The 288,358-nt window shown below is 41.1% G+C and overlaps 3 protein-coding genes, 1 non-coding gene and 1 pseudogene across 6 annotated transcripts; 2 read left to right on the top strand and 3 right to left on the bottom strand.

The window, feature by feature from the left end:
* Nucleotides 1-13,353: 13,353 nt before the first annotated feature.
* On the bottom strand, nt 13,354-44,734 carry TRIM36 (tripartite motif containing 36). 2 transcript variants are annotated; one of them, XM_043920776.1, is made up of 12 exons: nt 44,235-44,734; nt 41,971-42,205; nt 38,627-38,656; nt 35,185-35,205; nt 34,054-34,379; nt 31,512-31,658; nt 27,303-27,398; nt 23,889-24,142; nt 23,536-23,660; nt 19,798-20,088; nt 16,357-16,654; nt 13,354-14,501 (listed from the first exon to the last, which is right to left on the bottom strand). In XM_043920776.1, the coding sequence occupies exons 1-12, from the start codon at nt 44,259-44,261 to the stop codon at nt 14,147-14,149; spliced, it is 2,205 nt and encodes a 734-aa protein (XP_043776711.1). In that variant the 5' UTR covers nt 44,262-44,734; the 3' UTR covers nt 13,354-14,146. The 2 variants fall into 2 exon arrangements, with proteins under 2 accessions (XP_043776711.1, XP_043776713.1); XM_043920778.1 differs by lacking the exons at nt 35,185-35,205; nt 38,627-38,656 and having other exon boundaries at nt 44,235-44,732.
* A 43,770-nt stretch (nt 44,735-88,504) lies between these two features.
* On the bottom strand, nt 88,505-140,739 carry PGGT1B (protein geranylgeranyltransferase type I subunit beta). Its single transcript, XM_043920120.1, has 9 exons — nt 140,580-140,739; nt 130,182-130,300; nt 115,737-115,804; nt 111,646-111,797; nt 110,155-110,287; nt 102,730-102,775; nt 97,643-97,827; nt 92,956-93,064; nt 88,505-89,905 (listed from the first exon to the last, which is right to left on the bottom strand). The coding sequence occupies exons 1-9, from the start codon at nt 140,717-140,719 to the stop codon at nt 89,724-89,726; spliced, it is 1,134 nt and encodes a 377-aa protein (XP_043776055.1). The 5' UTR covers nt 140,720-140,739; the 3' UTR covers nt 88,505-89,723.
* A 4,374-nt stretch (nt 140,740-145,113) lies between these two features.
* Nucleotides 145,114-270,784, bottom strand: CCDC112 (coiled-coil domain containing 112). Of its 2 annotated transcripts, XM_043920799.1 has the most exons (12): nt 270,681-270,784; nt 246,327-246,468; nt 187,753-187,813; nt 164,325-164,446; nt 159,547-159,668; nt 155,485-155,574; nt 153,186-153,261; nt 152,400-152,790; nt 148,570-148,980; nt 147,089-147,184; nt 146,070-146,188; nt 145,114-145,829 (listed from the first exon to the last, which is right to left on the bottom strand). In XM_043920799.1, exons 2-12 carry the CDS (start codon nt 246,380-246,382, stop codon nt 145,799-145,801), a joined length of 1,575 nt encoding a protein of 524 aa, XP_043776734.1. In that variant the 5' UTR covers nt 246,383-246,468; nt 270,681-270,784; the 3' UTR covers nt 145,114-145,798. The 2 variants fall into 2 exon arrangements, with proteins under 2 accessions (XP_043776734.1, XP_043776735.1); XM_043920800.1 differs by lacking the exons at nt 187,753-187,813; nt 246,327-246,468; nt 270,681-270,784 and adding an exon at nt 173,693-173,968.
* Nucleotides 265,540-265,611, top strand: TRNAS-GGA. Its single transcript has one exon. It is a non-coding gene; the product is annotated as a tRNA-Ser (tRNA).
* Nucleotides 270,785-270,912: 128 nt separating the features above from the next.
* LOC122705872 lies at nt 270,913-271,622 on the top strand (annotated as a pseudogene).
* The last annotated feature ends 16,736 nt before the right edge of the window (nt 271,623-288,358 follow it).

The following is a 288,358-nucleotide window of genomic DNA, read 5'->3' as shown; positions in this document are numbered from 1 at the left end:
AGCATCCACCCCTGAATGGAGACGGAAGCCGGAACGGAGCATGTTCAGGAAACGGCGGGAACAGAAACGCACAAACAGCACGCCAGCTCTTCAGTGATGTATTGGAGGAGCGTGGCAGGTGGCAGCGAGGCGGGAGGAGAGTGGAGGAGGGGGAATACAGAAGAAAAGATAAACCGCGGGAGGCGTGCCTGGAAAACGATAGGGATGTCTCACCTCGGTTATCAGGAGAGCCTTGGTTATCGCATCTTCTGAGTTTTCAGGATGGATAACAAGGTCGCACAAGCGTCACAGAAGTGCCTGTGCCCCCAGAGTCTCTCCCGCTACCAGCCTTACACTCGCTGCGTGGGCACCAGAGAGAAAGGGAGGTTTGGCGAGAGTTGTATTTCAAATGACCTGAGGCACACAGCTTCACTGGCCTTTTAGCCACGGTAAAAGGGAATTTGTTTTTTAAGTAAAAGAGCCTCTGTGATCACCATCTCATAGGCAGACCCGATATATATCAGAAATTAAAACACAGAGGCCCAGGAGCTGCCAGTCTTCGCGTCTGATGAGGGTCCACTTCCTGGTTCATAACAGCGTCCTCTTGCTGGTGGAAACAGGAGAGTGTGCTCAGGGGCCTCTTTGGTGAGGGTATTACTCTCATTCATGAAGGTTTTGTCCTCCATACTAGCCAATTCCCTGTTACTCCAACCCCCAGTAATAGTTAATATTTACACTTTAACTTTTCCTTTTCAAATTACCATGTGGTCTTTGTCTCCTGGTTGGACCCTGACCGACACAGGTGCTCAGAGGGAGGAGCCGTTCTCACACACTTGCTCTACCTGGTAACAAAACCCAGATAAGACTTTGGCCCGGCCAGTTTTCCAAATTAAAAAACTGAATCCAATATCCTGATATTGTTCACAGAATCTGACACCAGTGATATCTAACACAAGGTATATAAAAGGCACATGAAGATTTTCTTTCATGAAGGACAGTAAGTTCCATATCCTAGTGGCCAGATTCATGCCCCAAAGCACCCAGACACTTACCACATATATGGAAGAAGACCTCATGAGCTGAAATTCATTCCTGAAATGAGCTGCTTACTTGCATAGCTCCCGCCACCTCTCATACACGAGATCCCTGTCCCTGAAAATGGCTGTGCTTGTGTTCCAACCAGCACCCAAAGGGGCAATAGTAACTGTTAGTTACACATTTCTCTTACACTGTGTGATTACCATTAGTTCTTTTGAGCACCCACAATCAAATCAAAATCAGGGTGATAGGGTCTTTGGGGCAAACATGAAAAGCTCAAAAGTATGCAGCTGTGATTTGGGGAAGGGGGTGCTCTTTTTTGGGCTATCTTTCAGCACTAGGGGGCACTAGCCTCATTCAGAATCTGATCCACACTTGCACACACCTAGCACATCTTTGTTGTAGCTTTATTCCTCCATATTAGGGCATCTGTCCAATTAAAGGTAAGAATCCAAAGAGTAAAATAAAATAAAATGCCATTCAGAGTTCACTTAGCAACTTTGAAAGACTTGCTCCCCATGTGAAAACTCCCAAGAGTGGCCCCTGAATTCTGATTTTCACTTGGGCAGTTAGAACTTGTGATTTCCAGTGTGAATGACTTCTGTTCTTATGCGCCAAGAGTAGGACCCCACCTCATCACATCTGGTCCCGCTGACCTCAAAGCACCTATCTTTCACCCAGCAGGTACATGGACCACAGTTTTCAATGCAACTCCCATTGTGAAAGGAGGAAACAGAAACTTAGTTCCTATTCATAGCTTCCAGATTCAGCTCTGAGACCAGAGCTTGGGGAACCCCAAAACATTGCTCTTTTCAGTGAAGCTGTATTTACAAACATCCTAATAGAATTGACAGAAAACGATTCCTCCAGGGGGTGTAAAATGAAAAAAAAAAAAAAACTTCTCCAACAGGAAGAACTGAGACTCCATTTCCACCACAGTAATTCAGCTGATTCCTTGGACAAGCTCATGTTTGGAGTGGATAGCAATTTGCATCTGTATCACGACGGGTACATGAAACATTTACTCTAAGCCAAATGCCAAGGCGGCTGCAGAGAGTTCTGCAGTCTACTTACTGCACGGCAGGACTGGCTCAGGGGCCCAAACTCAGCACTGCCTCTTCCTCTCACTGACACAAGGGTGTCATCTGCTCACCAAGCTGTGTACCCCCAAGGCAGTGTCTGTGAGGAGGAGGGTGCTCTTCTAATTCACACAGAGCACCCCGTGGACCAGCAGAGACCCTGCGAGTGAAGATGCCTTCCATGGTTTATCCTGTTTAATCCTCATTTAATGACTACACCCCTATGAGGTGGTTCCTATCATGCCCACCTCACAGCTGAGGAGCCTGCCTCATTTCCCCGTGACGCAGCCAGTAGGTGGTAAAGCTGGAATTGAACCCAAGTCCCCGGTGTCTAAGCATCTCCTAAGGTGTCCTGGTGCAGACAGAAAAGCTGTGTGGTCGCCATTGTCAATCTGACCCCCAATGTGCACGTGCCTCCCAGGGAGAAGAGCTGCCACATGATGGTCCCCACCCTCCTTCACCTGTGCTCCAAAGCAAGCATGTGAAAATGAAACCAGATAAACTGCAAGGCTGCTGCATTAGCTATTTCACTGTGAAACACCACATATAAGAAAGTATATAAAACAAACACTCCCATAATCACAAAAGTCAAGAAATTACCAGCACTTGAGAAGATACCTTTCCATTAGTCCCTTCCTAGTCATAACTGCTGCCCTCATCCCTAGAGGTAACCTAATCCTGACTTTAATGTTAAAGGTTTATATTTTAATATCCACATACAAATCCCTAAACAATATGGCTAAATTCATTCAATATTCATTGAGCATCTGTCTAATGTGGGCTAGGGTCTCTATTTGAGGCATGTGAAATAGTAAGATCCTTCCCCTCACTGAGCTTACGTTCTAGCAAATTTGTGAATTTGATTTAAGTATCATGTAGACATATAGCACCATATTTCCTCTGTACAATATTATGATATTAACTTCATTATGTGTTAGCTATAGATAACTTTCACTGTGCTACACAGTATCCCACATACAAATATTTCATATTTCTTCATTCCATTATGGATGGACATCTGGTTTGCATCCACTTTGAGACTCTGGGTTTTCTCCTGTATGTATCCAGATGGACAAGAGAATGAAATCTCTAGGACATATATCTATGAGTAGAGAGTAGACTTGCTAGGCTGTTAAGATATGCAAACCCTCAAATTTACTAGAAAATAAAACGACTATCCAAAAAGGGTTCCACCTATCTACCATCTCACCAGCCATGTCTGAGTTCCTGTAAAATCCACAATTTTACAAGTACTTGTTAGACAACCAGAGGTGTTAGTGATGTCTCAATGTCGTCTTGTTTTGCATCTCTAAACATGCATTGGTCTTTTGGATTTCCTCCTTTCTGAAGTATCTAGTCTTTTGCTCACTGACAGTGAAATACACGAGCAAACCTGATCTTGAGTATATGTCTGATGCTGCAAGTCTACAGGCTGTCATCATAATTTAGATGTTATTGGTCTTTTTTTAACTGTTTATTTTTTTGTCATGTCACAAGACATACATAATCTTAGTTCCCCAATTAGGGATTGAACCCTCACCCCATGCAGTGGAAGTGTAGGGGCTTGACCACTGGACCGCCAGGGAAATCCCTAGGTGTTATTGTTGAGACAATGACAGTTGTACCACTAGCTCATCAGGTCTAGAATTTGTTTAGCACCTACTATAGGCCAGATACTATGTCAAGAAAGCTACTGCAGGAAGTCACATCAAAAGATAATTTCAAGGTAATTGTTAATAGAAGTAAAACAATCTAAAAACAAGTCTTTATCATCTGATTCAAGAGATTGGTTTAGCTTAAAAAATAAAATTGTTAAATTACCAGGAAAAAAAAAAAAACTGTTTTTCTTTGGACATACTCTATTAATAGGACACTTTACAGGAGAACAAAAACATAGAAAACAGAAGAAAGAATTTTACTTCCTCAATCTACCAAGATCAAGAGAGATGCTCATGTTATTGAAGGAAGCCAACAAGTATATTTTACTGTGTGGGAGAATTAGAGAGAAACGGGGACCTTGTGACGTTTGCTCCCAGTTTGTGAAAGCAGGAGGGAGTTCATATTCATTGAGTGTTTCTACACCAGGCATACTTACTTCATTTAATACTCAACAAACTCTATAATGTGGGTGTTTTTCATTTTATAACTACTGTTATAATAGTTTTGAGAGGTTGTGAAACTGTGCAAAGGCTATTCCATAAAAAATAGTGGACCTAAGATTTGAACTTGTCTACCTTGCTCCAACAGCTTCCCTCGTAGCTCAGTGGTAAAGAATCCGCCTGCCAGTGCAGGAGACCTGGGTTCAATCCCTGGGTTGGGATGATCCCCTAGAGAAGGAAATGGCAACCCACTCCAGTATTCTTGCCTGGAGAATCAATGGACAGAGGAGCCTGGCAGGCTACAGTCCATGGGGTCGCAGAGAGTCAGACATGACTGAGCTATTAAACAACAAACAACCTCACTCTGAAATTCTTTACATGGCGCCACAATCCCGAGGCAGTGGATCCAGTAAGCATGCCAAATGAGGACACTGTTGCTAAAGACCAGGAAAGCAATTGAGCCAGACAGGAGTTGGGGTGGTGAGAATTTACCACCGAAGCCATTATTCTTCACCATCTATTAGGCTTTCAGAGGAGGGACCGTGAACTGCTGACATGATTTTCTGGTGCAGCTTGTGAGCAGTTGAAGATCCCCAAAGAACTTTCTATCTAAATTATCTCTCTGACTCACAATTCTATCTTTAAAAAAAAAAAAAAAAAAAAAAACTTAGTAGCTCTCCTTTTTAAATGAATTGCCTGGTTGGGGTCAAGAGACCTGCAGCTTAGTTCTGAGGGAGCTTGTCCATGGCAAGTAGGCGGTTATATAAATGGGTCTGGGAAATAGAGGAGAGATATAGGCTGGAGGTAATAAACTATGGAACCATGAAACATGAATAAACTAGGTGCAAAGATGAGAGCACCTAAGGGAATAAGACAATGTGTGAGTCAGGGCCCCACTCTGCTCCCAGGCAAGAGTACTGGAGTGGGGTGCCATTGCCTTCTCCACACTCTGCTCCCAGTGCTAATCAATTGAAAGATTGGAATGACAAAGTCCTAAACACCCAGAGCAAACACAGATGGTCCAAAATGACTCAAGATTCTCTCCTAGAATGTCAGCAGCAGAAAAACGCAATGATCCAGATTCTCTGTTTTTCCTCCAAAGACTTAATTATTTATAAGAGATCTAATCTCTTCAAAGTAACTCATTTGCAATCCAGTCTTTTAGGACAGGAGACCAGGAGAGGAAGCCTAACTTCAGTTACCTTTTCACAGTGCCTGTAGGAACCTACCCTCCAGTCTGCGTTTCTGTGGCATGCCTCTGTCTTCTATTAACACAAGGACAGATTTCTCAGATGTCTAGATTCCCAGCAAAAGTCACCCAACTGCAAAGGCTGGCTCATGTCCCGATTCACAGGGAGTCTGGATGGGAAAGACTTGGAAACATCCTCAGGAAATTGATGAGTTGGGGGAAAAAAGTCAAACTCATGGGTCAACATAACCCAAGAATATTAAAAGCCATAAATTAAGTCCAGGTGAGTCAATTACATTACGAGATTGGGAACCAACACAACTGATTCAAATAATTCTAACATTTATCTCCATCATCAAAATATTTTTGACTATCTTCAATGTGATTTTTTTGTTTTAATCAATGCTTTTTTCATTTCAGTTGTCCATAAATTAAACTGTACCTCAGTGGAATGCTAACATATAGATCTCCTAAAGGAGATCAGTCCTGGGTGTTCATTGGAAGGACTGATGCTGAAGCTGAAACTCCAATACTTTGGCCACCTCATGTGAAGAGTTGACTCGTTGGAAAAGACCCTGATGCTGGGAAGGATTGGGGGCAAGAGGAGAAGGGGATGACAGAGGATGAGATGGCTAGATGGCATCACCGACTCGATGGACATGAGTTTGAGTAAACTCCGGGAGTTGGTGATGGACAGGCAGGCCTGGGGTGCTGTGATCCATGGGGTCACAGAGTCGGACACGACTGAGTGACTGAACTGTACTGAACTGGACATATTTTGCAGTTACCTCACTGTAGTATTACCAAGGACCAAAAGTTAGGATCAAGCAGTTTTACACAAGGCACATTCTGGAAGACACGTGTTGAGTTCAGCTGGTTTGTTTTAAATGGATGGGTTCTATAACCCATGGACTTAATCTGGGAAGCCCAAACTCAGTCTTAATACTGTAAAACTCAGTAGCTTGGAAATTTCAATTGAATATTTGCTCAAGTGTGGAGTCAATTCAAAGCTTAACACATAAAGAAGATTTACCTGTAAATCTCATGAAGCCGAACTCAGATGATAATTCCCAGTCCAGCTGCACTGAGACTGCTAAATTTTCACTGCAAACTGCCGTATGTTTTTATAGTTTCTCCTACCCCGGGGCTCCCCAGCCATACTCACAGAGAGGAGCCATTCTGCTGCTGGACTGGGCTGGGCTCTGCTTAGTCACTCAGTCAAGTCCTGCTCCCAACATCTGGCTATTCACACTGCGGTCTGTCAAAGAGCTCCACTGGCTTCACCTGGAGCTAGCTAGCAATGCAGACTCTTAAGCTCCCTCTCAGCCTTCCCAAATCAAAATCTGCATCTTACTGAGACCCCCAGGGGACCCACAGGCACGTTAACACTGGAGAAGCACTGCCCCGCAGTACATGTGTGCTGTACTGTGCTAAGTCGTTTCAGCCATGTCCGACCCTTTGTGACCCCATGGACTGCAGCCCACCAGGCTCCTCTCTCCACGGGATTCTCCAGGCAAGAGTGCTGGAGCAGGTTGCCGTGCCCTCCTCCAGGGGATCTTCCCCCCCAGTTCTTACATCAGCAGATGAGTTCTTTACCACTAGCGCCACCTGGGAAGCCCTGGTGCATGCTGCATTTTATAGCATGATCCTCACAAGGTTCCAGGGGCCACTGAACGATGTAGGGTGAACTGAGTTATCTGAGACCCTGTAGAGCCGACACAGGCTACAAGTCCTTTTCCTTTGTGTTTTATGTTCTCTCGCTCGTTAGGTAACTTTGGCAAAGAAACACATGGACCTTATTATCTTGATCTCACAGAAAACTGAATTATCTTACTGGCTAAATTATTCCTCAAGTTGATTATTTATATACAATAATCCCCCCCTGCCCAGCCACAGTTTTGCTGTTTCAGTTACCCACAGCTAACCAGAGTTCGAAAATATTAAATGGAAAACTCCAGAGAGAAACAATTCCTGAGTTTTAAATTATGTGCTGCTTTGCTTAACAGTGATGTAACTCACGCTGTCTGGCCGCACCCTGCCCAGGACCCTCAACCATCAACACGGTCCACACCAGACATCCAGAATCAGATCAACAGCAGCCTATATATTCACAATGCCTCCATCACCCACTTGCTTCATCTCATCATGTAGGCATTTTAACATCTCACAAGGATGAGTACAGGAAAATAGGATACTGTGAGAGACCACATTCAGGTAACTTTTATTGTAGGACAGTGTTACAAAGGGGCTTCCCTGGTGGCTTAGACGGTGAAGAATCCACCTGCAATTCAGGAGACCTGGGTTCAGTCCCTGGGTTGGGAAGATCCCCTGGAGAAGGGAGTGGCTACCCACTCCAGCATTCTTTGCCTGGAGATTCCCAAGGAGCCTGGCAGGACTCGGTCCAGGGTGGGTCACAGTTTGGCCACAACTGAGCGACTAAGTACACACAGTGTTGCAAATGTTGTATTTTATCGTTGTTTGTTGTCATTCTCTGTGACTAATTTACAAATTAAACTTTACAGTAGGTATGTATGTACAGGAAAAAAAAAAATATATATATATATAGGGTTCAACACTATCTATAGCAGCTTTAGCATCCAGAGGGGCCTGGAACACATTCCATGTGGATGGGGGGCGGGGGGGGGAACCACTGTACCTCTCCAGTTTGGTTTTGAACTTTATAAGCAAGTAACAGCAGCTGAAAACTCTAAGACTTCCCTAGTACAATTTTGTATTTGAGTATATTTCCATCATTTGTAAAAGATATCTTATAAAGTTAAATACTATTTTCAGAAGTGCTATTTAAAAGCAGAGTGTGTATGTGAAGCCACCATATATAAGTACTTCCTCTATACAAGACACGGTGTTAAGTACTTTGTGCACATTATCGAGCCTCAGTACGCGGCACTAGAACTATCTTACAGAGAAGACAAAGCTTACAGGTTATGAACTTGTCTAAGATCATACAGTTATTAAATGACAAATCTCAGATATAAGTCCAAGCCAAATATTCACAATAACCACAGCAACTATGTCCATGTGGTCCACAGAACTCTGAGACTGAGCCAAATCAACAGGCAGTAAATGCTGTGAAAATTCCTGCAGTTAAAAATATATCAAATATCTAATTTAAATTTATGGAGTATCAGCCAAACTTATTTGCTCATGGAGTCCTCCCCTTTCCTCCATACCTGTAAACTGCTTTTAGATGTATCACCCTTTAGATACCACGATGTCCTAGCCTTTACAACACTTTTAAATGTTCTGTCACTCAACAGTTTTAAGGTGTATTAAGTGAAAATGAAAGTTGCTCAGTATTAGGGACTCTCCAAGAGGGAATTCAAATGCTTACATGTCAAAGTTATGGGCAGAACTGGCAACCCAAGAAATTTTACCAGCAAAATAACTTCTGGAATACAAATATTTCCACTTAAGTCAGATGTGCTTAAAAATGGACGGAGTATCTAGGGTACGAAGATTTCAAATGGGTAAAACAAATTAAGGTGTCATACAGAATCTTAAAATGCCCCAATTTTATCAAATACTGAATCTACTCACCAGATACAAGTTCCTTGAAAAACAGGAAAATTACTTCAAATGGTTAAGTGGGAGGTTAGAACAAAGAAATTTTAGAATGCAAGATTTCCAAAACTTCTACCTTCTCTGAACCATCTCTCAAGATACTTACTCATAAAACGAGGGCATAAATCAATTACAAGAAAAACATGGGATCCAGGAAATGGGCTTCAGCTTAGAAGGATGGGTTATTCCTCGCGTAAGGGCAAAGGGAAGCCCCAAGAGATTAGCAGGCCCAGGAAGAAGCAGTCCACACTGGAGTAGGCGGGCAGAGCTCTAGCAGATTCCCCAGGAAGAACAACAACATAGAAACATGTCTGACCTCTGGAATTGCCACATTAGAGGCATTTTACAGACCTCTCAAAGAGGTAGGACAATTTAGCTAGACAGACAGCAAAAGAAAAGTAACTCAACAAAATAGGCAATTAATTCCAAGAGAAAAACAAAAGTTGTACAAGAAAGGCAGACATAACAGACCTACTTAGCTGAATATGGAACAATGTTTACTTAGAGAGTTAAAACCTTCATTTAATATTACAGGATGTTGGTAAGCAATGTCTTATATTAGGAGAAAATGAACATTACTATAAATACACAAGAAACAAGTAAGAGTTAATGTCACTGACTCTAGGGAGCTAGAAGGGGTACAGGTGGGGGTTTGGGAGGTCTCTGGGTTTTGTTATGATTTTTTACTATTATTTAACTTAATAAACCCTGCACTTATTATTTTGGAGATATACAGATATTACTTAAGAGAGAAAACACTTCTACAGCAGCTGAGAGTACTCACCACTCTACCCAGCAAAGAAAATCAGTATTGCTCCAACAGTTTTAATATCACATGACAGGTACACTATTCCAAAGGACATTAGCTCTACACTTAAAAGATTTATGGTCTTTTAATGAGACCAAGACTTGGAAGAAAAGCAAGCAGATCTTCAGAAGCAGTCATATAATCTGGCCAGTGAGCACAGATTCAAACTCAACTGAACCACATCCCAACATAAACAAAGTCAAGGAACTTTTTTAGGTCTTCTAAAAATATGCAAGATGGCATTTGAAAAACTAATAAACCATTGTGTTCAGATAAGATAAATAAACACACCTTTAAAAATAGGGAAATAATTTTATTAAAAATATTTTTAGTATCCATGGGCAGGTTATAGTCTAAAATTCACTTATGGTACATTTCAATTTTATTTTGACAGTATATTACCAACTTACTTCTATATGCAGGCGTCAGTCTAGCCCAGAACTTCAAGGAAACTTTTTTTCTTAACCATCACACTTAATTATTCTTCCCTATTCAAAGGTATTTCAGACAAGAGACAGCAAACTCGAGGGAAAAAAAGCATCATTGGACTCAGATCTCAGTAAAGAACAGCCAACGAAGAAGAGAAGTACCAGGAGGCTGAAAGGGGAAAGTGCATTAGCTGTCTAAGTCTTTAGGAATCAAAACGCCTCCCTTCGTTTACATTTCAGATAAGTGACCTCACTTAAGCAGCCAGCACACTGGTCTATAGCCTCCCCTCTTCTCCCTCAAATACAACAAACTCCTTCCCGCTCTGCCGTTGCTCTCCCCTTACACTACCCCCCACCACAACCATCACCCCACCTCTGCCCCCCAAGAAGACCCCCGCGGTGAGCCTCTCCAGAGGGCCGGCTGGCGGCCAGGCGGTCTGGTCGGTAGGCAGCCCCAGCAGATCCGGAGGATGCTATGTCTTCCTCCCTCCCCGCCTGGCACCCACCTGTGGCGACAGCTGCCTCCACGGCAACCCTCCCTTCCCGTTCTCCCTCTCCCTGGGATCTAGTAACACTATTTCCCCTTGTCCTCCCTGCTCTAGATGCGGTAATGGCTTTAAGCTGTGTCTAGCTCGTTCCGGCCATCTTACGACTTTAAGGCTGCCCGTATCTCTAAGCAACTCTTCCATTAACTTCTTTTCAATTGAACCAGCTAGGGCAATTCTATTACCAGCCAGAACTCTATTATCTCAAAGCCTTTTTGCACTTCATGTTCACTATACCTAACATGCTCAGCACTCGGCCCTTCGTACACCGACCAGCTCCTGGAGATCAAGTGTCAGACTCCTATCACCCTCCTCAGAGGGGCTTCCCGGACCACAAATCAAGTACTAGCTCCCACCTCCAGCACCCCCTTAGGCCCTTTCATTGTTACCATCTCTCCTTCCTAGAAAGTGAGCTCCTAAAGGCAGGAACCTAACCACGCTGTCTTGTTCAGTTTTTACCCATTACACAGCAGAGTCTAATAAGGGCAGGAGTCCAAGACTTCTGTGAAATGGCATAGTTCCAAGTCAAACCTGGGGAAAAAAGTTCTTCAAGTTTAACTCAAGTCCCAAGACACTCTCCAATTCTTATGCAGTGTTATTCCCACAAGCAGGTAAAACTCATTTAAAATGAATGCAAATCTGTCTGGTGGAACATCATTTCTTAAGAGTATTCCTACCCACAACACTAGTTCACAGCTGCTTCCTGTAGCAATCCAATGACTGATCATACTCCCACACAGTGTACATTCTCAGGGGCTATCAGATGATGGGGGCTATTAGAAGAATAACAGGTTCAGATGGTGTTCAATCCCCCAGAAGTAGTCTGATTTCTACTACTTTCAAGAAAGCAGTTGTGAATATGAGAATGAAGTTATTACACACTATCAGGGATATTTGTGAATATACTCTTATTTACTTTAAAATTAAGACCCATCAACCACGAGTAACAATTCCCTGCAACTCAGACTTAACTACCAGAGCCTCATAACCCAAGAGTATAAATGTGGATGGAGGGGCTGCTCATCTGGAAAACATCTGACCTACTGTAGATCAAAGAAGAAAGATGATGGGATTTCTCCAGTGGTTCAGTGGTTAAGAACGTGCCTTCCAATGCAGGGGACTTGGGCTTGCTTCCTGGTCGGGGAATGAGACCCCACACGCCGGGGGCTACTAAGCCTGTGTGCTGCACGGCCCGTGAGCCTCATCAGGAGAAGCCCCATATGCCACACTGAAGAACCAGCGCAGTCACAAACAATAAATGATTTAAAAAAAGAAATATTAGACAAACTGACCAGTTTAGACCATTGATCCTTCAACAAAACAGGTTTAAACTGCATGGGTCTGCTTATACATGGATTTTTTTTTCCAGTAAACACATTCTATGGTATTATACAATCCCTGGTTGGTTGGTTCCTTAGATGTAGAACCGAGGATGCAAAAGGCCAATCATAAAGTTATACTGGGATTTTCAACTGCATACAGAGTGGACTCCCCCTAACTCTGCATTATTCAAGAGTTCCTGTTGATGTTAAGCTTCTCTAATGATCACTTCCACAAGAATTAAAGCTAGCAAATGCCCCAAATAATTTTAAATAGAACTTTACCTCTAGGTTAATATATTCAGTCAAACATCTTTTCATACACAGCTTCTATTTTCCATATAAACATACTGAGAACTCCTGGATTGCAAACTTCAATAATGACATTTGACTTACTTTTAATTTTTATTAAAAATGAACAAGTTCAAGAGAACAATTTATATGCAACTGTACAATGTTTTAAGCGGATTTCCTATCCCTATTAAAGCTTTATATTTAAAATGTCTACATGGTATGAGCTTCACAGGCTTGAGACTATCAGACTTTACCATTTTTGTGACGTTAGCAGCTTTATTGCACAACGATCCACATAACACCGCATATTTGTTTAGTTCAGCCTATGTCATAAAGTGCTATTCATAGGTGGGAAAGGAACAAAGCTTACTAAACACTGAAACTCTCCATGATATTTCCTTCTTGGATCGGGGGGAAAAGGTACTTATTTAGTGCTACCAACCTGAATAACAGATTTCCATTAATATATGTATATAACAACAACAACAAAGCCAGAGCTAAGAGTTTTGCTTAGTCAATTAAAACGTGTCAAAAGAATTCCGAAATGATTGACGCTAAATATACTTAAGAGCCTAGTTTCTGAATACTCTAACTTTAAAAAAACTAACCAGTTTAAATAAAACCACCCAAGAAAGAGTATCTTTCAAAAATGAGGATAAAATTTAGATAAACTGTAATTCTTCAAAGAACTTTCAGCTTTTAAGAAGGGTATACACAATCATTATGATTTCAGTTATTATTTCTAAACAAATCTATCCTTTTATTTCCTTATATAATAAATGCTTATTACCAATGAGCCACAGAAAATGCCATACAACTGACCAGATAGTTATTTCACATTTTATAATATATTTAATGACACTGAAAATATATTGTGAACTTTTCAAACATGTAAACATAAACCAGGACAATCTGATATGTAATATTTGTGTCCCTAAATGAAAATTACAAAACACAAAAAGCAAAAGAATGACATCATTATTGTCACTAGTATTTATGAAAAATAAATATTTTATATAAGCTCAAATATGCTCACAGAGTAAAAAGAAAAAAAATTGAAGAAAAAAATTTCCCAGAAAGTCATATGAAGTGAAAAGCTTCATGTGTTAGCCAAGAATCCTGTGTTTCCCGCAAGAAACCATGTTTCTTACACATGCAAGTATGGGCATTACTAGCCAAGAAAACTCTTTAAAATGTCCTTACAGTCAGTGGTCTCAGAAAAAAACAAACAGTAGTATTCATTTTCTAGGCAATATATTCTTAAATACATAATTTTCCATTTAAATATACTACTATTTCTATGGCCGTTTTTGTTTTATCTATCTATACCTTTGTTTTCCTATTAAAAACAAATGCACAACACCATGCTTAGTACTACTTTCTATCCATAAGGCATTTAAAAAATATCTTCTCTGAGGACATAAACATGATACAAAAATGAAAAACCAAACACAAAGCAAGAGTAATAAATACTTTTGTATCCCTTCCCCCCACCCCAAAACAAGGAATGTCTTAAGTGTCAGCAACACAAGCTGATACACATAAATTAGATTTCCTGCGCATAAAAAAGAGCCCAGTCACCCATCTCAGTGTGAACTGGGAAAGCACGTCTTCCCGGCATTTGTGAAAGGCAGAAAGGCTGCTTAGGTTTTCTGTGTTTGAAGAAGAAACACACAAAAATAAGTGTGGTGACACAACACTTAGATGATATGTATTAGTTACAGAGGTTAACACCAAGGCATCACTCTGCTCCCATTTTCACCCTAGACCACACCAGATGGGCAGACTACATGCTCTCCTGGTAGCCGAGGTACTTGGCTGTGATGGACTCTTCGAGCTGGACCCCCCCGCTGCCCATCAGGGCAAAGGCCGGGTACATGGCATGCGAGCAGTCCACCTGTCGCTCATACAGGCATTTCATGTGGTCCACGTCGTAGAAGGCCACTCTGCCCTTATCACAGTCCAGGAGGACTCCTATACTTGTTGGCATGGGAAGGACTCTGTTTTCAGGTTCATTAGAAGAAGTCGGTGACTTGGGAATGAAAAATTTCTTCATACCTATAGTGACTAACGTAAAGGGTTGTGAAGAATCAAAACAGGTGTCCTCACTTCCGCTGTCGTGCCCACTGTCCTGCTCGTATCTGAAACACAACAGAGACAGACAAAGCAGTCTTATCTGTATCATCACCCCGAGGCCTTCATTTTCACCAGATAATATACACTGAGTTAAATTAAAATCAATTGTAACTGCTTTTACATCAAAACCTTTCTGTTAAACCATAATCAATTAGAAACTAAGGACTACACAATGTCACTTAGAATTACACCAAGACTCAGACCCAAATTCTGTCATAAAGTATCATCCATTTTTACCTATATATATAAATAGATGAGAAGTTATAAATAATTAGTAATTTTGGCCTATCAAAAATAAAGCAGGGGGGAATGAAATGGAAGGGACTTGACAAATATTGAATATTTATAGCATAAAATCATATATAAGAAAACAGAAACCAACACAGATCCCCTAATCCAAAGAATTTATCAGACTAAGTAAAATAAATGGGCACTACAAAATAAAGCAGGAGAAAAAAGCATGTTTCATTCTCCCGCTAAGAACTGTTACTTCCTGGTTGGGATTTTCTACATGGTTCTATGATGCAAGCAAGTATCATGAAGAGTTTTATTCTCCTCTGATTATAAAACAGTAACACCTTAAAGAAAATTTTGATACAAAGTTCCTTCCATTTTTTCCCTATGCAGTGTGCTTCTTATATTAGTACATTTGTGAACATACTACATCAACCATTTTAATCAGGTCTTTTCACTTCTAGTATTTCCCATGTTATAAACTTTTTTTAACATTTGTTAATAATTTACCAAGTAGACATGTCACTATGTTTAATTAACTATTTCCGTATTTCAATTTTCACTATTATTTCAATTTCTCATCTTAGGGCAACAAGTTTTTCCTATCACTCAGATTGTTACTCTGGCATTTCTGGAGACATAAGTGATCAAAATGATCTGTCTGGACTAGCTCACACTACATCGTGTAACAAAACTAAACTGTACAGAACATTAAATAGTCACTCTCAAGAAACTGAAATTTGCCATGGGAACATGTTTACCGTGATCAAATTTTTAACATACTTATTGGACGGTTTAAAGAAATTGTATCCATTTAGCACCAATTGTGGCAGAAGGCAATGGCACCGCATTCCAGTACTCTTGCCTGGAAAACCCCACGGACGGAGGAGCCTGGTAGGCTGCAGTCTATGGGGTCGCTAAGAGTCAGACACGACTGAGCAACTTCACTTTCACTTTTCACTTTCATGCATTGGAGAAGGAAATGGCAACCCACTCCAGTGTTCTTGCCTGGAGAATCCCAGGGACAGGGGAGCCTGGTGGGCTGCCGTCTACGGAGTCGCACAGAGTCAGACACAACTGAAGCGACTTAGCAGCAGCAGCACCAATTGTGAAATATGGCATTTAGAGGCAAAGGGAATGGCAACCCACTCCGGTACTCTTGCCTGGTGAATCCCATGGAACAAGGAGTCTGGAGGGCTACAGTCCATGGGGTCGCAAAGAGTCGGACACGACTGAGTGACTAAAATAAATAGAAAACATTATTTATGCAATTTTATTTATAATTAAGACAACTGATATGAAAGCCTTTGAATATTCTAAATTGCGAAGCTATACCATAATCAAGAGGTGTACCCAAAAAAGACTTGTTTCCTCACAGCATTAGAATTTAACTGCTAAAGCTCATTAGTCACTGTGTGAATACAAGACGACGTGACATCTTTTCTTAGCCAGCTACATAAGCACAGCCAAAACATCTGAATCTAAGAAAGGCATACTCTATAAATACTAAATACTCTAAATGCAGTCAGTAAATCCAAGTCCACTTTCAGGCTTGCCTTGCTAAACGAGGTTTACATTTTACAGAATTAAAGAATTATCAAGATCTAGACCAATAAAAGAATCTACCTTGGACTAACTGCGTCCCGGGGAGACCGGAGCCATTCTTGCAGTTTGTCACTGGAAGCGACACCTGCTTTCACCAGGTACGAATACGGCTCCACACGGAAGGCCCAGAAGTGCTTCCCTTTAGTAATCCCAACATCTCCAATGATGTAGTCTAAGCTGGTGTAATAACCCACTTGGATCCGCTCCGCAGCAAGCAGGAGGTTAAATCCAGCTCTGCTTTCCACACGGTCTCTCTTCAAGTTCAGCAGGAGGTGTTCATTATTGTAGCCACACTTTTCATCAAACAGGAAGCTGAAAACTGCAAACAGAGCTTAAAATTAGCCTGCAAATTATTTATTAGCATTTCTACACTCTATGGCTAAATTTAACAGGTTTTCAAGTAGAAATTACTAAAAAGAGATAGGAGGAAGGATGTTATTATACCCTACTCACAAACCAAAACCCCAACTTAGAAATGATTTCCAGCAAATTCTCTATACCTGAAAATTTTCAGAAATTTCAAAGTGGAAGAAACATTTTCAGTGTAGGAGAAATTTATGAATGTAGCTCCTTGGAATAGATACAGCAAACCTAAACACCTAAACACCTTATACTATTGAATCTCTTCTTTTTTATCCCTAAAATAAGGGGCTGTATATTTTCAAAAACATCCGCATGTTTTCTTAAAATTTATTCCAAATTTTATCTTTAAGTTAGTCACAGTCGTGTCCGACTCTTTGCAATTCCATGGACTGCGGCCTGTCCCACTCCTCTGTCCATGGAATTCTCCAGGCAAGAATGCTGGAGAGGGTTGCCATTTCCTTCTTCAGGGGCTATTCCTGACCCGGGGATCAAACCCAGGTCTCCTGCATTGCAGCCAGATTCTTTCCCAACCAAGCCACTAGGGAAGCCCAAATTTTATAAATACGGAAAATATTAGCAATTTTAATAAGGTCTTCTCCTTACCAGTCAAGATGGCAGGCACAAGAAACTGTTTTGCTTTAAAAAAAAAAAAAAAAAAGCACAGGCTTTGGGTTCAGAGACACCTGGGTTTGAATTCCTGGCTCAAACATTTAACTGGAGCTTAACCTAAACTTTAATTTCTTCAACTGCAGAATGGAGACAACACTACTCTCGTAAGCCTATCAACTTAAACCCATTAAGCCTAACATTCGTTGGCGGCTAGCCCAGAAAGTGGAAACATCCCAAATGCCCGTCAACAGATGAATGCACAAAGAAAATGCGGTGTCAACTTCAAACTGGCACTTGCCACTGGCACTTGCCATCTATCCCTGCGAGGATTAAAGCACGTGCTGCTGCAGCTGCTGGTTTTCAACACCCGAGAGGAGTTCAGGGCGGAGGGCAGAAACGAGGCCCTCTGTGCAGGGGGCGGGCGGGGCGGGCGGACTGGTAGGACTGCTCTATTTTCAGGAGCCTAGTTTATAAGCCCAGTTCTTGTTATCGCCTCCTATCTAAAAAAGCACTAAAATCCTTCACGGTGACGACTGCTCTTTGTGACTAGCAGAAACTTTCTGAAAAAAAAAAAAAAAGTGCTTGATTGCACGGACTCTCCCTTCACCAAAATCACACATATACTGACCTTCCCCTCTGCCTCTTTGGAGCAGTTTCTCAGAGCTATCTGAGCGGCTGCTTTCCCAGACTGCAGTCCTCATTTTGCCCCCAATAACACGCTCACATTAGGCTTTTTTTTTTTCAACTTGACAGTGGGATATACATACAATGGCATATACCATTCAGCCTAAAAAAGTTAGGAAATTCTGATACGTGCCACAACATGGAAGAACCTTGAAAATAAGCCAGTCACAAAAGGATTATGCAAATCCATTCACACAAGAGGTACTCAGAATAGGCAGATTCATAGAGGCAGAGGCAGAGTAGAGGTTGCCAGACTCTGGAGGAAGGGTGAGTGGGGGCGTTACTGTGTAATGGATGCAGTATTGATTTGGAAAAATGAAAAAGTTCCAGAGACTATAATGATGGGTGCACAGAATGTACTTAATGCCATTGATGCATCCAGTTAAAAATAGCTAAAATGGGAAATTTTAACACTCAGTCATATCTGACTCTTTGCGACCCCATTGCCTGTAGCCCGCCAGGCTCCTCTGTCCACGGGGATTCTCCAGGCAAGAATACTGGAGTGGGTTGCCATGTTGCTAACAAGCTAAAACCATTTTCCATGAGTGAGATCTGACCAGTCTTCCCGGTAATGCCTATTGTCCTGGCGTGACAATTCACGCTTGCTTTCAATCTCAAATGTCTCCCAGTTTGCAAAATAAATTTAGAAGGTCACTCTATTCATATGGCTTCTCCCAGAGAAACAGAAGACAGCTTTTAATGTTCCCCCTCCTCCACCCCCTCCACTTTGTCCCTAAAACAGCAGCTACTTTCAGGTTTCCTTTTTCTTCCGCTTTCAGTCAGACTAGAAAATAAAGCGGAAACTGCATAAACCATAAAATATTTACTTAATACCTGTAAATGCACCCTAAAACTCTCTTTTGGATATTATTAAAATTCAAGAAAAATAATTTAAGCCTACCTTATGCATTTGGTTGTTGTTGTTGTTTTCTCTTAATTAGCTACAATATACATGAAAAACAGAGGGAACAGCACACCCTGGACAACACGGCAAGGAAGGGCAGAGTGCACAAAATACGGGTACATAAGCCACGAAAGATGGACAGGAGTGACGGGGTCTAAAAGCCAAGTGAAGGACCGCCTAAGGCAAGGACCAACGGGGCAAAGTGATTCCTGGTCACCAGGATGAGCACAACTTTGCTGCTATACGTCCCTTATCCATGGAAACACTGTAGTGAACACCAAGTAACCTGTACGTCGTTCTCATTCTATAAAAATGTACAGGCCGGGTTTAAGTAGTATCAGTGGTTACCAAGTTGGACAGGAGAGGCAGTGCTGGGTAGAAGGAGCTTTTAGTATGGAGGGAAGGGGAAGGAGGACTATCCATGTGGCTTTAATATGTGCCTTCCATCCCCATGGGCTGGTAATCACTGGGTTAGAAAAGCCAGATAAGTCAGAATTAGGTTAAATAAAATTATACTTCATGTTATTATACCAATAAATGTCTGAAATATCTACCCAGATCCTATGCTAACTGATCAAAAAGATAGAATTATACTATTTAAAACTTGTAAGGTAGCATTTACACTATTTTAATTCCAAATTAATTACCCTACACATTCAAATGTCATGTTATTCTGTATCTGTTATCAGTTAGAAGTCTAATCCTATTCTCAGCCTGCATGGTGAAATTCAAGTAGTCATTCTATTTCTAAATCCTAGCAGGATATAGAATCTACTTTTATAGAATCTTTTACAAATGAAAGGTGGCTTTAATGTAGGTCTGCACAGACACATCAGCAGGTTTATTTTTTATCATGGTCTCTTCCAACTGTATGCTTTTCTTATTCCCAGTATTCACACTACCTGGAGCTGGAGGAGTATGAAGAATCAGTTCTCTGCTGCAAGGACTACAGATGGAACCCTTGTAGGCTCTTACTCTGAAAGCATAGTTACAATTACTCTCAAGATCGGAAATAACTTTACTTGTGCCACACACTTCTATCTCATTCCAAGACAACATTTCTTCATCTCGATTAATCTTGCGATATTCAAGGACATAGCTATCAGCTTTATCCTTTTCTGGATGGTACCAGCTTATCAAAGCATTGTTATAAACTTTGCTCTGTTCCTCATTGATCTCTGGCACATCTACACCTGAAAAAAATTATAAAACAGAAAACAACATTAAACTATTATTTCAGAACCTTTATTTTTTCCTCAGTAAATATAATTCATTGACAGAAACTAAAGGATTTCTCTGTTGTCCAAGAACTTTCTATATTTATAATAAGGTGTATAAGCAAAAGAATAATTCCTGCAAATACAACAACATGGATTGACTCTGAGGACAGGCTCAATGAAGCAAAGAGGACACAGAAAGACCAATACTGATGTCATGATTCCACTTATGTGAGGTGTCTACAACAGCCAAATTCATGACCTCAAAGACTGGAATGGTGGTTACCAGGGGCTGAGGGGCAGGGAGAAATGTGTACTTATTAATAGACAGGCATAAAGTTTCAGTTAAGCAAGATGAATAAGCTCTAGAGATCTGCTGTACACCCTGTGACTATAGACAACAAAACCACATTCTATACCAAAGATTTTTAAGAGGGTGGATCTCAGGACAGGTTTTATCACAGTAAAATTTTAAAAGAAAAGTAATAAAAAAAAAATAGAGATTTTTAAAGTGTATATTTATGTTTAAAACTGAAAGGGGAAAGAAGAATGAAAAATAAGACAAAATTAGTAAAACCATTTTAGCTTTCCATATTAATTCTAAAATGTCATAAAACAAAATTTTTGACCATATACCCTTCAATGCCCATCTACTGAAATAACCCTGGACGTGAAATTTCTAACTTCTGTCCTCTTTTAAGTTATTTTAGTAAGTGTTTTAAAATATAAGTTTGGTTAGTATAATAATAAATGTCAAAATACTATATAATTTCCTTTCATATTATCTTTCTCAGAATTGCAAAGCAATTTAAAATGACTTTTTCTTGGCATTAACAAGCTACATATTTTTGTAAGAAAATCAGAAACTACATAAAACACACACACACACAAATTAAGTAACTCAAAGATTATCACTACAATAATTTTGTATAGCTCCTGCCAATATTTTTCTCCCAGTGGCATTCCACTATAGCAACACTTAACTGTTTTCAGAAACATGTTTCTAATTTTTCACTAAAAATACAATGATTAAAATTTCACAGCTAAATATTTGTGTGTATTCATAATCTTTTCCATAGAAAAAATTCCAAACAGCTTAACTGCTTTGGTCATATGGTAAAAATAAGCTGTAATGGTTATACATGCACATGCACACATAAACAAACACACATTTATATCAAATCACAGAGAAACACATGAAATGAAAAGCAGAAGTCTCCCTTATCCTCCAGCTGTGTACGAGCAATGGACAGCGTAAGTTTGTCTGTGTGTGTCTTTATGCAGCCAAGGGATCTAAAAAGTCATCCAAACTACATTCTAAAGTTAAAAAAAAAAAACTATCATGACTGGTATGCCTCACCCTACACCTCTTCCTTTTCTTTTTTTAAAACCACAGCTTACTAAAAAAATGTTCATGCAGGAAACAGTGAGGAGAGCACGCCGCGGGCGGAAGCTGGGTGACCACCGCACATCCTGGGCCACGGGTTTCCCTGGTTCTTCGTTATGCACTGGCAGAGCCTGAGATTACCCAACCTCAATCTCCTCTTTCCAAAGACAGTTTTGGGACCCCCCTCCCACGGCCCCGTCAGAGGAGGAAGGACCTTGTACTCCTAAGTAAACAAACAATAACATATATATAAAAAACAATTCAAGTATACATTTTGGAAAAAGAGAATAGATGAGAAAGGTATATAGCCAATAGGAGATTCAGGCACTGATTGGAAGAGAAAGATGGTCACGGTAACAATCCTTCAGTGTTTAACTTTTTAACAAGACATATTTCCTTTGACTAAATACAGATCTACACATCTGTATCTACACAATAACTAAGCTTATACTTTTCCAAGGGCTTCCCTTGTGGCTCAGCTGGTAAAGGATCCGCCTGCAATGCAGGAGACCCCGGTTCGATTCCTGGGTCAGGAAGGTCCCCTGGAGAAGCGACAGGCTACCCACTCCATATTCTTGGGCTTCCCTGGTGGCTCAGATGGTAAAGAATCTGCCTGCAATGCGGGAGACCTGGGTTGGGAAGATCCCCTGGAGGAGGGCATGGCAACCCACTCCTGTATTCTTGCCTGGAGAATCCCATGGACAGAGGAGCCTGGCGGGCTGCAGACCGTGGGGTTGCAAAGAGTCAAACACGGCTGAGCAACTAAGGACACACACACAGATACTTTCCCAAAGACTGTAACTGTTCACCACGACTAGAAGAGAAATCTGAAGGAGATGAACAAGGTGAGGAGAAAAAAGGAACGGACTGCCTCCCTACTGGTGAGCAGAACACAACACAAGCAGCCACTAGGGACTGAAGCATGTGCCCTAAAATGCACATGCCCAGGTTCTAGCCCCTAGTATTGACACCTCAGAATGTGCCTTGATTTGGAGAGAGGGCTTTTAAAGAAGTACCACAGTTAAAATCAGGTCACTAAGGTGGACCTAGTCCAATACGACTGATATGACTGGAATCCTTATAAGATGAAATCTGGATGCAGATACGTATAGAGGGCAGACCGTGTGAGAATAAGAAGATGCCATCTGCACTTGAAGGAGAGAGGCGTCAGAAGAAACCAGCCCTGCCCCACAGCTTCATCTCAGCCTTCTAGGCTCCAGAATCTAAGAAAACAAATTTCTGGGTTTAAATCACCCAATCAGTGGTGTTTCGTTTCAGCAGCTCTAGCAACTCATATAGCTCGTAAACACTTAAACATCTTAGAGTCACCTTTAACCTGGAGATACCATTTCCAGGCTCCTGCCCTAGGGAAACTCGTACACAGGCACAGAGAAACACTGACAAAGATGTTTGATAGAGTTGTTTACAATAGATAAAAAATAGGAACAGACTGTCACTCAGTAGGAAAGTTATTTATATAATGGAGTATTAAAGCTAAAATACAGTTGTAAACCAGAACTTCATATATTAACAAATATTAATCCTAAACTTAATTTCTCAAAAAAGCAATTTACCAAAAAAGACATATACAGTGTGATGCCATTCACACAATGTTTAAAAACATACAAACCAATAGAACCTAGCTTTGGGGCATAAAAACATGGTTATAAAAAAATAAATGGCATACGATTTTAGGATAGGGAGGTCTGGGCAACTGAGTTGCTGCTTTATAATGTCAAGCTGAAGAGAATTTGTGTATATTCTGTTGTTGTTTAGTCGCTAAGTCGAGTCCAACTAGTTGCAACCCCCATAACTGTAGCTCGCCAGTCTCCTCTGTCCATGGGATTTCCCAGGCAAGAATACTGGAGTAGGCTGCCATTTCCTTCTCCAGGGTATCTTCCCAACCCAGGGATCAAATCTGCATCTCCTATACTGGCTGGCGGATTCTTTAGCACTGAACCAGGAAAGCCCATGTATCGTCTACACAGTGTGAATTCCAACCAAAAAAGCAAAGGTATGCTGATATTAAAACTTACCACTTGAGAAAAAAGATAATTCTCCAAGAAGTTCTGTTTGTTTAGATGTGTTAACAACATAGTCTTCAAAAGAAGTTTGAGCCGCAGGTCTAAAGCTCTTCAAAGATTCTGTAGCTTTCTGTATTCTAGAGACAGATATAAAATGTTTTATATAAAAATGATTCTTTAAAAAGGCAATCAAGACTAAATATCTGCAATGAGATTAACAAAAGAGAGCTTGACTCAACATTTGCTAAAGAGTGAAGCAAGAAGTACTGCACATAACAGCATTCCGAAGCCATCAGAGCTACAGCTGAAACTCTGAGCAGTGTTTAATGACGCTGCTAGAGAGACTGTCAGTTCAAAGCAAATACCTGACGTGGAGCTGCTTTGCCGTCTGGACAAAGCAAGACTGGTCCGTCTCCTTCAGCACTTCCTGAGCGTACCCCACGAGCCCATTGTTCTCCAGCAGCCCCTGGTACTCTTCCATTTGAGTCTGAAATTTGTCTAATCTTAGTTTCTTAGAAGCATCAATTGCCTTCAAAACAGATGATTTCCTCTCTTCTAGGATTTCAAAGAGCTTTTCAAAATGTGTAATTGCATCTTCTTTAGCCCGCTCTCCATTACACTATTGTAAAACAAGCAAAGCATTAGCTCATCTGCTAAATCCAAATGTCTTTTCATGAAGGAGTCAAAATTCAGTGCAACAAACCCAAAGCCTGGAAGGAAGATTTCGTCTGATGCCTTGAAGCTGTCAGAACAATAGCCTGACACCAAATACACTTAGTGAGGGGTGATCAGCAACTTTCAGACATGGTTTGTAATTTTATAATAACTGTATTTCCTTAAGCTTTCAGTCTCTAAAGTCCAGCAATAAACAATGTATTCAATGAAATAAAAAGCAATGTTCAATTTGTATATGAAGGAACTTAGGCAGAAATTATCTGATTTAACACAGGAAAAAAAAATTCTGCAGTTATCTATTCATTTCTAATTCAAGAAATTTAATTCTTTCTACCATATTCCAATTTTTAAAAAAGGTAAACCACAGATATAAAACCGAAAAAAATTACATTACTAAAATATAAAATTGTAACTTTTCTCTTCAAATTAGTATTAGTGATATATTGGGTTGTCCAACAAGTTCATTTGGGTTTTTCTGTAATATCTTATGCAAAAATCCAAACGAACTTTTCAGACAACCCAGTAACTATAAATAAATTGTAATTTAATTAATACTGATTTAATTACATGTTATGCAAATTAACTTCTTTATTCTTGTTTTTCTGTTCTGAAAACTAGGGATAAGAGAGACCATGTAGGCTTTTCTGAAGATTGAGAAAGATTACTTATTAATACATAAATGCATACCTCAAGGTCTCATATTTTCACTATATACACAGCTGTTCCACTACTTTGGCATAAAATGATCCTCTCTAGAGTGCTTATGGAACATTTTGGATGTCCAGAAAATCAGAGACTGACTTGACTTTGGAGATAAGACTAGCAAAGCACTTACAAGCACTTAAACACTCATAGCAGCAGCCAACAGTAGAGTCTTCGAGAAAACTCTTAAAAGCTGACAATATATGGCACAAGGGCCCTGCACATTTTCCAGTGGCTTCTGGCCAACATTTATAATGAAAGGAAATTTTTTCCAGATTTCCTTCTCTTGTTGTCTAATGCCAACAGCCAAGTTTTTAAAGGGGGGGATGGGAGGAGAGAAAGAAGGTGATGACATTCTGGTAGTTTTTCAGGGACATATCACATTAAATTCAGAAATATCATTATACATAGGTAAAGAGAAGACTGTTTCCAGCAAAGTATAATTATAGATAAAAAGACAGTGTCACAATCTTCACTGAGAATGGAGATAAATTTTCTAGTACAGAAGACTCTTACTGATAACCCTACAAATACAACTTAGGTCAAAGGTACAAGAAACATTAAATAATTTCTCCAGGATCTCAAGGAGTCAGTGCCTACATGAATGCTTAATGCCTGAATTCCTCAGTTTTCAAGCTACTGGATGACAAACTCAAAAATAAGCACTGGATTTCCTTATCTCAGCAGTGAAGGCAGGACTTCCCTGGTGGTACAGTAGATAAGAATCCGCCTGGCAGTGCAGGGGACGCGGGTTCGATCCCTGGTCTAGGAAGAATCCATATGCCGTGGGGGGACTGAGCTCATGCGCCACAACTACTGAAGCCCGCACGCCCTAGAGCCTGCGCTCCGCAACAAGAGGAGTCACTGCGATGGGAAGCCCCTGCCCTGCACCCAAGAGGAGCCCGGCCCGCCGCAGCTCGAGACAGTCTGCACAGCGATGAAGAACCAGCACAGCCAAAACATACGGTTTAAAAAATAAAGGCGAATGACTGAGAAAACTGTGAAAGACAAACCTAAAATGACGACAGATACAATCTCTGAAGACCTACTGTCTAGGTGATAATGTGCTATGTGTTCGGGGATTACAGTAAACTGTGAAGAGTTTGTCAGTCAGACACAAATATGAAAAACAAAACCCTACCTTTTAAATTACACATAAAACCAACTTACTTAGGATGGCGAAAGCAATCAGTGAACATGAGAAAATATTAAAAACTAAAGCAATACTGGTAATGTGCTATTCACCTAATTTTTCAATAATTTAACCCACTTTTAGAAAGTATTCGTTTTAATACATAAGTCTCATGCTACTCAGAATATTCTTATATTTAATTTAAACTTTTCAAGGGATCAAGAGTAAACGACCTTCAATTTATTTCAAATAAAGAAAAGAAACAGGGATCAAAGTCAGTGAAGAATATTTAGAATTTTAAAATAACCTAATTCTATCCTCTTTTGCTATATTTTTAAAATGCTATCAATTTTTCCAATTTTTTACTGAAATATAATATGCAAAGAGAAAAATGTACACATAAGTGTAAGGATCACAGAGTCTTTGTGAACACACCCATGTGACTAGCATTCAGATTAAGTAATACCGCCAGCATCCCAGAAGTTACCCCATATACTCCTTCCAGGCGCTGACCCTCCGCCTCTTCAACAACTCCTACCCTGAACAACACAGCCTAGTTCCGCCTTTCTTAGCCTCACACAGCAGGTACTCCTTGTGTCTGGCATCTTCCTTTCATTGTTAGTGCAGGATTTATCTACATTATTGCCCGCAGTTGTAGATAATTCATTCATCATTGCTATTTATATTCCACTGTTGATGGGCTTTTGAGCGCTTTCCATTTTGTGGCTATTACAAATAATACAGCTACAAGCATCCTTTTCATATTTTTTTTTGCAGCTATGAACATTCTAATACATATCTTTTGGGGAACATATGACAGGTATGTATTTAAGAATATTTGGGAAATTTAAATAAACCTAGTCCTATTAACATACAATACATTTTTCAAATGCAATTTGTTAGTTTTGTAAAAAAAAAAAAAAACAATAGATAATTGTGAAAGCCATTATTTCCCTCATGTTGCCACTTCCGAGACACATCTCAAAAAAAAAAAAAAGATAGGTCTCAAAAGCAGCAACGTACGGAAAATGTTTTCATGTGTGTTTCAGTATCATCTAATCACTACCTCTCTCAGCACTGGTCACACAGCTTACATTTGCTTTCCTAGTGCCAGAAAAGCAGGGGTGAAAATCTGACACAACTCTGTACTCCCAGCTCATAAAATACCCTTAGGATTTTATGAAGGAATAAACGAACATCTAGATGAATAAAGGAAAAATATGCAAACCTCTCCTCTGAAATATAAAAAAAAAAGAAAAATATCACTTACCTCTGTTTCTTTCATCAACAAGTTTAGCTCAGAAATTTGACTCTTCACCTGGCTCTCCTTGCCAATAAGGTAATCAATATCCTTTGAAAGCTTCTCCTGTTAGAACATATTAGAAACACAAATAAGTAGAAAGAGAAGTGTAACAGAGGGCTTGCAGAATTTTTCTTAACACAGCATCTTCCTCTCTCAACTACAGTGACTACTGTCATTAACCCAGGGTAAACAGTCGCTGGCTTTAAGCACACAGGCCCAAAGATACAAGAGCAATTAGAAGCAGGTCACCTAAAAACAAACAAAAAGAACAAGGTAGTGATGCTAAGATCCATCAAAAGTTCCGAATCTACACACTACATTTTGGCTGGCTCATCATTACTCCCAGAATGATTCCTCACGAAGCTTCAAAGCAAACAGAAGAGTGGCAATCCAAAGAGTTTTTCTTCCATCAGATTTTACAACACACTCACAAACACTCACACACCCCACACACAACAGGAAAAACAACAAAGAACCTTTCAAAATAATCTTCATGGTCCGTCCCAGCCTAGGTATTCATCAAACAGTCACAGATACACAATAAGGAAAATGCAGATGTATACACTATAGGTGACCTTCACAGCTTACTGGACAACTTGTTTATAAAGCAGCCATTTGGGCACTGGTATAGTTTACCATGGAGACGGTCACAGGTTTTGCTGAGATCACTAGCACAGCCCACAGAACACAGTACGCCTAAAATGTATTTTTAAACAAACAATAATACCCTGAAGCGCCATGGGCTAAAAAATTGTGACAGACAACGTATTCTGAGTCTGAGCAAGACTAAGAAAAGTCTGGAAACACCTCGCAAGCTGTAGTCCTGACACAAGATCTGGGCATTCCTGGTCATAACTGGGGACCAAGGGTTGAAAAGGGTTATTAAGGAGCAGGGCAGAGAATTAAAGCTTTAGGAATTAAAGAAGTGAATCTCCTTCCTATATCATCATCTTTTTTTTTCACTTATACCATGTTACAGGGTAAGAGAAAGTGTATAGAAATCAAAGTAACAGGTCTCTCTGGCAGGACCCACCTTTACAACTCTCTGGGACACCCAGGATCAGACCCAGTGAGTTTCCCTCATGGCTCGCTAGTGGGACAGAGGAAAGGCCTGTTAGGTGGGGGAACAAGATTTCTGAGGAATCAAGGCAGGATGGGACCAAGAAGGAAACTGCAGGATGTTAAGGATCAGAAGAGACATTAAAATCTTGTATCTTAATACAGCATTTTACAGATGAGGAAACCAAAGCTGAACACAAACATCACGCATAAGAAGCTGAGCTAGAAACTTGGTCATGCACACTAACCACGCTGCCACCTGCAGAGAGGCGCTGCCTCCGCACCAAGCTGCGAGGAGGACGACAGCTTCTCCAGGACCCCACCCCTGCCTGGCCCATGTTAGGACCAAACCCACCGGGCGTGAGTGCTGGCACTCTTTTCAGCAAAGCAACAAAGAAAGGAATTTGGACAATTAAACTGAATTGGACTTAGCTCCGAAACAGATGATGTTAGCAGGGCTAAACAGGCTAGAGGGGGAGAGAGGACAGAATTCAGAAACACAGTCCGAGGTCTGAGGGGTTCCAGTGAGCTGTGATGCTGAGAGCAAGTCTGCAGCCCACAGCAGCCTTTACCCGAGACGGCTCCAGTCTTCTGAGTCCCCTTAAACCTGGGCAGTCTGTGTTAAGACTAGATCTGTTTTAACCAAGAATCAGGGGTGCATTTATTCATAAGCCTCCAAAAAGTACATGCACCAGACACTGATCCTAGACACTCTACCCAGGAAGCTCATCTCATCTGGGGAGCAGGTTGAAATCCCTTAGTTCTACTAAGACCCCAGCTCTCCAGGAACTGATGAGAGGCTAAATTCTCGAGGACCCCACAGTTGCTCAAACCTAGCTTCGTTCTTAAATGCTGGTGAGTACCAATCTCCTGAGAGTCCATGAGGACACAGACGCCCAAGCTCCTTGAAGGAGGTCAAGACTGGCCTCTGTAACTTTACCAAGTGTCCCAGGAGACTCTCAGGCCCACCAGTGTGAGTAATCTCCCCCTGCAACACTCCAGCGAGCAAAACTGAGATGATGTCATAAACCTGTCACCTAGATCATGAAGCCCTCTGAAGTAAAACCTAAAACCAAGTAAGAAGGACGATCTTAGGAGATCTTCTTGCTATTTTTAGCCAACCTAAATCATTTTATCCTTACTAAAAAGTGAATAAACTGAAAACTCCATAGGGAGTCTATTTTTTCTAAAGTCTGAAACATAAATGAGAGAATTAACAACAGAATGCAAAGGCTAACTTAGGTGTATATTATTGCCAAAGACTAATTCCAGGTAACAGAAAAAAAATTTTTTTGGACAACTTGTGTAATATTCATCCAGTAAGAAACAAACAAACAAGAAGCCAAAGGTAAAATTAGCAAACAGAGGTATTGCCACTGTGAGGCACAAGAGAGAAACAAAGACAGGATTTACTCCCTCACTTGAAACAACTAACAGAACAAATGGAACAGATCTCAAGACGCTGGACATCAAGAAACAAAAAGCAGTGACCTTGAGGGATGCGAAACAAGATGAGCCTATGGTGAAAGTGTTAGTCGCTCAGTCGTGTCCGAGACTTTGCAACCCTATGGACTATAGCCCACCAGGCTCCTCTGTCCATAGGATTCTCCAGGCAAGAAAACTGGAGCGGGTTGCCATTTCCTTCTCCAGGGGATCTTCCTGACCCAGGGATGGAACCTGGGTCTCCTGCATTGCAAGAGGATTCTTTACCATCTGAGCCACAAGGGAATATGGTGACCCCAGCTTATTGTCTGGAGAACTTTCCAGACCTGATGCAGAGAGTTCAATCTAGGCTCAGGATCTCCTGTGAGAAGGGGAGATAGAGCTGAGAGTCTAGCAAAGCCAGAGGTTATAGACTGTAACACCTAAGAGCAGATGGCCACAAAAAAAAAGAACTCCAGAGATTTACCAAGGGCCTCTCTTCTTTATTCACAAGAGCTTTGATCAATTCGTGTGTGTGACACAGGCTGGGGAAAATATCACCCAGAAGAATTGAAAGGAATAATTTCAGAGCTCACACAAGTTGAGAACAGTGCCTATTCCCCACCAGTCAGACTAAAAAAAAAACATCAAAACCCTCGAAATTCATAGGGCCTTGGGAAGAGTAAACAAACAGCCTAACTTTAATAGTCAGATAAAATTAGCCCTAGACCAAAATGCTGTTCTGTCCTGTCTAACAAAGCTTAACACTAAGACCCAAAAGGAACAAACTGTTCCCAAGTAAATTAATCATACACCAGAAGAAAACTCTCAAAGAACTATAGGAATACAAAAACATCCAGTGCTCAACAAGGTAAGCTTTGCAATACCCGGCAGCCAATCAAAAGTTGCCAGGCTTGCAAGGCAGGAGGGGAATCCAACTCAAAATGATGAGAAAAATCAGTTGAAATTGATCTACAAATGACACAGGTTAACAGAATTAGGTAAACAAAGGTGGACAATAAACAAAACCTGTAACCCACATGTTCAAGAGGTCAGGCTGAGCATGACAGATCCATAAAACACAAAACATGAAACTGTAGGTAGATATGCAAACTAGATACAGGGCAAAAAACACATAATGTATTGTTAAAGGAGACAATAATGTAAATGGGTGGTAGATTTATAAATGAATGAATTCCTTTTTTAAAAGGAAAAAAGAATGAAACAAAAAAACCCAAATTTAAAAGTATTAAGAGGGCCATGTACAATGTTAATAGACAGCAAGTAACTCAGGTTTAGCCAGAATCCACAGAACAGACAAAAAAGTTTATACCTATTCTACTGGCAAGCAGCAAGAATCAAGCGTCTTAAAAAAGCTAGTACCCTTCAAAGCGCTGTCACACCTGTAACCACACTCAAGGTCATGGCGCTGGGCTCACACCGTGATGGACCATAATGAAGCGTCCTCTGTCCCTCTCAGCACTCAGGCTTTAGAACGGGCACATTACAAGGATGGAGAACTGCCTGGTCACATATACTAACCACCCAACATTAGCAGATCATTAAGGAATGCTTCAGACTGCTAACTCATTTCAGTAAAACAGATCACACAGTCTGCCATGATTTCATACAGACAAAAAAGTTAAAGGTCTAAAGTTACAAAGAGTCAAAATTTAGCTCTAAAATCAGCTCTACCTTTAAGGTTTTGTAGGCACTGCTCATGGTGGTTACGCGGTGATTGGAATGGTTACCGCCCAACTTGCAGAGGTGACAGACTGGCCTCCTGCATAATTCACAGTACATGTTTATCCTCTCCGTTTCATGCTCTGGGCACATCAAAATCTACAGAATGAAGGATAAAAGTGGGATTAAGGGTCCTCACAGCTTATGTGGCACTCAAAAGGTGTCAGGTGATTGGATAAAGTACCAAAACACAAGGATTTGCATTATAAAATCACTAACAAGCCATGTAAAGTAATAAAAACGTGAAAAGAAATAAAAGCATTTGGTCCATTGTATGAAAATTCTCTACATTAGAACTGTTGTTCAATTTAAGGGTTCAAATGGCCAACTATGTAAATGTTATTTCCCCTAAACTTAGTGCTAAGAAGTTGAAAATTCCTTTCCTATCAGATTTAAGCAAAATGCTTAAACAAGCTAGAAAGGTCCTCTGACCACAATGACTAGGCAATTATTCATGATTATGATAAATGTTTATAAAGTATTAAAACAAACAACTATGAGAACCTATAGCTTCATTATCCTCACAAGAAATCTGTTACTAAGGAACTTGGAACACTTCATAAGGTTCCAACTGTTTGCTTTTAAATATTGGTTACCCACATACTGAACAAATTTAGAACTGTGCTTTCCTGATTTTAGCTTCTATCTTTTTATTTATTCCATAAACTATCATCATAGTTAAACGGAATTTTATATAATACAGCTGTTTTCATTTGGAAGAAAAGGATTGTTTTAATCAAAAAGCTGTTAATTATTCCAAAAGATAATATTTTAAGCAGCTACAACTGGTCTGATAGCTTAGAAATATTTTTTTAATTCTAATACAAAAAGTCCTAATATGTAGCTCCAGGAAAAAAAATGGAAAAGATTTCAAATTTTTAAGCATATCCAGGTTCCTACATTCTCAAAGCCATTACAATTAGAATATAAAGCTTGGCTTCCTGCAAGGAATGCAAGAACTCAAAATTACAAGTAAATTACAAGTAAATATTCTATAGGATAAGAGACATCTTTTTAGAATTTTACTATAGTGAATAACACTTGGAGGGAAAAAACATTTCTCCTCAGTATAACTTATTCATATTTCTCTTATCAATCTCACATTTGTAAATACAACAAGACTGTAATTTATACTAAAAAATGGTCAATTTTCTGAAATTAACTCCTAAAAACTAAAGCCCAACATACTTAATAATTATAGGTTCCTTCATGATAGAATAGTAGTAATCAATTTAATTAATATTTTAAAAGACACATCAAACACTAGGTTGAAGTCATAAATTTTTAAAAATCTATGACCTTGAGCATTTAAGAGGAGCTAAGGAATATAACAGCGAATTTTAAAGTATTTAATAAATCTATTGCCACACTGGCATACTTTGAGACAGAAGTCATTTTAAAAAGCATAAGCACAGACTGTTCTTGTTTTAATCCACCAGTCAGTCCCACAGCATTTAATATGAAATGAGAAATATTCAGCTCAGTTTCAAGATAACTCTGAAGATTGTCTTTTTTTTTTCCATTTTTCTATGGAAATGTCTTATGCTCAGTGTCTTATGTTTAAGAACATAAATAGAATTCATACTCACACAAGTTACTAGGTTTAGGGGAATGAGAACATCAATCAAAAGAATCAATTACATGTTTTAAATCTATATAAATCAGAAAGCAGTATTAAGTGAAGATATCAAAAACACATCCTGCTTTTGAATCACATAGTAGGGTAAATTGCAATACATAGAATCCTTTTTTTAAAAAAAGAGTAATATTTATTTATTTACATGGAAGAATAATAAAATAAATCACAATGTATCCTTTATCTAGCTTCAACAATTACCAATTTAGAGACAACTTTGTTTCATCTAAAACTTCATTCATGAAGTTCCTTTGTTCATTATTACAGAAACTACCTGAATATTTAAGAAATGCAAATCCCACTTCAGATACTATATAACCATTAAGTCATAAGCTTCAAACTATTAGGCTGTAATTACTCTTATTTATTCGTGGTACAATTTAGGTAACTAAAAATGTCAGAATGTTGCCCAACCACTCCTTTTAGACAATGACAGGCTTGTCATATTAAAGGACAAAAGCTTCTTAACTTTAACCATCTCAGTCTTAAGACTATAGAGAGTATATGTGACATAACCTTTCCTCTATTTCTCAGTTATCATTACAAATATTCATGTGTTGTACATCATGGTGTTTTAACAGAGTGAACCATACTACTGCCTTCTAAGCTCTGGGGATGTTTAGCAACACACTAAATAACTCCAACTATAAGGCCTTCATTTCTCCTCTCAGCTTTTAAAATTGTTTTCCTTCTGTCAGGTTCTAGACTTGGTATAACTTATCTCATCACATTGTTTACTACACCGCTGCTGCTGCTAAGTCGTTTCAGCCGTGTCCGACTCTGTGCAACCCCACAGACGGCAGCCCACCAGGCTCCCCCGTCCCTGGGATCCGCTAACTTCACAGAAACCTCACTTACCTTGGGTCTAAAGTTCGTAGTTGGGCCCACATACTCATGCTGCGCTTTTACGGTACCCCAAGGATGATAAATTTTGAAGCATTCATTGCAGTAGCTTGCACTGCAGTCCATGCAACTTTTTGTGGATTCCTGAGGCGGTGGCTTACAAAGGTCACACATAATGGCTGTGGCTGCCCTGGCTGCCTGCCGATATCTTTCAACAATAGTTTCCAAAGTGAAATTTCGAAACAGACCATTGATTCCCCGCTCTCCAAGATCCACATCATGCTCACAGCCAGGGCAAGGAAAAGTGGTTGTCCTAGGGGTCAGTGAATTGCGCTTCCAGCCTGTGTAATTAATAAGTTCTTGTTCAGTTACATAGGTAGGAAAATGAATAGAATTTAAAAAAGAGAGTCATGTTTTGCAAAGATATGTATCTATATATATATTCCAAAAGTGGTACATATAAATCAGTTCATGTACTGGAAATTCTTTTTTTTTAATGGTTTTATATATAAAAGATAAGCCCAAGCTACTAAGTTATCAAATCAAAGATGAAAGAAATTATTCTATAGTAAATCCCATATAAATGCCATATTAAATCAGATATGTGGACAAAGCATACAATACTACACAGGATCAAGATCTTTTGAAAGTATACAATTATATAAAAATGGTTATTTTCATACATCATACCCAAAGGAATGTGGCTTGCATTTAAATGAAAATATCCTTGGCTGATTGATAGGAACTGAGTTTATACAAAAAAGGGCAGGAGCCCTTAACCCAGGCAGGGTCCATGGATTGACTCCAGGAAGATTCAAATAGTTTGGTAAACTATTTGAAATTGCATGCAAAATTTTGCATCTATGTATCCATACATACTTTCTGGTTAAATAATCCATAGCACAAAAAAATAATTAAAAGAAATTTAGAAATTTAAAAAAACAATCAAATCCATAGCTCCGATTCTCAGAAGAATACGTGACAACAAAATTGTTAAGAAGCACCACAATAGAGGGTATCCCACTGTAGTATTGTTTTATCTAGAAAATTCAGTAGGCAAAATCATTAGTTAATTCAGTGCAATCTATAAAAGAGTGAAAAGCTTATTCATAGACCTAGAATCTACTGACTTTAAGAGGAACCAACCATTTAATATCTTCTTATGACCTGAAAAAAAGAATCATTAAGATTGTTTAATTCAGTAAGCCAAAAGATACACCAAAAATACAAGTAACTTTACAACACACTGAATGACCTTCCCTCAGTGGTATCCTGATTTTAACAAATCAAGAAGCCAAGGCATGACAGTCCTCACCCACAGGCTCACAGGAATCTGGGGTGGTTAGTTTAACACAGGTGCATGCCTATCCTGTTTCCACCTCTCCTGTATAAATCTAGTCCAAGCAGGTAGTCTTGGTTGCCCACAAAATAACTCCCTAAGTATAAACACAAACTGTTTTGGCTATAGCCTTCTTTCATACTACTATCCAATCCCAAAAGTGAAAATCACATTTAGAAAAGGTCTTTAAACAGCTGTATTAATATTGCCTAGGCAACATATACTATCAATGTCTGACATATCACTACATAAATCACTACAGGTTAACATTTAGTGATCAGTCCACGGTATGAGACATTTGAAATGACTTCACAACATGCAAAACAGCATTAGGCCCCCAAAGCCACTTACGCAACAAGCATGCAGCTTCATTATTTTAAATTTTAAATATCTTCAAAAAAATTTAAAGACATTTTTAAACTTTACATTTAAAAATATACCCAAGAAAGCAGTCACATAAAAATGTGAAAATCCTATGTAAAATATATTCTTGTAATAATTCTAAAAACATGCAATATAGTATGAGATATTTCACACCACAGCAGGCACATAATAAAATAAGCAGCAGAACTATTTTTAAAACACATGCCAATGAAAATTTCATTTAGTGAAAAAACAAGCCAAATAATTCTGGAAGTGATACAGTGCAGTGGTCAAGTTTAAACAAATGGAAATTCATATTTAATTACATGCTTCCACACATGAACTAGGTGATAAAAATTAAAATGGTAACTAATCTTAACAGTCAATGTTTTTAAAAAATGAATTATTGGTTTTGTGAATTGAAAGTTGTGCTCAATTAAGTAATGGGGAAAAAACAAAAGTAAATTATGCCAATAAAATCATGCTTTAACATGTACACTGGTGACACCCAGATTTTGACCCTCAAGTTCAGAAATTTCAAAAACAAGTTTTATCCCTTTTCTGTAAACCTCTTTTGTTTTTATAATAAAAGACAAGGTGTAAGGCATCACACTGAACTTCTTAAACCAGACAAACTATTAAATCAATATATCTTGGCTATTTTTCTAAACATCTTAAAAGCTCTCAAAATTTTTTTATGAATACTAAAGAACTTTTATTTTGTCTCTTATCTTCTACCATCATTTTCATAAAAATAAACAATAAAATATACTTCAGGGCAATAAAGAAAACAAGATAAATCTAACGATATTCTGAGAAGTAAGCCAGATGGGAAAAAAAATCAAGTCAGTAGAACCAAGAATAAAACCTAACAGAATCAATATTTCTCTATAACTCTGCTAATATACTAACTATTAGCCAAGTGCAGCTATTTAAATTTACTTAAAATTTAATATTACCTCCAACTAATAAAAATAAATGGGAAAAAAAATTAATATAAAACTCAATTCCTTAGTAGTAGTACCCATATTTTAAATTGTCAAAAGACATTTTTGGTTACCATCTTGTATGGCACAGAGTCAAACATTTCTATGATTATACAAAGGTCTATGGACAGTACTACTCAAAAGCATGGTATAATGGGGGGGAGTAATGACATCTTAGAAAGGTAAAGAAGCAAAATAGGCCAAGCGATACAATTTTCCAAGTCAAACTCCATTCATGGGGTCAATGATATCTGCTAATTATCTGAACTGTCATTTCACAGAATCAACACTTTCCCCCTATACCTTTAACTTCAAAGACAGATTAAACCAGTTAAGCATAAACCATGACACAGTCGTAAAAATGAAGAATCCAAAATTATTTCAAACTGGTTTATAGCAAATCCTCCCCCAAAAGTCATCTTTCCGTCACATGTTTTCCCTTTTAAATGATAAAAAATAGTAATAAAGCATTTCAAAATAGAGTATTTCAAAACAAAAATTCATCACAAATTCCCAACCTATTCCAACTGCGTATCTTCTGCCATATTCTGGCTGCAAACAACTTCCACACTGCTACTACCTGGCCACGTGGCAGACTGCATCTCCTCACGTTGACATCACGCTGCTTCCTGGAGCCGCAGAGCGGCTGCCACCTCATACACCACCTTAACGCAGCCACATCCTGACCATCGATGCCTATGAGTTACATTATCCCTCTGAGTACTGGATTTTCAAACTGCAAAACCTTTTTCTCGACTACCCTCCGAATCAAAAGTGGGTAATGAGAAATTATTTTTTTAAGCAAACTGTTCCTACCTTTCCTCCTAATTATTAAATTTCAACACTTCAAGTTCTCAGGGACTCACTAAAGCCTATAAGAGAATGGATTATGTGTGGCTTCTAGAAGTGGCTTAAGATTTTAAAACTGAGGCATGTAGAAGAAGGTGAGGAAAACAGAAAAGGGTAACATTTCAGGTGTTTATTTTCTCCACCAAAATTTAAGGTATCACCAGCATTTTCCCTCAAAAAAAGTAGCCAATTTTACTTTAAAGGTCAACTGGAATAAAAAAAGAAACTATTTTAATACGATGAGTTGGCCCACCTTTCACACAAAAGCAATGTACATTATTTATTCATGAATGAGAAAGACCCAAATGTTAAAACTCAAGATTCCAAATACTTTAAAATATTAACAAAAAATACACCATATGCATAAACAAGCTAAGATTTATGGTATTAACTACCAAATTATAAAGTGAAAGAAAGTGAAGTCACTCAGTCATGTCCAACCCTGTGACCCCATGAACTGTATGTAGCCTACTAGGCTCCTCTGTCCATGGGATTTTCCAGGCAAGAGTACCAGAGTGGGTTGCCATGTCCTTCTCCAGGGGATCTTCCCGACCCAGGGATTGAACCCAGGTCTCCCACATTGTAGGCGGATGCCTTACCATCTGAGCCACCAGGGGAAGTTATCAATACCTTTAAGCAAATTAAGGTGCTGGCTTGTTTAACCTTCCCATGGTAGCAATATGGCTGTTAATTTAAGCTTTGCTCCAGTAAGTAAATGTAAAGCATTTTTAAGGGAACATTAAAAAAAACAGTAACAAGGGGATGCTTTTTCTTTAAAAATATCCCATCATGGATACACATACGTGTGTGTGCATATACAACAAAATGCAAGCACTAATGATCAGAACTTCCTTTAAAAACATCAGAACTTGCTTGAAAATTTAGTCCTGTTGACCTTTAAGTCATGTCAGCCCAATTTGTTCACTTTCTACATGATTTTGAAGACTTGACCACTGATGATGATTTTTTTAAATTTATCTCTATAAAGTTATTTAATTTAAATCCAACACTATACTGCCTGCGGCCACACAAGCAATAAAGCATTTTCTACCTCTCCACCCCAAAGATCTCCGTTGTGATGCTGTGAACAATGAACAGAAAGCTGGATTTAGAATTTAATTTCAAAGAGAAGAGTCACAACATGTTAACAAAAGATAAAGCAGTAACTGTGTCCTACACATAACACAATTATTGAATTGACAGTAAAAAATGTGTTCCTCCTGGTACACGTGGTATTTATACAAAGCCACCAATGTAAAGCATTCATCGAAATTATTTTACCACAGTTCAGAATTAAACACTGTTCGTGCAGTAATTAAGAGCCTATACTTTATCCTGTAGATCTGTGTTTTTAAACAATCGCACATTTGTGTTTTTAAACAGTTACTTATGGTTACTGTTGAAAATACAAAGTCAAAATAAAGTATCTTTGCTTGTTTTAAGTGACCGAAATCAGCACAGTAAATAAATATTGCTAACACTGATTGTATCTTAATGACAACAGACAAATGGGACATGACAATAAAATGGGAGAAAAATCTTGTGTGTACATATATATGTATATATGACCAAAAACGAACAGTTATACAGCTCTTTTAGATTTTACAACTTGACATGCTAAGTTATATACACAAGCCTTGCTCTCCTTTCAAGGCATCCTTTTATTTTAAAATCTGTCAAATGAACGATGCAATGCAATTTGAAAGAAATACATGTGAAAGTGTAAGGCAGATGTCATTTTACATTTTCCAATGTGTGTGCACTCAGTCGTGTCCGACTCTCTGCAACCCCATGGACTGTAACCCGCCAAGCTCCTCTGTCCATGGGATTTTCCAGGCAAGGATAGTGGAGTGGGTTGCCATTTCCTCCTCCATTTGCCAATAGCCACATTAGAAAGTAAAAATAAACAAGTGAAGCTAATTTTAGAAATACATATTTAGTAATACAATATATTCAAAAATTATCATTTCAAAATGTAGTCAATATAAAATTATTAGAGATATTTATGTTCATTTTTTCCTTCTAAGAGTTTCAAGTGTATCCCTCCATTCAGACTAATGTGTTTCACGTGCTCAGCAGCCATATGTGGCTAGTACACTGGATAGATCTGGAACGTCTGCTGCGAAGATGCCCAGAGCACCACTACTTTTTCATGAGACAGCCCTCATATTCTGCAGTCACACCCTTCTCCCAGCTAAACATTATTTCCTTTAATCAGTCTCCAGAAAGCAGCTTTCTAACTTGCCCCCTGTCAGGACACAGTTCGGCTTAAAAGGGTTCTTCCTAAAGAAGAGGGAAGAACATATCTAGTAAATCTATTTCTGATCTCTTGTCCTGGAAAAAAATACCATTATCAATGAAGATAAGCCATTATGGCATGATCTGTACAAATCTCATAGCAGATGTTTGCCAGTCAACATCCACGCAACAAATATTTATTGAATGGCTACCAGCTGCTGGAAACAGTTAACTACTTTTCATTCATATTTTATACTGATCCCATAAAAACTAACCAAGTCTTAAGATTAAAAGCCTAAACGTAATAAAGAATTTCATGAAATACACATGTGAGCTCAATCTAAAGATCAGTAAAAATACTAGTATTTAACTAGAATCTCATTTAATGGACTGTGCTGAACATTAATATACAAAAAGTGAATCTTGTTCGTCCATCAAGCCAGGGTCCCTAATTTTTCTCTAAGAATCTACTAACAGAAGATGAACTTTTATCTGGTAGAGCGGTTTCAAGCTATCACCGTCTTTCCTAGCCTCCCCAGTACACCAGCCTCCTCTCAGGAGGAAAACATGAAAGTGATGACATCACAAAGTGCAAAACCCTGCCCACCCTCATGCACCCTGCACCTCCCCGTTACCTAAAGCTCCCTTTTATGTGTATACACACCACTTTGATGTGCATAAAGTGTCCTCCAAGCAACTGGTGATTACCACTTAAAGAAAAATTCATGGATTTAAAATACCATAGTACCACTCTTAGAACTGATCTCCTCTTATCCACTCTCTAATGGAACACACAGACACAAATACTGCCCAAGGAGATCCATATCATAGCACAACCAAAAATGACGACTTTCTCTAAAACACAAATGAGGAGGAAAAGATCCTTTTCTGATTTAAAAAAAGTGTTTTGTTTTCGGGGGTTTTTTTTTTTTACAATATTAAAAAGTTACTCCTAAACGAAAGAGAGAGAAATAGAGTGGACAAAGGATGAAACTGGAAACTTCAAAGCCCAAATTGGACAGAGCTGAAGCCTTGAGATCTGGTGCTCATGACCACTAAAGTACTCTCCTCAACAGGAAGGAAGTGCTGAGCATAAGGCTGTGACATTTCTATCCAATCCTTTGCCTCCCCTTGACTCTCACTGCTCATTTTGGCCCTTAATTTTCCAATGGCCTTGTTCCCAGTGATTTCAAATCAATTTTGGTCTACATTAACCCTGCAATAGATGTTCAGAAGAAAAAAATACCATCCCAATAGTGTTGGAGAAGACTTGAGAGTCCCGTGGACTGCAAGGAGATCAAACCAGTCCATCCTAAAGAAAATCAGTCCTGAATATTCACTGGAAGGACTGATGCTGAAGCTGAAGCTCCAATATTTCAGCCACCTTATGTGAAGAACTGACCCCTTGGAAAAGACCCTGATGCTGGGAAAGACTGAAGGTGGAAGGAGAAGGGGACAACAGAGGATGAGATGGTTGGATGGCATCACCGACTCGATGGACATGAGTTTGAGTAAGCTCCCAGAGTTGGTGATGGACAGGAAGGCCTGGCATGCTGCGGTTCATGGGGTCGCAAAGAGTTGGAAACTGAGCAACTGAACTGAACTGAGATCCACTTTTTTAACTACTACAGAATTCCACTACTGTTTAGCTGATGTTCAAAATAGTTATTTTAAAATCTGGATCAAAAAAATGGCTGAAGAATAAAATGAAGAATAAATGACACCAAATAACATTCCTCTAAAAGGCTTCTGGGACTAGGCATTATGTGGTCTCATCCTTTAAGTTTGCATATTTATTTACCTATTACCAAACATACAAGAGTCCCTAGTAAGTACTTCAGTAGTCCATTATTTCAACCCTCCTGTAAAGGACATCACAGGCTTAGAACATGCCCTAAAATACAGACACAGTTAACAATGGGTTTAACACAAAGCTGGTGTTCAACATCCAATATCCACTTTAAATGAATATCAAAACACAATTAAAAGTTCATTCTGATATTTTAAAAGTTCATTTTAAGAGAGACAGAGATTCTTTTATAAGTACAGTTTTAATTTATTCACCTGGAAAGATTAACCCCCAAAATGACGAAATTTCCCTTCTACAATTATCTCTGAACATATAAACAAGCTCCATCACCTGGTTCTACCACATACCTGGTCTGCTAATTCTGTCAATTTTATCCATGCTAGGGGAGGGAAGCCGAAGTCGAGGACTGCTCTGATTGGAGTTGTCAGACCCCACATCATTGAATGAATCATCAAGCATCAGTAAGAGCTCCTTCACGCATTTATGACAGATGCTATGCTGACAAGGGAGAATCAACGGGTGGGTGAACAGCTCCTTGCATGCCGGGCAAATGAGCTCTCTTTCGATATTCTTAATGGTAACCTTAATGAGAAGCAGAAATCAGAATAAAAGGCTTTTAGTGTGTAAATACATTAACTTGCTTATACCCCATGTATAAATACATATATAAATACTACCGAAAAGAATTAAAGATTTCTTAAAATCTGAAGTTTCTTTTTGGCTAGGGAAGTCTACACCATTATTTATCCACCCCCTCATCATCACATGGCCTAGAAGTGAACGGACATGAGATGGTAAAAATATATATATATATTTGAAATATGAGAAAAATCAACATAAAATATTTGCCAACCATAATACTTCACCTTTAGTGAAATTCTGAAAGCAGATTACTTTAATAAAAATTAAGAATACAGCACCAAAAAAAAAAAAGGATACAGCACTAAGAACAGGATTATTCCTATTTAGCACATAAGCTCTGTAACTGACAAATAACAGGAGCTGTTAAAAACTGGGCTAGCCATTATGTTCCTGGACCCTATTTGAAATCTACTTACAAGCTGAATTATCAGCAATTTTCTACATTAAACGTGACCATTTTCCACATGCTGCAACTGTAATGTATGTAAAATACTTGAGGTTCTCAGGCTGCATACCAAAGCAGTTATCTTGAAAGCACTTTATGAATACTAAAAGGGTAGCAAGGATTACAAAGAACCACTGTAAGTGCTCTCAATGGTACAAGCTTACAATATTTTCAATGAGAAACACTTAGACTCATCACAACTATAAAGGTCTAATAACCTCATACCAGCTTTCCCATCCTTTGCCTGTGCAGTTTTCCCTCCATGGATCCCAAGCTTCAGGTGCTATGAATCTATATTTAGCATCCTTGCAACTGTAAGGATGGTACAATGCTAGTCAACCATTTCAACTACTGGAAACACACAGAAAATTAAAACTGAATTAATTCACTTCTTTTAGTTAAATAAAAATGTTTGTGAGTCTATTCCCCTTAAAATGATACCCAGTGAGTTAATAAACCCTGACGACAGCACTTCAGCCAACGGGCTTTATCACTGTCAGTGAGTCGTGCAATGCAGCGGTTCTTGCTGCATCACTCAATAAATTATTTAGTAAAAGCCCGCATCACGTCACAGTTTTAGAAAATCAGGAAGATATCCACACTTCACAATTCACATCAAAGAATACAGAATATTCACATCCTATCTCGTTTCATAAAGAACTTGACATCTAATTCAAAGGGAAATATTGTCTTCAAAGTCCAAAACAGATTCTCACGCCCCACTTTATGGGAGGTTTACCTCTCACTGGAAGATCTGAAATCATTTCCACTTTTCTTGTACACAGAGCAGTGTACAAACTTTCTAATCACGATTGATATAAAGCAATTCTTACGCAAAAGAAAAACGAGTGTTCATTTTACATGCATTGAAGGGAAGCAATCTGATTACGAGAAATGTGGTGTGGTGGCTCCCCCAATTAAGCCATTTCAAAATAAATGAGGTTCGACGGAAAACCAACAAGTTGAGAACTGCACTGCACTCCCTGAAACAAAAGCACTCGAACCCCGACAGCTGCCGGAGCAAGCCCGCCCCGCGCGGGCAGGCAAAGCCGGGGAGGAGCCTGCGCTCGCGGCGACCGCGGGCCGGGCTTGCGGGGGTCCGAGGAGGACTCGAGCACCGGCCCCGCTACGTTCCGGGAAAAAGGGCGGCGGTGCGGGCGCCCGGGGCCGCGGCTGGCCCCCGAGTCCTTAAGGCGAATTCGGCAGTCTGAAAGGCCACCGGAGAGCCCCGCCCCAACTCCCCGAGGCTCTCAGGTGGGCCATCGCCGCGCCCGAGGGGCGCCCCCTTCCGGGCCTGGGTGACCCCGACTCTGACCCTCCCCTCCCAGGGGCAGGCAGGGGGCGCCCGGGGTTGCGGAACCGGCCCAGGACGCGGAAGGCGAAGAGGAAGCGGGGCCACCGCACGCCCGCCCCCGCTCCTCGGGAGGAGCGGCTAGCTCCCGGCTCAGGGCAGCAGGGACCGAGCGCGCGGAGCCCCGGCGCGCCGCCCTCCGGGCTGAGGCAGCCGCCCTCGCCCCTACCCACCAGCGAGTCTGAGCCGTCCCCCTCCATGGCAGCCTCCCGCCAGGTGTCATCAACGGCAGGGACCCCAGCAGGCAGACGCGCGGCCCCGGGGAGGCTCTGGCGAGCGGGTCCCTGCGGCGGCCGCCGAGCCTCGGTTCGGAGCCGGAGGGCGAGCTGGTCAGCCGGCCCCGGCCAGCGGACCGACGCGGGCAGGAGGCGGCCAGGGCGGACGACAGCACAGGCGCGGAGAGCCGAGCTCTGCTCCTGCGACGGCCCCGGGAATCGCGGGCCGCGGCCGGCTGCGGCGGCAGCTACTGCGGACTGCGGCGGGGCGGGCGGCCGCGCGGAGACCCGGGCGGGCGCCGCGGAGGGCGGGGCGGGGCGGGGCGGCGGCGTCGCCCGGGCGACAGCGCCCACCGCACAAAGCGGGCGAGAGGCCCGCGGCCGCGCGGCGGGCGGGGTGTGGCCCGCGCCGGAATCCCCGCGCTTCCCCTCCACCCCGCGCGCCAGCCCGAGTCGCGGCCCCGGCCCGCTTCCCCGCCGCCCCTCGCGCCTGCCCGAGCCGCGGCCGAAGCCCCCTGACGGGTTAGGGAGCCTCGGAGGGGCGGAAGCGAAGGCGGGGAAGGGGCGGCGGAGGGCGGGGCCGGGGTGGAGCGGCCTGGCGGCGCCGCAGCCGCCTGCATCCTGGGCCGCTTCTCCGCGCCAACCCTCGGCTCTGCCTTCGGACGTCCGCGCCTTCGCTACAGCGCGCCTCGAACATCACAGACAAGCACCACTTCCTGACTCTAGACGGGGCGGCGGGGCGAGGCCGAGCCCAGGCCTCCTTCCCCGTGTGGTCGCACCGGAGCCGCGCGCCGCGGGGAGGCGACCAGGGAAGGAGCCGGCTCACACCGCCCCTCCCCGGGCCGGGGGTTTCCCCGAGTGGGCCCCTGTCCCCGCCCCGCACCCCTCCTCTTCGGCCGGCTGCGCAGGGCGAGCTGTACGTTCCCTGGCTGCTCACCAGCCACTCACGCTCAGCTTCTGCTTTTACACACCAGGGCGCGGCGCCGTCACGCACGGCACGTTCCTGCCAAGTGGCGCTTAGACGGGCCGCAGGGTAAGGGTCCCTCTCCCTGCGTACTGGCCAGGAATTAGAGGCGGCAGCCTCCCTACGCGGCCTAGGGTGTGCGTCCCGTCCACGCCGCCGCCGCTCTGCGGGTCCCTGCCAGCCAGCCCCGGCACGGAGGATGCGGGGATAGGGGGCCAGGTGGTCCTGAACTGCTCCCGCACCCACGCACCCAGCCTGTGGTCAGGCCCCGCTTCTCCAGCTCGGAGACTAGCTGCGCAAAATTCACCTGCTGAAGTCCAAGCGCGTTTCCCCCAGTTTTCAAGACAAATCGAAAACAAATGAACCTGGGGTGGTTGAAAGCCGTCTTGTTAGATCACGCCCCTGCCCTTCCAGCGGGCTAAATAATTCCATTCTCTTATGTATAGACTGAGAAAACGCGCTCTAGACAAACAGCTGGGCGAGGGAACCGCAGAGCTGTAGCGCGGAATCCCGATTGGGTTTTGACACGCTTCCCACTTTTATTTCCTATTTGGGACAAGTCTTTCGCTGTGACCAGTTCCGCCGTCTTCCCACAGCACTGTCAGCAGAGGTAGCCTCCTCTCCAGCCGGCGATTAAATGACGGTGTTGCAGGGTACAACCGAGAACAGCAAAGGACCATAGCGATGGTCTGTAATGGAATGCCCTCAGTTTACAGATAAGGTCCAGAGAGGATGAACACCTCACCAAGTAATGCCTGGACTATTCCGATCCCGGTTGATGCCTGGTTGCGTGGCTTTCCAGGCTGAAGTTGAGGCTGCTTGCTCCCCACGGGGTCTGAAGCGCCCTAATCCGGGGGAACTGAGGAAAATAGCAAATGCCTGCATAATTTAGTAACCTGTATGATGTCCAACACCATGTTCTCATATAGATTTTAAAAGGCTCAACCATTAATAAGCATTATAAATCCGTTTCTGTTTTTAATTATGGTCTTTGGGTTCAATAATTCCCCTGTCGCTCTAATCTTACACCACCCCACTTCAATAGTGCGTTAGTCCAAAACTAATCAGTTTTAGTACAGACTAAAAGAGATTAGAAGGTTTCGTTAACATGAACTAAAGAAAAAAACTGTATAGACAACATTTGGCTGAAAATAAACTTGAAAGTCCTTCCGTTATGCAAATCAAATGCCAATGAGTTGCCATTTTCCATCTTATTCTCAAAGTTCAAAAGTTACCTCAATACACTTGGTTGAGAATGGGGGAAACAGGCACCTTCAAACTTTTTTTCTAACAGTGCAGGTTGGTTTGGCTTATTTGAAGGGAAATTTTGCAAATCCTATCAAAAAATTTCAGTGCTTCTACTTTTAAGCAATTCCTCTTCTAATAATTTTCCCACTGAAAGACTTGTATGTGTGCACAAAAACGTGTATAAAGATCTCTGAGGGACTTTATTTGTAGAAATTAAATATCTACCATTCATAAAGTACATTCACACCATGGAATACTATTTAGCAGTTAAAATGAGTGCACTGATGAGAAAGGATTTCTAAAATAGTGTAAAAACAAAAACCATATGGATTCTGTATGTTGCCACTTTGGCAAAAATAAAAAGATGAGACAAGCAGGTATAGTTTATGTACACAAATAAGCAAATAAAAATGTCTGCAATAGAGCAGAAGATAATGCTAATAGTGTTGTGAAGAAGGGGATGAAGCAGGTGTGGAAGACACTTTCTGTCCACATTGTATTGTTTGCACTTTATCATACGTACCTGTTTTAGTTCTAGAAATTTTCAATGTTATTTAACCCATCACTGTTTTTAAACTTACGTAAACTCATCCATATACTTTTAAAAGCAAAACAGGGGAGGGTGAATATTGGTAAGAACATGGCAAATTTGAAAACCGCCAGTCTAACCTACCACTCTCCCATCTACCTAGTCATTTCTTCTCCCACGCTGCCATGCTTGGGGTCATCTTTTCACTTTCTCCCAATATCCATCCATCTCAGCCTCCCAGTTATCAAAGATAGCCAAGATCGTTCTCAGTTGCTCAACTGAAAATCCTATGGTTTGGGGATTTTTAAAAATCCTTCTCTCTCCTTTCCCCATACCTCTCTCTGACAGCCTTCAAATCCTCTTGCAGTAACACAAGAGTCCAGTATTGTATGGAGGGCCTAGAACTACCATGCTTCTTCTTAGTAGGTACTGGGAAGCTTTTGAAGATGTTTAAATAGGAATGACACAAAAGATGTGTTTTGTTTTGTCTTATAAATCATTATTCTCCCAATTTGTCCTGCATATACTATCCCTTGGTGCCTCCTCCCCCTCAGTTTGGAGTATCCTAGCACCTTCTTTTCCAAGTTTCTTTTAAAACATGGGTCAAAATTCAACACAAGGAAGCCTATTCCACACCTGTCACCCACTCAGTTCCTTGACCTTCATACTCTTGCCTACATTATGATATCTTATGCTTGTTGGCATTGTGTAATTGCTCTTCTATCACTGGGGCGTAAGCTGTTTTGAATCTGTTTCCTGAAGTCCAAAAGGACAATTTCTCCTCCTTCACTTGCTAACAACCACCACGCCCAAAACACACACAGACACACACACACACACACACACACACACACACATATTATTCAGGTCTGGTAAAATAGAGGCCCAAAAAATGTTCATGAGCTCACACTTAAAATATAAACCTGATACCCTTTAGGCTATACACTCTTCATTAAATTAACCAGCTCTCTTTCCACACCGATTCCTAATACCCAACAAGAGATTGAATTCCAGGCTGAGTCAGGTCCTAACGGCCATGGTGCGTATCTCAGCAGTGCCATGAGGCCCCACTGGCTCGTCATCTGTTCAGTCTGAGGTCAAACAAGCAGAGTACCATTCTGTGAGTATATCCTGACCAAGAATGAGCAACCAGCTGACATGGCCAGCATACTCCTAAACCTTGCCCCCTGTTTGGAAACAATCTGGGTTTTCGATTAGGAGAGCCCTGGACTTAAGTGGTGAGGAAGGGGGCAATGACGTCAACCACAGGGTACCCCGGTGGACTGGCACATGCCCTGTCTGTGCTGCTGGGTTCCAGGAAGTTAGAGGGAAAGGGACAGGAAATGAATTTACCAGTTATTGACCTAAGTCTCTGACAGCCCAAGCTTACCTGTCATAAAGAGTTTCTATGGGAACAACCTCAGAGGAGAGGAATCCAGCCAGCCAGGAAGTTCAGGTTTCCCTCGATGGGCCAACTCCTGCTCCCCTTTCAGGCTGCAGATCTAGTCTCCATCCTCATGAGTCTGGTGCTCTGAGCTGCTGGAGCCCTCCCCTTACTGCTCAGTTTAACGCGATTACATGCTCTTATTCCATACACTCACGTTTGATGTTTTATAAACTGCATCTCCCCATCCATTTCGAGCTTTTGTTTGTTTAAAAGAAAATCCTGGAGGCATTCATCGGCTAACTGATAGCACCAGACCAACAATTTCAGAGTTGACAGGAGGTACACAGTGCTGCCCTGGCAGACATTTTCCCATTAATGACAGGAGTGTATTGGCTGCATAACTGGTAGACAGTGGGGTCCTTTAGCCAACTTAGGGTGAACATTGATAATACTTAGAGGCTGTAAGCAGGTCCCTTTAACTGCGTCTCACTATTCCTATACTTAGGGTTTCCAGTTTTAGCAAACAAAAACACAGGACACCCTGATAAATCTGAATTTCACATACATAATGAACTTTTTTTAGTATCCATATATCTCAAATATTGAATGGGATATACTTAGACTAAAAAATTGCTTGTGTACCTGAAAGTCAAATTTAACTCTACATCCTGTATTTTATCTGGCACCTCTACCTTCCCATTGTTAATGATCATAATTTGCATATAAGGTTTCTCAAGACCAAAACCTGTGGTCAAAGTAAGTAGATGTAATAGCTTTACTTACTGAAGGACTTCAGTTCAGTTCAGTCGCTCAGTCGTGTCCGACTCTTTGTGACCCCATGAACCACAGCATGCCAGGCCTCCCTGTCCATCACCAACTCCCAGAGTCCACCCAAACCCATGTCCATCAAGTCGGTGATGCCATCCAACCATCTCATCCTCTATTGTCCCCTTCTCCTCCTGCCCTCAATCTTTCCCAGCATCAGGGTATTTTCCAATGAGTCAGCTGTTCACAGCAGGTGGCCAAAGTATTGGAGTTTCAGCTTCAACATCAGTCCTTCCAATGAACACTCAGGACTGATCTCCGCTAGGATGGACTGGTTGGATCTCCTTGCTGTCCAAGGGACTCTCAAGAGTCTTCTTCAACACCACAGTTCAAAAGCATCAACTCTTCTGCGCTCAGCTTTCTTTAGAGTCCAACTCTCACATCCATACATGAATACTGGAAAAACCATAGCCTTGACTAGATGGACCTTTGTTGACAAAGTAATGTCTCTGCTTTTTACTGTGCTGTCTAGGTTGGTCATAACTTTCCTTCCAAGGAGTAAGCGTCTTTTAATTTCATGGCTGCAGTCACCATCTGCAGTGATTTTGGAGTCCAGAAAAAGTCAGCCACTGTTTCCACTGTTTCCCCATCTATTTTCCATGAAGTGATGGGGCCAGATGCCATGATCTTAATTTTCTGAATGTTGAGCTTTAAGCCAACTTTTTCACTCTCCTCTTTCAGTTTCATCAAGAGGCTCTTTAGTTCTTCTTCACTTTCTGCCATAAGGGTGGTGTCATCTGCATATCTGCAGTTATTGATCTTTCTCCCGGCAATCTTAATTCCAGCTTATGCTTCCTCCAGCCCAGCGTTTCTCATGATGCATATAAGTTAAATAAGCAGGGTGACAATATACAGCCTTGACGCACTCCCTTTCCTATTTGGAACCAGTCTGTTGTTCCATGTCCAGTTCTAACTGTTGCTTCCTGACCTGCATACAGATTTCTCAAGAGGCAGGTCAGATGGTCTGGTATTCCCATCTCTTTCACAATTTTCAACAGTTTATTGTGATCCACACAGTGAAAGGCTTTCACATAGTCAATAAAGCAGAAATGGATGTTTTTCTGGAACTCTCTTGCTTTTTTGATGATCTGGCGGATGTTGGCAATTGAAGGCCTACTGGGTGCTAATAACAGCATTAGGAACTTTGCACAAAATATTCATTTAATCCTTGCAATAACCCTGTGAAATAGGTATACTTCCCATCAGAGAGACATGTAACAATGCCAACTTCTCTCCAGCTTTATCCAGAGATTTAGTAATACTGTCAAGGTCACATGCCTACATACCAAGAGCTAAGATTCAAACTTGAGACTCACTCTAGCTTCCGTACTTTATCACTCCCCACAGGCAAGCTTCTAACACGTAATTTACAATTTCATAGAAAATGTGATTAAACATTCTTTGACAAAGTCATTTCACAGAGTTTTTCCCTCCCAAATTATCTTTGAGCAATATAATAAAAAACATCAGAGAAAAATTCTGATATATACAAAATTAGCTGTTTTCAAGTGATATTGCTAACACCTAAATCTTCTCTTTGCGTTCTCTACTCCCCACAACACACACACTTTACCCAACCCCAAGATATAAAAAAATATTTTAAAGAACACTTTGCAGTGGATACAGCCTTACTATTATCACCCAGTTTAGATTCAGTTGTGTGAGCAACTATCTATTGAGTCTTCAGAAACAGATCATTTGGTGGTATTTTTGTTTTGGTCACAGGAGATGTTTAAGACTTCACATTAGTCTAGATTTGAGGATTTTCTAAACGTACTTCTTTCAGTGTATAAGCATCTTCTTGTTTGAAAGCAAATTTTGTGTTTTTAAAAGTTCTTCAATTCTTTGTGCAACAAAGATATTCAAAGTTAAAAGTAATAATTCACCAAGTAATAGAATCATCACTGTTTCTCTATTAAAATTAAATGTAAGCTTTCCAAAGCCTCTTTATTTTGCTCAAACTATCATACTCTTTAGGAAATGGCAACCCACTCTGGTATTCTTGCCTGGAAAATCCCATGGACAGAGGATCCTGGCAGGCTACAGTCCATGGGGTCACAAAGAGTCGGACACGACTGAGTGACTTCACTTCATCACACTCTTTGGATGTGCCCTAACAGTAACTATTGAACTGTAGGAAATAAGTGCTTTCTGGCTGTGAATACATATAAATATGTTTAAACTCTAAATAAGAAATACATAAATAAATAAACTGTAAATAAGGATGTCTACTAAATATAAATTCTTCTAGGTTTCCTGTCATCAAGTTTTCATTATATGATTCTAGAAAAGTATGCAATGGTGTGGAAAAAACAAATGTGTGATGATGATAACAAATTAATAAGGTACATCTTTCTAGAGACCAACACAGTCTGAAAACACTGCATTGTGTAATGCTAGATTTTGATCACAGATTTGGAAAGCTCTCTTTCAGTCCAAAGAGATGAGTTACAGAAGAAAAACAAAACAAAACCACAGATTGGGAGAAAATATTTGCAAATGATCTGGCCAACAAGGTCTCCAAAATTTACAAATAGCTCATGACACTCAACAGCGTCAAAACAAACAACCCAGTCGACAAACGGGCAGAAGACCAGACAGACATTTCTCCAGAGAAGACATGCACGTGGCCAAGACACACATGGAAAGGTGTTCAACACTGCTAATTATTAGAGAAATGCAAATCAAAACTACAGTGAGATATCACTTCATACCAGCCAGAATGGTTATTACCAAAACATCCGCAAACAATAGGGTTGGAGAGGGTGTGGAGAGAAGGGAACTCATTTACACTGTTGGTGGGAATGTAAATTGGTACAGCCACAAGGGAAAACAGTATGGAGGGTCCTTAAAAAACTAAAAATAGACCTAGCATATGACCCACTCCTGGGCATATATCCAGAGAAAAACATGATCTGAAAGGATACATGCACCCCCAATGTTCATTGCAGCACTGTTTACAATAGCCAGGACATGGAAGCAACCTGAATGTTCACAGGTTGACAGAGGAATGGATAAGAAAGATGTGGTACATGTATCAATGGAATATTACCCGGTCATTAAAAAGAATAAAATAATGTCATTTGCAGCAACATGAATGGAATGGACCTAGAGACTGCCATACTGAGTGAAGTAAGTCAGACAGAGAAGGAGAAATATTGTATGACATCCCTTATTTGTGGAATCTAAAAATAAATGATACAAGTGAACTTACAAAACAGAAAGAGACTCACAGACTCAGAGAAGGAACTTGTGGTTTCTGGGTGAGGCAGGCCAGCGGGCTGTACAGGGGAAGGATGGGGGGAAGGTACAGTTATGGAGTTTGGGATGGACATCTACACACGGCTATATTTAAAATGGATAACCAACAAAGTCCTACTGTACAGCACATGGAACTCTGCTCAACTCAGCCTGGAAGGGAAGGGAGTTTGGGGGAGAAGAGATACACGTGTATGTATGACTGGGTCCCTGTGCAGTCCACCTACAACTGTCACGACACTGTTAATCGGCTATGCCCCAAGACAAGATATGATGTTTATTTGAAAAAGAAAAAAAAAAAAAAAACCAGCAAACTTCAGAAAGCGGCTTCCAGAAAAGGTACAAATTTCTGTGACAGTGAAATATAAGGAGCCCATTTACATTGATTTTTAAACCTCTTGAGAATTATCATAGGTATTACCCATACTCATAGGGTTGGATGAACAGAAAGACCACAGTGGTAGAGATCACTGTGTACTTTAAATATTAAAGTAATCGTCACAGGAAAGTCAATACGCTGATCGAGCTCATCATGTGGGTTTTATGTTACCCTGAGATGAAAGACTCACCTCCCACATTCAGAGAACACACAGCAGGCTAATTTAATCTGAGGTAGGCATCAAGGAAACTGCTGCCACCGGGAAATGCAGTGGGTTGGAGGTGGGAGCGAAGTTCCACCCTGACTGTAAAGTTTTCAGTAAAGTTTGAACATTTTGCAGTGATCATACATTAAATGCTTTAAAACTTTAAAGCCATCAGAGAAAAGTGAAAGAAATGATGATGATGGTCAACACCCCGGTCCCAACTCTGAAGGAAGGGGAGGGAAGGGGAGGGGGCAGGAAGACAAGAGCCTCAACTCTTTCGTTTTAAACTTCACAAACCTGGTGTAATTAGACCCATTTCATATTGTTCTTTACATTACCAACTTGAGCTACAAGGTGGAACCTAACTTCTCAGTGGAAAAGAAAGCAAGTCAAACCTCAAAGGTCTGTTAGTCCATGGCTAATGCTCAGTGAGGTATTCAGTGTTCAAATCCTGTACAAATCACACATATGAGGAGGGTTTAAGCAGAACTGGGAGGAGCAGAGTTGTGAGGAAAGACGGCAGAGAAGAAGCTTGAGTTGTAATGGTTAAGAGGCTACGCCTGACCCCTCACTCCCCCAAATGAAAGGCAGAGACCCTACTGCGGGAACCCACTTTCCCACCCCAGAGATTTCACAGGCACACCTGCCCCTCTGACTCTGGAAGTCAGCTGAGCTCACGCCTCTGCCTCACCTGCAGGCCCACTACTGAAGGCCAGGGAAGAGGGTCCGCCTAGTGAAGAGTGAGGCAGAGAAATTCTGTGGATAAAGCCAGAAGGCTTTGAGTTGCGTTTTTTCACTACAGTGAGCGTACTCTGAAACACAATGCTAATTGCAGACGTTCATTTTCTTCACCTGACTTTATTATAAGGCGTTTTAAGGGCTCATGAATGATTGTGCCCTCCTTGCCCATTTAGTGTTTATAAGAAGTTCACCTGCCTGCTTTGTAATCACCTGGGGTGTCAACTTGCAGATCCCTGGATCCTGTCTCAAAACTATTCTCTCCTAATATCAAGTGTTGCCTGCTTACTGAAGTATTAGCCAACGAATACAAATCCGGCTAACTCTGAAGAATATCTGAGCACCAGGGGCCTAAACTGACCTCTCAGTCATTCTACTCCTGATCCCATCAAGGGTGGTCCATTTACTTTGTAACCTACAAAAGGCATAGTCCTTCCCCCGTCTGGTTCCTGGGCAACCAGGGTCCTGCTGTGTGCTTTAGACAGGCCAGGTTCTCGCCCCCTGGAAGTCAGCCTCCTCACTCAGCACTTCTTTCTGAACTTCTGTCCCCAGGGTCGATCTTCCAGAGGGTGGAGAGGGTTGTGGTAGCCCTCCAGACCGGGGGTCGGGGAAGGCGGTGCTCGTGGCCAAGGGGAAGCTGTTTGGGGTGACGAAGAGCTTGGAGATGCTGGCCAGCATGTCCCTACGCGTGTGCTGGAGGCCCCTCGAAGTGTATGATGGAGCCTCGGGACACGAAAGAAAGTCGAACCGGTGTCCTCCGTTTGTACTTCTGGTCAGGGGTGTAAATGGCAGGGATGGCCTGAAACACTGACTCTACTAATGAAAAGGGAATAAGCATTCTGTTTTGAGTGAGTATATTCCGTGTTTGCACAACAAGAGAGAGAATTCAGGAGGCCCACAGTTAGCCCAGGACCCTTTGGTCGGGGAGGACGTTAACCTGCTCCCCAGCCGTGGGACTGTCTGGCCTGAAGCATCCACTTTGCTGGGGTTGGTGAGATATGAGACTCTTGTTCCAGGGGCTCACAGCAGAGCTGCAGATCATCCTTCTTTTTATGATGACCTTGCGCAGGGCATCCTTCTCTCGTCTGTGCCATAACCTTTTCTCGAAACTCCAACTGCAGAGGACAAATGCAGACGCCGTTTCTCGCTTTCTAGGCACAGGCGAATCCCGGCGGACCGCGCAGCGCGCCACCTTCGCATTTCCCAGTTCTTCCCGCCTGTAAACCACATAGGAGCCTCTCCAGGCACCTTCTCAGATGCAGCTCGGAGGGTAGACTCCGCTTTCCGCTTCAGCGAGGCGCCACTCCGCCCGGCCGAGGGCGTGGTCAGTAGGCGCCACTCTGGGTTTCCAAAGGACTCCGAAACAGGTGCCTGGCTGAAATCTGGCGCCTTGGCATCTCCCGCTCCCCTCCAAAGGAAGGATGCCTGAAATGTTGCGGGCCTGGGACAACGGCCAAGGACCTGAAAACACCAGGGCTGGGCGAACTAGGGTTTTGCCCCTTCTTATCTGCCGTAAGGTCGGACTGCGTGAACCCGATCCCACCCTCATAGCCTATCCACCGTCTGGTCCAGCCTTCCCTCCGCGCCCTGCGCCTGGACAGACCAGGTCAACCACACGTTGTCAACCACGCTTTGGAGCCCTGGGCGCGCCGAGGAGCGCCCCCTGGCCAACGCCCGGCCCTCCTCCCGATCTTCGCAGGCTGAGCCCTTGCCCCTCTCGGTCCCCAGAGTCCCCACCGTCACCCAGCTGGCCAAGTCCTTTTTGGCTCATTGCAGAGGTGCCGCGCTATTAATGGGGGTGGAGAGGGTGGGAGGTCAGACGTCTGCCTTGCTTTCAGCAGCGACTGGGGCGTCCTGGCTGAGAACACGGACCTGGGACTCCAGTCCCGCCCTCCCCGGGGGCTGCCAGGGCCCGGGACACCTACAGCCACAGGCCAAATATTGCCCGGAGCGGGGACGGGGGGCGGAACCCAGGCCGCAGCTCCGCGCGCCCCGGCACTTACCTTGCCTCTGGCTAACAATTCCATGATGTAGCCAAATTCACTAATCTCCCCCGACTCAGACATGGTTAAGATCCTTCGCAAACTCTGGAGGAACGAGGCAGGTGCACCGAATGTGTCCTTTTTCTCTCTTTTCTCTGATTTTAGCCTGAGTTTTGCCAAGCGCCCCGCCAGGATGCTGTTATCGAGGAAAAACGAGAAAGCAAGGGGGAAAAGCAAAACGCGGAGTGGGGTGGGAGGAAGGCCATGGAGGGCTCCTGGGCAGCCACGTCTGGCGTTCTCAGCTCTGGACAGGGCGGTGTAACGGAACAACGAGGGCGGCGGCGGCGGCCGTGAATCCGCACCAGGCGGAGCCCGGCTCGGAGGCCCCGCCTCCTCGGGGGTCGCGGCCCGCGCCTCCCGCCCGGGGGTCGGAAGGCCGCCGAGACAAACACCCACACAAAAGCGTGTCTGCTCCCGGCGTGGCGCCGAGCCGGCCCCGACACCCGCTGGCCGGTTAAAGCTGTCCTTTATCCGATGCCTGAGACGGTGGCCGTCCGGAGCTCTTCCTGCAAGGCCCGGGAAAAATCCCCATCCCACTGTCTGGAGGTGTGAGGGCAGAGAGAGTGAATGCAGAGCAGGCACAACAAAGGATCTGGCTGACAGCGCCGGAAAAAAATAAGTGAGGGCCCAGGAAATGGCAACGCCGCATCTCAAGTCAGCCTTCCTGACATCCGATAGGTAACAAAGACCAAGCCAGCGCTCCTGTGATGAGAACAAACACCAGGATTGTATTTTAAACACACAAAGTGTGTAAGGTCGATTATATCTCTATATCCTCTTGATACTCAACTTTCCTTTAATTAAAAAAAAAAAAAAAAAGACGATTCTGGCCATCAAGGTGTGCTTCCTGGCTAAACATTCTCACCCTTTAGTTACTACTAACTCGCTTTCCAAATATTTTCTTTTTTCTTTTTTTTTTTTCATTTCATGGAGTTAAACATTAAGTGCCGTGTTTCTCACATTTTACACTTCTTTTTTAAAATAGCAGCTCCCCTAGCAGGCTGCAGCTGAAACTGGCCTCTTAGGCTTCTTTCTGCTTCATTCAAACCTGACAATCTTTGCTTCTCTTGAGAAGAAAACTTGGCTGAACAAAGTGAGGTCTACTGTATTCCTCCACTATAGGCAGTCTCTTATCTTTCTTGAAAAGGAGAAAAGTGATAAGGGCATGAACTTTTCTCTAAAAAAAAAAAAAAAAAAAGCCCTTTCTTCTCTGGCCCAGAAATCCAAAAGTACATAATGATTTCTTTTTTCCCTACATGCATCTCCATGAAGCTCTAAGAACGTTGCCCCTTTGCTCCTTCTTCAGGGAGTTACTTCCCTCCCACCTTCTTGGTGGTAGTGGTACTGTCCTCTGAGCTGGCGCTGATCCCCTGTTCACGCAGCAGAAGCTAATGTGCTAGGGGTTCACAGTGAGGGGTCAGCAGAAACTGAGAAACACGCATGTGTCTTGCTGAGAAGCTTCTTGTCCTTCTCAGGCTCTGTAGAACCTTGGTATGTCCTTTGCTTCCATAAGAAAAGCTAGATACAGAATTCAAGTAAGATCTGCAGCATTCATGAATGGATTCCTCCAATATGTGACGCTAAGTCACTTCAGTCGTGTTGGACTCTTTGCGACCCTATGGACGGTAGCCTGCCGGGCTCCTCTGTCCATGGGATTTTCCAAACAAGAATACTGGAGTGGGTTGCCATTTCCTTCTCCACCAATATTTGATAGATTGCCAGAAAGAGGTATTGTTTAAAAAAGAAAGTTTTTTCACACCCAGAAATAATAAAAATCACGTTAGAACCAAACAACTAGTCTTGTGTCTGCGTGACACATAGTAAGGAGGAAGGAAGAGACAAAAAGAAGTCTAACGTCTCCCTTTAGAAAGCTTTCTCCAAAACCCCATCCAACGACCTCCGCTTACATCTCCCTTGTGAGTACTGGGACATACGTCTTTATCTCTAGCTACAAGGAAGGCTGAGAAGGTGATTCTTTTACTCTGGGAACATTGCCACTCTATAAAGAAAATCCAGGATTCATTAGTGAGGAAGAAGAAACAGATACTGAGTGGGAAACTGTCAGTTTCAGCTACCCCTGGGGTAAATCCACTCAGTTTCCCGAGTTTCAATTTTCTCTTTTGTAAAATGACTGACTAAACTGTCTCTAACCTCTTCATGGTCTTAGTGCTAATATCTCCCATTTAAGGATCCCTTTGCCACATGGTAGCACTAGCGGCTCTTCCCCCTCTCCCCCCCAAAAAAACCCCTGCTATTATAAAAGATCTGTCCACTCAATTACTTGCTACTAGGAAATACTTCAGGCACAATATGCTTAACAGTTGCCTGAATTCCCCCCCTAAGACCAAGATGGGGCTGGGGGCAAGGGTCTTAGAATCAGCTGCTGTAGAGGCAGGGAGTGAACCCTGCCCATGAGAGTCTAGGTATGTGTCCACAAGTTAAACACGGAGCATCTATTTATTCAGGTGCCTGGCGGTATTTACTGCTCTTTATTTAGTCAGTGTGTGATCAGCACTATGGAGCATTAAGAACCTTTCCAAGATGCACTTCTGTCATTAGTCGCTCAGTCGTGTCCGACTCTTTTTGACCCCGTGGACTGTAACCCACCAGACTCCTCTGTCCACGGCATTCTCCAGGCAAGAATACTGGAGTGGGTTGTCCTGCCCTCCTCCAGGGGATCTTCCCAACCCAGGAATTGAACCCAGGTCACCTGCATTGCAGGCGGATTTGTTACCATCTGAGCCACCAGGGAAGCCCCTTCAAAGAAGAAAACAGCATTAACACTTCCCCTGACGTTCTCTGTATGGACTTCTTAGACACAGGGTCAGGCACCCAACAAAACTTGCTTTATTATTTCTCTTACTTCTAAGACAGTAAGATTAGTATACAAATTAATATCTAACTTCATTCCCCAGAGAAACTAAAATTAAGAAATAAGTGAATTCACATTTCTCGAAAATAATAAAAGTAACAAGGCAGGTGCTGCTTCATAGGGAACTTACCCACCTAAAAGGAAGATACTTAATAGAGGGATTACATGATGTGTGAATTTTTCACATGGAGAAGTCTAGCAATATTGAAGAGTCCCTCGCTGTGGGAAATCTAATTGCTAGTTTCCATCTAATGGAAAACTTTTCACTGTAACGGCTTGACTGCCATGTGGATTACTGAAATAATTGTAACGTGTAGAGAGCCATGGGCTTCCCAAGTGGCACTAGTGGTAAAGAACCTACCTGCCAACGCAGGAGACGTAAGAGACGCGGGTTTGGTCCTTGGGTCAGAAGCAACTTAGCATGCGTAGAGAGCCACAACTTTTAGCTTCATTTTCACCCAAGACACCCTATTTTCTCTTCCTTGTAGTAAACAACATAGTACAATAGTTTTAACAAATAACACAAAAAATACACATTCCAATTTTCTTATAGCTGTGGACACAAATAAATAATTGTACAAGTTTAGAAATTGAAATCTATGATGATGAATGTTTAGCAGTTTAAGGCTTAGAGACTGGAATTAGGAATATAAAAATATCTTGGTTTTAATAAACTTGCATATTTACTTCGGCAGTCTTTGAGTGCAAACATATTAATAAAATATAGCTTTCTGACACAAATGCACCCTAGCACCTATACCCAGAAAGGTCATTTAAAAAACAATTTTTAACAGCTTTATTGAGGTATGATTTACATACCATAAAACCCACCAATTATAAGGGTATATAGTTTAGTAATTTTTATTAAATTATGGAGTTATGCAGGTATCTCATAATCCATTTCTAAAACATTGGAATATCTCTCCATTTATTGATAGGCAGGGATACTTACCACTATACTAACGAGGATGGTGGCCTCTCTCCATTTATTGAGATTTTCTCTAATTTCTCTAGTTGTGCTCTATAGCTTTTATTGTTCAGATATATTGCACTGCTTTTGTTAAATGCATTGCAAAGTATCTTATTATTGTGAAAGAAACTGATTTCTTAATTTCATTTTGGGTTGTTTATTGTTTGTATATAGAAATGCAACAAATAATTGCATGGTAGACTGTATTTTGCAATGTTGTAAAATTTATTAATTCATAATTAGAGAAAGTTTTACTTTTTCCTTTCCAGTCTTTATACCTTGATTTTTCTTGCCTTATCACTCTAGTTAGAACCTCTGTTATAATACTGAATAAAAGTGGCAAGAGTTGACATCCCTGCCTATTCCTAATAGTAGAGGAGAAGCACTCCATCTTAACTGTAAATATTGGTTTAGCTACATTCCATACATTTTGATACACTGTGGGTTTGTTTTATTCATTCAGAAACAATCTTGGATTTCCCTGGTGGCCAGTGGTTAAGAATTCGCTTGCCAAGGCAGGGTCTGGAAGATCCCACATGCCGTGGGGCACTAAGCCCCTGTGCCCACCGCCGAGAGCCCGTGCTCCCCAAGAATAGAGAGCACCCCAGGGAGCACCCGGGCAGCACAGCAAAGGGTAGCCCGTCCCCAAGACCAGAGAGAGCCTGTGTGCAGCAACGAAATCCCAGCACAGGCAAAAGTAAAAATGCACACATTTTTTAAAGAAATGTTTTTTAATTTCCCCCTTTCACAGGCTATTTAGAAATATATTGCTTATTTCCAAATTATTCCAAATTTCTAAATAATTTAGATTTCCTATATTTCTTCCTGTTGATTTCTCATCTAATTTGAACAAAATCCATTTTAAAAAATGATTTCAGTGTTTTTTAAATACATTAAGGCTGTGGAGAAACTGGAAGTCTAGTACATAGCTGGCGGTAGTAGAAAATGATGCAGTGAGAAACAGTTCAGTGGTCCCTCGAAAAGTTAAACATAAAATTACCAGCAATCCCACCTCTCAGAAGAGCTGAAAGCAGGACCCAGAGAATACTTGCTTGCATACAAGTGTTCACGGCTGCATTTTTCACCGTAACCAAGTGATATAAACAGCCCAGCTGTTAATCATCATATGACTGGATAAACAAAGTGTAGTATACTAGATACATATAATGGAATATTATTTGTCTGTAATATGAAAGGAACTTCTGATATATGCTTACCATATGGACAGACCTTAAAGACATTAGGCTGAGTGAAGTAAGCTCAACACAGAAGGACAAATACTGTGTAATTTCAATTACATAAAATGTCTACAATAAATAAATTCATAGGAATAGAAAATAGATTACATGGGCTGGAGGGCACGGGGAATGGAGAATTTTACCACTTAATGGGTCCAGAGACTATGCTGTGGATGATGAAAATTTGGGGTATAGATAATGGTGATGGCTGTACAACATTATGAATGCAAATAATGCCAATGAATTACACACTTAAAATAGTTTTGAAAAATTAGGTGCCTGGCGCTTGGGTTGTAGTTTACTGTTCCCTAAAATATTATGTTTTGGGTGATATTCCATGTATGCTTGAAAGGCATGTGCATTCTGCTGTTGGGTGGAAAAGCCCATGTGTCAGATCTTTGTTCTTCCTCTGTGTTCTTTTGTGTTTAATATTTTTTTAATGAACCTATTTCATTCTTCTGTTGATTTTTAACAAAATTCCTATTTTTTAATAGTTACTTTAAGAGTTACGATACAAATATTACCTGTCACAATCTACTTTAGGTTAATGCTGACTTAATACCAGTAAAACATAGCAGCTTAAGAAGGTAGTTCCAATTCTGCCCCCTCAATTGCCATATGTATTATGTATGTATAACACTTATGTATGTTATAAACCCAAGAATAATTCTTATAATTAGTGCTTTACACAGTTTAACATTGCAGTCTAAGATTGCAAAAGAAATTGAGTTTAGAAACATGTGTACACAATGTATTTGCTCATGATTTATCATTTCTGGTACTCATCACTCTCTGCTATCTGCAGTCATTTCCTTTCATTCCGAAAACTTCCTTTAGTATATTTGCAAGACAGTGTGATAGCAACAAATTCCTTCAATCTTTTAATTGGTCTGTAAATCCAAAATAATCACAATAAAAGTACTCTCAGGATTTTCCAGGAATTTGCCAAGTTAATTATAAAATTAATTCAAAAGAGAAATACACAAGATTTTAGTCAAGACAATTTATAAAAGAACAATGCTCTAGCAAATACAAAAATGAAGCATAATAATTAGAACAATTGGTGTAAGAGTAGATAAGTAGATCAATAAGACAGAATAGAAAATCTAGATTAAAACTTGTGATTAGATTTTACATGATTTATATTTATTTTCTAAGTAATAAAGGTGATACTTCAAATCAGTGATGAAAGGGTGGAGAGCAAGGTGATGGAAGAGGAGGATGCAGAACTCACCTGTCCCTGTGGGCACATCAAAAATACAATCACTTGTGGAAGAATTCACACTGTAACTGGGGACGCAATACGGTACGAAAGGTGCATGCAGCAGAATCAGGTGGGAAGGGAAAGGAAAGTCAGGTTGGGACCTGCGGTCCTGGGAGAGTGTCAGAGGTAAACAGGGATTACATGGGTGGAGATTCGCCCGGGGAGTGAGTCATTCAAGGCACAAGCCGGCCCCCTAGCCCTGGGGTCCACCCCAGGGAGGACAGGCCCCGTGGCCGGCAGGAGGGCTGGTGGGACCAACAGGAGGCCTGCGGAAAGCCGGGACACCACTCGTGAGGAGGGCATGGCCACCAGCCTGCTCCCGAAGCACGGCAGAGACGGTGGACTGAGACGGCACACCGCGGCCCCCGAGCCTGCCCCAGCCCGAGACAGGTGGGCGCTTCAGCGGCTGGCATCACCACACAGCTCTGCACTGGGCCCGGGGCTGCCGGGGCCCAGGGAGAGGGCTCAGCAGAGAGACCACATGTGACTCGGGCCTGATGCGACCTCCGAGCCGGGCAGGGGCAGCCGTCACGGCTTCTTCCACGGGCGGCACGTTGGAAGCAGCCTGGGCCTCTGACCCAGCCAGACTGATACAGGCCACCCCCAACTCATGCCAGGGGCCCACACCAGCCCTGCTTCTCCAGCACTGCCTCCCCACAGGGTGAGGGGACTGGTGCCGGGATGGGCGGGAAAACCCGCTAACAGGGGATGGAACCAGCTCAGACCCAATCCTCAAGCCTTCTGCTCCCGTAACCTGGGACCCAAGCCGGCCCCAGATGGTCATGGAAAGACAGGAAGACCCAGCTCACACCTGGCTCCAGCCCGAGCCCCTCCAACTCAAGCGCACCTCCTACCAAGCTGATAGCTGCCAGCACGCCCTGGGGGAGATGTGACTCAGGACCACAGCAGATTCAGCTCTCTTGCCAAAGCCACTGGGCACTCACCGAATGAGGATGTTCCCACACAAGGACACTCCTTCAAGACCACAAAGGGTAACTGTCTCACATAAGTTCAGAGAGACAAAGTCAAACGAACAAGAAGACAGAGGAATCTGTCCCAATTGAAAGAGAAAAAGAAAACCCCTTGGGAAAAAAATAAACAATTTACTAGGCAAAGAATTCAAAGAATTAGTAATATCAATGTTAACTGAGGTACATTTTTCGTGAAAGAAAAATATCTCTTTCATAGAAGCCACTAGTCTCATTCTAGAGGGCTCCATTCTCATGACCTAGTCACCTCCCAAGGAGATCAGTCCTGGGTGCTCACTGGAGGGACCGATGCTGAAGCTGAAACTCCAATACTCTGGCCACCTCATGCGAAGAGCTGACTCACTGGAAAAGACCCTGATGCTGGGAGGGATTGGGAGCAGGAGGAGAAGGGGACGACAGAGGATGAGATGGCTGGATGGCATCACCAATTTGATGGACATGGGTTTGAGTAAACTCTGGGAGTTGGTGATGGACAGGGAGGCCTGGCGTGCTGCAATTCATGGGGTCGCAAAGAGTCGGACACAACTGAGCGACTGAACTGAATTGAATCACCTCCCAAAGATCCTACCTTCTAATACCATCACAATAGGGGGTTGGGATTTCAACACAAGCCTTTTGGAGGGAACACATGCATTTGGTCTAAGGCTGAAGGCTGTCTGTTTATCTTGTTTCTGGTCACACTGTTGAGCTCTGTTATTATTTCTAATAGTTTGCTAGTTGAGTCTCCTGGAATAAAAAAAAAAAACACATTATATTATCTGAATACACATAGCTCACTTTTCCTATTCTTTGCCAATATTTAGAGAATTTTTTACCCATTTTGTTATACCTTTCATTATAATGTTGGCTAGCAGAAATGATAAGTCATTCTGGACTTATTTCTGATTTTAATGGAAACCTTCCAAATAGTTCATCTTTGTAGTTGAGGATGTGGGGGTTAAGGATTTTGGGTTAATAATATCCTTTATTGGGGTAAGAAAGTTTCTTCTATTCTTACTATGCTAAAAAGAATTTTTTATCAGATATACATGTTGAAATTAATTGAATTCTTTCATGAGGCACCTGTTTACATGACTGTAGGATTTCCATTTTTAATCTAGTAATAGAGTGAATTATGTTAATTTCTTTCCAGTGTTGACTCTCTTCTGGGATAAGTCCTGCTTGGTTATGATATATAAATCTATTAATACATTACTGAATCTGATGTACCAACATGTTCTTCAGCATTTTTGCTTCAATCCCATATTTGTCTCATTTGATCAGTTTCTGGGGGCCTAGGATTCTTCCTGTTCCCTGTATGTGCCCTCAGTCAGTAGCACATTTGAAGTCATTTCCATTTTTAGCTGAGTAGCTTTTCTCTGTTAACATTATTCCATCTGCTTTGCATGTATTTCAGTATTCCTTATAATAATTTCTGGCCCGCCTAGTATATCAATTCCTGTTTCCTAGTACTGCTATGAATTTTTTTAAAAAGCAAAAAGATCTGTCGTTTCCGGGAACCTGAAATGGAAGGAACAGAGGCCTTTGCATGGCTCTATTTTCCATCTTCTTCAAAATCCAAGGTTGATGCCATTTTAGACTCTTGCTAGAACCTGATAATTTCTAGTATTCTCTGATCAGTTTAACTATCACCAGAAGCTAAACACATTTTCTTCTCTTTCTAATGTGGTTTTTGGTTAAATTCCATAAAATGTTAGCTGTTAGGAATAAGGGTAGTAATACATTAGCCAAAGTTGTCTGTTACAGAGATAAGTCATAATTTGCCTTCCCTAGATGACTTTTCAACACTCAGTTGGGACAAATTCTTAGACTTTCTTAGCATGAACCAGCTTGATCAGCTACCAATCTTTTTTTCCCCTCTGCATCAGAATAAGGATTTTTTTTTTTTCCAAATGAAATGTTAGTTACCTGAGCAACATTAAGAAGAGCTTTCCTTTTAAGTCCCCTTTCCCTTGAGGTGAAAAGGATATTGTATTTTCTACCAGTTTCTTTTCTTCAGAAGTTTATCACAGACAATCTTTGGCCCAAAGAGGCAAACTGCTTTAGGGTGGTTTGTTGAAGGACAGAGGATCAATTCTTGTCTCAGAGTTTCCCAAACTGCAAAGTTGGAACTGTGTGCACATAGCCTAAATTCATCCTCAGTCTCGGAGGACACTGTTGTTTCTCAAGCAAGTAAGTGGGCCCAGAAGGAAGCCTGGAATGGCCAGTTCCAGCTATCTTAGGAGCCTGCGGTCCCATCAGCCAAGCTGCTGAGCATAGAGACTTGAATGTCTGCATTCCATGTCCATTCACTGAGTCCCGATAAGTATACCAACAACATTCATTCATTCATCAAACATGACTGACCATCTACTGTGTGCCCAGCAGTGTTCTGGCAGTGCAGATTCAGCAGTGAACAAGATAAGCAAGACTCTTAAAATATAAATGCCCTTTCAATACCATGCTGTACTTTAAAAACTTCAATTTCTTATTAGACTTTTTGATGCTGAAGGTAATATGATCTTGCCAGGGAGGGCAGAACTTTTTTTTCCTGCAAGGTACACTGTGAAATGATACACCATTTCTTTCCTAGGAAATGAGATATGCAAAGAGATCACTGGTTTGTTTGTCATTAGATATGGTAGAGCTATATTAGATTACCAGGCTTCTCGTAACTAAGGTCCTGAAAACTAACCCCACACCCTGTCCCCAACCTGTTCACATTGGGGCATAATTCTTTGGGGGATGGATGACACGTCCTTCTATAAGTATGGGGAAGGTAGGGGTTAAGAGAGAAAACTGCCTCTGATCAATACAGCTGCGGCATCATCATAAATAATTTAACCACATACTCTGTTTTTAGTTTCTTTGATCTGCTTCTCTCATCACACCTGCTTGTGTTACTGCCACATAAGTTTGCTCTTTGCAAGGCTGAAGAATCTTCCCGCAGGACCTCAGTCATTCTCTGGGGGCAAAGGTCCGCTTTGTATTATTTCTTCTGCCTCACAGGTTAGCATCAGTTTTTTAACCATCCTGAAGAATCTTGAGTCCACTGCTGCTTTGAGATGTTACAAGTCAGGGATAAAGGAAGCTACTTGGTGCTGTAGTACATGGGCTGGCTCTAACGGCCGTTCTCCTCTCATTCCTGGTTTATTGTAGAGGGTTGTCTGTTTTGTGAGAATTGTGGTGGGGAAGACACGGGAGGAAGGAGAAGGGGTCATTTTCAGGATTCAGATCTGGCATCGGTTTTGGCGGCAGTGAGTGAGGAAGATGGGGTTGTAGTCAAAGGAAGAAATTACTGTAAGATTATCACATAGCAGAATTCATTGGTTTTGGCAAAAGTGATAACGTGTGTCTATTGTTGTCTTTTACGACAAAACACATTTTAAAAATCTCCTTCTTGTGCCGCTGTTCCTCAACAAAGAACACAGCTCATATCTCCATTAATTGGAAATTTAAAGGTCCACTTTGAAGTTAAAAGGTCCAAGCTGCTCAGCAGCTTGGCTGATGGGACCGCAGGCTCCTAAGATAGCTGGAACTGGCCATTCCAGGCTTCCTCTGGGCCCACTTACTTGCTTGAGAAACAACAGTGTCATCGGAGACTGAGGATGAATGTCGGCCACCAATTTACTGGTTAATCTAAGTACTGACATTTGATAGGGCTTCAAGTTCTGCTGTTCTATTATAGAGGGCAGAAATATCTGGGGAGAAATTTACAGAGTAGAAAAAATGCTAAAAAAGAGACTCTAAACATCATACTATAAAAACAACATTGACTTTGAGCAGTAGGAAGGACAAGCTTTTGGTCAAGAAGCAGGCACATTTTCACTTACAATTAGCCAGCCAAGGCAGAGGTGAGCTATGGAGTATGTTCAAAAATTTAAAAATAATTTTTTTATTTGTCTGAATAAGATTAAGGGCACACGGGAAAACGCATGAAACTTCTGTGTATTAACCTACTTGTGGCTCTTGGGGAACTCCCGCATTCTCTCCCTTCTCTCGGAACGCTCTCCTTCCGAGTGTGGCCATCCGTTCCGCCCCACCTCTCCCCACTGACTCTACTTCATCTGCTTCTCATTTGAGTCCAGACTTGACATGGAGGAACCTGTGCCTTTTGTGAGGTGAAATAGACACGCTCTTTGTTAAGGACTCAAACGACTTCTGCGGCCCCTCTCCTGACCTCGCAGGTCGCCAGGCTCCCAGGAGCGCCAGGTTCCTGCCCGGCCGCTGCCGCCCCAGGCGCTCCGGCAGAAGAGAGCGAGCAGGTCCAGAGTCCGGCTGGTGTGGCCAGGGTCAGAAGGCGATTACAACTGGTAACAGACAGTGAACCACGGTCCCCCAACCTCAGGCTCTGACTCTGAACTCTCTTCATCTACCCAGACGTGCAGTTTTGAGTTCTATCAGGGGAAACATTATTATGACATTTCCCATTACAGAGGATTCTACTATGATTTTCTTTCTCACATATTTCTGGAACACAGTGACACCGTAAGTATTTCCTTAGAGATGCAGCAATATAGCTACATTAATATAAATTTTTTAAAAATGTGCTGCATCTATTTTAGAGTTCCCCCAGCTTACTAGGGGTAAGTGTTGTATTTCACAAAGCCATTTCATATTATATTGTTTACTCTTAAATAGGAAAATTGTTAATATTTATCTTCTAGTATCCTTATATGTAATGATTCACAATGCATGTTTTGCTATGTGTAATGTGTACCTAGTTGATATATTTGCATCTCATGATTCCAGAAGGAGTTTTAAGTTTGTTTTTTCAATATATCAAATTTGGTTTACTTCTATGAAAAGAAATTTAACTGTAAAAATACTGATTGAGTAACAAACTCCATAATTTTTTGTTAACACTGAGACAAAAATGACTATCATACATAAAGTATCCAACACCTAATAAGCCCACAAGTATATATTCAATGAATGAATAACTATATCTACTTTATTTTTTGTCAAAGATATATTTATTTTTTCCATTTATTTTTATTAGTTGGAGGCTAATTACTTTACAATATTTTAGTGGTTTTTGCCATACATTGACATGAATCAGCCATGGATTTACATGTGTTCCCCATCCTGATCCCCTCTCCCGCCTCCCTCCCCATCCCATCCCTCTGGGTCTTCCCAGTGCACCAGCCCTGAGCACTTGTCTCATGCATCCAACCTGGGCTGGTGATCTGTTTCACCCTTGATAATATAGAAGTTTCAATGCTGTTCTCTCTGAACATCCCACCCTCGCTTTCTCCCACAGAGTAGAAGTCTGTTTTGTACATCTGTGTCTCTTTTTCTGTTTTGCATATAGGGTTATCATTACCATCTTTTTAAATTCTATATATATGCGTTAGTATACTGTATTGGTCTTTATCTTTCTGGCTTACTTCACTCTGTATAATGGGCTCCAGTTTCATCCATCTCATTAAAACTGATTCAAATGAATTCTTTTTAATGGCTGAGTAATATTGCATGGTGTATATGTACCACAGCTTCCTTATCCATTCGTCTGCTGATGGGCATCTAGGTTGCTTCCATGTCCTGGCTATTATAAACAGTGCTGCGATGAACATTGGGGTGCACGTGTCTCTTTCAGATCTGGTTTCCTCAGTGTGTATGCCCAGAAGTGGGATTGCTGGGTCATATGGCAGTTCTATTTCCAGTTTTTTAAGGAATCTCCACACTCTTCTCCATAGCGGCTGTACTAGTTTGCATTCCCACCAACAGTGTAAGAGGGTTCCCTTTTCTCCACACCCTCTCCAGCATTTATTGCTTGTAGACTTTTGGATAGCAGCCATCCTGACTGGCGTGTAATGGTACCTCATTGAGGTTTTGATTTGCATTTCTCTGATAATGAGTGATGTTGAGCATCTTTTCATGTGTTTGTTAGCCATCTGTATGTCTTCTTTGGAGAAATGTCTGTTTAGATCTTTGGCCCATTTTTTGATTTGGTCATTTATTTTTCCGGAATTGAGCTGCAGGAGTTGTTTGTATATTTTTGAGATTAATCCTTTGTCTGTTTCTTCATTTGCTATTATTTTCTCCCATTCTGAAGGCTGTCTTTTCACCTTGCTTATAGATTCCTTTGTTGTGCAAAAGCTACTATATCTACTTTATAACTGGAGAAACTGAGGTCAAAAGAAAGGTTCTTAGCTATAATTATGTATAACTCAGGAAATTCTCTGAAAATATGATTCAAATATTCTTTTCCTATATTTCCTTAAAAGATAAAGAAAGTTCTAAAAATGGACATTTCCTCTTTGAAAGGGAAACCTGGGAGTAATGTTTTGCAGATAAAAAGCCTCAGATTAAAATTTCAGAGTAAAAATAAAGAAAATTATTTGATCTAAAATACCACATCTGTGTTTCTTTTACTCTTAATTGTAACAGTCTGAAAAAAATAAATACTACGAATTTACAGAGTCTCATCAATTATAACTTGAAATTGTGGATAAGAAAAAGCTGGAAATTTTAGTAAAGTTCTAACTTTAAAAAAATTGCATACACCATCTTGTTCATGTTTTCTAAATGACTACGGCAAATGGGAAATAAAACCAGAAATATAGCCGTATCTTTACCTGCTATCAGCCGCACAGTTCTAATCTGAAAAGCTGTATTTTATGGCTGTTTTGCTGTTTAGTTGCTAAGTCATGTCTGACTCTTCTGCAATCCCATGGACTGTAGCCCGCCAGGCTCCTCTGTCCATGGGATTTCCCAGGCAAGAATACTGGAATGGGTTGCCATTCTCCAGGGGATCTTCCCAACCCAGGGATTGAACCTGCGTCTCCTGTTTGGCAGACTTACCACTGTGCCACCTGCGAAGCCTGCATTTTTTGGCACTTACATCCAAATTTATTTCCCCCCCCTTCTTTGTTATAGAACCTTGATCAATGTGCCCAGCATAGAGAAACAAAAACAAAACCCCAGCGGTCTTTGCAGCTAGAGGTAGTCGATGAGATGTCACCGAAAATTTCTAGGTGCGGCTTCCGGGGAAGCCCTCTGCCTTCTCCTTTCTTCTCTCCTAACTGAAATACAGTTCGGATGCCTGGCACTCCAATCTCCACCTCGGACTCCTGAGGACACCCTGAGGATAGAAGTCATGTATTACGATGACTAGAGAAGAAAAAAGGATGAGTTCAGTTCTCTAGGAATCTTGGGGCTTCCGTTCTAGCCTTAGACGACCTACCCCACCCCCATCTTCTTTTACTCAAGAGAAAATTAAACTCTAACTTGTTTAAACTATGTTTTTTGGAGAAGGAAATGGCAACCCACTCCAGCACTCTTGCCTGGAAAATTCCATGGACGGAGGAGCCTGGTGGGCTATAGTCCTTGGGGTGGCAAAAAGCCAGACATGACTGAGCAAGTTCACTTTCTTTCCTTCTTTTCTTTTTGAGTTTTCTGTTACATGCAACCAAATATAGCCCCAACTGATAGAACCACAGCATTGCTCTTTGGCCTTTAGATATTCATTTAACTCTTCTGTATCTCCGTTTACTCATCTGTAAAAATGGGCAGAATAACAGTACTGGCTCAGAGAGTTGTTATAAGGATTAAATGAACTAATAATACATGTACAGTGATTAGAATTGTAACCAGAGCAGACTAATGCTCAGTGAATGCTGTCTGTCACTCTTCTGCACTTGTACCATCCATAATACCATACTTGGAGTTTAAGTGTGAAAGGACAGTGTGTGTGAAGAGGCAAACTCACGGAATTTGTTTCTTGCTGCATTTCTTCAGAGTCAGAGACCTGGGCAGAGGGCCTAACAGAACCCTGATAATACGGTAATGCACGCTTCTCAATTAAAACCACTTTACAGATTCGCAAGCACCTTCAGATAACTAAGTTCCCCTAGGCCTTACCAGAGCTCTGAGATGAAGGTGAATTCGTAAGCTTGTTTGTGTTGGCAGGTCACTAGCTGACGGGCTCAGTGGCTGGAGCCCAAGTTCACTGTTCCGGTGAGGGCCAGCTGGCTGGTTCCATTCCATGGCCTTAGACTGTGCCGGCCTTAGACTGCGGCCTGGTTAATTGCCCTCTAAACAGGATTCCAAGTTTCAGTCATGTGGGAGAAGACATGTGGGCGTGTAACTCAGCTATGCTGGAGAAACTGTCTGCCTTCTCCACCTGCCAGCAGGTGCACCTGGGTTGTAACAGGCTTTTTCTTTTTTTTTTTAAAAGAGAGATTTCTGGAATCTTTTTCAGAAATCTGACTTTTTTTCCATCTGGCCTACTTAGAAGGCTTCTGAACCTTAGGGTTTTAACTTTAGAGTGCCTCTCAGGTGAGCTTCACTCCAATTTTAATATAAAAATGATGACAGTTGATATATACTGAGGCACTCACTCTGAGTCAGCACCATTGTGAATGCTTACTCATATCATCCCATTTGATCCCCACAAAACTCTGCAAGGCAGTTATTACCATATTCACTATATCCAGAGAAGGTTGCCCTCAGCCACAGACAGTGGGGTGACTTGCCCAGCATCCCCGGGAGAAGCAGCGGCAGGGTGAGGAGAGCGCCCACGCTCTTGGCCTGCCCACAGTATCTGTCTCAGTCATGGACTCTCCTCCTCTGCCTGGACTCATCCAGCCTCAGCGCCTGTCGAGGGGTGGGCAGAGCTGTGATGCTTTGACCTAGTGCCTTTGATTGTAGTTGCTCCACTCTTTCTTTACTCACAAAGGATGATGAAATCTCTCAGGCAGCACTTCTACAAGATCAAGTACCAGGACTGTTCTCTGTGCTGGGCTTGTCTTCGGTTGGTCCTTTATCTGAGTTCACTATCAAAAGCCCACAGGAACTTCTGCTCTGTGGCTCCAAGGCCACTTCTCCGGGGACATTTTGTCTGAAGAGTCCATTCCTGCTAGTGATATCCAATTGGGGAGAATGATTTCCTGTAACTCGTGCAAGAATAGGGCCTATTTCCTTGATACTAACTGGCATTATCAATGTATTAACAGCATTTTGGCAGAGGCAGGGGCAGATAGAGAGGAAGTGAAAGAATTTTTAAAAAGCAGAAAGCTATAAAAATGTATTTTACTTCTTCCTCCCAAAACCCATTGTTGTTGTTGTTTAGTCGCTGAGTCATGTCTGACTCTTTTGCGACCCCACACACTGTAGCCCACCAGGCTCCTCTGCCCGTGGGGATTCTCCAGGCAAGAATACTGCAGTGGGCTGCCATTTCCCTCTCCAAAGGATCCTCCCAACCCGAGGATCAAACTCGTGTCTCCTGCACTGGCAGGCAGATTCTTAATCACTGAGGCACCAGGGAAGCCCCCCAAAACCCATAACCCCAGTCTAATAATGAGAAGAACATCAGACAAATCCCAACTGAATGCATTCTACAAAATACCTGACCAGTACTCAGAACTGTCCAGGTTATGAAGAAAAGTCTGAAAATCTGTTACAGTCAAGAGAAGACATGATAACTAAATGTAATGTGGTATCTTGAATGGGATCCTGAGACAAAAAAAGAACACCAAGCAAAACCTGAGGAAAATCTGAATAAAATTAATGGTAATAAGAAGGCATTAATATTGGTTAAGTAATTTTAGCCAATATACCCTGCTAATGTGAGGTGTTAATAATATGGAAAACTGCGTGAGGAGTGTTTGGGGACTCTCTGCACCATCTTTGCATTTTTCTGTAAATCTAAAACGTCTAAAAATGAAAAGCTTGTTAACATGGAGCAAACATGGGCAATATCGTCAAGTCCTAGCATACACGTGAGAATCTACTGGGCTGACTGACAGACTGTTCTTTCATTTATGGAACTCAACACCCGTGTTGTCTGAAGAGCTGTGGGCAATTTATAAAGAGAGACACCTTAGTTTTCATTATTTGGAGCTATCCATGAGGCACATTTTATGATCCCCGTGTTATGCAATCATGAGATCTTGCACAGGCTTGGCTTGCTAAAGGTCACCAGGATGGGAGCCGAGCTGGGTGTGGAGCCCTGACTGCTAAGCTCTCCTGGTACCCCTGCAGGCTAGGCGGGGAGATGGACGGCAGCTAGCACCCCCCAGTACTGGCCTTAAGCTGAGTGAGGTGCAGTTCCCTGCTCAAAGGCTGCACAGTGCAGGTGGGGAGAGAGAAATATATCAACACAAGAGCTAAGCGCCAAGGCAGACAGCGAAGGGCATGGAGGGAGTTGAGAGGAAAGGCCCCCCCCAGGAAGGAGGTGGCTATTTAGTCCTAGAAAAAAAATCTCAGCCTGAAGTGCAGGTGAGGCCTGCTTAGGGAAAACGTGTTTCTTAGTTCGTTAGGGGTCCTGCTGCGTCTGGCCTCTCAGCCAGCTTCAGATCTCCTCTTAGGTTCACATGGAGGCAGGACTGGGACTGCAGCACTGAAGCCCATTTTCTGGAAGGGCAGTGATCTTACGTTCAGTGGCCCAGATCTCGTGAGAACATGGAAGGGCTCTGATAGACATGAATAGCAAAACAGCAAAAGAAGCTACTGTCCAATTTACTTGGCTTCCTCCTGTGTCTCTGAAGTATAAATGGAAAAGGGAGATCGTGCAGGATTTTCTGGACTGTGAGGTATGCTGGCACTCCTAGGAGAGTGTTGACAGCCTGAATTTTCTGTTCGTGCTTTTAGTGATCAGCTAGTCAGGACCACATAGATTAATGAGATTTTCTTACACCTTTGCTGGCAGGGCATAGGCAGGTTGTTCGTAGATGGTGAACCACTCCTTGGTCCGTTTCCTCCCTGTGGGAGATGCAAGGAGTCATGGCAACTCTGCTCCTCTAGGCCGTGGTCTGAGGTACTGTACAAAGCCCATTTTGCAAATGCGAGAGATTTTTTTCTTTTTAATAGTGAGTTTCTGAATTAAAGAAGCAGTTCCCTAAATGGGAGGTCTCAAATCAGTTGTCTCTGCTAGTTTTATTCTATATACATTTGAAATTATTTGCTCTTTTTCCACGTTCTCTGAACGTGGCAAGCAGCCAGCAAGTGGGCCCCTCTTCCATCTCTCCTTGGAGCCTTCTGTCACCACCAGCCCCTCTCGCATGTCCTAGAAGTTCCTGCTCTCAAAGACAATGCCCACATCTTACCCCGAGAGAGTTAATATCCTTCCCTTCATACTCATTTCCCTAAATTCAGAAGAGGAAAGAAACTCTATTTGCTTGGCTTTGTTGCTGGTGTGGTCTCACAGGCTGCACTTCTTTGGTAAATTACCCCAATAACTGTTCAGCCTTTGGGGGAAATTGGTCGTTTATAACATCTTCCTTTTATGAGTCTTCCTAACAGTAAAATTTCTTTAACACCCAGAGCTGGATTTTAAAAATGGTGCGTTTAAAAGACTGGCTGAGGATGTATGTGGGGATACATACATAAGTTTACAATACCCAGGGGAAAAAAGGATGCAATCTGAGAATGTGATTTTTAAAGTGAATGCAGACCAGCTAGGAATCAGGATTTTTTTTTAGCATCTTTAAAGAAAAGACAGTAATCAGTATTTAGAATTACACTGCTGAAAAATAAGCAGTGAATGGCAGTTTACTAGACAGCAGTCATATCAGAAGATGTGTTCATCTATAACTTATCTGATATGATTTAATTTCTTTGGTAACAACTTTGTTATAGTTAAAATATATTCAATCATAAAAAGAGCATAATTGTACATCTGGCCTGAAGGATAAGAAATGGGGTACGTGCTAGCCTGCATTTCATGAAAACCGGCCACAAATCAGAGGAAATACAAAAGAACTATTTTGAAATGACTTATAAATATTATATACATTACTGTTTTAGGGAAATAGCTTTCTCATAAAAATGGCCAACAAGATTCACTGATTTATCCAGTGAGCAGGACTGTCACACCTACCACTATTCAAGGGTGAGTAAACCAAAGCTGCTCACACCGAGCATTCAGTCTGCTTGACAGATAATTACTGTCCAATGTAGGAAGTTCTTTAGCAGAGGCACATAATCAGAACCAGGGAGCAACAGGGTGGAAGCAAAGTCTCAACAGGCCAGCATCTTGCTCTGCCCAGTTTAGCTGGGCAGGTGAAACCTGACTTTTAAGTTGACGGTTGACGGGAGAGGAAGAGTTCAGAAGGGCAGATAAAAGGCGTTGTAGGCTGAGAGGCAGTCTATGCAAGGGAAGAAACAGAGAGAGCAGAGTGCCCTCTGGTATGAAGGGTTGGAGACAAGGGAAGGACCAAAGCAGCGCTGCAAAGGGAGGCAGGGCTTAGCTCACCAGGGCCTTATCCAGCTTGCTGAGGGGGTACATGGTTACCCCATGGACTCCAACCCTCAGACTTTAATGTTCACAAGACTTACTGGGGAGCGCGTTAAAACAGATGCTGATCGGACGGCTCTGAGGGCCAGCTTTTCCAACAAGCACCAGGTGATGCTGCTGCTGCAGTGAAGTGATTTTTCAGGCCTCACTTGGGTAGCAAATAATCACCAATTCCAATAGCTGGAATGGATCCCCTGTGTGCTAAGATATGCTACTGTTAATCCTTTGAGAACAGGGGTCTAGGGTAGGACCTGGGCCAACAGCCTGGTGGTTACAGTCCACGGGGTTGAAAAGCGTCGCACACGGCTGAGCAACAAACACTGGGCCAACAGAGCCTCTCGGATGTTGGATGCCACCCAAAAGCTGCCTCCTGGGCTGACTGTGAGTGCCTCACAAGCAAAATCTTTTGTGTGTTCTAGGATGGGAGGAAGGTGGAGAAACCGAGCTGGTGCAGACAAGCAGGTCTCGCTGTCGGAACCGCAATCTGGTTTTCTACTGAGAAACCACAGTGTTGCAAAAATAACCCCAGTTAGCCACAGCGGCCGATACTGGCTGTTGGCATGGCCCCAGGGCCTTCTCTCCTCAAGCGTCAAGTGTCAGGAGATTGAAATTTTGCTTCCAGTTCACCTCTGCAGCAGACAGGTCATCCAGCCTGTGGTAGTGTCTGCAACAGCCCCACTTTACCGAGCTCAAAGCTGCCACTACGCAGAGGCGGCAAAGGAGCGGCGGAAATGAGCCATTCAAGATCTTGTTCTATGGCCTCCCAGTTACTACTGTTTAATTATTTTTACAAGTGATTTTAAGTCATCCCTTAGTCCTTTCTAAAAATATAACATAGATGATAAAACTGACCATTTTTTCTTATAAAATATCAATATTTCCATATAGTAACAAACATTGAGCCAGCCCCCACTTCCTCAATATTCTCAGGAACAAAATAGAAATATGGAAATTGAATATACCAGGCTCTGTCAAATAAAAGAAAACTCGGGTTTCTGCTGAGTAGATTGGTCTTGAGGTCACCATGATATATAAGCGTGTGGGTATAAACATTCACATGGATGTGGTTGTATCTGCAGGTCCATTTCTGGAAGCTGGACACGCATGTTGCCTCTCCAGAGGGCTGCTGCAGAATGGGTGTCAGTGTGGCAGTGTGGTCTTGTTTAGAATTTTTCTGATGTGATCGCCTACCTTTAAAAAAAGAATAGAGAAGACAGTGGTCACCATGGTTGAAAAGCATGATGACATTTGCCACACCCTTTAGTTTGCTGGTTTGGGCAGTAACAATCATCTTGTCTTAAAGCTCTTCTTGTTCTGTGTGTTTCAGGGGAAAAAATGAAAGTCATCAGGTCTCCTGAGGCTAAGTTACCCAGGCCTGAGTAATTTATTAAGGAGATAAATCTTTGAAATAAATTCCCTGTTAAGTCAGAATTTTTTCCAATTGTGTCCTTGGTTGACAGTTTCTGCCTTCTCTTCAGACGACAGTTTCTGCCTTCTCTTCAGACAACGGTGAAACAAAATCAAAATGAGATGTAAGGTTGCAAAATAAAAATGAACTGGAGGGAAAGGCATTTTTTCTTTTTAAAACACAGGCTAACTTCATCATTGATGCCCTTCCCACCATCTTGTCTCCCCCACATATACTATCATAAAACTCTGGGGAAAAGCACATTCCAGGTAGATGCTACACTGTTAAAATTTAATGGATAATTTCCATTATGGTATTATATATTTATAAGCAGAGAAGCAGCTACTTTCATAGACACTATGGGTATTAAACATTCAACAGTTATAATAACCCAGTTTGCAATCTCTGACTTTAAAAAAATCTCATTTTAGTGAATTGGAGTGAGCTCTCTGAAGCCATTTAGACACTGAAGTAAAGTTGGTACATGCCTGTTGTAGAAATAAAAGCTGAGATAATTTGGTTTGGAGCACTATGTTGTGTAATCTGTGTTTCCTCTTCTTATAGGAGGTAGCACAATGTTTGAAAAAAAACTTAGCCAGGCAGTACTTCCTAAAACTCATTTGTCTACTTATATATTAGTAGGTCCTCCACTTAGAAATTCTTCCTGCATTTTTTGGTTTCATCTGTGACTGACTGAGCTAAAATATTTCAATATAATAGCTAACATTGAGCCAAACCTCACTTCCTCAATCTTTTCAATAAAAACATCTTCTGTCTCCAGTGTTGGACATTAGCCTCCTACAGCTAGGCCTGACAGAGAAAATCAAGAGCTACGAGGCTCCTTTACCTGTATTTTCCCCTCTTCCAAATCTTCAGGCTTCTCACTACTGATGAACTTTTGGGTATGGGTGGGGCTGTGTGGGGCGGGGCAGGAGGAGGTACACATATGTATTTTGACTGCCCCCTAAAGACCCCTGCTTGGAGCTATTATTTAAGATACATACATTTATCAGTCTGAAGTCACCTTAACATCATCTACAATCCATGTTAAAATGTCTTTTGAACTACTTAATATAAACTCCTAAACCTGGCTTCTTATCAGAATTACCTGTGGAATTTAAAGATTCCTATCTACCATAACCTTCTGAATGAAAAAGCTTTGGAGGTGAGCCTCACTCTAGTTCTTTAAAAGTGCAGCTCTGAATTTATCAATCCAAATTCTCAATCTCTAAAATATGAGAAAAAGAATTTGTATAACATAAACCATTATCACAATTAACAAAATTAAAAAATTTAGTATCACTAAATATCTTGTTCATATCAAATTTTCCTAGTCCTCTCAAAAATGTCTTTTCAAAGTTAGTTTGTAATCGGGACCCAAACTCAAATTAGGTGCATGAGTCATGTCTCTCATTTCTTTTAATGGTCCACCTAATTGCTTCCCCTCCGTTTCTCATGCCACTGGCTTCCTGAAGAAACCAGATTCATCTTTAGGATGTGGTACCTCTGACATTGGGGTGCACGTGTCTCTTTCAGATCTGGTTTCCTCGGTGTGTATGCCCAAGAGTGGGATTGCTGGGTCATATGGCAGTTCTATTTCCAGTTTTTTAAGGAATCTCCACACTGTTCTCCATAGTGGCTGTTTGCATTCCCAACAGTGTAAGAGGGTTCCCTTTTCTCCACACCCTCTCCAGCATTTATTGCTTGTAGACTTTTGGATAGCAGCCATTCTGACTGGCGTGTAATGGTACCTCCTTGAGATTTTGATTTCCATTTCTCTGATAATGAGTGATGTTGAGCATCTTTTCATGTGTTTGTTAGCTATCTGTATGTCTTCTTTGGAGAAATGTCTGTTTAGTTCTTTGGTGGAATGGGTGAATTTAACTCAGATGACCATTATATCTACTACTGTGGGCAAGAATCCCTTAGAAGAAATGGAGTAGCTATACATAGCCAACAAAAAAGTCCGAAATGCAGTACTTGGATGCAGTCTCAAAAATGACAGAATGATCTCTGTTCGTCTCCAGGGCAAACCATCCAATATCATGGTAATCCAAGTCTATGCCCCAACCAGTAAGGCTGAAGAAGCTGAAGTTGAACGGTTCTATGAAGACCTACAAGACCTTTTAGAACTAATACCCCCCAAAAGATATCCTTTTCATTATAGGGGACTGAAATGCAAAAGTAGGAAGCCAAGAAACACCTGAAGTAACAGGCAAATTTGGCCTTTGAATACGGAATGAAGCAAGGCAAAGGCTAATAGAGTTTTGCACTGGTCATAGCAAACACCCTCTTCCAACAACACAAGAGAAGACTCTACACATGGACATCACCAGATGGCCAACACTGAAATCAGATTGATTATATTCTTTGCAGCCAAAGATGGAGAAGCTCTATACAGTCACAAAAACAAGACCGGGAGCTGACTGTGGCTCAGATCATGAACTCCTTATTGACAAATTCAGACTTAACTTGAAGAAACTAGGAAAAACCACTAGACCATTCAGGTATGACCTAAATCAAATCCCTTACAATTATACAGTGGAAGTGAGAAATAGATTTATGGGACTAGATCTGATAGACAGAGTGCCTGAAGAACTATGGATGGAGGTTCGTGACATTGTACAGGAGACAGGGATCAAGACCATCTCCAAGGAAAAAAAAATGCAAAAAAGGCAAAATGGTTTTCTGAGGAGGACTTAAAAATAGCTGTGAAAGGAAGAGAAGCGAAAAGCAAAGGATAAAAGGAAAGTTATGCCCATTTGAATGCAGAGTTCCAAAGAATAGCAAGGAGAGATAAGAAAGCCTCCCTCAGCGATCAACGCAAAGAATTAGAGGAAAACAACAGAATGGGAAAGACTAAAGATCTCTTCAAGAAAATTAAGAGATACCAAGGGAACATTTCATGCAAAGATGGGCTCAATAAAGGACAGAAATGGTATGGACCTAACAGAAGCAGAAGATATTAAGAAGAGGTGGCAAGAACATACAGAACAACTATACAAAAAAAGATCTTCATGACCCAGATAACCATGATGGTGTGATCACTCACCTAGAGCCAGACATCCTGGAATGTGAAGTCAAGTGGGCCTTAGGAAGCATCACTATGAACAAAGCTAGTGGAGGTGATGGAATTCCACTTGAGCTGTTTCAAATCCTAAAAGATGATGCTGTGAAGGTGCTGCACTCAATATGCCAGCAAATTTGGAAAACTCTGCAGTGGCCACAGGACTGGAAAAGGTCCGTTTTCATTCCAATCCCAAAGAAAGGCAATGCCAAAGAATACTCAAACTACCGCAGAGTTGCACTCATCTCACATGCTAGTAAAGTAATGCTCAAAATTCTCCAAGCCAGGCTTCAACAGTACGTGAACCGTGAACTTCCAGATGTTCAAGCTGGATTTAGAAAAGGCAGAGGAACCAGAGACCAAATTGCCAACATCCACTGGATCATCAAAAAAGCAAGAGAGTTCCAGAAAAACATCTATTTCTGATTTAGTGACTATGCCAAAGCCTTTGACTGTGTCAACCACAATAAACTGTGGAAAATTCTGAAAGAGATTGTAATACCAGACCACCTGACCTGCCTCTTGAGAAATCTGTATGCAGGTCAGGAAGCAACAGTTAGAACTGGACATGAAACAACAGACTGGCTCCAAATAGGAAAAGGAGTACGTCATGGTCATGTATGGATGTGAGAGTTGGACTATAAAGAAAGCTGAGTGCCAAAGAATTGATGCTTTTGAACTGTGGTGTTGGAGAAGACTCTCTTGAGAGTCCCTTGGACTGCAAGGAGATCCAACCAGTCCATCCTAGTGGAGATCAGTCCTGAGTGTTCATTGGGAGGACTGATGCTGAAGCTGAAACTCCAATACTTTGGCCACCTGATGTGAAGAGCTGACTCATCTGAAAAGACCCTGATGCTGGGAAAGATTTAAGGCAGGAGGAGAAGGGGACGACGGAGGATGAGATGGTTTAATGGCATCACTGACTCAATGGAGATGAGTTTGAGTAAACTCTGGGAGTTGGTGATGGACAGGGAGGCCTGGCATGCTGTGGTCCATGGGGTTGTGAAGAGTTGGACACGACTGAGCTGAACTGAACTGAAACTGTCTGGTTATCCTCCTTTTAGAGATGGCAGGACCGATCAGTGGACTCACGTGCGGGAAGTCTGAGCCTTCCATTTCGTAGTTTCCCATCAATTTTTCTCCTAATGGCTTCAGTATCCACTGATGATTTTTTGCCTAGAATCCACGAGAATTTGTAAAATAGTTCTTTTCAAACACCAGCCCCCCATCTCCCATCATTCCTTTTAAATTGAGAGTTTTTCGGAAAAGAGGAAATTTCCCACATTATTTGTTTACTCTGAAAATGCAGTTTGTTCAAGAACAGGCACTAGGAATGCTGACTTTAGAAATGGAGTCATGCTCTAAAATCACGGTGTTTGTTTTCCTCTTTGATATTTTGCTGTCCAAATGGATCATCATCTAAAAACAAGCTTAGCCGCTCATGGCCAGCCTGCGGGCCTCTGCTCAGTTCCTGCCTTCCAGCTGAGCTCACCTTCTCTGGGGCGGGGAGCTGACTGGTTCCATTCCAGCTTCATGCAGCTCTGATGTTGCAAAGTTCTTTATCTTTCTCATTGTGATTCCTTTATCAATTCCACTATTCAAAAAATATTATTTGTTTTACATATTTAAAGATTTGAGTGGTGCAGTTCCTGGTGGAGCCAGACTGTGACAAACGAGGGGTATACACAAGGATTAACCCCCCAATCCTCACCTGCTCTCTGAAGCCTACTCAAACACAATAAACAGTTTGTTAACACGCAAATCAGCTTCAAGGAAGTCCTCTAGGCCTCACCTTCTTCCTGATGGCCACTCCCTAAACCCCCACTAAACACATTCTGGAGTTGGCAATGTATCTAAACCTTATTCCACAGAGTGGCTCTCAAGTATCTGAATGTGCTCTATATGGCCCGTTTCTTCTTGTCCCCCTGGAAAGCCTAATCTTCCCACTTCAAACCATTTTGATATGTGGTCCCGTGAAACTGACAGTACAGAGCGTGGTGGCGTCACCTCCTTCATCTTAGCAGCCCTGCTTCTACTGAAGGGGTCCTTCAATGGGCGGGGGACTAACTCAACAACCTGGCGCTGCTTTTGCCTTTGCAGTTCCCGTTCCACCAGAGGCACTCATTTACCCTGAGAGGTTAGCATATTACAGCAAGGAGAAGGAGAAGCAATAAGCAACTTTAGAGTCTGCAGCAAAATAAAAATCATAAAGCCAGCCTCTGTCACTTAATTTTCTAAATCAAATTCCAGTTAACCTATCAAGGCGATGGTAGAGAGAACTTGGGAAACAAAGAAGTCCCTGCTACACACAAAGATGAGAAATCATATTACTCTCAGCCCTCGGAAACTGCAGAGGATGAAAGAGATGGAGTGGAGGTGTGTGGACTGCCTACTAGCAAGGTCTAGACAGCCGTGCAGGAAACCAAGAACAGAGGCTGGCGATATCAGTACTGCCCTCAGATCTGGGCACGAAGGCCCCACTGCAGTGCTCCCCGTGAGGCTGCCGGGCCCCCTTTCCGGAGCATTCCCCCAGGCACCAGGGGTCACGGAACTCCAACGGGAGCCCACTTGCAGGGCCTGCACTGGCTCTCTGGACTGTGCCGCTACTGTGTGCGCGCCCTGGGGCCCAGGTGTGATGACAAAGCCACTGCCTGGGGGAGCTGGAGGCGATGTGGATCTTGTCACAGCATAAGAGAGCCAGCCCTTCAAGGCGTGCGTGGGTGCCTCTGCGGGGGGAGGGCTGGCCATGGGCTGCGATCCCCGAGGAGGCCAAGATTTCTAGACTTCAGCCCGTTTCCCTTGAGATGCTTGATAGGGTGACGGTGGTGGGTAAGGAGGCCGGACACATAATGTGGGCAAAGACAACTTGGCTCAGACTGTGTGGAGTAACCTCATGTTGGGATGGAAGAGGTGCAGGGGGACGGAGAAAGATCAAGTTTGGGGGTGGGTGTGTGTGCAAGAGTCACCTCCTACACTCCCTCCAAAAAGAAAAGAAAGTGGATGCGCATTCTGCTGATATCTCTAACCACGGCAGGGAGCCAGGGCTGGCGAGTCAGGGGATGCCTTTTCCCTTTGCCTCTTCTGCTTCAAATGAGCAGCACTCATTGCCAAATCATGGCCTGGAGGGGAAAGTGAAATTAATCGTGCACTTAAGCTATTCACAATTATTCTGCATCACTTGCTGCCCAACCCCCAATCTGTCATTATGACATACTTGTTAGTTTGAAAAATGAAAGTTGCTCAGTCATGTCTGATTCTTTGTGACTCCATGGACTGTCCCATGGAATTCTCCAGGCCAGAATACTGGAGTGGGTAGCCTTTCCCTTCTCCAGAGGATTTTCCCAACCCAAGGATCGAACCCAGGTCTCCCACATTGCAGGCAGATTCTTTACCAGCTGAGCCACAAAAGAATGTAATTCCCTAGCATGAATTCTAACTCTTACAATATGTAGACATATTTATGTGGTGCCCCTGTGACCTGAAGTCCCAGGAGAAACCGTTTTCGCTTTCCTCTACATCCAGTGTGGCTCAGTAACACTGACGTGGGAGGGGAGGTTACCAGATATATGAAATGAAGACCATGTTTCAGGAATAAAGACCCAGGAGTTTCTGCAAAGGCAGATGGGATGGCATGTGTAGGGGACTGGTGGGTACAGAGAAGTCTCACTAAAATCAGGGAGATTGGTGGTGGCCTGGGATTAGAGCAAAAAGGCCATAGCCCTGGGACTGTGTGATCAGAAGCAAATGGCAGAAATCCACCTGGTAAGGCCATACTAGAGCAGCGGCAGACGCCCAGCAGGCACATCAGCGCAGCAACCCCGAGTCCCCCCGACTGCCCCACTGCCTGCCAGGGGGCACACACACACGGGCAAGGAGCAGAAGGAAAAACAAAACAGAACCCTGATACCAGAAGAGAGAGATCACTTAGCTGACAAATGCGAACGGTCCTGCTCCTTAACCTTGTCTACCCTTTTACAGTCAAAGACACGGGCGAATGAAGCCTGGGTCCATTTGAGAAAATCTGCATTTTCTTAGCACCACTGAGCCTTCGTTACCTTTCAGCCCTATTGCCACAGACTAAGACCATACTGACCTTTTTAGGGTGGGAGCAAAGACCACAGTGTTGAATCACACTCAACCGTTACCTAAACCTTTTTACAATTTAAATTTGCAAATAATTATGGGGTTCTTACTTCTTCCTCCTTCCAAGGTACTTTTTCTAAATCAGTGATTGGTTCTCAAATTTCAATGTGCACCAGAGCCACCTGGAGGACTTTTACGAGTTTTATGATTTTCTCCATACAGGTTGTGGACATGTTAATTTTATAGATACGTGGTTTCTGTTCGTTTTTTTGTAATCATTAAGAGGAATCTTCTCTTTAAGCACACCTTCTAACTTAGCTTAGGTTTATATGTAAAGTTTTTTATTCTTTTTAGTAGACATTTTTATTGAACTATAATTACACACACAGAAAAGTGCACAAATCTTAAGTGTCCAGCTTGATATTCATAAAGTGAATGCACCTATGTAACCAGCACCCAGATCATGAAACAGAACATTACCAGCACCACACACCCTGCCGTGTGCTCTTCCAGTCCCTGTGGGGCAAAAGAAACCAGATGAGAACTAATGTGTCCATTATGACTCCATTCAGCTGCTGCTAAGGTGCTTCAGTCGTGTCTGACTCTGTGCGACTCCATAGACGGCAGCCCACCAGGCTCCCCCGTCCCTGGGATTCTCCAGGCAAGAACACTGGAGTGGGTTGCCATTTCCTTCTCCGATGCGTGAAAGTGAAAAGTGAAAGTGAAGTTGCTCACCGTGTCTGACTCTTCGCAACCCCGTGGACGGAGTCCAGGCGAGTACTGGAGGGGGTTGCCATTGCCTTCTCCGACTCCACTCAGAGAAAGTTCAAAAACAGATGGTGATTTAAGTCATGATGGTGCTTACACTGGAGAAGTGAGGTAGTGACTAAAGGGCACTGATTTCTGACATCACTCATGATTAATTCTGCCCGTTCTGAACTGCATCTGAATGGCATCAGAGCATGCACTCCTCTATGCCTGGTGAAAGCTACTGATATTTACGTATTAGTTGCATGCAACTGCTACTTACACCAAGTTCTCATAGCTTTCCAACAAATTCCTTTAGGTTTTCCAGATGTAAAATTATATTTGCAAATAGTTTCCCTCTACCTTTTCAGTTCAAAAGTCTTTCATCTAATTTCACAGACTAAAACCTCCAACACAAAATTAAGTAATAGAGGTACTAGGCGTTGTTCCTGACTTTAGTTGGAAAGCCTCTCTCAACATTAACATGCTGGCTTCTGGGGAGAAGTACATGTAAAATGAATTACTCAAAAGTTTCTGCTTATTGAGTATATTTAACATATGAATGCTCAATTTTGTCAATTATCTTTGCTGCAAAGATGGAAATAATCACTATTTTTCTCCTTAACTCTTTAACATAATGTACTAATATTATTCCTGCATTCTTATAATAAACCCAAATTAATCATGACTTAATAGTGCTTTTGAATTATTTGCCAATGTATTGTTAACATTTATGCACTGATATATTCATGTAAGAGCAGTCTACAATTTTCTCTTTGGTACAATCTTTGTTAGGTTTTAAAAAACGCCATCATGTTCACTTTACAAAATGAATTTAGAAGTCTTTTTTTGTTTGTATTTTCTTACCCTTTGGGGTTCAAGAGTCTCTTAATAGCCCCTGGAATTGTTTAAACAATATTAGGATTATTTCATGACAGTCTGGTAGAAATACCCTTGAAACAATCTGGGCCTGATACTGTTTTGGTAAAAAAGCCCATTTGTTTCAAATGTCTGTTTCAACTGGGTAATCTCGGCAATTGGCATTTTTCTAAGAAAAGTTATTATTTTCTAATGTATCATATAAAATTACATAGTGATATAATTTTGAAAATTTTCCTGGTTTATGGTTATTTCTCTTGCTATTGAAACTTTTCCTTTTTTTGTTAGAAAGTCTGTTTGTCTTATCGCATCTTCCCCATTCCCCCTTTCCCCATTTCTTTTAATCCCTTCCTTCCACTTCCTTCAGGTTTGCTTTTTCCTCCAGTTTTTAAGACTTGATTATGTAATTCTTAGCTTTTCCCATTTTTACTGATCTTGTTCTGAAACTATACATTTCCTGTCGCAATAGCTTTTTCATAGTCTTGTGGTCATGTCCTTCTGGTGTGCTGTCACTGTCTGAGGGGACACCAGGCTCTCCTCTTCCTATTCCTCAAGACAATTCTGAAGAGGATTTGACAGTAATCCTTCTCAGGTTGTTTTTGACCAAATGAGTTTTCCTGTACTTTTGAGGGGAAGCGGGGCCCTAGGATGCCTCGTCTCTGTTCTCTGGCCCTCTAAGTTCCTGTTTCCCTTTCACAGAGTGATCATCTATGTCCACGTACCATGTCTTTGTGTACTGACCTTTCTTCTATGTATCTGGACTCTCTCTTCTCTTTGTCCTCTGGGACCTAGCCGGTCCACTCTGGATTCTAACTCGAGCAGGGCTTTGTCTCATTAGGTTTAAGACGCAAACAGAAGAGGGCCCAGGCTGCTCCTGCACAACGACCAGACCACACTATACTGATCTAACACGTACTGCACGTGGGGACCTGTACGGCCCCTTCCAGTTCCAGCTTTTGCTCAGACTGGCCCGCTGCACTTTCTAGTGAGAAAACTGTGGGCAGTGTTACAGCTCTGTTCTCAAGGCTGACAGAAACCAGCTGCCTGCCTTTCACTTCCTCCCACACAGATGCTGAAACTATGCTGGTCAGTGGGTTGTCCAACACTGTATTTTGAAGTTCACGGGGCCACCCTGTCATCTGGTTTTGTAGAATGGGATCTATGGTGATGCTAGTTACTCTAGGGTCGAATGACAATATTCAGAAACTACACTGCTGCAAATCGTCTTCCTAGAGTTTCAATTCTGTGGGATCTCTATTATAGAAAAGAGAGGTTTTAAAAACAATTTGAAGATGGTTATAACAGAAATTATAATTAGGGGTTTACTGTATTCAGGTAGTATGCTAAGTACTTAATATGTATTATCTCATCTGACCTTCTGGAGAAGGAAATGGCAACCCACTCCAGTATTCGTGCCTGGAGAATCCCCTGGACAGAGGAGCCTGGCGGGCTACAGTCCATGAAGGTCACAGAGTTGGACATGACTGAAACAACTTAGCACGCACACATCTGACCTTCAGAAAACCTTGTTAGATCCACTCACCTCACTGTATCAAAGGGGAAGTTATGGTCCAGTACGACACTGGTGAACTGGCAGATCTGGGACTTAAACCCCAGTCATCTGACTCCAGAACACCTCTTTACGATAATGACACGCAAATGTTATCAGACCCAACAAACCATAGTTTCAAACGATGTACCCCTGTTGGAAAAAATTTCTATTTGAGTTTAAATATTTATAAATGATTGTTTAAAGATCTAATTAAAATGTACACATATTATAGGTCAAGTCTAAAAGCACTTTTAGATGATAAATAGGTTGAATTGTGTTTTAACGACCTGATCAACCTTGTTTTCATGCAGATGCCCAAAACAAGGGTTCTACCACAGTTTAAAAAAATACCATCCTGGAGGTGGGGAAAGAGCACAGGGAACAGACTGACTGAGACTTCATAATCCCCCTTCTTGTTCTATTACCACTGCTAAAGATCAAGTATACATATGAAATAGTGCTTATAATTTACTTTATTCATACTTTCCTGTAACTAACTATTTAGAAAAAGTTGGGAATAGCTTCTCCACAACTCACAGTGGCCTGGTGGATTTTTGATCACTGTGCTGCTGTGGAAGTGAACACTCGCTGGGCGACAGTTCCTTAAGAATACCTCTCAAGAGCACGTTAATTAGAATCGCACTGTAATATATAATCTTATGCTACTAAATTATACAAGGAGTTAGAAAACATTTAGCAGTTTTATGAAATACTCTGACCTTGGAATTCTACTTCATACAAATATAGATACTAACTTTTTTAAGCTTCCAACCACTAATGGCAATTCAGGAAAAAAAAAGGGGGGCTTTTTATATAGTTCTAAAGCCATTACATACGTGCCATTTTAATTCCTGATGTCTAAGAAATGTCTTAGTTTGAGATGTAAGTGTCTTAATTTGTCAGGATTTAAACCAGTGCAAACTGGAATAATTCATGGAAGGATGACATCTTTCCCCACCATCAGTTCTCTGATTTTATTTCTATTAAAAAAAAAAAAAAAAAAAAGTTGACTTTGGCAAACTGAGGTTTAAACTAAGCATGTGAATAATAAATGAATCATTTTGTCAAGCATATACTAGGTTTCCCCTGGGATCATTATTTAAGGGTACTTTTTTTCACCACTAAAAAAGGAAAAATTTAGATATTACAATAATACATAAACAGATACTAGTAATTTAGTTTTTATCCTGATACTTTACTTGTAAACCTAAAAATCCAACATGTATTTTCACCAAGATTTTAACTTGAACCTAGTCCCTCTGGTGAAGTGATTTCCTTCTCCGTTTCAGAACTGCTCTCGTAACTTTGTCACTGAGCAAACGGTGATGGGTGTGATTCATTGATAAACTGAATACTAATAAAGGTAAGTTTTTATACCACTCCTTTATAATTCAGGTAGGTCACAGAATGAAGAAAACAGAACAATGAAAGCAAACCCCAGTCCTTAACCTCTAAGGGATACATTACCTTCCCACTTACCTGAAAATATTACAAAAATATGAATGACTGTGTATGGAGCTATACCATTAAATTTAATTGAGTGGTGCTTTTTTTTTCACTTAAATGTTTACTTATTTAACTTAAAAAAATTAGAAAATCATCAGTTTGAAATGAGAAAAGCTAAAACACTGGGAGCAACAACAACAACAATAAAAAACCAAATGGTTAAAAATAACTCAGTTATAAAAATACAGTTTACAATTTATCTCAGAAAAAGAAACAAAACCACTAAATGTTTTTCCCTCTAGGTAAGATGGCTTTCTCTGCAGAAAGGGGAAAAAAAAAAGCGACTAATGATTCGAGATTAAAATCAAACATAACTGTTATTTACCCCAGCAACATCTAAAACAGATGACCCACACAGCACAAAACTTTCCCATTCACAATCACATACAGTTAAATTACTTTCTCCTCAGTTACATAATAGTCTTTTTATAACAATCTTCCTTTAGGAAATTACTGTATTAGTTAAGCCTATTCATTCTTGCTATGAAGTTAATTTCATTTGTATAGCCCACAAAAGTTTAATTGGCACATTTTACTTGAGAATAAGACAAAATAAGTCATTCTTCTTTTAAAAATTATGGGATCATCTGTTTTCAGAGAATAACCCCAGATACTTAATTCATTAAAGCAATGTTCCACCATAAGCAGTCAAGCTTTTTAAATGATCACTAAGTGCTCACCTGAAGATTACCAACGCTATGTGAACTGTAAACTTCTTTTGAAGATTCATGTCCATTTTATAATATGATACAATTCTGTAGTGAAGTTTTTTGTTTTTGTTTTTTTAAAAAAAAGATAACCTACATACATACAGTTAATTTGCCTCAAAGAACTTAGAAATACAGTATAAACATTTAAGAACCACGATGGAGTCCACTGTGGTTCAAACTTCAGCAAAGATTTTCTTGAAACCTAGTACAAAGGTTACTGGCTCAAGACCATACCCCAAAGTGACATCAGCGTCCGACTGTAAGACTACCTCTTAAAAAAGAGCACACTTGGTTACACATGGCTTTTAACCTCGGGCTACAGTTAGGCTACAAGTCCTCCCCACCCCCCCCCCCAATCTAAAGCTAGTCATGTGGAGATGTGTACGTCCTCTGAGCACTGTTTAGAGTCCTTGGTTTTCCAGCTCTGATGGAGATCTCGCAGGCGCTCAGAAGTCCGTGTGCTTACATTCAGGGCAGGATGAACCTTACAAATGCCACTTTCCTCCATTAGTGACAGGCCACAAATTCCAAAGTATGCATGCAAAGCATCTGAAAATAAGACATTTTTTTTTATCACAACAGGTATATTTGTACAAAATATTTAGCTACTTATCAGCCCATCACTACATTAAAAATAAATTTAGAAAAATACTAAATAGTTTTGAAATATTTGCTTTCTCAAAGTCTCAAACCTCAAATTTTAAAAAACTAGATGATCAAAATCAGATGATATTCAAGAAAATATCACTAACAAGGAAAACAGTTCCTAGCTTAAGGAGTGAGTCCACCAACATCTTCTGTGATTGAAGAATAAACAGGAAGAGAACTAGCAAAGATTCCTCACTCTAATGGGTTTTCTCTTTTGCTGACAACAGACTATGGAAACAAAGATGTTTCTATCATAAAAGGAACTTTTCTTCTTAAAAATGAAAATAAACAAACCTCAGAATCTAAGTAGCACTGCATTCCCTGCTAAGTTCTAACTCTGACAATTCCTAAACCACACAATGCCAACACTGTGTTAAACGGAAGAAGCCTGGGCAAAATAACCCATTCTGGAATGCTGTACTATATTTAATTTTCCTATTTCAAGTAATGTCAGTCACTCTAAAAATATCCGACCTGATAACAAAAACAAGCTCAGACCTTCTGTTTGGTTGTAATAATGTGACTGTTCACACCAGAAGGATTCTTCCGCACTGGCCTTACTACAGTTTCCCATCTTTCAGGGGCACTAACTTTCTCCCATTAAATGACCACTGAAATCACACGGCTGTTGCCTGCATGACAGCCTTATATGGAGTCCTAAAAGTGCTCAGAGTTCCGCTGTTATGGGAACACTTACAAAAAATAGATTTTGTACTAGTCAAAATTTTTTTCTATTTTTGAGTTGGTCATTATTTAAAGCTTCATAGGCTATTAAGGTTCAAAACATCTTACCAAGTCAAAGTGTATCAAAAGAATTAAAGAGAAAGGTTGACTTACATAAATATCATTTAGTTTTCATAAAAGGAATGACAGATAGTTGTACTTATTCAGAGTTATTTGTGCAAAAGTTATTTCACCAGTTAGGTCCACGTTAATCCCCTTTTATGTTTTTTTCAGAGAATGCTTAAGACTTCTTCCAGCTCAATTTCCTCTAATTTTCACACACACACACACAAAATTTGATTTTTCCTATTCTATTTTTCTTGCAGTTATGTTAAATTACAAAAGGCACAAAGCAACATTAAATTTTATTGTCTAGAAATGAGAAAACTTTTCTAGGAAAAAAATGCAACAGAAAATACACTCATGATAATGTAAAATAGGCTCTTACATGTTCCAGGTAATGTAAAAATAAATTTTTATTCCTCAAAAGGATTTTTTATAAAAGTTAATGAAATAGAAGTTAAACATTTCAAACCTTAAAAATAAATAATAATCTCATCTGTAGGTGGTGATGTATTTGAGCACTTTAGATGTAGAAATATACATTTTCTTCATAGTAAAACTTAATTCCTTTCATAAGTTTTTCCTGTTAATGTATGTAAAATCTCTTTTGTGTCAAATCTGTCAATAGATTGATTTATTAGAACCAAGAATAAGCTAATTAAAAAAATCCTATTAAAATAATTTTTGTAACAGCTCTGGAAACAAATCTTTTTCCACATAAATTCAATTTATCATACAATGATTTCTATGCTCTGTAATGTACAGGATTAGAAGACATTGCAACATATCTATAAAGAATATTACAACCAATTATTTACACAAATACTAAACTTAGCCACTGACCTCTCTACAAAAAAGCTCCAAGAATTTTCTTTTAAAAAAGTTAAAAATTTGATTGTAAAAAATCAAAATGTATCTCAATGTTTATATAAGAAATGTTTTTCAAGAGTGTCATTTCCCTATTCTCATTATTTGTTAAAATAGCACCATGTACTGATTGAAAACAATGGAATTGATACCAAAACAATTGTTTTCTTGAGGAACTTTTAAAACATATTTACAGCTATGGGTTACAGATGCCAAAAAATTCTAAATATTCCCAGGTGGCGCTAGCAGTAAAGAACCCACCTGCCAGTGCAGGAGATGCAAGAGACCTGGGTCTGATCCCTGGCTTGGGACGATCCCCTGGAGGAGGAAATGGCAACCCACTCCAGTATTCTTGCCTGGAAAATCCCATGGATGGGGGCCTGGTGGGCTACAGTCCATGGGGTCGCAAAAAGTTGGACATGACTGAGCAACTAACACTTTCTAACACTTAGAAATAAAAAGCACTGTACTTTTTTTTTTAAGAAGCATATTTTGCATGAAAAAACAAGTAAATATGGATATAAGGAAATATTCCCGCTCTCTTCAGGTACACAAGTATGATTCCATGAGCCCTTTATTTGTATTTCAATTCAGGTACATATTCTAACTGTAATAGTTCTATGACAAGAGATGAGGTAAAGAGGTTCTAGGCTAACAATAAAAACCATGATATTATTGCAATGTTGTAAAAGCAATCATTTCTTGAATCTAGTTTCATGTATTTATAGCTAATACTTTGTCAATCTGATTATCAAAAGTGTCAGTGTTCTGACTTATTTTTAACAAACTCTTGAATTCAGATTTTAGAGGCTGTAAATAGATCATTTTACTGGAGGTTTTGAAACCTAAGAGGGAGGGGGAAGTAGCTTGGAGAATGATTTCTGAAAAGAATAAGAATTAGTTCTCTCTTGGATTAAAGAGTAATTTATTCTACACATAGCTCAAGTGACAGCTAATACTCCTAAAGATTTTGGATGAACCAAATTATTCTATTTTGAATTGGGACCATTCAGACCACCTGTCTTATTGTCTGCAATAAAATAATACATTGCTAAGTGAAATATTTGGGAAAAATGGCAAACTATACCAGTATCTTGATAATTAAACCCTTCCTTTACACCCTGAAGATCCTAAATCTACTGTAAACTTAAACAATTTACCTTCTTAAAAACCTTACTTAAAGTAAGTTTATAACTGTGGCTATATTTTCTATCATATACCCTTTCTGACAAACACTTAAAGATCTATTCAATAAATAAAACAAAGGTTGCTCTGGATTTACACAAAAAATAAATTACCTGGATGACTATCTGGCCACTTGGCAAATCCACCAACGAGGCGGTCTTGAGTTGATAAGATGTAATTTCTATTTTTCTCAAAATTAGTATACTGGAAAATTTTCAGAAGCTGAAACGACAGTAACAAATATAAATTTATTGACATAAAACTTTCATATCAACCCATGGCTCAAATTTCAGATATATATAATCTAAAAAACACTTTTCTCTAGTTAAGGCTCTCAAAGCAAGCCTAAGGGACTTGGAACATTTAAAATTATCAACCACGTTAACTTTTAAAAAATCATCTACTCTCATTTTCGTGACCCACTCACTATTTCTTTCTTTTGAAACAGATCCCAATGACTTCTCTGCAACATATTCAAAACACAACTTGCCAATGTGTTCAACTTCACCAGTTATTTTTACAAGGGCAATTTTATTTATCCATATTCTAACTCTTAATAATAGATTTCTGAACTGTTAGTTATGAACTATAGTAATGATAAGTAAAAATATTTTTTAAAAAAGGACAGTAAAAATTATTAACCACATGCTAAAGACAATTTTGAGAACAGCAAAAAATTAAAGCTCTTTAATTAAGAAAGATAAAAGGTGAGACAAATACAATTTTAGCATAAAAAATTAAGTAGCTTAAAGATTCACGACATGTATTGTTCTTTCTCCCAAGATCCTATTAAATAGAAAAAATAAAGGATAAATCAAATTGTGAAGAGAAGAGGGTCAGGGGATGGTGAGCACATAAGAAAGCTCAAGTGTCACAAAGCAGCTAAAAGTGTGTTAATAATATTAATCAAAGAGCCACAAAAAGTATTAAAAAATTAACAAAGCAGTATCATGTTTCAAAAAGCAAAATAAAACCAATTAGAAAGTTATGGTACTAATAAGAAACAAACTTATTCATTCATTTTGATTTAATAATAGAATATAAGCAGTGACTCTTTACACTCCTGATACTAGAAACACTTTCTAGTATCAAGTGGCACATGGGTCATTACACAGAAAGAAGAAACTCTAATCTTACTTGGTTAAGCAATAAAGAATATTTACACAATTCTAATAAGTGATTATTAGTTTTCAAATTTTAAAATCAACCTACAGGCAAAGCATAAAATATTTGATCATTGTTACTGAGCAAAATACAAATGTTACCTAACTTGACATTACACAAATAAAAGTAAACTGACAGATTTAGAAGGAAGTGGAAGAGAAAAGGTTCAGAACTTAAAAAAAAAAAACCCCAGTAACAATTTGCTGGAAAAAAAGGAGACCAAAATCTTCATTTTTCACTGCTGGGAATCAAAGATAATGTCTAAATGTGTTAAGTCAAGCAATCAGCATGTTTAAGGTTATTTAAAGTTATCCACAAGAATTAAAATTTTTAAAAGTTGCCTCTAGAAAGTTGTCAAAGGCCACCAAAATCATACAAAAAGACTCAAGAACAAACCTGAAGGGGCTCCTACTGGTTAGAGATGGGACAATCTGAGCATTAACAAGAACAATGTAATGGACTAAAACAGATAAAACATATTAAAATCTGTGAGTTCACAATGGTACTCAAAGGGTAGAAAAGAAAAAAACCCTAAAATCCAATTATTTTATTGGAAAACTTTAGAGGATGCTAGAGAACCAACTCAATGGATGGAATGAACACTATTAAAATTAAAATAAATAACCATCTGTTTTTCTCTGTACAACCACATCTTAAGTTAAAGTGAAATTCTTTACAAAAGGACACTAGTTAGTAAATTTACAGGGAATGATAGAATACAACCCCCAATGACATAATGGATCTAAGGAATGATGCTCAATGGCTGCTAAAACCATTCTGTAAGAAGATGATGAAGGTTTTACACACCAGCAACAAACAATCCAAAAGGAAACTAAGAAAGCAATCCTACTTATAACGCTTCTAAAAGAAGCCACTAAATACTTGAGAATACACTTATCCATGGAGGTAAAAGCTTAGTATGCAAAATACTATAAAACACTGGTGAATGAGATTAAAGATCTAAATAAATGGAAAAGCATCCCATCATCATGGATAGGAAGACAGTGTTAAGATGTCAACACTACCCAAAGCAGTCTGTAGATTCAATGCCCTCTCCACACAAATGTGAACAGCCTTTTTCCTAAGAAATGGGAAAGCCAATCCTAAAATTCGTAGGAAATTGCAAAAACAATGTTTAAAAGAAAAATGCTGTTTTGGCTGAAGAGCCAAAACAATCTTTAAAAAGAAAAAAGTTGAGGACTCATACTTCTTGATAATGCAACTTAGAATGCTACAGTAATTAAAATAGCAAGGACCAATGCAATAGAATGGAGAGCCCAGAAATAAACTCTCACACACACATCAGGTAGGTGACTTTCAGCAAGGGTGCCAACACCACTTAATGGGTACAGAACTGTCTTTACAATGAATAGTACTAGGAAAGCTGGATACCACATGTAAAAAGATGAAGCTGAAGTCCTTGATTTATATCATTACAAAAATTAACTCGAAGTGGATCAAAGACCTAAACTTAAGAGTTAAAACTAAAAACTGTTGCAATAAAACATTGGGGAAAATCTTCATAATATTGGATTTGGCAATTATTTCATGGAATAACAACCAAAAGCCCCGGCAACAAAAGAAAAAAATAGATAAATCGGACATTTCTACAAAGAAGATATAAAGATGGTCAATAAGCACATCAAAAGATGCTTGGTATCACTCATTATTCAGTTCAGTTCAGTCACTCAGTCATGTCCGACTCTTTGCGACCCCATGGACTGCAACACGCCAGGGTTCCCTGTCCTTCACCATCTCCCAGAACTTGCTCAAATTCATGTCCATACCCATTAGGATGGCTATTATAAAAAAATGGAAGAAACAAGCCTTGGTGAAGATGTAGAGAAACTGGAACCCTTATACATCACCAGGTGGAATGTAAAATGGTGCAGCCATTGTGAAAAACAGTTTGTTGGTGCCTCAAAAATTTGAACACATAATTACCATATAATCCAGCAATTCCACTCCTAGTTAATTACCCAGAAAAAATGAAAGCAGGGACTTGAAAAGATATTTTATACCAATGCTCATAACCACCTTATTCACAATAGCCAAAAGGTGGAAACAATCCAAGTGTCCATCAGCAGATGAAGAGATAAACATACTGTGGTATATACATACAGCATAATATTACTCAACCATAAAAAGGAATGAAATTGTGATATATGTGACAATATTGATGGATCTTGAGAAATATAAGCCAGACACAGGACACATATTACATAATTCTACTTATATGATGTACCTAGAATAAGCAAATTCATAGAGACAGAAAGCAGAAAAGGGGTTACCAGGGGCTGGAGGAATGGGAGAAAGGGGAGCTATCGTTTAGTGAGCAGAGTTTAGGTTTAGGGTGATGAGAATGTTTGGGGTATAGATAATGGTAATGATTACACAACACTGATCTGTACTTACAAACAGTTAAACTGATAGATGTTACATTACATATATTTTACCACCATAAAAAAAAGGGAAGAAAAACAGGTTGATGGGGAACTTTATAATGGATAAATCAGCTTTGACAACTCTGGAGCCCTTAGATCAAAAAGGAGAGACAACCAGAGACTGATTATATTATATTCCTCTTGATGTGATGCAATAGAAAATATACATCATCCTGACTTGATATTTAACGATAATAAGGCGTTATGGCTGAATTTTTAGAAGACAGAATATTACATCTCCATTCTTTAAAAAGCTATCTTTGTTTAATGATTGTACTGAAGAATTTCCAGATAAAGTAAAAAGGGGTTATCTAGGAATTGCTTTAAAATAATACAGTGAGGAGGAAAGTGAGTAGCTGTATGAATGAATGAAGGCTGGCTTTGCGATAAGAACTGCTGAAATTGGCTACTGAACATACTAAGTGTTCATTATACACCATTTTCTCTTTTCACTATGTTTGAAATTTTCCATAATTAAAAAAATTAAAATGGTGCACCAGATGAATGGTACTAGAAGTGAGGAGAACAGAAAAAACATTCTGTTTTCTTTATTTAACCACATGTATAAATTTTAAGAGAAAAAATTAACATGTTATATAGATGATGAATATACTTTTGTTAGATTCCAGAATATCAGCCCTAGGTGATACTTGCAATTTTAGGATATAGAAAACTGTGGGTACTCAATGGCTAATAATCTTATGGATTTACACATATCAAAAGGTAGCAGAGATGGGGAAAATGTATGATCATATTAATGAATACATTTCAGAAGGCTTATATAAATAAATGAATAAAAAACAGAAAACTTTAAATAGTTTTTAAAGGAATTACCCATGGTTTATCTTTTAAGGTATTTTCCCATAAATCCTTTACTGGTATGTTCAGACAGATCTTCCATCTAGGTGGACTACTGGTAAGTTTCAGTTACAAGCTTTTTATAACACTACACCTAGTTTCTTATATAGGTTCTAGACACTAGAGTTTTATAAGAATAAAAATTTTTAAGTAGTACAACAGATAACTGAATTCTGTGGAAAAACCATACAGTGACCAGCTTTGCCAAAGCAACAGGAAAAACTTTTTGGCTTTAACCTAACAATATTTAATGAACATTACAAAGACCAAACCCTTTAAGCACAGTTTTTATTAACAAAGAGTAAAAGTTTCTCATTTTTATTATTTCTCTTACCTTTAGAGTTGCTCCCACCCAAAAAGAGTAACAGGTGTCAACAGGCTTATTAGGCCTTCCATGATAGCCATTCTGCTGTCTCATTATACACCACCGTTTTATCCTGTTCAATTCTTTTTCTGAGAAAACTTCTTCCAGTTTACCCATCAGGCACAGTGACGCAATGCCACAAAAAGTCGATCCTCCTGTTAATTAAAACCACACAGTACTTTAAACTTACTAGATGTCTAGGAAAGTAATATGAAATGATTGAAGAAAAAAATGGTTAAGTAATTCTAGAAAGCAGTGAAAGAAAAGTAAAATTAAAAGATAGTTTTCATATTACTATTTTATTTACTTAAATTCACTATTTAAAATAACCACTAGGCACTGAAGTCTTCAATATAAACTTGATGAAACAGAAAAAATTTTTAAATAATTTAAAAGAATCATTTTTTTAAATGAAAAATGTAAGATTTAGAAAGCAGTTCAAAATTTTATGGTCAATAGGAGAGCTGAAACTAAAGTCTAGGACTACTATTTCCTGTCTGCCACTCTTACACCTGAGTGTAATTCCCTTAAAAATCACAGTGTACTGTTTATGAACTAAGGTCCCATCTGCCTAAGCTACAGACTAATTTTTACATGTAACATAAACTAGAGGCTTAAATGCAGTCAGCTTCAGAAACTGAAGGAAGAAAAAGTGAAAGTGAAAGTCGCTCAGTTGTGTTCGACTCTTTGCAACCCCACGGACTATTATAATACAGTCCATGGAATTCTCCAGGCCAGAATACTGGAGTGGGCAGCCTTTCCCTTCTCTAGTGGATCTTCCCAACCCAGGGATCAAACCCAGGTCTCCCACATTGCAGGCAGATTCTTTACCAGCTGAGCCACAAAGGAAGCCCTTAAGTTTATCTTAGGGGAAGCCTTAAGTTATCTTAAGGAAAAAAAGTTCCTTAAACAAAGGAATAGAAAAGGGAAAGCGAAAGAGTGTGTGTGTGTTGGGGGTGGAGAAGAAAACTCTTATCTGGAAGTAGATGCACAATACGTATCCATGCTCACCATGCTAGACTGAAAAACTCCCCACCCGCCTTCCACCACGAGCCAGTGATACCCAGGTCCTAATCCCTGGAACACAGGCACGTTTCCTTATACGACAAAAGGGACTATGAAAACGTGATGGAAGTTAAGGATTTGAGATGGGGAGATTAATCTGGATGGGGGCCACCCTAAATGTAACCACAAGTGTCCCTGTAAGAGAGGGACAGACAGAGATTAAACCACAATCAAGAAGGAGGCGATGGAAGCAGAGACTCAAGTGCTGTGACGGCACACCAAAGAATGCCAGCAGTCCCCAGAGGCTGACCAAGGTGAAGGAACAGACCCTCCTGGTGCCCCCAGAAAGAGCCCACCCTGCTGACACCTTGATCTGAAGCCCTGCAGTTCAGACTTCTGGCCTCTGGAGCTATGAGAACAAATCTGCCTTGTCTTACACCCCTAAGTTTAGTAAAATGTTATAGCATCAAAGGAACCAATACAGTCACAAAAGTAACTACTTTCCTCAGGAAATGAAAAGCCAGTCTTTTTCCACATAGGAAAAAACAAACAAAAAAATTCCACCACTTTCCATTGGCACTATCTGTTGTCAACTCCAAACAATCTGAAAATACTCCGTATTTCCAATTTATTACAACTTCATCTACGGATTTTTATTAATTCTAGCTCTTTAAATAGATTGTTCCTAATATGCCTCATTTTGCAGTTCTCCTTTTGGTGTTACAAATCTTGGCTATATTCTCTGGCAAAGGAAAAGTGAGCATTCGCTCTAGAAAATGTAAGGCTGCTATCACACTAAAATGGTCACTGTCAAAAAATAAAAACAAACAAACAAATAAATAAAGGGTCACTGTAAGAACTATTTAGTCTTCAGATTTTTTTCCCAATGGAGAAAAAAAAGAGGAAGATCTATGTTAGCAATGAGTGTATTAAAACAAAAGTAAAACAAATATAACCTTTTAGATTAATTTCTATTCAGCAACTATCAGTCTTATTCCTCCTTCAATGACCTACTAGTCTCAATTTCTCTTTTATGAAGCTGCCCATGACTTAAGTATTACACATCATTAAATATAAAGCCTCTAACAGAAAGTACATAATTTTTAAAACTAACTACACCAAGAAATAAAGAGGTATTTAATTGCTACTCTCCAAAATAATTGTTGGAATTGTTTAAAGCAAGCCAGAACAATCCAAAATAAAAATACTCTTTACTTTGCCCAAGCAACCAGATTTTGAAAATAACAACTTCTGAAGTAAGCTTGGACTCTGAAGAGCCAAACAGTAATTACAAAGTCTATGCTTTAAGCTAAAACCCACTTATCAACATTTGTTCCTAACAAGTTCCTGTCTAAACAATCATAAAAAGCCAATTCTAAAAACCTGGATTAAAAGTAGCATATTAGAAGAGTATAAGAGGCAGACATAAAAACAGCAAAAGATAGGTAACATTCTGACAGTAAGTATATTAAGAAACATTACTAAAAGAGCAGGCACAAGAACTCAACCAGAATATGCTTTTAAGGCTAAATATTAACAGAATTAGGTCAATGATTCCTATAAGCTTCAAAAAATTTCAAGAACATCCCATCATTATATTATAGTACAATTTAAGAACTGCTTCTCATACTAATGATCCAAATTCTAACCTTTGTTCATTATGCCTGAGTTGAAGAAGGGTTACAGGCCTGCCAAGCTATTGCTCACTTGCCCCTTGCTCGCTCAGCTTTTGGGGCAGCCAAGACCTGGGTGTCTAGAGCTCCTCGGGGCACCACTGTGTCCTACAGATAGATGTTTTAATGCTCTTGTGGGCTGTGAGGTTAGACAGGCTGAGAAATAAATAACCTCCTTTATCGAAGGCATTAACAGTAAGAGAGTATTAAGGCACATACAAATAAGAGAAAGATTTCCAGATAGAGAATGGGATATGTATATATGGTTGGTTTGCAATTCTAAAAATGAGCTGTGTTTGTGGTTGGTTTGCAATTTTAAATAGGGGGCTTATCCAAAAATACCGTTTGAGCCATTACCTGGAGGATGTGAAGTGAAGATTGGGGTGGCAATAGCAACTGTGTCACTGGTCATCACTGCTTAGTAAGTGGAATATGCTTACAGTTGCACAAAGAGGAGAGCTGGCATCTGTAAAAACATCTGAGAAGACGGGGTCTGAGCTCACTATTGTGAAGGACGTTAGTGGGCACCGTGGCCGAGCTCACTATTGTGAAGGACGTTAGTGGGCACCGTGGCCGAGCTCACTATTGTGAAGGACGTTAGTGGGCACCGTGGCTGAGGAGACGCTTAGCAGCGCAGGAGACTTGTAGAACAGACACCAGAAAGTGAGAGTACATTCTCCGGGATGTGAAGGAGAGACGGCTGCTCAAACCTGATACTCTCTGATGGAAAGAAAGGAGAACAAAGACGCCTTCACAGAGTGCCCAAGCTCCAGTACTAGTTTTTAGAAGGAGGTCTCTCTTGCCAGTGTAGCTAGGGATAAGACAAGGAGGGGAGGCTATACCAAAGCCTTCCAGAACAGTACTTCTCAGCCCGTCAGCTCACAAGAACATTAACGCATCTGTAGGAAACAGTGCTGCCCCGAGGAGCTCTAGACACCCAGGTCTTGGCTGCCCCAAAAACTGAGTGAGCAAGGAGCAAGCCTGGCAGGCCGATAACCCTTCTGCAGCATATCCGGTACCTTGGCACCCCGACAAGGAAGCCCTTCCCTCTACAGCTTTAGTCCTGAAACCTACCAACCCAAAAAGACAGGTAAAAGGAAGATGTAAGCTTTTAGGCATGAACCACAGTTCATCAATGATGGTCTTGTTGGGTGGGAGCCTACTTGAGTCAAACGGACTCAAAATCACTACTTGTGTGACTCAGCAAGACTTTTTTTTCCATCAGACAGATGACAGATTTCCTCTTTGTGCAACTGTAAGCATATTCCTCCTTACCAAGAGGTGATGACCAGTGACACAATCACCACTGCCACCCCAATCTCGTACAGACTCAGGCACACACAAGAATTAAGACGTCCTAATTACAGGGTGGCTTCCGAGGAAAACCCCAGTGCTTTATATGCCCCTCAGTGACACACGCCCTGCCAACAGCACTGAAGGAGGCGTGGGAACGTGACAGGGAGGACAGACCCGAGAGGCCAGGTCCTGGCGAAGCACAAGCATTATGGTTAAAAAGCTTTCAGACCTGCTCTGTGCTTTCCAAACCAGTTTCCCTCACGTCTCTGACCAAGAAAGACGAGAGCCTCTGAGCGACTCGGTGAGGAGCCTAAGTCACACCCCTAGTGCTAGGGCTGAGACCTGGATACCGATGTGTTCTGTCCACGCCACTGTGCTAGCAGAGGGACGGACACACCAAGTGAGCACAAAAGCACGGCTGTGAGAGAGAGGAAGTAAGTTCATTCAGAAAGCCTCCCTGACCTGAGTCTTTTTCTTTTTTTTTTAAGGAGCATGGAAGTATATTTTCTTCTACATGAAAATTTTCCACTTGAAAGAGCTCAGGCTATTGATGTACTAACAGACTGACTATTGCTCACTCTTCTGGTTCTGTCAAAATTGAGGGAAAATGTGAGAGAGACTGTATTAGTGTATGCAGCGAACATGTGCCATACAGAAAAACGTCTTATCACTATGACTTAGTACAATTACATTAAAGGTAGAAAAATTTTTCTTCTTCACAGATTCATTGATTCATGTTCAATATTCTGTATCTAGCTTTTTAGTATTACACCAAAAAAGAAAACTTGCTGTTTTCTAACAATTTCTTAAATCCTCCCAAGATGTTTTCATGCAGCTAACAGTTGAAAAGATTAGTAGAAAATACTGTTTGAACATTCTGGTCTGAATAATCTCTGAATGATTACTGACCTAGAAGAGGCTCAAGTTGGCACAACAGTGTCAACAGGGAGAAGTAGGAAAGAAGATAACCAGGCTGCATCAAGGGTCGGGACAAACTTCTGAGGTCCTACATGTTGGAGATACCACGATGTTATTTAGAGAAACAAGAGAAACCACACACCCACTGATTTTAAGATGCCTTACCATGAGATTCAAGTCCAGCTCCCTGTGCCAGCCCATTGTCATAGGACTGAAAAAGAAAAACATTCAGTTAGTACTGAAATAATAATAATAAATATGCTGTCATGATGCTAATTTTTCTTCTTGATCTAATTTTATCTCTCCCTTTTATCTTTCAAAACATGTATTCTTTCCCATAATTAAATACATCTAGGCATTTTCAAATCCCTGATCTTGTCTTATTCACCAAGCTGAATCAGTAAATGTATATACATTAGGCACATTCTGAGAAGAGACTGTTCAAAGATGGCACTTACATATTTAATCTTTACCCAGTAAAAAGCCTCAACCTTTATTCCTCCACTTGCAAGAGGTATGAGTTTAAGGAAAACTTATATAAGGATTTCATACTCATATATATAACATTATAAATACAAAACAAATCTGTTTTGAGACTTTTGGTTAGCCCTACCTAAAATTTGAATTTCCCCACATATCCCACAAAATCAAAACAGGATAATAATAATACAACTAAACAATTATCCTTCAATTAAAAATAAATTTAAAAAAATAATACAACTACATAGAACTGAAATCCTATCAAAGCTGGAAGACATGCTGAAACTTCAAATTACCTGTCTACAGAAAAAGAAACAACAAATCTCATACTCCTGATACACTTCTGAAGAGAGCAAGGGCACTTCATGAAAAATCGTGAGGAAGAGAGAGGAGCGGGGCTGTCTGAGATCACCTAAAATTACTGGCTCAAAAGGAAAGGCCTGCGTTAAGTGTGAAGTTACAGGAAATCCTTGTTTTGCGCTCTCCCAATTACACACAAACTCCAGTAACACAGCATGCCCCCATTTCAGTAGTACCAGTACAGTAACTATGAGCAGCTGCATGCAGCACAAGCTTGCTGCTCGCCCCCCGCCCACGATGACCGACTGACAGAGTGCGTCAGAGCCATGGACACGCGTCACCTTGTGCGCAGTCTCCGGCCAGTCACCGCGCGGTGCTCAGCGCAGCCGCGCGCATGGGCGTGCTGTTTCTCTATATTAGAATGAATAACCCACATGATGCTTGCAAAACGTCGTAACCAAAGAAGAGACTGGCCACCAAAGGTAAAAGTGCAGTGAAGAAGCAAAAAACAGTAGCACTGAAAGTGAAATTGAGATCAAACAGAGTAATAGAAGACACAGTTATCATGACAGTGCTGGTTGGTTGACACTAGATATGAAGGCAGAAAAACTAAGGGAAGGCGAAATTTCTACATGAATGAAGAAAGTGGCTATCATGAAAAGGAAGATGTTCTAGAGAAGTGATGTTGGCAAAAACTTCACATAAAAGGAATTCTCAGGTATTTCACAACAATGACAATGCAAAGGACGAAATGCTGGAAGTTGGTACTAACTTAGAAAGGAGTATAATCATTTACCAAGACAGAAAAGATGCCTGCTCCGTACTGTAAGTTATATAATGAGAAGAAAAGAATGCTGTTCAAACTACTCCTTATGAATTTTCTACACTTTTTCAATATTGCCAATGTTTTAAATTACAGTGTACTAACAAATATTGGTTTACCATTAAAATTTCTCTATACATTTATAACTGACAGTAACATTAATAGTTTCAAATGTTTTGGCAAAAAATTAAAGGTCATAGAACAAGTGTCATTTTTCCCACTGATGATTAAGATCACTTTGCATCGTTTCAGTCAGCACAACCATCGTGACAGTCTGGTGTGACCAGTCAAAGCGAGGATGCCTGTACTATATACAGAGTTCTGGTAACACTGAGCACTAACCCCAGGAAAGGGGCTGAGGAGGGCATGCAGGTCAAGGTGGCGGCGTCCAAAGGGCAGAACTCTGGTGAAGACAGAAGAAGAAGAGAAAGGAAGAAAGAAGGGCCCTTTGAAGATCAGGTAACAAAGGCAAACTCCAAGGAGCAAAGTTTAAAAACCCAGGAAACAAAAAAGAACTCTCTCCTAGCAGAAAATCACAGACTCACTACCCTTCCCCAACCACTACACAAACAAAAACACACTCTAAATTTAAAAAATCATACTCTGTTTCTCTGCACTGAAAAGACGGCACTCTTACTAAACTAGGAATTCTTGTAAGAAAAAAAAATCCACTAATCACTAAACAGAAAAAGACCAATCCACACAAAGGAACTCTGAATCTCTGAGATGAAAACATGGTGATCACAATGAAAACATCTCTGTATAGGAAAATCTGCCTTCACCTCCAAAGTATGGTGAAAAGCAAAAGAAAACTAGGGTGAAGCACCCAAACTCAACTGTATACCCTCAAATAAGCACTTGGGAAATGAAAAGAGATTTAAAGTTAAAAAATGAAAAGGATAAACAGTAGGAAGAATTAAAGAAAATTAAATGATTTCAGGAAAAGACATTAAGGGACATGTAAGAAAGGCTGAAAACAACCAAGAGAATAAAAATGAGATAAAGAAGTAAGTAAAGGGAGTTGAAGAGAAAGTGGTTGAGATGAAAGATGAGCAAAGAAAGAAAATTACACAAAATTGCAGTACCTAAAGAAAGAGGAAAAATAATGGACTACAAGTAGGGGTCAGTAATCTGGAGCCTGCAGGCTAAACCTGGCCTGAGGCTTGTTTTGTATAGCCCTAAACAGTCAATCTCAATCTTAATAAAATAAATGCAAATTTGGAAACACACCAAGGTATCATTTTTCACCCACCAGTTTGGTAAAAATAAAAACACTGCAACAACATTCTACTGGTGAGCCTGTGTAGACAGAGGCACTCTCACACACTGGTGGGAATATAAACTGGTTCATATTTTAGGAGTGAAAATGAAAATTTATGTATGCATTTACTTTTTGATCAAGCAATTCCTCTTCTAGGAATTTATTTTGAAAATATATTCCCAACAATACATAAGCATACATGCAGAAAGGATTAGTTTCAACACTGTTCGCCTTAGGAAAATACATACCCTATGTATAGAATAGTTGGAAAAAACTATGATATGTACATAATGGAGTGCTACAAAACTGCAAAAAAAAAAAAAAAACAAACGAAGAATGAGGAAAATTTTTTTGACCTGATACAGGGTGGTTTTCAAGCTATACTGTTAAGTAAAAAAAAGCAAAATGCAAAAAAGTACTCTTTTGAGTGAGCGAGGACGACGAACCAGAAACTAATGAGAACACTCACCTACAGAGTGAATGGGTACATGGCGGCAAACACGGGAGTCAGGCAGAGGAAGGAGACAGGAGAGAGGGGAAGCCCCTGTGAGTTACACAGTTTTGAACCTAAATTCTGACTTTCAGAAGCAAGCTAATATATCACATATTAAGGAAATAAAATCAACAAAGTTGGGGGGGGGAGGTGATCCTAAAGTAGAATCCAAACAAACAACTCTATTTCAAATAAATGACATAAACATACTAAAGGTTGGGGGTAAGGTGGTTGTGGAGGGAATAAAAAAAAATATCCCAAGTGTTTTTTTAAATATAGCATTCTGGCAATATACCCATGGGCTCTAAGCAAAAAGAACCAATGTATTCTGGATAACAGGAGTCAGGCTTGTCACTGCCCAAGAAGGGAGTCACAGATGAAAAGAGGGATGGAGTTAAAAAACAAAGATCATGGCATCTGGGAGAAGTGAAAGCTGTGACAGATTTTCTTTTCTTGGGCCCACAAAAATCACTGAGGATGGTTACTGCAGCCACAAAATTTAAAAAACGCTTGCACCTTGGAAGAAAAGCTAATGACAAACCTAGATAAGTAGGTCAAAAAGCAGAGACACCTCGCTTTGCCTACAAAGTTCTGTATAATCAACGCTATGCTTTTTCCAGGAGTCATGTAAGATGTGAGAGTTTATCAAAAACCATGAATTCATGCTAATGAAATGATGAAAGTTGCTTAGTCATATAAACAAGGCTGAATGCCAAGTAATTGATGGTTTTGAACTGTGGTGCTGGAGAAGACTCTTGAGAGTCTCTTAGGATGCAAGGAGATCAAACCAGTCAATCCTAAAGGAAATCAACACTGAATATTTGTTGGAAAGACTCATGTTGAAGCTGCAGCTCCATTCCTTTGGCCACCTGATGAGAAAAGCGGACTCACTGGAAGATTCTGATGCTGGGAAAGACTGAAGGCAGAAGAAGAGGGCAGCAGAGAAGGAGATGGTTGGAGAGCACCACTGGCTCAGTGGACATGAATCTGAGCACACTCTGGGTGACACCGGAGGACAGAGGAACTTGGCATGACAGTCCCTGGGGGTCACAAAGGGTCTTAGCGACCCAACAAATGGTGTTGGATTAAAATAAGGTTATTAGTATCAACTCGGGCTTCCCTGGTGGCTCAGACGGTAAAGAATCTGCCTGCAATGCAGGGGACCTGGGTTCAAGTCCTGGGTGGGGAAGATCTCCTGGAGATCTTCCAGTGGAGAATACCCACTCCTGTATTCTTGCCTGGAGAATTCCAGGCAATGGACAGAGGAGCCTGGCAGGCTAAAGCCTATGAGGTCAGAAAGAGTCAGACATGACTAAGCAACTTTCATCGTTTCATTAGCATGAATTCATGGTTTTTGATAAATAGATATAAATGTGTGGATGTGTGTAAGGGGGCTTTCTATGTATACATATATACATTTCCTACCTCTGAGACAGGGGCTAGAAGCAATGACATCCTAGTACCAATGAGCACATTTTGTGCCCAAATCCTGGTTTCTAAACACCACCCTTCAAAAAGAAGAACCAGAACTTCTTGAAGAAATGACCAATTTTAGAACTTAGGCTGGGAAATTAAACTATGAACCTGGAATATTTTGTGCCAGAGAGCAATGATGTGCTCAAAAATGAACGGGACACGTCAAAAGGGCATAAGAGCCTGCATGAAGGGGTTTTTGCTCGCTGAATCTGGGACAGTATCAAAATAAACGATCAGTTCAGTTCAGTTCAGTCGCTCAGTCGTGTCCAACTCTTTGCGACCCATGGACTGCAGCATGCCAGGCCTCTCTGTCCACCACCAACTCCCAGAGTCCATCCAAACCCACGTCCATTGAGTCGGTGATGCCATCCAACCATCTCATCCTGTCGTCCCCTTCTCCTCCTGCCCTCAGTCTTTCCCAGCATCAGGGTCTTTTCAAATGAGTGATAGTTACAGATAATAACCCACTGAATCAAACAAGAATCTAGAGTTCCTGTTGAAATTAAATAAATAAATAGATAAAGGTGAAAGGAAAGCTTTTTGTAGCAGCAGAGTTTTAACTGATAATTACAGAATGAATGGTAGAGCTGGAAAATCATCAATGCGCACTAACACTAGAGGATAAAAGTTTGATGAGGGACAGGAAATTTACATAGGCTCCAAGTATCTCACCATGAGATACTAAATATGATCACAAATGGAAAAAACGCTAACTTTACAGAGAAACATCTGGCATACACCACCTTAACCAAGTGATCCAAGTTAACATCACCAATAAGGCGTATCAACAGGTTGTACCTCCAAATACAATGCACTAAGAAGAACGTGGTATTACTTCTACAATGATCATGCCACAACGGATACCACTGTTAGGGAAATAGGGGAAAGTCTTGTTCAGGCTTCAGAAGCAGGGGAGCAGCCCTCCGACTTGCTCTGACCTGCGTGGACACTGCCTGGATTCCACGCCTGCTGGCAAGCACAGCAAGTCAGGCAGCACTTCAGATTAGAAAGGGAGTTTGTCTTGAAATTCTTGAGCCCCTGATGGTCTGGCAGCTCCCGCCCCCTCCCCAGAGGGTTTAATGGGATTCTGTAACTCATAAGGTGAAACAAATCTTTCCATATTGTAGAAAGATTAAAGTAAAACCATACCCGCATTTTTGCACACAAACTGATACAAACTGATACTGATATCAGCTGGTGGCCTAGGATTATAAGCAGGAGCCCCCGAAACTGTGATTTGAAGTCTCACTGGTGGGTGGAGGCACCTCCCCTGGGCCCTTTCTCAGTTGGGCCTCCAGACTGCTGTTAACAAGGGACTTCCTAGTGCTGTTCAAGTCTGGATGTAGCTCAGCCCAATTTGGTGATGTATGCACTGTTACTTCTCTCTATTGTTTACATTTCTTTTCAAATTATCTTTCTTCTATAAAAAATTGAAATTGTTTATGTGTGTAACAATGGTTTCTTTGTCTAACGAATCCTTTGAATTGAAAACAAAAGTAAAACTTTTGGCAAAACAATCACCCATCTTTGTCTATAACATCAAACTCCTTTTGTCCTAAAACTTCTTTAAAGGTTTGTTCTTTCTGCCTCCCGAGGCTTTTAAAAATTTGTGCTATTATATATTCTGTAAATTCTGATTTACATATTTAATTAAAAATAACTCTACTCCTCTAAGAACTTACATTTCCGCTCTGAAATATGGACTAGTAAAAGCTGAATTAACAGCCTAAAATATTTTAATCTATAAAATAAAAATTTGATATTTAGTAAGTAAAATAAACCTGGGAAGCAGCACTTCTATTACTCTGATTTTATACGAAAGACTAAAAAGTAGAGCAAATGATATTTCCAGCTGAGACTAAGGTTTCCTTACTATTATTGATAAAAAAAAAAAAAAGACTATATTGTGTCAAAGAATAACATTTCTACTTGATACTCTCCTTAAACCTTAGATTTAAAAAAAAAACCCACACATAAAACTATTTAGAAACCAAAAGTGATGCAAAAATCTATTGTCAGCCCAATCTTGCTACTTAAAATGGCTTAAGGAACCCACATCTCACACCCGATATATAGGAATAAACTCACTATGTGAAGTGAAGTGAAGTCGCTCAGTTGTTTCCGACTCTTTGCGACCCCATGGACTGTAGCCTACAGTCCTCCATCCATGGGATTCTCCAGGCAAGAATACTGGAATGGGTTGCCATTTCCTTCTCCAAAGAAAAAATCTCACCAAGGGCACCACAATTCTCCTTTAAGTTTGGCTGTGACTTCTCAAGGACCCCTACTAGGATAGGCTACCAACATTTACTTTGAGATTTTCCTGTTTTTTGCTTCCAAGGCTGACCAATTTCTTTCCACTAAAGACACTGTTTCTTTGGATACAATCAGATTATATTTAAAATTTAATGGCTAAAGAGTCAATCTGTCCTTGAAGATTATTTTTACATGGCTATTCCAATATATGATGTACCTAGAAAGCAGTCTTCTTACCCTATTTCCAAATTACTGCTATTGATAGACGAGATGAGGCATGCCCCAGCTCTCATCAGTCGTGTCCGACTCTCTGCGACCCCATGGACGGCAGCACGCCGGGCCTCCCTGTCCTTCACCAACTCCCGGAGCTTACTCCAACTCATGTCCATCGAGTCAGTGATGCCATCCAACCATCTCATCCTCTGTCATCCCCTTCTCCTCCCAGCTCTCCTATATGAGCAACAATAACTAAAGGAGAGAATCACTATCAACGTAACTCACCATACTTCTTCTAATATAGCTGATAGCCTTTTTCATATCCATGCCAGACCAGTTGTTGAGCATATAGCAGATACAGGAAGCACAGTATACAAATCGCATGTCATTTTCACTGCCTTCAGGTACTGCACAAAAACTGAAAGTAAGAACATGATTTACTGTACTGTAATTTGTTTATTTGTACGGGGGGCTATTTAGAAACAGCCACCTCATGTTTTCACTCACAGAAAAACCTATCACTAATAACAGGATTTGAAAATCATATACTACTTTACTATTCAGTGAAGAATAGGACTATTAACTTGAACGCTATAAAACTGCCCCCAAATCATCACTCTGCTCTGAAGTTCTGCCGTCTGGGGAGCTTAACCCGCGATCGCAGCTACTCCTCCCCAGGAGCCACCACCCCAGAGTAAGTCCATCAGCTCTCAGCCACGGGAAGCTGTGGCACAGGGGTCTGAGAATTCAGGACAGAGACAGGAGCAGGTGAAAACTGGGAACTGTTGGTTTTGCCTATGTACAATTTCTTCTCAATGTATATATAGATAACCAGTATGATAACTGATCATATTGTTTTAATTTTTACCTATAATTAGTTTTAGAGAAGTATATAGTAGTGTTTCATGTCTATGCTTTTATTATAAACAAGGGTAAGACAGCAGTAACCAAAGACTATAGTGAAATACTGAGAAATTAGTGACATGTACTTGCTAAGTATTTAGTTTTATAGTATTTCCAATTAACGTCAATTTATCTTACATGTTTCCATTAATTTTCCCCCATTAAGAGCAGTGTTTTTAAGATAATGACAGGAAAATAGAGATAATAGTAGACAGAACATAGATATAACATGGCAGGATTTGTTTGCCAAGTTTTCTCTTTAGACAGAATCACTACTGCTTTATTACTTCCAAGATTTAAAAAAATGTTTCACCTTAAAATTTTTTTGTTAGACCCATGACTCAAATCATCAAATATTAATGAACTCACTAACTTCTTTTTCTAACCTTTAAAAATATAGAAACTATCTACACTAGAATATAATATTCAACATTCATCCCTTTTCCCCCCATGACTACCTTCAGGCATAAAAGTTTAGACTAAATAAACTTTTAAAACATTGAGACTAAATGTATGTCTGCTTCAAAATGTTAATTTTTAACCCAGAAGGTAAATTAAAGTAGATCCTAATCCTGAAACTATTAAACCACTTATTTATGGAACACTTATTGTCTCCTTTAAAGAAAAAATGAAATAAAAATGGAGTCCTATTATTCTGATTACTTTTATTTTCATTCACATAGGAAATATTTCATTGATTAGGCATTTAAACCACATTATACAGTGAACTTTTAGGTGGTTGGAATAAGAATTTATGACAAATTCTATAGGTCTACTATAGTAATATATTCATTTTTAGTTTCAAAAGATTTTTCTTTAAAAAAAAAAAAAAAAGAAGACAGAGAGAGACAAGTAACAAAAAACGACCTGTACCTTCCATCTTCTAGCTGAAGGGCTCTCAAGCCTGCTAAGCAAGCTTCTTTATTTACCCGGCTTAGGTCGTCTCCAAGAATAACTAGGCATGAAAGGCCAGTGTAGGTCATTGCTATGTGGCCACTATCGTAAGGATGAGCAGTTCCAGGATTCTAGATTCAAAATTAATATAATGTTAATTAGAAAACTGAAATGAAATCTTACTCCATTAAACAATTTGACAAGAAGTTTCGGTAAACAGTAAAATCAAATGTTGTTTTTACTGACTTGTATAGACATCTGGTAGAGAAAAATAAAACTCAATTTCATGTATGTCTCAACATAAGTATTACTGCATACTATCCAGGCACGTAATTTTAAAATTTATCCTCAAGCTTTATGGAAGTAGATTTGATATTCAAATAAACCAAATTATTTAAACTTTCTATTTGATCAACCAGATCAATTATAATTTATGTCTTATAAAGTTAAAAAAGCATGTGGAAATAATTATTTTATGCCATACAAATTCAAATGAAGTATACCACAGTAGTAATTACCATTTAAAAATAATACAAAACAATATAGTTGAAAAATCTTTTCCTATTCTCATATAGTTGAATTATTTGACTTTCTAATAACATTAACACTTAGAATAGCAAATAACAAAAAAATGCAAAGGCTTACGATACTAACATTGAAAAATTCTCTAGGATAAAATAATCTAACTTTTAAAGTTTAGATCCCAAATGAATACTGACTGTAAAAAGTGTTCTGTGAAGCCTGTGAGACTAGTAATCGCCCAGCAGAGCTGGGGAGTCGAACTAGGAGACTCATGTCACCAAGACATGCACTGAACTAGTCTATAGTCTCACTGATGTGACGGCTCCAACAAAACGGCAAAGTTATCAAAAATCTCTTAAGGTTTATAAAATATGTGACTCCTTGTAGGAAACCCTGCAGACTCCAGTTGGCACAGACACAGATAAAATTAACTTAAAAACTTGTTAAAATAAAGTAAAAATGTAAAGCCAAGTAACAAGACAAAGCGCTTAAAGTTTTATAATTATTTTCAAATGGCCAGTCCTATTAACTAGATACTTTAAAAATAATTTCACTTAAAAAATGTAAAATTTCACATTGTACTAATTTATCTCTCTGTTAAGAAAGTTTTGATTTTGACAGACTAAGAGTACCTTTTAAATTCATCCTTCTCATAGGCTTTCCTTCTGTTTTAGTTGGGCTCATCAATAACTGCTTCAAATACCTGAGTAACTGCTCAAAATACTACAAAGTTAAAATGAATCTTATACAAAGATTTTGGTTAAAATAGATTCCATTGCTTTCTACAATAAATGTTAATCTCTACACTGCTGAAAGGCATCAAATCCTGGCTCTATTACTCACTGGGTTGCCTCATTCTGAAAAATGGAGATATTAGTATCCACTTCACAGGGTTACTGTGAAGATTAAATAAAGTTACTATCTATACAGATGCTAGTTATCTTACTGATGATGATGCAAGTGCAAGGCAAATATCAAAAGGGCCACTACTTCTTTGGAGTCATGACCCAAGGGTCTTAGAACCACCAGTGACTTAATCAGAATACGTATCTGCTCACTGACCTTCTATAATTCTTTACAGAATAAGTCTGCAAGGTGTTCAAATATCCTCTAAATCTGAACTCACCCCACCTATCCAGTCTTACATATACAACTTTTTATATAGTCTCACAAATATGACAAGCAAATCTTCACTGTGGTAACTCTTCCATTCTGAGTTCCTCCTTAGAACTTAAGCTCTAATATGCCTGGATATTCTATTCCACATTTATAACTGACTTCTTAGAATTCTTTTTTGGTTGCTCTTGCTCAGCTGCCAAGTCATGTCTGACTCTCTGAAACCCCACGAACTGCAAGATGCCAGGCTTCCCTGTCCTGCACCATCTCCTGGAGTTTGCTCAAACTCATGCCCACGAGTCAGTGATGCCATCTCATCCTGTTGCCCCCTTCTCCTCTTGCCCTTAATCTTTCCCAGCATCAGGGTCTTTTCCAGTAAACCGGCTCTTTATATCAGTTGGCCAAAGTATTGGAGCTTACTTAAACTAAATATCTGCTACGTTAAAAGCACTGTGGCGAATCCAAACAAATCAAACGTGTACCTTAATCTTCAAGGCAGAAGAGTGGTCTATTTGAATAAGTACAGTACAAAATAGGATGCAATAAGTGTCATGATGGAAATACAACAATACATGGATATAAGATTTTTTTCTGCAGGATGAGAGAAGCTTGGTTAGGTACAGATGAAGAGGGGGCTTTAAGTAGGAGGAAAAGTAAAAGTAAAGCAGAGAAGGAAAAATCCTGGCTATGTAGTATGTGTTAAGGATAGTACATAGTTTCAAAGAGAATACGGGATTTGCTGGAAGAAAGACAGTGAGAAAAGGGGGTTGAGAGGATCCATCAGTGTTTCTCAAGAAGTGTTCTATGGCCACTAGCGGCCCTGAGCATTTTCAGATAAGTCAATGGCCTACAGGTGGTTTTAGAAGAAAAACTGACGGTATTATCTCATTTATATACTATATTAGAAAATCTTATTGTTTCCTCAGGTTCCCTTGGTTTCAGCCCTCTCCTGGATTCTCAGCCACCACCCTAACAGACAACTCCTTGTGGGCCCGTATGAGCCCACCAGAGCCTCGAGCTCCTTCTATCATTCAACACTCAGACTAACACAACACAGAATGGAGCGGGACCCAGCCTCCCCAGAAAACGCCTAGGTACCAATGAATTAGGGCCATAAATGGGTTTTAGGAGACTCTGTGAACCAAAGGCAAAAACAGTTTCTTCTTAAACTTTATTCTTGTTAATTCAAATATGCTTTAGGAGAGGAGTGAGGGGGAAAAGGAAGCTGCTTCCTTAAAGTAATGTTATCAAAGAACTGTTTTACTCCAACAAGTGTAGGTATACATCTGTATAGGGTATAGTGTGGTGTAACGGTCATTACTATCAGGGTCACGACTTGTAGATATCCTGTCCATTATGACTAAACGCAGAGCTATCTCTATTTAGCACTGTCTTAGGTTGTAAAGTATTTTATGCATCATATAGAAAGAACAACTTTTACTGATCTTTTTTTCTAGATTATCTGATAAAAGCAATGGGCATACGTGATTGGAGATACTTTAGCGAAGTCATATGACTTTCACATAGGCATGCTTGTCTACAGCTTAAGGCAAAGGAAGAAAGCTGAAGTGATGCCTCTGTCAAATCATGTCACCTCCTTCAAAACCACTGCTATTTATTCCAAAATTTTGAAGCAGAGTATGGAAAAACTGGTAGCATGCCATTTACCTTCAGTTTGGAACCAGATACAAATCTTGATGCACTCAGTGTAGCCAGATATTGGCTTGTAACCATTATATAAGCAGGCTGATCCCATCTAGGAAAAAGTTTCTATTTTGTGAGGTCTTCTTCCACAAAATGATGAAGCTTTTCTCTGCTTTCTATTGTAGAAAAATACTTTGTACACAGAGGAAATACCTAAAAAAGCTTGTTTGGGGTCCACCTCTTTGAAGAAGGAAAAAAGCTTGTCAGGACTCAGATTTTCTGTACCTGCATGTACTAATATCAAAGTCCTGCCTGAAACCTTGGAGACAACCTGCCTCTGTCATGAAGGTCATCATAATTCATCACTACTTGGGCCTCGAATCAGTGCCTTAGCAAGAACGTTTTCTTTCATTCCTAAGAAATGTGAACCAAATATAAAGTCCTACTGTAACCCATGGAAGGTTTCTTAGAGAACAAATGTACTCAAGTACTTTATTTCCATTTTCTCCAGGAAATCACCAATAATTTGTACACACACACAGGTGCAATAGCAACAAAAACATAATTTTTGTAACAATAGGAATTCCTGTGGGCTTATATACTGTGCATTATTTCAGGAAGCAGGGTGGGTACAGCTTTCCCTTAAAAAGTTACAGTTCATAAACACATTTATTTAGCTACACTAAAACTTGGAAACCTGGTTCTTTCCATATACTTTATTAGTTTTCTTTCTTACTAAAATCTCTACACTCCCCCTCCTCTTTCCTCCTAATCCAAACAGGACTAACCTTTGATGGATTGAATGGAATACCCAGGTAAGAAGAGCCTCGGAAACCACAGCGGTTTAGATTTGATCCTGGAAAATAAAAACATGTACTTTTAAAGTGTACTTTATTTTCACACAGATTCTAAGGCAGTTCAATTATACAATCTCTCAGAAAAAGCATATTTTAGTACCAAAGCTTTGTCACTATCTCCATTTTCATGCTACCTAATGCTGAATGTCTGCTCTAGGAGCTTTACACGGATTTCTCCATTCAATTTCCAAACCAGTCCAAACCAAAATATGACTTCCTACCAGATACTTTTAATTTCAGCCTATGTCACTGAGTCCAAAATGTTTTCCTACCTTTTCTAAATGATGATTTTTCATGTGACCAACATATTCAACCTCTCATGCTATAGAACCGAAAGCAGAGAAGCACTGATAATAAGTGACATGTTCAAATAGCTGGTTAGCAACACAAATAGTCCCATCCAATGTCTTTTAACTTTAACTCACAGCTTCTTTACAGGGGAGAAAGGTTTAGGTATAAACTGTTCTACAGTTGCAGAAAATAAATGTACTTTACATTTTAGTATTAGATAGTCCTTCATTTTAAGTACAATACTTTGCTTTGTACAAAAGAACACTGAAGTAAGAACTTGGTATCTGCTTATTCAGAGCATGTTTAATCACATAGATATTTTTCATTTTTCAAGATATCAATGGAATATAACTGGGAACCTAAGAAAGAAAATAGCTACACCCATGAAAGGAATTCTTGTGCACTACAGATGGGAATGTAAACTGTTGTAGCCACTCAAAAAATTAAGACTAGAACCACCATGTGATCCAGCAATTTCACTTTTGGGTATATATATTTTTAAAAAAATGACATCATTATACCAAAGAGATTATCTGTACTCCCATGTTCACTGCATTATTCACAACACCCCAGACATGGAAACAACGTAAGTGTCCAACTATGAAGGAATGGATAGGAAAAACGTGAGGTATCTACAGACAAATGTATGTGTGTATATTTATACACACATACATATATATCACACACAAACACACGGGGAGTATGACTCAGCCATCAGAAGATGGAAGTTTTGCTTCTTGCAACAATATGGATGAGCCTAAAGGGCATACAGTTCAGTTCAGTTCACTCGCTCAGTCGTGTCCGACTCTTTGCGACCCCATGAATCGCAGCACGCCAGGCCTCCCTGTCCATCACAAACTCCCAGAGTTTACTCAAACTCATGGCCATTGAGTTGGTGATGCCATCCAACCATCTCATCCTCTGTTGTCCCCTTCGCCTCCTGCCCTCAATCTTTCCCAGCATCAGGGTCTTTTCAAAGGAGTCAGCTCTTCCCATTAGGTGGCCAAAGTACTGGAGTTTCAGCTTCAGCATCAGTCCTTTCAATGAATATTCAGGACTGATTTTCTTTAGGATGGACTGGTTGGATCTCCTTGCAGTCCAAGGGACTCTCAAGAGCTTCTCCAACACCACAGTTCGAAAGCACTCAGCGCTCAGCTTTCTTTATAGTCCAACTCTCACATCCATACATGACCACTGGAAAAACCATAGCGTTGACTAGACGGATCTTGTTGGCAAAGTAATGCCTTGAGAACCCCATGAACAGCATGAAAAGGACATCACACTAAGTGAAATAAACCAGACGAGAAAGACATATGGTGCATGTTCTTATGTACATGTAGTAATCAAACAAGCTGAACTCAGAGAGAGGAAAAGAGTAGTTGTCAGGGCTGGCAGGGGGGAAGATGCTGGCCAAAGGGTACAAACTCTGAACTGTAAGGTGAATCGGTTCTGGGGATCTAATGTCTGTATAGCATGGTGATTGTACTGAACAATACTATATTGTATCCTTGTAAGTTAATAAGACCTTCAGTAGCAGAACTTAAACTTTATCACCACACAAAAAGGTAATTCTGAGGGGAATGGAGCTGCTAACTAGCCTTACTGTGGTAATAATTTCAGTGTATATGTACATCAAATAATCATGCTGTACATCTTAAACTTACATATATGTCAGTAGTATCTCCAGAGTGTTGGAAAGTAATTCAAAAGTATAAACCAAAAAAATGGTCATACCCACATTAAAAAGATAAGTGTGGTTTTAAGAACTATTAGAAAATCAGCATGACAGAAATAGAAGGTAGGAATGTAGTAACAACAGACTGTATATGCATTGCTATTAAAAAAAAAAATCAAGCTGACAAACTATTTGCAATAGCTAGAACATGGAAGCAACCTAGATATCCATCATCAGATGAATGGATGAAGACATTGTGGTACATATACACAATGGAATATTACTCAGCCATAAAAAGGAACACATTTGAGTCAGTTCTAATGAGGTGGATGAACCTGGAGTCTATTATACAGAGTGAAGTAAGTCAGAAAGAGAAAAACAAATATTGTATATTCATGTATATATATGGAGTCCAGAAAGATGGTACTGATGAACCTATTTACCGGGCAACAATGGAGATGCAGACATGGAGAGACTTATGGACACGGACTGGGGGAGGAGGAGAGGGCAGGACGAATGGAGAGAGGAACGTGGAAACACACACACTTCCATGTTTAAAGCAGATAACCAGTGGGAATGTGCTGCATGACTCAGGGAACTCAAACCGGGGCTCTGGGACACAGGTGGGGAAGGGGGTGAGGTGGGAGGAAGGCTCCAGAGGGTGGGGACACACGCACACCTGTGGTTGATTCATGCTGACGTATGGCAGAAACCAACACAATATTGTGAAGCAATTTTCCTTCAATTAAAAATAGGTGAGTTTAAACACTGGTTCTGAGATGAGGAACTAGCTTCACATCCCTATGACTGGTACATGACTAATCATAATTGGTTTTCAGGTACCAGACACTATAACAGGGCTTCCCTGATATATCTGTTAGTAAAAAATCCGCCTGCAATGCAGGAGACCCTGGTTTGATTCCTGGGTCGGGAAGATCTGCTGGAGAAGGGATAGGCTACCCACCTCAGTATTCTTGGGCTTCCCTTATGGCTCAGAGGGTAAAGAATCCACTTGCAATGCAGGTAGACCTGGGTTCAATCCCCCAGAGAAGGGAAAGACTACCCACTCCAGTATTCTGGCCTGGAGAATTCCATGGACTATACAGTCCATGGGGTTGCAAAGAGTCAAACACAACTGGCGACTCTCCCTTTCACACTATTCAGTTTTATATCTCCTGAAATACTTAGAATAGCAGCTTATACATTAATCCTAGGTAATTTAGGAAACTTCTTCCCAAGAATCTTCCCTCATTAACAACAACAAAAAAAATTAACTTAAAAATGAATACTATCTAATGGTGATGATTTTGATGAACATGGTTCTCTTACTTTTGCTAAAGACTTTTAAATTGGTAAGCCATTTAAGACTTGCTAATACATCGTGAGTCATAAAAAGGCTCATACCCTCTGACTTGGTAACGATGCACATGAATATCCGCTCCAGTAACTTCAAATATGAGACGATCATATGCATAGAAACACTCAGGATAGTATTTTGATGGTAAAAATTTTGAAGCAACACAAAAGTCCAATGGGTTAAATATATAACATATTGTATCTACTCAAAGAAAAGCAATATATCTACTCTATTAAAAGCAATGATTTGGGAAAACTACATAGTAACACAGAAATAAATATGATTAAGAGTATATGGGCACTATGTTTATAATTAGGTGAAGTGTACTTATCATCAAAGCTTCAAAGGGAATAAACACAGTAATTTGTGGGATATGAATAAAGCTGAATGTTGTCTTTGTCATTGTTGTCATCACAAATTACCACAAACTTAGCAACTTAAAACAACACTCATTTATTGTCCCACAGTTCTGTAAGGTCAGAAGTCCAAGGTAGGTCTCCCTAGGCTAAAATATCTACGTGTTGGTAGGGCTACATTCCTTATTGGAGGTTCTGGGGAACAAATCTGGCAGAAGTAAGTTCCTTGCAGTTGGAAGACTAAGGTCTCTACTCCCTGGCCAGATGTCAGCCAGGGCGCGCCCTCACCGCCCAGAGGGCGCTCTTGCCACCTCCTGCGTCTGGGCCCGTGTCTCAGAATACAGCAACGGGGCCCAGATCCTTACGCGTAGACTCGCCCTAGTTTCCCCCTTCCGCAGCATCTCTCTCTCCTCCTCCTTCCCTGCACTTTTCTCTTTCTCTTTTGTCTTCTGTAATAAGGGCTCATGTGATTATACTGTGACTGTATGTATAACAACCATAGGACAATCTCCATATTTTAAGATCAGCTATTTAGTACCCTTAACTTCATCTGCAGCATCTGTGGTACCCAGATTAGTGCTTGATTGAAAAACCAGGGAACAGGAATCATGGGGGGAGAGGAGGTGACATCTTCAGAATTCTGCCTAATACTCTTTCCATACTCCAAACTGGATGTAACATTGTATTTTTTTAATTAAAAATAAATTATCCCTTCCTTACCAAGCCACGAGTGCCTTTATCCTTTTAGTGTCACTTGTTTTAATCCATCTTGAATTGGGTGAGGGGTGATGTTAAACAATATATTTTCCTAGGTCCTATATTTTATCTGAACCCTAAAATGTTTTACTATTATTACTTAAATTTTTGCAATCAGCCTTTGGATTGCCTTTTTAAAAGTTATCCTTTCAAGCTACTGATCCGCTGACAGTTCTCTAAGAAAATCAAATCCTATTCCTACTTTTGATGAAAGAAAGCTCTGATTCCCTGTTTCAGGTCTGAGTTTAAACTTCCCTTAAGAAACCTTCTGGAGCCCACACTAACTTTCATATCGAGGCTGACATACAGTAGGGGCTTGAAAAAGGAAAGTTTCTTTAAAATAAAAATACCTTTTCTTCCATTTTCAAAAGGGAGTACACATCATCATCTTAAAAAATTCATCAGGCCATTCTTCCTGGTTCCCGTCAAGATCTGTCTGCTATTGTGAATTCTTTTACAATGCTAGTAAGCTTACCTATTTATGATAACTATTCAAGAATAAACATGAAATTTATTCCAAATTTACAACTGAATACATATTCAGGATAAAGTTTAAACTTCTTTGGAGGATTTTAGATAGCACCCTCCAGTGTTTCTATTCAGTACTAGCAAAGAAAATGTGGTCTGGCTGATGAACATTATCAAGTATAGTTAGGAAAAATGTAGACGCTTTTGGGTCCTAACCTCGGCCCACATCAAAACCCTCAGAGTAGGGCCTGAACTAACACATATAAGAAAGAAAAATAATCCCTGCCTGATAACACAGTGAGAATTGAGAACCACTGATTTGGTGAATACATACATAAAGTCAAACTAGTTTAACTTCTTATATGGAAGTAGCTTAGACAGCTATGTATCATAAAAACCCAGATTACTTAAAAACTGAACCTGGGTCAACGGAAAGAAAAAGGAACAGCAGCAAAAATGGACATATGAATGGGTATAATATACGTATGGGTATTTATGTGTGAGTGTGTAGTTAGAAAAGGCAGAGGAACCAGAGATCAAATTGCCAGTATCTGCTGGATCATTGAAAAAGCAAGAGAGTTCCAGAAAAACGTGTATTTCTGCTCTACTGACTACGCCAAAGCCTTCGACTGTGTGGATCACAATAAACTGTGGAAAATTCTGAAAGAGATGGGAATACCAGACCATCTGACCTGCCTCTTGAGAAACCTATATGGAGGTCAGGAAGCAAAAGTTAGAACTGGACATGGAACAGCAGACTGGTTCCAAATAGGAAAAGGAGTACGTCAAGGCTGTATATTGTCACCCTGCTTATTTAACTTATATGCAGAGTAGATCATGAGAAACGCTGGGCTAGATGAAGCACAAGCTGGAATCAAGACTGCCGGAAGAAATATCAATAACCTCAGATATGCAGATGACACCACCCTTCTGGCAGAAATTGAAGAGGAACTAAAAAGCTTCTTGATGAAAGTGAAAGAGGAGAGTGAAAAAGTTGGCTTAAAGCTCAGCATTCAGAAAACTAAGATCATGGCATCTGGTCCCATCACCTCATGGGAAACAGATGGGGAGACAGTGGAAACAGTGCCAGACTTTATTTTTTTGGGCTCCAAAATCACTGCAGTGGTGACTGCAGCCATGAAATTAAAAGACGCCTACTCCTTGGAAGGAAAGTTATAACCAACCTAGATAGCATATTAAAAAGCAGAGACATTACTTTGCCAACAAAGGTCCGTCTGCTCGAGGCTATGGTTTTTCCCGTGGTCATGTATGGATGTTGGACTGTGAAGAAAGTTGAGTGCAGAAGAATTGATGCTTTTGAACTGCGGTGTTGGAGAAGACTCTTGAGAGTTCCATGGACTGCAAGGAGATCCAACCAGTCCATCCTAAAGGAAATCAGTCCTAGGTGCTCATTGGAGGGACTGATGCTGAAGCTGAAACTCCAATACTTTGGCCACCTCATGTGAAGAGTTGACTCATTGGAAAAGACCCTGATGCTGGGAGGGATTGGGGGCAGGAGGAGAAGGGGATGACAGAGGATGAGATGGCTGGATGGCATCACTGACTCGATGGACATGAGTCTGAGTAAACTCCGGGAGCTGGTGATGGACAGGGAGGCCTGGCGTGCTGTGATTCATGGGGTGGCAGAGTCGGACACGACTGAGCGACTGAACTGAACTGAACTGATGTAGTTGTTGTCTAGTCACTAAGTCACGTCCAACTCTTTTGCAACACCATGGATTGTAGCCCACCAGGCTCCTCTGTCCTTGGGATTCTCCAGGTGAAAATTTTGGAGTGGGTTGCCATTTCTCCCTTCAGGGAATCTTCCTGAGCCAGGGATCGAACCCATGTCTCCTGCATTGGCAGATAGGTTCTTTACCACTCAGTCACCAGGGAAGGCCAAGTATGTAGAGAGATGTAGTAAAGAATAAAACATGTTTAGCTATTAACCATGAAGAAAAACAATCCCTTTATCTGCATGCTTGCACATGAAAGCTAAGTATTAAGTTACAAAGCTGACTTCTGCTTGATGACTGGGTCATATCTGACTTACAACTTAGGGTCTGACTACTAAACTCATACAAACACCAGCCATATGCCAAGCATCATAAAGACAATGTATTTAGATATTCTCTAAAAAGCAAAGAAACTCACAGAATGTAAAACTTTAATGAGAGTTTAAAAAGATTTATTTTAGTCAGCAGAGTTACTCTGCTTTTCATAAGAAAATGCATTTGCCCTCTTTAAAGAGAAAATTTTTTGGAGACAAAATAAAAATACATAAAATATTATATTTAAATGCTTCCAATAAAAGATAACTTGAGCTAAAATATCACCACATTAATAGTGGTGGTTGTGCTGCTTCAATATAATCCAAAACTTGTTTTGATTATGTTCTTAACTTTCTCATTTTCATTTTCAAAGTTATGTTATTGCACTATGCAAGAAGAATTCAAGTGAATGTGGTGATTGATTTTTTTTAAGTAAAAGTAGACATTTACATTTTATGGCTATAGAAATAATTTCTCACAGGTCTCAAGAAACACAAGGTTTCCTAGTAAGAGAACATATCTTATATGACTCCTGTCTTACGATGTCAAGAAAGATCCACACACGGTAAATACAATAGTACATAGCTTAAAAAATGTTTTTTGTATCTATTTCCTAAATTCCACAGATTAGTTTTAGAATAGGACCTAGACCAGTTAAACAGAAGGCAGGTGGGGGATTTTCTGTCATAGAGATTTGAAATTTAATAGCATTTCATCCAACAGAACAGTAAGTTGAGAATTTGGAACTGCAGGTGGGCTGTGAAAAGACTGTGGCATAGCATACCCAATATGTGACTAAGGGCCGCTGGGGACATAAAGCAACCCATGACTGGGACACTATCTTTACATAAAATGCTTGATCTACATGCCTCCCAAACAAGTGTTCTATAATTTCCAAAATTTTTAACGGTCAGTTTAGCCACATGAAACTATACTTACATTTCCAGCATGTTGTTTAAAATTAAAAAAGGAATCAAACTCATTGAAAGTCTACTAAAAAATTGAAATCATTGAACATTTTACCTTTTAATATTAAACCACTTTATCTACATTTCCAAACACTTAATTCTAATTATTATGAGCTCTATTAAGGAAGAGATACCAGATTAATTTTCCTTTAGACACATAAGACAGCCTCAGAGTTTTCATGAAAAAAATCCGTATGTCACAGAAAAACATACATAAGAAGAGCACTAGATGCATGGGATCAGTGTTGGGAAACTGAAAGTGAGGAACAGGAAGCTGTGCTCTCACTTTGCTCTAACATTAACTAGTTATGTAACTGTGCACAAATGATTGCTCTCTCTGGATCTAAACATCAACTTGTAAACTGGGGGACTATAATATTCCTTTTGTTCTAGCTCCACAATTGTCTGGTTGTGCTCCTGGTCAGAGAGGGGAACAAAGCCCCCAGGTTGATCCCTGATGTTTCCTAAATGCTTCCTGATATTGATGAGAAGGGCCCCAACCCTCCAATGGTCTGACCACACACTTATTACTAGGATACCACTGGGGTCTTTACAACCCTAGGATTAAATGGAAGGCCAGGGATAATTGTGATTAAATATTTACAACGTATTTAACTGCCACCCAGGACAGTTTCCACAAGGGACTATATACTTTCCCAGTACAGCATCATGGGACCTGGAGTCAGAAGCCGGGGATTCCAGTCGGCTCTGTCACTGACATCTGTGCGTGACCTCAGGCAGGCCGCTCACTCACTCTTCCTCTCAATGTCTGCCCCACTTCTGGGAAAGGCAGACTGAGGGAAGAACAAATGTGATGTATTTGAAAACTACTATTAAATAATGCACTCAATTGTTCCTGCCATTGGCAAAATGTCAATATTTGTGTATAATCATATAAATTGGCTTCAGTTCAGTTCAGTTCAGTCGCTTAGTCGTGTCCGACTCTTTGCGACCCCATGAATCGCAGCACACCAGGCCTCCCTGTCCATCACCAACTCCCGGAGTTTACTCAAACTCATGCCCATCGAGTCGGTGATACCATCCAGCCATCTCATCCTCTGTCGTCCCCTTCTCCTCCTGCCCCCAATCCCTCCCAGCATCAGGGTCTTTTCCAGTGAGTCAACTCTTTGCATGAGGTGGCCAAAGTATTGGAGTTTCAGCTTCAGCATCAGTCCTTCCAATGAACACCAAGGACTGATTTCCTTTAGGATGGACTGGTTCGATTTCCTTGCAGTCCAAGAGACTCTCAAGAGTCTTCTCCAACACCGCAGTTCAAAAGCATCAATTTTTTGGCACTCAGCTTTCTTCACAGTCCAACTCTCACATCCATACATGACCACGGGAAAAACCATAGCCTCGAGCAGACGGACCTTTGTTGGCAAAGTAATGTCTCTGCTTTTTAATATGCTATCTAGGTTGGTTATAACTTTCCTTCCAAGGAGTAAGTGTCTTTTAATTTCATGGCTGCAGTCACCATCTGCAGTGACTTTGGAGCCCCAAAAAATAAAGTCTGGCACTGTTTCCACTGTCTCCCCATCTGTTTCCCATGAGGTGATGGGACCAGATGCCATGATCTTAGTTTTCTGAATGCTGAGCTTTAAGCCAACTTTTTCACTCTCCTCTTTCACTTTCATCAACAGGCTTTTTAGTTCCTCTTCTCTTTCTGCCAGAAGGGTGGTGTCATCTGCATATCTGAAGTTATTGATATTTCTCCTGGCAATCTTGATTCCAGCTTGTGCTTCATCTAGCCCAGCGTTTCTCATGATCTACTCTGCATATAAGTTAAATAAGCAGGGTGACAATATACAGCCTTGACGTACTCCTTTTCCTATTTGGAACCAGTCTATTGTTTCATGTCCAGTTCTAACTGCTGCTTCCTGACCTGCATACAGGTTTCTCAAGAGGCAGGTCAGATGGTCTGGTATTCCCATCTGTTTCAGAATTTTCTACAGTTTATTGTGATCCACACAGTCGAAGGCTTTGGCGTAGTCAATAAAGCAGAAATAGATGTTTTTTCTGGAACTCTCTTGCTTTTTTGATGATCCAGCGGATGTTGGCAATTTGATCTCTGGTTCCTCTGCCTTATCTAAAACCAGCTTGAACATCTGGAAGTTCACGGTTCATGTATTGCTGAAGCCTGGCTTCGAGAACTTTCAGCATTACTTTACTAGTGTGTGAGCTTAGGTTTTGTTTATTTGTGTTGTGTTTTGAAGAGACGCTGAGATAAAGATTTTTTAACTTAAATTTTAAAAATACAGAACATTTATTGTCAGCACTCAAACAATGCAGAAATATAGATAAAACTAAGGTACCTTACCCGGCCGCCGCCTTCCTCTGTTTTCATCTACCTCCCCTTCACCGAGGCGCTCTGTGATGCTTTTGGAGCTTTTCCTACACACTGGTGTTAACAGACTACTAAAACAAAACACCCCTGTACACGTCGGTATTTATCATTTAACTACATTTGATGAACAGTTATCATGTAAGAACATGTACAGATCTACCTCAATCACCTTATTACTGGGTAGTAGTCTTTACCGGCCTACAGCTTATTTAACTGCTTCACTTTTGGTGGATACTTACTGTTTCTGACGTATTACTGTAACAAACAATGCCAACACATCCTTCTACACAGACTTCTGTGCACATGTATTGGTTACCATTAACCTGGCAGCTTTAAACAACGGAAATGTATTAACAACAGAAATGTATTGTCTCATAGCTGGAGAACCCAGGAGGTCAAAATCAGGTTGTCAGCAGGCTGGTTCTTCCGAAGGCTCTGAGGGAAAACCTAGTTTGTACCCCCTCTCAGCTTCTGGCGGGCACTCGGCACTCCTGATGCTCTTTACCACGTGGACCCACCCCTGAGTTCTGCGTCTGTCTTCACCTGGCCTGTCCTTTCTCTCTGAAGGACACCAGTAACTCTTCTTGAGATCCTTACCCTAATTATGCTTGCCAAGACCCTCCTTCCAAATGTAGTCACCCTCTGAAGTTCTGGGAGCATATGCCTTTGGGGGACCATTATTTCATTAGCTACAACACACAAGGATAGGTGAGGGCAAAAAGTTACACTTCTAAAATGCCCTTCCAAAGGTAACAACAATTTTTATTTCCACCTAAAGAGTATTAAATTGCTCTTTTCCCCACATTCTTACCAACTTTTAAAAACTTTTTGGTAAACTGATGTGTAGGGAAAAATAATGTTACCATTCTTGTTTCTACTGCATCTCCCTAATTTCTAGTATCAGTTGATCCTCTTTTCATGTATTTAATGACTATATGTACTTCTTTTGTGAAATATCTATTCACAAATTTTGTCATTTTCTAAATGGCAATGTGTCATCTTTTCCTCAACCTTTTAACAACTTCTTACAGTTGGATATTAATATTTTGTCTAGTATATACAATGGCACAATTTCCTCCAAATCTGTTACTTATCCAACTTTATCTTTCCCTATGTCACATTTAAAAATATTTATTTAATCAAAGCTGCCAAATTTTTCCTTTATGGTCTCTGGGTTCTGTTTAACACTTTTAAGATTTTTACGTCCCCTAGGATTTTATGTGATATCACAAAGTAGGACAAATAGAGAGTTATGAGTTATAGAAAGCATTCTATTCAGCTTGCAAATGCCCTATAAATTTGAAAATACTTGAGGAGCCAGAGGATGGTGTAGGCTAAATGTGAAAATACAGAAAAGAAAAACAATAGGAAAAGGTGTAAATCATTTACAGTCCAACAACTGCTGATACGCAATGACGCACTACACATGAAAAGAGAAAAAAAAAATCCAAGACAGGTTCATTCATTGACCTCCAGAAGTCTACAATTCAGACACAAGCAGAACTATTTTAAGCAACAGTTAAGCAGCAATGACTGAAAAAGTAAAAAACTAGCAATGGGCTTCAATCTATGAAGTACATGGATTTGAAAGTACAATGGGAAAGACAAGTCTGATGGATCTCAAAAGGGATGGTAAATACACCCAAATTCAAAAAAATTTTTAACTCTCATCGAAGTATAATAAACAGCTTAATGAACTTCTTCAAAGTAAACTTACCTGCATAAGCAGCTCTCTGCTCAGGAAAAAGTACATGACCAGCACCCAAGAAGCACGTCCTGCTTCCTTCTTGGCACTCCCCAAAGCTCAGACTGGCTTTACTGACATTTTTACTTTGTATTAATAGAACAATATACTATGTATTTCTTTATCACAACATATGTTTGTGACATTCATCCAAATTTTTGTATGCAGGTCTAAATTGTCCTTTCCCATCACTGTACGGTGTCCCAGTGTGTGAATTCCAATACAGCACTCATCTACAACACCAATGATGGGTAGTCTGCATATTCCTACTCTGGGCTCCTGTGAAAACTGCTATGAATGACCATTCTAGTACATATCTTTTGGAGAACACATTTTTTCATTTCTGGTTGGATACATACTAGGAAGTAGAATTGCTGTCACAGAATGTATATTTGTTCGGTTTTAGGAAATACTGCCAAACAGTAGCTATAAAACAGTGGTTACAGTTGTGCAACATTCTCATCAACATTTGTTACTTTCTACCTTTCTCATTTTGGGCATTCAGGTGAGTGCACAGCTAACACAATTATTAGGGATAATGCGACAGTTTCAGATGACAGTTCGCAAGGCTCTTGTAACAAAAGATCAAATAATGAGAAAAGTAAGAAGCCTTCAAAAAGAATATGGTATTAATTAGCTCAATTATGAAGCCAGCAAACAGTCCTTAAAGGCAGATAAAAATAAAAAAGAAAGTAGGAAGCACAAATGAAAAAAATGACTAGTGTTCTGATAATTGTAACCTATAGCATGGGTTTCCTACATTTCTAGAGAGACCATAGCTATTTTATTCCAAGGAAATGAGTATCATAAGTAATGTCTGAAAGTAATACATTTTAGCAGGAACTTCTTATAGAATAGCTTTGCTATATACCATAGTGTATAATTTCCTATCTGTACTATGTGAAATACATTTAGGAAACAACAATTTTATTTAGGACATGCACTGTTAGTAAACAAACAAAAATTACACATAATCTGTAACAAAATTACCTTATATCTGTTTAATATTAATAGACTTTCACTCAGACTAGTGTAAAAAAAAGTTCTGATTAAAAAGGAAAATACAAATTACTTCCATTTTGCAGGTGACTAGAACTTGACCTCACCTCAGCCACAAGCTCCTAGAGAATGAGAACCATATCTCATAATTTACAACAGTCCCTCTGTACAAGTTTAGCAGAGTATTCTTAGCAGAACATTCAATAAATACTACTTACCAACATGTTAGAATATAAAACTACTCATCAGTATATCACATATGCTGCTTCATGTCATTGGTGAAAAATGATTAGATATTTATATTAGAATTCTGAAAGATCTAAAACTGCCTAATCACTTTCTAACAAGAATTCATTAACAGGCAAAGACTTTTTAAAATTATAAATAAATACTACAAACTTCAAGTATAATAAAGTAGAAAGCTCAAACTATGTCCAATGGCATCTGCTAATAGATCAAAGCTCTTTCTTTCTAAATAAAGCTTTGGTTTATTATTTCCCCAAAGCTTACCTGGGTGAGATTACTCCAACCAATGAACCACATTATTCAATTATAAATGCTGACTCATAAAAGAACGGTAAGCAGTGATCACACATAAGAAGTACATGACTTTCTGGGAGTTTATTTGGGCTTGATCTAATTCAACTCAATGTTAGAATTTCTAACATTTATAAGTTAAATCAATATTCGATATTTTAAACTTAATGGAGTGAACAACAGAGTTTATAAAACGTGTGTATTTAGCTGATCAGTAATTTATGAATTCTGGGAATTCATTTAATTGATCAAAATATACAAAGTTTTAAGAACCATAAAAATGGCTGAAGTTTAACCAAGAGCTCTAAGAAACCATCAAAGAAACACTAACGGAACATCAGCGGGGAAAGGGGCAAGAGACTGGAACGAAACTTTTTGATGGCGAGGAGTTTTTCAGTGAAGAGACAGACAGAACGGCTGAGAATGGGAAACAGCGAACGCTCCAGAACTAATCAGACACGAACGGGGACTACCAGTCGTCGGGCGGCAGCTGTCAGGAGGACGTGCGCACCAGCACGGCGCACAACTGTGAGTCCCCGCGAGCCTCAGAGCCGTCTTCTCCAGGAACGGTGCCTACCTCTGGTCAGCTCCTCGCTCAAACAGAAAGGGAGTGTCGCATTGCCAGGAAAACGCAGATGAATAAAATACTGGGTTGGCCGAAAAGTTTGTTCGTGTTTTTCTGTAAGATGTTACGAAAAACCCGAACGAACTTTTCAGCCAACCCAATATGCTAATGGTTTGTGAATACACGAAGATTTCCGAGTCCAACATATGTGTTACGCTAGGTACAAACAGTCACATTAAAAATAAAATGCTAAAAACTCACTCACTGTCTTCTGTGGGAAGGACCTGCAGGGAGTAAATCCACTCTATTATATCATCCTTGTTCACCACATCTAAGGAGTCCAACATATCCAGCCCAGAGAGTGCAAAAAATGCAATAGTCAACCTAAAAAGAAAAAAACACAAAATTCCATCTTATCAAACCAATGAATTCTGTTTCAGAAAAATAATAAACTCATTCTAACTTTACAATAACTTAAACAATAGCCCCAACTTGTAAAACAAAAATACCCAATTTATTCTTATAATTTAATAATATCAATCAAACCTTTGTTTTAATTTCTAATATAGGGACATTTAAGGCTTAAGAACTCAATCCTACTCATCTGAAGTACACGTGAATTCACTGAAGCCAGGTTATGAGCAACCTAAAGGCTAAAAGTAGAATTGAGAAAGAATTCCATGCACCTAATCAGTATACATAAGGCCAAAAGGATGGAAAATATATACAAATCTCAATTTTCACTGATTCACCAAGAGCAATTTATCGGTTCAGTAGCTCAGTCATGTCTGACTCTTTGCCACCCCATGGAAAGCAGCACGCCAGGCTTCCCTGTCCATCGCTCCCGGAGCTTACTCAAACTCATGTCCATCACGTTGGTGATACCATCCAACCATCTCATCCTCTGTCATCCCCTTCTCCTGCCTTCAATCTTTCCCAGTATCAGGGTCTTTGCCAAGGAGTAAGTTCTTCACATCAGATGGCCAAAGTATTGGAGTTTCAGCTTCAGCATCAGTCCTTCCAATGAATATTCAGGACTGATTTCCTTTAGGATTGACTGGTCTGATCTCCTTGAAGTCCAAGGGACTCTCAAAAGAGTCTTCTCCAACACCACAGTTCAAAAGCATCAATTCTTCGGTGCTCAGCTTTCTTTATAGTCCAACTCTCACATCCATACATGACTACTGGAAAAACCATAGCCTTGACTAGATGGACCTTTGCTGGCAAAGTAATGTCTCTGCTTTTTAATATGCTGTCTAGGTTGGTCATAGCTTTTCTTCCAAGGAGCAAGCGTCTTTTAATTTCATGGCTGCAGTCACCATCTGCAGTTATGCTTATACTTGGTGCTCAATTTTTAACGATGTTAGAATAAATCTATCATTATTCAAATTTGTTTATAAATAATGTGACCCCTTGGGAAAAAAGGGGGAATAAGGAACACTAAAAATGCAAATGCATTTTAACTCCCATCTCCTCGAAATGAATAATCTTTGATGAAATGGAACACTCTAAAGCAAAATCCTTCCCCTCCATGACTGTGCACTGACTCAGAAAGCTAAGTCTGTGCTTTCACATAAAAACGAGTCCCCTTGGTGGTTGCTTTTTACATGAAGAGTTTGTTACATGTATAGTTCCTTTCCTGTTGAGATGCATTCTACAGTGTTGTCTGATTGAACATGGCTATCTCATTTCCACATTCTAGTAATTCCTATGACTAATACTGATAAACTAGTACTTCAAATTATCTGGTCTAAAGTCATCTCGCAGAGCCACTCAATGCATTCTATAACCTTTTAAATAGAGATTCCAAGAGAAAATGAAGCCTTAATGCACTAAGGCAATCACTATATATAATTAACTTCTCTGCATTTAGAATGGTATTACCAACTTTAGGAGAAATGGAAAAATAGTCACTCATTTTTTTAAAGGGTATAATTCTCTCTCTAATCCCTGGCTGAAAAGGCTGGCACCCATCAGATAACAGGAGGCGAAATCAGAGAGCAATTTAATTCCAACTAAAGCTTAAAGGCAAAAATTAAAACTAGTGAGATACTGGTATACTCAAGAAGACATCCTGGGAGACTTACGTTATCAAGAGATTGGAAAGTGGAAAGTGAAAATCGCTTAGTCATGTCTGACTCTGACTATACAGTCCATGGAATTCTCCAGGCCAGCATACTGGAGTGGGTAGGTAATCCCTTCTCCAGGGGATCTTCCCAACCCAAACTTGAAGCCAGGTCTCCCGCAGTACAGGCGGAATCTTTACCAGCTGAGTCACACGGGAAGGTCATTGAGAGATTATTATTATGTATTAGGCACTGACCTGGAGAAGGAAATGGCAACCCACTCCAGTGTTCTCGCCTGGAGAATCCCAGGGACAGAGGAGCCTGGTGGGCAGCCGTCTATGGGGTCGCACAGAGTCGGACACGACTAAAGCGATTTAGCAGCAGCAGCAGGCACTGACCTAGAAATTTTCTCATTATCTCAGTTTAATTCCAACAAGTCACTGAAATCCACTTGAATTAGAGAGGTGATTTATCTGAGTAAGATCAGGAATAAACAAAGGGGAGTGAAACCCCTTTATGTGGGAAGCAGTAGTTGAGAGCTCAGATCTGCAGTCAAATGAGTTAGCTTCAAATCCTCGGTTGGCTAATTTCTATCCATCTGTAATCTGGTTAAGTTACCTAATCCTTTCTAATTCTTTTCTAAGTCAGCTTCCTTACCTGTAAATCATACTTCACACAGTTATTGTGCTTAGCTGCTCACAAGCAAGCACTAATTAAATGGAAGCTATTACAATTGGTATTTCCTGATTTGAAGGGACAGCACTAACATTCACAGTCTTAACACTACAGATCTTTTCATTGGTTGGCAATCTCCACCATCCCCCCACCTCCAACCACTCTTCTCTAAAACAAAATGTTTTAAACATGGGGAAAATTTCTACCTAACAGTATCCACATTTGAAAGTCACTTCTCTTGATGAAAATTATGTTTCATGAGATAAGGTCTGCCTTGTGCATGGTATGCAGTCAAATAATTTACAGAATTAACTAACAAATAAAGGACCTGCAATGTTACATCTAACCTTCCTGGAGAGCTATCACTGGGTTCAGTTTTGCTGAAATCTATAAAGTGAATAATTTAGTTTATAAATCATTACTATGTGCTCAGGCACTTCAGTCGTGTCCGGCTCTTTGTGACCCCATGGACTACATAGCTCACCAGGCTCCTCTGTCCATGGGGTTCTCCAGGCAAGAATACTGCAGTGGGCTGCCATGCCCTCCTCCAGGGGATCTTCCAGACCCAGGGACTGATCCCGCCTAGCCCGCATTGCTGGCGGAGTCTTTAAGCAAGATGCAGAGAGATAAGTGACAGGCAACATGAAGACGTTGAGAAAACAATGATCTTCCCATTACTAAAACATGCTCCAGAAAAACATAAACAAGGGGCTGTAAAAATAAGTAGGTGTTACTTTTTAAATTAAAAGCTGAAGTTATCCAGTTCACCTCTTTAGTTTTCTAGCTCAAGATAATAAAATCCAAAGAACTCAGGTAACTTCCTTCAGATTTCAATGCTAGATAACTTGACGGGGCTCTGAGTCAAAAGGGTATGTCTCAAGTATGGCGCAATTAGAATCGGCTTAAAGACAAACAATACACCACCAGCAAAACCTGGAGGCCAAGACCTCACTACACAGCAAAGAAATCAGAAATTCTAGATGGAAGGCAGGGTCTGAAACCTGGGGTTTGGGTGAGTGGGGATGGGAAGTAGTGAGCTTCCCAGGTGATTCTAGCGGGCAGCAAGGCTTACACAAGCACAGTGATGTTCCACTGGGGCAATACTGCTCCCAAGTGGCCATTCTGATGGCAATTCTGGTTTTCATTAGACAAGGGTGCTCCTCGATATCTAGCTGGCAAAAGCGAGGTATGCTGCTATGATGCACGAGACAGCATCATCCAACAAAGAAGTATCTGGACCAAAATGTCAAAAGTGCTGAGGTCTAGAGACTCTGCTCTCAAATCACACTGTTATCTGTATGCAAGTGTTAACTCAATGATCTTTTTTTTTAATTATACTTGTACTATGATATGGAAATCAGTCATCTGATGGTAAAGTATTTTAAAATCTTGTGTACTTAATTATTAAAAGCTTCTCAAAGTCCAGCATTTTCAACCCACAGCAGTTTAGACTAAGGTTTATAGGCTTGACAATACTATAGTGAAAATTTTTTTATCAAATTTAGCATCCAGCAGTGGCTGGCAGAAGAGAACCAAGAAGTTTTTGGAGCAAACATCCAGCCTTTCTTTAAGATAAGATAATAAGAAAACATTCCTTTTTGGACCACACTAGAGTTCTCAAGTAGCCCTAAACCTCTGAGAGCGAGAGAAGTAAATAATTCCTAAGGAATAAAAAGGAATTCTGGGCTGGGGGCCTCTGGGAGAAATAATGTGAGGTTTTACGGTGCCTAGGGTAGAGACCGTCAGGAACCTGTCTTGGTGCAGGCATCTAGAGGGGTGACTGCGCATGAGATGAGGCCAGTGAAGGGATTTTCACTTTACTACTTCTTCAGAGTACATCTGTCTGTTTTCTTCCTTTCTTCTTCCCCCTAGAATTGAACTCTGAGTCTGTAGCCTGAAAAACCAAACTAAGCCCTGTCTTCCTGCCCCTTCTCCTACTCTCAACATTACATATAAAAAGTTTATCTTACATGGATGAAGAAGTAACACCTCCACCCCACCCCCCACCCTGATCAAGTTCCTTCACCAGCAGATCAATTTGCATGTAAGAGACATAAACTAAATGGTGCTTCCAAAAGGCCTCACATTGTTTAGACTTAAGAACAACTGTTTTCAGCCTTAGAAAACAGCACAAAAGAAATAAGAATTAAATAGAACCCAAAGAAAAAAGGAAAAACATTCTGTGCAGTGGGGGAAAAAAAAATCTAGCCATACTATAGTGTGACTCTTGAATACAAGCTTGAACTGCATGGGTCCACTTATATGTTGGTTTTTTTCCCCGTAAGTATGTACTACACACAATCTGAAGTTGTGGAACCTCTGGTAAGGAGAGCCTGACCTCTGATATTCCACTGCATACCCTGGGCCCCGAGCCCCAAGTTGCTCAAGGATCAGTTGTGATATGATATTCCTATGCTATTATCGAGTATTGTACCATCAGGTCAGAGCAAGTGAATGATCACTTGGGGTATACCAGGAACACTGACTTATGGGAGTTAGGGATCAGGGCTTCCCTGATAGCTCAGTTGGTAAAGAATCCGCCTGCAAGGCAGGAGACCCCGGTTCTATTCCTAGGTCAGGAAGATCTGCTGGGGAAGGGATAGGCTACCCACTCCAGTATTCTTGGGCTTCCCTTGTGGCTCAGCTGGTAAAGAATCTGCCTGCAATGTGGAAGATCTGGATTCAATCCCTGGGTTGGGAAAGATCCCCTGGAGGAGGGAAAGGCTACCCACTCCAGTATTCTGGCCTGGAGAATTTCATGGAGTATACAGTCCACAGGTTCACAAAGAGTTGGACACGATTGAGCGACTTTCACTTTCTTTTCATGGGAGTTGACTAGATTCTCAAATTTTGGGTCACTTGCTCTGCTACTTTTTAGCACAAATTTCTTTCCTGACATCTACCAGCATCTTCAACAACAGACTGCATGCCTGCCTAGATCTAAGGTGGGGCTGTGGCCAAACCAGGGCTTTCCTGGTGGCTCAGTGGTAAAGAACCTGCCTGCCAATGCAGGAGACTTGGGTTCGATCCCTGGGTTGGGAAGATCCCTTGGAGAAAGAAATGGCAACCCATTCCAGTGTTCTTGCTTGGGAAACCCCATGGACAGAGGAGCCTAGCAGGCCAGAGTCCATGGGATCACAAAAGAGTCAGACACAAATTAGTGACGACAACATGGCCAAAATCATATTGCAAAAGAGTTCTAAAATTATAAACAAATAGTTACATTAAGAAATAGAAGCACAGCTGCTGGATAAAATCAACAGTGGAAATGGAGTCTTATAGTATACGTTAGAAGGAATCATGAAGTTAAAATACACAGTACATAGAAGCACCAATAAATAATTTGGAATGAATGGTGAAAAGATGCATGATTTCCAGAATTTTAAGCCTATTCTTCATTCATAATATCTTGAAACAGCTAACTCAGTCTATAAATATTTTCAAGAACAGTCATACATTTTTGGAATTATTTAACATGCAAAATTAAATTTCTCCTGCACTAATTTTTAATAAGAAATGTTTACTGAATATCCACTACAGGCTAGAAGTGAAATTCGTGTCTGACTCTTTGCAACTCCATGGACTATATATACAGTCCATGAAATTCTCCAGGCCAGAATACTGGAATGGGTAGCTGTTCCCTTCTCCAGGGGGATCTTCCCAACCCAGGGATCGAACCCAGGTCTCCCGCATTGCAGGCAGATTCTTTACCACTACAGACTGATGGTATGACAAAAATAAATAAGACAAACATCCTAAACTTAAGCAGGTTAAAGTTGTGGGGAAAATTACTAAGCAACTATATGGTATAAGTGCTACTACAGATATCATCTTATTCCTTTCTAAACCTGCTCCTTCTGCCTCTTGTTCTCTAGTTGGCAGTTTCAACCCTAGAATTCTGGGATTCCTCCTTCCTTATTCATCCTCTCCTTTCTATTCCTATTTCTGCTATCCCAGGAACTGGCTCCTGGGTGACTGCAACAGCTTCAGTCACTACTGATGACTCTGGTTCTGGTCTTGTCCCATTTAAGATAATAACCTATCTAAAGTCTAATGATCACTCTGAAATGCTTATCTAACCAGGAAGACCCACTGCTTGGCAACTTCCCATCACCCACGTGATATTTAGTTCCCAGTTTCTTGACATGGCAAAGTCCACGCCTACCCTTCATACTAAATTCCGACCACACCGGCCTTACATTTTGAACCATGATTAAGAGAACTGACTGACGATGCTCTGCTCAACACTCGCCTATCTATCTTTATTGTCTTTATTGTCCTTTTGCCTATTATCCACCCACATACATGAAAACTCAACACATCGTTTAATATTTAGCTCCAGGGTTACCTTTTTCCAAGAAACCTCAGACTAGACTTTTCCCTGAGTCTCTCTTTGGGTTGAATTACAGAGGTGCTTCCAGAATGCCCTGTGACGATCACAACTTTTGTGCAAGCAAACTCAGAGTGGGGCAGCAGGGGTCAGCAAGGGGGGTTGGCAGCCTCAGCCTCACGTGGGAGCCTGTCGCAACCACAGCATCTCAGACCCCGCCCAGACCTACACCCTGAGAACCTGCCTTTTAACAAGACCCCAGGTGAGTCACACGCACGTTAGAGTTGGGGAGCACTGCTGCAATCCTCTGTTTGTACTTTTGTTTCTCCTATCAGGCAAACTGGCTCAGATTTTAGTGGGCCTGACAGCCACCTGGGATGCTGACTGCGCTGCTAGACTCCCAAGCCCAGCAGAAAGTGCGACGCAGCGGATCTGGGGCGGGGCTCAGGTGCACGTGTTTTTATAAGCACCCCGTCAGACTGTGACATACTTCAGATAAGGGAGGAACCAAAGGACAGAGAAGTTGCCAGCTGGGGGGTGGCTAAGTGCTTATACCACAGGATACACAGGGGATATGGAGGACACCAGAATAGAAAGACTTGGTAAATGTCTTGGAAACAAAACAAATTGTCTAAACCCTTCTAGAAGAGCTGGGTCTGTAAAAATAACATAACAGAAAATGGTCAATATTTTGCTTCTCAATTTAAAAAGGCCTATTCTAATGCCCACTGCCCAAACACTAAAGGCAACAATATCATATAACCAAAAAGCTCTCTAAACTATTCATGAAAAGAAACCTGCTCATTGATAAAGCTCACAATCCAAGGTCTACATTCACCTGAGTTAACTAGTAACTACCACTTTTCAGAAGATAGAAGAAAAACCTTGAGTGAACCTTTTAATTTTCATAAAGCCACTATTAGAAAAGTAAAATAAAAATAAAATTATTCTACTGGTCAGGCTAAAAGAGAGAGAGAAATGATTTTGCTGAAATGATGTGTCAGAAAATAAGAGTCTAAATGTCTAGTTCAATAGTAGCCTCCCTAAGAGTCAGCGGCTTCATATCTATCAGTAAAAAGAAACGGACACAGGAACACCTGAATCACCACTTTCCGGGGGTCCCCAACCTCTAGGATCTAATGCCTGATGATGTGAGTTGAAGCTGATGTCATAATAGGAATAAACTGCACAATAAATGTAATGTGCTTGAATCCTGCTCTGAAACGCCACCCCCCCAACGCCCCACCCTCTGTTCAAGGAAAATCATCTTCCCCCAATCTGGTCCCTGGTGCCAAATGGGTTGGGTACTGCTGCTTTACACCATATCCTCATACCCAGACACATGGCAGCCCCTCAATAAATGCTTGTGGAATTTAACTACAATACCAGCTAACAGTTACGACTTAGTTAACACGCTGTTTAATCTTAAGTAAAAATTTTGTGACTGGTCACCTTTGCTTAAAAAGTTGAAGCTTCTTTCAGAAGCACCTTAAAGTCAATTATGAATCACATACACCACAAAAGGATTTAATGCTGAATTAAGGAAAGTAAAAAGTTTGAATCAAGAAATATTGAAAAACTTCTAAAAAATCACTACAAAATCCAGTATGCGCAGAGTATCTTAAATGTGGTTATTAGCTGAGCCATTTAAAAAAATCCAAAATGATTAGATAACAAACATGAAGCATAAAAAGAATATAATTAATACTTCTTTACTAGTGCAGTGATATTACATATCTATTATCTGATATACAACGCCTGGTGTAAATTCTAAGACTATATGGTTATTAAATCAATTGTTAATTGTTTAATCAGAGAATTTTTGCTGCTTTACTTATGCTATGAGCAAGATTAGAGTTTACTGCCAACATAGTCTATATGGTTTTGTCCTTGCTGAATTTTAAAGAGATCAAACATAGTGGCATTTTGACAAAGCAAGCACAGACCTGTGATGACTACAAGCAAAGTTCAACTGTTTAACAGTCAAACAAGATGATATTTTTTATTCAAATGCCTTAAATTCACATAGAATTAATCATCATAAACTATAAATGTGATTTACCAGTATATTTCTAAACATCCCATACCATCACAATCAACTGAGTTTCGGAAATGCTAATTTAATTTAGGTCAAGACATGGGTTCTACTAGTCAATCAATACACATGGATGGAAAAAGGAATATAAATGATGTTTCACTCTTTCTTTAGCAAAAATCTGCTCACCTTTCAGGGCTAAACTCAGAATGATTACTTAACAAATTATGTACTTATTGCCTGCCTTTATGCCAGATTAGTCAAGGATCTAGTGCAATACTGTCCGGTAGGACTTTTTCAGATGACCGAAATGCTAAAACACAAACAAAAGCCACAGGCCAACGTGGTGACTGAGCACTTGAAGTGTGGTAGCTACTGCAAACAGAGGAAGTGAGTTTTAAATTTTATTTAACTTTAATTCAAATTTAAATACCCAAATGTGGCTACCGAATTGGATGAAGCAGCCCAGGTGTTATAGAAGTAAACAAAAAAGACAAAAACTGTGCCTTCCTGAAGTCTACAATCTTGTGTGAAAGATTTTAAATCAATCAATTCATATATAATTTCAGGTGGTGACTGGAAGTAGTCTCTTTAGGAAAGGGTGAATAGGGAAAGTCTAAGGAAATCTGGTTTAAGAACCTATTGAAAGCCCTACTGAAACTGCTTGCATGTCTTGTTCAGCTGTCCTCCAGCACCTATATATTATTTCTTGACCGTGTATGCAGAAGTAACCTATAAAAACTTCCAAAACTGACCCAGTCATGAAACGGTCAAACCGTTTAACCGCAGGCTCAGTTAAGAAAATACGGAAAGAGATCAGGGCAAAACCAATCTGCTTTCTCTTCCAAGCCAGCCCAAGGCATCTCTGGAATCTCACTTTGAAATACAGCAATGCAGAGCAAACAAAGATCGCCTCCTCCTCTCGTTCTTCTCATCCCCAGACTTCTACTCTGAATGGCTAATTCAGTTTCTTAGCCTCTGCCAGATCACAGACCTCAACTCACAATGCTACTGCAAATAAAACTTTAACAGACTGCTCCAACCAACACTGCACCTTTTACGCCAACCCTATCATTAGATTTACAATTCCTGGAAAGTTCTTATCTACAGAAACGTTAGAGGCTCTCTGCCGCTTCTATACACTGAATGCCATACAGGCATTCAATGAAAAGTTAAATGACCTTACGGAAGCAAGGGAAGCACTGGAGAGATTATGAGTTAAAATACGATGACAAATGCTCTTTTTATACTCAGAAGTGAGGCCAAGTGACTCACAGGCTCGCGGAAGCAGCTCCGAGTTGATACGAAAAAATGGTTGGGAAGTGAAAAAGGACGGAACCTGAAGATTCCAAAAGCGCGCGACTTCCAGCTCGTCCCAGCCCTCTGGCCGCAGCTCGCGGGAGCAATGGAGACCGCACCACGGCCCGGGAAGGAAGGCAGTACCCAGTGGGCGGCGGCGCAGCTCCCTGCGGGCGCCCACTAAGCCGTCAAGCTCCACAGCGCCTTTCGGGGGACCGGGCCCCGTGTCGGCCCCGCTGACTGTGAGCTACCAATTACCTGCTGGTCTCGAGCGAAGAGTAGCGCTCAGGCAAAACCTGGAGGCAGCGCTGGAAGAACCGCACGTGCCGGTCTCGCAGGAAATCCAACCGCTCTCCCTCTCCGCTCCCCGCCGGCCGCTCATCCTCCGTGGCCGCCATACTGCTACGGAAACGACGTCCGCGGCGACCCGGAAGCAGTTGGCGCGCGATTCGAATGAAACCCGAGAGGCGACACCCAGGTGGCGAGAGTGGGGAGGGGGCGTGTGTTCGCCCCCGCCCCAGTTGGCGATTGAAACCTCACGCTGTCAACCGAAGGCCTTACGCGGCAGTTTCTCCCTCAGATTTCCCCGTTGGTGGCCTTGCCGTTTTGTACTCTAAGCCCAAAGCTTTGGAAACATCTCTCAAACCCTGTAAAATTCAGCCCACAAATCCCTCCAGAACTTTTATCTTCGTTTGATACTTGGGAAGAAGTGCAAGATCAATAGCTTCAAGGTTGTTTTGAAACAATTAGGGCCCTAAACAACATGAAGATGGTATATACGAAATAGGTCAGTATAAAGTTGCCAACAGATTCATTTTAGGAGGCCCACAGTTTTAAGCTGAATGGATAAAATCTACAAAACTAATATGGAGATAACTACTATGCCAAAGCCTTCGACTGTGTGGGTCACAATAAACTGTGGAAAATTCTGACAGAGATGGGCATACCAGACCACCTGACTTGCCTCTTGAGAAACCTGTATGCAGGTCAGGAGGCAACAGTTAGAACTGGACATGGAACAATAGACTGGTTCCAAATAGGAAAAGGAGTAGGTCAAGGCTGTATATTGTCACCCTGCTTATTTAACTTATATGCAGAGTACATCACGAGAAATGCTGGGCTGGAAGAAGCACAAGCTGGAATCAAGATTGTGGGGAGAAAGATCAATAATCTCAGATATGCAGATGATACCACCCTTATGGCAGAAAGTGAGGAAGAACTAAAGAGCCTCTTGATGAAGGTGAAAGAGGAGTGAAAAAGTTGGCTTAAAGCTCAACATTCAGAAAACTAAGATCATGGCATCTGGTCCCATCACTTCATGGGAAATAGATGGGAAAACAGTGGAAACAGTGGCTGACTTTATTTTTCTGGGCTCCAAAATCACTGCAGATGGTGACTGCAGCCATGAAATTAAAAGACGCTTACTCCTTGGAAGGAAAGTTATGACCAACCTAGACAGCATATTAAAAAGCAGAGACATTCCATTGCCAACAAAGGTCCGTCTAGACAAGGCTATGGTTTTTCCAGTAGTCATGTATGGATGTGAGAGTTGGACTATAAAGAAAGCTGAGCACCAAATAATTGATGCTTCTGAACTGTGGTGTTGGAGAATACTCTTGAGAGTCCCTTGGACTGCAAGGAGATCCAACTCCATCCTAAAAGAGATCAATCAGTCCTGGGTGCTCACTGGAGGGACTGATGTTGAAGCTGAAACTCCAATACTTAGGCCACTTGATGCGAAGAGCTGACTCATTGGAAAAGACCCTGATGTTGGGAAAGATTGAGGGCAGGAGGAGAAGGGGATGACAGAGGATGAGATGGTTGGATGGCATCATCAACTCGTTGGACATGGGTTTGGGTGGACTCCAGGAGTTGGTGATGGACAGGGAGGCCTGGCGTGCTGCAGTTCATGGGGTTGCAAAGAATCGGACACGACTGAGCGACTGAACTGAAATGCTGATTAAATCATTATCGATGCTACAAAAGAGATGTTTCTAGTCCTCTAGAATACCAGTAATTGCATGTGCATGCGCGTGTGCACACACACCCACACCCCACAGCTGATTCGCATACAAGTTGTGTCACACACACACACACCACTGTTGATTTGCATACGAGGGTTGGTATCATTTTCTTTAGGAGACCAGAGATTTTACTCTTTAAGTCAGTGTGTCATCCAGCATCAATAATGCATCAATTTGCAACAGCAAATAAACACAAGGTGTTCTCCAAGTATGCATATGCTAGAAAATGAAATAGCATAAGCTTCTTTTTAATTTTCTTCAAAAAGAGGGATTTCCGTTGCTTCAGCCATACATTCTTCCCTTTAAAAGTTTATGAGGTAGTCTTAGGGGAAAATATCCACACAAGGATCTGGTCTGAACTCGGTTTTTACAGTCAGCTAGTAGAAGTTTGGGCATAATTTTGTTAGCCTTCTTAGAAAATGTATTTCTTAAAAAGCATACCATGTGGGCTGGAGTTTTCACCAATCCAAAGCACCCTGCATGTTAGGTACTAGTTATTAATTATTCAAGGTATTCCTACATGTCTTTAACAAATACTGCATTGACAAACAGCCAGGTATGGGCAGAGAGCTGTCTTTGGTGCTTCTGTACAAATATGGAGGCCAACAGTCATTGTCCATAGGTATGCTCAGTCTAGAGGAGCTTTCCATTCCATTATTACAATGAAGATTTTTCTCACTTGCACATCAGTTCAGTTCAGTTCTGTCACTCAGTCATATCCGACTCTTTGCGACCCCATGAACTGCAGCACGCCAGGCCTCCCTGTCCATCACCAACTCCCAGAGTTCACCCAAACCCATGTCCATCAAGTCGGTGATGCCATCCAACCATCTCATCCTCTGTCAGCCCCTTCTCCTCCTGCCTTCAGTCTTTCCGAGCATCAGGGTCTTTTCAAAGGAATCAGCTCTTCGCATCAGGTGGCCAAAGCATTGGAGTTTCAGCTTCAACATCAGTCCTTCCAATGAACACCCAGGACTGATCTCCTTTAGGATGGACTGGTTGGATCTCCTTGCAGTCCAAGGGACTCTCAAGAGTATTCTCCAACACCACAGTTCAAAAGCATCAATTCTTCGGCACTCAGCTTTTTTTATAGCCCAACTCTCACATCCATACATGACTACTGGAAAAACCATAGCCTTGTCTAGACGGACCTTTGTTGGCAAAGTAATGTCTCTGCTTTTTAATATGCACATATATACCACCAAATGGCTGAAGCTATTCAAAGCTCAGACAGAAAGACAAAGCTCAGATAGAAAGACAATCTATTCAACCTGGCTCTTAGAGGGAAGCCAAATATTTCATCTGATTCTCAGCTCAAGAACCACTAATATGATCCAAATGGAGAAAATATTTCTATGGTGGACTCACTGAGACAGAATATACTTCCTAGGTAAGTAATCACCCACGTTTTCATGGGTGATTCTGACCATACAAGACTTTTGACATACATATGACAGAATCTAATCCTTCACATAGAATGTCACTGCACATTATTAGCTAAAAATTGTAGAGCACAAGTCTTCAAGGTATAGGAATGACAGAGTATCTATACAATTGAATATTATTTAGCTATTAAATGATAATGTTTGAATTATATAGAAACACAGAAAAATGTATGTGACGTAATGCTAAGTGATAATAGTATAGTATCTAAAATGTACTCTAAGACTAGTTATTTAAATTATGTAGGTATATTTTCAGAAGAAGTTACCTTTATAGTAGTAGAATTGCGGGTGCTTTATAACATTTTTCCTTTAGTGTTTTTTTCTCAATTTCTTAATCCAGTATAAGAAATGTTTATTTGACATCTCTTCCATGAGCCTGTAACTGAAGACATTATTATGTTTACATCCTTTATACAAAGGATCCATATGATAAATTCCGTATTTATTTCAGATACAACTAGAAGGACAAGTTTCTTCAAAATACTATACTTTCTTTTATTAAAAAAAAAAACCCCAAAATTAAACAAAAACTGTAAGAATCACCTCACCCAATACAATAGGCTTACCTTAAATACAGGAAACAGAAAGCTCTATTTGTGTACAACAAAAAAGCAACATGTTAGAAAGCAATGCATAAGCAACCTTTACTTTGCTCTATCTTGTTGTTATTCAATTCTGTTTTTAAATTCTCTTGTCCTATTCTTTATATTTTATTTCTAAACCACCTCAAATCATTTTAAAAAGTTAAGGAGAACAAGTGCAACAAATAAAATGGGCATTCCTGAGTAACAGTGTTTTATATTAATTCTCTTTTTGCACCAAGAATTGTATAAATAGAATTCAGTTTCCAAAATCTGGAAGCCAACTACTTTGAATATTAACTGCGAAATAAGAAAAGGTTTTAAACTAGCTACTCCTGGTAAATGTGTATCTAAATCATTTGACCTAAATGATCAAATTATAATTAAAATACTCTGAGATAAAAGTTATAAGAAATGAAGTTTCTTATATTTATCATGTATATGATGCCTTTCGTGTTAAGCTGAGAACTACTTAAAGTTAGGAACTAAGATTTAAAAAATTTTTTTCCATAAAGTTGAGTTGAATTAAGTTAAATTGTGTTTTCATTTATAAAAGTTTGGAAATTTTAAAACTGACTCTTTTGACCAAATATATTAGTCTAGCAATTTTAAAACATTTTAAATATCACTAAGAAATATCATAGTCCTTTAAAGTCAGCTTACTTCCAATGCTGTTACAAAACAAAACTTTCATATCTTGAGGCAAACAAAGCACCAAAGAAAAGTGCATCAGTCGAGAAGATGTGAAGGACACAGAGTTTATAAACGTGTGGGCCCCAGGAAGGCTGAACGGAGACGGGAACAGCTAAAGGAGACCAGTAAGACTGTGTATCATTAATGCAAATAACAGAATATATATGAGGTGAGAGGTATATTTTTAAAATAAATATTTTCCTTATAAAACAAAGCATGCTTCAAACAAATACAAAATATTTGTTACACAAAAATGTAGTAACTGACAAATTACCAATTTGTTAAACTTAGAAAAAGTTCTAACTTATTTCATAACTCAAAAGAAACTTTAAATTTCTGTTACTCAAGTTAATTTAGTTCCAAGTTATAAATGGTACAAAATCTTGGTTTAAAAATGTCACTCTATGATTGTCTCAATTTATTTTGCCATGCCATGACAAAAAAAAAATCTTTCAAATGTTTTAATTATTTAAATAAAATACTGTTTCTAACATAAACTTATTCAAAGAACTTTTACATCAATAGGCCAACATATATTAATTACCCTCTTGGGATAAACAGGAAATACTAATGACAATGCATTGTAGAACTTAATACCTGCCAATTCACATGCAACACAATAATCAATCTGAAGAAGCTAATAAAATTTTAAGGACATGGTCATTCTCTCCTCCTATAACTCCATATGCTAACATTCTCATCAACTGAAGGAGAATTTCATGATCCCATATTTTCTAAACTCCTTGTCTCCAGGTTGGAATAGCCCTAAGGAGAAGAAGAAAAGAGCGTATAAATATACAGGGTATTTTTTTAAAGTCTTGATTAAATGTTAACTTTTTAAAAGTATATAGATTTTTTTAAATCTATACACTCTTTTAAAAGCTTATAATAAACTTTTTATTTATTATAAAATATAATATATATAAACTACATAAAATATATACATTTCATATACAGTTTATTAGATTATTATATAGTGAACACCCATGCTAACTCCTTCTTTACCTATGTGGGATATGTAGAAGTGGCCCAGAGCCTGCTGGTCCTATCTTTTTGGTCCGTTCTTCCCAACCTTTGGTAGGTTTGTAAAGTCTAGAGGGATCTCTACTAACATTATTTTCAACCTGTAATTGGAAGTAAAATGAGTGCCAGTTAATTTATATGAACTACTGTGTTTGTACTTGTAAGATCCTTAGTAACAGAAAGCAGGTTTAAGAAAACTATTTGATATTCACTAGACAGAAATAAAACTTGTTAATAACCTCTTCAGTAAACTTCTAATTGTGCTGTTACAGCTAAAATAAAATTTGGATTACATCAATCTACTAATAAAATGTTGATTTATTTTTTCTAGTTACTTTATTCTACTTCCACTGTTGTATTTTTTTCTACTTTTCTCATGAGGGAAATATAACACAGCCAAGTAAGACAGACAATAAATTTAAGATAAATAACCACCAGTAAGTAGTCCTTTGTTTCATCTGTGAGAGTCACTAGTATCTATCACCAATGAAATTAAACAATGCTCATAGCTGCTATAGATTTAAAATACAGGCTCATAGAGCCAAGAATGGGGACTTCTCTGGTGTCTCAGTTGATAAAGAATCCGCCTGCAATGCAGAAGACCTGGGTTCGATCTCTGGGTTGGGAAGATCCCCTGGAGAAGGGAAAGACTACCCACTCCAGTGTTCTTGCCTGGAGAATTCCATGAACAGAGGAGCTTTGAGGGCGGTGGCAAAGAGTTACACATGAATGAGCAATTAACACTTTCACTTTGTTTCACATAGGAAGAATGAAGAAAAGGACAAAGAGCAGGAAGAGAGAAGGAATTTAGGGTAAAGGAAACCGAGGTGCTTATAATGTAAAATGGTAGAATTAAAGCAGTTGCTTTGTAATTGGTAAATAAGTAAGTATGAAATAAAGGAGTTGGAGATAAAAGAGAATTGGATTTTATGTTTGTATCCTTACAAATCAAAGAATTATGATAATAACAATGAAAGTAAATTAATCTCAGTGTAGAGTACCTTTTCTTTTAATTTTGCCAGTTTTCTTTGTTTTTCTGCCTTCTCATCTTCCTTTAATTGTCTATTCAGAATTTTCAATTCAAGTTTATGTAAATCCTGAAAGACATATACCAACAAAAAAGATAACATTAAGAAGTAAAATTAGCTAGAATTTGTTTCAAAGTTTAGTTGCTTGCATGTAAAATTAAATTACCTTAAACAGAAATATACCTGTAATATCAACTTTTTCCAAAAAAAGAAAACCTAAGAGCTTTATTTTCTCTGAATATCAATGTAACACATGCACATCCTTTCTGAATCACGTTCTTTCAACTGTTTCTTGTTTTATTTTATGGGTCAATCTAAAACTTCCTTTCTTTTAATGGGTAAAATTTTCAGTTATCAATACAGAGATGTCTAGTTTTAGATCTCTTGCATTATACTTTCTGTATAATACAGGGTTTTCTTTTTTTCTAAGTCTTTTATTATGTGACTTGCTTGCCTTTTTGGGGAATGGATCTTTGGTTGTGTAGGGAGACTTTTATTTTTATATAAGAGAAATACCATTAGTAATGTGTTTTTGCCTATTACTTTTTTATTATTTTTCTTTGTACTTCCCTTATTTTTTGCTTTATGAGTGTTGCCCATATTTGCATTTTGATGCAATTTCTAAGTTATCTGTCATTTGTACTCTTTTTCATTTTAAAGTACCCTTCCTTGTCTTTTTAAATATATTTGGGCTGAATTCCACCCTATCTGATGAGACTGCAACTTCTTTCTTTGATTAGGATTTTTCTTGTATACATTTGTTTAAAATCACTATAATCCTCTCTCTCAGCAATAACTTGATTCCTCTAAGTATATACTGAGTATAATGTGCTAGACCCTAGGGTAAGGCATGAACACAAAGGACAAAAGCCCTGCCTTCATGGAGCTTACACTATGGCAGGAAGATGGACAGCGACCAAGCAACGCGGCCAGTCTGGCGGAGCAGGCAAGACCTTCAGGACCTGGACTGCGGCTGCCTTTCCGTCTTGCTCCTGCTGGTTTCCTCTCCCCTAGCATACTGCCGTGTCTACAGTTCCCCCAAAAGCTACGCTGTTACGCTCCTCCAAGCTGCCCATTCATGCTGCTCCCTCTGCTAGGAAAGATCTCCCCTTCCCTTCCCTTTTCTTCCCTTCCAAGACTCAAGTACCACCTCCCGTCTCACAGCTGCGGTCCCTTCCCTCCTCGCAATGCACCTCCCACACTTGTCCGTCGGCACCCCCAGCAGCACGCTGTTTACCATAGCACGCTCAAGTCCCCTGTTTGCACACCAGCCATTCCCGCCAGACTCTAACCTGCTAGAAAGCAGGGAGCACAGCCTGCTTATTTCGGTGCACTAATACGAGGTCCAGGACAGATACATAAGAAGCATTCAATTAATTCTTGCTGAATTGAGCCTGGAAGTAATACCTCCATGTGTTTCACTGAAAAATTATTCAGGAAATGTATTTACTCACTCTTTCTTGAAACCTGGAAATTTCATCAGCAGCAGTTTTCCTTCTTTCTGCCTTTTCTGTCTTTTCCCGTATCTCCTTTTCAAGTCTCAAGAACTCTGCCTGCTCTTTCTTCTGTTGGGTGTAGGTTTCCAGCAGCAGCTTCAGTTTACACTGGCGCTGCCGAGCTCTCTGCTGCTGCTTCTCTTTCTCTTCCTCCTCTTTTAACTGGGAAGCGCTTTTCATTGCCATTTCTATACTTCTCTGTTTTTTCCAAGCTTCAATGGCCAATTTTTGCTTCTTTCTTTGTTCTTCTTTTTGTTTTTGATTATCTTCCTGTTTATTATGAGAAAGTACTTGTATGCTGTCTTTTTCCTTTAATTTGAAAATTTCCTCCATTTTTTGCTGCTTTTTGGTTTTCCAATGCTGAATAGACTACGTGGTTAAAAAGCAATGAAAACAAGATAAAATATTTTAGTAACCAAAAGCGTTTTATGTTTTATTTTTATTTGGCTGCACTGTGAAGCATGTGGGATCTTAGTTCCCCAACCAGTGACTGAACCTGGGCCTTGACGGTGACAGCACCAAGTCCTCACCACTAGACTGCCAGGGAATTCCTGCCAAAAGCATATTAAAATACAACCTCAAATCCATATCTCTTTCTACATGGTGACCGCAGTATGCTTGTTGCTTAGGTTTGAAAAGTGGTTTTTTAAACCAATGCAATTTTTTTCTACTTATCTTTGTAAAAAATTTAATGTATCTTTTAAAACACTAAATAATGGCTATTCCATTGGCCTTTCTCTTCCTCTTTGAATCACCAGGTACACAAGGACTGCACCTCATGAAGTCTCCTCTTCCCCTTTACCTCTTCCTTTATATTCAAGGGGAAACAGTCCTTTCCTCTGATCATTTCACTTCTGCTTCCAAATTCTCTTTCTAGACTTAGAATCCTTTCTGAGTGACCCATCTCTGGTCAAACTCAGAAAAGGAGTTAAAAGTGAGGTAGGTGAGGATATGTGCTCTAAAGCCAGGTATCTGGGACAAAATCCTGGCTTTGCATTTACTAGATGTGACCTTGGATGAGTCGTTACATGTCTCTGTTCTCGTTTTGCTCATCTGTAAGTTGTAGGTAGCATTTCTCAAACAGGGTTGTTCTGAAGTTTAAATGAGTCAGTGCCCGGCACGTAGTGCTTCAAAAGTGTAAAAAAAAAAAAGAAAAAGCAAAATAGCTTCATATCTTTACATGTGGGTATGTAAAGATTATTTAAAATTCTAGCAGCCTTTTCTATGCCATAAAGGAAACTGAATTATTTTCCCCTGAAGTTCCTCACGGTATATCATTCATTTTCATGAAATACATCCTCAAGCTATGTGTACTATATGCAACACAATGTGAGTAGGAACCACAGGTGATTAAAACAATACCAATGCCATCTATTCCAGCGCTACTCCAAGTACCAGTCCACAACGATATCAGGGATTCATGCAGAATGTAAATCAACGTACTTCTTCAACGAGGAAGTTTTCTATGAAAAAACAGTCACTTTAACTAAATAGCATGCTTACTGGGTAGTTGATTCTGGTATAATCACGATAACTCATTGAAGACCGGAAATAGTTTGCAAACTAACATCTAGTCCCTGGACTGAGTTTGACCAGCACTGCTCTAGGTGAGATAAGACATGTGCATAAATACTAGAATATATTTTAGAATGTGCCATTGCATATCACACAAGACATATTAAATAAGTGCTACTGAAATTCTGAGGGGTGAGTAGGCAAAAGGAAGCAGCATATGATCTGGGCAGATGTAGGTAAGTTAGCAGTGGAGAGTAGAAGAAAGAAGGCGGTTCCAGAAAGTGAGAACAAGATAAGCAAGAGGACGTGAACCAGAAAGTTCATGGAATGTCTGAAAAGAAGTATGTTCATTTAGACAAAACACAGGATATATTAAAGGAAGGGGGAGGTAAGAATGGTAAGTTTTCTATTCAACCTTCTCAACTCAACAGATTTAAAATGCATTCCTGGACTTGCCTGGCCATCCACTGGCTAAGACTCCATGCTTTCACCACAGGGGGCATGGGTTAGGTCCCTGCTCAGGGAACTTAATATCCTGCATGCTGCGGGGTGTGGCCGAAAAAACCCCCAAAATACGAAACTGCATTCCTGATGTTATACCCCAAACTTCCCACTTCTCCTCGAACATGTCCTGCTTCAGTAAATGACGTCTCCTCTTTCACACTCTTTCCGATATCACCCCTACATCCAATCAGTCACCAGGGATCAGGGAACAGACTGGCTGGGAACAGGAAGAGAAAGCCAGAATCTAGGTGGTTTACTTTTATTGCAAGAAGCACAGGTAAGAGACACTGCCTGCTCCTCCACCCTAGACAGGTGGCTCTGAAACTTGAGCTTGTTGACAGAAGAACCTAGAGGCTTTATTTAAACTCAGATTTTGGGGCCCCCACTCCCTGAGTTCAGACTAGGTCTGGGTTGGACCCTGCTGAATTCTAACAAGTTCCCAGGTGATGCTGACTTTGCTGGCCCCTGGAAAAAAAATCCCAAATAATTCTTGTGTGTGAAGTCACTCAGTCGTGTCCGACTCTTTGTGACCCCATGGACTGCAGCCTACCAAGTTCTTCCGTCCATGGGATTTTCCAGGCAAGAATACTGGAGTAGGTTGCCGTTTCCTTCTCCAGGAGATTTTCCCGACCCAGGGATTGAACCCCGGTCTCCTGCATTGTAGGCAGACGCTTTACTGTCTGAGCCACCAGGGAAGTCCAAGTAATTCTTACTAGATTGTTATTTTGAGATTTTAAAAATGACTTATGTTTCAAAATTTTTCTTAAAGTTTTAAGTGTCGACTTTATGAACATTGACCTTATTTTGGAGAGAAACAATAGCAACAAGAAACCACCAGCTATTTCCTCTAATACTTTATGTGCAGAATCAAGTATTTCTCTAATGCTCCTTTTTGGGTATGTTGCCTGCTGAACTGTCACACCTTTCTTGTCAAACCAACTGAATTAAAATTTATTGCGCTCAAGTCTACAAAAAAAAAAAAAAAAAAAAAACAACCTTAGGACTATCTAAGCCTATGGTTCTTGACCAGGGGCAATTTTTACTGTCCAGAGGACATCTGGTAATGTCTGGAGATGTTTTTGATCATCATATTTAAGGTGGTGGTACTAGCATCTACTGGGTGGACGTCAAGGGCACTGCTAACCATCCTACAGTGCCCAGGACAGCCCTCACAGTAAAGAATTACCCAGTCCAAACAGTCAACAATGCCAGTGTTGAGAAATCCTAATCTTAACCAGAGTCAGAATAATCTTTTTGTGAAAACGGGACCTTTTAGGTATTTGCTATAATTAAGAGTTACTCTTTACTCTGGGGTTGCCAAAACTTTTGAGTCTTTTAAAATAAGTAGTGCAACTAAAGTTCCAAAACTATTTAGAAACTTTTGAGTCAAAGAATTTTTTTTCCTACTGCCCTCTTTATTTTCTGTTGAAAATAATGTGGACTTCACTAGTAAGATGACTTTTATCAAAAGCCTGGTTAAATCTGAATTTCCCATTTCCAGTGGACACAGGATGTTGACCATTGTCAGATGTTTTCTGACTCACTGTATTATTTCTTAGAGTAGATCATGCTGGATGTTGAGTATGTCAACTATACTTCCACTAAAATGACTTAACTTCTCAATGCCTCAGTTTCACCTGCTATGAGATGGGGGAAACCGTTAACATATCTCACAGGGCTGAACTAAATTAATAATATATGTTAGCGTGTAGCACAGTCCTAGAACACAGAAATATACAGTAAATAATAGCTAGTACAATTCTTATTACCTCTTTTTTTCTTTCTTCTAGGGCCAGAAACTTTTGATACCATTTCTCATGCTGTTGAACTTCATCCTGCGTTCTTCCGGGAAGGTGCTCTAGAACTTCTCCCATGAACGCTGGCTTCCCTTTATGCTTGGTTCTCGCCTTCACAAAGTTCTGGTGGTCATAATCGTCCCAGCCCCCCTGGCGCCCTCCTGTCTGCTGAAGGAACGTCTCAAACTCCGCCACGGCTGCCGGCAGAGCACTCGGTGTGACTCTGTCCGCAGGAAGCTTGCCCGGTGCTGCTCTGAGAGTCTTCTCCGCTCCTGGATCACCCACAGCCCACGTGTCAAGTTTTCTGGATATGGCGCTCACCTCATTACTAGTTGTTTTCTCTTCCTTAATAAGCTCTTCATATCTAAAATTTTAAAAATAAAAGTTTGAAAAGTAAGATACCAACCAATCCATATTAACCCTTTGTTTTCCTTCAAATTTTATTATTCCCAACTCTTTTGATATCTTCTCCACTTCACAATATTAACATCTATAAATCTAAGCCTTCAAAGAGTTTCCTCAGAGGAAAAAACAATCTTTCAAACTCTTATTTGAGAGTTTATAGACTCCAAATATAAATGAAAATTCACTTTAAACATGCAGTCTAAAACCTAAAGCAAAAGAGAGGTATTATACTGCTTTTGTGTAAGACTAGTATTAAATTTGTAACAATAAAATAGTTTACATATAACCATCTAGTAAAGAGTTATTGAAAAATAAAGGTAAATAATTTTAAATTAAAATGTGTTTAAAACATACATCAACCTCTGCTCTTCCTTAAAAGTGTTAATTGCATTTTCAATTTCCTCCATCATTTCTCTGAGCTTTTCAACAACTGTAAAAAAAAAAAAAGGGAAAAATTATGTCATATTTTATTATGACTAAGAATTAAAAATTAGGAAGAAAATTAGAATGTTCTCTTAATTAAAAACCATTTCTCAGTCTAAAGGATAGGATAAGAAAAAAATGTACTTTTAAAAAGTAAATTTTTATGATTGTGATTTTTTGATTACAGATTTTTTCCTAAGCATACATACCTTAAATATTATTTTTTTCCAAAAAGCTTCTACATCATGTATGTTTTCTGTGACTTGCACTTTTTCTTTAACAATATGTTGTAATTAACTTTCTACATCAACATACATATGGTACTTCATTCTTTGTATGGCTACATGGCATTTCATTGTCTAATGCTACCCTGAATCATTAATTCTCCAACTGATGAACCTTTAAATAGATGCAATGCTGTAGTAACTATCTTTGCAGATTTTTGCATGCTCAAATATTTTTATTTTATTTTTTAATTTTTATTTTATATTAGAGTATCATCAATTAACACTGTTGTGCTAGTTTCAGGTGTAAAACAAAGTGATTCAGTTACAAATATACATGTATCTATTCTTTTTCAAATTCTTTTCATATTCAGGTATTACATAACATCAAGCAGAGTTCCCTGTGCTATACAGTAGGTCCTTGTTGCCTATTTATTTTGCAGTACGTACATGTCAATGCCCAACTCCCGATCTATCCCTCCCCCCCTCAAATAAGTATTTTTAGAGGATAACTGATAACTTTAAGTGCTAAAGTTAAAAAGTGCTAAAGTTTACAGTATGCAAAATACTGTCACACTGTCCTTCAAAGAGGCTCAACCTCTTTACAGCTCCTGAGAGTGCTCCTTCTCATGTAATTCCAGCCATTTCCAAAATAATCAAAAATTTATTATCATTGATTTAACTGACATTTTTATAATAATTAATAAGCCTGAGCACTTTTCCATATGTGTTTTGGGTTTCTTTGGCTATAATATGCAACTTATAATCTTTGCCCATTCTCTTGTTCTGTTACCTTTGTTGCTAGATTTTGTAGATACTCTTTACACATTATGGATATTAGCTTTCTAAGTTACATACATATTGCTATTATTATCCTAATTTGTATTTCAACTTTGCTTATAAGTTTGAGGTATTTTTGAATAGTCAATTATGTCCACTTTTTTCTTTATGATTTCTGACTTTTGTCATTCTTATAAATTATAATATAATCATAAAATATTAATCCATGTTCTTTTCTAATATTTTTAATGGTTTCAGATACTTGCTATTTTTAGTGCTTATTATGCTATAAGCGGTGCACAACGTGCTCACGTGCAGGCTCACTTCATCCCCACAGCCCTGAGTGAGGCTGTACAATTCTCTCCATTTCAGAGCTCGGTAAGTGGAAGTTCAAACAGATTGAGTAACCTGCCTGAAACCACTTACCTGACAATTCAAGGATTTGACCCTGTGCGTGTCTGATCTGAAGCCCATACATCTTGAGCACTTTACTGTACGCTTTGCTCTCTCAGCAATGAATGTTGGTATAAGGAAAGAGGTAAGGACACAATTCTGTCTTTCACAAATGACTAAAATTTGCCCTAACACTACCTAGCCATTCCCTCAGGCATTTAAAGTGCCTCTGAAAGGCAATAATTTCAAAACACAAATGATGGGAAAATACTAAGCAAAGAATCAAGAATCTTTCTCGCTTCATCAGCTGAACCTGAATCTTTGCATACCACAGATTCTTCATCTGAAGCTGCTGCTGCAGCTAAGTCCCTGTCGTGTCTGACTCTGTGCGACCCCAGGGATTCAAGCCCACCAGGCTCTTCTGTCCATGGAATTCTCCAGGCAAGAATACTGGAGTGGGTTGCCATGCCCTCCCCCAAGGGATCTTCTTGACTCAGGGATCGAACCTGTATCTCTTATGTCTCCTGTACTGGCAGGCGGGTTCTTTACCACTAGTGCCACCTGGGAAGCCCTATTCATCCCATATATGACATTAACATCTGTTCTACTTCATAATTTATAAGAGTTTGATAGTATTTTAAAGATTAAAAAAATACATAAACAGCAGATATTACAGTTCTCCAATGTTTCCTTATTAATCCCCAACAAAAAGTAGGGTTTAGCTCCTCCATTAATGCCAAATAGAAAAATTAATTTAAAAAGTATATATTTTTCTAATGAACAATAGAGAAAACTAATACATAAGAAGAAATAGAAAATGTAAATTTACTTACAATCAGGTGTAGGCTTCGCATCTTTTAACTGATGCTGAAGTTTCTTTACATTGTTGTATATTTTGGCCAATTGTTGCTGGATTTTTGCTCCTGTAACGAAGAAGGATGTACTGTAAAATAAGTCTATGACAAATGTGGTTACCAACTCAGGATTCTTCACATAAGACTGATCACCCTCACCTAGTAAATTACGTGAAGAACATTTAAAGAACAAAAGATGGTTTATGAGTGTTAAAATAGCCTGAACCAACTCTTGCTCTAAACAAAGCATCTAATTTCGTCTAATATTTTAAGGCACAATAGGTTAAGTCTTATTATAACCTGTGCCAGGGAAATGTCCTTAGAAATATTTTTTTAACTCTGGAGACTGAGTTATTGGATACTCATACATGGATCAGAAGCATCATTTTAGTCATGTTTTATTCTTTAAAAGTTTTTTCCTTTTTGCTATAATTTATGGACATAGAGTTGATCTCAACTATTGTTAGAATACTAAAACTGTATAGCCAATATTAATGCTATGAATACTGACAAACTGCCCAGTGACAATTTACTTTATCTGACCACACCATCGAAGACGGGCTGGGGACACTCACTGGTGACACAGTCATGGCCGTGAGGAGATGTCTCAGGATGCCATTTACTGGTGTCTATGCTTGCCCGGAAAACCTCATGGACGGAGGAGCCTGGTGGGCTGCAGTCCATGAGGTCGCTAAGAGTCAGACATGACTGAGCGACTTCATTTTCACTTTTCACTTTCATGCACTGGAGAAGGAAATGGCAACCCGCTCCATTGTTCTTGCCTGGAGAATCCCAGGGACGGGGGAGCCTGGTGGGCTGCCATCTTTGGAGTCGCATAGAGTCGGACACGACTGAAGTGACTTAGCAGCAGCAGCAGCATGCTATAGGTTTCCCTGTAGCGCAGAGGGTAAAGAATCTGCCTGCAATGCAGAAAACCTGGGTTCCATCCCTGGGTCAGGAAGATCCTCTGGAGGAGGGAATGGCAACCCACTCTAGTATTCTTGCCTGGAGAATCCCATGGACAGAGGACCCTGGTGGGCTACAGTTTGTGGGGTTGCAAAGAGGTGGACACGTCTGAGCGACCAACACTGCTCCTGTTATGCTACAGGTCGCCAAGCACAGCCAAAGGGCCAGGCTACAGTAAGGTGCTAAAAGAAAGAAAGTGAAGTCGCTTAGTCGTGTCCAGCTCTTTGCGACCCCATGGGCTATAACCTATCAGGCTCCTCTGACCATGGGATTTTCCAGGCAAGAATACTGGAGTGGGTTGCCATGCTAGGCCCACAATACAAGCCTGAAGAACAAAAGGTCTCAAAATCATTTTCAGACGTTCTGTATCATCAGCAGGAAGACTGGATTCTTCTTTCATATTTCCCTTCTGAAGTAGTAACCTTACTGTAATATTTACTTAAATTATTAGGATAAAGTCAATTCATATTTACATACATATTCATGTAATAATATTTGATCATCATCTTTGGGTATTCTACTTATGCACCTCCCCCTTATTATTTTTTTTTTTGCAACTCTTCCACAAATGAACATGAAACACCAAAAGGCTCTGTTCAAAAGTCTGTAAAAACAACTATTTTTTTTAAAAGTTTATCTTTAGGCTGGAAGCCAGCGCTAATATTCAAAACAAACCCAAATATGCATATATGACTTTGGCTTTTTCCATTTTTTATTAAAATTCCAGAGTTCTATAAAAGTAGAAACTTTACCCAATGTATTTTATAGGCACTTACTCATTTTTGGAATTTTAGGTCAAGAAACTTCCCTAGTAATCAGGAAAGTGTTTTCTGTTGTTTTACATTTGCCATAGTTTGAACAGCTACAATGATACCACTATAGGGAAAATGATCTTTTATTAAGTCATTTGAACTGAGATTCTGCACTATAGGCAAAGCATTCAAGTACAACATTACATAAATGCATGCTAAAATGTGACATAATATTTGAGGTAAAGTATAGCTATTTAATGCTTCTGAGCTAAAACATGTGAAAGGGAAATTTCTATATCCTTATACTAATGCAATGCATTCCTTCTTGTCCAAGATAAGATAAACACAAAGTGTGAATAAAAAGAAGCAAAACTGTAGACAAAGGGAAACTAGAAAATAAAAATAAAGTGCCTTAAAAGGGAGAAAATCAAGTGACTTAAAATGCACAGAATGGAGATACTCTACTTAATGGCATGATAGAGAGACAGACAGATCAGCCTTTTTGTCTGTAAAAGAACTAAGGGGTATTAAGAAACATTAATATTATACAAGGGATACTCAGATTCTTCTATGAATCAAACAGGACAACTGAAAATCTGGCATTTATGTTAGGTCTCATCATTCCAACAGGAGAGAGAGAATGATTCTTGCCACCATCTGACAAAAGATGACTTTTTAAAATAGTACAATCTTATATTCTGAAAGGAGAAACTTCCTAGAAATTTCTTTTTTAATTAACTACAAAGGTGTCTCATGAGCAGTATAACCTCCATGCAATAAGTCTCAATATCTTACAAAGTTCAGCTGGTTGATAACCACTGTTGCGCTGTTATAAGTGGATTCAGTTGTGCCTGACTTTCTGCGACCCTATGGACAGTAACCTGCCAGGCTCCTCTGTCCACGGGATTCTCCAGGCAATACTGGAGTGGGTTGTCATACCCTCCTCCAGGGGAATCTTTCTGACCCAGGGATCAGACACATCTCTTATGTCTCCTGTACTGGCAGGCAGGTTCTTTACCACTAGCACCAACCTGGGAAGCCCCTGAAAACCATTACTTTTCCTTTAATCAAAGTTAAGAAGTGTTTTTACTATAAAACAAAAGACTTTGCAGTTTAAAAAATCTACTCTACAAGGAATCAAGGTATTCTTGTAAAATTCTTTTTTAAGGCCAACATTTAGTACAGTTAATAATTGTTAATATTCATAACAAGCAGTAGAACATATTCAGTGTACAATCTCTAACACTTTCTTATATATTAGGTTGGCCAAAAGGTTCATTTGGGTTTTTCCATAACATCGTACAGAAAAACCCGAACGAAGCTTTGAGCCTACCCAATACTATCACATCAGATGCACAGACAGCTCTCCTATGGTAGAAATGGCAGGTTTTATTAACATATCACAGACAAGTAAACTCAGGTTTAAGCAACTATGTGACTTGAGCACTTTAACAGTCATACAGGTTCTGAATCTGTTGATGCTTACTGAGTGTGGGATTCAGTCAATAGGATCCTGGTGATGAGCTAAGGTAAGACACCAGTAATTAGTTTTTCTTTATTTTTTAAATTTGTTGCCCATAATCAAAGCTTTATTTAAAAACTGACACCAAAATATGAGAGCGTTGCTGCAAACCTTGAAAATTAAACATAATTACATTATCTTGGTAGATAACTGGAATCACTGAACTGAAAAGGCTTTCTGTGATAGGACACAGATTCAGGAAGTTGTGTGGCTCATTAGTACTGCTTTCTTCTAAATGATCATCCTTCTGAGTCTGGCGTTTCCTCCTACTGGCTGGCACAACAGTTGAACAACCTACACCAAACACCACGGTGTAAATCTGGCTGTAAACCATGGTAATCTTGTAGCTACCTGGACATTTTACAAACATAAAGTAAGAATTTGGACTTTGAACCAGCTGTGTCTTTTTATGTCTTTTCTGTTCCTCTTCCAAGGAAGGGTATAGTACATCCCCAGCTAAAGGCGTGTTGATCCTTTTGCAAGCCCAGCCTGTGCAAATCTTTAAGGCACCCTTCCTTTATTTAAAATAATGTAGTTTCATTACTGATTTGACAACCAGAAAACAAAACCCTCTTTTTCCTATTAAGACGAAATATACACAGGAAACAATCCAGTTATAAATATCCAGACTAAATAGTGACCCCCCAAAATAAATACATATCCTTAAAAGAGAAACTCATTACACCAACTAGACGGCATCTAGATAGAGACTGTAACGGTCAGTGCCCAAGGACAAGGCACAGGGCAAAACTATGACTATGTATCTCTCAATGGGTTTTGTGCATCATGAACTCAACTTACTTTCTGTTTTCCTGCTGTTAATCAGTTTATTTTCCAATTCTTCCAGCATACTATGTTCAATTCTGAAGTCACTTTTTTGGTTGTAGAAATGACTGTGTTTGTCTTTTTCTAGATTAATAACCCTTTAGAGAAAGAAACAAATAGCATAAATATGATTTAAGTACATTTTTAATTGTTTAAAATATAAATACACTTACAATCTGTACTTTGTATTAATTCATCGAAGGATTCAAAATAAAATTACTTGGATCAATAAGGCTACAGAATCAAAACAGTAGTTAGGAAAGTGTTGTGTGCGTGTATACTAGTCATTCAGTCGTGTCCGACTCTGTGACCCCATGGACTATAGCCTGACAGGCTCCCCTCTGTTCATGGAATTCTCCAGGCAAGAATACTGGAGTGGGTTGCCATTCCCTTCTCCAGGGAATCTTCCCAAATCAGGGATCGAACGTGGGTCTCTGGCATTGCAGGCAGATTCTTTACCATCTGAGCCACCAGGGAAGCAAAATGCACTATAGAAATGCAAGTTATTAATACTAGTAAAACTGAAACTTCAAAAGGCAAACAATCTATGAAGGCAGTCATTTGAGTGCTTTTATGGGATATGGTCTACATTTACTTCAAAGCTTCCTTCATCTCATCCTTGCTTCTTGGCCTTAATCCATCTACCAGTAAGGACTTCTGATGTTAGCTTGAACCCTGAGGTAAAACAAAACAATTTACCATCAAGAAACCTTTTGGTTGGACAAAGAAATTTATTTTCTCAACATCTGTTTTCTTTCTCCCACAAGGTAGAAATTAATATAACTACTTCTCCACTAATCCTGAATTTAATGAGTGGTGGAGTATCTCTGGTCACTGATTTCCTTTCCTCTATTCTGAGAGGCAAATATATTAAGGCAGAGTTTCCCAATCTTTTTCCCTTGTCACACCAAGAAAAGAATTTAATATATAAGGCACACTGAGGTAAATAGATGAGAATGCCACAGGCCCTACCTGGCTGCCCCAAGGTTGAGGGAGTCATAACTTCAATCTGTGTTGGGAGGAGGGAAGGGGGAGAACAGAGACATCAAAAAGATTTTAGTCTGCAGGTCAATCTGGCAGATTGAGGGCAGCTCCCGGAGTCCTGCACTGAGAGCTCCAGCCCATTGAGACTCTGGCTGGGGTGGGGAAAGGTACTAAAATCAAACAAATGCCCATCACAGAAACAGGCTATGCTATGACAGTAAGTTATGTTTTGCTACTCCTGGATTAGAAATATTAACCCATCAGTTCAGTCGCTCAGTCGTGTCCAACTCTTTGCAACCCCATGAATCGCAGCAGCACACCAGGCCTCCCTGTCCATCACCAACTCCCGGAGTTTACTCAAACTCATGCCATCTCATCCTCTGTCGTCCCCTTCTCCTCCTGCCCCCAATCCCTCCCAGCATCAGGGTCTTTTCCAACGAGCCAACTCTTCGCATGAGGTGGCCAAAGTATTGGAGTTTCAGCTTTAGCATCAGTCCTTCCAATGAAAACCCAGGGCTGATCTCCTTTAGGATGGACTGGTTGGATCTCCTTGCAGTCCAAGGAACTCTCAAGAGTCTTCTCCAACACCACAGTTCAAAAGCATCAATTCTTCGGCACTCAACTTTCTTCACAGTCCAACATCCATACATAACCACTGGAAAAACCATAGCCTTGACCAGACGGACCTTTGTTGGCAAAGGTCTGCTTTTTAATATGCTATCTAGGTTGGTCATAACTTTCCTTCCAAGGAGTAAGCATCTTTTAATTTCACGGCTGCAGTCACCATCTGCAGTGATTTTGGAGCCCACAAAAATAAAGTCTGACACTGCTTCCACTGTCTCCCCATCTATTTCCCATGAAGTGATGGGACCGGATGCCATGATCTTAGTTTTCTGAATATTGAGCTTTAAGCCAACTTTTTCACTCTCCTCTTTCACTTTCATCAAGAAGCTTTTTAGTCCCTCTTCACTTTCTGCCATAAGGGTGGTGTCATCTGCATATCTGAGGTTATCGATATTTCTCCCGGCAATCTTAATTCCAGCTTGTGCTTCTTCCAGCCCAGTGTTTCTCATGATGTACTCTGCATATAAGTTAAATAAGCAGGGTGACAATATACAGCCTTGACGTACTCCTTTTCCTACTTGGAACTAGTCGATCGTTCCATGTCTAGTTCTAACTGTTGCTTCCTGACCTGCATACAGGTTTCTCAAGAGGCAGGTCAGGTAGTCTGGTATTCCCATCTCTTTCAGAATTTTCCACAGTTTATTGTGATCCACACAGTGGAAGGCTTTGACGTAGTCAATAAAGCAGAACTCTCTTGCCTTTTCGATGATCCAGAGGATACTGGCAATTTGATCTCTGGTTCCTCTGCCTTTTCTAAAACCAGCTTAAACATCTGGAAGTTTTTGATTCACGTATTGCTGATTATGTTAACCCATAAAGATACTCAAAATGTAATAATGGAGACAAACTGCCAAACATAAGAAAAGATGCTCAACCTCTCTCATGACATGAGAAAAGAAAACTGAAACTATACCATGGTAACATGGTACATCTATTAGACTGGGGGAAAAAAAACACACAAGTTTAATATATTCTGATGATAAAACTGTGGGGAAATGGGTCCTCTTGTATATTGTTGGTGAAATCATAAATGGCCTATCAAGGACAATTTAGAAATTATTCACTATTCATCACAATAATGAATAATCAGAAATTATTCATTACAATCACAAATTCATATACCTTTGATCCAGCATTTCTACTTGTAGGAATTTTTCCTAAAGATACACTTACAGATGTGCAAAATGATATGAATCTCCATGGATGCTCCAGTTAATTAAGCATTTATTTACTATACCTTAATGTTTTCTGTAACCTAATGCCTATCACTAAGGGGCAGATTAAATAAGTGATGTTACATGCATACACTGGAATACAATGCAGTACCATGTTCTATGTACTCATAAGGAAAGATCTCCAAGATACACTCCTTTGTAACCAAAGTTCTATATGAAAATGCTAAGACATACTAGAGAATGGTAAACTGATTCCCCTCATATCGTTTCATATGATATATACCTCATATCACTCTAACTCAACAATTTTACCTTTTTCCTCTCTTTCATCTATCTTTTCTTCTCTTTCCTCTTCCCTTTTTGCTTCAGTATGCTAAAGGAAACCCACTACATTATGTTCTTCCACCCCACATGTGTCAGTGTGCACTTCTAGAGATTGTATTTGATTTGTGTAATTATAATAACATTATCATGCCTGAACAAAATCAATAATTCTTTGGCATCTAGGATATACTCAAGTTAAAAATACAAAACAAGATGCAGAACAATGTATATAGTATGCTACCACTTATAAGAAAAAAAAAAGGAACCATCTGAATATGCATTTTTATGTCCTTAAAAAAGCATATAAAATACACAAGAAAGTAAAAATAGTGGTTGTTTGGGGAGAAGGGAAACGGGTGATACGGTCAGAGGTGAGACAAAGGCCTTCTACTGTGGGTCCTTTGACATGAATTGATTATTCAATTATATGAATGTATAATCTATTCTGAAAATAAAAATATTACAAATGGTGTTCTTCCCTTTATATTCAATGAGAATTGTTGGATTCAATTTCAATGGATTTTTCTAACACTCTTTCAAGGAGTTTTTCCAAAACCTTATAACAGATGAAGAAAGCCTAATCAGAGTTATAAAACCCATACACAGACAAGGTACCTATCGATACTGGCATAATCTAACTGGCTTGCTATATTTATGTACATTAATCATCTGGTAGATTATCTTATCTAGAAAAAAAACATAAACCAGAAATCTTAACCTAGAGTCCAAGTCTATCTAAGCTAATGCATTTTATAAATTAAAAAAAAATTGTAGTTTATCAAACTCTGAGTATTAAAAATGAAAGAAACCAATATAGTCGGAATTCAGTCTCACAAGCCTGCACTATGATATACCTTGTTAAAATTCAAACAGTATACTATTTATTGGTAGAATTTCTAAACAGATAACTGCCACTAATTCTGGTCCAGAGATCATTTCTTATAAGCTTTCTTTTCTCTTGGTTCTTCAGCAAATTGACACTGCATAAATTTAGAGCAGTGTTTTATAAAGCCTCCAACTACAGGAGAGGGCTGGCTGCTCTGAGCTCTAGTTTTTTTACCTTTACTCATTGTATTTACTAAATCACATGGTGCGACTAACAATGTTGAACCTTCAGTAAATATCACTGGTTATTTAAAAAATACATAAACACTAAAGCTTAAAATAAATGCCAACTTCTCAATTTGTCTAGTCATAACGTACAGGGTGGATCTGAAAGAGGTAGAGACTAAGGAAGGGAGACCAATTAAAAGGCCAATAAAAAAAAACCTCAAGAGTACAGTAGGACTCTTCATTAAAATTATTCACTCAAAAGTATTTACCAAGTGCTTACTTTGCTAAGTCAAAATGTATTCAATCTGTTACTTGATATATGTGATCTAAAGAAATCTTTTATTCTCCTTGATATACATTGATTCAAAATAGTGAAATTAAAATGTAAAGAGCTCTACTTAAAATTAACTTTATATTAAATAGTTTACTATCATTTGTATATTTCACACTTCTCACGGGTCCCTTGTTTTACATTTGAAAGGCTAGTGACTAGTCTTTGGTATGGGATTAGATAGAGTGGAGGAGAATTAACTTTATATTGCTCATAATAAAATGATGAGTAATGTTCCTTGAAGATAATGTTCTTATACTTACTGATTTTTAAACTTTTCGGCTGTACGTATGAATTCTGTTTTCTTAGTTCGATTAACTTTCTGCTTCCAGTTTTGAAGCTGAAAAGGACGAATTCCACCTGAAGTACCAAGACAGCCATCATTCTGAAGAGAAAACAAAAACAAATGTATCTTCAATAATAAAAACGGTGGGAGATGAGCGTGAAAGTCTTTACAGAGTGTGTGTTGTCCCTAGTCGCTCAGTCGTGTCCGACTCTGTGACCCCATGGACTGGAGCCCGCTAGGCTCCTGTGTCCATGGGATTCTCCAGGCAAGAATACCAGAGTGGGTTTCCATGCCTCCTCCAGGGCATCTTCCTAACCCAGGGATCAAACCAGATCTCTTGTATTGCAGGCGGATTCTTTACTGTCTGAGCCACCAGGGAAGCCCTTTTTTCAGGGATAAAACATCAATAATGGAGTTTCTCGGGATAATTTTGGGGCCAATCTTATTTAATTTTTAAAAATACAGCTTGTGGAAGAAGGAACATGTGTTTTAAAATGCTAAATTAGTGAGAAATGTAATGAAATCTCTAATTCTTTCATTCATTCATTCACCAATATGCATTGAATACTTATGACGTGACAGGTGCTGGCCTAGACACCAGGGAAACAAAGGTGGTCCATGATAACATGTGCGTGCTGCATGCTAAATTGCTTCAGTCATGTCCGACTCTGTGACCCTAGGGACCACAGCCCACCAGGCTCCTCTGTGCATGGGATTCTCCAGGTAAGACTACTGGAGTGGGTTGCCATGCCCTCCTCTAGGGGATCTTCTGGACCCAGAAGATCGAGGAATCGAGCCCACATTTCCTATGTCTCCTGCATTGGTAGGCGAGTTCTTTACCACTAGGGCCACCGGATAGTCCCCATGACAATATGGCCTCTGCCTTAAAATCTAGAGAGGGAAACAGATTTAAAAAGAAAAGAGCAAATAAGTGATACACTTTTTAAAAAACCAATACGGTAGGTGCTATTAAGGAAATAAACATCGCTGAGATGAAGATAATGGGGCCAAGGGTTTTTTTTTTTTTTTCTTTTCAGTTAGAATGGCCACGGAGGTCTATTTGAGGGGATGATGTTTGAGGAAGAACAGAACCAACCAGGCCAAAAGCTGCAGGGAAAGGTGTGCCAGGCAGAGGGACCAGCAAGTCCAAAAGCCCTCCAGCAGGAAAAAAGCTTGGCTGGTTCAAGCAAAGCAAAGGCAACTGTGACATTAAGACGAGTGAAGTGCAGAGCTTTGCAGGAGATGAGGGTATAGAGCCAGGCAAGTGGCATATCACACCAGCATTTTAAGTCACTACAGGGGTCTGGATTTTACTGAAGGGTTTAGAGTAGGAGAATACCATGATACATTTAATTTTTAAAGAAAATCTTTCTATTTTTTAAAGAATAAATTGGGGGAGGTGGAGGAAGAGGTGAGGCAAGGCTGGAAGCAGGAGAACCAATGAGACAGGTGATGCAGCAACAAAGACACAGAATGATGGTGTTCAGGTCTACCAGGGTGGTGGTGGAGACTAAAAGTAAGAAGCCTAAATGTATCTTGGAGGTATAATCAAGAGGAATTGCTGACAGCCTGAGAGATTAAAAAATAATAATAATAAAGGAACCAAGCCTTCAAATTTTGAGGAGCAAGCAAGCAAGAATAAAGTAATGATTTTAGGTTAATACTTCCAGAATTGAGATTTATTTCACATACCATAGAATGTGCACATAAAGTTTACAACTAGTGTTTTTTTACTATATTCACAAAGTCATGCAATTATCAACACTATCTAGTACCCAAGTATTTCCATTATACCCAAAAGAAAGCTCACCCTCATTAAGCAGTCATTTCCCATACCCTTTTTCTACCCACTTCCTGGTAATCATTAATCTATGTTCTGATTCTATGGATTTGCCTATTCTGGACAACTAATATAAACAGCATCATACAATATACAACCTTCTGTGTCTGGCTTCTTTCACTGAGTATAATATTTTAAAGATTCGTTCATGTTGTACCATGAATCTGTACTTCATTCCTTTTCATGGCTAAGTAATATTCCACAAGAATCTAACATATTTTGTTTATCTACTCATCAGCTGACGGACAATTGGGTTACTTTCACTATTTGGTCACCATGAATAATGTTACTAAGAACATTTATGTACAAGTTTTAGTATGAATTCAATTTTCTTGGGTATTTCTAGCAGTGGAATTTCTGGATCACAGGTAATTCCCATTTATGTTATTTTTTGTTACAGAGGAAGCATTCCTGTAAGTCCTTTATCAGATAAATGACCTGCAAATATTTTCCCCAATTCTGAGTTCTTTCCACTTTCCTGATAATATCCTTTGAAGCACAGAAGTTTTGAGGTTTTGAACTTTTGAAGAACTATCCAACTGTTTTCCACAGTGGCTGCATCATTATATAATTTTACATTGCCCTCAGCATGATATGGGAGTTCCAGTTTCTTCACATCCTCACCCACATTTTTTACTGTCTATTTCTCTTTTACTATAATCATCCTACTGGATGTGAAGTAGTATCTCACAGTGGTTTTGATTAGCCCATAATGACTAATGATGCTGAGCATCTTTTCATGCACTTATTGGCTATTTCTTTGAAGGAATACCTACTTATATCTTTTCCAATTGTAAAAACTGGGTTGTCTTTTTGAGTTTTAACAGTTTTATATTTATAGATATGTCCTTATCAAAATATGATTTGCAAATGTTTTTCTCCCATTCAGTAGGTCATCTTTTCATTTTGCTGATATTCCCTTTACTGTGCAGAAGGATCTTTTCAGTTTGATGTAGCCTCCTTCAACTTTAATTATTTCACTGGACACAGAATTCTTGGTCAACAGTCCTTTTCTTTCAGCATTTTGACTATGACTGTTATCCCATGGGGCTTCCCAGGAGATGCTAGTGGTAAAGAACCCACCTGCCAATGTAGGAGACATAGACACAGGTTTGATTCCTGGGTCCGGAAGATCCCCTAGAAGAGGGCACAGCAACCAACTCCAGTATTCTGGCCTGGAGAATCCCATGGACAAAGGAGCCTGGTAGGCTACAGTCCATAGTGTTGCAAAAAGCCGGGCACAACTGAAGCAATTTAGCATGCATGCATATTATCCCATACTTTTGAAGTCCAAGGTTTCTGTTGAGAAATCAGTTGTTAATCTTATTGAGAAAGCCTAATATGTGTTGAATTGATTTCTCTGTTGGTGCTTTCAGAATTTCTTTTTGTCTCTTTCTTACAGTTTGATTATGACATGTCTAGGTATGGATCTTGAAGTTCACTAAATTCCAACAATGTGTAGATCAATACTACAGCCATCATTTCTTCAAACATTCTTTCCCCGCTTTTCTCTCTCTCTCCTTTTGGGTCTCTCATTAGCTGTGGCATCTGATGGTGTTTCACAGGTCTTTAACGCTCTGCTCACTTTTCTTCATTCTTTTTTTCTTTAGATTCCTTATTCTGGATAATCTAAATTGACCTACCTTCTTCTGCCAGCCCAAACGTAGTGTTGAGTCTCTTTAGTGAATTTTTCATTTGTATTTTTGTACTTTTTAACTCCAAAATTTCTATTCCATTCTTTTCCTATAACTTCTCTTTATCAGTTCGGTTCAGTTCAGTCGCTCAGTCGTGTCTGACTCTTTGCGACCCCATGAACTGCAGCACGCCAGGCTTCCCTGTCCATCACCAACTCCCTGAGTTTACTCAAACTCATGTCCATCGAGTCGGGATGTCATCTAACCATCTCATCCTCTGTTGTTCGCTTCTCCTCCCACCTTCTACCTTTCCCAGCATTAGTATCTTTTCAAATGAGTCACTTCTTCACATCAGGTAGCCAAAGTATTGGAGTTTCTGCTTCAGCATCAGTCCTTCCAATGAATATTCAGGACTTATTTCCTTTAGGATGGGCTGGTTGGATCTCCTTGCTGTCCAAGGGACTCTTAAGAGTCTTCTCCAACACCATAGTTCAAAAGCATCAATTCTTCGGCACTCAGCTTTCTTTATAGTCCACTCTCACATCCATACATGACTACTAGAAAAACCATAGCTTTGACTAGATGGACCTTTGTTGGCAAAGTAATGTCTCTGTTTTTTAATATGCTGTCTAGGCTGGTCATAGCTTTTCTTCCAAGGAGCTAGCACCTTTTAATTTCATGGCTGCAGTCACCACCTGGAGTGATTTTGGAGCCCCCCAAAATACAAGTCTCTCACTGTTTCCCCATCTATTTGCCATGAAGTGATGGGACCAGATGCCATGATCTTAGTTTTCTGAATGCTGAGTCTTAAACCAACTTTTTCACTCTCTTTCACTTTCTTCAAGAGGCTCTTTAGTTCTTCTTCACTTTCTGCCATAAGGGTGGTGTCATCTGCATATCTGAGGTTATTGATATTTCTCCCGGGAATCTTGATTCCAGCTTGTGCTTCATCCATCCTGGCATTTCTCATGATGTACTCTGCATATAAGTTAAATAAGCAGGGTGACAATATACATCCTTGATGTACTCCTTTCCCGATTTGGAACCAGTCTGTTGTTCCACGTCCAGTTCTTATTGTTGCTTCCTGACCTGCATACAAATTTCTCAGGAGGCAGGTCAGGTAGTCTGGTATTCCCATCTCTTTAAGAATTTTCCACTGTGTGTTGTGATCCACACAGTCAAAGGCTTTGGCATAGTCAATAAAAACAGAAGTAGATGTTTTTCTGGAACTCTCTTGCTTTTTCGATGATCCAGCAGATGTTGGCAATTTGATCTCTGGTTTCTCTGCGTTTTCTAAAACTAGCTTGAACATCTGGAAGTACACGGTTCACATACTGTTGAAGCCTGGCTTGGAAAGTTTTGAGCATTACTTTGCTAGCGTGTGAGATGAGTACAATTGTGTGGTGGTTTGAGCATTCTTTGGCATTGCCTTTCTTTGGGATTGGAATGAAAACTCACCTTTTCCAGTCTCTTTATAGATATTTTCTATTTGGTGAGACACCATTCTCATACTGTTTTGTTTAGAAATGGTTTTCTTTAGCTTTTTGAACATGTTTAAATCAATAATTTAAAATCTTTGTCTATTATGTCCAACATTTGGTCATCTTAAGGGACAGTTTCTTTTTACTATTCTTTTTTTTTTTTAATTCTTCTGTGTATGGACCATATTTTCTTATTTCTTTGCATATCTCATGATTTGTCAGCAACTCAACACTTTAAATAATAATACATAATGTGGCAACACTAAAAATGAGATTATTTTTCCTCTTTCTAAGGTCTGCTGTTGTTGCTGGGTTTTTTTCAGTCATTTTTCTGAACTAATTCGGTAAACTCTGGATTCTTTGTATGGCCCTGAAATCTCTGCTTTGTTAGCTTAGTTGTCAGTGAATGATTGGTTGGTCAAAGATTTTCTTCCATGTCTTGAACCTGTAAGTCCCCATACTTTGCTGAGGGGGTCTGTGTGCAAGCTGGAACATGGCATCAGTACTGGGGCAAGCAGTTTACAACTCCATTTTAGCCTTCACTTGCTGTTGCACAGTTTCAAGGTCAGCCAAAGATGAGAGCTCAGGCCTTCTTAGGCTTTCTCTGGCTGTATTCATTTCCTATCACTACTATAACAAACTTACCAAAAAAATTAGTTTACCACAAATTTAAGAGACTTAAACAACACAAATTTATTCTTTTACTGTTTTGGAGGTCAAGTCTAAAATTAAGGTGTTGAAAAGATTGCATTCTTTCTGAAGATCCAGAGAATTTACTCCCTTACCTTTTTTAAGCTTTTAGTGGCCACCTTCATTCCTTGGCTCATGGCCCCCTCCTCACATCACATCACCCTCTTGCTTCCATTGTTACATCCCCTCTTGGTCCCAAGCCTCCTGCTTCCCTCTTAACAAGGACTCTCTTGTGAATACACTGGCCCACCCAGACAATCCCGCATAAACTCCCCACCTGAAGAGCTCAACTTAATCACATTTGCAAAGTTCCTTTTATTACATGAGGTCACACGTTCACAGGTGCTGGGGGTTAGGATGTGACTATCCTTGAGGGAACATAGTGATACCGTGAGGACGCACACTGACTTAAAATCCACTGTGTCTGAGGCAGATGGAAATGAATGACTGACATGGGGTAGAGGAGAAGGATTGTCCAAGCAGCTGTCTGGGACAGGCTTGCTTGTAAAAATACATTAATAACAAAGGATTCCCCCTCCCCTATTTGTGTTTATTATGTATTATTTGTGTTTGTTGTATAACAACATTAAAGGAAATGTCAGAAGAAAACCAAAGAAAAGGTGGGGGCGGGGAATTCTTCACTCTGCCACATCTGGATATATACACAGCCCTATTCATTTGTGTGATCTCCTAGAGGAAATCCATTTTGAGTAACTATGTAAAGTCAGAAAAGTAGTGTGATTATTACTGAAGGACCACTCCAGTCAGCCAAGCGCCATTAAATGCAGGTCATCGCAGAGAGCTCACTAGACGCAAAGAGAAGACACAGCCCTGCTCTGGAACAAACCAGGACATACACTCGTGTGATACAGCTAGGGAGACTCCAAACAGTCATAATCCAACGTGCTGAAAAGGCCAAGAGGGAAATGGCATCTAAGAGGAGAATCAAGAAATGTGTAGTCTTTGGCCTTGAAAGGCAATGGCTGAGAGGAATTATGAACAAATAACATACAAACATTAAAATACATAGATAGGGCACATTATTACTTTTCCTAATGATGAATGAGAAGATTCCACACTCTTTGGAGGCTGTAAAATAAAATAAAATACAATACAAATAATTCTAAAACTTCAAAGATAATTGTTCCAAAATAATTTAAGAGAATTGTTATAGACTGAATTACCACTCCCTAAATTCACATGCGGAGGCCCTAGATTTGGAGGTGGTGCCTTTAAGGAAGTAATTAAGGTTAAATAAGCTCATAAGGATAGGGTCCTAATCCATCAGGACTGGTGTCCTTGTAAGAAGAGGAACACCAGAGAACTCTCTCTCTGCATGTGCACAGACGAAAGGCCACGTGAGGACACAGCAAGACGGCAACTGTCTACAAGCCAAAAACCAAGCCCGACAGCTCCCTCATCCTGGACAAGATCTCGGCTGGATCTTTTCAGCTTCCCAAAGTGTACATATATATACGTAATCTAAATCACTCAGTCTGTGGTATTTTGTTACGGAAGCCCAGGCAGGCTAATCTAGGAACCTTAGATATTTTGACAGATATTGCTAATATCATGAGGCTGTCACAAGGAAAATGATCTCTTCTCAGGAAAACGTTAGCTGGTTTCGTATTCAAGTCCAGTGCTGGGCTACAGAATCTGAGTCTATAATGTGCATGTGTTTGTATATATACATGTGTGCATATATATATATATATGTATATATATGTATGTATGTGGTATGTTATTGGGATTACAAAGAGGAATAACACATAAACTCCTCAAAAATCACAATACGCTAGAGATTCTAATTCTTTTTTAAAACCCAAACACCCTTGAGAAATTCTACCTCGCTACTGCCATGACAGTCAACCATGAGGCTCTGCCTTCTCTAAATTGGTGAGAGTGTATAAAATTGGGTGTCTCAACCTCAGCCCTACTGACATTTTGAACCAGGGAACTTTTTGTTGTGGGGGGCTGTCCCTCAGCCTGTACGGGCTAGACGCTAGTAACACCACAACCTTCTCCACAGTCCACCTGCAGTTGTGACAACCCAAATGTCTCCAGCCATTGCTAAATGTGAAGGACTGATGGAACAGTTGAAACAGCGCCATAGGTGATTCTGATCCAACACTGAGGAAGGCAAACCTCTGAGAACCACTGTAGTGGGCAAGAGTGTGAGTCAGTAACAATATTAAGCAACTTGTGAGAAATACAAACCAGGATGAGGTGGAATTTCTGGAAATACGTAAAGACGCTCCTTAGAGGAAGCTCCTTAGAGGAAGAAAATGATGGAAGCTGTCCTCAGCTCATAACAGCCTTCCTTCAGGTTTGGACTAATCCACAAATATTTAGGGAATGTCTACTATGTTTCTGGACTAAAGCAGCAGAGTTTTTGGCGCTGGGGATTAACAGTGAATAAAATTTCCAAAAGTTTCTTCCGTCATAGAGGGCAGGGTTTACATTCCTAGATGGAGTGGAGAAAGACAACAGGAAAAAATGAATATAAAATATGTAGTATATTAAAGGATAATAAGTGCTATAGAAGAAACCTAAAAAGAGAACGGTGTGCTCGGTAAGGGGATTCAGTTTGGTGAGGTCAAGGAAAGGATCACTGAGCTGACTGCATTTGAACAAAGATATCTGCAGGTGGAGATGGTGCTGGCCAGGAGACCAGGAAGGAAGAGCATTCCAAGCAGAGGGAACAGCGATTGCAAAGCTCCTGAGGCAGGAGTGTGCTCGCCTGTCTGAAGGACTACAGGAAGTCAGTATGGCTGCAGCAGATCCAGAGCAGGGGACTGGTGATGAGGTGACAGGGAGAGATCTTGGGAGCGGCTCAGATGACCGGTAGAGACTAAGGGAAGGTGTGGAACATGGTGAACACGTTTCCTTTTACTCTGAGGGATCTGGGCAGACAAGTGTCATTCCTGAATGGTCTGGCTGCTGTGAATATGTCAGGAAGGCAAGGGTGGGTGAACATAAACCAACTAGCAAAGTGTTTCTGCTAAGGGAGAAATGATGGTGTGGACATGGGTAGTAGTGCTTGAAGTGGGATTCTTGACTTATTCTGAAGGTAGAGCAGACAGGAATTGCCTGTGCTTTGGGTGTGGGCTGTGAGAGAATGCGGAGGAGTCGAGATCTTTGACAGAGCTGCTGGCTCCAACGATTCTCCTCCGGGAATCCCCTGGTCCTTACTGCAGAGAAAGCGGTCCCAAGGAGATCTTTGGAAACACATCTGCCTTGGAGACCACCCCAGTTTGACTCCTTGTGTTCCCGGCGCTGACACAATAACAGAGTCACTGGGCACTGACTCTCTCTCTAACCAAGCACTGTACCAGGGGCTTCCCAGACAAGGTGCACGGCTCAGGAAGGTGCGTGTCATCAGATCCAACGCTTAGAGAAGAAACGGAGTCACGAGAGGTTAAGTGTGTTCCTATCACAGAGGCAGAGCCAGGGTTTCCACCCAGACCTTCTTCCACTCCCAAACCACCAGGGAGGGGGCTCCGTAACAGCAGTCAAAAATGCACCAGCCAGCAAAGCACAAAGCTGGCAAGCGCCAGGCCCCGCGCTAAGGGAGGCTAACGGCCGCGGCTCCCGCCTCCCGGCCGCGCTGCAGAGGACACCTGTTCAGCCGGGGACCCGCCCCGCGCCTCCGGCGCCCGCAGCCCCCTCAGGCCCACCTCGGCCTCCTCCATTTATTTACCTGTTGCGGCACCGCGGCTCCCACGCCGGTTCCCGGGGCCGCGCCCGCCCCCGCCACAGCCCCGGCTACGGCGGTGGCCGCCGCCGCCACCACGACCGTCGTCAGGGCGGCCATCTTTTCACGCCGCGCCGCGCGCTCCAACGGCGGCCACCCGCGCCTGGGGTGGAGAGCTTCGGGCGTGCGGAGATCCGGGTTCTGCCCGGGCGGCGGGGCTCCTCAACCGGGATGCCGAGCGCGGCGGAGCTGCGGGGCGGAGCCGGGCCGCGGGGCGAGGCGGGGCGGAGTCGGAACCAGGGCGGGGCTGGAGCGCGGGGCGGGGCCTGAGCGCGGGGCGGGGCCGCGGTGGGGCTGAAGCGCGGGGCGGGGGCGGGGCTGAAGCGCGGGGCGGGGGCGGGGCTGAAGCGCGGGGCGGGGGCGGGGCTGAAGCGCGGGGCGGGGCCGGAGCCGGAGCGCACGGCAGGGGTGGGGCCAGAACTCGGAGCGGGGACGGGGCGGGGGCCGGAGTGCGGGGCGCGGCGGGGCGGGGTCGGAGCGCGGGGCGGCGGCGGGGGCTGGGCTGGGCGGGGCTGTATGGCGGGGTGGTATTTTCACCTTCCATGTGTCTACTCTTACTTGGCAAAAGTATTTCTCCCCGACCGCGGTTCCCTAACTGCCAGGAAAATTCACTGTCTTTCACTGTCATACTTAAATTTATTCATGTCATATATATGTTATATATATAGGTATCTATATATTCATAGATATAGGTACTTTGGGCTTCCCTGGTGACTCAGACGGTAAAGCGTCTGCCTGCAATGTGGGAGACCTGGGTTCGACCCCTGGGTCAGGAAGATTGCCCTGGAGAAGGAAAAGGCAACCCACTCTTGCCTGGAAAATTCCATGGACAGAGAAGCCTGGAAGGCTACAGTCCACAGGATCGCAGTCGGATACGACTGAGCAACTTCACAAAAAAACAAAGATAGATACTTTACATAAAAGAACTTTTTTCTAGGTTTCTACTAAGTTCCGGTGAAACAGTATAAATGAAAAAACATGATTGATGAGCCTGAACAATAAATGGTATTTCACATTTTCAAACCAACAAAACACAGCATGCCCCACACCATCAGATACCAGAAGCAGGAATGACCCACTCCAAGGACTTGGCCAAAGAGAAGAGAAATTTTTCCAAAGATACAGTGTTGGGAAGGTGGGGAAAAAGGCAGAGATGACTTCTCCAGTCAAGGTGTGGGCAACCACTTGCAATTCAGCTAGTTTGTGAATGCCTTGCATTTTCTCCCTTTAAAGTAATGGATTCATCCATTCATCAAATCATTCATTCAATCAATATCCAGCTGCCAGCCCTGGAAAATTAACTGTTGAATCAGGTGAACACACAAGGTTCCTCCTTTCCAAACTTCTAGCAGTGACTTCAAACAAGTAAACAGCGTATTTACTGAACATTTACTTTGTGCCAGCACTGTTCTAAATAATCTAGAGAAGTAGGCACTATTATCATTTTCATCTCATGGATATAGTTAAGTAACAAGATCATACAGGTGGGAACTGGAATACAAGCTTGGGTGGCCTGACTCCAGAGACCATCCAGGTAGAAATGTTAAACAGGCAGATGGATAAATGCTTCTGGAGCCCTGGACAAAGACTGGAGCTAAAGATGTGAATTTGGTCTTCATCTCTATGTAGAAAATATCTTAAAAGACCGAACGAGAATGCTCAGGAAGAGTACAAACTGAAGTCTGGAAAGTGAGGCCTAGAGCTCTCCAACACAGATGACACGGACAGTGGGAGAGGTCTGTAAGAAGGTGGGGAGGTCCGCAATCCTATGGAAGGAAGTATTTCAAGAAGGAGAGAATGATCAACTGTGGTCTGCTGCCCAGAGGTTGAGTGACATGAAAACAGAACTGATGGTTAGATTTGACAATGGGGAGGCCACTGCATACTCTTAAGGGAGTATGGTAACAATGCGCAAAATACATGCTTTAAAGATTTTTCCTGTTTCGTTAGAATGCAAAATTCCGAGAAACAAAACGATTAAGAATCTCATAACCTTCATGATCTCCTCCACCATCTCAGCCAGGCTGTGGACCTGGTGCCTCAGTGCCTCCCTACTCAGAGTAGGTTAATCTGTTCCGTGCCTCTCTCCTAGCGTCTCTGGTCACCTGAAGTGTTATTCCTTGGCTTGTGGAAACACTACTCCAGTCGTCGCCTGTATGGTTGCTTGGCCTTCCCTCCTGTGTGTCTGTGTCTGTGTCCAAACTTCCCTCTTCCTATAAGGGCACCAGTCATTGGATTAGAGTTCTTTCTAATCCCATATGACCTGATGTTAACTTGATTACATCTGCAAAGACCTGGTTTCTAAATAAGGTCGCATTCAGAGGTACTGGGCATTAGGACTTCAGCATGTCTCTTTAGAGGACACAATTCAATTCATAGCACATATATAATACTCTATACCTTACACTTTTTAACTTAATATATCCTGTAACTCTATAAAGAAAACTGAGTGCCAAAGAATTGATGCTTTTAAACTGTCGTGTTGGAGAAGACTCTTGATAGTCTCTTGGACTGGAAAAGACCCTGATGCTGGGAAAGACTGAAGGCAGGAGAAGAAGAGGATGACAGAGGATGAGATAGTTGGATGGCATCACCAACTCAATGGACATGAGTTTGAGTAAGCTCTGGGACTTGGTGATGGACAGGGAAGCCTGGTGTGCTGCAGTCCATGGGGTCGCAAACAGTCAGACACGACTGAGTGACTGAATTGACTGATTCTGTAACTCCTTGAAGTAAGTTCACAGAAATCTTCCTCATTTTAAAAAATGAATGTGTAATACTCTTATTCTAGAAAAGATTGAAGGCAAAATGAGAAAGGGGTGGCAGAGGAAGAGATGGTTAGATAGCATCACCTACTCAATGGACATGAATTTGAGCATGGGGTCACAAAGAGTCGGACATGACTCAGTGACTGAAAACCACCACAATGCTCTTATTTTACTCAGTTAGTCATCTGTCTAGCTTCCCTGGTAGCTCAGACACTAAAGAATCTGCTTTCAATGCAGGAGACCTGGGTTTGATCCCTGGGTTGGGAAGATCCCCTGGAGAAGGGAATGGCAACCCACTCCATTATTCTTGCCTGGAGAATCCCATGGACAGAGGAGCCTGATGGGGTATAGTCCATGGGGTCTCAAAGAGCTGGACACAACTGAGGAACTACACTTTCACTTTCAATCATCTATTGACAAACTGAGGATAGGTTATGTTCCAATCTTTTGCAGTTACAGTGTTGGGGAAGAAATTTTTTCCTCTGACTTTCTAGGTTCTTCTTGTAGTCTAATAATTAAATTGACATGAGACAGATTAACAGAAAATGGTCAAATTTTAACTCCACACATATGGGAGTTCACTAAGACTCAAAGAAATGACTAAAGCAGGCAGCTTTTATATTATTTAGACAAAGAAACAATAAATTTCTTGTGAAGAACTGACAAAGACACTCAGGCTTGGGTACTGATGAGTGAAGAAACGGAGTCGTCTCGTCTTGAATTTTCTATCCCTGGACATGAAGATGTCCCATGCCCTGGTGCTCAGAGGCTGCCTTTTCGATGGGAGATCTATTTCCTGATTTCAGGGGGAAGAGGGCAGGGTCAGAATGTCCTTCTTGCACTGGCTGTTTCTCAATTTGAATTCAAAACAATCAATGTGTCAAAGTAGCATACTTTGGGGTGGCCTGCCCTGAACTCCCACACAAGAAATGATCATTTGTATTTCATAATCGGGAGAAGTGTACCTTCAGTGGAATTGCTGAGTCAAATGATAAAGGCAAAGGCAATGTAGTTAGACATTGCTAAATTTCCTTCCATAGAAAATTGTACCATTTTGCACTCCCACTAGCATTGCCTAAGGGTGCCTGTTTCATTATTATTTGCCATCACAGTTCTTCAAATTTTTGTATTTTAGACTATCTCAATAGGTGGGAAATAGTATGTGTCAGTAATTTTAATATGCCTTTCTCTTTGTATGAATGAAGCTCTTTTTTGTAACTTGAAGGACATCGGCTTTTTCTTTAAATTCTGTTCATATCTTTCCTCAATGGTATTTGGTCTTTCTCTTTCCAGTTTTTAAGAGCTCTTTATCACTTAAGTGGTTATAATTTAATTTTGTGATATAAATTGCAAATATTTTCTTCTGTATTTTAGTTTGATTAGTGGCTTTTGCTTTTTTCCCCCCTTTGCTTTGAAAAAGTTTATTTTTATGGAGTCAAGTCTGTCAGTGTTTTAGTATTTTCTTTGATGCTTCTGGATTGATAATCATAGTTGGAAAGGTTTTTCTCACTTCCAGTTTATAAAGAAATGAATCTTTGTTTTCTTTTGCAGTTTTATTTTTTACATTTAGATATCTGGATTATTTGGATTTCATTCTGGTATCCAGGGTGAAATATGGATTCAATTTTACTTTTCCCAAATGGCTATCTAGTTATGCCAAAAACATGTATTAAAAACAGTATATTTTCACCAGTGATTTGAGTATCACTTTTCCCATATAATTGTTCTATGTTAAATTTTTTATTCTAGTCTGTCATTCTGTATATCTAGTTACGTATCAGTGAACATGCTTTTTTTAATTTACAGGGCAACAATAAAATGTTTTAGTATCATACAGGGCTAGTTCCTCTCATTGTTCTTCTTTATGGGATTTTTCTACCTTTTCCTGATCCCAAAAGAATCAAGAGTCTATTTTAAGAGAAGAATCTCAATATTCTTAATGAAATTACATTAAATTTTTTCTTAACTTGGGAAGAATTTACTTAAGTATTATGTAGAGTTGCCTTACCCATGAACAAAGGTATGCCTTTCATTTGTTCAAGTCTACTTTTGCATGTTTAAAGAATGAATATTTTAAACTTATTCCTAGGTTTTAAGAATTTTCTATTGCAACTACAGATGTGATTTACCCTCCCTTGATATCCTCTAGTGTTATTCTTTGGATATATAAACATTATTGATTTTTCTTTGTTAGTTTTTTATATTGCTACTTTAATCAATTGTTAATTTTGGTTGTACAATTAAGAATGATTTCTTAATTTTATATTTTTACATTAGGGTTTCCCTTTATACAGTTACATTATCTGCAAATAGAGATCATGTTATCCGTTTCTAGTTCTCACACTTACTCCAGACAGGAAGACAGAAGAAGGCTGTCAATTTGGGTTCCCCTTCCCAGGTGGGGCTAGTGGTAAAGAACCTGCCTGCCAAAGCAGGAGACATAAAAGACCTGGGTTCGATCCCTGGGTCAGGAAGATCCCCTGGAGAAAGGCATGGCTACCCACTCCAGTATTGTTGCCTGGAGAATCCCATGGACAGAGGAGCATGGCAGGCCACAGTCCATGGGGTCGCACAGAGTCGGACACAACTGAAGCAACTAGCACAAAGTCAGATCATGAAACAAGGACTTAGAAGAGGCAAATGTTTTGTCTTAATAATTATGTAGAGATCACTATTACATGATGAAGCAGTTATGATCCATCCCAAAGTCACAGAATAATATGCTAAAAATGTGTGGAACTGCTCCAGGCAGTTAAGCAAAATCACATATACTCTTATGCCTGGGCACTGGATTTATTCTTTTATATAAGGCTTAATTAGTAACAAAATATTTGTATTACCTTCTTCAGTTCAGTTCAGTTCAGTTCAGTCACTCAGTCGTGTCTGACTCTTTGCGACCCCATGAATCACAGCACGCCAGGCCTCCCTATCCATCACCAGCTCCCGGAGTTTACTCAAACTCATGTCCATCTAGTCGGTGATGCCATCCAGCCATCTCATCCTGTGTTGTCCCCTTCGCCTCCTGCCCCCAATTCCCCCCAGCATCAGGGTCTTTTCCAATGAGTCAACTTTTCACATCAGGTGGCCAAAGTATTGGAGCTTCAGCTTCAGCATCAGTCCCTCCAATGAACCCCCAGGACTGATCTCCTCTAGGATGGACTGGTTGGATCTCCTTGCAGTCCAAGGGACTCTCAAGAGTCTTCTCCAACACCACAGTTCAAAAGCATCAATTTTTTGGCGCTCAGCTTTCTTCACAGTCCAACTCTCACATCCATACATGACCACTGGAAAAACCACAGCCTTGACTAGACGGACCTGTGTTGGCAAAGTAATGTCTCTGCTTTTTAATATGCTGTCTAGGTTGGTCATGACTTTCCTTCCAAGGAGTAAGCGTCTTTTAATTTCATGGCTGCAGTCACCATCTGCAGTGATTTTGGAGCCCAAAAAAATAAAGTCTGATACTGTTTCTACTGTTTCCCCATCTATTACCTTGTTAAACACTAACAAATGGATAATTGTATGGTGAGCTATAGAATTCATCAGCATAAACTGACAGGGCTAGAACAAGGTTGTTTCATATTGACTTCAGAAATTAGAATACAAACTAACCGATATTACCTATGTAGTGTTAGTCGCTCAGCTGTGTCCAGCTCTGCGACCCAATGGACTGTAGCCCACCAGGCTCCTCTGTCCATGGGATTTCCCAGGCAAGAATACTGGAGTGGGTTGCCATTTCCTTCTCCAGGGGATCTTCCCGGACACAGGGATTGAACCCAGGTCTTCTGCACTGCAGACAGATTCTTTACCACGGAGCCACCAGGCAAGCCCTATTACCTATGTAAGAGATGATAACTTCTCCACAATTTTCATTCATTCTCAAATAAAAACAGCTGAACTCCTTCCACTAACTTTTAAATGACTATCCCCATGCAAAATGTTCAACTGTTTAAACAGCTATATTTCTAGACACTGAAAAGAGAAAGTGATTTAAAGAGTTCCCAGTATTTCAGCACTTGTTTTTATAGTTCCTTGGTAATGTTAGAGTTCCTTAACCATATACTCTTCAACAGGCTGTCAGTTCCCTAGGGATGGGCCAAAAATCTTTACTGTTGAATAGTAACAACAACAATAGCCAAAGCAACAACAGTGGATCTTTACATCAAATGAAACTGTTAAGACATTTTGAAAGTAGGTCTAGATAAAAGGGAAAAATGAGAATATTTACTTTAAAAATAATAATCCTTACTTTTGATGGCCTATTGTGTGCCAAACACTCTTATCAACACAGACAACTACTCTTTGATATAAATAAATGAAGTTTGAGAATCTTAGTCAATAAACTTTCTAAGATAATATAGATAGAATATGGCAGAGCCAAGCATCAAGCCTGGATCTGACTTAATAGTTAGAACTTATTTTTCTAAAGCAAAAACAAAAACAAACAAAAAAACCTCTAATCTCTTTTCTTCTTTTGAAAAATATTTTTTCTTGGGAGACAAGTAAAAATAAAGAAGATAACCACTTATGTTTGAATGGATGTTGATTATTCTTTTTCGGGGGGTCCTAGGTTTACATCATTCAAATCAGCCTTAGGAAATGAAAAATCTTTAGTATGGTTGACAGTTTTATGACTATACCCCTTAATCCCAATAGAGCACTTTTCCCTGAAAATTCAAACCCATCTGATGAACATGAACCTACCATTAAAAATTAATTTCAGAAGTTGTCGCAGGGTCATTCTTCTATAGTTGGATAGAAAATTAAACTCATGTATCATATCATATATTCCCTTGGATTTATAAAAAAAAATGTCAGGAGCTCCGAGCTCATAGGAACACAATAAATTTTCAATGACATATTTACTTTTACTTGAAAATTTTAAATCAAAAACATTTCTTTATATAAATGCAGAAGCTAAGAAATTGTACATCATGAAAATACCTGCGTCTTCTGTGTCTCCTGCACTGCAGGTGAATTCTTTATTGCTGAGCCACAGGGGAAGCCCCAGATGGTGCTTATGCATGCATGCATGATCAGTGGTGTCAGACTCTTTGCGATCCCACGGACTGTCAGGCTCCTCTGTCCATGGAAGTCTTCAAGCGAGAATACTGGAGTGGGTTGACATTTCCTTCTCCAGTGCTTATAACATATAACAGAAAGGAAATGTCTAGTGATAGGCATAATTTGGAGCACAAAGACACTATATGACTTGCTCACATTGGAAGGAAAATCAGTAAGTGTTAAGGCCATTATCAATGAAAGACTATAGCTATCAAACCAGGCTTCCAAGGACAGGAAAATACAAGGGAAGTGGACAGCCCACCCTGACTTGGGCAAGGAAGTAGGCAGCACTGAAAGATTGCTCAGAGGGTGATATAGATCTGACTGCAGAAGTACTTGGTGGAAACCTTAGTGGAATCAAAAGAGAAAGAAAGAAAGAAAGAAAGGAAAGGTTTTGGTTTTGAACAAATATGTACAGCCAAGTGTGTGCTTGACTTGGCTATTGGTCAGTGTAAATGAATAAGATTTGCTTCCTCTGTCTGTCAATATTTCCACAAAGGCTAGTCCTTAGCTTGGGAGGCAGGGATGCTCACTTACTTGGCAGAGCTTGGGATTGTAGCTATCAGGCATCTATTGCAGAATTGTTTTCCTTCTTTAAGGCTGTCAGGCCATGGGGAGACTATGAAGAAGGGCACAGACAGGAGCTTTCAGTATGGAGTAGATTAGATGATAGATTGATAAGATAATTCTAATTGACATATCCTGAAATGTATTCATTGAAAACATAGATTATACTTTTTTTTTAACACTCATGAAGTGGGTCATTTTTGTCACAAAAACAACCATATATTTCGGCCAGCAAAACCTCAATAAATGTCAAAAAGCAGAAACAATGCAGATATAATCCTCTGATCACACACACACATATACAAAAGTGAAAACATATAAAGACTCTATTACATAAATATTTAAGACTCCCAAGTCAAAGAAAATATGAAAACTAAAACTGCAATCTAATTAAAATACATTGGTAACACTACAAACCAACATACATGGAATACAGCTAAATCCATCCTCAGAAGAAAATGAGTAATTTCAGTAGTTATATTAATAAATAAGAAAGAATAAAAATAAATGAACTAACCACTCAACTCAAGAAGATGGGGGAAAAATCAATAATCAAAACAGGAAAAAAGGAGAAATGAATTAAGAAATATAAAAAAAAATAAAAAACAGGGAAATGACAATTCTAATGAATAAATTTAACCAGTTAAGACAGATAAATCACTGGCTAACCTGATCAAGAATTAAAATCAAGAAAGCCCCACTAAACATACATAAGAAAAATGAAAAAAAAAAAAAAAAGAATCACAGGAGGCAACTTTGCTCACAACTGTCTGCAAATAAATTTGAAAATCCAGATGAAATGGATCATTGCTCTAAGAAAATACAATTTACTAAAGTTGGAAAATTAAAAATCTAAATTAAATATTAAAAACCTAAGAAAAAGGAAAAAATATTAAAATGGTAGGCTCCCAAAGAGCACCAGGCCCAGAGGACTTCACAGACTGATATTATGAAACTTAACAGAACAAACAGCCTCTGATGCATTTTAAATTGTTCCAGAGCAGAGATAAAGAGTGGGAAACTTCCAAATTCTAATAGCAGCATATGTTTGTTACCAAAAACTGACAGCAATAGCACAAAAAAGAAATTAGCTATGAATATTGCTGCAGAAAATGTTTACCAAGTTTCAGCAAACAGAATCCAGTAACATATTGGAAGAATTAAAAGAAAACTACTTTGCCCCCACCCAGTATCATAAGAACATTTCAATATTATTCCCTGTGTTACGAAGTGGTTGGGTACCATTCATTGGCTCACTCAGCATCTATATACTGCAGAGACTGAAAAGCTCAGAATCCTCCTTTCCCAGGCTCCCTTGTAGTTAGGGTTCACAATGTAAAATCTATTTTGCTAATCAGATGCATTTGTGTGGAATTCCACTTCAGAACTCAACTGAGTAGGGGAAAGCACGGTGGTGAGGCACATTTTTCCAAGACACGTCACGGCAGATGCAGTGAAACCCCTCAGCTGCCAATTCTAGCATCAGTTTCCTTATTCAGAGGTATGAGAGAGAGAGGTATGTGCCTGCAGGTAAGAATTCTGGTAGCAACTGCTTGTTCCCAGACCACATGAAGACAGAGTGCTCTTGGCGCTAAGAGTGGAGGCGTGACTTCCTACTGTGGCAGGGGGAGTGGGTCTCCTGGTGGGCTAGGTCTACAGTGTGGATTTGGGCGATATTCCCAGAGAAGCTTGCACCTCTAGCTCTCCACTGATTCATAAGCAGTTTATTCCCTGTATTAATTCCCTTTCACTTTTCTGCAAGTGAACTCTGGCTGATAAGATAGGTTAAAAGGGAGAAAAAGTATACAATTTTCTTCAAATGTGCTGGAAAGGCATTTGATGAATTTCAACATCCATAATTAATTTTAAAAATCTTCACAATATAGGAAAGATCCATATTTCTTAAAAGCCAGTGTTTATGTTTAGTTAGGAAACACTAGAAGTACTCCCATTAAAATCAACAACAAGACAATTATGTCCACAGTCACCACTATTATTTAGCGTAACTCTAGAGGCTTAACCAATGCAATTAGACAAGAGAAATATATAAGAGGTATAAACACTAGAAGAGTCGTACATTATTATTATTCATAGATAACCGTATACCTGCAAAACCCAATAAACTCAGTTAAAAATCTGTTATAAACAATATGAGAATTTATGAGAAGGATGGATACCAGATTAGTGTGCAAAAATGAACTGCCTTCATTCATAGAAACAACCAGTCAGAAGACATCATGGATATGCCAATTTTAAAAAAGAAAAAAAAAGAAATAAACACCAAAATTGCAATAGCAAAAAAGGAAAATACCTAAAGTTAAACTGAAACACAGGTCCTAACAAAGATGACATTGAAATTAGTCACTCTTTTAGAGAGAACTCATACGAAAGGATAACTTTCTTACCCGGGTATGTCTGAAAGTGCTTTTATTTTGCCCGTACCTGAAGGAGAGCTTGGCTCAGTACAGTACTCTAGAGAAAGAAAGAAATTCTCCCTCAGAAACACTGAAGATACTGTTCTCTTTTCTATTATATCCAGTATTGCCACCGAGAAGTCCAGGAACAATCTGATTCTTTTCTATCTATAGCTAATCTCGTCCTTTAACTTGGAAGCTCTTTAGAAAAGCAAAAACAAAAGCAAATCATCTTGCTATTTACTGTGAGAGATTTGAGCAGAACTCAAAGCCTACCAAATCCAGGAGAGCACTAGCGTGTCCTCTCCATTACGTCTGACCCCAGAATGTCTATTTAATGTAGAAAACCGAACACCAAAAGTGTAAGCAAAATTAATCTTCAACCAATTCAGTTCGTATTCTTCAATGTCTTCCTACCAGTGAAATTTGAGAACCTCATCTTTGTTTCATTTCTAAACAGAAAACGGCATTTTAGTTTTTATCCACCAGATGGCACCTGAGAAACGATAAACAACAGTAGAGAGACTGATTCTTAACAAAAGAACATATTTTCATCTTTTATGCATGAAAGTTAGAATGTTCTTCTTAGGATATACCAGCATTTAGGGTATGAAGGCACATACCAGTTAAAAGCCAGGCAGGAAAATAAAAACATTCACTCCCATATTCAGATTCTCAAATACAGTCAACTGACATTCAGTCTCTCAAATAGATTTCACTTTCCCACATTTTATACTAAACCTAAGAGGTCTTTTTAGTGAAAACTGTTAGAATAGTTTTTAATACTACTAATTTCTATATGATATAAACAGTTAAAAAACTCAACTACTTATTTCAGAATGTAAACCAAAAGATTAGAGACTTGTAACTTTGAAGTTAACAAGTTAATGTTTACCAATAATCTTGTTCGTCTTTGGTAATCTATTATTCCCTATTGTGTGTGACAAGACTCCTTAAATGACCTACAAACCCTGCATTTTGTGGCCCTGTCCATCTTCCTGTTTCCCACTTCTTCTAAACAGAAAATTAGAACCTATTTGGACACATATACAAAATGAGGACTAACTTTAGACAGAGTTACCAAATACGAGAGCAATTAAGTGTCTTTTTTTTAACAACTATTTTTGTCCACTGGCCAAGTGGTATGTGGATAACAAAACCACTGGTCATTTATGAAGCTAATCCTAGGTGAATTTACACTTATATTTTTTTATCACCCTCATTCACTCACTCAGGAATCAAGCACAGATATGACACTAGATCCTTTCATAGAGCTTTCTTCCTTCCTGGGGAAATTACTGGGGTTTGTCAAGTAGGACACTGCAGTGCAATTACCACCTCTTAGCTGGGTGCAAGGGTGGAGCAGCTCTTCCAGCCAGGAAAGGGCTTGGATGGGGGCTTTCCCAAGCACTGCCACAGCATGGCACAGGGATCATGAATGGAATTATTCCATGAGTCATCCCATAAGTATTAACCACATATTCAGCAGCTGTTTTATTGACTAATCATTAAGTGCCAGTTACACTGATTCAAGCTGGGGCTACAATGCCAAATGAGACATGTCCTTGCCCCTAAAACGCTTACGACCCTTTAGGGAAGACAGATTTTCAAGGAAAACCAACGAGTGACGTCCAGCATGGCCCACATAAATACGACATACAGTATATCATGGGAACACCCAGCCCAGTGTAAATTAGATTTGGGATCAGAGGTCCTCAAGACAGTTTTCTTAAAGAGGAGACAGCCAAGGTCGGTTTTCAAGGACAAAGAAAGGGCAAACAACTTTTTAGAAGAGAAAATAATCTGAGAGAGGGCACAGAGAAATGAGACACAAAGGCTCATTTAGGGAACTAGAGGGCAGTTAACTAGAGGGCAGTTAACTAGAAGCCAGTTAACTAGAAGCCAGTTAATTCGTCCGCTGCCGCTCTCACAGCCCAACCCTACCCAGTGAATAATTCCCTTTTTTTTTGCACATGAGAAAAAAATAGAGATAATAGAAAAGTTTCAAAATGAGTGACAGTTAAAGGAAACACAGGTTTACAAGTCAGCACAAGCTGCTATTACCAGTTATCGAGAAAAAACAATTGACTCTAGTGAGAATGTACTGCATCTGCAAGAGATGCTCCTGTAGTCTGGGTTGTAAGAAGCCTACAGGAAAAGCTGATGAGCTGCCGCTTTCTAAGGAGATGCCATCAGGAAAGCAACAGTGAGGAGACATGTAGTGAGGGAGGCTGGAGTATGCCTGTGGCTGGTAACATGTAGAGTTAAAGCTCCATCTCATGGGATGTGTTCAGTAAGACCAGATAAGCTACTGCATCTCAAGGCAGCCAATCAGGGGACGGGAAAAGGAAGGAATTTATGTGTTAGCTCTTCCCCACTCCTCATTTTCCCACTGGTCATGAGTCGGCCCCGTGGAGCATTAACTACCCTGGCAAGGCATGACTCAGTCTCCCCAGGCATGGAGGGGAAGCTGAGGTCATACTGCTTCACTGAAGGGGGCATTTGTCATGCTATGTGGCTACTCATTACCTTTGGGCTCATTCTGTATTTGGAGAATGTACTAATTTAAGAGTCTGCTCTCCCGAGAAGTCATAAACTCTTTTGGCACCTTAGATTTGAGGATGTAGGGTCCAGATTCTGCCAATCAGACCCACCTGACCGAGAACTCGGGGAAGTGAGCACGGTACCTTACAGAATCCATCCTGACAGGTAGACGGAGAAGCAGCACCTTCTAGAGACCGTGGCCAGAGGCCCTAGCAGTAGCCTTTAGTTTCTAGCACTGGGGGTGGAAGATGGGCTGTCTGGACTTAGAGAGACAGGGATAGTGGGGTATCTTCTAGAGCCATCCTCCTAGGTAACTTGCGTGTAGCTCCTGGTCTCAGAGCATCCACAGAGCATCCATGGTTGATTCTCTTGTCCTCACTAAGATTCTGAGAACTACTTAAAACCTTTAATAAAAAAAAATTTTTTTTTTTGCTTAAACTAACCAGAGTATGTGTTTTTTTTTTAACTCTGGAACCTTGAAAGATTCATGTAGCCTAAAAATAAATTTGGAGTTGTCTTTAAATCATGATATACTTCTAATCTTAGATCTGCTCATTTATGTGAAACATGTCTCATTAATTTCAATTCCATATCCTATAATCAAAGAGTCTGAGGCATAGAAGGATCCTTTCAGAGACATTTTATCACTTACCTTTGGCTTTGAGCAGATCTTTATATCACACCCACACTCATTTGAGGGAACCGAGTTTCTCCTGAAACAAACAAAAAAAAGGTAATTTTTACTAGCTCAAATGTTTTTCTGTCAGTCATCCAATGAGCAGGGCTGAGAGGCCACTCTTGGGAAATTTTATTTATGTGAGAGACAGGTGAAGGGCCTACAGGCTGTAACCTAATTTAGTCAAACACTTCTGGTACAAAAATAAACAGTGGCCTAAAAATCAGTAATTTTACTGTAATATCTAGAGAAACCAGGTCACTATTTCCAGCCCTAAGTTTGTCCCCTGGTCTCTTAGCATTTAACTATGTCATGAATTTCCTTTTGATAAGGTTTATTAACAAACTTAAAGTAAGAATAAAAAATTTAAGGCAAAACCCACAGTGAAGATCCACAGTGAAAAACAAAAGCACTGGGACAAAATATCTTTGACCAGCATTGTTAAAACAAGCCTGTCAAATGCCAGAAGTTTATCCAGGGCACTTGAGCAGTTCACTTTAGGGAAATAGTCAAATGGCCCATAATGTTGTCTCAATTGAAATTCAAGTTCACCAGATATTTCTCAACTGAGAGAGGTCCCAGTGAAGTAGTTGAGGGTTTATGGACTCGCTTACATGCGTGCATGCTAAGTCGCTTCAGTCATGGCCAACTCTGTGGGGCCCTATGGACTGTAGCCCACCAGGCTCCTCTATCCATGGGATTTTCCAGGCAAGAACACTGGAGTGGATTGCTGTGCCCTCCTCCAGGGTGGACTCTTGAGTCAGACCTAAATTCAAACCTAGATTCTCCCATTGACCCACTAGCTGTGCAAACCAGGGGCAAATTACTTAACTCTCTGCTTCCAGTCATTTTCTTTGCGTGTCTGGGTGGGTTGTTTGTAAGGTTTAAATTAGGTGATGGTTTAAATAAGGTTGTAGAGCTGTCTGCACCCTGGCAGAGCCCAGCAAGAGCCCCAGAGCCCCAGGCCCTGTTTTCCCACACACACGTGCTTCCCTTTAAACCTTTCTCAGAGGAGCACTCTGTGGAGAAAGCAAAATGTGTGGTTCCAGGAAAGACTGGCTTTTCTAAGCCACCAAATTAGATGAAAAGCTTTTTTTATTTTATAAACTTCATTTAGAAAATACATTTTGTTACATGATTAGAGCAAATGCCCAATATTTAATTTGCTTCAGTAAAATCAGGGGCCAATCCTCTTTCAGTTCATTAAAAATAAAATCCTACTAGAAGACACGCTTCTCATCTGTCCCACTTTAAAATTCTCACTCGAACCTGTGTCTATTAGAAATTCAGAATTCTTGCTAGAGTTAATATTTCTTAAGTCTGTTCAGACCAACATTCCATAATTTACATGAAGAATATTAAAGCTTGGTCAAGACTATAACATTTTCAGATCATTTGCTTGACATTTAAAACTTCTGGATTTAAATATGGAATTGAATTTATTTTTTTTTTTTATAATTGTCTAGTATGTAAGTTCTGTGAGTTTTTTTTTTTTTTTTTTTATAATTGTCTGTTTCCCTTCACTAGTATATAAGTTTTATTCTAGAATCTCACCTGGTACATAGTAGGAACTTAATAAGTCACTGTTGAGTGAATGAATGAATGGTGAGTGAACTGTTATAGCCACACTTTCCAGGAAACAGACTCACTCAGAAGGACAATGCAGATAGTGAAGTGCAGTTTATTACACCGGCGGGCCCAAGGCAGAGTCTCCTCTTAGCCAAGGACCCCGTCCAGCATTTGTGAAAATCTTTTATACCCCATGTGTATGTGTCCAAACCCACTATCCCAATTCCCTTGAGACTTACATAAACAAAGGAAGGGTAAATACAACTACAATAACCCCATCATTCACGTGTTATGTGTTCAAACAGTCAATAATCAATAAGCCCGCAGTTACATTCCAAATAGTTAATAACCGATAAGCCTGTGCTTACATTCTGATAGATAGTGTCCGGAGGCAGGGGTGATTAGTGTCTGTTTTCTCTTCTTTAAGATTCCCCTGCCCGGGGGGGGGTCTTATCCTTCCATTGTCATTCCCACAGGCGTTAAGCACAGAGTTCAGAGTCCACTGGAGAGGTGGCCGCACACGATCAGCACAGACAGGCCTGAGATGGAGTCCAGGCCCTATGAATTCCTTCTTCAGAACCAGTAAGCTTTTTGCCACACAACTGGAGAAATAGTATCTGGGCTAGAAAATAAGATCTGTATTAGGCTAAGCTTCTTTCATCTAAATATACAGAATATTACATGTAGTTTTTCTTTTCATTAAATTACTTTAAACTCTTCCCTGTTTTTGATTTCTAAAGCTTATCTAGAACTTTTCACATGTATGAAGTGTGCACATTTTACCTTGTATGCAGATTTAAATACATTTTCAATGAAAATATCCATGTACTATTGACAATTGCATTAGACATGTTTGTTCCTAAGAGACATTCCTGAAGAACAGATGCCTGCTTTCATGGTAGTCTTAGTTTGCCAGTATAGATAATTTAAGGGGCTGTTTAGATCTCACATTCTGTGTAGAATATTCGTCGAATTTTGGTAATAGTGCAAAAGAACTTATGGTTGAGGTCTTTCCAAGAGTTAATGACATCATTTCTTCCATATGACAAATCCAGTTTTAGTTTTTGTGAAAATATGAGAGAACTACTCTCGCATATGTAGCTTCATAAATGGCATAGTGGTAAAGAATCTGCCTGTCAATGTAGGAGATGTAAGAGATGTGGGTTTGATACCTGGGTCAGGACGATCCTCTGGAGTAGGAAATGGCAACACACTCCAGTATTCTTGCCAGGAAAACTCCATGGACGGAGGAGCCTACAGTCCACGGGGTCAGAGTCAAACATGACAGGGAATGAGCACACACTCTCACATACAACATGATTTTCCTTAATGGGCTTTTATACGTTAATAACGTTTCACTTTTTTTTTTTTAACTGGAAATGGAACCATTAACCAAAAGTTCAAAAGAGTTTATAAGTGATTTTTGTTCTCTTCTGAAAGAGGGACTTGATTGACCTTTTGACCACGCTGCTAGAGGAAAAACTACCTGAAAGGAAAAAATTACCTGCAGACATTTTGGTGAACTCGGCACTGAGGGAAATTTCATTTGTCTGCTGGCCTTAATGGCACTTTGATGAAGAGTAACAAGGAGGAATGGAATTGCTAGTTAAAACACACTTCCATAAAAAAAAAAAAAAAAAAAACCACACACTTCCATAGACTTTTCGGGTAGGGAAGTCCAGCCTAAGCGGCAGGAGACAGGATGCGCCTATCCGAAGATCTTCTTTTGGGAGCACATCCAGGAGAGCTCCGCCTGACACAGTCTCTGCCACGTTATACTAACAACACTCCAATGACACCTTGCTCTTTGACCCAAATTAATTTTCCCTAGAAAGTTCTTATTTTTTATTTTTTACCGTTCTTTACCTCAGACTTTTGGTAAATTGTGAGGTAAAAACCTTGCTGAGTCATTGATTCTTCATCAAACAACTACTTATTAAGGACCAGTCATGGACCAGGGAAATTCTAGGGTCTCACATAGTTCATGTACTCATGGAGGAAGATGCTTATCAAATAAGCAAATAAGATAATTTCAGTCAGTAGTGAGGGCTCTGCACAGAATGGAAGAGGAAGATGTAATGGAGGACGTGAGTGGGAGATCGTGAGAGAAAACGGGTTGGGGAAGTGCCGTCTGAGCTGAGATCCGCCACACGAGCGGGACGCGGCAGCCCCGTGGAGATGCGGGGACACGGCGTGCCAGGCAGGCGGAAGGGCGAGAGGAGCGGCACACACAGCTCGGGCAGGACAGCCTGGCACCTGCCGGGAGGAAAGGAGGCTGATGCCACGGATCCCAGTGAGCAGGCGGGAGGAGGGTGGCAAATTGAGGTCAGAGAAGTAGCAGGGCAGGTCGCAGAATTCTGATTTTAGGTTAAAATGAGAAGTTGGTGAAAGATTTTAGTCAAAGGAAGGACATAATCTGGTCTGTGTCTTCACAGATGGAGCAGCATGCTGTGTGACAAATGGATCTATGTTAGCTTTGGACTGATACCAATTCATCCAGGAGTTCTCCCGGGTCAGTGAAAGGGCTGTTATTTTTATTTTCTGTTTTTGGCAAATCTGGATGAGTTTCTCTTTCTCCTTATCTTTAGACTTGACCTCCAGAAATAGCAGGGCCTTCTAGGTGATAACCTTTCCCATCCCCAGACGACATGACCATCGTGATCTAGGATAGGAGAAAAGCAGTCCACTGCCTCTTGCTTTCCTAGCAAACACATTTTGTTTGTCTGACCTGGAAAAGCCATGCTGCAGCTCTGCCAGGACCCAGGGATTTTTGACAGGTCAGCTATACTCAATTAATCAGAGTGACTGCAGTTTCCTCTGAAAGTAGGAACCAGTTCCATCAGGTTACGGCCCTCATGACACTGGCCTGTAACGGAGGCCTAAAACATGGCCAACTGTATGGGTTTCCTTAGTGTGAGGCTTCAGAATGACAACTGAAGGATAAACTACTTGAAGTCTGAACTGCACTAGGCCCTCAGTGGATGGGGCGAGACTGTGCTCTAAGACCCGTGTGTCAACTTTAACAGGAACAGTGACGACGACAGTCACCACTTCTTGAACACTGAGTTTTCGCCAAGCATTCATCCAACTCAGGTGTTGGCAAACTTTTGTAAAGGACCAGACAGAAAACATTCTCAGTTTGTGGGCCAGATGGTCTCGTTGCACGCAGAGCACAATTCTGCTGTTGCAGTGGGAAGGCAGCCAGAGGTAACAGGGAAGGAACGGGTACGGCTGTGTTCCAGCGACACTGAATTTTCCCAAACAGGGGTGGGGCTGGATGAGGTCCATAGGACACAGCGTGATGGCCCCTGATCTAGATGACTTACTTGTATTAACTTACTTGATCTTCAAAGCACTCTGATTATACCACAGATGAACTGTGGCACAGACAGGTGGTGTAGAGGGCATAGCGCGTACCCTAGAGCTGAAGGTCACACCCACACAGCGTGACTCTGGGCACTGAGCACAGAGTCAGCTCAAGTGTGGCATGACCAGGACTCGCCCTGAGCTCAGCCATCTACAGACTCCATCAGCAAGTTTTACAGGTTATCTGGATTCTTTCTAAGAGGCCTACCTCACAGGACTGTCAGAGAACAACATCTCGGGGAATGTAATGAACCAAACAGCACAATGCTTATACCAGCACAGTGCTTTGGAGGACCTGCCAAGTCACTACACACTTCTGTGTCCTTTGGATGTGATATTTGAGGGATACCTGCAGTCTCTGGGCTACTGGGGGCACTTGTGCCTGGGTATCTGTGAACATCTTGGCAGTTCACAGAAGAACTGTAATATTAGCAGTCACATGGAACAATGGTTCAAAATTGGGAAAGAAATATGTCAAGGCTGTATACTGTCACCCTGCTTATTTAACTTACATGCAGAGTACATCATGTGAAATGCCAGGCTGGATGAAGCACAAGCTAGCATCAAGACTGCCGGGAGAAATATCAATAACCTCAGATATGCAGATGACACCACCCTTATGGCAGAAAGCGGAGAGGAACTAAAGAGCCTCTTGATGAAGGTGAAAGAGGAGAGTGAAAAAGCTGGCTTAAAGCTCAACATTCAAAAAACTAAGATCATGGCATCTGGTCCCATCACTTCACGGCAGATAGATGGGGAAACAATGGAAATAGTGACAGACTTTATTTTCTTGGGCTCCCAAAATCACTGTGGATGGTGACTGCAGCCATTAAATTAAAAGACGCTTGCTCCTTAGAAGGAAAGCTATGACCAACCTAGACAGCATATTAAAAAGCAGAGACATTACTTTGCCCACTAAGGTCCATCTAGTCAAAGCTATGGCTTTTCCAGTAGTCATGTATGGATGTGAGAGTTGGGCCATAAAGAAGGCTGAATGCCAAAGAATTAATGCTTTTGAGCTGTGGTGTTAAAGAAGACTCTTGAGAGTCTCTTGGACTGCAAGATCCAACCAGTCAACCCTAAAGGAAATCAATCCTGAATATTCACTAGAAGGACTGATGTTAAAGCTCCAATACTTTGGCCACCTGATACGAAGGGCTGACTCATTAGAAAAGACCCTGATGCTGGGAAAGATTGAAGGCAGGAGGAGAAGGGGACGATAGAGGATGAGTTGTATGGCATCACTAACTCAATGGACATGAATCTGAGCAAGTTCTGAGAGATAGTGAAGGATAGGGAAGCCTGGCGTGCAGCAGTCCATGGAGCCGCGAAGAGTCGGACTTAACTGAGCAACTGAACAACAACAACAAAGAGCTCTCCGGACTTCCCAGGTGGCTCAATGGTCAAGAACCTGCCTGCCAATGCAGGAGACACAGGTTTGATCCTGGGTCGGGAAGATCCCCCGGAGGAGGAAATGGCAACCCCTTCCAGTGTTCTTGCTTGAAAAATTCCATGAACAGAGGAGCCTGGTGGGCTATAGTCCATCGGTTCGCAAAGAGTCGGACACAACTGAGCATACACACAAGATTTTTATACTTCTGTTTTTACCCCTACATATCCCTCTGATTATTGTGAGGATCAAATAAATGGGAAAGAAATACAGAGAATAGTGGAGAATAAAGATTTTCTGGGATAAAAGAAATTCGGTAGCATAGACTATACATAGAGTGAGACATTTTATGCTTTATTTCTCTAAATATATGGATAAGCATGTTGGGGAACTCTCCTGGATTTTTAAGAGATTAATAAACATACCTGGGTTAAATACATGGGGAGGCTTCAAATACCCATCATCCAGTTTATTCTAACCGTATCACCTGCATAGCTAGTTCCATACCAACACCTGGAGTCTGACGGCGCTGGAACACACAGAGCTCATTCAGTTGCACCAGCATCATACACCCTTATGTGTGTGTGTGTGTTTGTGTTCAGCTCTATGCAATTTTATCCCACATGTAGATGAATGTAACCACCACCACAATCAAGACACAGAACTGTGTCAACACCAGGCTGCCTCCTGCTACTCTTTTATAGCTATGCCCTCTCTGCTTAAACCGTGGCAACCACTAATCTGCTCTCCATAGTGCTATATGTTGCTACTTCAAGAAGGTTACACAAATGGAGTCATACAGTATGTAATACCATATATTTTGAGATTGGCTCTTTAACTCAGCATAACTCCTATTGTGTATATTAATAGTTCATCTTTTTATTGCTGAGAATGGATGGACCCCAGTTTGCTTAACCTCTTAGGCACTGAGGGACAGCTGGGTTGCTTCCAGTTTGGGGTTATAATGAATACAGCTGCAGTGACTATTTGTGTACAAGTTTTACGTAAACATACACTTTCATTTCTCTGGGATAAATCCCCCAAAGGGCAATTGCTGGGTCATATGATAAGCACATGTTTAGTAGTAAAGACTACCAAACTGTATTCTGGAGTAACTCTATCACTTTACTCCTATTTGTTTTTAAAGCATACGTTAAGTAAGAAAACTCCTTTGCTATCTAATATTAACTACAGTATTTACTTTGTGATTCTTAAAATTACAGGGAAGCCTGGCATGCTGCAGGCCATGGGGTCACAAACAGTCTGATATGACTTAGCGACTGAACAACAACAAATTTTTAAAAACTTAATGAAGTCATTATTTTTCCACCTCATAAGTTACAAACCTAACCTTATATCAGATATGTTTTTAACTTAAAATCCACCCAACGATGGAAGAGAATGAATGTAATCCTCTTCTCTTCATGTCCCTATTACTGAACACATTTTATGCAGTTGATCTTTCTTGATGTTTTCCTCTCTAATCTTATAAAAACAAGACAGTCTCTGTAAGACTCAGGAACATATTTTTCTCGTCTTTTTATAAGACAAGAATATAAAGCAAAATGAAAACAAAGGATTCTTCCAACATCCTATAGTTTAAGAGCAGAAAATATAAGCTCTTACTGAGTTGACTCAAAAGTACATTTAAAAAACACAGAGGAAGTTGATTTTTAATCCCTTCTTTTCCTTTACATTTTTATGTAGGTAGACCAAAAGGTCAAATAGGAGAAACTTTTCTTTCTGAAAAAAAATCAAAAAGTGCTTAGAAGGAAACATAGTGTTCTATATATAAAGAACAAACAGAAACGAGGTCAGCCGAGGTGACACAATTTCACTGATTTCAGAAGAAAGGAGTTCGTGATCTCAGCTGCCATATTTATGACTCAACCGACAAGTCTTTGTTGAGAATCCATGATATGCCAGACACCACGCTAGGTGTAGTAGGGATATAGGAGTTTAAAAACATAGGATACTTTCCAACCACTTCCTGTCCAGCTGGGAGAGGCACTGTCCCACATAAAGAGATGGGAGATAGAAACAGAACAGCATGTACTTAATGATAATAGCGGCACTTACACTGATTGTGGGCCAAACACTGGGCAGAGTGCTTTGCATGTTCCTCGTTACTCAGTCCTCACAACAACCCTATGAGGTCACTGCCGTCATTCCCATTTTACAGGTGAGGAAACTGAGGCTTGGAGAGTCAGTTAAAATGCCACATGTCTCTTGTAACAGTCTGCTTTTCCATGTTTACTAAAAACCAGACGGCTTTTGGTTATGTCCTCATGTACAACACCTTTGCTGCCCCAAGGAGGAGTGAAGAAGCCCTCTCTCCACAAGTGTGTGGCCTGAGCTGGGCAGCAGCTGCCGGGCACAGGCATGGCACAGAGGCTCACTCATGTCAGTTCAGTTCAGTCGCTCCGTCGTGTCTGACTATCTGCCACCCCATGGACTGCAGCACGCCAGGATTCCCTGTCCATCAACAACTCCTGGATCCTGCTCAAACTCATGTCCATCACGTCGGGGATGCCACCGAACCAACTCATCCTCTGATGTCCCTTTCTCCTCCTGCCTTCAATCTTTCCCAGAATCAGGGTCCTTTCCAATGAGTCAGTTCTTCACATCAGGTGGCCAAAGTAATGGAGTTTCAGCTTCAGCATCAGTCCTTTCAATGAATATTCAGGACTTATTTCCTTTAGTACGGGCTGGTTGGATCTCCTTTCAGTCCAAGAGACTCTCAAAAGTCTTCTCCAACACCATAGTTCAAAAGCATCAATTCTTCAGCAGTCAGTTTTCTTTATAGTCCAACTCTCACATTGACATATGACTACTGGAAAAACCATAGCTTTGACTAGACAGACCTTTGTGGACAAAGTAATGTCTCTGCTTTTTAATATGCTGTCTAGGTTGGTCATAGCTTTTCTTCCAAGGAGCAAGTGTCTTAATTTCATGGCTGCAGTCACCATCTGCAGTGATTTTGGAGCCCAGAAAAATAAAGTCAGCCACTGTTTCTACTGTTTCCCCATCTATTTGCCATGAAGTGTTGGGACCAGATGCCATGATCTTAAGTTTCCTGAATGTTGAGCTTTAAGCCAACTTTTTCACTCTCCTCTTTCACTTTCATCAAGAGGCTCTTTAGTTCTTCTTCACTTTCTGCCATAAGGGTGGTGTCATCTGCATATCTGAGGTTATTGATTTTTCTCCTGGCAATCCTGATTCCAGCTTGTGCTTCCTCCAGTCCAGCGTTTCTCATGATGTACTCTGCATGTAAGTTAAATAAGCAGGGTGACAACATACAACCTTGACGTACTCCTTTCCCTATATGGAACCAGTCTGTTGTTTCATGTCCAGTTCTAACTGTTACTTCTTGACCTGCACACAGATTTCTCAGGAGACAGGAAAGGTGGCCTGGTATTCCCATCTCTTGAAGAATTTTCTACAGTTTGTCATGGTCCACACAGGCAAAGGCTTTGGCATAGTCAATAAAGCAGAAATAGATGTTTTTCTGGAACTCTCTTGCTTTTTTGATGATCCAGCAGATGTTGGCAATTTGATCTCTGGTTCCTCTGCCTTTTCTAAATCCAGCTTGAACATCTGGAAGTTCACGGTTCACGTACTGTTGAAGCCTGGCTTGGAGAATTTTGAGCATTACGTTACTAGCGTGTGAGATGAGTACAACTGTGTGGTAGTTTGAGCATTCTTTGGCATTGCCTTTCTTTGAGACTGGAATGAAAACTGACCTTTTCCAGTCCTGCGGCCACTGCTGAGTTTTCCAAATTTGCTGGCATATTGAGTGCAGCACTTTCACAGCATCATCTTTCAGGATTTGAAATATCTCAACTGAAATTCCATCACATCCACTAGCTTTGTTCGTAGTGATTGTTTCTAAGGCACACTTGACTTCACATTCCAGGATATCTGCTTCTAGGTGAGTGATCACACCATCGTGGATATCTGGGTCATAAAGATCTTTTTTGTATAGTTCTTCTGTGTATTCTGGCCACCTCTTCTTAATATCTTCTGCTTCTGTTAGGTCCATACCATTTCTGTCCTTTATTGACCATCTTTGCATGAAATGTTCCCTTAGTATCACTAATTTTCTTGCGGAGATGTCTAGTCTTTTCCATTCTATTGTTTTCCTCTATTTCTTTGCATTGATCACTGAGGAAGACTTTCTTATCTTTTCTTGCTATTCTGTGAAACTGCATTCAAACATGTATATCTTTCCTTTTCTCCTTTGCCTTTTGCTTCTCTTCTCAGCTATTTGTAAGGCTTCCTCAGACAACCATTTTGCCTTTTTGCATTTCTTTGTCTTGGGGATGGTCTTGATCACTGTGTCCTGTACAATGTCATGAACCTCTGTCCATAGTTCTTCAGGCACTCTGTCTATCCGATCTAATCTCTTGAATCTGTTTGTCACTTCCACTGTATAATCATAAGGGATTTGATTTAGGTCATGCCTGAATGGTCTAGTGGTTTTCCCTACTTTCTTCAATTTAAGTCTGAATTTGGCAATACGGAGTTCATGATCTGAGCCACAGTCAACCCCTGGCCTTGTTTTTGCTGACTCTATAGAGCATCTCCATCTTTGACTGCAAAGTATACAATCAATCTGATTTCAGTGTTGACCATCTGGGGATGTCCATGTGTAGTCTTCTCTTGTGTTGTTGGAAGAGGGTGTTTGCTATGACCAGTGCGTTCTCTTGGAAAAGCTCTGTTAGCCTTTGCCCTGCTTCCTTTTGCACTCTAAGGCCAAATTTGCCTGTTACTCCAAGTATCTCTTGACTTCCTACTTTTGTATTCCATTCCCCTATAATGACAAGGACATCTTTTTGGGGTGTTAGTTCTAGAAGGTCTTGTAGGTCTTCATAGAGCCATTCAACTTCAGCTTCTTCAGCATTACTGCTTGGGGCATAGACTTGGATTACTGTGATATTGAATCATTTGCCTTGGAAACGAACAGAGATCATTCTGTCACTTTTGAGACTGTACCCATGTACTGCATTTTGGACTCTTTTGTTGACTATGATGGCTACTCCATTTCTTCTAAGGAATTCTTGCCCGCAGTAGCAGATATAATGGTCATCTGAGTTAAACCTGCCCACTCATACATGTATATTCTGACATGTATATTCATCAATATACAGCTGTATACTGAACTCACCTGAGCTCCAGGAAGCTGGAGTTAGAGCCCAGATCTTTCCCATTCCAGACAACTCTTTTTCCTTTTTAAAATTTTTCCTTTGGCCATAGAACCCCCTTTTGAAACATTTTACACTGAGGAAAAGGAAAAAATAAGAATTGCTTTGGTTGAAGAATAGGTTTAGGGAGGGACTGGAGTCCCACCTGCCCTCACCAGCTTCCTCCCCTGGCCTCTGAGGGGCTCACACTGACAGTGACCGTTCGAAGCCCTGCTGACTCTAGACTCTGAACACGAGAGGCACGGACACTGGCTGGCCGCAAGGAGGTGAGAGTCATGAGGACAGACTTGGCAGCCAGTGAGCGGGTGAAGGTGTGGCGCCCCAAGGCCTGTGTCACCAGCCCCTCACCTGCTCGCTGACGCCAGGGTGTCACAGCTACGGAGTCGATGATCAGAGGCAGGTACTTTTAAAGGGGTGAAAGTTTAAGCTACTGACAGTTATCTGCACTTAAACCTAACAAAGAACCAAAGGTTTATAATAGCCAGGAGGCAGAAGAAAATGCAGAGGAAGAAGAAAAAGGCTGTTCAAACTAGCAAGCCAGGGGTTAAAAAGAAAATTTCTTGACTTGACAGTGTTGCAGAGATCCAGCCCTGAGTGTGGAGTTTGTGGCCAGAAACCTTCCCGTCACCTGAAGCGGGTGAAATCCTGTAAAACAGCAGAGATGGCTCAAGGCACAGCGCAGCTGGAGGAAGCAGTGCTTGGACGCTGGAACGGGACTTTTACACAGAGAATAGAATACAATTGTCCAGACTTCAGAAACTTGATACAAAACATGAGGTCATTGAGCTGCTCTTCAAAATGAGCAAATCTTTTAAAATAGATTTTACTGCTTCCAAAATTATTTTGTGTTCTTTGGAGGCTTGCTTTCTTACTCTGGTACCATGTGGTTTTCTTTTGATTTCTTAGATGAAAAGAAAATGATAAATATATTCAACATTTACAACAACTCCCAAATTATACATTTTCAAGAGACAGAACTTTCACCCTTGTGTTTCTGATGTAAGTCTTTGATACTCTGCCAGGATATGGTTTCGAGCCATCAATCCATCAGGATGATATAAAAATCTAACGTTTTCTGCCCCCACGAGCCACAGTGCGAGGCATTCAACAACGGCAAAAAAACTGGCACGACAGATGATGTTTCAGAGAGCCCACTGGCAGATTTCAAGGTCAGAGATTTCCAAAAGAGGAAAATTTCCTAGAGAGTTTCTATGTAAAGGTTCTTAATCTTTTTCCTGTGACAATTGTGAATCACTCATCTTCCCTTTGTGCAGAGCTGCAAGATCAGAATGAGATGTCAGAGCCCAAATGCCTACCTCTTCAAATCCTTTCAATTAACAAGATTCATATTTTAAAAATAAATAATAAAGCAATGCTAGAAAACAAGGACTGCTGCTAACAGATGTTTTGAAAATTCCCTGAGAGACAGCAAGAAGAAGTGGGTTGAGCGAGGACACTGTTGGAGAAGGCTGCTGCAGGCAAGGGTCTGTTCTGCCAAGTACCCCCGGGTCAGAGCCGCTGGGTTCCAGATACAGAGGTATGAGGCTCCCTCACTGTTGGGAGGAGATACTGGTACTTGCTTCACTGATGACAATGCGGTGGGATGGGTCAACATTTTAAATGTGCCATGATTTTCAAACCAGAAATTTCATTTCTAGAGAATTTCCTTAGAAAAATACATATATATGTGCCCAAAGAAAACAAAGATATTCATTACGGTAATGATGGCATTATGATATATGCATGTAACAGATACACAACAGTGGAGAAAAAAATGTGTACTGTCATGTAAATGTCATGTACTAGTATGTACTATCATGTAAAGGGTTCCATGATATTGTGCTAAGTTTTTTTTTAATTTATAAGTTTTTAAAAAGTAAAACAACACATGAGCCTAATTCCACTTACGTTAAAATTTTCAATGACTATTTTTCTAACCATAGATCTATAAATATGTATGTGTGTATTTACATAAATGGATATAAAATTTTCTGGAAGGGTATGCATCAAACTGCTAGCCGTGACTGTCTTCTTCTATATACTTCTATACACTTTAAACTCTTAAAACAAATTAGAATATATTTGTATATTATATAAATTTTTTAAACATTAAAGTTTTGAGAACAGAGAGGAAACCAGGTATTTCAAATATCAAGGAACATATTTAATAAATTGCTAATTAGTAGTTCACTGGTCAAGTAAAGATACCACTCTGTGCTTATTCTGAGTCTCACAGCTTTTAAAGATTGGTGATAGATGTTACAGTGGGGGCGGGGGCTGTGGTGGTTCCTCACGAGGCCTCTGTGGGTGCTCCCCGGCTGGGAGGAGCCGGAAGCCCCTTGTTACTGCCGCATGGACACTGCGTGGGAGGGAGGGTGTCTCCTTGCCGTTGGTGGCTGCCCTGGTGCCAGCTGGTGCTGACCCTGCAGAGTGGAAGGCCAGGTCCCGCACGCTCCACCCAACATCACAAAGGTGCAGGGCTGGTACTGTCGGGCAAGCACGGAGGCTTCTCACCTGGTCTTTTCTGACACCCTTTTCTGACAGTCTACTGAGGGTGGAAGTCTAGGCTCCCCACCCAACCTTCGCTGGGTGTCTGGCTGGAGGAGAGTGGTTATTATCTAAATGCTTTCTGTCTTATTAGACTGCCCTTTCCTGGGTCCTTTGGTTACAGACAGCAGGCTTTTGCTAGGCTTTATCTGTGTCTGTATCCATTGGCTTTTCTGAGGGGCTAGCTTCTTTAGCTCAAAGTCAGGAATAAAGAAGGCAGAAGGAAAAACCCAGAGAATTAAATACCAAGTTGTTCCATGGAGTCCTCTGGCTGATGATGGTCTGCCTCCTCGCTCTACCTTTTGGAGTATTTTTATTTTTGTTTTATATAAAATGTCTAGGGTTATTAGTTGCACCTGGTGGGAGGAGTAAAGAGAAGTGTGTCTACTCTACTCTATCCTTTTAGAAGTGGAAGTCCACTTTTTCCTTTGAAAATGTTCTCTTAGTCTACAAAAAAAAATGCTTATTCTGACAAGTAAAACAATAAAATATATATAAAGAAAACCTTAATAATATAAACTCTGCCACCATTATCCTCCTATTACTATTCCCCTTTCCAAGATAACCAATATTCCTGACCCAGGGGGTATTCATCTTTTTTCCATGTTAGTGCAAACATACATAAACAGAAGTATGCACTTTTATTTCTGTAAAAATGGTTTTCTACTTGTCAAAGACAAGCAAGCTTCTCATTGCATTGAAGTTTAGAAATTACTGCACTATTATTAAAATAGTGGAGGGGACATTAACAAAGAGAACTGCTGTTCAAAACTACAGAAGATACTCTGTGCTTTTATCATGTGAGAGAAAAACATAGAAGACAAGAAAAAGAGAAAGGAAGACAAGAAAAAGAGAAAGGAAGACAACATCTAGAGATTTTTCTGCGTTTGTGTATACATACATACACACATACATATATATCTGAAGTAATAAAACAGGTGTAATTGACATACTCCTTTGCACTGGGAACCTGACCCTGGAGTGGACTAGGCTGCCACTCCAGGGGCTGCCCCGTGAGTGGACTACAGGAAAGAAGCCCATGAGTGTCGCTCTGTGAGTGCCCAGGGGCCACGCTGGACCGGGCCCTAACAGGAAGTGGGTTTTCCTTCTCTTAGGCGTGCACCTCCCATTGCCACACCTGGGTCCTTGAGGGTCCTGTTTGCTCACAGAGACAACCCCTCCATCTGCACCACATCCTCACAGCTCAGGGCTCCGCCCAACCAGAGGGGCAGTGGGGGGAGCTCTGGCACCTCTGTTAGGGAATGAAGCTGAGAAGGCTCAAGAGAGCAGAGCCATGAGACTTCCCTGGGGGTCCAGTGGCTAAGACGCCAACGCAGGGGGCCCAGGTTCTATCGGTAGCGGGGAAACTGGATCCTACATGCAGTAACCAAGAGTTCGCACACCCGAATTAAGGGTTTGCAGGCCACAAGATTTTGAATGCAACCAAGACCTGGCGCAACCAAATAAATAAAACTTAATAATAATAATGATAAAAGAACACAGAGTCAGGACTAAAGACAGCGGCCTCCCTCCCCACCAGCACAGGTGATGGATGTCTTGACACCTAAAGGGGACATGAAACTTCTCCCTTTCCTTAGAGACCATCTGTTCAGCAAAATGTCAACTGATCTTTAGAGTCCTGTGGCTTCAGGAAGTGAAGTGAAAGTCACTCAGTCGTGTCCGACTCTGTGACCCCATGGAAAATACAATCCATGAAATTCCCCAGGCCAGGATACTAGAGTGAGTAACCTTTCCCTTCTTCAGGAGTCTTCCCAACCCAGGGATCGAACCCAGGTCTCCAGCATTGCAGGTGGATTCTTTACCAACTAAGCTAGCAGCTTCGGGAAAGGAGGCCTATTTTCCAGAGCCCAGGCCTAAGGGGATCACGAAACACTGCCAGCAGCCTCCTCCGGAGGTGCTCAGCTGCGGACAGGCTGGTCCTCTCCACTCTGAGTGACGGCAGCAGCGCCGGCTCTTCCCCCTTTTTTTCCCCAAGTCACACGGCCCACTTAACGTCTGGCCAGGACAACAGGGCTTGAGTGCACACTGTTGGTTAATCTTCCTGTTTACATAGTGGCTAAAGGCACAGATTCTACAGCCCGTGTTCCAATCCTGGCTCCAAGCCTTGTGAACTGTGACCCTGAGCAAGTCACTGACCCTTCCTCCTCCTTGATTCACTTCTTTGTAAAATGGATATAATAAACGCATGGCCTGATGTGGGGATTAAGTAAATTAGAACAAGGCCAAAGGCACATGATAAGCACCCCTAAACTATCAGCTGGTTATTTTTGTCTGGTTTTCCCAAACCCAGTGCTTCTCCCAAATGCACACAAAAACTGTGGTACATCGTGAAGATGCAGTAATGTTTCTCTGGAATTCTCTTGCTTTTTCTATGATCCAATGGATGTTGGCAATTTGATCTCTGGTTCCTCTGCCTTTTCTAAACCCAGCTTGAACATCTGCAAGTTCTCAGTTCACGTACTGTTGAAGTCTAGCTTGGAGAATTTTGAGTATTACTTTGCTAGTGTATAAGAGGTCACTTGACTCCTCTCAAAAAATGATTCGAGAAAGAGTAACACTGTTTTCAGTTTTGTATCTCTGGGTGTTGGATTTTTATTTGATTTGATGATAGTTCCTCCTCCTTTAAATATAGCCAGGTTAATTGGGTGTACTGTTTGAAGCCAGGCTCAAAATAGGAGCAATTAAATTCATTAGACCTTTGAGGGATTAATTAAAGAAGTACACTTCTTTTTTTTTCCCCAAGAAATGGTACCACAACTTGAAACCTGATTCACAGCTATATGCCAATGTTCTCAACATTATGAGATGATCTAGGCACTCAGTCTTACAGAACTATTTCTACCTCACCACTCTAGCAAAGGGACTTCTGCTGCTGAAGCAGGTATTTGTATGGATTTGAATAATGAACAGGACAGCACCTGAAGAAACACAGAGTCCTGTAACAGAAATACTTCATTCCTTAGAAACGCCAGCTGGGAACAGACCACAATAACCCCTTGCCCCCAGTCCTACGCTGTGGGGAAAACTGACAATCGCTCTCTACCGTGTAGTTTCCACCTGCAACACAACAACATGGGAGAGGATACAGTGTTTATCACCACTTTTATCCTCAGATGATTTTCCTGAAGTACAGGAGATATTAATTAACGTAACTATAACCCAAGGGTCCATTTTTGTCACTGAAAACATATAAACATCACTTCTGAATTTATCTGTACAATAACCTGAATCCTCACTGACCAACCACATTAAAGGATAGTGTTCCTTTTATTTAATAAAAACTGTTTGCTTTATTCTTTGATAACTTTTTGTGTGTTTCTGTGCCCTTAAAGTTAGAAATTCCTCCATTTCTCTTCTCTCAAACCAAGACACAGTCCCTCAATCACTGGAAAATTCACTTTTTATTTGCAGTGTCAAGTCTAGGCCCTGATATCTACATAAGGATTCTGGGGTGGAAATAGAAGAGCTGCCTGCCTCACCCTGGTTGATCTTCTCCACCATGTTCTACATCTCATGCTGAAAAGCAGACTTTTATGATGGAATATGGTAAAAGAGAAACAGAAATAACTAATATCAGGTGGATAAATGAGCCCCAACCAGTGTGGTACATTTGAGGCAATATTTCTCAAAGGGTGGTCCATGTGTCACCAACATCAGAAGAATCCCCAGGGAGCTTACTAAAAATGCATATTACTGGGCACCACCTGGTTTATTCATTCAAAAATGTTGTGGGTAGAGCCTGGGAATTTTGCACTTTTGACATGCTCCCTGAGTGATCCTAATGCTCACTAAAATTAAGGACTTTCCGATTTGCTGCAAGAGCTGCTTCTTCTAGACCCCAGATGATTGGCAAGTAGTATTCTGTTTCATTTAAAAATATTATATATACACACACATATACATACACAATGGAGTATTACTCAGATATAGAAGAAGAATGAAAATTTGCTCTTTGCAACAACATGGGTGGACCTGGAGGGTATTATGCTTAGTGAAATAAGTCAGATAAGGACAAATACTGTGTGATATCACTTATATGTGGAATTTAAAAAATAAAACAAACTAGAGAATATAAGAAAAGGGAAAAAGACTCACAAAGAAGAGACTAGTAGAGAGGGGGAGAGGGGAGGAGGGGAAAGATAGGGGTAGGTGATTAAGAGGTACAAACTACTATGCATAAAATAAACAAGCTACAAGGGTATATTTGTGCAGCACAAGAAACATAGCCAATGTTTACAATGTTTACAATAACTATAATATAACCTTTGAAAATTATGAGTCCCTATGTTGTACACCTGAAACTTACAGAATATTGTATATCAACTATGTGTAAGTGTGAAACTGTTACTTGCTCAATCATGTTCAGCTCTTTGTGATCCCATGGACTGTAGCCCACCAGCCTCCTGGGTCCATGGGATTCTCCAGGCAAGAATACTGGAGTGGGTTGCCATGACCTTCTCCAGGGGATCTTCCCAACCCAGGAATCGAACCCAAGTCTCCTGCACTGCAGGCAGATTCTTTACCATCCGAGCCACCGGGGATAACTCAATATGAAAAAGAAGTGAACTCAATATGAAAAAGAAGTGGAACCAGAATATATATTGAATATTCTGTAAATTTAACCACCACACCCTGCACCCCACTCCTGGTTCTGGGAGTTCTGTGGCTGCACAGAGTCCAGGAAATGGACAGATGACCATTAGCCAGAGAAACCTCACTGTGGCCTGGAGGTGGCAGTGAGTCTCAGAGAGGCCTCCTCATTCTGATGACGAGTCTACACTCACCGTGTGTTGGTGATTTACAGAATGGCTTTTGTCTCATGTATGTGAGGAAGATGGATAGAGGACAAGACATAGTTTTTTTTCCATATATCATTAAGACCATCATCACTAATGTCTTTTCAACAACTATATGAGCTACCATTTACTGACAATGTATACTAGACTCTATACAAGCACTTTTCAGAATTTACTCTTCATAATGGCCCTATGAGGTAAGTGCTATTATTATATCTACTTCCCAGTTAAGCAGCAAAAACGTGAAACTTGTGCACAACTCTCAAAGCTAGTCAGCCGCAGAGGCTGGAGTATCTGACTCCAAAGTCTGCTGGCATCCTTCACACTGGAACCGACAAAGTGAAGTTCAACTTATGTCATGATACCTGAGGGGAGGTCAGTGCTGCTAGGCATTCAGAGAAAATTTTCTCTTTGTGTATGGTTAAACAACAGAATCAGGTAGCTCTTCCTATTGTACATTCTTAGCCCTTCTCTCCTTTCCCAGACAACCCCAAACCCCTTTTTCTATATTCTTCCAAGACATTAAATGTCCATTTAATTTAAGACAAGACATTATCTTGTTGCAGATGAGACTTGTGCTGGGTTTTACATGGATATGGAAGAATTTATACTAACCAGTGTTATTTTTAAGGCACTCCAGTTAGTGAACACTTAACTGAGAGTGGACATGGATAATGATACAGAATAAGTTTCATTTCATCTATTATAAAGACTTCTTGGGGGGCAGAGGTCTTGAGGCACTAGCCTACTGTGTTCCCCCTTTGCCTGGCAAAGTAATAAAGCCACTCTTTCTTTCTCCTCCAAAAAAAAAGAAAAAGGGCCCAGGAACATTTGGTCCCTTATATTTGGAATATTTGGGCCTTTATATTTCTTATATAAGGGTCCAGGAACATTTGGTTCTCCACCAATATATTATATATATTGCAAATCTCACATTAAAAAATATTAGTCAAATACTTTAAGCAAGACAAATTAAACTTGCCTGCTAAGGAAAAATATTTAAATTTTTTTACCCATATACCACCAAACAACTGTTGGGAGATAACTTTCCACAGGGTCTCTTGAATTTCTGCAAGTTTTGTGTATAGAGGCACAAGCTGCTTCTGTTCTGAGACACCTTTTCAAGGATGTTTATACAAAGAACAGTTTTGGAATACAGAGATCTTCTGCTTTTTTCTATCAATTACCGTGAGATATTAAATTTCTATGCTGATACATTAATTCACTTCTCTGTTTAGTTATGTCCATTTTTGTTTTGTGTAATTTGTATTATTAGCTGAATTCAAATTTAGAATTTGCTCTGTGTCTTTGGTGAAATGGCCCTTTATCATTTTAACATAGTCTTTTGTATTAATCTGAGTCCAATCAGTGGCTTAAAGAGTAGATGCTTAATAATGTTAATAGACAATAAAGAATTACTACACCCTTATAAGAGTGACTATAAAGTATAAGGAAATTCTAGACGGCATCCTTATTTGAGAATTTGAGAGATGTGGAGAGATTATTTGAGAATTGAGAGAATTCTCAAGAAAGGACAAACACAGGAGTTCAGACCCTGTGGGAGGCATAACTCAGACCACTGGATGGTCGAGAGGTGCACTGGTTTTCCCAGCCTGGAGCTGGTCTGCAGTCGCTGGGCAAGCAGGAAGCAACGCTATGGAGTACAGGCGAGGGCACAAGACAGCAACTGGGGATGGGAGTGTGCGGAGGGCCAGGGCCTGGATGGGAGCCCCGAGGCGAGCTCTGGGTGGCCTGCAGAGCAAGCGAGCGTGCCAGAGTTGGTAGCAGGCCTTGGAAGACCTGGTTTCCACACTGAGATGATCACAGGGAGGTTATCACCTACATTTCTGTGGATCCGAAAAGGCAACATAATTTTACCTTTTGGTAATTATTTTCTTTTCCTGGTGAAGGAAATGGCAACCCACTCCAGTATCCTTGCCTGGAGAATCCCAGGGACAGAGAAGCCTGGCAGGCCATGGTCCATAGGGTCACAGAGAGTCGGACACGACTGACGTGACTGAGCACAAGTACTTTCTTTTAGCACTTTAAAGATGCCATTACACTGCCTGCTGACCGCCACCGTCTCTCTTCTGCCGCGTCTTCCAACGTGACCTAATTTGTCAGTCTTGTTGTTATTCTTTTGAAGGGAGAGCCTAGTTTTCTAATTTCCTTTTCCTCTTCTCCTTCCTCTCCCCCTTCCCTTTTCTCCCTTTCCCCTCCTCCTTCTTATTTAAGGTATTCTCTTTGTCACCTTTAGCAGTGTTACAATGATGTGCCTTACTGTGGTTTGGTTTGTATTTATCCCTTTAGGGTGGTGGTTCAGACGGTAAAGAATCAGCCTGCAGTGCAGCAGACCTGGTTCGATCTGTGGGTCAGGAAGGTCCCCTGCAGAAGGGCATGGAAACCCACTCCAGTATCCTTGCTGGAGAATCCCATGGATGGAGAAGCCTGGTGGGCTACAATCCACGGGTTCGCAAAGAGCTGGACACAACTAAGCGACTAACACTAACCCTTTAGGGGCTTGGAGAACTGATTGAATTCGTGGCAAGGTGTTTTTTTTTTTTTGAATGACTTTTGAAAGATTCTTGGCCATTATTTTTTCAAATATTATTTTTAGCCTATTTCTTCTTTTTTTTCCCTAGAAGTCCCACTGCACTCATGTTAGATCTTTTTAGCATATTGCATCTGTCTCTTCATTGTCTCATATGTTTAATCTGGCTTTTTAAAAAGGTATTAATTAATATAGAGTTTGTGTCTGATAATTTCAATAAGTGGGTCACCTAAAGGTATCTTTCCACTTTCTATTTCTTTTCTTTTGACCCTCCTTCTTGGTATGCCTGGAATTTTTTTAAAAAGGAAATGCTGGGTTTGAAAATTTATGGAGGCTTTGAAGAATCCCATCTATCTCCAGAGAAGGATTTACACTATTCTCTGTGGCAGGTACTTTGTTAGGCTTTGGGAAAACAGAAGTGAGTAAAACAGATAAAATTTCTGCCTTCATGGAGTTTACATGCAGACAACAGACAATAACATGAAAAATCAGTAATAAAGTAAGCAGTGATAAAGACTATAAAGTAAGAGAAAAGGGGTAGAGGTTAAAGAGTAGTACATTTACACAGGGCGATCAGAAGGTGACATTCTAGCTAAGGTTACATAAAATGATGGGGAGAGATGTGAAAATATTTATGGGAAGGGTGATCCAAGCACAGGGAAAAACAAATACACAGGCCCTAAGGCAGTGGAGTGGTTGACCTGTTAAAGGAACAGCCAGGAAGCCAGTGCAGTTGCAGTGGAGTGATCAGTGGGGAGAGTGGCAGGAGATGTTGCCCGAGAAGGAAGCAGAGGCTATACACTAGAACCCCGAAACCCAGAGGAAGGACTCTGGATTTTACGCTGTGTACGGTAGATAGTCACTGAAGGATCTTCAGGAAAGAGATGACGTGATCTTATCTAGACTTTAAAAGGAACATTCTGCCTGCTGTGTCTGGAATAGACTGCAGCAGGGCAAGAGAGTCAGCAGGGGGACGAGTTAGGGGGGCAGAATTGTAGGGTTCTATGGCCACCTGATGCGAAGAGCTGACTCATCAGAAAAGAGCCTGATGCTGGGAAACATTGAGGGCAGGAGGAGAAAAGAGCGACAGAGGACCAGATGGTTGGATGGCATCACCGACTCAATGGGCATGAGTCTGAGCAAACTCTGGGAGACGGTGAAGGACAGGGAATCCTGGCGTGCTGCAGTCCATGGGGCCGCAAAGAGTCAGACACCACTGAGTGACTCAGCAACAACAAATACCAGAGCTGACGGCTGCTTGGTCTGGAGAAGCAGCGGTGGACGTCAGGAGAAGCAACTGGGTTTGGAAACATAGTTTTCAAGATAGAGGCAGCAGATTCCAATGATGGTTTTGATATAAATTCTACAGAAGTGGGTTTCCTGCCATTTGCACAGACCATCCAAAATACTCCTATTTGCACCTGGCTATGTTGCCTTTCTCTTGAAGAGAACCCATCACCAATTTATGAGATTCATTTCCACAAAACATGACTCTGTCCCTGGGGTCTGAGAGAAAAAGAAAGTAAAAAATGGTAGCTCTTAGGTTTGGGCCAGAGTGACAGGTGGAATGGTAGCCACATTTCTGAGCCATGGTACCTGGGAAAAGGAGATACTTGGAGCAGATCTAAAAATTCTATTCTACGCACAATAAATAAAGTTCAAACTCCTCACACAGGCATTCAAGACCGCATCCTACCCACAAAGGCTCTTCTCCCCTGCCAGTTAGGCTGTGCTTGTGAGACGCCTCAGGTTAGGATGCCCTTTCCTGCTCTTTTTCTTTTTTGGTGGTGGTGGGGGGGGCGAGTTTTACTCATTCTGCAAGTGAAAGTTGCTTAGCCGTGTCCAACTCTTTGTGACCCTGTGGACTACTGTAGCCTGCCAGGCTCCTCTGTCCACGGAATTCTCCAGGCAAGAATACTGTGGTGGGTAGCCATTCCCTTCCCCAGAGACTGAACCCATGTCTCCCACACTGCATGTGGATTCTTAACCTTCTGAGCCACCAGGGAAAGCTGCAAGGTTCAATACAAATAGAACTAAATAACAGATTTTCTGTAAGAGTTGACTTTCTCTTCCATGATCCAGGGATGGAAAACTGAAAGACCACAGCAGGTCCAGAGTAATCTTTAAATTCATTATGAATGTTTTAAACTGAGTAAGCATTCTCTGTTTGCCTGGTCACCCCTACTGCTGTGGTCACAATCACTCATCTGTATTTCTTGGCCATTTGAGTTTATGAAGCATGACCTTCTAAAATCACTTCTATAGCTGTTGCACACTGGGTACTTTATAAATATTCAACAAATTAATGAAGACATACGTGCAGTATTTCCATACATACACACTTGTCACCAGCAGTAATTTGGTCATAGAAAGTTCTACACAATTTCATAGTAATCTGTTTTTATTATTTTCATTTCTTGCCCTTTTTCTTTGTTGCTACATTTTTTTTTCTCTTATGAAAAATTTAACCCTGCAGGAATAGAATGCAAGGATAGAGGAAAAGACTATTATCCAAGCTGACTTTTTATTTTATTTGACCTGATTTCAAATTGCTCTTTCAGTTTATTTTGTGATGAAGCAAATATTTCACACTAATGCTGCCAGAATAAAAGGTAAACTTTACTTTTTCCTAGGCTAAGGCTATGTGAAACAGGGCAGTTGAATTTTAATTAAAAATGAAGGATTAAATAAATACTTAAATCATGAAATATTTGAACAGTTTTTATTAATGAAATCCACTCCTAAGTCCAATCCTTAGGTCAGCCCTTAGGGAACAAGAATAAAGTGAATCCACCCTTTATCAGAATAATGTTTTAAAACCTATTTGCAGTTTTACAAATACAAAAAGGCAGCAGAGTCCGCAGGCAGGGCAGCTTCCACAGGGAAAAGCTGAGGCGAACCCAGATGACTCACTGTCTGAGTTAACAGCTGTGATACATGTCCTTGCCAGGTTGTTTTGTTCCCACTTCATCCCCAACTTCCCATCGTCTTTCTAATGAAAAATCAGCTTTGAAAAGTTGCCCACCAAATTGCCTTCAGTGAGTCAAAATTTCATAATGTAGCCCTGATTGATGAAATCCTCTGCTGGATCTTGTTAAATTACCCCTGAGAAGCAGTCAGTGGAGAGAGAAGGGAAAAAAAAGCACCGGAATATTAAGTGACATGACAGACTGTTCCTGCTCAGTATGTTATAAAATCAGAGTTAGGCTATGACAATAAAGCTTCCATTTTCTTCTCATTTCTCTATTTAGAAATTCTCTCCAAAGAAGTGTTTTGAAGTAGCGAGATGAAAAGCATTATGCCAAACTCAAGGTATTCAACTCTTATGTGGTCTGTGCATACCGAAAAAGGATCTTTACTTTACTTGCTTCATAGAAAAGACAGGAGGCTCCTTCTAACCCTAGATACCGCATCTGGATCTTTGACCTGGGTTACAGCTGTGCCTTTCATAGTCTCTGGGCTTGCTGCTGCTCGGAGCCATGACCAAGGGCACAGAAGGCCCCCTCTGTCTCTGCCCCACAGTTCTGACACCGCCTGTAACTCTGTCAGAAGACCCTTCTTCGGAGCTCTCATTCCAGGCACTGAAATCGAAGACAGATGTGTCAGAAGAATCTTTTCATTTACTTCATGGAAAAGGGCAAGGCAGGGACGAAGCTGAGCCTTCTGCAGAAGGGAGGGGCCTCTTCCCCCAGAAGCGCTGCCATGTCGGGCAGAAAGGAGGCAACAGGAACGGTGCTTCTCCAAGAGACTCACTCGGCTGTCCTCAGCAAGCAGAGACGCGACCACAGCGACCAAAGCCCAGGGCGCCCACACAGCGCTGTCCAGGGGGAAGACACCCGCCCTTCGCAGGGCAGACCTGGGAGTCCACGGATGGGGCGGGCTGAAGGTGCCCACACTGTCATTTCCTGCTAACACTGGGCCACTGGGATGCTCCTCAACAGCAATTTCTGCATCTCTGAAGGGGAGCCCTGGGTACTGAGGAGGGGTTTTCTCTCCTTCACACTCAGGATGCCATACTGCTCCTTCCTTCCCAAGGTGGAAAAAGAACCTCGTGTGTGTGTGTGCACATGTATGTATACACATATACATATATATACTCATATATTTTGAAATGTATAATGGATATTGGATACTGGATATATATTATATATGTTATATATATATCGAACACGATATGTATTGTATCTATATACTATATGTGCACACATACATACATGTGTCTATGTGTGTGTACTTAGTAGTTCCCAGTTTGCATTCCTGTTCATGGCCAGAGAAATAATGAACCTCCTTTTCTTTAACAGACAATAGGGGGCTCAAATAAAACAAAGATGATGATTTACCAAGATCTAACTCAGCCTTTCTCAAGCAGAGTTCTATGAGAGAATTATTCTCTACTGCTCTAAAACATGCATTCTATGTAATGAAAGAATTCTGTTCTATGCATATACAATGGTGCTTGTAATGAATTACCTCATCTCTATGCATACAGAATGGTACTAGCTATATGTCATTTTCAGTACCACTCTTGGGAGAATTTAGAAATTGTTACATAATCTTCTGTGTCCTGTCCTCCACCAAAAGTCTTGGTCCTGCCTTTCTCTGCTTAGAGGGTAGAAAAAGCAAGCAGTAGGAGTGGAAAGATGCAAAAGAAAGAACCATCCCTCTGCACTGCTGAAGCTGACTTGGCAATTTCCTCCTCTCTCTTCTGCCTCCGCCCTCCCCCATCCAAGGGGTGGGAAGGCATTTGCTCAGACAGGGAGGCAGCAGAATGGAGGTGCCTTTGCAACATCTGCAAGCACGTTTTGGATGCATTTCAACCTGGCTGAAAGTGAAGTGTATCAGACTCACTCAGGTAGGGAGAGACTTAAAACCATTCATCACTATATAAATATAGCAATATACTGTGTACTTCACTTTATAACGTGCAAATGCTGCCTATGTAATCAAAACAATCTAATGACAAAGATCTGAAGAACTGCTTTAAAGTCTGATACACTATTGATGCTTCAAGGGAAGAATGGTCTCTTCACTTATGCCCCTGACTCTCAGCAGCCCTGTCTTGGCTGACTGGTGGCTGACGTCATGTTTGTCACTAGTAAAGAACTCATTCCTTCAACGTGGATTATGCAGCTACTGTGCCAGGCACTAGGGACTAAACGGACAGTATAAATAATGGTAGCTTAAAAATAATTATGCTAATAATAGAACATACACAGCTGTGGATTACCTCCCTAGAATTCATTTTGCCTCCTCCAACAATAGCTCCTGACTCCCACTGCAGATCTGCCCCCTCCCCAGTGAGCTCCCTTCGCTTGGATCTAAGGACAGAATGCATGATGAAGCGTAAGCCACTGAATATACTGCATATCCTTCTGTCCACAATGATTCCTCTGTCACAATGAGCACGTGACCTAAACTGGTCCAACTGGAACACATTTCAAGACTCATTCAGAAACTACTGTAAAAGATCTCTTTGGAGCTGGACTTGAACCTGAGAAAATGTAAGCTAGAGCTGCCCTAGCAATCTTGTCACTATTTAGCCTGGAGCTAAACAGTGTCTGAGGATAAAGTCAGAATCAGTTCACTTCAGTTCAGTTCAGTCGCTCAGTCGTGTCCAACTCTTTGCGACCCCATGAATCGCAGCACGCCAGGCCTTCCTGTCCATCACAAACTCTCGGAGTTTACTCAAACTCATGCCCATCAAGTCAGTGATGCCATCCAGCCATCTCATCCTCTGTCATCCCCTTCTTCTCCTGCCCCCAATCCCTCCCAGCATCAGGGTCTTTTCCAATAAGTCAATTCTTCGCATGAGGTGGCCAAAGTACTGGAGTTTCAGCTTCAGCATCAGTCCTTCCAGTGAACACCCAGGACTGATCTCCTTGAGGATGGACTGGTTGGATCTCCTTGCAGTCCAAGGGACTCTCAAGAGTCTTCTCCAACACCACAGTTCAAAAGCATCAGTTCTTTGGTGCTCAGCTTTCTTCACAGTCCAACTCTCACATCCATACATGACCACTGGAAAAACCATACCCTTGACCAGATGGACCTTTGTTGGCAAAGCAATGTCTCTGCTTTTTAATATGCTATCTAGGTTGGTCATAACTTTCCTTCCAGGGAGTAAGTGTCTTCTAATTTCATGGCTGCAATCACCATCTGCAGTGATTTTGGAGCCCCAAAAAATAAAGTCTGGCACTGTTTCCACTGTTTCCCCATCTATTTCCCATGAGGTGATGGGACCAGATGCCATGATCTTAGTTTTCTGAATGTTGAGCTTTAAGCCAATTTTTTCACGCTCCTCTTTCACTTTCATCAAGAGGCTTTTCAGTTCCTCTTCACTTTCTGCCATAAGGGTGGTGTCATCTGCATATCTGAGATTATTGATATTTCTCCCGACAATCTTGATTCCAGCTTGTGCTTCATCTAGCCCAGCGTTTCTCATGATGTACTCTGCATATAAGTTAAATAAGCAGGGTGACAATATACAGCCTTGACATACTCCTTTTCCTATTTGGAACCAGTCTGTTGTTCCATGTCCAGTTCTAACTGTTGCTTCCTGACCTGCATACAGCTTTCTCAAGAGGCAGGTCAGGTGGTCTGGTATGCCCATCTCCTTCAGAATTTTCTACAGTTTATTGTGATCCACACAGTCGAAGGCTTTGGCATAGTCAATAAAGCAGAAATAGATGTTTTTCTGGAACTCTCCTGCTTTTTCGATGATCCAGCAGATGTTGGCAATTTGATCTCTGGTTCCTCTGCCTTTTCTAAAACCAGCTTGAACATCTGGAAGTTCTTGGTTCACGTATTGCTGAAGCCTGGCTTGGAGAATTTTGAGCATTACTTTACTAGCGTGTGAGAGAAGTGCAATCATGCAGTAGTTTGAGCATTCTTTGGGATTGCCTTTCTTAGGGACTGGAATGAAAACATACCTTTTCCAGTCCTGTGGCCACTGCTGAGTTTTCCAAATTTGCTGGCATATTGAGTGCAGCACTTTCACAGCATCATCTTTCAGGATTTGAAATATCTCAACTGAAATTCCATCACATCCACTAGCTTTGTTCGTAGTGATTGTTTCTAAGGCACACTTGACTTCACATTCCAGGATATCTGGCTCTAGGTGAGTGATCACACCATTGTGATTATCTGGGTCATGAAGATCTGTTTTGTACAGTTCTGTGTATTCTTGCCACCTCTTCTTAATATCTTCTGCTTCTGTTAGCTCCATACCATTTCTGTCCTTTATTGAGCCCATTTTTGCATGAAATGTTCCCTTGGTATCTCTAATTTTCTTGAAGAGATCTCTAGTCTTTCCCATTCTGTTGCTTTCTTCTATTTCTTTGCACTGATCACTGAGGAAGGCTTTCTTATCTCTCCTGGCTATTCTTTGGAACTCTGCATTCAAATGGGAATATCTTTCCTTTTCTCCTTTGCTTTTTGCTTCTCTTCTTTTCACAGCTATTTGTAAGGCCTCCTCAGACAACCATTTTGCCTTTTTGCATTTCTTTTCCATGGGGATGGTCTTGATCCCTGTCTCCTGTACAGTGTCACAAACCTCCATCCATAGTTCATCAGGCTCTCTGTCTATCAGATCTAGTCCCTTAAATCTATTTCTCACTTCCACTGTATATTCATAAGGGATTTGATTTAGGTCATACCTGAATGGTCTAGTGGTTATCCCTACTCTCTTCATTTTAAGTCTGAATTTGGCAATAATTCAGAGGGCCGAGAGGAGCTACTCCACATTCAAGGTGAGGAGGGGCGGCCGTGAGGAGATACCCCTCGTCCAAGGTAAGGAGCAGCGGCTGTGCTTTGCTGGAGCAGCTGTGAAGAGATACCCCACGTCCAAGGTAAGAGAAACCCAAGTAAGACGGTAGGTGTTGTGAGAGGGCATCAGAGGGAAGACACACTAAAACCATAATCACAGAAAACTAGCCAACTTGATCACAGGACCACAGTCATGTCTAACTGACTGAAACTAAGCCATGCCGTGTGGGTCCACCCAAGACGGTCGGGTCATGGTGGAGAGGTATGACAGAATGTGGTCCACTGGAGAAGGGAATGGCAAACCACTTCAGTATTCTTTCCTTGAGAACCCCATGAACAGTATGAGAAGGCAAAATGATAGGATACTGAAAGAGGAACTCCCCAGGTCGGTAGGTCCCCAATATGCTACTGGAGATCAGTGGAGAAATAACTCCAGAAAGAATGAAGGGATGGAGCCAAAGCAAAAACAACACCCAGTTGTGGATGTGACTGGTGATAGAAGCAAGGTCTGATGCTGTAAAGAGCAATATTGCATAAGAACCTGGAATGTTAGGTCCATGAATCAAGGCAAATTGGAAGTGTCAAACAGGAGATGGCAAGAGTGAATGTTGACATTCTAGGAATCAGCAAACTAAAATGGACTGGAATGGGTGAATTTAACTCAGATGACCATTATATCTACTACTGTGGGCAGGAATCCCTTAGAAGAAATGGAGTAGCCATCACAGTCAACAAAAGAGTCCGAAATGCAGTACTTGGATGCAATCTCAAAAACAAGAGAATGATCTCTGTTTGTTTCCAAGGCAAACCATTCAATATCAAGGTAATCCAAGCCTATGCCCCAACCAGTTATGCTGAAGAAGCCAAAGTTGAACGGCTCTATGAAGACCTACAAGATCTTTTAGAACTAACACCCAAAAAAGATATCCTTTTCATTATAGGGGACTGAAATGCAAAAGTAGGAAGTCAAGAAACACCTGGAGTAACAGGCAAATTTGGCCTTGGAGTATGGAATGAAGCAGGGCAAAGGCTAACAGAACTTTGCCAAGAGAATGCACTGGTCATAGCAAACACCCTCTTCCAACAACACAAGAGAAGACTCTACACATGGACATCACCAGATGGCCAACACCGAAATCAGACTGATTATATTCTTTGCAGCCAAAGATGGAGAACCTCTATACAGTCAGCAAAAGCAAGACTGGGAGCTGACTGTGGCTCAGATCATGAACTCCTTATTGCCAAATTCAGACTTAAAAGTCAGAACAGTAGGTAGCAAAGTAAAGAAACCAACAGAAACTGAGTTCTTAAATCCAGCCTTGTCTGAAATCAGCACAGCCCCTGGGCCTCTGACCTTCCTGCGCAAATAAATGTACTTTATTAGTACTAAATGTACTTAGTCTCTCAGTTGTGTCTGACTCTGCAACCCCATGGACTGTGGCCCACTGGACCCTTCTGTCCATGGGGATTCTCCAGGCACGAATACTGGAGTGGGTTGCCATGCCTGCCTCCAGAGGATCTTCCCGACCCAGGATTGAACCCAGGTCTCCCACATTACAGGCAGATTCTTTACTGTCTGAGCTACCAGGGAAGTCCAAGAATACTGGAGTGGGTAGCCTATCCCTTCTCCAGGGGATCTTCCTGACCTGGGAATTGAACCGGGGTCTCTTGCATTAAAGGCAGATTCTTTACCAGCTGAGCTATGAGGGAAGCCATAAGCCAAATTAAGTTTGGTCCTATGTCACTTGAAACTAAGAAACAACTAACTCATACAAAGGGTAGTGCTGATAATAATGAAAAGGCAAAGACAATGGGGAGAACAACAGACTGGTTCAAAATTGGGAAAGGAGTACATCAGGGTTGTATATTGTCACTCTGCTTATTTAACTTATATGCAGAGTACATCATGTGAAATCCCAGGCTGGATGAAGCACAAGCTGGAATCAAGATTGCCAGGAGAGATATCAATAACCTCAGATATGCAGAAGACACCACCCCTATGGCAGAAAGTGAACAGGAACTAAAGACCTCTTGATAAAGGTGAAAGAGGAGAGTGAAAAACCTGGCTTAAAGCTCAATATTTGAAAAACTAAGATCATGGCATCTGGTCACATCACTTCATGGCAAATAGATGGGGAAACAATGGAAACAGTGACTGACTTTATTTTCTTGGGCTCTAAAATCACTACAGATGGTGACTGCAGCCATGAAATTAAAAGACATTTGCTCCTTGGAAGGAAAGCTATGGCCAACCTAGACAGTGCATTAAAAAGCAGAGACATTACTTTGCTGACAAAGTTTCGTACAGTCAAAGCTATGTTTTTTCCAATAGTCATGTATGAATGTAAGAGTTGGACCATAAACCACGCTGAGCACTGAAGAACTCATGTTTTCAAACTGTGCTGCTAGCGAAGACTCTTGAGAGTCCCTTGCAAGGGGATCAAAGCAGTCAATCCTAAAGGAAATCAACCCTGAATATTCACTGGAATGACTGGTGCTGAAGCTGAAGCTCTAATACTTTGGCCACCTGATGCATAGCTCTGACTCACTGGAAAAGGCCCTGATGCTGAGAAAGACTGAAGGCAGGAGAAAAGGATGACAGAGGACGAGATGGTTGGATGGCATCACTGACTCGATGGACATGAGTTTGAGCAAGCGCCAGGAGTTGGTGATGGACAGTGAAGCCTGGCGTGCTGCGGTCCATGGGGTCGCAAAGAGCTGGAGATGACTGAGCAATTGAACAACAACAATGGGAAGAAGCCCATGAAACTTTACATGAAGGAGGAACATAATATTTGACCTTAAGACTCTACGGACCTGATAGGAACCTTGTTATATATAACCTTGACAGAAGCAAAGCAGAAATTAGTGAACCAAGATCCAGGGAAACATCACTGAGAACTTTTGGCTCATTCTGTTAATCCAATGGAAAGAACCTTAGTCCCAATGAGGTCTATGAAATAGCAACTACACGTCAGACCTTAAACCCCTAATGCTCCAGAACAGCAGGACACTTTCCTAGTCAAGCTTGGAAAAGCCCCAGGATGAATAAACTATTATTTTTTTAAAGCTAGACTCAGAAGCTTTGTGCAACCATGAGCGGTATTTCTGTTGTTCTTAAGTCACTAAGTCATGTCTGACTCTTTCCAATCCCATGGACTGCAGCACACCAGGTTTCCCTGTCCTTCACTATCTCCCAGAGTTTGCTCAAACTCATGTCCATTGAATCGGTGATGCCATCCAACTATCTCATCCTCTTTCACCCCCTTCTCCTCCTGCCTTCAATCTTTCCAAGCATCAGGGTCTTTTCCAATGAGTTGGCTCTTCACATTAGGTGGCCAAAGTATTGGAACTTCAGCTTCAGCATCAGTCCTTCCAATGAATATTCAGGACTGATTTCCTTTAGGATTGACAGGTTGGATCTCCTTGCAGTCCAAGGGACTTAAGAGTCTTGTCCAGGACCACAATTCAAAAACATCAATTCTTTGGCACTCAGCTTTCTTTATGATCCAACTCTCATATCCACACATGACTATTAGAAGAACCATAGCTTTGACTGTATGAACCTTTATTTCTGTTAGGTACTTGCTACTAAGCATGTATGTTGCCCTAAGCAATGATGTCAAAATAGTAAATAAGAAAAACTATCTTTAAGAGTCAGATGTATTAGAGACCAGAGACAATGAACACTTTATTATATATCCCTGAAGCATAGCCATAAGGAGAGATTGCTTAGTGTGAAGGTAAACAGACTACTATTTGGGCAGCATTATGGTAAATCAAGTTGTGTTTAGAAATATTCTCAGTTTCTGACCATCAGAATGAAATTCATAAGTGCCGTCCCTCTTCCTTAATGGCACACTCATGTATCAGGTACCTTAGGAAAATGCTTGCCACTCAGCAGTTTGTTTACTATCTTTTTCATTTACTTTTTTTTTAAACACTCAATTTCAAAGCTTTACTAGCTAGAAGACTACTGACCAATTTCTTCACCTGATAGATTTTCCCAAGTAATGAAAAAAGTCGGTAACTGGAAGAGAGCTTTTCTGTTAAATTCTGAAACTCTAAAAGGTCTCCAAATTACACCATATTATTTGCCATGAAATAAAGAGCAGTACCTCGTGTGAAGTGGACAGGGGGGCTCTCTCCACTGAGAAGTTAATACTTTCTTTAAAGATGACACTACTGCATATTTTCTGTATTATTCACAGCTACTATTACACCCTGGTGGCTCAGACAGTAAATAATCAGCCTGCAGTGTGGGAGACCTAGGCTTGACCCCTGGGTTGGGAAGATTCCCTGGAGGAGGGCATGGCAACCCACTCCAGTGTTCTTGTCTGGACAATCCCCATGGACAGAGGAGCCTGGCAGGCTACAGTCCATGGGGTCACAAAAAGGTGTATACGACTGAGCGACTAAGCACAGCATAGCATTACCCCTTAAGAAAGGGTGCTTTACCTTTTAAAAACCACACTGTTGATACAAACAGCTCACGCACCTCAATATCAAAGAAACATAACCCAATTAAAAATGGGCAGAAGACCTAAACAGGTACTTTTGCAAAGAAGACACACAGATGGCCAAGAAGATACTCAACATCATTAATTACTGGTTGTGTGCATGGACAGTCATTCAGTCATGTCTGACTCTTATGCAACCCCATGGACTGTAGTCTGCTAGGCTCCTCTAAAGAGTTGGACATGACTTGTGACTAAAAGCAACAGCAAATGTATAACTGAGTCACTTTCCTGTAGACTTAAGACATCATAGATCAACTATACATCAATGAAAAAAAAAACATATTGCTGACTGTTTTCCAGATTATTCTCTGGATAGTAACTATTCCCTTCCATGTAGCATGACAGACTGCACTTTCCAAAGATGACCACAAAAATATCCCTGGCCATTGCATCCTGACCTTGCCAGCCTCACCTTAAGAACTAGAGTTCATGGGAAAGGAAATAGTCACACAAGTCCAAGAAACCCAGAGAGTCCCAAACAGGATAAACCCAAGGCGAAACACCCCAAGACACATATTAGTCAAATTAACAAAGATCAAACACAAAGAACAAATATTAAAAGCAGCAAGGGAGAAACAACAAATAACACACAAGGGGATTCCCATAAGGATAACAGCTGACCTTTCAAAAGAAACTCTTCAGGCCAGAAGGGAATGGTAGGACATACTTAAAGTAATGAAAGAGAATAACCTACAACCCAGATTACTGTACCCAGCAAGGATCTCATTCAGATATGAAGGAGAATTCAAAAGCTTTATAGACAAGCAAAAGCTGAGAGAATTCAGCACCACCAAACCAGCTCTTCAACAAATGCTAAAGGATCTTCTCTAGACAGGAAACACAGAAAGGTTGTATGAACGCGAACCCAAAACAACAAAGCAAATGGCAACGGGACCATTCTTATCAATAATTACCTTAAATGTAAATGGGTTGAATGCCCCAACCAAAAGACAAAGACTGACTGAATGGATACAAAAACAAGACCCCTACATATGCTGTCTATAAGAGACCCACCTCAAAACAAGGGACACATACAGACTGAAAGTGAAGGGCTGGAAAAAAATATTTCACGCAAATGGAGACCAAAAGAAACCAGGAGTCACAATACTCATATCAGATAAAATAGACTTTAAAATAAAGGCTGTGAAAAAAGACAAAGAAAGACATTACATAATGATCAAAGGATCAATCCAAGAAGAAGATATAACAATTATAAATATATATGCACCCAACATAGGAGCACCACAATATGTAAGGCAAATGCTAACAAGTATGAAAGGGAAAATTAAAAATAACACAATAACAGTGGGAGACTTTAATACCCCACTCACACCTATGGATAGATCAACTAAACAGAAAATTAACAAGGAAACACAAACTTTAAATGACACAATGGACCAGCCAAACATAATTGATATCTATAGGACATTTCACCCCAAAACAATCAACTTCACCTTTTTCTCAAGTGCACACGGAATCTTCTCCAGAATAGATCACATCCTGGGCCATAAATCTAGCCTTGGGAAATTCAAAAAAATTGAAATCATTCCCGTCATCTTTTCTGACCACAATGCAGGAAGATTAGATCTCAATTAAAGGAAAAACACTATTAAAAATTCAAACATATGGAGGCTAAATAACACGCTTCTGAATAACCAACAAATCATAGAAGAAATCAAAAAAAGAAATCAAAATATGCATAGAAATGAATGAAAATGAAAACACAACAACCCTAAACCTATGGGACACTGTAAAAGCAGTGCTAAGGGGAAGGTTCATAGCATTACAGGCTTACCTCAAGAAACAAGAAAAAAGTCAAATAAATAACCTAACTCTACATCTAAAGCAACTAGAGAAGGAAGAAATGAAGAACCCCAGAATTAGCAGAAGGAAAGAAATCTTAAAAATTAGGGCAGAAATAAATGCAAAAGAAACAAAAGAGACCATAGCAAAAATCAACAAAGCTAAAAGCTGGGCTTTTTTAAAAGATAAATAAAATTGACAAACCGTTAACCAGACTCATCAAGAAACAAAGGGAGAAGAACCAAATCAACAAAGTTAGAAATGAAAATGGAGAGATCACAACAGACAACACTGAAATACAAAGGATCATAAGAGACTACTACCAGCAGCTCTATGCCAATAAAATGGACAACTTGGAAGAAATGGACAAATTCTTAGAAAAGTATAACTTTCCAAAACTGAACCAGGAAGAAACAGAAGATCTTAACAGACCCATCACAAGCACGGAAATTGAAACTGTAATCAGAAATCTTCCAGCAAACAAAAGCCCAGGACCAGATGGCTTCACAGCTGAATTCTACCAAAAATTTAGAGAAGAGCTAACACCCATCTTACTCAAACTCTTCCAGAAAATTGCAGAAGAAGGTAAACTTCCAAACTCATTCTATGAGGCCACGATCACCCTAATACCAAAACCAGACAAACATGCCACAAAAAAAGAAAACTACAGGCCAATATCACTGATGAACATAGATGCAAAAATCCTTAACAAAATTCTAGCAAACAGAATCCAACAACATATTAAAAAGATCATACATCATGACCAAGTGGGCTTTATCCCAGGAATGCAAGGATTCTTTAATATCTGCAAATCAATCAATGTAATACACCACATTAACAAATTGAAAGATAAAAACCATATGATTATCTCAATAGATGCAGAAAAAGCCTTTGACAAAATTCAACATCCATTTATGATAAAAACTCTCCAGAAAGCAGGAATAGAAGGAACATACCTCAACATAATAAGAGCTATATATGACAAACCCACAGCAAACATTATCCTCAATGGTGAAAAATTGAAAGCATTTCCCCTAAAGTCAGGAACAAGACAAGGGTGCCCACTCTCACCACTACTATTCAACATAGTTTTGGAAGTGCTGGCCACAGCAATCAGAGCAGAAAAAGAAATAAAAGGAATCCAGATTGGAAAAGAAGAAGTGAAACTCTCACTGTTTGCAGATGACATGATCCTCTACATAGAAAACCCTAAAGACTCTACCAGAAAATTACTAGAGCTAATCAACGAATATAGTAAAGTTGCAGGATATGAAATTAACACACAGAAATCCCTTGCATTCCTATACACTAACAATGAGAAAACAGAAAGAGAAATTAAGGAAACAATACCATTCACCATTGCAACAAAAAGAATAAAATACTTAGGAGTATATCTACCTAAAGAAACAAAAGACCTATATATAGAAAACTATAAAACACTGATGAAAGAAATCAAAGAGGACACAAATAGATGGAGAAATATACTGTGTTCATGGATTGGAAGAATCAACATTGTGAAAATGAGTATACAACCCAAAGCAATCTATAGATTCAATGCAATCCCTATCAAGCTACCAACAGTATTCTTCAGAGAACTAGAACAAATAATTTCACAATTTGTATGGAAATACAAAAAACCCCAAATAGCCAAAGCAATCTTGAGAAAGAAGAATGGAACTGGAGGAATCAACCTGCCTGACTTCAGGTTCTACTAAAAACCCACAGTCATCAAGACAGTATGGTACTGCCACAAAGACAGAAATATAGATCAATGGAACAGAATAGAAAGCCCAGAGATAAATCCACATACCTATAGACACCTTATCTTCGACAAAGGAAGCAAGACTGTACATGGAGAAAAGACAATCTCTTTAACAAGTGGTGATGGGAAAACTGGTCAACCACTTGTAAAAGAATGAAACTAGAACACTTTCTAACACCATACACAAAAATAAACTCAAAATGGATTAAAGATCTAAATATAAGACCAGAAACTATAAAACTCCTAGAGGAGAACATAGACAAAACACTCTCTGACATAAATCACAGCAAGATCCTCTATGACCCACCTCCAAGAATATTGGAAATAAAAGCAAAAATAAACAAATGGGACCTAATTAAACTTAAAAGCTTCTGCACAACAAAGGAAACTATAAGCAACGTGAAAAGACAGCCTTCAGAAGGGGAGAAAATAATAGCAAACGAAGCAACAGACAAAAGATTAATCTCAAAAATATACAAGCAACTCCTGCAGCTCAATTCCAGAAAAATAAATGACCCAATCAAAAAATGGGCCAAAGATCTAAACAGACATTTCTCCAAAGAAGACATACAGATGGCTAACAAACACATGAAAAGATGCTCAACATCACTCATTATCAGAGAAATGCAAATGAAAACCACAGTGGGGTACCATTAGATGCCAGTCAGAATGGCTGCTATCCAAAAGTCTACAAGCAATAAATGCTGGAGAGGATGCGGAGAAAAGGGAACCCTCCTACACTATTGGTGGGAATGCAAACTAGTACAGCCATTATGGAGAACAGTGTGGAGATTCCTTAAAAAACTGAAAATAGAAGTGCAATATGACCCAGCAATCCCACTCCTGGGCATACACACCGAGGATACCACAACTGAAAGAGACACGTGTCCACCAATGTTCATCACAGCACTGTTTATAATAGCCAGGACATGGAAGCAACCTAGATGTCCATTAGCAGATGAATGGATAAGAAAGCCGTGGTACATATACACAATGGAATATCACTCAGCCATTAAAAAGAATACATTTGAATCATAGAACTGATTAGAACATGAGATGGATGAAACTGAAGCCCATTATACAGAGTGAAGTAAGCCAGAAAGATAAACACCAACACAGTATACTAACGCATATATGTGGAATTTAGAAAGATGGTAACAATAACCCTATTGTTAAAAGAGAAAGGGTTTCACAATAACCCTATTGTGAAAAAGAGACACAGATGTATAGAACATACTTTTGGACTCTATGGGAGAAGGCAAGGGTGGGATGATCTGAGAGAATAGCATTGAAACAAGTATACTATCAAGTGTGAAACAGATCGCCAGTCCAGGTTGGATGCATGAGACAAGTGCTTGGGGCTGGTGCACTGGGATGACCCAGAGGGATGGGATGGGGAGGGAGGTGGGAGGGGAGTTCAGGATGGGGAACACCTGTAAATCCATGGCTGATTCATGTCAATGTATGGCAAAAACCACTACAATATTATAAAGTAATTAGCCTCCAACTAATAAAAATAAATGAAAAAAAAAAAAAAAAGAACTAGAGTTCACTTTCCCATTTCTCCACCCCCCTGGACCTGGGTAGGCCCTGTGACTACTTCAACAGAATACTAAGTGATATTATGTCAATTCCAAGTGTTACCCTTAAAGTGCTAACTTCCTGCTTCTTGGAATCCAGCATAACTGCTCTGAGATTAATATGCTGCGAAAAGCCCCAGGCCACCAGGAGAGGCCCCAGAGTATGAGATACCATGTAAAAAGAGGACAAGGAACCAGACATGCAAGTGAAGAGACCATCCTGGGCAATTATCTCAGCCCATCCTTCAGAAAATAACCCTGGTGCCAGCCATTTCCTCACTACAGCTACGTAAGAGACTTCAAGACGGAATGCCCTGCCTGGGACCAGTCAACCCGTAGAATCATGTAAGATAAACTATCGTTTTAAGCTACTAAGATTTCAGGGTGGTGTGTCAAATGCAACAATAGACACCTGGAACAGAGAGGTAATTTGATGATTTGGGTATCACTTCAAGCATAGTAAATGTGGGAAATGTTTTTTAAAAATCATATTCTTATAATAACAACTACTATATCAGCTAGAGTTTTTCATAGTGATAAACAGAAGCTAATTCTGACTGAGTTAAGCAGATAAGTGTTTTGAAAGCACAGTGGGTAACTCATGTCTCATATGAACCCCTGAAGACCTAGTTCCAGGCTAAGCAGGAATTAAGAAGACAAAAGCTATGGCTCAAGACCCTTCTGAGGAGGAAATCACTGACATCATTGCCACAAAAAATGACCGAGCACACCTGGCCTCTGGGTTTTAGTGTCACTACCTCTCACATCAGAGTCCTGGCATAGCTGGGCTCTGATGGGCCTCTGTCTGTGCTGCAAGGGGGCTGAGCAAATGAGTTACCAGTGTTTTCAGACACAACATTGACAGGTAATCATTGTCCCCATTGAAGTCATAAGGGTAAGAGTGACTTCTCCAAAAAACAGAAGTTTATATTAAAATGAGTGACAAGAGCTCACCACTGCTACCAGGAACCCAAACGTGTATATACATTTATATGAGTATGTATGTGTGTATACATGCATTATGCCATTCCTTTCCTTTTTGGTCATTTATTTCATTTTTAATTTTTATTGGAGTATAGTTGATTTACCATAATGTGTCAGTTTCAGGGGTATAGCAAAGTTAGTTAGTTATACATGTACATATATCCACTTTTTAAGACTATTTTCCCATACAGGCCACTAGAGTATTGAGTAGCATTCCTTCTTCTACACAGTAGGTTCTTATTAGTTATATATTTTATGTCTAACAGCATGTATATGTCAATGCCAATCTCCAGATTTATCCCTCCTCCTCTTTTTCCCTGGTACATTACGTAATTTCTGCTTAATTGCAATATTTGCCTTCCTGATAAATCTAGCATTCTATAAAATTAATACTAAAATTAGCACTCATATTAAAACTAACACAACTTATAGGAAAAATAATATTAGGATCCTCCCTCTTAAAATCTGTACAAATTTGTAACTGGGGTTATTAACAAAAATAATAACAATCCTAATAAAAAGTACACCAAAAAAGTTAAAGTCCTCATAAAGAAAGTGAAGTTGCTCAGTCATGTCCGACTCTTTGTGACCCCATGGACTGTAGCGCACCAGGCTCCTCAGTCCATGGAATTTTCCAGGCAAGAGTACTGGAGTGGGTTGCCATTTCCTTCTCCAGGGGATCTTCCCAACCCAGGGATCAAACCTGGGTCTCCCTCACTGCAGGCAGACGCTTTACTGTCTGAGCCACCAGGTAGGTACTACAATAAATCTAAAAATTTTACCTAAAAATAATTGAAAAGTGAATTGCCCTTCTTGATGGAAGGGGTACAAGGGAATGTCAGGCTGCTGAGTTATGGCAGCAAGGGCAACATGTCCAAAGACTGGGGAAAACCATGCTATGAACACTTTAGGAACAGAGCAGTGGATTGAAAGGAGCCCCCAAAAGAAGGGGTGACTAGACATCGTGGACAATGCTGTATTCTTCACACTTTCCATGTTCAGCTGTACAGAAACACCCTGTGATGAGCTGCTGGCATCCGTGGAGGAAAACAGTGTGCTGGTGAAGTCCATTAGGACTTCCACGTGAGCCCACCACTGCTCCACTCTGTACCAGCCACGTATGAGCTCATTTGTGTTTGCAGAAGCCTGGCTGCAGAAACAGAATGTTCTCTGAGTGTGTGTGAGACAGAGAGAGAGAGAGAGAAAGTGAGAGAATTCACACAAACTCTGCAAGCCAGGTATTACTGTTATTTCATAAATGAGAAAATGGAGGCTCAGAAGAACACATCTGACCTAGTTCAAACAGATACAAGTGTTAAGTTGAGACGCAAAGCTGGTACTTTCAGGTTTTGAGATCTACTCTCTTTCTACCCTGTCTTGTAGTTTACTAGGAAACCAGCTTCCACAATTACAAATTCAGACCTACGTCTCCAAGTTGGTAGGCAGTCATGAGCCTAGTGAGACTAGACTTGCATAGTCAGCATTGTCTTTGAAAGTAAAAAATTGACCCACTTGATTTTTTTCCAGGGTAGATACTGGTTCCTTGAACCCTCCATCAACTCTGCCTCAACCTGTTCCAGTGACTTTCCATTTTCCTGCTTTCACCTGAGTGAAATGATCATCATTCATCATCATGATCATTCAGATGATCATTTCAGAAGTACAATGAAATTTCCAAGAAGAGCTTCTAATCTCTTTGAACAATATATTTTTCTTGCAGAAAAAAAAACAATTTCACTTCTCACAGATATCAAGGGAGAAAAAATGTTTCTGGCTTACGCACAGATTTCTGCTAATATCTCTACCTCTGCTTCTAACTTTTGCATGAACCAACTAGCTGAAGAAATATAAATGCCTGAGTGGGGACCTGTCAAGGAGTGGATATACTCAGTCCTCTGAGGCTGAAGGACCTACCAAATATTCTAAAACTAATACTACTTCAAGGATGAGGTTCACCAAAACAGAGGCTGAGGGATGGACAAGGAATGAGATGTTATATGAACACAAGCTGCCAACCAGTTTCAAAATCCTTTGAAAACGATAATCTCCTGGTCAGGTCTAGATTTTAAGAGAATTGTTAACCCACACTTCCTGACAACAGCTCGAAAGCTGAGTTGTGTTTGTGAGAGAGGATGTTATGACTGGATAAACCCCCATCATTTAGCAAATAAGAGTCATGAATCACTTAGTGCGTTACATCTGCATTGCAGTAAACAACCTCTCAGGGGTTCCCAGAACTGATATACCTTCTTAACACTTAACTTGCTGCTCCTAGAGCAGTGGTTCTCATCTTAAGTGTCCATAGAATCACTGAGGGGGCTTGTTCAAAGAAGATTTCAGCCTCATCTCCAAATATTTCAGATTCTGTAGGCCTGGGGAAAACCTAGAGACTGCATTGCTATAAGTCCAGGTGATGTTGTGAAGACTACTATCCTAAAGAAAGCCTGGGCACTAGACAAAGATCCAGTCCTGTTCTGTTCCAAGTGGCAAATCTGAGGTTAGCATTCCTTAAGCTTCTTTGAAATTAGAGGATTTTCAAAGAAATCATATTTTTCAAAAGTCATCCATATTTCTTCGCATGTGAGCTGTCTATCTCTGTCCTAAAGAAGCTTTTTGAATTTTGATTATTTTGAAAGATAAAGAACACATCTATTTCCAGTGACTCAGACAAGCACTTTTTCTGCTTAAGTGAGAGCTAACAGGCCTAACATGTTTTTCACTGTGTGTACATTTCACAGAGCAAATGTGTTTTACTGGTGCACATTGTATATTCATGTATCATTAATAAAAGCATAAGAATTCTAAAATATGGTATTCTTGCCTTACCTATCCTTTTTTTCTTAATTATTTTAAAGCAAGTATCACACGCCTTATCCTTTCACTTCTATAAACTTCAGCATACAGCTTTTAAAATTATAGACATTTTCTCACATAACTGCAATGCTAATATCATAATAAACAAAATTAATGGTAACTCCATGCTATTTAACGACAGTTCATATTCAAGTTTCCCTGACTGCCTCAAATTTTCTCCCCACAGCTTGTTATAATCAGGATCCAATAAGATCTATATATTAATATGTGCCTTAAGTATCTTTGAATATAGAGCCAATCTTTCTTCTTTGGCATCTTTTTCTTTTGCTTTTCCTTCTTTGTCTTACTTTTTAATCTCAATGATGCTTTGAAAAATACAAAGTCAACTGTTGTAGAACATTCTGTCTTTGACTGCATCCTGATGCAATCATTTAATTTTGTTCCACTACCAGCGCAGAAGTTAGACTTACAGGATTATTTCCATTTAAATTTTCTTGGCAAGAATACGTGCTAGGTGATGCTGTGTATTTCCTTGCACACAGTATCAGGAGACATGTGTATGGCTGTGCTACTCTTAGAGATGCCAAGTTTCATCAAGTTGGGCCTGAAGGGTTCTTGTGGGCTCATCTTGATCATTTCTTTGTAAAATTTCCCATCAACCTTTTGTCTAAGGGTTTCATCCACTGATGATCACCCAGGCAGGGCTTCTGCATCCTGGGATAGATAGCAAAGGCTGAAACCAGTGTTTCTTTCCTTGCTGCGGTACCCCCACCCCCCCGTCCTCTCCCTTCCCTCTGCAGGGTGTGCTATACAGGCGCTGATGCTGCTCAGCTCAGGGCAGTGGGCGTGCTCTGGGGCTGGAGGGTTCCTATGTTGGCAGGGAGTTCTCCAATTCATTCTAAATTTCCCACAGTCACTGTGTTAAATGATCCAATGTGGTGGGCAGTGTCACTGAAGGGAGAATGTTTAAGCTCCACCTGTTATCTCAGAGTATTACTGGAACAATGGCAAGTGGGAGAGGTCTCCATGGCTGTCTGTTTACTTCATATGCTTGGGATGCCAAGAAAACACTTCTGTGTGGAGAATCTTACAGCCACATTCTCATATGCTCAGGCAGAGCATCTCATGGATCTCAGCATGTAATTGGAGACTCCATCAGTTCAGTTCAGACGCTCAATTGTGTCTGACCCTTTGCCACCCCATAGACTAAAGCACTCAATATGTCAGCAAATTTGGAAAACTCAGCAGTGGCCACAGGATTGGAAAAGGTCACTTTTCATTCCAGACCCAAAGAAAGGCAATGCCAAAGGATGCTTAAACAGCGCACAATTGCACTCATCTCACACGCCAGTAAAGTCATGCTCAAAATTCTCCAAGTCAGACTTCAGCAATATGTGAACCATGAAATTCCAGATGTTCAAGCTGGTTTTAGAAAAGGCAGAGGAACCAGATATCAAATTGCCAACATCCATTGGATCATTGAAAAAACAAGAGAGTTCCAGAAAAACATCTACTTCTGCTTTATTGACTATGCCAAAGCCTTTGGCCGTGTGGATCACAATAAACGGCGGAAAATTCTGAAAGAGATGGGCATACCAGACCACCTGACCTGTCTCTTGAGAAACCTGTATGTAGGTCAGGAAGCAACAGTTAGAACTGGACGTGGAACAACAGATTGGTTCCAAATAGGAAAAGGAGTACTTCTAGGCTGTATATTGTCACCCTGATTATTTAATTTATATGCAGAGTACATGAGGAGAAGCACTGGGCTGGAGGAAGCACAAGCTGTAATCAAGATTTGCCAGGAGAAATATCAATAACCTCACACAGGCAGATGACACCACCCTTATGGCAGAAAGTGAGAGGAACTAAAGAGCCTCTTGATGAAAGTGAAAGACGAGAGTGAAAAAGTTGGCTTAAAGCTCAACATTCAGAAAACTAAGATCATGGCATCCTGTCCCATCACTTCATGGCATATGGATGGGGAAACAGTGGAAACTGGCTTTTTTTATTCTGGGCTCCAAAATCACTGCAGATGGTGATTGCAGCCATGAAATTAAAAGACGCTTACTCCTTGGAAGGAAAGTTATGACCAACCTAGACAGCATGTTAAAAATGAGAGAGACATTACTTTGTCCACAAAGGTCCGTCTAGTCAAGGCTATGGTTTTTCCAGTGGTTATGTATGGATGTGAGAGTTAGACTATAAAGAAAGCTGAGCACCGGAGAATTGATGCTTTTGAACTGTGGTGTTGGAGAAGACTCTTGAGAGTCCCTTGGACTGCAAGGAGATCCAACCAGTCCATCCTAAAGGAGATCAGTCCTGGGTGTTCATTGGAAGAACTGATGCTGAAGTTGAAACTCCAATGCTTTGGCCACCTGATGCGAAGAGCTGACTCATTGGAAAAGACCCTGATGCTGGGAAAGATTGAAGGCAGAAGGAGAAGGGGACGACAGAGGATGAGATGGTTGGATGGCATCACCAACTCAATGGACATGGGTTTGGGTGAACTCTGGGAGTTGGTGATGGGCAGGGAGGCCTGGTGTGCTGTGATTCATGGGGTCGCAAAGAGTCAGACACGACTGAGCGACTGAACTGAACTGAAGCACACCAGGCCTCCCTGTCCATCACCAACTCCCAGAGCTTGCTCAAACTCATGTCCATTCAGTTGGTGCTGCCATCCAACCATCTCATCCTCTGTCATCCCCTTCTCCTCCTGCCTTCAATCTTTCCCACCATCAGGGTCTTTTCCAGTGAGTCAGTTCTCTGCCTCAGGTGGCCAAAGCATTGGAGTTTCAGCTTCAGCATCAGTCCTTCTAATGAATATTCAGGACTGACCTCCTTTAGGTTGGACTGGTTCGATCTCCTTGCAGCCCAAGGGACTCTCAAGAGGCTTCTCCAACACCATAGTTCAAAAGCATCAATTCTTCTATGCTCAGCTTTCTTTATAGTCCAACTCTCACATCCATACATGATCACTGGAAAAACCATAGCTTTGACTACACGGACCTTTGTAGACAAAGTAATATCTCTGCTTTTTAATATGCTGTATAGGTTTGTTGTAACTTTTCTTCCAAGCAGCAAGCATCTTTTAATTTCATGGCTGCAGTCACCATCTGCAGTGATTTTGGAGCCCCCCAAAATAAAGTCTGTTTCCCTTGTTTCCCCATCTATTTGCCATGAAATGATGGGACCAAATGTCATGATCTTACTTTTCTGAATGTTGAGTTTTTAGTCAGCTTTTTCACTCTCCTCTTTCATTTACATCAAGAGTCTCTTCAGTTCCTCTTCACTTTCTGCCATAATGGTGGTGTCAGCCACATATCTGAGGTTACTGATACTTTTCCCGTCAATCTTGATTCCAGCTTGTACTTCATTCAGCCTGACATTTTGCATGATGTACTCTGCATATAAGTTAAATAAGCAGGGTGACAATATACAGCCTTGACATACTCCTTTCCCTATCTGGAACCAGTCTGTTGTTCCATGTCTAGTTCTAACTGTTGCTTCCTGACCTGCATACAGATTTCTCAGGCAGGTAAGATGGTCTAGTAATCCCATCTCTTTAAGAATTTTCCACAGTTTGCTGTGATCCACACAGTCAGTGGCTTTGGTGCAGTCAATAAAGCAGATGTTTTTCTGAAATTCTCTTGCTTTTTTTGTGATCCAACAGATGTTGGCAATTTGATCTCTGGTTCCTCTGCCTTTTCTAAATCCAGCTTGAAGTTCTGGAAGTTCTTGGTTCAGGTACTATTGAAGCCTTGCTTGGAGAATTTTGAGCATTACTTTCCTAGCATGTGATATGAGTGCAGTTGTGCAGTAGTTTGAAGATTCTTTGGAATTGCTTTTCTTTGGGATTGGAATGAAAACCAACCTTTTCCATACTTCCCTCCTTAAGGGATAGAGGCCTCTCCCTTTCCATTTCATTCATTTCCTTAACAAATAAAAGGGCTAATGTTTCTGTTATCATTTTTCATTTCACAGTATTCCAGGCTACTTGATGTTAATTTGTCAATTTTTATGTCATGGTGTCATTCTCATCATTTCAAAAAAAAAAAAAAAAAGGTTTCTCTATAGATTGCTTTGACTCTAACTGACCTGTAAAGACAACTTTCAACTCTTCAAAGGCTTAAAGAGGCATCCCATTTACTTTAGTGTTTTTATTTGGGGTCACCCCACCTATTTCTGGGGACAGAACCGGATACAAAGAAAGACGGTCAGACCCAGACCAAACACTGTCAGAGGGAGCACATCTTGGCCAGGGCCTGGGGCCCCCGACCCTTCCCTGCTCACCTCGCCCCACACCACTAAACACCTGGTAGCTGCAGGTGCTACTGCTTTGATTCTCCACTCTCACCACCAAGGCAGAGAACTGGACTTTTTTGTTTTTCTTTCCATCTGCACTGCTCACACTGAAGCATGTAGTTTCCAACAAGCAAATTGTGCACAAAAATAACCTCCTCCAAATGAGTGGGTTGGTTGCCTGGAAGGGAGTGATACGTAGGAGGCTTGTCACAAGAAGGAAAATACTATCATACAGGGCAAAAGTCAACCTACAAACGAAGAGAATGAAGGCAAGCTTCTGTCACATTAGATGGACTGAAGGAGAACACCTCTGGGCCCCAGGGCATTATCTCCTAGATTCTTTTTCTGCTCAGTGTCTCCTTGCTCCCCTTGCAAAGACTCGTAACTTTCCAGCTCACCCAGGCATAACCTCAGGTGAGGATGATGGTGGGAAAGATGGTGGTCAAGCGGAAGAGAAGGCTGTCCTCTCGGGATAAGAGTAACCTTCTTCCTCACCTCTCTCTGGGGCTCTTCTTGAAGGTCTGACCTCCAACTTGAACTGGAGAGTGACTCTCCAGGCCTTGGCAGGATGAGGCTAGGCCCGAGGAATGCTGAAGGCCTACCCCTTCTTCATGCCTGGATAGAAGGCCACCCCTTCTTCTTCCCCAAGTCCTTAAAGATTTCTGGTTGCTCTTTCCCCTCAGTACAGCAGCCATCTCATTATCTAAGACCCGAGGGCCCGCCTTCCCTTTGAGGGAGGCTAGAGAGCCCCAGAGAAGGGGACTAGGAGTCAGGGGTCAGGCTGGGGGCAATGAGAGCGGTTGCCTTGCCCTGAGCCCATTCTGCAGGGTGCTGGGGAACGGGCCATGCTCTGAAGGAGCAGAGAGAACAGCTCCCACGCAAGGCCCTAGATGCTGATCATCTTCTCTTTGACTCACTCTGAACTCCTGTCTTTCCTGCTTTTGATTATTTTTACCTTTGGTTGCTCCATGACAAGACACAAATCTCCTCCAAGAGCACTGATGAATCCAGGCTGCTGCCGCCTCCCCATACATCCCCCAAACCAAGCATCACCCTTGAGGGGGAGGGGAGGAACCACGACCTAATCCGTGACTTCCTTGGGGTAGCACTAGGCCTGGGGACCATCTGACCAGCCTGGAATCTAAACGACACTGGGGGAGCTCGTGGGCCTGAATCTGGAGTTGCATAAGGCACTGCACACGGAGCCTGCAGCTTGGAGGCCAAGTGCATGCTGAGCTGTGAGGGCAGCTAACAACCTTGCAGGGGCCTACCTCACTAGAGGAAATGGATTTGTTGCTATGGCAAACCGAACTGCCTTTTTGACGAAGAATTTTTATGTGAGTGTGTCAAGAAATGCCAAGCTGTTTCCAGTCAGGTTTTCCTCTGACTCCCCTCAGACCCCCAGGAGATAACAGACCTCAGCATTCCTCACAGCTTGCTGGACCAGAGGTCATCATACACAGTCTGTGTTTAAGCGGCTGTGGCAGCTGCATGATGCTCTATAGGCACAGGACTAGATAGCAGGATCTAAGCAAGAAGAGAAGGGGCTTCCCTGGGGGCTCAGAGGCAAAGAAGCTGTCTGCCAGTGCAGGAGCCACGGGTTCAGTCCCTGATCCAGGAAGATCCCACATGCCGTGAAGCAACGAAGCCCGTGTGCCACAACCACTGAGCCTGTGCTCTGGAGCCTGGGAGCCGCAACAGCTGAGCCCGCCTGCCCTAGAGCCTGTGCTCCACAACAGGAGAAGCCACTGTGATGAGAAGCTCATACACCACAACGGGAGAGCAGACCCTGCATGCCGCAACTGGAGAAAAGCCTGTGCAGCAATGAAGATCCAGCACAGCCAAAATAAATACATACACTGCTTTAAAAAGAGAGAGAAGGAACGCTCTGGGCAAGGGGCAGAGATGTTGTCCCATGTCTGATATGCGTGGACTACTACTGGACTACACCTGGACTACTGGAATATGTCAAAGTCTTTGACTGTGTAGATCACCACACACTGCAGAAAATTCTTCAAGAGATGGGAATACCAGACCACCTGACCTGCCTCTTGAGAAATCTGTATGCAGGTCAAGAAGCAAAAGCTAGAACTGGACATGGAACAACAGACTGGTTCCAAACTGGGAAAGGAGTACATCAAGGATGTATACTGTCATCCTGCTTATTTAACTTATACACAGAGTACACCATGAGAAATGCTGAGCTGGATGAAGCACAAGCTGGAATCAAGATTGCAGGGAGAAATATCAATAACCACAGATATGCAGATGACACCACTCTTATGGCAGAAAGTGAAGAGCAACTAAAGAGCCTCTTGATGAAAGTGAAAGAGGAGAGTGAAAAAGTTGGCTTAAAGCTCAACATTCAGAAAACTAAGATCATGGCATCCGGTCCCATCACTTCATGGTAAATAGATGGGGAAACAATGGAAACAGTGACAGACTTCATTTTTGGGGCTCCAAAATCACTGCAGCCATGAAGTTAAAAAACACTTGCTCCTCGTAAGAAAAGCTATGACCAATCTAGACAGCATATTAAAAAGCAGAGACATTCCTTTGCTGACAAAGCTGCATGTAGTCAAAGCTACGGTTTTTCCAGTAGGCATGTATGGATGTGAGAGCTGGACTCTAAAGAAAGCTGAGTGCAGAAGAATTGATGCTTTGAACTGTGTTGTTGGAGAAGACTTTTGAGAGTCCCTTGGACTGCAAAGAGATCAAACCAGTCAATCCCAAAGGAAATCAGTCCCGAATATTCATTGGAAGGACTGATGCTGAAGCTGAAGCTCCAATACTTTGGCCACCTGATGCCAAGAACTGACTCATTGGAAAAGACCCTGATGCTGGGAAAGATTGAATGTGGGAGGAGAAGGAGACAACAGAGGATGAGATGGTTGGATGGCATCACCAACTCAATGGACATGAGTTTGAGCAAGCTCTGGGAGCTGGTGATGGACAGGGAGGCCTGGTGTGCTGCAGTCCATAGGGTCGCAAAGAGTCGGACATGACTGAAGGACTGGACTGAACTGACTGAACTACTGAACTCCAGGGATGTCTAGTTTTAATTTTCTCAAACAAAAAATACCCTAAGGTTGTCCTACACTGTTAAAATATCTAATTAATATGAAGTAAAACTTCCATTCAACTCCCACCACAGCTGGGGAGATGGAGGACAGGAAAGGACAGTGTATGTCTAGGCTGAAAACTAGTACACTGTACGGAAATTTGTAAATTCTTGGGCATTTTTTCCCTTGTCGTTTTCTAAATTTTATCTGTTTATTTGTGTGTGGCTGTGCTGGGTCCTCACTGCTTTGCTCAGGCCTTCTCTCCCTGCGGCGGGTGGGCTGCTCCTCACTGCACGCTCGGGCTTCTCAGTGTGACGGCTTCTTTGCTGGGAAGCGCAGGCTCCAGGGGCAGCGGCCGCAGCGTGCAGGCTCAGCTGCTCTGCAGCATGTGGCCTCGTCCCAGACCAGGGGTGGGCTGAACCTGTGTCCCCTGCACTGACAGGCGGATTCCTGCCCGCTACTCCACCAGGGAAATCTGAGAGCAGCATTTCTAAGCAGTGCAGGAAAGATGGGTCATTCAATGTTCAATAGGCCAACAGTGAGGATAAAAAGGAAAATGAATGTCTGCTTTACTCTAAAATGATAAATCGAACATTGAAGTATTTTAAAAAGAAACCATGAGAACACTAGAAGAAAATATGGAATATTTTAAAATTCAATATTGGAATAAAGAAGGTCTTTCCACATAGAGAAGGCCAACAGACACATGAATAGATACTCAACATCACTAATTATCAGAGAAAAGCAAATCAAAACTACAAGGAGGGACCACCTCACACCACTCAGAGTGGCCATCATCAAAAAATCTACCAATATCAAATGCTGGAGCGGGTATGGAGGAAAGGGAACCCTGCTATGCTTTTGGTGGGAATATAAGCTGGTGCAGCCACTGAGGAAAAGAGTATGCAGGTTCCTCAGAAAACCAAAAACAGAATTACCATATGATCCAGCAATCCTACCACTGGGCGTATATCCAGACAAAACTACAATTCAAAAAGAAAGAAGCATCTCTAGGTCCACAGCCGCAGTATTCACAATAGCCAAGACATGGAAACAACCGAAATGTGCATCGACGGCTGAATGGATACACATGATGTGGTGTGTGCATACAATGGATTACTGCTCAGCTATAAAAAAGAAAGAATACCATTTGCAGCAATGTGGATGCAATTAGGGATTATCACTCTAAGTAAGTCAGAAAGAGAGAGACAAATACCATATGATATCACTTATAAGTGGAACCTAAAATATGACACAAATGAACATATTTACAAAACAGAGATAAATTCACCAACAGAGAGGACAGACTGATGGTGGGCAAGGAGGACGGACTGAGAGAGAGATGGGGTGGGCGGCTGGGGTTAGAAGACGTAAGCTTTTATACAGAGGGTGGATAAACAACAAGGTCCTACTGTACAGTGCAGGGCACTACATTCAATGCCCTGTGATAAGCCATAATGGAAAAGAATATCAAAACAAATGCATATCTGGGTAACTGCATCACTCAGCAGCACAGCAGTAATTAATATAACACTGTGAATCAACTACACCTCAGTAAAAAAATAAATCAGAAAAAGGTCTTTCTAAGGAAGACACAATACCTAGAAACATAAACTATTTATAAATTTGTCTACATAAAAATAAAAAATTTCCTCATGGTCAAGAAGATTTCAAAGACAGACAGACTACAAAGGGTAACTAATATTAACAAAAAGATGGCCATAATTCAATATATAAATAAGCTGACAAATCAGAAAGAAATAGCAGTTACCAAAAACCCAATAGAAAAATGGGCAAAGGACATAAAAAGAGACTTCACAGAAAAGACACATACAAAGGAACACACAAATGACCGTCAGACATCCTAAAAAGTTTGTCAACTGTTACCTGTAAGACTAGTGGACATTAAAATTAAAACTTATATACCATGTTTCACTTTCTAGATCGGCAATGTTCCTAAAAGCTACACTCCTCTGCAGAAGCTGTGGGTAAACAGGCAGCTTCATGCACTACTGAGGGTGGGGCTGGGGGTGGGGCTGCAAACGGTGTCCTCTCTTGAGAGGCCATTTCAGCAATATGTGATCAAAATATGAAATGCACAGACCTTTCTACCTGGAAATCTCACTTCTTGGAATCTAGTTAACAGGCATGTTCACATGTTCACACATGTTCAAAGATGCAGATAAAAAGTTTTAACTGTAGTATTTTTTTGAAGTAAAAGTCTGGAACAACCTAAAACACCATTAATAGAACCTTAAATACTGAAACAACTATATAACAACTATATAATGGTCATCTATATATTGGAATATCTATATATTGCAACAGCTCTTAACATTTAGTTGGATATATGCTGATATGAAACTTTCTGTAAGATCATTAAAGGAGAAAAAAGCAAGATGGAGAACAGCTTGCATTGACTGTGCCCTTTCATGTTAAAAAAAAAAGACACTGTGTATGTGTGTGGTATGTACATTTTATACTTCTATATCAGCAAAATGTTGTGGAAAATATACAAGAACTTATTAATAGTCATTATCTCTAGGTAATGGGGTGGGGTACTCTTCTTAATCCTTCAAATAATTAAGAAAAATTTAAGTGCTACTATTCAAGGTTGGTTGGTTAATATTCAACGTTGGAAGACAGGGAAGCCTGGCATGCTGCAGTCCGTGGGGTCGTGAAGAGTTGGACAAGACTTAGGGACCGAACATCAACAACAAATTCAAAGCATAAAGATATTCTCAAAGACCTGGTGATTGTATAACATGATCCAGGTAATTAGAGGCCAATCGGACAATGCCTACAAAAATTTTAAATGCTTGTCCCATTTCCCAGGAATTCCAAGTTATTGGAATCCATCCCACAGAAATACTTAAGCAAAAGTCACAAAATAATAGGAACCCAGTGATAATATGGGGGCCAATTAAGAAATTAATCACTCTGAGTCCCAGAAAGCCCATGATAGAAGGTCTGGTGGTTCATTTAGATGCAGGATTAAAACTAGGCAACTGTGGGAATTATGATACCTAGCATATTGTAAATACTATAAATACTGATCAGGTAAAAATAATGATGTGATAAACACAATCCGGAAGATAGAGGGAAGAGATGTGGGAGAATAATTTAAATTTCCAAGTTTCTCACGGCAAAGCAAATTCATTCAGTCTGTCAAACTGGAAGCATATAGTTAAAAACATAAATTTTCCCATCTCTTCATGGTTTACATCATCTCTTCCCCTCCTCTGCTTTTCTTTTTCTATAATCAACTTTCCTAACTTTACAGGGATGATTTAGGAACTAGTATCACTCACTGTGAAGATACTGCTACCCAAAGTTCACCAGCCTTTCAGAGACCCGGGGTCAGGGCACACGGCTGTGTATGCTGAGCACTACACCGGCCCAAGGGGTCCCCTCACAGGGGCTGTAACACAGCTGGGCCCCTGCGGCTGGGCAGTGCACACCTGCACAACTGCATCTGGCCACCCAAGTGTACTACAGTGTTCGTCTACTATTCAAAGAGTTAAGGTTAATACTTTCCCATTAAACACAGTATATAAAAAGGTCCCACTAAACACAAGCATTTTTCTTTCATCTGGTGCTTAGAAAGCAGGTTTGAGAGTCACACTACCTAGGTTTGACCACTGACTTACTTTGTGATTTGGGACAAATGACTTAGCCTCTCTGTGTCCCAGCTTCACCCATAAAACTGAATAATTAGAGCCCAACTGGCAGCTGTAAAGACTAAATAACCCACATAAATGACCTAATATATGACACTAAGATGTTGAGCTGGCAGCTGAACAAGTTCAACCTGACTGTAAGACAGAAGCAAAAGGAAGGACTCTGGTCCTGCTTTGTGACCCTAGAAGGAGTGGGTCACCTGGTTCTAGCTCAGTAGAAAACTCTGCCCACCTCCAGGATTTGCCCTTGTTCCAATGTCCCACAGTTTAGAGCTGCGGTAAGACTATTTGGGTATGAAATTTTAAATGTCCATCAAATGTGACCCAATGAATAAATCTTGTGCATGCTCTGCTTTTCTTAGGGAAAAAAAAATCCTATGTTTAAAAGACTGTGCATAGAAGCTAATCCAGTACAGCATTCTGTATGCTTAGTAAGTAAATTCTAATTTTTAACATCTGTGTTAATCCTTTGAAGACTTTTAGTGCTGGTGGCCCACTGTGTCGATCTGCAAACTCGATAACCAAGCTGTTTGTTTGGTGAATTGAGATTTCCCCGCTGTGGGCTCTGTTGTAGCTTCTTCACTGTATTAGGCTCATTTGTCACCAAGAGAGAGAGACAGGAATGTAAACAGTAGACTGTAGATACAGCCTTAACCAATATTGTAAAGCACTTTCTGTGTATATTATTTACTGTTTACACCAAGGAACACAAATTTATTCTGTTTTGGGGAGAACAGACATTAAGGAAGATACTATGACAGGGTATCACCAAACCCAGTATCTTCCTGCCTAAAATTCACACAGGCCTCACAAAATTAAACACTTTGTGAGTTTTCAAATCCCTAATTGGTGCTGGACCCTCACAGAAACCCACACTTGTGTTTAGGTAGAAGGAATGTAGCTGACGATTTCAGATTCACTAGAGCACAAAGCTTCCCATTAGCATCTTCCTTTGGCCTGTCATCCACCTGCCCAGTCCCTTCCCAGCCATGGGCCAGAGACCCAGCAGGTGCACATTCATGACAGATGGATGGTATATTTTCAGGAAGCAACAACAATGGCAACCACACCTAATCCTCTAATGCTGAGTTCACTTCTTTCTTCTATGATTTCCTATGGATTCACTTTCTGTATCTACACTTGTGTACCATTCTCATCAGTTCGCTCAAGATTCCAGGTGATAGCATCTCAGCCTCCACCTCCTTTTCAAGGACTTAACATTTAAAAATAGATCCTTGCTTTTAAAAAAAAAAAAAAAGCCATAATATTCACAGAATTTAAAATTCAAAAGTACACACAGTGAAAAATTTCCCTTCTTCCCCTGACTCCCAAGCTGCCCGAATCCCTTCCTCAGAGGAATCCTACGTTATCATTTTCTTGCACATTCTTCCAGAGCTTCTATATATTTAGTTTCTGCTTTGCTTTTTCAATGGACATAAACACACTGTACACAAAACTCTACATCCTGGGCTTGCACTTGACAACGTGTAGGCACTTTATGAAGCAGCGATCCATCTGGGAATGATGTCTCTCTTCTGACAGCTTGGGGAAGTGCTCATGTGGACTTGGCGGGAAAACGTCTATGTCAACCATGGACATAAAGTGTAGTCAACTCACCTATGTGTGGGGAGACAGACCTCACAGTCAGATCACCCTTACATCCACTTCAAGACAGAAGGTAAGAAGTTACTTCTCAGTGTGAAGCCTAGCACTGCTACTGAGTAGGTCTTAACAGATGTCAGTCAATGAATCAATAACTAAAAATGCTGAACTTGTACAATGAAGGAATATTGCACAGCTGGTCAGATCTACTGAAAAGCCATTAAAAGGTGTTTGTGGTGAAACACGTCTGTTAGTACCTTTCTCTTGAGGCAAGTGTGTGCCCACACACACACGTGCACTAGCCTTGGGGTGAGGGCGCAAGGCCCGGCAGGACTGGGGGTGTGACCCAGTGACCCGAGTGTGAGTGCAAAGCAGAGTGCGGGGCCCACCATGGGGCAGCTCCCCGAGCACCAGGGCTGATGATGGGCGAGTGGGAGGCCAGAAGCTACATGCGAGTAACAGCAGAGATGGCCAGGGCAACAGCTAGGGAGGAGCAGCAGACAGGGTGTGAGGTGCTCGGAGATGGGCTGGGGGCCGAGGGAAGGGCGCTGAGGAGTCCGCTCCCACAACCGTGTATCTGGGGGGAGCCTGGCCAGCCCGCCCAAGGGTGATGGGCCAAGCAGTCAGCGGTGTAGCCCGTGTCCAGGCGGCCACAGATTTTAAAAGAAACAGCTGCACTCTTGCTGTGCTGTTCACAGCCCTCGCAGGACTCCCATTTGAGGTTAATCCATTTAACAGATATCCAAGAAAACCAGTCTCCTTGTTTCAAACTGTATACACAATAGGATCAAGAATACAATGAGAACCTTTCTCTCCTTTTGAAGATGATTAAAACAACTAGAACAGAAACAACAAAAAGACTTTGATATGAGGCCCTTGGGGGCTTCCCAGGTGGCGCTAGTGGTAAAGAACCTGCCTGCCAATGCAGGAGATGAGAGAGACGTGGGTTCGATCCCTGGGTCAGGAAGATCCTGTGGAGAAGAAAATGGCAAGCCACTCCAGTTGTCTTGCCAGGAGAATCCCGTAGACAGAGGAGCCTGGCGGGCTGCAGTCCACAGGCTCACACACAGTCAGATACGACTGACACGACTTAGCACGTAAGGCCCTTAGAGGTTATAGATCATGTCCGACCGTGGCCGTGAATGAATTACTTCAACAGTGATTTACATTTTCTTTGATGACTTAAGAAGCCCTTTGGGCTACTTTCATTCCTGGACTGCCAGAAGCAGACTGAAATGTCAGGCAGTCCACCTTCCAGCCTGTCACCAGGCCTGGAAAGAGCAGAGGGCCTGGAACTCCCAGGCAAAGTATCACCCATCAATACTTTCCCTCCAGAGGATTGCTATCCATGGCTCCACTTTAGCATGGCTTGGGAATGGCAGACATATGAGGGCTTCTGCAGCAGGACAATCCCATGGACCCAGAACCCAGACCAGAGAAGACTCCAATGACGGCAAGTAGTTTCTGAAGCAGTTCCTGAGGCATGCTGCTGCTAAGTCGCTTCAGTCGTGTCCGACTCTGTGTGACCCCATAGGTGGCAGCCCACCAGGCTCCCCCATCCCTGGGATTCTCCAAGCAAGAACACTGGAGTGGGTTGCCATTTCCTTCTCCAATGCATGAAAGTGAAAAGTGAAAGTGAAGTCGCTCAGTCGTGTCTAACTCTTCGCAACCCATGGACTGCAGCCTACCAGGCTCCTCCATCCATGGGATTTCCCAGGCAAGAGTACTGGAGTGGGTCGCCATTGCCTTCTCCTCCTGAGGCATAGCCTTTTATAAAAAAAAATTTAAAAAGCAGCAGCAGCAGTTCAGAATCAGATGCTGAGGTCACAGTCTCAAGGCAGCTGCAGGGCTTACATCAGGCCCAACAGTCTGTATCCAACCTGTTGGGCCGCACAGTGATAATGGCAGTGGTGAGGTCCTCAAAGACCCTAAAGCTCAGCTAAAGTGCCCGAGAGAGCAAATTCATTTTACTTGCTTCAGTGTTCATGCGTTTCATTATATTCCAGTTCTCTGAAAGTTGGTAACCTGAGTGCAGCCATGATAAATAGCTCAGCAAGGCAGAGGGATTAATCACGACACACCAGAACTCCATCAGGCCAACTAAATGAGAGTTTACCAAATCTAGAAGTACACCAATAAATCACCACTGCCAGAGACAGAGGTCTTCCTTCCCACCGTAGAACATGAAGCTCATAGCTAATCCACACTTTGAAAGTGTTTCTGGTTTGTTAATTCAGCACCGTCCCTCTCTGCCACACACAGCTGCGACTGGAGGCCAAGCAAGAGTCAACCACCACCTGGTGAAGCCTTGCTCTGGTGGACCAACGTTAAACCTCATTACAGAACAGCTGAGGCATCGCTGACTGCGTCAGAAGTCCTCATATTTAGAAACCTTACTCCGTTTGCCTTGGTCGCTGTCCCTCTCATCAGTCACTGCTGGCTAGACACCGCTGGGTCCAACGGGGAGAGGCCTGCAGCTCTGCGTGCTTCCCACGTGGGCACACAACCCGCACCGGGGCTCTCTCTGCCGAACCCCACTCCCCAACCCCTACTGCTGAACCCAAGTGATTCACTCCCAGGGGGCCATGACCCATGGACACACACCTCTCTCTACTGCCTCGCGTACCCGCTCTCAGGCATCACTGAAGCAGCCATAGTGATTTGTTTTGATGGAATTCTCCTAGATACATTTCATGTGATGTTATTTTGAAATGTGAATCTGTAGTATTTTTCAAAAGTACTTTTCTCTCCTCTGCATTCTTTCATATCTGCTACTGCTAAGTCACTTCAGTCGTGTCCGACTCTGTGTGACCCCACAGACGGCTGCCCACCAGGCTCCCCCGTCCCTGGGATTCTCCAGGCAAGAACACTGGAGTGGGTTGCCATCTCCTTCTCCAATGCATGAAAGTGAAAAATCAAAGTGAAGTCGCTCAGTTGTGTCCGACTCTTGGCGACCCCATGGACTGCAGCCTACCAGGCTCCTCTGTCCATGGGATTTTCCAGGCAAGAGTACTGGAGTGGGGTGCCATTGCCTTCTCCGTCTTTCACATCTACCCACTATCTATTGCTTCAGGTCTCCCGCAGCAGAAAAATAAAAAACCTGGCAGATTACATAGACCACAAACAGAAGGGAGGGTTTGCGGGAATGTGACAGAGGGCAGAACCCAATTGTCCCAGCACCACCACCACCATTATCATTACCTTCCTCCTCCCAAAGAGAAGGTAACACTTACATGCCAGGGCACATGCCAGGCTCTTCATGGGCATCACCTTTCAGAATCCTTGTCATTCCTGGAGGGAACAGCTTTTAAAGTCTCCATCGTGTAGATAAGGAAACTGAGGCTTTGAGGGATGGACTCGTCCAAGAACACACATCTAGAACACATCAGAGTCAGAACAGTCAGATTCTTGATCCTGGGTTCTTAACTTCTAGGCAGTGTTGCCTCCCAGTGTGGCTGGTCAAACTCTTAGAAAGACCATATGCTACGGCCTTAAAAGGGTGGTCCCGTATTCAGATGCGCAACACTGAAGCTTTCCTAATCCAGCTGTAGGGCAGCAGATGACTGAAAGGCCATACAAACATCAAATTTCTAAAAATCAAATTTTATTTTAAAGTCACTAGGGAAGGTAGCTTTATGTCTTCATAAAGAGAAGAAAAATATAACTGTAATACAATTAGTTCTAGGAGAAGTATTTGGTAAGCTTTTATTTTTATGGATATGACTGCCTTAGAGGTGGATTCAACTGCTGGTCCCTGACCCCCACTTACCCCAACTCACTCCCCACTGACAATGTGGGTAACTCGGGATCTAGACAAAGGAGAGAGAAAACCTTCATCGCCAAGTGCCAGGACTGCTGGCCAGAGGGCAGGGTGGCAGGAATCAGTGCTCCTTTGGAGGAGAACGAGGAGAAAGCAACACAAAACACGTGAAAGCAGCTTGCACGATGGCTAATTAATTCCTCAGTTAACCCACTACTTATTGCTCAGCTCCAGCAGCAAATAAATTCAACAGTGCTGTGAGTCAGACACCCTTTATGCAGCAATTGAAATCCTCTGAGGAAATCAGTCCTGAATATTCATTGGAAGGGCTGATGTTGAAGCTGAAGCTTCAATACTTTGGCCACCTGATGCAAACAACTGACTCCTTGGAAAAGAGCATGATGCTGGGAAAGATTGAAGGCAGGAGGAGAAGGGGACAACAGAGGATGAGGTGGTTGTCCTCAGACAGAGGCATCACGAACTTGATGGACATGAGTTTGAGCAAGCTCCGGTAGTTGGTAATGGACAGGGAAGCCTGGTGTGCTGCAGTCCACGGGGTCACAAAGAGTCTGACATGATGAGAGAACTGAGGTAAACAAGAGTCAATAAACACCATCATGTTATGTGTGCATGCTGCTTCTCCTGTGGGTTAAACCAGTGCTGTGTAGCTTGAGTCTCACCCTCATCCTGCCAGCACTGTGCTGCACCTGAAAGGCAGGGCCTTCAGCCCCAGAGGAGCTGTCCACAGACACTCTGCATCCACAGGCACCGTGAGATATGCCTCAGCTGCAGAAGCCACTTTGCCCAAGGTCAGGCCCTTCCTGGAGGAGGCCTGCATCCCGTCACTGGTGAAAGGACGCTTGTTTATAAAAGCCCCAGCCTCACTGGCACCACCTGGGATGACTCTGACTAGTTGTTTCAGACCCAGAGCTCTCTAAAGGGTTACTAAGGCTGTGGACCACATGGCCACTCAGCCTCTCCCTCTGCTCCACCTTCCTTCTCCCACCCATGTGGATCCCAGTGATGCGATCTAATAAACATCCTTCAAACTCCACTCCACCTCGGAGTCTAACCTCCCAAAGAACCCAGCCTGCAACAACATCTACACAAACTGGCAAAACAAAAGCTGTGGTATTAAATTTATTTGAAAGGCAGCAAGGGAGAAGCAGACACAGACAGACTCACAGACATGGGGAGAGGGGAGGAGAGGGTGGGGTGTATGGAAAGAGTAACATGGAAGCTTACATTACCATATATAAAATAGATAGCCAACAGGAATTTGCTGTCTGGCTCAGGAAACTCAAACAGGGGCTCTGTATCAACCTAGAGCAGTGGGGTGGGCGGGAGATGGGAGGGAGGTTCAAAAGGGAGGGGACATGTGTATACCTATGGCTGATTCATGTTGAGGTTTGACAGAAAACAGCAAAATTCTGTAAAGCAATTACCCTTCAATAAAAAAAAATATTTAAAAAGAAAAAAAAAGAAACAAAGTTTTTAAAAAAAAGCCACGGTATTAAATGTAGGGGGCTTAGATTTATGATGTATGAAACCCTGGAAAAGAGACAAGACGTAACTGAGAATCTGAGTTTCCTCTTTTGATAGTTTCAATATTAGCAAGAATAATTACTATTTCAAGTAAGCTACAAATTCATACAACGTATTTGTCAGCCCATTTTTCGTCTATGGAAGGTTCTTCTGTGGATAAAATGATTTGATCTGGGTTTCCCTGGTGGATCAGTGGTAAACAATACACCTAGTAGTTTTCTTTTTTTTGTGGCATCTTTGTCAGGTTTTGGTATTTGGCCTCATAGAATGAGTTTGGAAGTTTACCTTCCTCTGCAATTTTCTGGAAGAGTTTGAGTAGGATAGGTGTTAGCTCTTCTCTAAATTTTTGGTAGAATTCAGCTGTGAAGCTGTCTGGTCCTGGGCTTTTGTTTGCTGGAAGATTTCTGATTACAGTTTCAATTTCCATGCTTGTGATGGGTCTGTGAAGATTTTCTATTTCTTCCTGGTTCAGTTTTGGAAAGTTATACTTTTCTAAGAATTTGTCCATTTCTTCCAAGTTGTCCATTTTATTGCATATAGTTGCTGATAATAGTCTCTTATGATCCTTTGTATTTCTGTGTTGTCTGTTGTGATCTCTCCATTTTCATTTCTAATTTTGTTGATTTGATTTTTCTCCCTTTGTTTCTTGAGGAGTCTGGCTAATGGTTTGTCAATTTTATTTATCTTTTCAAAAAACCAGCCTTTGGCTTTGTTGATTTTTGTTATGGTCTCTTTTGTTTCTTTTGCATTTATTTCTGCCCTAATTTTTAAGATTTCTTTCCTTCTACTAACCCTGGGGTTCTCCACTTCTTCCTTCTCTAGTTGCTTTAGGTGTAGAGCTAGGTTATTTATTTGACAGGCCAATATCACTGATGAACATAGATGCAAAAATCCTTAACAAAATTCTAGCAAACAGAATCCAACAACATATTAAAAAGATCATACATCATGACCAAGTGGGCTTTATCTCAGGGATGCAAGGATTCTTCAATACCCACAAATCAATGTAATACACCACATTAACAAATTGAAAGATAAAAACCATATGATTATCTCAATAGATGCAGAAAAAGCCTTTGACAAAATTCAACATCCATTTATGATAAAAATTCTCCAGAAAGCAGGAATAGAAGGAACATAACTCAACATAATAAGAGCTATATATGACAAACCCACAGTAAACATTATCCTCAATGGTGAAAAATCAAAAGCATTTCCCTTAAAGTCAGGAACAAGACAAGGGTGCCCACTCTCACCACTACTATTCAACATAGTTTTGGAAGTGCTGGCCACAGCAATCAGAGCAGAAAAAGAAGTAAAAGGAATCCAGATAGGAAAAGAAGAAGTAAAACTCTCACTGTTTGCAGATGACATGATCCTCTACATAGAAAACCCTAAAGACTCTAACAGAAAATTACTAGAGCTAATCAACGAATATAGTAAAGTTGCAGGATATAAAATTAACACACAGAAATCCCTTGCATTCCTATACACTAACAATGAGAAAACAGAAAGAGAAATTAAGGAAACAATACCATTCACCATTGCAACAAAAAGAATAAAATACTTAGGAGTATATCTACCTAAAGAAACAAAAGACCTATATGTAGGAAACTATAAAACACTGATGAAAGAAATCAAAGAGGACACAAATAGATGGAGAAATATACTGTGTTCATGGATTGGAAGAATCAACATTGTGAAAATGAGTATACAACCCAAAGCAATCTATAGATTCAATGCAATCCCTATCAAGCTACCAACAGTATTCTTCAGAGAACTAGAACAAATAATTTCACAATTTGTATGGAAATACAAAAAACCCCAAATAGCCAAAGCAGTCTTGACAAAGAAGAATGGAACTGGAGGATCAACCTGCCTGACTTCAGGCTCTACTACAAAGCCACAGTCATCAAGACAGTATGGTACTGCCACAAAGACAGAAATATAGATCAATGGAACAAAATAGAAAGGCCAGAGATAAATCCATGCACCTATGGACACCTTATCTTTGACAAAGGAGGCAAGGAAATACAATGGAGAAAAGACAATCTCTTTAACAAGTGGTGATGGGAAAACTGGTCAACCACTTGTAAAAGAATGAAACTAGAACACTTTCTAACACCATACACAAACATAAACTCAAAATGGATTAAAGATCTAAATGTAAGACCAGAAACTATAAAACTCCTGGAGGAAAACAGGGAAAACACTCTCCAACATAAACCACAGCAGGATCCTCTATGACCCACCTCCCAGAATATTGGAAATAAAAGCAAAAATAAACAAATGGGACCTAATTAAACTTAAAAGCTTCTGCACAACAAAGGAAACTATAAGCAATGTGAAAAGACAGCCTTCAAAATGGGAGAAAATAATAGCAAATGAAGCAACAGACAAAGAATTAATATCAAAAATATACAAGCAACTCCTGCAGCTCAATTCCAGAAAAATAAATGACCCAATCAAAAAATGGGCCAAAGATCTAAACAGACATTTCTCCAAAGAAGACATACAGATGGCTAACAAACAACATCACTCATTATCAGAGAAATGCAAATCAAAACCACAATGAGGTAACATTTCATGCCAGTCAGAATGGCTGCTATCTAAAAGCCTACAAGCAATAAATGCTGCAGAGGGTGTGGAGAAAAGGGAACCCTCTTACACTATTGGTGGGAATGCAAACTAGTACAGCCACTATGGAGAACAGTGTGGAGATTCCTTCAAAAACTGGAAATAGAACTGCCATATGACCCAGCAATCCCACTGCTGGGCATAGACACCGAGGAAACCAGAATTGAAAGAGACATGTGTACCCCAATGCTCATCACAGCACTGTTTATAATAGCCAGGACATGGAAGCAACCTAGATGTCCATCAGCAGACGAATGGATAAGAAAGCTGTGGTACATATACACCATGGAATATTACTCGACCATTAAAAAGAATACATTTGAATCAGTTCTAATGAGGTGGATGAAACTGAAGCCTATTATACTGAGTGCAGTAAGCCAGAAAGAAAAACACCAATACAGTATACTAACCCATATATATGGAATTTAGAAAGATGGTAATGATAACTCTGTATGTGAGACAGCAAAAGTGACACAGATGTATAGAACAGTCTTTTGGACTCTGTGGGAGAGGGCGAGGGCAGGATGATTTGGGAGAATTACATTGAAACATGTAAATTATCATATGTGAAATGAATCACCAGTCCAGGTTGGATGCATGATACAGGGTGCTCGGGGCTGGTACACTGGGATGACTCAGAGGGATGGAATGGGCAGGGTGGTGGGAGGGGGATTCAGGATGGGGAACATGTGTATACCCATGGCAGATTCATGTCAATGTATGACAAAACCAATACAATATTGTAAAGTAAAAATAAATAAATAATTTAATTAATTAAACTGGAAAAAAAAAAAAAGAATACACCTACTAATGCAGGAGACACAGGTTCAATCCCTGGTCTGGGAAGATTCCCACATGCTGTGGAGCAATTAAGCCCATGCCCCACAATTATTGAGCCTGTGGTTTAGAGCCCAAGAGTGGCAGCTACTGAAGCCCACACGCCCTTCTCTCCAACAAGAGAAGCCTCACAGTGAGATGCCTGCACACCACAACTAGCATGTAGCTCTTGCTCACCACAACTAGAGAAAAGCCCACACACCAACTAAGACCCAGCAGAGCCAAAAATAAGTAAATAGATAAAATTATTTGAATCTACTTTATTTTTACTTGGTAGGTGCAAAAGATTGTAAAAATGACTACAATTCTTCCCCTCCCTGTACCTGATCTTTTAGAATGTGACTACATGCTTTTTTTTTTTTTTTTATTAGTTGGAGGCTAATTACTTCACAACATTTCAGTGGGTTTTGTCATACATTGATATGAATCAGCCAGAGTTACACGTATTCCCCATAAAAAAAAAATAAAATAAAATAAAAGCCTAGAATGTGACAACAATATTCCCCATCAAGAGGCAGGCTAGCCCTTGAATCCCGGGTATCCTTATGACTTGCTTTGGCTAATAGAATGCAGTGCAAGGGAGGCTTTGAGGAAGGGTTGAGCACTTCTCTCAGATTCCTACCCAGATACCAAGTGCAAAGCCTCAGTCAGCCAGCTGGAACGTAGGAGACAGTATAAAGCAGCAATAAGCCAACCAATCTGGGCCCACCCTGCGGTTGCCAGCCAACCCTGCAGACTCATGACTGAGCCTTCCAAAACCAGAAGAACTGCCCAGCAAAGCTCAGCCCAAACTGCTGATCCACAAAATTGTTAGCCACACAAGTGGCTACTGTTTTAACCTACAACTTTGGAGGCAGCTTATTATGTGGCAAAAGGTATCACCAATATTGATTCTGGGAAATGAATTTTTAGCATATGGGTCCATTTCCAAAGAACATGACAATCAGTAACACTGCTTTTCTCTCCCATCTCCCTTTGTCCTTCTTCCAAGGTAGGGATCTGAGTCAATGCCATTGAGTAGATGGGAGGAAATGCGGAAGAAATGCTATATGCTGCTGCTGCTGCTAAGTCGCTTCAGTCGTGTCCGACTCTGTGCGACCCCATAGATGGCTGCCCACCAGGCTCCACCGTCCCTGGGATTCTCCAGGCAAGAACACTGGAGTGGGTTTCATTTCCTTCTCCAATGCATGAAAGTGAAAAGTGAAAGTGAAGTCACTCAGTCGTGTCTGACTCTTTGCCACCCCATGGACTGCAGCCTACCAGGCTCCTCCATCCATGGGATTTTCCAGGCAAGAGTACTGGAGTGGGCTGCCATTTCCTTCTCTGAAATGCTGTATCAGTCAGTCAGTTCAGTCGCTCAGTCGTGTCTGACTCTTTGCGTCCCCATGAACCGCAACACGCCAGGCCTCCCTGTCCATCACCAACTCCTGGAGTTTACTCAAACTCGTGTCCATCGAGTTGGTGATGCCATCCAGCCATCTCATCCTCTGTCGTCCCCTTCTCCTCCTGCCCCCAATCCCTCCCAGCATCAGGGTCTTTTCCAGTGAGTCAACTTTTCGCATGAGGTGGCCAAAGTACTGCAGTTTCAGCTTTTGCATCAGTCTAGTCACGGCTATGGTATTTCCAGTGGTCATGTATGGATGTGAGAGTTGGGCTGTGAAGAAAGCTGAGTGCTGAAAAATTGATGCTTTTGAACTGTGGTGTTGGAGAAGACTCTTGAGAGTCCCTTGGACTGCAAGGAGATCCAACCAGTCCATCCTAAAGGAGATCAGTCCTGGGTGTTCATTGGAAGGACTGATGCTAAAGCTGAAATGCTGTATAGGTGCAGCTAAAATTTCACTTTACGAATCTCTCGAGAAAAAAACTGCAGAATTTCCCTGGTGGTCCAGTGGTTAAGAATCCGCCTGCTGATGCAGGGGACACGGGTTTGATCCCTGGTCTGGGAAGATTCCGCCTGCCTCGGGACAACTGAGCATGTGTGCCCCAACTCCTGAGCCTACTCGCTGTGAGCCCACACTCTGCAACGAGAAGCAGGAGTACCACAACTCCAGAAACCAAAGCAATGAAGGCCCAGGATAACCAACAATAAAAATAAATAAAATTTTTTTAATAAGATTGCACAGCTAAGGAATGAACTTTCAATCAATTATATAGAAAGAGATTTTTGGTCAGGTTGGACATTTTAGAATCAAGATCATGAAAGTCTCTCTGTAGTCTATTGTCTTGATGTTTCTCCTATGAACACAAAAGTGGGGACTGTAACAGACTCCCTTAGAGAACTTTCAGGAAGCCAGCAGCCTCCCTTGTCTGCTAGGGATTACAGCAAGTATAGGAAGAAAGAATATCTCTGTTTTTCCAATAACAGAATAAATAGTGTTTTTAAAAAAATTATTTCAGAGCTTGACATTGTGTTCATTATTTCTACGTCTAGTACAAGAAGTTTGCTGGCACTGCAGCCACTTCCTATAAAAAAGTCTGGCTGGTCTCTGGCCCGGGTCCTCTTTCTGCTGCTGTAATTGTCCAGATAAATTCACCCTCCAACCGTTGCTCTGACACGGAGCAAGGGGTGCATCCCTCTGGGATCTAGTGCCCCTGGTTTGCTAAGTCATAATTAGACTTCAGAAATCAGGCTCTTTTTACCTCAATCTCTGCAGCAAAGTTTCCTACAAATTTAACCTCAGCTCATATCATCAGGAACTTTAAATCTCTGAAAAAGCTTTCACTTCCTGCTGCTTTTTATTTCTCCAACCTGGACACTTAGGACACACCTGCATTCATGAGGCTACTTCCTGCTCCCACCAGCCAGAAGAAGCTGAAAGCAGCAAAGTGCTTACACGCCTGGGAGGTGGAGCCACCTGCTGACTCACTGCGTGGACACTCGGAACTTTCAACATTACATAATTAGTGTGTACTCGCTAGCAAGGTAACCAGAAGGTTCTGTGAGCAGGTCCCATTAAATCTTCCTAAGTTAGGGCCATGACCTCTCAATAACCTCCTTATATTTGCATGAGTCCATCTGCACGGTCACGATGCCATTTTCATACAGGGTTTGGCTTAAGAGAAAGAAAAAGACATGAATGACAGAGGCCTCACGAGTATCAGCTTCTAGAGTACAAGGAAGGATGGAAACATGTTGTATTTCTTCCTAACAAACGTCCCTTAGGTATTTTCTACCCCAGTCGGTCGGTGTAAAGCACGCTGACTCACAAATGCAGGGCTGTTGGGGCTGGGTGGGGGGTGGAGGGGAATATACAAGTGGGTACATTCACGCACTCCTGAGACACATCTCCTGTGTGGCGAGATAACGGCTGGTCAAGATGAATATCTTCATCTACAGTCTTCAAGAAGGAAGTTTCGGGACGGTCCAGGCATGTGGGCTTGTATCTGTGGGCAGGGCAGAAGGGGTCCCCGATCAGCTTTACCTGTGCGCTGAGGTGACGTGCCTCCTCACTCACTCATCTGAAACAGCACTTTATATGGAACCGCTGCAGCTAATCAATGTGCAGGCATACAGGGAGCACGAGAAGACCATGCCTGTTAATTAAAGAGCTGCTCACAATGTCAGGGGACACTTCGTAATAATGTAATGCATTGCCGAGCTTTGCTTGTCACATGTTTTCACACAAAACAAAGAGTTTCTACAATTATACCTTTTAAACAGATGTTCAGCGTTTTGAGGCTAATAAACTATAGCTGCTGCTGTGCTGTGCTGTGTTCAGTCGTGTCTCTTCGCATGGACTGTATGGACTGTAGCCCGCCAGGCTCCTCTGTCCACAGGATTTTCCAGGCAGGAATACTGGAGTGGGTTACCATTTCCTACTCTGGGGATCTTCCTGACCCAGAGATCAAACCCAAGTCTCTGTGTCTCCTGCGCTGGTAGGTGGATTTTTTATACTATGCCACCTGGAAACCCATAAAGTATGGACAAGTGATTATAAAAATGCTAAGCATGTCTGAATGTTTTATAGCACAAAAATAATTCAGTGTAGTTTGAACATTTAGGTAACTTAAGCAAAGGTTTTAAGTTTTAAGAAGTGTAGAAAAAAAAAAAGAAATATTGTATAACATCACTTACATGTGGAATCTAGAAAAATGGTACAGATGAACTATCTGCAAAGCAGAAATTGAGACACAGAGGTAGGGAACAAACTTACGGATGCCAAGGGGGTAAGCGGGGGGAGGAATGAATGGGGAGATTGGGACTGACATATATACACTACTATGTATAAAATAGGTAACTAATGAGAACCTACTGCATGGCACAAGAAACTCTACTCAATGCTCCATAGTGACCTAATGGGAAGGAAATCCAAAAAAGATGAAGTACATGTAACTGATTCACGATGCCAAACAGCAAAAACTCACACAACACTGAAAAGCAATTATACTCCAATAAAAATGAACTTTTAAAAAGTATAAAAAAACCCAATGACCTACATGTCAGAACTGCTAATGCAGGATTAGAGAAAAGGTCACAGTATGAAACTAATAACACTACAAAAATGCAGCGAGAAGAGGAAGAACAACTCAGTACAAAGAAGGATGGTTAAAAATACAAAGAATAAATGTAAGACAAAACTAAACAATCTCAGGATGAAATGAAAAAGAGAAACCCAAGAATTATATGGCATAAATGGGAGTACTGCAAAGTAAGGCTTTGGAGACAAGAGTCTCCAAATACTGACACAATAAATATTATGTCAGTAGATACTAACATTCTTTACGAAAGTGGATGTAATTCTGGGAAGAGTTACATTGAATGCACAGAATTCTCAAGGTGTGTAGGCACCTGTGTAAACATACATGTTGCAGCAATAGCTGCTGGAACTAGTCAGGAACCTCACATACTGCTTATTCAGCTGTGTATAAACACTCAGTTCTCATGTTGTTATAATCATAAAAACAAAAATAATAGCAACAATTTCAATATATTTTTCATACCTAAGCTTTATTAAGATTTTGCTATCCCCTCAGCCCTGTTCCAACCTTTTCATGTGTAATAGGGCACTGATCCTACTAGAACTACTATTACCCTCATTCTACAAACAAGGGATCTGAGACAGAGTTACTAGTCTCCAACCTAGATTCATGATCAATGCAAAGAAATAGAGGAAAACAATAGAATGGGAAAGTCTAGAGATCTCTTCAAGAAAATTAGAGATACCAAGGGAACATTTCATGCAAAGATGGGCACAATAAAGGCCAGAAATGCTATGGAACTAACAGAAGCAGAAGATAGCAAGAAGAAGTGGCAAGAATACACAGAAGAACTATACAAAAAAGATCTTCATGACCCAGATAATCACAATGGTGTGATCACCAACCTAGAGCCAGACATCCTGGAATGCAAAGTCAAGTGGGCCTTAGGAAGCATCACTACAAACAAACCGAGTGGAGGTGATGCAATTCCAGTTGAGCTATTTCAAATCCTAAAAGATGATGCAGTGACAGTGCTACACTCAATATGCCAGCAAATTTGGAAAACTCGGCAGTGGCCACAGGACTGGAAAAGGTCAGCTTTCATTCCAATTCCAAAGAAAGGTGTGTGTACTACACCTTTGACTGTGTGGACCACAATAAACTATGGAAAATTCTTAAAGAGATGGGAATCCAGACCACCTGACCTGCCTCTTGAGAAATCAGTATGCAGGTCAGGAAGCAACAGTTGGAACTGGACATGGAACAACAGACTGGTTCTAAATAGGAAAAGGAGTATGTCAAGGCTGTATATTGTCACCCTGCTTATTTAACTTATATGCAGAGTACGTAATGAGAAACACTAGGCTAGATGAAGCACAAGCTGGAATCAAGATTGCCAGGAGAAATATCAGTAACCTCAGATATGCAGATGACATCACCCTTATGGCAGAAAGTGAAGAACTAAAAAGCCTCTTGATGAAAGTGAAAGAGGAGAGTGAAAAAGTTGGCTTAATGCTCAACATTCAGAAAACTAAGATCATGGCATCTGGTCCCATCACTTCATGGCAAATAGATGGGGAAACAGTGGAAACAGTGACAGACTTTATTTTCTTGGGCTCTAAAATCACTGCAGATGGTGATTGCAGCCATGAAATTAAAAGACGCTTGCCCCTTGGAAGAAAAGCTATGACCAACCTAGACAAGATATTAAAAAGCAGAGACATTACTTTGCCAACAAAGGTCCATCTAGTCAAGGCTATGGTTTTTCCAGTAGTCAAGTATGGATGTGAGAGATGGACTATAAAGAAAGCTGAGCACCAAAGAATTGATGCTTTTGAACTGTGGTGTTAGAGAAGACTCTTGAGAGTCCCTTGGACTGCAAGGAGATCCAACCAGTCCATCCTGAAGGAGATCAGTCCTGGTTGTTCATTGGAAGGACTGATGCTGAAGCTGAAACTCCAATACTTTGGCCACCTGATGCGAAGAAGGGACTCATTCGAAAAGACCCTGATGCTGGGAAAGACTGAAGGCAGAAGGAGAAGGGGACGACAGAGGATGAGATGGCTGGATGGCATCACTGACTCAATGGACTTGAGTTTGAGTAAATTCCAGGAGTTAGCGATGGACAGGGAGGCCTGGTGTGCTTCAGTCCGTGGGGTCACAAACAGTTGGATACGACTGAGTGACTGAACTGAACAGAACTTAGATTAGCCTTTGTGACTTTTCAAATATCAGCACTAAACTTTCAGGGTAATATGAAGTGTACAGGGTTTCCCAGGTGGCACTAGTGGTAAAGAACCCGCCTACCAATGCAGGAGATATAAGAGACCCGTGTTCAATCCCTGGGTCGGGAAGACTCCCCTGAAGAAGGGCACGGCAACCCACTCTGGTATTCTTGCCTGGAGAATCCCATGGACAAAGAAGCCTGGAGGGCCACAGCCTGTAGGGTCTCACAGAGTCAGACACGACTGAATCGATTGAGCACGCATGCACAGATGAAGTCTAAAACTGCACCAAAGGCCTGGGATACTCAACGCTAGAGCTCTGTGGTTTGCTCCTGAAGCACACTGGGCCATGCAGCACTGCAGTCTTTTTTCCAGTATTTCCAGAGGGAGCCTGTGAGCTGCCTCACACTGACCTGAGCCCTGGACACAGAGCAGGAGTCACATGGGTTTATGGCCAATAGTAGGCGCTATCTTGAATTAAAGTTAACAAGAAACTGAATGATCTTGTTTACTGAACAGCCTCACTAACTGGGCAAGGCAGAGCCTTGGCTAAGAACAAAAGAGGGGGTGTTGTAGAGTTAGACAGACCTGGGTGCAAATCTAAGTCTGCCACTTACTAGCTAGGATTACGGGCAAGTAATTTACTATCTTCAGGCTTCTGTTTCCGCCTACATTGCAAGAAGAGAAATGGAGTTGGGTTTTACCTGCAGCCTGAAGAACTTAAGTGAAAACCGATAGGCTCAGGTTTCCTAGAACCAGCATTAACTAACACCTAGAAAGGTTTGCCAGCAAGGTTACAGAATTCTCTTTGCCATGAACCTTCAAAACTCATGACACCGCCTCATGAGTCACAAGAGTTTCGATGAGCCCTTCCCCACTTCAGAGGGCAGTACTGGCAGTCTGTGACGAAGTCCCAGGTGGTCCCTCTGGTCCCTTCATATCAATACTAATGAGAGCCTTTTGCTGATAACCTATTTGCTTAACAAAAAATAACTTTCACTTAATGGAACCACTGTTTCATTTGCCCACACTCCAAGTTTTGTTAAAATACATTAGAAAATGAAGCTATTGCTGCTTGAAAATTACCTGCCATGCCTCTGTTTCATGATAGCAGAGAGCCACCAAATGCGTCTGATACTTTTTGTCAGTGTGCTGAAACATATCAAAATCAATTACTTCCCAGCATCGATGAGATAAATAAGCAGACAAATGTAAATGAGGAGTGGTTGGGTTAAATAAAGAACTTAATCATCTTTGGTGCCTGTGCATTAAATTTGATTAACTTAGGTCTAGTCTATTTTTTGTGGTAGGCAGAAAATAGAGAGAACGATGGGTAAACAAACGCAGAAATGTGCAGTCATGGGTTTTAGGCACTTGTGGTAAGAGTCTGCCTGAATGAATGAGCGAATTAGGCAGGTGCCAGGTCTACCTGGCAACCATGTTAGGGAAAGTCAGCTCAGTATTTCTGCTTCAAGGCAGACCCAACCCACGAAAAAATTGCCTAATGGTACAGAGGTAGATACAGTTTCAATCCACCTGTGGTGAAGATCCACCCCACTACCTGCAGAGTGGACCCACACAACTGGAAACTGCCTGTCATGCTTGTTCCATACGAGCAAGTGAGCAACTCTGAAAATCTGTCCCATTACTTCACAAACGATGACTGGGTCCTACACATGCAAGTCCTAATCCATGTTCTCAGGACACTTGTGGTTTGGTAAGAAAAAACACAGTTATAGAAGTTACAATCAAGTATACTGAAAATCAGGATGAGGCAAGGAGAAGAGGGTAGGACTGGAGTCCTAACCGAGTCTAGTGGTCAGGGACTTGCAAAAAAGAAACCAAGCCAGACACTAGCTACAGGCAGTAAAGGCAGATGTTACTCAGGAACTACTACAGTAGCGGAAAGAGACCTCAGGATAAAACTGAGCTGAAGTCCAAATACAGTAGAGACACGTAGGGATTCACAGGCAACAAGCAGAGTGAGGGGATCAGTGGATGGAAAATTACTAAGCGGACACCTCAAGGATTAAGGAACTGGCTAAATTGCCCTAACAGGATTTTTGCTAAAGGCAGGCCAGGGACTGATACATCAAGGGTGGGGGATGAGGAACCCGAAGAAGTGAAGTGAAAGTCATTCAGTCATGCCTAACTCTTTGTGATCCTATGGACTGTAGCCTGCCAGGCTCCTCTGTCCATGGAATTCTCCAGGCAAGAATACTGGAGTGGGCAGCCATTCTCTTCTCCAGGGATCATCCCAACCCAGGGACTGAACGCAGGTCTCCTGCAATACAGGCAGATTCTTTACCATCTGAGCCACCAGAGAAGACTGATCAGATATCAAAAGTAGTATCTGGACACCAAAGAAGTGGGGAATTCTCACTAAACTCACTTAACAGGATTCCTGTGAAAACTGCCTTTAGCAGGCCAAGAATAGGGCCCAAGGACAAGGTCTAGTCCAAAAAATGGCTCAAAGGAGGCTGTCTAAAGTTTGGTCAAGAAGAAAGTCTCTGTCAGGGTTCTTGTGGCACAGAAAGGAGTATTTCAACTACAAGTCAAAGACTGACTGAAGCTGGATTAGGAGAAGAGATTCTGAGAAGGGAGAAGAGCACGTGTGAAGACCTCTGAACTCAGGGAGCACGGTATACTTGGGAAAGCGAAAGAAACTGGTCATGACTGGTCCATAAAGGCAGAGGCAAAGTGGGGAGGAAGGGAGACTAGAGACACTAGCAACAGAGAGCCTTGGGGGTTTAGTGAATTTTGTTAGAAGCTCAGATTTTGTCCTAAGACGACCGGGAAAGGTTGAGCTGGGGAAGTAATATGACTCAACTTCTCTCGCCTGCAGAGTGGAAGAAAGGGAGATGGCAGCACGCAAGACTGGGGGCTGGGGGTCTAGCTAAGCACGTGCGACGTAATTTGGATGTGAGTTCATACAACGTGGGTGCGAGTGGCGGCATGGAGCCAGAGAGAAAGTGAAGAATTAAGTTATTTAGGAAAAAAGAAGAACAGGACTTGGGACATGATCTAGCAGCAGGAGAGAGAAACGTAGGAGTCAGGACAGCTCCCAGGTTTCTGACGTTGGCTACTGGATGGCTTCTGAAGTTAGGAACATTAACGGAAGAGCAGCTTGGCAGAAGGTTAGTCTGAAACATGACAAGTTTGAGTTGTAAGACATTTGAGTTTGGAACTCAGGTGTTGAAACCCTGTTACCCTCAGTCCTACAGGGCTTTGCACTGTCTCTAGAGGGCTGGTGTGGCCATCCCTGACATCCTCACTGATTATTAGATTCTTGGTCTGAAGACTCACCTACACCTGGGAAGGTGGGAAGTCAACAGACAGGTGCTGGAGAAAAGGGGAGGTAGATAGAATAACCAGAGGAGAGCCAGAAGAAAGAGAACACAGGAAACAACAAAAAGGATAAGCAGCTCCCCCTTTACCTCTCTCCTTTCTAGAACCCCCCACCCCTGATATGATGTAACAAGAAGGGCACTTAACCTCTTTGGTATCTTTTCCAAAATATAATCACGTGAAAAACAACAGACAAACTCATTCTGCAGCATAACTTGCCAATTTCTCAAGACGGTCAAAACGACAAAAAAACAGTGAAAGACAGAGAAACTGTCAGACCAGAGGAGACTGTAGAGACAGGACAACAAAACGCAATGTGGGTGCCTGGGATGGAATCTGGAACAGAAAGAGGATGTTAATCCAAAGGATGGTGAAATTCAAAGTCTAGAATTTAGTTACTATAATGTACCAATGCTGACTTCTTCGTTGTAACAAATGTACCATGGTTGTGTAAGATATTAAAAATGGGGAAACGGGATGATGAGAAATAGGAAAATTCTGTACTACTTATACAAAGTGAAAGTGAAAGAATTAGTCACTAAGTCATGTTTGACTCTGTGACCCCCATGGACTATAGTTCACCAGGTTCCTTTGTCCATGAAATTCCAGGCTACACTACTAGAGCGGGTTGCCATTCCCTTTTCCAGGGGATCTTCCCAACCTAGGGATCAAACATAGGCCTTTCGCATTGCAGGCAGATTTTTCACCATCTGAGTCACCAAGGAAACTCCCCTTTCTACAATTCTAACATTATTCCATCCAAAAAAGGTTGTTTTTTAAAGAGTGACTGTATATCATCAAGAACTCTCCAAAGCAAAATGAAGCTAACGAGAAATCCTCTGTGCCTTTGGGAGTCATAGCACATTATGAAAGTACTGTGGTACCTTATTTCCCAGCCCAGAAGGAGAAGGAAGCATACCATGGAGGTCAATTTCTCAGAAAATTAAAACTAACCCTTCAGTCACCAAAAAAACCACTATTTTCAGCATTTTTTTTTCATGGCAAGCCTTCAAAAGCAGATGATAAAGTTCCCTGCCCTCTGAGCAGAGGACACTAAATGCAATTGAATCCCTTCTGGGTTAATCAGGGTCACTGGTATGAACATCTGCTATTATATTACATCATACCAAGCATGGTTCTGCCTTTAGCATTCTTTACTGAGTCATGGGGTTGGAAACGCAGGGACCATCTCTCCACAGCCATGAAACGACTAGGGAAAGCCCCAAGGATGTGGATTAAGGATATGACACGTGTGTGTGGAACCACGGTGAGCCACCATGGAGTAGAGAGCATCTTCCACCCTCTTAAATATTAGTAATTCAGCTGGAGAGCAGCTGGAAGCTGAATTTCCCTTTTGGTGCCTTTTCTGTTAGTAATGCAAATTCTGTAGTTTGCTGAATGCAAAACAAATCCTCTGAACAATTGAAGACCCCAGTCATCCCTATTGACGTCATTCCAGACCTGGGAAGCAGGTAGAGATGAGGGGTAAACTCACTGATATTTTCAGGAGGAAGTGTAAGCTGGGATCCTTCCCAGCTCTAGTTGGGAAATATTTTCTTTGTGATGTATATCAGCGGGGAATTATTTGGCTTCTGTTACATGAAGGGGGATTCCCTGGTGGCTCAGAGTTTAAAGAATCTACCTGCAATGCAGGAGATGAAGGAGACACAGGTTCAATCCCTGGGTCGGAAAGATTCCCCTGGAGGAGGGTGTGGCAACCCACTCCAGTAGACTTGTCTGGAGAATTCCATGGACTGAGGAGCCTGGGGGCTGCAGTCCATCGGGTCGCACAGAGTCAGACACTACTGCAGCAACTGAGCACGCACGCACTTGAAGGAGTGTCTAATAAAACCAAAGAAAGCAGTGTGATGTGAACCTCAGTGACAGGTCATCAGAGAAGTAGAGGAGAGGGATTAAAACCTTGACTTCCTACCAAGTCTTGCCCGTTATCCTCTTTCAGGGCTGCATGCCTGCCTGGGCTCTCTCCATGGAAAGATCACGTCTTTCTGGAGCCCAACCATGGCCCAACCACACGCCGGGACAAGAGGCGGCACTGGAAAGTGGACTTCACCCAGCTCTGCCCCAGTTTGTCGTTCAGTCAGCCATGGTAACTTTACTTACTCTTACATGGAGACAAGATTGCCAAAGCCTTCCTAGAGTCTCTTTCCCTTGAACATAAGCCCCTCGGACATTGCAGGCTCTATTTCTTGCCTCTTTCTTGCTGCCCAAATCACCTTGTTTGACACCAGATTAGCTGAGTGCTTACGCAATAAATCTCTCCAAGTAACCAGATGAGGCACCAGGTGATTAAGCACCAAATTATTGGTACAAGGAGACAGTTAAAGAGCAATGGGGGACTCTCCTGGTGGTTGAGCAGCTAAGACTTCGTGCATTGACCTGGATTTGATCTGTGGCCTGGGAACCAGATCCCATGTGACACGACTATGACCCCACGTGCTGCAACTAAAAAAAAAAAAAGATCCCACATGCTACAATTAAAAAACTCACACACCACAACAAAGACTGAAGATCCTAAAGGCTGCAACTAAGACCCAGCACAGCCAAATAAATAAATATTTTCTTTAAAAAGAACAATGGGAATGTTCAAGAAGCTTCCCATGCAAGGCCCACTTTGATACTTGTTGGAGACACAACTCAAGCTTCTGTCAGCATCGTTCATATAAAAAAGCTAGGCTGAGGTCAAAGGTTTTGACCTGAAGTTGTCAGCTGACTAATCTCAGACAAAAGTCTGACTAAGGAAAAGATATTTTAATGTCCATACTATGTTTGCCTTGCTCTGGGAAAGCATCTATGGATCTGTACACATTTAGAGCAGAGTTTCTCCCCTTCGGGACTATTCACATTTTCGGCCTGATAATCCTATGTTGTGGAGGGCCATCCTGTGCACTGTAGGAAGCGTAGCTACAAGACTTCACAAATTTAAACATGGGGTTCCCAAATGTGAATTTCAGACAGCAGCAAATTGCTTCAGTACATGTACATCCCATGCAATATAAACAGCATCCCTGGCCTCCATCCTCCGGGTACCAGTAGCATCGCCACTGTCCAACCCCAAGTTGTGACAACCAAAAATATCACCAGACATTGTCAAATGTCCCCTGGGGCGCAAAACTGCCCCACTTAAGAACCACTGATTCAAGGTGACACACCAGAAAGCTACAAATCTCAACCTCTACCTTAGCTCCCAGAAGATCGCTGCATCTGATAAAACATCAGCAAAAGAACTGGTCACATGAGATGTTCCTCAGCACATCTTACTTAAGAAACCATTTTGAAAACATTACTTAGTCTGCTTTTTAATGTCTCTTGGGATCAACTCCTTTGGGTTTTCATAACACATAGATTCTTGGCGGCTGTCTTTCAGAATTAGCAGGCTTACTTTGACCAGATAATGCAAATTAGGAAACCCACCATATTTCCCTTTTCCTTTACTGCTAGAAAGCTTAGAGGCAAATGTGATGTTTAGTTGCAGAAACCATCAAAGCTCCTGTGGCTATGTATTTTCTTTTTTAAACAAACATCCACATAGTGGCTTTTATATGCCACATATATTTTAAATGCTCTACAAATACTAGCTTCCTGAAGTCATTCTGTCAATGCAACAACCCTATGGGTAAGTACTATTATTATCCTCCATTTTCAGGTAATAGGGCTTCCCGGGTGGCTCAGACGGTAAAGCGTCTGCCTGGAATGCTGGAGACCTGGGTTCAATCCCTGGGTTGGGAAGATCCCCGGGAAAAAGGCATGTCAACCCACTCCAGTATTCTTGCCTGGAAAATCCCATGGACAGAGGAGCCTGGTAGGCTCCAGTCCATGGGGTCGGTAATAAACTGAGGTCATTTCTTTTTGTATTTCTATGAATTATTGCCTTCTCATCATCCTTGTTTTATAAGTAAGTACCTTCAGACTCTGTTTATAAGTCAACGGGGCAAGAGTTACTGTATCATACACCTACACCACTGCAGGTCCTCTCAGTCTCCCGTTATCAGAGCCCGGCCCCGTGCCCAGGCCACACATCTCCCATCTCCCATCCCTGACTTCCCTGTTCACACAGAGATACGGGGCACAAGGAATCTTGCTCCAGAGTCCAGAAGTGCACAGCCCATATCTGCAGAGGAACTGACATCCTGTGGTCAAAGCATTGCCAAATGGGAGATGGAAACTGTTGATAAATTCATCCTCTTTTCTTCACTCCGAAGAGCCTGTCGTGAGATGCAGCTTTGCAGGGGCTGGTTCTTTAAGACAGAGCAACCAGGAACGCCGGGTGGAAACAAGCTCAGTTACACCAGCTCCAGTTTCTCTTTCTCCTTCCCTGCCTCACTCCTGTGTCTCTCAGTCCTTGGCACTGCACCTGCTAACAAAGCAGAGCAACATATCACTGGCTCTGCTTTCTAAGGAAACTCTCTCTGACTCTTCGCGACCCAATGGACCATGGCCTGCCAGGCTCCTCTGTCCATGGGGTTCTCCAGGCAAGAACACTGCAGTGGGGTGCCATTTCCTTCTCCTCTAAGGAATCAGACCTAGATAAATATAAATAATTACAAATAAAATCACACTGAATGGAAGTTTACCAAATTATTTCCATTAACTTCAGTCAGTAAATATTTCTTGTGAGCCAACTGGAATACAATCAAGGAACAACTATCCCCTTGTTGCTCTGCAGTCACTCAGTCGTGTCTGACTCTTTGTGACCCCCGTGGACTGTAGCCCACCAGGCTCCCCTGTCCGTGGGATTCTCCAGGCAAGAATACTGGAGTGGGGTGCCATTTCCCCCTCTAGGGCATCTTCCCAACCCAGGGATCTAATCCGAGTCTCCTGAACTGGCAGGCGAGCTCTTTACCATTGAGCCAACAAGGACGCCCATAACTAACCCTAGCAGCACTTTAAGGGCCAATGACATCATTTTTAAAGCTGAAGAAATCAAGATCCGGAGAGGGAAGGAGACTGCTCAAGATCACATGCCCTGTTAGCGGCATGTGAATATAATACCAACATTTATTTAGTGCCTACAATGTTAAATTTCCACATAAATGACTTCACTCTGTGTTCAAAAATTGCATAATTAATCTTACTGTTCCCATTGTATGCACAACAAACAGGGGGTCAAAAAAAAGTGAAGTGAAACGTTAAAAGTCACAGTGGCAGCAAATGAAAGAATGAGGTGTAAACTCTGCAGGCCTAGTTCTTTTCCCAACTGCTTTCTAGCGTTTGGCTGGGGGCTCTGGCTGTCCTGGGGGCCTGGTAGAAAACCATGATGGACTCTGGAGGAAGACAGGCTTTCAACTGAAGTCCTAGTCCTACCACTTAATAATTCTGTGACCTTAAGTTACTTCATTTTGATAAGCCTTGATTTTAAATGGAGATCACAACATCCACTCAGAGTAAAGCTGTGAAAAGGAAACGAGATGACATATGTAAATCACCCACCGCAGTGCCTGTACACACTAAGTGCTTAATAAATGTGAGCCAGGATCAATTCTCTGGAATCAAAGATGCCTCCCAAACACAACATTAGCTCCTCTTTTGTAGGTGCTTCTGAGGTGACACCCGTGGTGCTAAGCATCCTACAGAAGAAGAAATCACTTCTAACTATCCCAGCCTCACTGAGGGGAAGGAGATGAAGGGGAATGTTTATGTCAGTCATGTTCGCCCTTGTTGAACTTTGCTCTCTCTGTGCAGCAGTTTTAAAAACAATTTATGGGTTAGTTTTGTCATAAGCAAGAATACTGTGAAGTATGAGGTTGGATGTGCTAGCTATATTTTTTATGCACATTAAAACATAGATACCCTTCATTAAAATTTAAAGGTGTTGTTATTTAAAATATCAAGAAAAAAATATGAGCTAGAACAAGACTGGCAAAAGATTGACCACTGTTGAAACTAGACTAGGAGGACATGAGACTATACCATTCTCTAATTTTAGGCAGCTTTGAAATTTTCATAATAAAACAGCTTTAAAAATAAGATAAAATATAGTCATCAAACCTGGGGTGGAGGAGAGGAATGTCCTTTCAGTTCAGTTCAGTGGCTCAGTCGAGTCCAACTTTTTGTGACCCCCAAGGCCTCCCTGTCCATCACAAACTCCCAGAGTTTACTCAAACTCATATACATTGAGTCGGTGATGCCATTCAACCATCTAATCCTCTGTCATCCCCTTTTCCTCCTGCCTTCAGTCTTTCCCAGCATCAGGGTCTTTTCCAATGAGTCAGCTCTTCGCATCAGGTGGCCAAAGTATTGGAGTTTCAGCTTCAGCATCAGTCCTTCCAATGAACAACCAGGACTGATCTCCTTTAGGATGAACTGGTTGGATCTCCTTGCAGTCCAAGGGACTCTCAAGAGTCTTCTCCAACACCATAGTCCAAAAGCATCAATGCTTCAGTGCTCAGCTTTCTTTATAATCCAACTCTCACATCTATACATGACTACTGGAAAAACCAAAGCTTTGACTAGATGGATCTTTGTTGGCAAAGTAATGTCTCTGCTTTTTAATATCCTGTCTAGGTTGGTCATAACTTTTCTTTCATTGAGACCTAAAATCATGTCCCATTCCCCAGAGGAGCAACTATCACACCTTGGGAAACAATGGCCCGAGAGACCCATGAGAAGGTCACATCACAGGTACATTCAGGATTCATTCTATTTCATGGGTTGCATCCTCTGTGCTTAGAACAACTAGTCACACAGATAAATGTCTGATTAAAGTTTGCTGAATCAATGAATGAATGATTATCTCACTGCTTAGCCTCTCTGTGACTTTCAGCTCTGTCTCCTTGGATACCCTAAACTGATAACTCTCCCTAGAAATTTTCTTTGAAGTTTTCACTTCAAAATGATGAGTACTGTAAAAACAAGCATAATCTGAGGACTCCCTGCTGTTTGTCTTTTACTGTTATACCATTTGGCTTCCATTATTGTGAAAAAAAAAAAAACAAAAAAAAACCTAGAAAGCTTCCACAAGCTTCCACAATCACATCTGCTTGGCCCTAGATGCTTTTTGTTAAATGTATTGTCTATATTACTTGGCTCATACTAGTTTATATGCATTTCATCAAAGAATCTCTTACCATCTGCTATTAAGAATAAGCTTGATAACGCTTTGTCCCAAGTGGCTTGTTCAGTATTAGTCTGGAAAAGGAGGAAGGGGTGAGGTAATCCCAGGAGGCCAAAGTAACTCAATGTGCTTCCAGAGTGGGACTCTTACCAGCAGGCCAACATTCATTCTGTCTGCTCTAAGCTACACCCTACTCACACCTATAGCCAAGTGAACCCTACCCACACTCCACAGATACACCTCTGAAATATTCTGGGATCAGAGGCTGGTACCAAATTAGATATCTCAATTAAAGGTTAAATATACCAGAAGTCTAAATCTATCTGGTAGGATAGAAAGGCCTTGGCAGTATTACTTTTTGTGTATATAATTAGTAATCCTAAAAGACAGTCATCATGTGCAACTTTATTATGCAAAGCAATTAGTATTATGCAAAATACTGATTCAAATCATAGCATGACTTTTTTTCGTCCTGGAAGATATGAGCTAAATTTCTATTAATCATCTACCTTTTGAATCACCTGATGTATTCAGTTTAACTCTTTTGGATATAGCAACAATAAGATTATATGACTAACTTAAAGATCTGAAATAGCAGAAACAAGTTTTTTCAAGTCTGGGAAATTAGAGCAGCCATTCTACTTTGCTGCCATAAAATACAAATACAGAAATTAGGTTTCTACTCTCAAAGCCTTTTTTCTGGAAGTAGCTTTCTCTCTTGCTTATAGAATGAGAACCAGCCACCACATCATTTTTATGGGTCTTTTTTCAGAAATGAAGTGGTTCAAGAACAGTTAGAGAAGGAAGTGGATGCAGGGCTGGTGGCTCAGCAACCTCTAATTAGAGAAGCCCCACGTGATGCATAGTCTGTACTTGGACCACCCAAGACAAAGCTGTCCACCTGTTTCACATCTTGTTGTGTAAACCAAACCCCAAGTATTTTTCCAAGGAAGTGATCAGCAGGTAACTGTCAGTTTAAAAATTCTCCATGGAGAAACAGTGTAAATGGCCCATAAAACAGATGAAAAGATGCTCAATCTCACTTACATTGAAGAAATTAAAATTAGTGTACTTTCTCACCTCTATGTTGGTCTATTGAAACAGCCTTCTAACTGCTCTCTATCTCACAAATGAAGCAACTGTCTAAAAGTAAAAATCATGTTCGTCCACTGCTAGAAACCCGGCTTCCCAGTTCACTTATTAAATATATTTAACCATAAATTATACCATTAACCTAAACTGTATCAATCTGAAGCTTTTTGCAATTACAATATCAGAAATCTTTTCATGTTAGCACATAGATCTGTCTTTTTAGCTACTGGGTAGTATTCCATAGGTTCCCTTAGCTATTCTCTAATTAATACACAGTTAAATTGTTAACATTTTTTTTTGCTGTTACAAATAAGGCTGAAATGAACATCGTGTATGCACCTTCTTGCCACATGAGAGTGTCTGTTTAAGGAAGACACTAAGAAGTAATTCCTTAAAAAATAGCCACTGCCAAGTTGCCTTCCAAGCCAGCTGTGAGGACACCCCACGAGGGCATGTGGGATCTTACTTCCCAGACCAAGGACTGAACCCAGGCTCTTGGCAGTGAGAGGGAGGTCTTAACCACTGAGCCGCCAGGGAAGTCCCTTTAATTTTCTCTTTAAATACTGTATCCCTCCCTCCTCTCCTTTTTCTCCTGTGAATAGTGGAACTTTTGAATCTACATTTTGTTTCTTCATTTTCTTTTCAAACTTACCATCTCCTCCACCTTTACACACTCCTGGGGGGAATGTCTTGACACAATCGTTCAATTCACACACGCCCTCTTCCACACCGTCCATCGGCTGTGGTCGCACCCTCTGAAGCAGCGCAACTTCCGGGCGCCGCCCCGGATGCCGGGCAGCGGAGGCGGGGGTGAGCACGCAGGCGCAGCTGGTGTCCGACCATGGGCCCAACAGTCTCCGCGCTCCCGGCCTCGCTTAGCGGCCATGGGGCCGCCGAGGCAGCTCCTGCACTCCGTGATCGTGGGCGCCCCGGGCTCCGGCAAGCGCACCCTGGCGCTGCACATTACCAAACACTTCCAGCTGAAGACCTTATCCAGTGGGGACCTGATCCAAGACAACATGCGAAGGGACACAGAAATCGGGGTGCTGGCCAAGACCTTCATGGACCAGGGGAAGCTCATCCCAGCCGACCTCGTGATTCGGCTGCTGCTCCAGAAGCTGAAAAATGTCACCCAGGATAACTGGCTGTTGTGTGGTTTTCCCAGGACCCTTGCACAGGTTGAAGCCCTGGACGGGGCCCATCAGGTACACCTGGTGATGAACCTGAACGTGCCATTTGAGGTCATTCGGCAGCGCCTAGAGGCTCGCTGGGTTCATCCAACCAGTGGCCGCATCTATAACCTCGGATTTAACCCTCCAAAGTGGTCGGTGTGGACGATGTGACTGGAGAGCCTCTCATCCAGCATGTAGATGATAAACCTGAGACACATAACAAGAGAATGAAGGTTTACCAAGACCAAACGAAACTGGTCCTGGAATATTACCAAGAAAAGGGAGTGTTGGAAACATTTTCTGGAACAGAAACCAATAAGATCTGGCCCTATATGCAGGCTTTTCTGCAAACCAAAGTCCCACCAAGACACCCAAAAACTCAGTTACTCCAGGAGGAAAAATCCTTGTGCTCAACAAGATGAACAGAAATATTCCTTCTTTCACAAGAAGTTCCTCGTTCTAAGACTCCACCATGTACGAATTCTTTGAAAATTATATTAGTTTTATTTCTGTGGATTTTATTCTGGATATAAAGGATATGCCAAATGAGGCTGATAATCAGAATTGTCTTTTAAAATTGTCATGTGTTTTATCTAGCTGTCTTCTGTGGGTGTGCAATTCAAAAACATCAGAGATGCCTAAACTTTGAAAACTTCTTTTAGACCAAAACTAAAACAGCAATTGGTAGTAATCTAACTTTTGTTCAGTGATAATAAGTGACTGGTAAGGTTTTATATTTTTCCAGAAAAGTAAACTAAAATACTAATTTGGAGAAAATATTTCATCAGAAGCTTTTGCATAGCCAGACTCCAAGAAAAGGGAGAAAAAAGACATTTCTAACGTGGAGGATGTGGTGTTGGAGAAGACTCTTGAGAGTCCCTTGGACTGCAAGGAGATCCAACCAGTCCATCCTAAAGGAGATCAGTCCTGGGAGTTCATTGGAGGGACTGATGCTGAAGCCGAAACTCCAGTACTTTGGCCACCTCATGCGAAGAGTTGACTCATTGGAAAAAACCCTGATGCTGGGAGGGATTGGGGGCAGGAAGAGGAGGGGATGACAGAGGATGAGATGGCTGGATGGCATCACCGACTCGATGGGCATGAGATTGAGTAAACTCCGGGAGTTGGTGATGGACAGGGAGACCTGGCGTGCTGTGATTCATGGGGTCACAAAGAGTCGGACACGACTGAGCGACTGAACTGATCTCTGTGAAATTCCAGATAAAAATAACTGAATGCAGAATGCGAATACTGCTGACTTTAAGAAATCTATAAGGTGGCCGCATGAGCTACATTAATTTTGTTGATAAACATACCTTCCATTTCCTCAGAACTTTCTATTTTTTATTTTAAAAAAAAATCAACATTTAGGTAAATATTACTTTGATGGAACTTGTTTTCTTCTGAAAATACATGTTTACTGAGGGATATAACTTATGTTAAAGATTGACATTAGAAGTTTTTGTATAAGCACCAAAATTGAAAGAATTTTCTTTAATGGAAAATATAATTGACATGTTTTCAGATGTTAAGATAATGGAAAATATAATTGACATGTTTTCAGATGTTAAAAGATGTGTGTTTTAGGGGACCTCCCTGGCGGTCCAGTGGTTAAGACTCCACACTTCCTCTGCAGGGGCTACAGGTTCGACCCCTGGTTGAAGAACTAAGATCCCACATCCCACATGCTGTGTGGCCAGGAAAAAAAAAGAGTTTTAGGATCTTCTTGCCAGTTCTTCTTTTGATCAATATGCCTTGGTGAGTAACACATTAAAGTATTAAAAAAAAAAAAAGAATGAATAAAAGAAAACTTGTGCCACTATGTAAAATACAAATACTGTATAATTAAGAAACAAAAATAGATCAAGCATGCCTGGTGGGAAATTTCCTTGACAGAAATAGCTGTCATAATTAGTAAATGGAAATTTACTTGCTAGAAAAATCCATCATAATTAGTAAATGTGGCACTAGAAAGGTTTTATATGATAGGTTAGAAAGGACTAGGAAAGTAACTGAATTTGCTGAAGGTAGAGTTCTTTATTCCTGACCAAAGAAGTTGATACCTGCTGGCATTCACTGACATCCCATCTTAAGGGAAGAAAATCTTGCCACTTTTTTCTGAGCAGCCATTTTAAAATAATCATTTTGGGTTCCTTCGGTGGGGTCAGGAGAATGTGTGCTTAGGTTTTATGGCCTGGAGTAGTAGAGCAGTATGAGAAGTGGAGGAGAAACTAGGCTACTTCTTAAATGATATTTTTACTCTATTTTAGTTAGTGCTAAATCAAATGAAACAAGTCCTTGTGCAAACTATTACTGCCTTTAAAAAATTCATCCCATTTTATTCCAGGCACTTAAAACACAAATACCATCAAATATTTCTTATGTATTTGCAGGGTGGGGGGCAGTGCTTATTTTTCTTTCTTTTGATTTTTTTCATTCATTGTCAGTTTTTCAAAATGGACCAAGCCTTTTAAAAAGATCTGCAGAAAACATTTCATACTTTAAAATACTTTCTATAATGTCTTATACTGTTAGATGTAAAGAAGTAAAATACTGAACTTATGAACTATCACTAGTCACGAGGTTATAAGGCATCATTAGTCTTTGTTATAATACAACTGGACTTCAGAAAAAACTATCTATCTATTCAGTATTTTATTAAACAGGCCAAGTTTTCATCTTCATGACCTCCAGCTTATTTGTGACTCCTCTATCCTCACACATCTATCAGAAACATCTACATATGCTTATTGTTCATTTCTGCTTTGCTTGCTCTGTTTGTTTCCTGGGTGTTGGTTCATCCATCATGCTGCATTTGCCATCTTTTGTAGTGTTGGTCTTGCTCGTGTGTGTGGCGATCTTGTCTCTGTAATCTCTATGGTTGAGATTCTCTGCTGGATTGCATGAATTACATCCTCTGTCAGTGTATCATATTCGTGGGAAGACTGCTGGTCTAAATTGTCCTCTGGCCTTTCCTCAGGGACCAGGAAGAAGGAAAGGCCACTGGGTGAGCTTTCTCTGGGGTGTTCAGGTCTGTTGCCCGACCTCCCTCTTCATGGCACAGGGCCATATCTGTCTAAGCTGTTCTCCCTGGCCATGCCTCCTACCTGGAGGCTGACACTTTGTCACTGCTGTTTGGCTCAAGAGCAGATGGAAGAGCATCAGTAGAGGACGAGTTGCTGGCCCCTCCTGCAGCAGTGCTCTGAGGACCGATGTGTCAATTGTCCTTGATACTTTCTGCTTCCGGGGTCTGCCACCTGTGGGGATGGAGTCTTGGTGCTCCTTCCCCTTTTGGGCACGAGTCTTCCATAAGCATTTTTGATTGGGCTCTGTGTTTTTGCATCAATGCAGTCTACATCCCATATTTTAGGATTTATCATGGTTTCTGGTTCACTGAAAGTTTCACTTCTTATATAGGATCATTAGTTAAGGCCCTTGCTATAGGAACGAAGACACTAGTCCACCACCCTGAGATAAAACCAAATTTCCTTGTCCACCCTCAAAATACCTAAGTCATCAAGCCTAGAGCTATGGCTTTCAACTCTGGCCACACATTAGAATCAGCTGGGAGCTTTAAGACAGTACACTGACATCCTGGATATTCTGATTAATGATCATGGGTGGAAGCCGTGGTTCTAACTATGTTATACTTACAAAGTCCCCTGGCTTTTGTAAACCACTACCTTAAAGTAGGGGCTTCCCAGGTAGCTCAGTGGGTAAATAATCTGCCTGCAATGCAGGAGACGCAAGTTCAATCCCTGGGTCGGGAAGATGCCCTGGAAGATGTCATGGCAACCCACTCCAGTATTCTTGCCTGGAGAATCCCATGGACAGAGGAGCCTGGTGGGCCATGGAGTCGCAAAGAGTCAGACACAAATGAAGCAAGTGAGCACGCACACATGCACCATGAACAGCAGAGCTGACTTCCTCTGAGACAGCCAGCCTTCCAAAAAGTTTTCAGCAGAGGCTCAAAAACCACCCGGCAGTCTCACCAGCTGGAACATTCGTCACAAAAGGCTCTGTCCTCCTTGTCATTTTTTCTGCCCACACACAGAAATATTTAAGCAATGGATGTTTTATCATTATTTTATCATTAGTCATCACCATGGATAACTAACCCTTTTCATTTTATCTGTGTTGTTTATCAAATGCCACATCAAATATATCATCTACTTACTGATTTTTGGAAGCTTGCTTAAATAAACACCTTTTCCTGTGTGCCCAGTTGGTCAAGCTCTCTGATAGTTCTATTGTATTTAAACTCCGCTAATGATGCTCATTTCAAGTATGAAAGTGAAAATGAAGTTGTTCAGTTGTGTCCGACTGTGACCCATGGACTGTAGTCGGCCAGGCTCCTCCATCCATGGGATTTTCTAGGCAAGAATACTGGAGTGGGTTGCCATTTCCTTCTCCAGAGGATCTTCCTGACCCAGGGATCGAACCCAGGTCTCCTGCATTACAGGCAGACTCTTTACCATCTGAGCCACCAGGGAATTCCTGTATTTTCAAGTATGCAGGTTGTGAAACCAACTTGCAATGAAATCATGATATATTTTCTAGTCCAAAATAGCTTTTGTTTAGTTCTAACTAAAAATCTGGGAAAAAGCCAATTAAATGAATTCTGAAGATGAAGTAACCCAAAATACAGTGCAATTCTCTAAAAATTCGCAAAATTTTCTACTAGTAACTGACATACACATACATGCTCAGCTGCGTCTGACTCTTTGTGACCCCATGGACTATACAGTGCATGGAATTCTCCAGGCCAGAATATTGGAGTGGGTAGCCGTTTCCTTCTTCAGGGGATCTTCCCAACCCAGGGATTGAATCCAGGTCTCCCGCGTTGCAGGCGGATTCTTTACCAGCTGAGCCACAAGGGAAGCCCACTAACTGACACAAACTTACGTAAATGAAAGTGGGAACATGTTTATGTGCAATTGTAGGATGTCCTTATTCTCCAATTAGGCCTAGGATCATGGTCTTGTGAAATCCTTGCGTGCTTTTGGTGGCTGACCATCTAGCCAGCTTTACTGTGACGCCTTCTCCAGCTGCTGCTGCTGCTAAGTCGCTTCGGTCGTGTCCAACCCTGTGCGACCCCATAGATGGCCGCCCACCAGGCTCCTCTGTTCCTGGGATTCTCCAGGCAAGAACACTGGAGTGGGTTGCCATTTCCTTCTCCAATGCATGAAAGTGAAAAGTGAAAGTGAAGTCGCTTAGTCGTGTCTGACTCTTAGCGACCCCATGGACCGCAGCCTACCAGGCTCCTCTGTCCATGGGATTTTCCAGGCAAGAGTACTGGAGTGGGGTGCCATTGCCTTCTCCAGCAAGGGGCAGGAAAACACCAGGTATGCAGGATTAAAAAGAGCCAGAACAGAGGACAGGTGGGGAAAAGGTATTAGGAAGGAGAACAGATTGGAGATGTGAGAGAACTTTGAATATTATGAAACAGCAGCACCTCTCTCAGCGAGCTGAGAAAATTTCCATAACGTCAAGGGACTGGGAAAAAACATTCAAAAGTAAAGATGTCAGGCCACCTGGATACAGAATTTGATTACCGAAAACTGTAAGGATTGGGAGATGTATCAGATATCCCACTGAGTCACTGTTCCATGGATGGCAAAAGCCCACCCAGTTATGATTATGGGAAAGGGCAGAAGTCACGGGGTGAAAGAAATGACGAGGAAGCAAAGTTAGATGTTGACTGGAAAGACTCTGGGAGGAGAATGGGACATTGTTACTTGGCGAGAGATGAAATTTGAGGGTGGAATAATTTAGAAGAAAATCTTTGGAACTAAGAAAGAAATCAGAAAATATTGGCAAGAGAATTGATAGAATTGTGATAAGAAAAAAAAAAAAGAAACAGAGAGAACAAGCTCAGTTATGCTTTCTCAATATTTTTTTCTCCTTATAAAAAAAAAGAAAAACAATGTCTACTATATATCCCGTGAACACTGGGGCACTGGTAAGAACCATTAACTTAGGTTAGTAAAGAGGTCCAGGTCAATTACTTTGAAGCAAATTAACTCTTAGGGGGTTTGCATCTAGCAAGAATAGGACTCACTTCCTGGCACCATTAATTACCATTTGGAATGGCCATTGCATGGGACTCTAAGAGGTAGAAAAGTTGCGTGTAATATGTCTCCAAATGTGATCACTTCAGAAATCAGTTGAGAACTGGTGAAAACCTTTAGCAATCCTAGAATTTTCCTTTTCTGAGTCTCCATGATATTGCTCTCAAGAGTTAACAAATTTAAGTAACAAGGCAATCGGATGACATAGCTGTATGTATTGGGGGCTGGAGCTCAGAGGCATGCTTCACAAGTGAAGACAAGCTGAGATTCAGGCCGTCTGTATATATAACAACTACCATCTGACAGCAAAGTAGTTTGTTAGTAGCTCTCTTGTTACTTAAAATATCTTCCCAAAATGCAGCAGGCAGGGACCCTCAGGACCTGAAGTTTTACCTGGAAGCTGTAGTGACTCTTAGAGTCCTGAAGAGATGCCATGTGCCAGCCAATACTGCCTTCATAGCTGTGGGCACCAGAGGGAGGGAAAGTGTCAAGTTCTTGGGAAAAAAATAACTAAAACAAAATTTTAAAAAGCAGATTAAAACAAACAAACAAAAAACTAATAAAAAGAGCAACACATAAGAATCAGCTGAGTCCCTTTCGGGGACACTGCTCCTCTGTTTGGATGACTTCATGGTTCTGGTCTCTTGTGGGATATGCTGGGTTTTTTGCCTTTAGCAGAGCGTGCCTTAAACCATGATTCGTGGTGTCAAGAAAGTACAAAAGCCCTCCTATTTTCCACAGGCCCTTTCCCTTCTGATGATAGTCACTGAAAGGGAAACACATTCTTCTATTCCACAGTTAACAGCAAAGCTTAGAATCATCTCAGAAGACTCAGCATTAGTCGCTCAGTCGTGTCCGACTCTTTGCGACCCCATGGACTGTAGCCCGCCAGGTTCCTCTGCACATGGAGTTCTCCAGGCAAGAATACTGGAGTGGCTTGCCATTTCCTTCTCCATCAGAAGACTTAACACAGTGACTAATACTTATTCTAGGAAAAAAAAAACGAGGAATATAAGAGGGCAGAGAGAGTGACGGTTGTCTACAGCACGGATGGTGCTGCGGTGGGATGTGAAAACCAGGAGCAAGGTCAAGAAAATGGGACAGAAAGGGAAGCTAAAGGATAACCTTCTGCCACATGCCTGCCTGTGGCAAGCCTGGGAGGTAGGTAAGGATTGTGTTAGTTCAGGGACCTTCCTCCTCACCTCCTTCAGAGTGAGCTCTAAAAGTTTTCTTTGACACAACAGGCACATGTAATCCCTGGAAATCCCTAGCTTTTCCTGCACCAGGATTTTGCGGTGTTTCTAGACAACCACTTCCCCTCTTCCTTGCACTAGAGAAAAGGGGTCCATTCCCTGCTCTGATGCATTACAGATGCCAACTGCCTGGAGTCCACTCATCACCACATGGTCTTTTCAGGTCAGAAGGCTCCCCTCCTCCGGTCTCACATGAGATGGCTGCGAGTCACGGAATGACCCTGTCAGTAATCTAAAATGGAGCCAGCCAAGCATGAGGGGCCACAGGCAGACGTGGAACTCAGCTAATTTCTCCTATGCCAGCATGAATTACTGGTCAAGCACTCTGATCACATGAACATCATGAGAACGTCTTCATACAAGTGTGTGGGGCGAGGGAGCTTTCCTCATCTCCAAACACATGTTCTAAAAGTGTCACACCCCCAATGGGCCTCAGTCTGGAGCTACATTAGGAAGCGTGTGCGGCCTTAGGGAACCACATGCGCTATACGGTTTATTAGCAAAGTCCAGACACAGGTATGTGCGTGCCTTTGGTCCAGATGTTTGGTCTTGCTTCCACTTGTTCCGCTTGTTCCCATCTCCCAAAGGACACAGCCTAGGGCTGTATGCGTGGATCACCAGGGCTGAGTTGAACTGTTCAATTCAGTGGGTTTACACGCACAATCCGACCCTTACAAGAAACAAAAGGAGCCTCACTGGGGCTTTAGATTAGGGGTCATGCTCTCCCTGGGAATAAATGCAACGAGTTGTATTTGTGTTTGGACTGCTCTGCCCACACTCACCACCTATTTTAGACAGCACATGACTCTGACTCACAGGAGAGAGCAAAGTACAGCATGATGGCTTTAAAACAGGCTGCACACCCACTCCCTTGGGCCAGAGCCCAAAAACACCCCAGTCCCCGAGTGCCAGAATCGAGGCCCCTCTCCTCTCCTGGCATCGCTAAACAGTGAGTGAGGTCACTCACATCCAGCAAAACAAAAGCAAACATTTAAAAATACCTTCCAAGCACACAAGTTGACAACTTGAACAAGAATGTGGGGGCCAAAAAAAAAAAAAAAGGCAAGTCATTTATAACTTGATGTCTTCTATGATATAGTTAGCTGTGCCCAGATGCTGTGGGTAAGATGAAGCCAGAAAGAGGCCACAATAACAGAGGCTCTGAGGCCATCAAGGAGGCCCTGGACGACCTTTCCAGAAGAGCCAGCGGCTCCAGGTGACGGCCTGGAAATGAAGTGCCACACACTCCAGCTCCCTTCCCCACGGTGTCATGCCTTTGATAGGTTAATTCTCAGAAGCTGTTTGCAGCCAGGTCTGGAACCCACTCAGATTTGCTCAGATACGTGGTGAATTATGTGGGGGCAGAAGGGAGAAAGGAGCATGCCCACTCTAGGTACGAAAAAGTCTTGGGAACTCAGAATGATGACTGATAGATTCTCAGAAGGGGCAGGAACTGGGATCGCTGAAAAGCAACCCCCCCAAGTCAGAGCCGAGTTCCCTCACTTAGGGCAGGGGTCTCAGGTTCCAAAGACTATGGAGGTTCACACACATTAAACAGGGGCCTTAAATGGAAAAGTTCTTGTCACTGAGGCTCAGGGTCCCCTTGGCAGCAAATGGTCACCCACAAAACTCTAGAGTAAGCCTTGCCTTCAAATGAAGGCAAAAGTTTATTCTAACTCTTTCCCCTGAAACTTGCTAGTCTTTAGACACGAGTTTTCTGGATCATCCTACTGGATCATTCTTTCCGGTTCACAGGGTTGCCACGGTTCAGATTTTATCATTAAAGTATGTGGTCAGGAACCAAGGTTATTTCCCACAGAAATAACTGTCCTAAAATTGAAAACCCCAACTGAGCTGCTCCTGTGGGCTTGGCAGGGCCTTGAGATCCCTCGGAAACCAATGTCACCTCTTCCGCCATCTGCCTCGTGGCACCGGTGGTCTTGCTGCTACCTTCCTGCTGTGTCCTCATCCTGTTCTCATAAGCAGAGCTCTGATGCCACAGGAAAGAGTCAAAATAAACCTTTGCCTTCATTTGAAGCCTTGAGTAAATAAACTCCTGGACACGTGCCAACTCCTGTAGGTGCACATGTGTCCTCCTTCACCAGCAAGATGCAAACAACAAAGCAAAAACCACGTGGAGATCCCTGCACGCTCCCAGGAGTGCGTGTTCAGGCAGAGTATCAGTTTCCATCCAGGTGCTGGTGGACAGAAGCCCTAACTAGCTCAGCGGGTCCTGGGGAGATGCTTTTCTGTGTTCTGTCGCCCCTGATTCTCTGCATGAGAGTCAGTTAATAGTCCACATTTATGGAAGGAGGAGAGCCAGGGAAGGAGCGGAAGATGAAAAGTGGAAGTGAAAGAGAGAGGAAGAAAAAAAAAAGAGGGGAAGGAAAGAGAGAAGGACAGTGACAGGGAGACGGGGTGTGGGTAATAATACCTTTACTGTAGCCATTTAAATTAATACAGACTGAAGCCTGTATGTTAAATATTCAGATAATGATACTGAAGGAAATTTAATGAAAGCAAACTCTTTGTGCTATTAATTTAGAAAATCAGGCTTGGAGAGGATTGTGCTATCGGAAATAACTCTATTACTAATAAAAAGAAATTGTAGACAGAAAATCGTAGAGACATTGTAGAGAAAAAATTCAATCTGTACAAAAATATACACAATGACAAATAAAAGACTCTCTCCACATCAACTTCCTGGGCCACTTTTCCTTCAGTCAGCAGATTTTAATTTCCTTCTGAGGAGAGAGAATAAATATATACACACACATACACTCTACATATAAAAATTATATATACACATATAAGGTACAGTAAATTATATATGTGTATATAATTGTGTATATGGTATATCATTTATCTTTAATTCAAATTATAGATACATAATTAATATATGGCATAATAAAACAATAAATATATAATATATATTTAATTATATATAATTTATATATGGTATATGTTTATATATTATACAATAAATAAATATATAATAAAATATATGGCATAATTATATATGCCATATATTTGAACATCAACTAAAATGGACAGGAATGGGTGAATTTAATTCAGGTGACCATTATATCTACTACTGCAGGCAAGACTCCCTTAAGAGATATGGAATAGCCCTCATAGTCAACAAAAGAGTCTGAAATGCATTACTTGGGTGCAGTCTCAAAAATGACAGAATTATCTCAGTTTGTTTCCAAGGCAAACCATTCAACATCAGAGTAATCCAAGTCTATGCCCCAACCACTAACACCAAAGAAGATGAAGCTGAATGGTTTAATGGAGACCTATAAGACTTTCTAGAACTAACACCAAAAAAGGATGTCCTTTTCATCATAGGGGACTGTAATGCAAAAGTAGGAAGTCAAGAGATACCTGGAGTAAATAGGGAAGTTTGGGCTTGGAGTACAATATGAAGCTGAGCAAAAGCTAACAGGGTTTTGGCAAGCTGGTCATAGCTAACACCGTTTTCAACAACACAAGAGACGACTCTACACATGGACATCACCAACTGGTCAAACTGAAATCAAATTGATTATGTTGTTTGCTGCTGAAGATGGAGAAGCTCTATATAGTCAGCAAAAACAAGACCAGGAGTTGACTGTGGCTTGAGATCATCAGCTCCTTACTGTAAAATTCAGGCTCAAATTGAAGAAAGTAGGTAAAACCACTAGACCATTCAGATATGACCTAAATCAAATCCCTTATGATTACACAGTGGAGGTGATGAATAGATTCAAGGGGTTAGATCTGGTAGACAGAGTGCCTGAAGAACTATGGATGGTGGTTGGTAACATTGTACATGAGACAGTGACCAAAACCATCCCAAAGAAAAAGAAATGCAATAAGGCAAAGTAGTTGTCTGAGGAGGCTTTATAAATAGCTGAGGGAAGAAGAGAATTGAAAAGCAAGGGAGAAAGAGAAAGATATACCCAACTGAATGCAGAGTTCCAGAGAATAGCAAGGAGAGATAAGAAGGTCTTCTTCAATGAACAATGCAAAAAAATAGAGGATAACAATAGAATGGCAAAGACTAGAGATTTACTCAAGAAAATTGGAGATATCAAGGGAACATTTCATGCAAGAAAATGGGCATAATAAAGGACAGAAATGGTAAGGACCTAACAGAGGCAGAAGAGATTAAAAAGAGGTGGCAAGAATACACAGAAGAACTGTACAAAAAAGGTCTTAACAACCCAGATGACCACAGTGGTGTAGTCACTCACCTACAGTCAGACATCCTGGAGTATGATATGAAGTCAAGTGGGCCTTAGGGCATTACTACCAACAAAGCTAGTGGAGGTGATGGAATTTCAGCTGAGCTATTTCAAATCCTAAAAGATGATGCTGTTAAAGTGCTGCACTCAGTATGTCAGCAAATTTGGTTAGCAATGACCACAGGATTGGAAAAGGTCAGTTTTCACTCCAATCCCAAAAAAGGGTAGTGCCAAAGAATGTTCAAACTACCATACAATTGTACTTATTTCACATGCTAGCAAGGTGATGGTAAAAATCCTTCAAGTTAGGCTTCAGCAGTTCATGTACCAAGATGTTCCAGATATACAAGCTGTGCTTAGAAAAGGCAGAAGAACCAGAGATCAAATTGCCAACATTCATTGGATCATAGAGAAAGCAAGGGAATTAAAAAAAAAAAAATCTACCTCTGCTTCATTGTCTACGAGAAAGCTTTTGACTGTGGAAAATTCTTTAAGAGATGGGAATACCAGACCACCTTACCTGCCTCCTGAGAAAACTGTATGCAGGTCAAGAAGCAATAGTTAGAACCTTACGTAGAACAAATGACTGGTTCCAAATTGGGAAAGGAGTACAACCAGGCTGTGTATTGTCACTCTATTTATTCAACTTACATGCAGAGTACAGCATGTGAAATGCCAGGCTGGATGAGTCACAAGCTGGAATCAAAACTGTCAGGAAAAATATCAACAACCTCAGATATGCAGATGATACCACTGTAATGGCAGCAAGCAAAAGGAACTAAAGAAACTCTTAAAGAAGGTAAAAGAGAAACAGTGAAAAAGCTGGCTTAAAACTCAACATTCAAAAAATGAAGATTATGGCATCTGGTCCCATTGCTTCATGGCAAATAGATGAGGAAAAAGTGAAAACAGTGACAGACTTTATTTTCCTGGGCTCCAAAATCATGGCCAATGGTGACTGCAACCATGAAATTAAAAGATGCTTGCTCCTTGGAAGAAAAGCTACGACAAACCTAGACAGCATATTGAAAAGCAGAGACATCATTTGCCAACAAAGGCCCGTCTAGTCAAAACTATTGTTTCTCCAGGAGTCATGTATGAATGTGAGAGTTGGACCATAAGAAAGGCTGAGCGCTAAACACTTGATGCTTTTGAATTGTTGTGCTAAAGAAGACTCTTGAGAGTCCCTTGCAACGCAAGAAGATCAAACCAGTCAATCCTAAAGGAAATCAACCCTGAATATTCATTGGAAGGACTGAAGCTCCAATACTTCAGCCACCTGATACAAAGAGTCGACTCATTTAAAAAAGACCCTGATGCTGGAAAAGATTGAAGGCAAAAGGAGAAAAGGGTGACAGAGGATGAGATGGTAAGTTAGCATCACTGACTCAATGAACATGAACTTGAGCAAACTCCAGGAGATAGTAGAGGATAGGGAAGGGTGGCATGCTGCAATCCATGGGGTCACAAAGAGTCGGACATGGTTGACTGACTGAACAATTATATACACAATTCATATTTATATCATAAAATTTATACAAAAGAGATCAAACTACACATGCTTTTTTGTAACTTACCCATTCTCACTGAATGATAAGACCTAAGGCTCTTTCATGCCAACGCAGGTCTCACTGTTTGCCTGGCTGCCTGATATCCCACTGAAGGCTTATTACTGTAACCAGTCCCCATGCATGGATACATAGGCTGCTTATAGTGTTGGCTCTTGCAAATAATACTGGTTCTTGGTAACTATCTACCAGGTGAAATCCTGACTGGAACTGCCGAGTCAACAACTCTATAAACCTTTATTTTTGATTAGTGCTGTATTTATTGACAATAAACAATCTGTTACCTGTATTAATTAGTTTTTAGGCTTTCTGTATCTAATTAAAAACCTAGAGTAGTTTTGGCTTAACTACATGAAAGTACATTTTCTCTTTGTAAAATAAGATCAGAGTCTGGAAGCTCAGAAAGTCATCAGAGACCGAGGTTCCTTCTTTTTCTCTGCTCTGCTACACCAGGTATGTGACTTCCACCCTCAGTGGTCCAGCGTAGTTACTGGGGCTCCATACCTCACAGTTGCATTCCAGGCAGCAGTAGAACGAGAGGATAGAAAAGAGAGACACACCTCCTAGATGAGTTAGTTCCCTTTAAAGAGCCTTCCAGAAAGTCCTACATAACATTCTGCTTACATCTCATTGACCAGAACTAAATCAAATGATCACACCTTATAATAAGGGGGCTGGGAATGTTTGGGCAGCCATTCAGCCTGCCGAACAATTAGGTTCAGCTTCTAAGAAGTACAAGAGAAAGGGGTCAACTAGCTTTTCCCACACATCATTACTCATCTTGATAAACTCCAAAATGCTTCTGAAAAGAAGCTAAAATTGAAAAATTTTTAGCAGAAAGAGCTGGATATAGACATTTATAACAAACAAAAAAGTTCCTCTACAACTCCCACCTTCTCATGGCTCTGTTCCATCTCTCTATTAAAGCAGGCATTTGGATGGCTTCATCTGAAAGAAATAGCAATGTTCATCGATACACACAGAGCAGACATGTAGCTCTGAGAAGTTTCTGGCACATGGCATTGGCAGCTGTCATCACAAGGAAAGTCTTGGCTCCATGTATAATGAGTCCCTACAAATCCATCCTCCAGCTCTAACAAAATTCAACTCAGAGACAATCTTGTTTCAGCTAACTCCTTCCCACTCCCCCATATTTTTTGGAGAAAACTCCAGTCCTATGATTTCCTCTATAAATATCTCAGCATATATCTCTAAAAAAACAGACTCATAAAAACACCACAATGCCATCATCACATGTAAAAATAAAAACTCCTTAATACAAAAAGCTGGTGTTCGGCTTTCCAAGTCTCCAACTTTTTAACAATTTGCTTAAACAAAGAACCCAAATACGGTCCCTGCATTGCACCCATCTATCTCCCACCCAGCCCAAATTTGGTCTTGCACCCTTCTGCTTAAATATAGGAAGAGTAACATAATAAAATCATTGACAAAGAACTTATGTTTCATGTTATGCATGGTTCAAAACCTCATCCCTGAAAGCAACTTCCAGAATGTGTCCTCCAAAAATGCTCACCTGAATATATAGTATCAGGTATCAAGCAGTGTGTTCAAGTATCTGGGAGACAGAATCAATTCCCTGCCTATAGCTCAGACAGAATTGGTATGGGCCTTGGTGTGTGCACCCTCTTAGCTAACCTCTGGGCTTCAGGAATGTCCAGGGCTCCTCAAAGCTGTTTCCTGGTTCACATTCTCTATCCTTTCCTGCTGGAAGATTGCCCTTCCCTGACCTGGTTTCTGCCTTTTGGATTTTTCCCTGCCCACATGCCTGTGTCCCTGCTTTCAACCTGCCTTGGTGGCTAGTTTTTAACTTCTGTACCTGGATCCCAGCTTGGCTCTCCTCGTCCCAGTTTTGGACCCACCCCCTTTCCCAAATTGTCATTTCCGTCATTTCCCACACATATGCACACGCACATGACTGTCATCACCACTAAACACACGAGGCCAAATCATTTCTCTTTAACTGGCCATGTTATCACCGTACCTCCTATTTCCTTCTGTCTTGCAGAAATTAATCAAGTTGTGAGGCAGTAACACGGCTAAATGCATGCATGATAGCAATGCCCCTCCCCACAATCTGAATATAATAACAAATGTCCAGCCTGACATGGGGACCTGGTATTTACTTGGCGCACAGAGATTCCCCAGGAAGTTGAATGATTAGAATTTACTGTACGATGTGCTGATGTATAATGTGTGTCCAAACATTAAGTTTAGTTTGGTGGCAAAGGTGAAATCATAAGAGTCTTGTTTCAGCAGCCTTACTGGATACATTATACTTCTTAAAATCCTGGGGCTGAATTAGAGCGGTAGCCAAAGAAAGGATCACAACGGGAGAAACACCGTTATTTTTCAAATGTATTCACGCTCTGCTTTCTTCCTTTGCTCTGATCCTAAATGTTCTTGGCTCATCTGCACAAAACGGTCTCCTAAAATAATTTCCCCTCTAGGAGTGTCTGTCTCTGCTCCCTTCAATGGCATAAATGAGTATCTTCTCAGTGGCTACCCTTTCAGTGAACTTTCTGCCTTCCAGAAATAGAGCTTGGCTAGAGCCGGCTAATCCTGGGTCCTGTGAACTGCCCCAGCAGGGAGGGGCAGGCTGCTGTGACCGAGACTTACATAAAACCCTCCAGGGAGGCGCAGAGCCCAGCCGATGTAGGACCGCACCAGGCAGGGCCTCCCAGCTGGCCCAGCACTCCCTGCCCCCGCCATGCGAGCGAGGGTGGCTCATTCCATTTCCTATTATTTCCACTACAGCTCTGGCTGCTACCTTACTAGGGAATCTGAGGGAAGGTATCCTTCTATCTGCTAAGTCCAGATCAAGAAAGCAAGAACTCTTTGAAAGGACAACGTTCTTGACCTGGCCAGAGAACTCAGACTGAAACCCAGGCCCATCCCTACCCCGAGGGGCTGTAGCAGCTCATTTATTTCCAGGGATGGGCTGAGCTGCAAGCCCCATGGATGACAGCTATTTAGGCACAGAATCTTTGAACTAGAAGGGACTTGAGGAGAGAGATGGTGCCGGGCAACTCTCTCCTGACTGTTGTTAACGGACATCAGGGTAACTGTCTAATAGACATTGCCACCTCCCTAAGAGCCCTTGCATGCAGGGAGGAATGAAGGAAGGAGCTGGAGAGCCAACTGAAGCGCATGGTTCTCCTCCAGTTCAGACAAAAGGCTTCACAGGAGAGACTCTGGAAGTAATAGGAAAACTAAGATGTGGGTCACCAGCAGATCTACTTCTTCCTTCTATTCCTCATTCCCAGTTCCATCGAAAATCAGGGGAGGTGATTCTACAGATAACTTCCTATGCGCCATAACTGGTGACAGCACATGTACTTGAAAAGTTAGGTCATCTGACAAAATATTTGTCTCAACTGAATCCTCTCAGCTCAGTGCTTCAATTCATTTACCCGTGCTATCTTCAGTAGGTTATTTTTAAATGCCAAAAAGGAAAAGGTCTTTCACACAGACACACACAGTCTCCTGGTCACAATCCGAGCTGCCAGGCCTTGCCAAAGGAAACTGACCACTGCAGGTGGTCAGCATCGCTGAGGAGTATGCTCTTCTGGAACCAGCAGCCAAATCTCTCTTATTCAATTGTCTTGAGCATGTTTAGTTATTGAGCAGATTTCAGCGCTGTCTTTACTTGTACATGTTGGAATGGCTCCTTTAATCCATGTAAACTATCTACATGCGTAGAATGAAGATTTCCTTTCAGACACCACATTCCAGAAGCAACTCTTAATAGGAACGTATAATTTATCAGAAAAGATGACAGATAAGGCTAGGATCAGTGCAGGGACATGTGTAACAACGGGCTCTACAGGGAAATAAAACTCCAATTTGTTGTGTTTCCCATTTTCCACAGTGTTAATACTCCCACCTAGGCTAAGACCAAGCTACTCAGATAACTTGCTTGAATGTGGAGTTGGGAGGAGATGCATACATTGGCTCTTGAAGGCAGATGTGAGCCAGTGCAAGGTCTCCTCAGCAGGCCACGAGCTGGAACGCTCAAC

This window comes from Cervus elaphus, chromosome 12 (genome assembly GCF_910594005.1).
Source record: "Cervus elaphus chromosome 12, mCerEla1.1, whole genome shotgun sequence".
Taxonomy (NCBI): Eukaryota; Metazoa; Chordata; class Mammalia; order Artiodactyla; family Cervidae; genus Cervus; species Cervus elaphus.
The sequence above is the reverse complement of the archived record's forward strand: the minus strand, read 5'-3'. Positions and strand labels throughout refer to the sequence as shown.

Coding starts and splice junctions, on each gene's coding strand:
- PGGT1B (XM_043920120.1), bottom strand. CDS start 140,719: ATGGCGGCCACGGAGGATGAGCGGCCGGCGGGGAGCGGAGAGGGAGAG. Junction 130,301..140,579: donor TCTTCGCTCGAGACCAGCAG/GTAATTGGTAGC, acceptor TTTTCTTTTTAG/GTTGACTATTGCATTTTTTG. Junction 111,798..115,736: donor TTCCATTCAATCCATCAAAG/GTTAGTCCTGTT, acceptor TTTTGAATCTAG/AATCCTGGAACTGCTCATCC.
- TRIM36 (XM_043920776.1), bottom strand. CDS start 44,261: ATGGAGGGGGACGGCTCAGACTCGCTG. Junction 42,206..44,234: donor GGGACGGCTCAGACTCGCTG/GTGGGTAGGGGC, acceptor CTTCTCATTAAG/GTTACCATTAAGAATATCGA. Junction 14,502..16,356: donor CGGGACGCAGTTAGTCCAAG/GTAGATTCTTTT, acceptor GTTGTGTTTCAG/ATACGAGCAGGACAGTGGGC.
- CCDC112 (XM_043920799.1), bottom strand. CDS start 246,382: ATGACAAGGATTCTGAAAGGTGATGCCCATGAAGAGCCTGGCATGTGC. Junction 164,447..187,752: donor AGATCTGCTCAAAGCCAAAG/GTAAGTGATAAA, acceptor TTTTCTCTTCAG/AATGATGGCTGTCTTGGTAC. Junction 155,575..159,546: donor TAACAGCAGGAAAACAGAAA/GTAAGTTGAGTT, acceptor TCTTCGTTACAG/GAGCAAAAATCCAGCAACAA.